Source organism: Semicossyphus pulcher, unplaced genomic scaffold, assembly GCF_022749685.1.
Source record: "Semicossyphus pulcher isolate SPU_LCO1_2020_fin unplaced genomic scaffold, fSemPul1.0.p SCAF_17, whole genome shotgun sequence".
NCBI lineage: Eukaryota > Metazoa > Chordata > Actinopteri > Labriformes > Labridae > Semicossyphus > Semicossyphus pulcher.
In genome coordinates this window covers 27,418,196-27,680,283 of record NW_027211681.1, presented here as the reverse complement: position 1 = coordinate 27,680,283, position 262,088 = coordinate 27,418,196, and the positions used below count along the sequence as shown (strand labels likewise).

The following is a 262,088-nucleotide window of genomic DNA, read 5'->3' as shown; positions in this document are numbered from 1 at the left end:
TGGCTGCCCAAACATTTTTTCTGATAAAATCGATTAAGGGACCTTAAAGCATGTGAGCAAAACTTTATTCACCCGTTCTTAAGTCATGAATGCAGGAAAGAAAACTAGTTTTATCTGTCTCTTGTGTTTGCTACTGAGCGGCTCCACTGAGTCGGTCGAGGTGAACGGCTTCGGTCATTTTAATGTTAGAGGGCCAAGACGTACTTGTTTCATTTTCTCTGCCCAGGTTTATTTTGACAGTCAGGTTATCGAACCAACAACCTCCCAGCCTTCTCTAATGTTGAGTCTTTGTCTTCACTGCTCCAAGTATGAATGTCATCATGGTCCTTATTGCGCGTCTGATCTTCTTTTGCATGTACTAAGGCCTGCTTTAACCCTGTCTTCGTGTAAAACCACACTTCAATGGACATTTTTACGCAAGCTTCTTCTTAGGTATTAAGTGTGTAGTTACTATATTATCAGTATAATATTCTTTTAGGTTCCTCGTCAAACAGATCGTCTGCCTCTTCACCCTGACTTGCATGTTTTAGATTTCAACAGACACTGAGAAGGAAGGTCAGATCAACTGAACAGAGCGGTTCAAAGGAATATTCAAATTACTTTGGATGATTTCATAAGTTAGAAGTTGGACTTTGACAGAGAGCAGGTGAGGGTAAGCCACAGGTCAAACGGAATAGAAATAAATATGTACATATAAAAGAAAACCTTTATTGTCCTGGCATGGTCATGTAGACTTAAACCCAAACTTCTCTGTGTTTCAGCATCAAGCCTGCATCGCCTTATACATATGTTTGTGGTTTTTATGTTACCTCATGTTTCCTCTATCAGCGTCACATGCTAGAGTGTTGGAGCTGATTAAAGCTGACATTGGGTGAGAGGCATGGAAACACCTGGACAGGTCAACAGTCAATCACAAAGCTGACTTAAAGAGACAGAGTACTGCTCACATTTCACATTCACACACATATATTAACCGTATTGGTCTGAATATAAGACTTGAAATACATCTGAAAAAGTGGGATCGATTTATATTCAGGGTTTAAACTTTTAAATGCCAATATACGCTCACAGCAGCAGACGGCGCCAGTAATCTGTAAAGAGAGTGAACCCCTCCTGACTGAGGCCAGCCGTCACTCACAGCTACAGAGCCAGGGGGATGAAAGAGAGACACGGTGATCGTCCGGAACAAATGGCTCAAAAGTCGACCGAGCTAACCAACAACTGAGGCGGAGTTATGATGCTGATTTAAGATGATGGTTATCAATGCAGCAGAGTCATTAAACAACTGTCAAGCAGCCAAGAAGGAGAGTGTGTGAGTGTGCTACTGAAACACAGAGCGAAGGTCATCCAGCTGTTTACAGACTGCTCTATACGTAGACCTCACTTCAATGGTTAGTGATTTACTGAAATATTAAAAGCCATTTTATGTCATTTAAATGAGACAAATGTAAAAGATGTTGGAAGCCTGATTTTATTTCAAAGGTAAAATAAAACAGTTTTCTTTCTAAAACAAGATTAGGTCTGGCAGAGTGAAGCTTCCTTGAGACAGGAGTGGATAGAGTACGGGGGAGGAGCTTAGGAGGAGTTCAGGGCTGGGTGTGGTCCTCCACTTCGCTCTGTCTGCGACCATGCTGCCGCTGCACCAAGAGTGGAATGTTTTAGTTACAGCTGGTGTAAACGCTGAAGACGCCCATCGATTGTTTAAGGTAATGGATGTATAAATAATAGAAAATCATCCATTCATCCATCCTCTATCTGTCCAGAACCTCATCCTTCTTCCTGTGGAACTAAAGGGCTAAATGGCTCTTGGATGCCTGTGTTCAGGTTTGATGGTCCAGCAGTAGTTACTCCAATTTGATTTACAAAAGCTCATTAAGTTCTAGTTTTTCAGACCAATACAGTACATACCGTACTACAGTGCAGCAGCTGATTGGACTGATTATTGCCCCTACCTGTTGGCCAATCCAATTATCAAATGTTCCTCTTTTTAAACTAAGTTGTGAATTATGCCTCGTTACAACACCAGAATTTAAGGATTCATGGTGCAAAAATACAATCAGTGTAGCCTACCGTTGGATTAGGGTTTTTTTTTATAGACACAATAAACATTTTACAATTCCACGCAGAGATGTGACATTGTATAGATGTGATACGCCATAAAAATGACATGAAAAACAGTAAACAACGTCCAAATCTTCCTGTGAACTTTAAACATGCTCACGTGCAGCAGCAGCAGAGGCCTAGCATTTATCAACACACATTTATCCCACATTTCTGCTGCTGTGAAGTTAAGAACATGATTCTCCAGAGCCTTTCAGGGGAAATGAAACTGCGTCTCGGTCCTGATCTTTTGCATACTCACTGCCACAGTGTGATACTTTATAACCCGCCATAAAGCAGGAGTGCTGGGAAGCGGGGCGAGGTGAAGTGCGGAAACTACTTAACACCTGTGATTCAGTTAATCAGTTCAGTGTTGGTTTACAGGTTTTGAGGAAACATAACCGAGCCGATATGGACACCAAGGTTTTGATTCGAACTGGTCTCCTTTTTGTTTTCTCCATTTGTGTTTGTGTCGTTACTGGAAGTCCTATAGGTGAGTGGATTTTCTAGATCGTAAAAAAGTGTGTTGAACAGATTAGATTTGAAACTGTAGATGGAAAACTGATGCTGACTCTTTTCTTTCTGCGCGAAAAGCTTTGGATTTAAATCACATTATTCTGCTCGTGGCGTGGTACAGAGACATTTTTTAGTCATTTTAGTATGGCCAAAAACCATTGAGGAAATACATTACGACAGTTCTTGGTACACATAATAAGAACACTTAGTGAAGATGTTTAAAGTTTTTCAAATATTAACCTTTTTGGCTCAAGATTTCAAAATGGAAAGTGTCCTTATTGACCTTGTTTCCAGGCCAATGTGTCTTCATCAAGTCCTACTTTTAATGTAGAACTCGTTGGGAATATGCTTTTGGGCTTGAGGAGGAAATGTTTTGCTGCATTACCGCAAGTGGCCACCGGGCAAAAATGGAAGCAAGGCTGAGTGTCCTCGCTGTTTTCAGGCCTTAATCGCACTTTGATGGTGCTGCTGTTGTTGCCCCTTGGCTGGCTTTGCTGGCCAATTAAAGGAAGGCGGCGTTGAAGAGACAGGAGCAAAACTGCTTGTTTCAGATGGAGGATGACCTGAGGAGATGAATAAGAATCTTTTTAAACTGTGGATCTTGCAAAGCTTCTCTGGTTGAATCTGAGAATAGAAAATAGAACTGTAAATTTGCATAAGAGGTCAACACATCCTGCATGGTTAGATATCAGTTGTGATATAACCGTGTTTATGTGAAATATGTGCTTTGTCCACACGTAGACTGAGCCACCGGCGCATTCTTATTTACAGGTCGCTCTTAGGTCTGCTTCCGTCGTACCTTCTGAACTACATCAGTCAGAAGAGCAGGCGCTTACAGTCGTCGGCCCCAGGACCTGTTCTTACTGTCGGTCCCAAAGGTCAGAACAGAACTGGGGAAAAAGGCTTTTAAGTTTGCTGCTCCCTTTCCATGAAACGAATTACAAAGAGAGCTGGGACTAAAGGAACGTGTCTCACTGGATGCTTTAAGGTGCTCTTGAATAACTTGGAGGCGGACACATCTGGCTGTAGACGTTCTGCTAGAGATATTTATGATTGTGGTTGTTCTAGACAAAGTTTGACTGGTTTCACTTATGTCATGTCTTTTATTGTATTATAGTCACGTATTCTGTGTTATGTTTGTTTGTATGGCTGCTCAGTGTTTGTTGATGTGCTGCTGCCTGTCTCGGCCAGGACACTCTTGAAAAAGAGATTTTTAATCTCGAGCTTTTTGCTGGTTAAATAAGAATAAATAAATAAAAAAGTAATTTGTGTGAACCTTCTATAATCTATATTAACTCCTGTTAATTTCTCTGTTCCTCAAGGTTCTTCAGTCATTAGTTGTGTTGCTGGTAGCAACAAACGTTTGGGTTCAGTGGATGAAGGATACACAGGTTAGTAAGATACAGTATTCATTTTAAATTGCAGAGTACAAAATTGATTCACATTTTCATTACCGCTCGTTTGTTTGCGAGTTAAAATGGTTCATTTTAAACATTTATTTTCATGATTTATTTTCACTACTAATAATAATACATTTTATATGCGCTTTAAAAAGTGCTCAGAGACACTTTACATGTTGAAACAAATAGCAAAGACAGTCAAAGCAATAAACAGAGAAGCCGCTGTCCCCCCAGGTCCGGAAACAAATCCATGCTTACATTGGTTCAGTGCTTCCATCAAACTGTGGATAACATTATAATCCAGTCCTTTTCAAAATGCTCCCATGATGCTTTGCTGCAGGAGATGTGGAGTTGGTGAGTGGGATCGCAGCAGGAAGCAATGTGAAGCTGGTCCCCTACTTATTCCCCAACCACCTGGAGTATCTGGAGCTGAGCTTCACGCTCGGGGAAACCAGTGCGACTGTTCGCACTAAGAAGCCGCTGGACGCAGACGCACTGGCAGATGTGAGTCAGGACAACACTGTCTCCTGAAATACACATTTATATCCTGCCAATTGCAACACAAATGTATATTGCTGCACACTTAGTGAATGTATACAGTGACTGAAGTATATTTTACACATCTGCGTCCTGTGAGTTTTCCTTAAAGTCCTGAATTCTCCTTAATTTCTTACAGAATGACAGAACCTTGTATTACTCTGTCGTCTGTGACGACCTCAATAAGGTGGGTCACATTTTTAGTATTTACTGAACACCAACACTACAAAACAAAGTATTTAAACTCTGTTTTTTGCCCTTGCAGCTCGACAACGCTCGGACGTTATTAATAAACGACCTGAATAACAAAAGCCCGGTATTTCCTGAAGAGCAGTACAGCGCTACTGTCTCTGAGGTAAGTCGGAATGAAGATGAACAGAAACTAATTAATTGACAAAATTACACTCTAACTAAGGAGGTCACACAGAGGCAACAGGTGTCAGGTTAATGTGTCTTTAAACTCCAACATATGCAAAAATATATACAGAAATATAAACTGATTCATCATGTCAGCGGTTTTTATAATCCTGCCCAGACTGAAATATTTAAAAACTGTTGTTCTGGAAAAATCATGGACATTTAATTTATTATTCAACACTAATATCCCTGAAAAGAAAAAACCTTGTAGGATGAATTAGTGGAGCTCAAACTAATCCGGACTGAAATCACAGTTTGGTTTCTAAGCTTTCTCTAAGCTCCCTGCTTGTGTGGACTCAATGACTTACAGGTGTTCTAACAGACATTGTGTTCAGTATAAATGTTTGATTTTAGGAATAACAGAACATGCATGTGCATATTTATTTATAACTGTGGGTTCATGTCATTCAGCATCCTTTGTTTTTTTCAGGCAACACAGGTGGACAGGGAGGTTCTTCGAGTGACAGCAGTGGATGCAGACAGCACACCAGAAAACAACAGACTCACATACTCCATTGTAAGTAAATGTACCCAAAAAGGGCTGAGATCACATGAATTAGTCCCAAACATTTGTAATTAACAGGTTGACTACCAATTACTATAGTTATGCCCCCCCCTAAGGTGGCCCTATGGGGCTAATAACTATCCACAGTTGACCCAACAATAACCAAGCAAACACAACAGGGAAACGTACAGCCGTAACACTGTGGATGCTACTTTAAGGTTAAAGACACTACAGTTTAACAGAGTACATTCTAATGTGCAAAACACATGAATGATTTTTGGTTTTGAAAAACTGATATTTAAACACACGGGGGGTTTCACTAAGACTGAACTGCGGCCACTGATAGCACCAAAAACTGCACATCATATGCCCCCAACCTGCTCTGTCTCAAGGTCCGATTCACAAAGCACATTGCTCTGATGATATTCAAGCGCAAACACGGCCATAAAGTTTCGCAGATCCGTGCAGTTTGCTCCTGTGTTGTGTCTGATCGTGGAGAGGAGCCGTCTGCACCCTGACGGAGTTCAACTCCATCCACAGATCGAAGATGAGCAGGGAGAGGAGGGGGCAGCTCTTTCACAGTTTATTGTAAAGCCCAGACTCGACAGGTGTTTAACTGTCTGTAACGCAGCTTCATTTTTTTAAACGAGCGCACAACAGCAGCTCGTCCAGATTATAATCCTCGTCCTGCGTAACAGCTCGAGACCGTCTGCCCGTGTCTGTGCCGGTGTGCCGGGGTTTTTTGACACTCCGATCACTAATTCAAAGCAGTGAAAGACGTGGTTTGATGATGTTGTGAGGTAGCATGAAAATAACAGGAAAACATTTGGATATTTGGATATTATAAAACCTGTGTGTTAAACAAGCACTTCCTTTATTTAAAGTGTATAGGTGTGGATTCATAAAATAAAGAGTCACTCATGTATTTCACTTTATGTTACTTCCTTTCACAAGGCTCCAGCCTCAAATGACTTTATGGTGACCAACGAAGGGGCTTTTATTTTGAAGAGACGATTGAACTACAATGTAGTCCAAAAGTACAACTTCTTGTTGACGGCCCGGGTAAGTGAAAATACTGACAGTAAACATCTACGCATAAAGAATCATTTAGAGCCAGGATTATGAAATAACAAAAGTGTCCTTTTATGTCCGTTTTCTTTACAGGACGTCGGGGAGTTAAGTGACACCACCTCCGTGTTGATCAGCATCGAGGACTTCGATAACTTGAATCCTTATTTCAGCCACAGCATTTACCAAGCTTTTATTCCAGAGAATCAGGTGAGTCTCTGAACTAAATCTGAACACTTCTCTTAACTGTTTTTGAGCATCAGTGTGCGAAAAAAGGAATTAACGCAAAAGGTCAGAAGTGGTGCGGACGAGGTGGATTTCTAACATCTCTCATATGATAATTATATTTTTTATCAATACCACAGTGTCTTCTTTCATTGTGACTTTGGTCTTTTAGGTAGAAATGTTGCTTTGAATACATTTAATCTACAGATTTATAGTTTTAACTGCTTGTGTATTTCAGGTTGGGCCTTTTCCGTTCATTGGGCCAGAGGCAGTAAAGGCTCAGGACGGAGACACCGGGATCAACGTGACTGTAATTTACACAATCAGCGCAGGTAAAACACAGCTTGTAATGCAGCTCAGAGGTTCTGGGCAAAACACTCGATACATTTAACACAGTTTTTATCTCCTCAGTGTCTCCAGACAAGTATCAAAGGCACTTTAGCATTGATGCAAGCACTGGAGTTATCTCTGTGGTGACTGCCATAGACAGAGAGGAGATGGACAGCAATGTGATCTCTGTCAGCATCAAGGTACGGACATTTCACCCCATGTTTATTCATGGAAGGTTATGTGCTGCAGCACACACAGAGGGAGCAGAAAGGAGAGAATGTGGCTGCTTTGTTTTTAGAGTTTAGATTTATAAACATTGCGAAACAGGCGACTCTCATTCACTAATTTTCTGTGATGTGTTTCTGCCCGCAGGCGGCCCAGGCTGACGACAGCCTAAAGACTGCAGATGCTGTGGTGTCTGTGACTGTTGAGGATGTGAATGATAACGCTCCAGAGTTTAACCAGCCGAGTTACTCTGTCACACTTGTGGAAAATTCTCCTGTTGATGCTGTTGTGTTCAGAGCCAGCGTCACTGACCTGGACCAGGTAGATTATACTCTAAACAACACACAGGGAACCTATCATGTTACAATTGTTAAGTCTCCTCCATGCTGCTCTTTCCCAGGGAGGGTTTGTGGGAACTTTGCGGATCCTTCCAGAATCCTCTCCTTTCTCTGTCGATTCTGATGGGACCGTCAGAGTGAAGAACTCCACAGCTCTGGACAGAGAGACAACTGAACGCTTCACATTTCAGGTTACTTCCAGTCTTAACCAATTAAATATTAAAAGGAATATAACTACTCTATAGTTGTGGGAAACAGACGTTGTATTTGGTCCTGTTTACATAGTTAACTTTGGTTGAAGCTGTTCTTTTATTATTCACAGCTTGAAGCCAAGGAGTCGAACACACCCAACAATGTTGCAGAGGCGCAGGTCAGTGTTACTCTTTTGGATGAGAACGACAACAGTCCTGCTTTCACCAGTGACGCATACGAAGGAAAGGTGTTTGCAAATCAAACAGAGGGAATGTTGCTGGTGCAGGTAAGTGATTTAAACAGTCATTTTTAATATTGTAGTTGTAGTAGAATTAATCTAGCTAATTTTCACACAATAAATATCACTACATTTTTTATTTTTATATATTTTATAATAGTGTTAAACATCGACCAGCTACTTTGTCCATCCCTTAACTTATAGCCACAGCACATCTGTATGAAAGCACCTTTGTTTTTATACATTTCAACATGGTTCTTATTACTAATTCATACATAATTTACACAACCTATGTTTGTCAAATGCCTGGATTAAAGGGGGCCCTCTTTATGTTGTGTATGGTTTTACATGAAAAGGGAGTAACGTTCCTTAATTCGCATTATGTTTGGCGTGAGTCTAGAGTGGGGTAGAGCTGGGCAATACATCAGTTTTAACTGTCATTCAAATGTATACTTGAGGATGATGTTTTAAGCGTAAATCCTTTTTTCACTTTAACTTGGGCCCTTACGATATGGAGCTTCCACTGCTTTTCTGAGCTCTCGTAAAATATGAACATGTTGGCATGTAGTAGTATTGATATAAGTGAGCCGTTTGTCTGCTCTGGACGGCGTCCAAACCTCTGTCCGTTATAAAGTTGGTCTAAAGTCTGTGGAAACTAGAAGCAGCAGCCGGACTATTTTGTGTTAGCGTCTCAAACAAAGGGCAACACACTTCTTCCCCAGCTGGACCATTTCTGTTCTAAGAACGTTCTGAGAATCTGTGCAATGTTCTGGTAATGTTTTTATTTGGTTCCCAGAATGTTCCGTTTAATAGTAGAACGTTTTACTATCCAACTAAAGAAACTTGCAGTGAGAATGTTCTTTCGTTAACAAATCACATTTCAGGAACGTTTTACAAATCACATTCTGATTGGCCGAACTAACATCCTGAAAAGATCCTCAGCATGTTGCAGTGAACATGTTCTACCTTTGTTTTTAAAAAAGGTGTTCTGACATCCCAGGCCTCAATAACATCCTGAACATATCTTCAGTTTAATTATTTATCGTTATTTGAAACGATAGACATCCTTAAAACGTTCTTTGAATATAAGATTAAAACGCTTTCGTTCTAATATAATTAGAACTTGTAGGTAAGGTTAGACTTTGTTCCCTGCCAGCTTGGTCCCTTCAACTCATTGCCATAACATTAGCATCAGAAAATCGATAAAACCCGTAAATTGGTAGTGGGCTAAAAAATTGGAAATGTTTTTCTTTGGCCAGATCGCCCAGCCCTACCTGAAACTGGATGCTGGTTAAGCTCATGTCATTTCATTTGAACCCTCCTTGTTAAGATTTGAAAGTTAGCAGCAGAAAATAAACTGTGGAGTTCCACAAGGTTCAGGTTCAGGTCCCCTTCTTTTTACTGTTAGGTGGAAAGACATTTGGCCTCAACAGCCATGCTGATGAGTTAGACAACTATCTGCTTTGCTTATTATTGCATTATGGTTAAAATCCGACCTCTGCCCCGTCCTTTTCCACCACACTCAAGTTTTGTTGAGAACTTTCACACAGTTTTAGAAGTTATGACTTTTGTTTCGGGGTTATTTTTATGTTGACATCTTGCTGCCTGTTTCATTTACATTTCTAGACGTGCAGTTATTTGTGTATTTGTACTCAAAGGTTAAAGCAGAGGATCCAGATGCCGGTGCAAATGGCCGAGTCACATACTCTATTGGCTTTGGAAACAATGATGGCTACTTCTCACTCGACGAAGACACTGGAGAGATCACGCTGGCTAAAGCCATTCCCCTGGTGGAAAACATGATTTTGCAGTTCCCTCTCTACATAACAGCCAGAGATGGTACCTCTGACGTCACTGAGTATCCAGCACTACATACAGCATGCCACATATCCAAGAATCACTTATCCTGATCGTGAAGATTTTAGCGTGTCTTAAAAAATCACGGCATTAAATCACTTTTTAAGCTACGAGAATGATAATTTGACATGTTGGTTCAGTAACTGCACCATATTTTCGTTGTGCTGAAACTTTTAATAACTTAATCTGAGTCACGTTAAGCACTTCACATTTGGAAGTATCACATTCTCGTGATCGTAAATTGGAATTACAGCCCTCGAGAACATCAAGATGCTGATGTCAGTCAAACAACTTTGATTGCTCCAGCTCTCTACCAAAACAATTTAATCGAATCTTTCAAAAAGTCTTTTCCGTTTTGTATCTCCCTGTAACCTGGAACACTGGAACATTCTTTTTAGTAACTCAGGCAGCACATTAAACTCGGGGTTAACATCTTGAGAACATTCACTGCTAATGATTCGTTGAGATTGGAATGTGTAACAAGTTCAGGTTATTGTAGAGAGTCACAGTTTTACACAGCTGCAATTCAAAGTTAGATAACTAACATTCCCTGTCTACAGCCTTGTGACTTTTTATATCTATGAACATGACCTCGCTCTGTCCTTTTTGTTAAAAGCAGCAGAGCTAAGAGAACTCAAAGGCCTCCGTGTGCGTCAAAGGATGTGGTTGTTGTTCACACAAAAACACACAATTCAGTTCACTTTATTTATATAGCAGTTTATAAAACATCAACATTTACCAAAGTGCTGCACAGTGAAGTAAAAAATAAATAACAGTAAAATGCACAGAAACATTAAAAGAAGAAGAAGAAACTGTAAGACACATACTCAGTAATAAGTACAGTAATAAGACAATAGAAATGACGCACAAACACAAGGGCCACAAAAACTCCCAAAGCCAAAGAATTAAAGAAACTTTTAAGACCTGATTTAAAAGTAGGTAAGGTGGGGGCCATCCTAACGATGGGGGGAGCTCGTTCCACGATTTGGGGGCCACTGCTGAAAATGCACGGTCACCCCTGGTTTTCAGCCTCGTCTTAGGAACAACAAGAAGCAGCTGATCAGCGGACCTCAGAGACCTCGAGGGGTTACAAACATGCAGCAGGTCAGAGATGTGCTGAGGTGCTGACCCATTGAAAGATTTAAAAACGAACAGTCAAACCTTAAAATGAATCCTAAAACGAACAGGGAGAACAGGGAGCCAGTGGAGGGAGGTCAGGATGGAGGTAACGTGTTCTCACGTACGGGTGCCTGTTAAAAGACGAGCAGCAGCAGTGTGGACTCACTGTAAGCGTGCAAGAGACACGGTTAACACCAACATGAAGAGCATCACAGTCGTCCAAACGAGTAGAGATAAAAGCATGAATCATTCGCTCAAAATCAGTAAAAGATAAAGCCGACTTAATCTTCCATAAAAGCCTCAAATGATAAAAACTAGATTTAACAACAGAGTTTATCTGTTTATCCAGTTTAAAATCACAGTCCATTGTAACGCCAAGGTTGGTAACTGTAGACAAACTGTTTTAGGAGCGAAACCAGGAAGCAAAGGGGAGGCTGTGAAGGCGGGACTACGATGAACTGTTTTAAAGCACTGAGAATTTGTCTAATTGTTGCTCCCTGCTGATACATAATTGTGATTAAGTAAGTAATACTAAACACATGCATCTATCTGTAACTGTAGAGATGATACTGTTCTATACCTCTCCTGTAGGGGGCGTCATATCCCGCTCCACCTCCGCCCAGGTGCACATTCGTGCTCCTGGGGACTCAAAACCTCAGTTTTTACAGAAAGTCTACCGTGGCACCATAGAAGAAGAGCAGGACCCAGGAGTTGTTATTCTCAGGGTGGGTTGTTCAGGAGGGGACGTTTTAACTCAAGACTGTCCACAAATTCTCTGCAGGCAGGTGAAATCGTTTCTACATCCTGCTCTTTATTTTTATGTATACAGGTTAACTTCCTCGCAATAGCTTCTGAGAGACCTGTGACTCTCAGAGTTGATACAGAGGGCGACAAATTTGCCGTCTCCCCCAACGGTGACCTGACCACCAAGGTGAAGCTGGACTATGACGAGGCTTCACACAACTACTCTGTGGGGATTTCCATCTCTGACGGAGTCAACAGCGACACTGCCGTCGTGGAGGTTGAAGTCACTGACGTCAACGATAACAGTCCCGTGTTTACCTCCAGTTCAGTCACACAGTCAGTTCCAGAGGATGCAGAGGTGGGATCCAATGTTACTGTTGTTCCAGCTACAGACAAAGACAGCGGCTTCAACAAGGAGATCAGATACTCCTTAAGAGGAGGAGAGGGGAGGTTCTCTGTTGATCCTCTGACTGGGATGGTGAGCGTGGCTGCTGCACTCGACAGGGAGACCCAGGCGGAGTACAACCTGCTGGTGGTGGCTGAAGATCAGGGTCGTCCCGCCCGGTCGGCCACAGCCTCCCTGCTGGTCCAAGTGTCCGACATCAACGACAACGCCCCTGTGTTCTCAGCGGCTGAGTATCAGGTTGAAGTCTTGGAGACGGAGTCAGTGGGTGGAAGCTTGCTCACCATAACAGCCGGAGACCCAGACGAAGGCGCTAATGGGAGAGTTGCTTACAGTATTTTCCAGCAGAGTCCTCCATCAGACCCTGCTGTTTTTGAGTTGGACTCTTCCAGCGGGACTCTGCGGCTGGCTCAGCCTCTGGACTACAGTGAGGTGAAGCTGTACAGTCTGATGGTTCAGGCCGCCGATGGGGGGACTCCCTCTCTGGTTGGGAACGGCTCTGTGGTGGTGAAGGTGAAGGACGTGAACAACAACCCACCTGAGTTCAGTGAGAGAAGCTACGACGTGGCTGTGTCTGAGAACCTGGCCAGCGGTGCGTCCATCCTGACCCTGGAGGTCACTGACCGGGATGAGGTGAGTTAGATCACCTGCTTACCTCTGGCAGCTTGTCAACACATGAAAGAACTAAAAGAATGTGAAAGGTCCAAACCTCCGGTCAGGTTGTCGAGCAAAGATACAGGGAAAGAAACTTTAAATGATCGATTTGTACGTCTGTCACACAAGACAGATGCTGTCAGATATCCTCTGATTGTTTCCTTATACTGATGAGAAGAGCTTTACTGTTGACCTTACAGGTTGGACTTTGTCATCACACTTTCCCAGTCGTCTCTGTGACCATCCTTTATGTTGTTTCCATGATGTACCTGCTGCTGCTTCAGTGCTGATCATTAACTCACAATGATTCAACGATTAGCCTTATCTTCTTCTTCAGGGTGGATTCTCCAATGGTTACTTCCTGTATAGCAACGATACCTTTGAGATTAACAAACAAGGTGTGGTCTCCCTGAGGAAGGACGTCAGCTTGGACAGAGAGACGAAGGACAGCTACGTACTAGAGGTGCAAACATTATTCTGCTCCACATGTTTCCTGTCTCCTGGTTTTACATATATCCTCCCTAACACCTTTAACAGCTTATATTTACACCTTTATATTGTTTAGACATTGACAACCTTTAAAGTACCCTTAATAATGTAATAATGTCTTCATTTGTTTGTGTGAAATGGTCTGTAAAAGATCTGTTGAGTAATATTTTCTTTATCAACTTGAAACCATAAAAAGATGATAAACGAGAGCTAAAGCTGTTTCCTTTGTGTTTTCTGTGCATGTTCTCAGGTGCGTGCCGTGGATCAGCCCACTGCTGGTCTCACATCCACAGCTCAGCTCAACATCACCGTCCTGGACTTCAACGACAACGCCCCACAGTTCCCAAATATCCCAGACCCCCTACGGATCCCCGAGGGCGACTACTCAGAGGAAACACCGGGAGAAGTTTTTACCTTCGTGCCCACAGACGCCGACCTCGGCCTCAACGGAGAGGTCACCGTGAGCCTCACCTCTCCTCACCCGCTCTTCAGATTCAGAGAGGTGAGGCTGAGAGAGAGGACTGTACACTTTCTGTGCTGTGAATGTTCAGGGTCTGAGGTCATGTGCTGTGTTTCAGGACGGGACGCTGCAGGCTGTGGGACCTCTGGATCGGGAGAGCAAGGAGACGTACGAGTTAGTGGTGAGGGCCTCTGATAAAGGAAGCCCGCAGAGAGAGGTGAGACACAGTTTGATTTAATCAGGTGTAGGGGATGATGTGTCCTCTTTGTTTGGACTGTTAACGGCAGGTTTCAGGTAAGTGATTAAATTATTATACAGAAAAGTCATTTAGGGATCTTTTCAAAATACTTTATTTACAAATGAAATTATGGTTTAATGACCAGAAAACCTTTTAGCCTAGGTCGTAGCGTTTCTTAGGGATATGAGTCATTTGAAAGAGAAATGAAATCACAGTAAGCAGAAATACGGATTGTAGGCATGAGACAACGCTCTCTCTAACATCGTTATGATAGATATACTACAATAATCCAAACTGATAGTCCAAATCTCTCCTGCTCCGCAGAACGTCACCTTTATCAGAGTGAGCCTCGAGGACGTCAATGACAATACACCTGAGTTCAGCACCGGCAGCTACGTCAGCAGCCTCCTGCTGAAAGACGCAGAGGAGGGGAAGCTGCTGCTGACGCTGTCCGCCACCGACAGAGACGTCGGGAACAACTCGCTCATCTCCTACAGGTCGGCAGACTGTGACGACCCGACACAGTTTTAGCTACATCTCATTGAATTTGTTCAGTATAACATCTACGCTTGTTTTCTCTCTTCCTGTTGTAGTTTCTCTGCAGGAAGTTCTCCATATTTGGCCTTAAACAGCGAGACAGGGGCCGTGACTTTGACCTCTGACCTCGCTGATGTCACAGAGGACACCACACTTGTGCTGACAGCCATGGCTGAAGACCACGGCCGGCCTCCTCTCAACTCCACAGGTCAGTCTGAGCATCAGTGTCTGCGCCATGCCTGCTCTCTGCTTTGAAGCGCTCAGCGACACGACGATGTTCGGACACAAATCGTTACACTGGTTCAGTTTGTCACAGAAAAGTAGTAGCTCCGAATTCACCATCAGGCAGCATCATTTATTTAATTTCTACATTAAATTATAAAATAATGATTTGACTTTGGTTGAAGACGTATTAAAATAATTAAAAATACAGCATTGGTCCGAATATAAGACGTGTTTTTCTCCTTGAAATACATCTGAAAAAGTGGGATCTTGTTATATTTGGGGTCTAGACTTTGAAAGGACAATATACGCTCACAGCAGCAGACGGCGCCACTCATCTGTAAAGAGAGTGAACCCCTCATGACACGGTGATCATCTGGAACAAATGGCTCAAAAGTCGACCGAGTTAACCAACAACTGAGGCGGAGTGATGATGCTAATTTTAATATAATAGTTATCAATGCAGCAGAGTCATTAAACAACTGTCAGGCAGCCAAGAAACACGGTGTCACAGAGGGTAATGTCTGAAGATGGTGAGCCCAAAAAGGCAGTCTTAAAAATGCTAACAGTCTTAGCTAACAGATGCTAACAGAGAAACTGTGGTCCTCAAAGCGGCCGACAGGTGTGTGAGGTCTGCCCGTTACCAGAGCTGTCATCCAGCTGCTTCAGGACTGATCTATAAATAGACCTCACATGGTTAATGATTGACAGTTTGAAAAGATGTTGAAAACATGATTTAATTTAAATAAAACTGTTTTCTGTATAAAAACAAGATTTGGTCTTTAATCAGGGTCGTCTTATAGTCGCTCCGTATATTACTATGTGACATTTACATTGCTTGTAAAAAACGTTACTAACTTTTATATATATATATATATATAAACTTTATTATTATTATATTACAGGAGTATAATCAGCCTGTTCTACCTGAAGTTTCACTGTATTATATTAGTATATAGTAGTTATATTAGTATTATATTATCTACAATATTATTCTATTATCATTTTTGATGCATTACCACATAAGCGTCACTGCAGTGGTGCAGCTGCACAAATTGGACCTGATTTAAACATCTTTATTTACTGTTTTTAAATAGTAATTAATGATCATTGTAGAGTCTGATCACGTGTTCTGTATGATAAATGTTCAACTGTAAAGCAAATAAAAGTGTTAGATAAATGAAGTTGAGTAAAAAATGTAGCGGAGTGGGAGTAAGAAATATTAAAGCAAAAGTACAATAATCTCAAAGTCATGCTTCAGTTCAGGACGGGAGTTAATATTCAGTTAGAGCCCAAAGTATTTAACACAGGGCCCAGGTTCGAAAACACCAGTGTCATCTGTGTGTGTGTGTGTGTGTGTGTGTGTGTGTGTGTGTGTGTGTGTGTGTGTGTGTGTGTGTGTGTGTGTGTGTGCGTGTGTGTGTGTGTCTGTCTCCCTTGCAGCCCGTGTCGTGGTGAATCTGAGGGTTGTCAGTCTGGTGGAGGGCGTGGCCTTCCGGAGCTCCTCCTACAACTTCAGCCTTCCTGAGAACGAGCCGGCGGGGGCGACGGTGGGGAACGTCTGGGCCTCCTCAGGAAGTGACCTTTACGACGTTTCCTACGCACTGATAACACACACTGACCTGTTCTCCATCAACACCAGTGGAGCCATCGTGACCAGAACTGTGCTGGACAGAGAGAAGCAGGAGTGGTACATCCTGGATGTGGAGGCAGTGGACACCAGGACCCCCCCGACAACAGCCATTGCATTGGTACGATCTGTTTCCTCAAACAAAATGAGAGTTTTTTTAAACCCTTTCATTTAGGTGATATTGATTATGGAAGGAAAACCCCAAATAATCCTCCTACATTATCATATTTTTATATTTAATATTATTTTAATATTATTTTTAATTAGAAGCAGAATTCAGACATTCAAGAAAACATATGACGTGATAATATACTAAAATAAACATGTCTGCAGAGTTTCTGGGAAACTTCGGCTACTCTGCGTCCGGATCAATTCTGACCTCGTAACAGCAAATTCAGACAACTGTTATTTCTTACAATCTATCTGCTACATACGGAGAAGTATCAGGGCCTGGCATAGGCTGTATAAAAACATGGCCGACATGACAGCGCCCTCAAAGTGAGTCCAAACCCTCTCTATCGCCCCCTGCTGACTGGCTGCAGTGTAGCTCATAAGCCCCGCCTCCTCCATGTTAACAGATGGGACATGAGTCAAACTATAAAATCAAAATACACGTCAAATACATTTTTCTCCAACATGGTTTCTGTCATTATAGTTAGTTCTTATCATGCTGATTTATGTCACAGTGTTCATTTTTCTGACACGTTTACTTTTAATTAGTTATTTGATGTTATAAAAACTTTTGTACAACAAGAGGAGGAGGAGACACGTCGGCCATCTTTATCTACGGTCACTGGGGTCGGGCATGAGGAAAAAAGGAGAATAAAGTTGAAACGGTTTTAGAGTTCGACTTCATTCCTTCCGTCATTTTGTTCTCCGAAGCTTGACCTAAAGACTCCTCGACATCTGCTGCATGTGCACGAGACAAGCGGCTCAAGTTTCACAATGCATTAAACTGATGTTCAAGCCTACACAAAGATCCCATTAGACACTCGTTCATTCACTCTTCTCTCTCTCTCTCTCAGGTCAGAGTTCAGGTGGAGGACGTGAACGAGCCTCCCAAGTTTCCCTCTGAGGTTTATGAAGCTTCAGTGTTCAGCATCGCTCCGTATAAAACCCCCGTCATCACAGTCAAGGTAACACACCTGGTTTATTACAAGAAACAGCGACTGCAATAAAAGTCAATGTGGGTCAGATAAGGATTCTGTCAGTGATACACAGTAGTTGTGTATTATGAACCAAACTACTGATCAGGCTGTTTACTGAGCGATGTGGTTAATGAGCGACTGAGCTGCAGTAAAACACGTCACAGCAGGGAGCAGGACGCGTTATCTGATGCTCACTGTGATTCGTTCACTTCTTTGTCATAAATTCTTCAGACTGAGTCACTAACAGGTCAAAGTCTGCAGACTGTATCTCCAACAACCTTAGTAGAGAATAAGAACTGAAAGGTTAAAGATGAATTCAGTGAGTTTAATGTATGTATACTTCACTTTTGGGTGGATATTGGGTAAATCCAGCTTCCTGTTTTTAGCTGTTTTGGTCTCATGTTCAACAATCGTTATTTTTTAATTCTTCAACATTTTCTTTTAAAACTACAAAAATTATTCCGTTTAGCAAACAAACAGCAAAACATTGAAGTTTTCAGCGTGTGTTTTAGGACGGAGAGAACAGGTCTAGTTTAGAAGAAGAGTTGCCATTACACAGTTTGTCCACCTGAGGGCGCGCACAAGTTAATTTTTCAACAGTAAAATGTCCCCAAATGTTCATATGTAGCTGCTGATTTGTGAGATCATCAACACAAAATTGATCAAAACACATGTTAAACATATTATCTTAAACATATGTCAGTGGTTCGAATCCCGGTTCACACGTAGTGGGCCTTTCTGTGTGGAGTCTGCGTGTTCCCTCCGGGTACTCCGGCTTCCTCCCACAGTCCACAGACATGCTCGTTAGGTTCACTGGTGACTCTAAAATTGCCCGTAGGTGTGAGTGTGAGCGTGAAAGTTTGTCTCTCTCTTTGTGTCAGCCCTGTGATTGACAGGCGACCTGTCCAGGTGTGCTGTTTGCTCGAGCATCATTACATGGTTTTATGCTGATTGGATTCACAGTGTGAAAGAGAATTACATTGTTGGCACAGTGTCCTTGTAGCAAAGCAGGAAGCAGTGTTTGTGTTTTTGATGTCCTGCTGCAGTCTCTGCTACTCCTAAAATGATCGAAGTAAAAAACCAACTGTCGTTTAACATAAAACACATGAATTGCACATTTTATTTCTTCATTATTCATTATTATTTCTGCAAAGTGTGTAAACGTCTGTAAATATGGAATCTAGATTGACACATTGTAATGCGAGCACAGAGAAGGGAAACCATTCTCACGTCTTTACACGTGTTTCTGTGGATTTATAGAAAAGACACAGAAATGTGAAGCTGTAATAAACGTGTCGTTCAGTTGAAACTGAGCAGAGACCGTCGTGAACAGACTCAGATGTTTCTCAGCAGCAGAGTTCAGTAAAACTAACAGGAAACAGCAGAACCGTTTGGACTCAGGTTTCCGATCTGTCTCCACCCCTCCAGGCTTCAGACCCCGACGTCGGTGAGGAGGGCCGGCTGGTCTACAGCCTGTCAGCAGACAGTCCGTACTTTGACGTGGATCCGTCCTCAGGTCTGGTGTACGTGGTGTCGGCAGTGAGTCTGGCTGGACAGTCTGCCGCCGTGCAGGTGAAGGCCACAGACCCCCGAGGACTTCATGCTACAGCCAAGGTGGAGGTGAGTGATGAGGAGTGAAGGGAGGATTTAAACATGTGCAGACACAATGAACATTTTTAGAAAGGTAAGAAAAAGTTTGATGTACAAAATCACGAGTCAGAAGAGAAGGATCTTTAACTGCTTAAAGAACAGCAGGTGACAGAAACCGTCTCTGACCTTTGACTCTGCTGACTCACCTCTCTGCAGGTACGAGACGGGAGTTTAATATAGTCAGTGTTTTTTAGACAATCTGTTCTTAGACGTCGTCTCTCGACTCCAGCTCCATCCTACCCACTCGAGTTGCTTGTGCAGCACACAGAAAAGGAAGTCTTGGCCGGAAGTCCTTTTTCCGCTGTCACACACAACTGCTGGCTGCACCTGAAGCCAGAGAAGTTGGCCATTGCTCTGAGGGCGCCGGGTGGGTGCTGCAGGTGTTTGGTTGTAATAGCTGGAATTTCCTGAAGGTTTATAGAGCTGAGATGTTTTCTGTGGTGTTAAAGATAGAAGTGACTTTTCAGGGTGTGAAGGAGTAGTGCATGGAAAATTAGTTTTTGTCCTCCTGCTTGTTCTTCTAAAATCCCTTAGAAAGCAGTGAAGAGTGAAAAAGATGAAGAAGACAAACACGTCTGTCAAACAGCTGCAGACAGATAAGTTCTGTTTGAGAAGTCGACATGGAAACCTGCAAAACTAAATGGTTGTAAGTCCGGGAGCGTTACGTCCGAGCACGGAGGAACATGCTGGAAAGACGGAGTCGGTGCAGACGGTGTGTGCTGTCCACCGAACACACAGAAGCTGCTGTGATCTCAGCATGAAGATGACAGAAACCTCCAGGGTAGCTGCACACGGCCTGAGCTCTCTGGTGCGCCCTCTAGAGGTATCCTCCAGTAACACGCGTAGTGCAGAGACGAGTATGTGAACACTTACGTTCATGACGCAGACGCTTGTGTGCGAGAACACAAGGTTAAAAAGAAAGAACATCTCCGGCCTTAGGAGCTTTCTTTAAATTGAAATCAAATAGAAACCCTTCCTGCATATCACAGCCGCACTCTTCTGCCCCCAGGTGGCGGTGCAGGGAAGTGCGAGCAGCGGTGACGTGGTCGTCATCTCCCTCAACCAGCCTGCGAACACCGTGGAGAGAAAAGTCCCCGAGCTGGAGAAGTACGACGAGATCAGCACGATTCACTGATTTTTCACATGTTCTGTGTTTCATGTAACTTGAATGTATTTTCTTCCTCTCAGGTCTTTGGGTTCAGTTCTGGGCTGGACGGTGAGCATCATCGAGGTGTCCAGCTCTAACGGAGCATCCTCAGAGTCCAGAGCGGTGAGAGCCCAGATGAGGACTTTGGTCAGCTTCATCAGTGTGGACGGGGAGGGGGTCGTCTCCTCTGAGGACGTCACACAGTAAGATTAAACATTTTGTTTTAGGACTTAAAATGCACGTTTTTACACACATGATGACACAGCAGACTGAAGTTCGATATGATAGCTCTAGCTCTATAGAATCATTTCAATGTTTTTGTGACACTTGAGATGTTTGGACTGTTGGTTGCTTAAAACAAACACTGAGAGGCACTTTTTGTCACATGGTAGCAAATAAAAGGGAGGTAAGAAAGCAATAATAAACAACAATAATTACCTCCCATGTCTCCCCTGTGATCCATCAGGAAGCTGCAGAGCCAATCAGCAGCTGTGAGGGCGGAGCTTGTCAAGGTGTTTGGGGACGAGCTTCATTTCGACGTGGAGATGGATCCTCAAAGCCAAGACTCCAACCAGTCTGCTGTCATCGCTCTGGGCGTCCTGCTGGCCCTGAGCATGCTGGGATTGATCGTTGCTGTGGTCTTGATCGTCAGGTGAGATCAGAGACCGTCGCAAACGATGTGTAAATGTTTGCTGTCGTTTTTAACCTGTGTGTCTGGGGTTGTTTTACCACTCAGAGGAGATGCAATGAATTGATTCTACTGTTCTATTAATGTTTCCGATGTTGCTCCCATCACTGAGCTCTACATGTTCACTTCCTGTGTTTGGGACATGCCGTGATTCCTGCTCGGGACGTTAAACCCGTCACTTTTCTCTCCCAGGTTCAGGATGACGGGGAAACATCAGAAGGCTTCTGACAAAGAGAGCTTTGACATCGACCGGCACGCTGAAGGTTACACGTAAGTCCTCAGAAACAAGTTCCACTGTCTCACATCTCCTCCGTCTGAAGCCTGATTTTAAAGTTGGTCCACTCATGTTTCAGGAACTGGCCTCAGATGATCCCTGAACCCTCCAAACAGGTACAGAAGAGAGGAAATCACTGAATGAAATGTTCGAAAAGCAGCAGCTGATCGGTGATTTGTGTTACAGGGAGACACGAGGAGAGCAGAGGACAAGCAGCAGAGGACGGACAGAGAGACAGCTGAGCGGGGCGGACGGACAGACGGCTTCAGTGTGAGACTCCAACAGGACGGACAGGCAGACGACCCGGACAGTGACGGAGACGAGAAACTCTCTTCTCTCTGATGTGCAGCTTCCAGTCGACGATACGGAGGCGGCCACCGAAATAATGTTTAATCACACACTCGATATATTTAAGAACAGACACATTGATTTGCTCGTTAGGACGGGACCTGATTAATTTAGCTGCTCTAAATGCGGACGTGTGACCTCTGAGCCTGTTTGCTTGAGAGAAGAAAATGTTTATTTATTGTCCTGATGCGACGCTCAAAAGGAGTCTTGTTTAAACATTTTTATTTTAACATTCGTTATCGTCTGATTAGTTAAATTTGCCTTTAATGATCGGACAACCGGCTGGTCTCTATGGCAACCCTACCATTAAGACCCTCCCCTAAAAGATCCTGGTTAAGGTTAAATAACACGTCAACATTGTGTGTTAATATCAACAGGTAACACCCCCCGTTCACCTGAGTAAAGGCCGTTTATTCGACCCACTTTTCCTGCATGGAAATTAAAGTAAGTTTTAAAATGTTTGTATTTATAAACTGAAGATACAAATGTGAGTCAGTGTTAAATGTTCCTCCGTACGACCAGACGCCACCGCAGCACACTTTGTGTTCAGTCTGAATTAAACGGTTTTTAACACATCAGTCATGTTCGTGTTCAGCTACACAATGAGTCCAATTATCACTTTATTCTGTACGTTTTTGAAACAGGCTGATCCATTTAAAAAAACCCTCCTGCTGTATTTCAGTGCTTTATTTTTATAGTTTTAGGTTAAAGAACAAAAACATATTGTTATTAAAGATCTGATCAGTCAGCCGGCCTGTCAGAAGTCAAACGTTCAAACGTCACGTCAGTTTAGTTTTGTACACAGATTTTCTCTTCACTTAAAGGCACTTTAACTGCAGAAATGTAAATACTATTAATAAAGCTCACTGCTTCCTCTAACTGCAAACATCTTTTAATGTGTCTGACAAACAAACAATCGTTGGCTTGTTTCTGTTTGAATAATAAAGTTTTTCTTCCATTTCTGGATTTGGGATTCTTAAATGAGATTATTTTACTGTGAGATTTCTACAGGACAGTTTTTGTGGCGCCTCTGATAAGATGCAAACTGGTACAGGACTTTAAAGTTCATAAAGTTTACATCGTTTTGCAGAAACAGGAAGCAGGAATTTGAATTAAACACAAGATGGTAAATGGACTGTGCTTATAGAGCGTCTAGTCTTCCAACCACTCAAAGCTGCTTTTACACCACGTGTCACATTCACCCATTCACACACTGATGGCAGAGGCCTGAGTGCCAATCTCCAATCGTATTTAAGCACATTGATATCCGATGGCTCTGCCACCGGGAGCAATTTGGGGTTCAGTTTCTTGCCCAAGGACACTTCGACGGGCGACTGTAGGGGTGAGGGATCGAACCCCCAACCGATGATAAGGATAAGCGCTCAGTGAAGAAACCCCTTCTACCCTTATCCCAATACTTGTGATCAATAACCTACCACATAACCCTTAGTGGTCACGGCAACCAAAGCAGCATATCCACCTTAATGCGCGCTCCAAGTATTAACAACGCTGATACGACCTCCCCAACCACATGGTCCCGAACGGCACCCACAACTCGTACTTTAAGTTGGATGGGAGCAGCACATCAACAGGGTTATGAAGCGGGGCGGGTAGTGCAGGCGGCCCGTGTAGACGCTGCAGGGTTGCCAGGTCCGCGGTTTTCCCGCTGATATGGGCTACTTTTTAAGTGTTGCCGCGGGTGGAAATTTTTTGTCCGCTGGTGGGGTAGACCTGTTTTGCATGCAAATTACATGAATAATAAACTATCTATAAATAGAAATCCTTAATTTTTAGTATTATGTTAGATTACAGAATTCATTTAAACCCAAATCCTACTAAACGGACTCCGGATCATTCAGCACTACACACAATAGACATGGGACATGCATGCCCACATAACAAACCCACACACTTTACCCGACACAGTTAGCGAACTTAAACTACACACAGTCCGTATCCGTTCGGTGCGCTGTGTGCTGTCAGCTAACCAGCTATTGTCAGCGGTGACACCTGCAGCGGAATCCGTGAACACGTCGGACAATTTAAGTTAGCAACCCCGGCTGGGGAGAAACATGTCGCCCGGTAAGAGGGAAAAATACGGGAAGAAATAAAGTAAGTAAGTGAAAACGGAATCCCCCCCCCGCTCTCTGTCTCTCTGCAGCTGTCTCAACAGTTAGCACCGGCATCCCAGAACCGCCCCCCCCTTTATGCTAGCTCTCACCGCCCATCACACCCACACACAGAGCTTCTATGTGCCGTCATATCTTTATGTAGAAAACGCAACTATTCCTGGTGCAAACGTTAAACATGAAAAATGAACAGCACAGAAGAAAATCTGTTAAACTGATTCCTCCATCTCCTTTCCCGCCTTTCACAGACTCTGTAAAAGTCGGTTTAATAATCTAAACAATTCTATTTTCATTGAAATACATTTTTGCTCACTTGCAATTTATTAGGTTGTAACTTTTAGTCGCTGTCCATGTTGAGAGACTTAAGATGATTTTTTGACTCGCTTGGGAAATGGGAGCATCCCTGAAGCAGGGTCAGAGCTCCCAACACTTCCTGCTCACCTCGTATCCCTGGTGTCTTCATCTCAGCATTAACAGATTTTCCTTTGCATCTATGTGGTCGCTTAAAGTCATCAATCTGCTCTTTGTTAAATTCTTGCAACTCATTAAAATCCAGATAAAACTGCACAAACACTGCTTGAGATTTTTATCCCGGGAACATTAACTTCACAGACTTCATAACGCCAAACGCTTCAGGCTTTCAGGAGGCCTCAATCAATATTGTGTAACAGACAATTAACCGAGTCTTTTTGGAGTCTAACTGTTAAATGCCAAAGTTGTGGAAAGTGACGCTTTGATCCTGTATTTTAAATCTCTTTACACTCACCAGGTTTTTGATCCACTCAGCTTCCCGTACGTCTCCGTGTTGTGACCGTCGCGCTGCAGCCTGCAAACATTTAAAACTTCTGTTGTTTTCAGCCCAAAAAAAACCCTCACATGTCCACATGGTTTCAGTTGATAATTCTTCATATTAAAACAGTTTTTATTAATTTATTCTCTATTAAAATAAAATCAGGAGAAAATCAGAACACAGCAGAAGAAGCAAAATAAACAATAGATTATGGAATGTACTTCACTAAAGGAAATAAAAGCTCCAGCTGGTCCAACATGGGGGCTTTATTTCAACCACAGTCAAATAAAGCACCGCTTTTATATATTCATATATATATAAAGATATTTATATATATATTTATATAGTTTTCATATACACCTTCAGGCAATGACTAGAGAGGATTCTTTACAGAATCAAGTTTCTTGTGGTTCTCTTAATTTACAGGTAAACTTAGTTTCTGGATAATTAAACCACAGAAGAAGTCAAGGCAACTTTTCTTTTGCCTCGTTCATAAAGTACAAAACTGGCACAGAGGACGACCATTTTTATACACAGTAAAAATGCAATAAAATTAAATTACATACAGAGGAGACAAAAGTTCTGTAAACCTTTCCCCGTTACAGCAAATAAAATCACTTTCAAAACAAATTCAAATCAGTATAAAACACACGAAAACAAACAAAACTTTTTTTTGCCCTTTGAAAAAAATGTGCTATAGCTTCGTACGACTTTTTCTGGTTTCTTCTTTAAATCGTCGAACGTGGGGGTCGGCTGTGCGCAGAGTCGGAGTTTATAGAGCGAGAACGACACGGCGGAGCCACTGAAGCTGGAAAAACCGACCGACTGAACATCAGCAGAAGGCAACGAACAGCAGCACACAAACAGCAGAAGAAGAAGAAAGCGGGACTCGGACTCCAAAGAGGAGAGAAACAAAAAGAAGGAAAAGAAACGTTTGTTAAAGATCTCATGGCGGCTGTGAGTTGATGATGTCACGAAGAGGGCGGGCCTTTAACGGACAGTTTAGTAACTATGGCGATGGTGGCTTCCACCGTCCTGTACAGCATGTCCAGCATGTCAGGTGGGGGGCCGGTGCTGGGGAACACCTGTGAGGAAGGGGCGTGGCTGCTGCAGCCCTCTGGCCCCTCCCCCACCAAGCCAAGGGCTGATGGGAAAGCAGCGTCCTCTGAGAGGGGCGGGGCTGTCTTAGAGCCCGCCTCCTTCTCCTCCTTCACTTCCTCTGATGGGGCAGACATCGCCTCCCCCCTCCTCCCCTCCCGCTGCTCCGCCTCCTCCTCGTCACCTGCCGCCACGTGTCTCTGCGGCTCAGGCTCCTCCCCCTGCGCGAACCCCTCCCCCGCCTCCTGCAGCAGGGAGGAGGAGGAGGAGAACGAGGAGGAGGAGGATGAAGAGGCCTCCATCTTCTCCTCTTTAGGAGAGGAGTCCAAGTTCCCAGAGGAGGTGGGGGCGGGGTCAGGAGTGGGCGGGTCCTGCTCGGTGCCAGGGTCGATGAGAGAGGAGGAGTCTCGGGTCTCTGTGTCGGAGGTGCTGGCGGGCGTCAGCGCCTCCTGGTGGTCGGGTTTCGGGTCACTGCAGGGTGGGAGAGCTGAGGAGGAGGATGAGGAGGTGGAGGCCACGCAGAGCGGCGCCGCTGCATCACCGGCTCTGTCGTCATCGCTGCTCACCCTCCGCCGCTTCACCGGAGTCGCTCCTTCATCCTCAGCTGACACACAAGACGCAGAACACGTTAAAAGATGCTGAAAGGTCGACTTTCCTCTAACTTCCAAAAACTGTAAACATCTGTCTGTATATGCATCTATACTTTCTGTGTGTGTGTGTGTGTGTGTGTGTGTGTGTGTGCGTGTGTGCGCGTGTGCGCGTGTGTGTGTGTGTGTGTGGTACCTTTGGCCTTGTGGTCCTTGGCCTCGAGCTCCAGAGCGCTGCGCTGCTGGACGCAAACACGACAGCGAGCCAGCAGCTCCTGCAGGGCGGGGCAGAGGGCGGAGTCAACGACCGCAGGAGGCTGAACGGAGAGGAGGAGCACCAGAGCCCTCAGGTCCTGAGAGACAGAGAGAGAGAGAGAGAGAGAGAGAGAGAGAGAGAGAGAGAGAGGGGGAGAGAGAGGTGGAGAAGAAAGAGAGAGGAATTGGGGAGAGAGAAGGATAGAGGGAGAGAGAAAGAGAAGAAAGAGGGAGGGGCATTGAGAGGAAGAGGTAGAGAAAGATGGAGGAAGCAGGAAAGAGAAGGGCGGCAGTGAGAGGGAGAGAGAGGGAGAGTAAGAGAGAGTGGGGGGAGGTGGCAAGAGAGAAGGGGAGAGGGAGGGAGAGACAGAGGGAGACAGAGAGAGACAGAGAGAGAGAAGGAGGGAGAGAGAGAGGTGGAGAAGGGGAAGAAGAAAGAGAGAGGAAGAGTGAATGGGAGAAGAAGGATGAGGGAGTGAGAGAGAAAAAGAGAAATAAAGAGAAGAAAGAGAGGGAGGACAAAAGAGAGGAAGGGGGGAGGAAGAGGGAGAGAGGAAAGAAGCATTGGGAGAAGGAGGGAAGGATGGGGAGAAATAGAGAGGCAGCAAGAGGGAGAGGAAGTGAAATGGAGAGAGAGAGAAAAAGAGAGAGTGGGGAAGGGAGAGAGAGAATGGGGAGAGGAAGAGAAACACACACCCTTAGTTTAGTACCCTTAGTAACAAGTGCTGTGTGTGTGTGTGTGTGTGTGTGTGTGTGCGTGCGTGCGTGCGTGCGTGCGTGCGCGTGTGTGTGTTCTCACAGCGTTCAGCAGGCCGCTGGTCTTGCTCAGCTCCGCTCGGTGAGCTGCCAGCTCGGGCTGCAGGCTGCTCTGTTCACTCAGCAGGTTCGTCACCAGAACACCAATCAGGTTGGAGCAGCTGGGACCGGACAGCACCTGCACCTACACACACACAGACATAGTCACCTATTACGTAAACAATAAGTGTTTCGGGCACCTGTTCACAGCAGTATATAAATAAAAGAAGGCGGCGTCTAAAGAACAGACGCTCCTGTGCAGGTGTGTTGTACCTTGTGCAGGAAGCAGGTGAGGAAGGAGTAGGCCACGTTGTTGTTGAGAAACGTCCTCTCGTCCATCAGGATGCACTTGATGTACTCGCTGAAGGCCGGATCCTCACACAGCAGCTTCACACACGTCTTAGCCAGAACAGACTGAAAGAGCAGCGACAACACAAACAAGCGCATCAACACGGAGCTTCCTGCAGCGTCGGTGTGTCTCCACGTGTCACCGAAGGAGTTTGACGTACCTGTGACTGACAGAGCTCCGTCCACAGTTTGGGGAAGAGAGCGAGGTGAAGAGGAAGTCCTTCATACGCGATCAACACACCTGACAGAGACAATATGTTTAACACAGGTTTTTGTGAGCGGCGGGATTTACAGACACACACAGATCTCACGTACTCAGTTTGACGAGCGTGTCGGTGAATTTCTCGCAGTTGATGGCGACGCGACACAGCAGGTGGATGAACTGGTGGTAGGACAGGAAGTAATCCAGCAGCATCCGGTCGTACACGTCGTCTTTCCCCTGAGAGAGAGAGAGAGAGAGAGAGGTTACTACTCGCCAGCCTGTGTGTGGGGCGTCAGATTATATTTCATGTCAGATCATGTGACAGAGCACAGTCTGTATATAAAGATGGCCGACATGACAGCTCTCTTAAAGTGAAGCCAAACCCTCTCTATTTTTCTCACAAGTTTTAATTAGTTATTTGATGCTATAAAAAGGGGGTGTGGCCTCATGATTGACAGCTCTGTGGACAAATGGGGCTCCTGCAGCGTTCTGTTCCCGAGTAGCAGAGTAGAGGAGGAACGGCGAGAGGAGACATAACTAACACTAACACTACAGTCATTGAACTTTCCATCAGCGTGAATATCTGCTTCAGACCGACACAAGAAGCTGTTCTGCTGCGGACTGAGCCCACCTGAGGGCTCCAACACGCCAAGGACACCTGAGGGCTCCAACACGCCAAGGACACCTGAGGGCTCCAACACGCCAAGGACACCTGAGGGCTCCGACACGCCAAGGACACCTGAGGGCTCCAACACGCCAAGGACACCTGAGGGCTCCAACACGCCAAGGACACAAGGTAAAGGTGTGTGTGGAGGAGAGGAAGGGGCGGGACGTCGATACTGCGATCTCTACTGCACACACTCTGGATACAGATGAGCGAGATGGCAGCGCCCGCTCCGGGGGGGTTTAGGCTTCACTTGTGTGTCAGGGAGGAGGTGGAGACGTGTCGGCCATCTTTATTAACAGTCATTGGCTGTGTTCGAAATCAGATCCTGCATACTGCATTCGCCGGTGGTCTGTAGCACGGAGCTGTTCAAATGTATTTTGCAGTAAACAGCTGGACAAACGCAAACCGCTGCTTCTGTAGCTACAGCGCCCCCTGCTGCTTTTTAAGAATGCTGCTGCTGTCCATCTTTTCAACTGCCGCTGTGACGTTCCAGCGCTTTGCATTGTGGGATACAGTAGACAAGCAGACCGGTCCGATGCGTACTGGAGATTTCTCAGAATCAGTACATTTTTGGCTTACTGCATTTAGAGCACATCAGGACGTACTGCTAGTAGAGTATGGCATGTCAAACACAGCGATTGTGACAGGTGACGTGACAGGTAAACATACCTTGCTGCTCTCCACCATGGAGGGCAGCAGACACATGTTGAGCTCCGGTCTCGGGGGCCGGATGTTGTTCTTTGCTCCCATCAGTTTGATGTTCTCTCTGCAGGGCAGGTACGGGCCGAACGACACTGTGGACACAAACACACGGTGAGTCAGACTGACCGAATACTCACAGATTTTGATGAAATATTAAAGAGGTTTCATGTAAACTGTGAGCCTTAAATCTTGCCAGCGTAAGTTGCACCTCTATAATAAAACAGAAAAGGAAACAGGATGACGAGGAGGACGGCGAGACTCACTGGGGATGTTGCTGTGGTGGTAGGTGCAGTGGTTGTGCTGCAGGAAGGGGACCAGAGTGTGCAGGAAGTCGTGTGGACTCAGCAGAACGAGTTCCTTCAGCACGTCTGCAGGAACCAGAACACAGAACATTACAGCACAGCTGGAGGAAGAAGTCACATCCTCTACTGGAGTTAAAGTTACTCAATCAGTCACTGTGATAAAAGTAATAAAACATAAAGTGCATCATGTCTGTAAGCTCATGTCTGACCCAGGCAGGCGTTGCGCAGCTCAGGCGGGCTGTAGGAGTTGAGGAGCGTGAGCAGCTTGTGGGCGAAGTCGATCCTCTCCTGCCACTGGATCAGAGCCTGCTTCACATCTGTTTGGTGAACACAGAGACACGTCTGCTCAGGACAAACCTCTACACACGACAGCAGTCTATCACTAATCCTCTCACGTTTAAACTGTGTAACAGTTGTGGCGCTCTGACCTTTGCGCTGCAGGTACGGCCGGGTGGCTTTGAGGACGGACAGGAAGATGGAGAGCAGCTCCACCAGGTCTCCGGTGACGTGACACGCCGTGGCCTCGTGGTACATCATGTGCAGAGTGTTGAAGGACTGCAGAGACAGACGGACACGGTTCACGCTTATGTTCACGGATCAGAAACCGCGCAGAGCTGTGAAGAGCTTCCTCTCACTTATTAGAAATATCAAGCCGATCAGAAAACATTTCACTCCAACATTTGCTCCTTTTTTTGTCTCAAATAAAGACCAGCTCTTGATCTCAAACACACCTCAGTCATGAGGATGAGTCCTCTGTTGAAGACCACCAGCAGTCGGTCCTCGTCGTTCTCCAGCAGAACCCTGAAGGCACTGAGAGGAGCAACAGAAGCAGGCGTTAGAATTCAGATTATAGAAACAACATGTGAACGTCTCAGCACACAATTCTTATTCTGGGGAGGAAGATTTATACGTCGATACCGATATATGAGGCTCATGTTTTTTTAAACCTAACTGCAGAGAACATCGAGTCTCCCTGTAGTGGAGTTGATATCATGCCTGCTCTTATTGTAGTGGCCTAAAGCTGCCACACTACAGACATCGTGCACCCTTCTTCACACTTGACGGAAGAGGCGTTGTACAAAAGGTCACATGTCTGATCACTCACGTTTCTGAGCGCACCTGAATGCAGCATCCCCCCGAAACATGGCAGTGAGGGAGACATGCCCGGACTTGTTTACTGCACCTGCTACGGAGACATCACTGATCGCAGACGGACTCTTTATGGTGTGTGTGGCCATGAATATGTGAGTTAGTTTAGCTCTGATGTTTATGTTTCTCTCTGTTAGCGTCGGCTTTGGATGCGAGTGTATTTTCAGCGTGTTTGATGTTAAGTCGGTAAAATGACGAGAGTGTGAGCTAACTGTGAGCTAGTTAAGAGCTGTGAAAGTTGTTTAACTTTTGTTCATCGGCTCGAGTTTCTGAGACTGTTTAGTCTTTATTTGTGTATTGTTGATAACTTTGTGCAGGCAGTGCGCTCACACTCGAGCAGAGTTAATGTCGCAGCATTACGGCAAGCTTTTTAGGGAATCATCGAGCATTTAGGAAGAATTAAAACGTTTTATCGGCGGAAAATATCGGCAGAAAAATGACGTACCGATGCCGATAATGTCGTGCATCTCTAATTAAAGCCACGTGTGTGTGTGTGTGTGTGTGTGTGTGTGCGTGCGCGCGCGCTGACCTGATGAGCGTGGTCCAGCAGGAGCGGCCGTCCAGGCAGCGCAGGTAGCAGCTGATGGTGGTTTTCTTGAACTGTTTGACGTCCTCCAGCTCTTCTTCTCTCATGTCGGCTCGCTGAGCCACAAACAGCTGCATCAGGTTGAACAGCTCCTCCACCGCCTGCAGGGGGCAGCACACGCACACAATCACCCTGCTGAATCACAACTTCATTGCTGTCATTAGGACCTCACTGACAATACGGATGGAGATTAGTGTGTGCCTTTTCATCTTTAAAGCTTCTTGGTGAACTTCCTGTCTACGTCTACCTGGCCAAACCCCCTCCGGTACTCTGACACCTGCAAAAAAGCTTTGCCTTGAATCTCTTCCTCCCTATCAGGCAGCAAGATGGCACATCTTCAGGGGTTTGTACCGACATTAATCTGAACTTGAAAGATAAGAACAGCGCACAGTATTTCAGCTGAATTCATATTGGACAGTTTAAAGCTTAAACCCTGTGAGCTTTGAAATAATCTCATGTGCATCACCAAGAATTAAATATCCAAACGACCGCTCAGGAAACCAAACGATACAAAATGCCAGAAACTGATGGCCACATGATTCCTGTGCTGTAACTGATCCGTCTCAGTCTGTCGTCTCACCCCGGGGTACTGGCTGGCGTGCGGCGTCAGGTTCTTGAAGGCCCACTGGATGTTCTGGTGCGAGGCGAGCTGGCGGGTGAAGGCGGGCGACTGCTCGCAGCACATGCGCAGGATGCCGTAGTAGGCGGGCAGCATGCCGCGGTTGAACAGCACCACCTCCTGGTCGTCGTGGTCGGCCAGGATGTAGTTGAAGGCGATGTTCTTGGTCACCACGGGGTTCTGCACCACCAGCCGCACGTTCTCCGGACAGTCCACGCACATGTTGTACCAGAAGGACAGCAGAGCCTGCTTGTTGTGGTTGGTGGCGATGGCCGGCTCCGACAGTTTGGGCTGAAGAGAGAGAAGAACACCGTGAGTGAAGCTCCAGAGAGACACTGAGGCGGAGCTGCAACCAACAGTCAGCAAAGCAAACACAAAGGAAATAAGAAGACGTAAAATCACAGGACGCTTTGCAGGTTGTAAAATAATAACTTGTGTACCTGGAAGAGGTTCCAGAGGTCCATGAAGTACCCGGAGAACATGAGCTTCTCCGTCTTGGAGATGAGGCAGTACGTCATGAAGCTGAAGTACTGCACCAGCTTGGTGGTGCCGTGAACGCTGGCGTCCACGTAGAGCTTGGCGCGTCCCAGCAGCCCCAGCAGCAGGTTGTACACCTGGTGGAGGACGACGGTGGTGTCGGGGGACAGCGGCAGCTCGCGGGTCGGCAGGTGGAGGGAGCGCGTGGAGCGGAACATCTGACGGAAGGAGTTGCTGGGGATGAGGGAGACGAGGAGGTACGCCGCCGCTGGAGGAGGAGAAACAGGATGTTAGGTTAGCTGATGTTCCATTTCAGAATACCTCAGAGTGCATTGTGGGTAATATACCACAGCCATTCACCACTGGAAACATCAAAGCTCTGGCTGACTCACATGACTGGCTCACGTTTGGTACAGACACTTGTGCAGAGTTAAACACACTGAGGCTCATCCCCACACACGACGCACCAGCCGTATTTACAGGTATTAACTCCTGGGAAGGTTAGCTTTACCTGCTCAAAGCTACGTCTGGTAAAAACGGTTGGAGCTCTTACATGTGCGGACTCGGGGGTAGTTGTGGGCCAGCAGGAAGCGCTCCACCCAGTTCTCCATGTTCTGCAGCACCCAGCTGTGAGCCAGTTTGTTCCTGGGCGTCTGAACAGCCAGCCAGTCCAGACACTGAGACGGGTTGTACTCGATCACCTGACAGGAGGAACAGAGAGGTTTATGAAGGCACGCGGTAAACGGCTAAGTGATCAAAAGAGATCTAAAACGTTAAAATGTCAGAACAGTAAGTTCGATGTGTGTCAGTGTTTTACCTCCCAGATCCTCTGCAGGATGTAGGAGGCGAAGGAGGGCATCCCCGGCGGTCCGCCTGCAAACTCCATCAACATCGTCAGCAGCTTGAAGAAAGGATTGGCAGCCTGATGGAGAGAGAGGAAAGTAAGACTGTAGATTAGAGCTGCTTCTGATCACACGACAGTCGGCCTTTAAAGAACTCTTACAGTCACAAGTTAAGAAACAGTTTGAGGTTTAGAGTGCTTGTGATGTCCCAGAGCAGCTAATTAAAAACAATTCACTCCTACAGAGACGTGCCACATCTGGGAAATCTAAATCTAAAAACATCAGCACAGAGATCTGCCGGTTTTGTTCGGCTGTGTTGTGTTTTGGTTGGTTGAATTCAGCAGGTTCGAGCAGGAAGTCTCCTCTCTGTGCGGCTCACCTCAGGAGTCAGCTTTGCGATGGAGGTGAAGAGCATCGACACGATCTGTGAGGAAGATAAATACAGTCAATACCAGAGAAAGTATTTGAACTGCTGCTGCACAAACTGCACAAAGACTCTTCGTCTTAATGTTTATGACAGAAACCGAAGCCTCAAACTCAAAATCCAACTGAAAAAAACCACAAACTAACTCCTGCACCTCCGTACAATATACGTACATGTTCGGCCAGGCGGTTGTTGTAGCGACACAGGCTGAAGATGAGGTTGCAGGTCTGCCTGATGTTGATGCCGTCTCTGATGTGCTGGAACAGGAAGGGGAAGCCTTTCCCTCCGGTCAGCGCCGCCATGTCGCTCTGCGACAGAGTCAGATGTCTGGAGAGCAGAAAGAGGAAGAACAAGATGAATCCTGAAGCTTTAAACTTCTGCATTAATGACAGAAACACTGTTAACACGGTGCCTCTGCCTCAAGTGAAGGAGCTCAAGTATCGCGGGGTTGGATCGTGAGACTGACAGACGGGTCGGTGCAGCGTCAGCGGTAATGCGGGCGTTGTACCAGAGTGTCGTGGTGAAGAGGGAGCTGAGCCTGAAGGCAAAGCTTTCGATTTGACAGTCAGTCTACGATCCAACCCTCACCTGTGGTCACGAGCTTTGGGTAGAGACCGAAAGAATAAGGGCGCAGATACAAGCGGCCGAAATGAGTTGTCTGGGCTCAGCCTCAGCGACAGGGTAAGGAGCTCAGACATCCCTGTGGAGGTTTTCCGGGCACGTCCAACTGGGAGGAGACCCCGGGACAGACCCAGAGCTCGCTGGAGGGATTAGATATCCTGTCTTATATATCCCCCAGGAGGAGCTGGAAACGTTGCTCGGGAGAGGGACACCTGGGTCACCTTGCTGAGCCTGCTGCCACGGCGACCCGACCCCCGGATAAGGGGATGGACGGATGGACACTGTTTACATCATATCTGAGTTCTGTATTCGTACCTCTCTGAGCGAGACTGCTCCACCAGCAGAGCGATGAGGGCGATCATCTTCTCCAGAGCTGCAGGACGATATTTCTCCTCCGCCAGAGACAAGATGTCCTCCTCCTCGTCCTCCTCCTCTCCCTCCTCCTCCGACAGCACCTCCACCTGAGGCTGAGGGACAACAATCAGTGTTTACTCTTCTATAATCACACGATGAACACGTCATCTACCAGTGAATGTCATTCATCTACGAGAGGGCGAAAGGCTCATTCATCAGATCCAACAGGAAATACATAACACTACAAAATAGTACTTAAAGATAAAAACGTACATTCTCGGGGCCTTTGGTTCCCATGTAGAAATGCACCATGATGGAAATGGCTTGTAGTGACAACAAGAACTGACTCTGCAGACACAAAGCAGACGATTGTTTCACATAAGAAGAATAAAGTTATACATACACATTTGGAATAATTTCATCCTGTTTTAAATTAAATTAAAGGTGCAGGAGTTCAGACCGACCTCCTCCTCTCCCATCTTGGCGAACTCGTAGAGGAAGGCGAAGTACTCGGTCAGGTGTTTGCTGTGGGGCTTGACTCCGTGCTCCATGATGGACAGGAGGGTCTTCACGAAGCGGGTGACGCAGGACCGACTGCCGATGTCCTCCACAGGACCGTCCATGTCGTCAGAGCTGAAACAAGAGAGGGATCCTGTTATCTGTGAACCAGCCTGCAGTTTCGAACCTTTGTCGACTGTGCCTGAGGTGTGTGTGTGTGTGTGTGTGTGTGTGTGTGTGTGTGTGTGTGTGTGTGTGTGTGTGTGTGCGCGTGCTTGTGTTTGTGTAAGGGATGTGGAGCCATAAATCTTTCTCAGAGTGCACAGTGACAGAGACACCGAGCGACACACAGCTCCTGTTAAGATCTCTGTAGCCTTCTGATATCACAGACACAACACTGAGTGTTTGTGCTGCACGTCTCTGATGGCAGTTCGACTGGAGCACATTCATCAGTCGGTTTTATGGATTACTTTTGCTTCTCTGGGTGAAAAAGTACCAACATTTCTGCATTAAGTTCCTTAGAAGGTGCTTTTAAACAGGGTGAATGTACAGTCATGCAGAACTTTAAATAAATCCATCAATAGTTTCGACAGCAGGAACCAGGGTCTAAGTTTAGCTTCGGGTCAGCTGATTACCCCCTGAAAAGTCCCTGCTCGAGGGGTGGTACTTTCCAAAGGTCCGGGAACCTTCAGAGCTGATCGTTTCTGATTGGTCGAGTACTCGCAGTGTTTAAAAGACTGCAGCTGCAAAGCTCACTGTTATCCTCGTGCTGAAATTGTTTACCACCGTGTTTGAGATGGAGTCAGAGAAGAAGGCCTACGTCAGATGGTCAGACGATGAGGTGCAGGTCGTGCTCAGCATTTATGCGGAAGAAGGCATTCAGCGGGAATTGGAAACGGCGTCCCGCAACGAAAAAGTGTACGCCAAGATATGCGTACGGTTATCAGACATCGTCCGCAACGCTAAACAAGTCAGAGAGAAGCCGAAGAAGCTGAAGCAGGACTACAACAAAACAAAAGGACCACAACCGCAGCAGCTCAGCCCGGAGGACATCCATCATGTCTGATCGGGGGAGTATTTCTTTAAATATTGAAAACATGTGAACGATCCGAAGGTCAAAAAGGATTTCTGTTACTTTAGAATGCACAACATTTTGGAGTCTAAATATAAGATTTTGATTTTCTTCAGGAATAGTAGAGAAATACTTTACACATCTGTTTCAACGGACAGGTGCGAAGGAGAGGAAACAAAAACAACAAATGCACGTTAATTCCCGCACACTGGCTTGCAATGAGTCGGTCATCAGACAAACAGTTCGCAACGCTGAAAGCCAATAATTGTCTTTTTTAGCGAGCAGGAGATTAAGTGCATCTTCAGGAACAGTAAAACATTCAACAGGTGTGACATACCCGTCCTCCATGCCGGGCTGCAGGTAGAGGTGAGCGTGAACGGGACGCAGCCTCTGGATGACATGAATACACAACCTCTGGAACATCTGAAGGCAGAGACAGAACTGAGTCAAGCGTGGGTTTGAATGTTTGTGACATGAGACGATACAGAGATAGACCTTTTAGTTACAGAGGAAGATGATTGTTCTAACCACAAACAGACGTTACATCGCTCTCTGCACACACACCAGACTCCATTCATAAAAACACTGATTTTACCTCACAGGACACAGGAGCTGCTGGTCTATTTCTGCCTTGATCGTTTAGTTCGAGTGTATATGTTGTGTTTTAACTGGTAACAGTACACAATAACAGAATAAAAAAAACACACACATACTAACTGATTGAGGTAGAAGAAGACAAAACACTCCTGTGTTCGGTGAGGTAAAATTGCCAGTTTTGTCAATGAAGTCTGGTGTCATTGAGAGAGTGATTAGTGTTGACTTTTGTGATTTAAATGGTTAGCTGCCATCAAACACACAATGCACACTTAATCTAAAGGCAGAACTCAAGGAAGCTTTGTATCAGAACTGCTGTGATCTGGAGCTAGAATTAGTGTTTTTGTCAGTGGAGTCTGGTTGCTCTGAGGTTTCCATTGAACAGCTGTTTCTCCGTTGCAGCCATTCAGGCCTGTTTGAAGGCTGCCAGCTGAAATAATCAAACTATATTTACCTGTTAGTCATTTAAACCCAGTAAAATATAAAACAAGGATAAAAGGAACATGACATGAAGCCGTATGGAAACACAGAATAACTCACTTGTCTGACGATCTGATTGGGGCACTTTATGAGGATCTGCATCGGCCACCAGTTGTCATCAGCCATCCGATCCAAAAACCACTGAAAGAGAGCAAAACAATTTAACAAAGCGCTTCTACTCTGCAGCCAGGTGTCCCCAGAACAACAAACACCTGCAGCCCTCAGGTTAAATATCTGTTAAAGCTGTGGGCACACCTCGCACGCCGCCTGGCTGTTGTTGAACTGTTTGGTCAGGAGTTCAATCCACTGCAGCATGGTGGGCTGGAGGAGACACAGACAGAAGCACCAGTTAGCTTGTCTCCTTCAGACTTCCGGGACTTATACATATTAATGTCCTGCAATAATCTGAGCGAGCGTCACCTTCTCCTTAGAGTGAATGAAAGTCTCGAGGACGAACGATGTGCTGAGCTGCAAAAACAAAACGAGAACGTGAATTAGCTCTTAAATTTCAGACTTGTTGATAGTTCTTTAATCACCATAACCATGTTTCACTATCAAATTACATTTAAAGCTCGTGGTGTAAATTAAAACTGACATTAAAAGGTAAAGAAGCTCGATGTTTCTCACCTTAGCGGTCATGAGAGAGACCGCTTTAGGGTCCGGTAGTGTGCTGGGGATGCTGCTGCAGAGCTGCCACATGAAACTGAAACAAGGTGATAAAAAATATAAACAATCATGGAAAGGTGAGTTTTTATTATAAAGACAGACAAAGACTGATTCTGTTGAAATGTCCAAGGAACAGATTTGATTCCTACCCAAAGTAAGTGTGTTCAAATATATTTTTATCCTGGAGAAACTGCATGTTGTCGTGCCAGATCCACTGAAAGAGACACAGACGTGAACATTTAACGTGAATAATAAATGGGTTTCATGTTTTAAACTGAAAGGAGAAAACCCTCAGTACCTCGAGCAGATCAGGAGACACGTCAAAGTTAAAATCCTTCCCGTTCTCCTCCTCCAGCTCCACCCTCTTATAGAAGAGCATGTAGGCACTGTGTGTCTGCAAGTACAATCAATACATTACTAACCGTCTGAACCACATGTGCTGATTGGATACATATTGTAGAAAGGAGCCTTAAAATCATCTTCACCTTCTCAAAAGAGAAATCCATGAACTTGTCTGTGACGGAGTCGTACGTTTTCGTCTGAAAGAAGAACTCACGTCAGTAAAGTCTAAAGTAACTGATGAATTCATGTTTTTTGTTCTGGCTGCAGCTCGTACCGTCATTTCTCCACCGAAGCACTCAGAGGCCAGCTGGGCCGAGTCGAAGGGCTTCACCTCGGCGTCATTGAACAGGTACCTGCAAAGAAGTGTTGATTTTAGATGTGCAGGTTTAAACAAACCAAATTTAAAAATCGTAAAAGCTCATGTATTTCTTAAAGGGGAAATCCAGACATCTTTAATATCTAATTTTCATATCTGTAAGTCCAGATGATTTCCAAAAAACGTTTTGAACGTCTCCAGTAGATGTGTTCATCCTGCAGCAGTGAAACAGGCTGCAACATAATCCTTGATGGGTCAAAGGTCGACCACTAATAGTTCTTGTTGTTGTGTTCTGTGAGGTAAAATCAGTGTTTTTCTGAATGGAGTCTGGTGTGTCTGCAGAGAGCGATGTAACGTCTGTGTGTGGTTAAAACAATCATCTTCCTCTGTAACAAAAAGGTCTATCTCTGTAGGGATCCTTTCTGTCATGTTGTCACACACTTAGAAGAACAATCTGAGCCTGTCAGTGGAAACAACAAGAACTTTGATCAGGCACATTTGCCCCCAAGGATGACCTTGCAGACATTACAGCCCGTTTCATAGCTGCCGACTGAAGCAATCTACTCGAGCAATTTAATACACACCACAATTGTAATAACAATCATTTCCACATTAAAATGATTCTGCTCTCACCACTTGTTGTTCTTGTAGGCGTGAGGGTTGACGATGTCTCTGATGAAGCTGTAGTAATGGCCGCCGTCTGCTGTGCCCGTGTGAACTGTGACGCCGATCAGGTCGTACTCGTAGCTCTCTGTGACTTTTGCCTCCCCCTCTTCCCGAAAACCTGCAGCACAGAAACTCATTCAAAACCGAGACTTTTCCAGCAACCGTTTGCTCTCTTGATTATTTTTGTCCTTCGGTGTATTTGGTGTTTTGTGACGTGTGGACGAACCCTCTTTGTGCTCTCCTTTGCCCATGAGGAAGTCCTCGGTGTAGGGCGTCATGTCGAGGCGCAGGGGGAAGGAGAAGTGCGTGTTGACCTTCTCCTTCATCATCGTCACCATGTTGAAGGTGTATCTCATGGTGTTGAAGCTCAGGATCCGAGGCAGCTTTTTGAAACAGGCTCTGTGGGCGGAGAGCGACAGTGTGATGGAGGTATTTTACATGATACTTTAACTACACAGCTCTGTGTGTTTGTATGTAGTCTGACCTCTTCTCTGCGCGGACCTTCTTGCCACACTGGGAGCAGGTGTACATGTTGTCGCCCTCCAGAGTGTCTTTGATGGTGACCTCATCCAGAGATTCCTGAATAAGATAGATCGATCGTTTATTGATCTTCAGGGAAATTCAGGAATGAAACAGGTTGGCTAAATATACCAGTGGAGGAAGAAGTACTGCAGTTAACACCGTACTTTACTTAACGTATGCACTTGTAATGAAGTTCAAGTAAAACAAGTAAAAGCATTCATAGAGCAGTAAAATGTGTCTGTACATTTTACTCCTGCAAAGTTTGAGGTCGAGCAACTTGAGCTACTTCATCTTAAAGAAAAACATCCCCATGATCAGCTTTGTGACGGTGCATTTCAAAGCTAATCCAAGAGGGAGGTAAACTGTTTCTGTAGTTTAAGGAGAGGAGAATTTTCTCAACCATTAAAGGGACACTTCAGTTCGTCACAAACATTCAAAAATCAAACATTTAAATTTGTTAAGTTGCAACAAAAGGCTACAAATACCTCCAAACTGTACTCCAGTAAGTGTACTGCGACTTCAGCGATATCACACTCGAGGTCGTGATGTTGCTTAATATCATCACGTGAGTCGGTCGTCGGCACGAGGGCAAGGTAAAGATATCCAGTACATCATCACGACCTCGAGTGTGATATCGCTTTTAGACAACAGTTAAACAAGCAGCACACAGAGGTCAACGGGAACAATCAGTGACAGATTCTTTTTTGCTCCACACCTTAACTGAAACTGGACTCTTGTTGCCGAGCAACCCAAACATCCTCCCGCACTCTGCGTCTACAGGTGACCACAGACCAGCTGTTTTTATCACGTACATTCATCTGTTTGTTTTTATTTATCATCAACCAGTGAGATGAGAGTCTGCTGAGTGATTCAGAGGCACCAGCTTGATCAATGCAGACATGAACGGTCTGCCGTGATGTTCATTTACAGTAATCAGAACACCTGGCTGAGTGAAAAGTCCCAGTGATGATGTTTTCTGCATCACCACTCATGGAGTGCCTCTTATCCAATCAGATTGCTTGGTCTGAACTAACTGTTTAAAAATCCATCCGTGTTTCGTGTACTCACGTAGATGTTCTTCATATCGGCCACTTGACACCTGACGGTGTAAAACTCCTCCGCAGTCTGACTGACGTGGTCACAGTCCTGCAGCAACGACAGAGCAGAGCGTCTTACTTTGCATCTTTATCAACGATAACAACATTTTAAAATAAAATGTATCATTAATTAAAAATAAATTACAATGATGTTGGAAACACTTTAAATAGAAACCTGCAATAGAAACGGTTCACCTGTGGCTACACTGGTATTATGTTGTATTATGTGTAAAGGCTTCAAAGGTCAAAGGTTATTTCAGACAATAAACCATCATTTGATTTAAATTTTTGAGGCATATTGATTTGCAAAAAGAGAGGTGTTATTATTGGTATTTCTGCTCATGGTGATGTCATTTGTTGTCGCATCTTAAATGCCTTACTCACCTAAAATCTGTACACCGTAAACGTTACATACGTTTGGTAAAATATGCTCAAGCTGCATGGTTTTTATTTAACATCAATTTAATCACATGATTTCTTTGTATGTAAATAAACAGAAGGTGTTAAATCTGAATAAATACCAAAGTTAAGCTTTGAGATTTTCTGAGCTTAAAGGATTTTATAGCTGAGATCAAAATAAGCAGATAATTACTGAATCTTAAATTCAGCTCCTCAAACTCACCAGAGAGACCACGTTGTTGGTGATGACGCCTCCAAACAGAGTCTTCACCGTGTTTTTCTGTGAGAAAAGACAAAAAAGAAACAAATGAGTTCACTTAACTCACATTTCTGTTCAAGTGAAAACAGACGTAGAACTCTGAAGCATATATTCATTTAAAGATCAGAGCCTTAATGACTGACTGCTGCTATAACCAGGATCTCTTGTTTTTACTTTTACAAACTGTTGAATTTAATTTTAAATCTTTGGTGGAGACACTGAGTGAAAGGTCTGAACAGCGTTGTGTTTACCAGCTCCTGGGACATCTCCTCGATCTTGGTGATGAGGTCTGTGAAGAACTCCGTCATGTCCTTCTGCTCCCCCGTGTTCAGGGGCTGTTTGTCCATGGTGTAGGTTTTGCAGAAGGGTCGGGGGTTGTACGCTTTCCTCTCACTCTCCTACAAACACAACAGCATCAGACAGACAACTCTGAACAAATGCCCGACAGAGAAACAAGATTCTGCACGTTACAGAAGGAAGCTAAATCAAATAGCAGAACTCACCATGAGGTACGTGAACATCTTCTGCAGCTCCAGCAGTGTGGTCTTGTGTTTGATATCCTCAGCATACTGTGAAAACACACTGGATTATAATCTCAACTCTTTGCTGAATGTAAACTCTGTTTCCTGTCTGTCTCTCAGGTTCTGACCTTGGCAGTGAAGACGGCCTGTCGGGCCTCGGGGATCATGTAGAGCTGCTGGATGGTGGAGGCCAGGTAACAGGTGGCTCCCAGGTTAGTCAGACCCACGAAGCGGCACTCGGCCCGGACGTCGTCGTGAGGCCAGTAGTCCCACTTGTACGGGGCGTGAGAGGCTGGAGGGAGAACGTCAGAGAGGGACCACTTAGTGTTAATGATGGGGGGCTTTTCTGATGTACCTGGTGACACTACACCTGTAAGTATTGATCTATGATATTACCACTGCAGCTCTGTGGATGTGGAGTTACAGACGTGCAATTAAAAATATATAAGAAAAGTAATGTGGAATAAAAAGGAAAATCAAACTTAATAAAATAATAAATAATAATAAAAAATGTGGAACTATAAATAAATAATAGATTTATAGGTTTGGAAATATACAAAAAATATAATTTACAAAATCATTTATTTTAATTTCACATTAAAGGACATTTTTACATTTTTGCACATAAATGACATTTTTTAAATTAGTTTTGTTATTAAATTTTATATAAAATTAACATATTTATAATTCTTTGTCCACTATTAAACTATTTTTATAACAGTTATTTTTAAATAAATAAAAATGCTTATAAATGCACTTTTAAATTTAACTATTTGACTTTATATTGCCACATTTTTTATTCAATCATTTCTCTTTACATCTCAACATGTTTTTCTTTCTTTTATTAATAGATATATTTGTTTGTATAGAACTCACATGACTCCACATGTGGGACTTTTTAGCTATCTTCAGCTCATTGTGGTTTTAAAGCACATTTACTGTCGAGACTGTCCCAGTGTGTCCTGCATTAATCCCAGCAGAGGGACCATGAACTGCAGACATTCACTGGTTTCACTGTAGCAAAGCTCAAATTGAGTCAGATCATCGTCCCGGAGGACTTCTGACACAGAGTGTAGCTTGCAGAGTTTAGTGTTGTGTTACGATGGTCGTGTAAATAGTGAAGGTTAGCCAACATGTTCTCTGTGAGTCCTGACAGTTCTTGTCTTTCAGCTCGTTTTGCAGTAACGCCCCCTAGTGGTCAAAGATCACTTTTATCTTCAGATTTAGATTTGAATGAACAGTCAGTGAACATTATGAAGCCTTTTTTCTATACTTTGAATTCCATAAGGTTTTGGTTTTTGGATGAACTGCCACAAGTTCAGCCACAACATTATGACCACCTGCCTAATATTGTATAGGCCCCTTTTTCCACCAAAACAGCCCTGACCCGTAGAGGCATGGACTCCTCTAGCCCTGTGAAGGTGTGCCGAGCACATCCCACAGACGCTCCATTAGACCTGGGGAATCTGGAGGCCAAGTCAACACCTTGAACTCAAACCATTCCTGAACCATGTCTGCAGTGTGGCAGGGCGCATCATCCTGCTGAGAGAGGCCCCTGCCATTAGGGAATACTGTTTCCATGAAGGGGTGTTCTTGGTCTGCACCAATGTTCAGGTAGGTGGTACATGTCAAAGTAACGTCCACATGAACGGCAGGGCCTGAGGTTTCCCAGCAGAACGTTGCCCAAAGCATCACACTGCCTCCGGCTCGCCTTCTTCCCAGAGTGCATCAATGTGAGCCTGTTTTCCTTCCTCGGACCACTTTTGGTCGGTACTGACCTCTGCAGAGCGGGAACACCTCACAAGAGCTGCAGGTTTGGAGATGCTCGGACCCAGTCGGAGCCATCACAAGTTGGCTCATCCTTACGCTTGACCATTTTTCCTGCTTCCAACACGTCAACTTTAAGGACAGAATGTTCACCTGCTGCCTAACAATCCCACCCGCTGACAGGTGCCATTGTAACGACATAATCAATGTGTTTCCCCTCACCTGTCAGTGGTCATAATGTTATGGCTGATGAGCTTTAGTCTCAACTTGTTGTCGTCTGATGAACCAAACCAAGTGATTTTTTTCTAAAGCAGTTAAATCCTCACCCTGCATGTGCTGTGACATGACCCAGTTGTGGAGCAGCCGGTAGTTCTCCACCGATCCCTTCACCGTCTCCACCAGCAGGTCGTAGGCGGCGGCCCGGGCGGCGTGGGACTTGCATTTGGGCTGAGCGCGGTCGGCCAGGCTGGGGAGGAGGAAGAGGAGGTTGTGGACGTCCCGCAGGAACTCCTGACCCTCGCGGGAGAACTTGAAGGGAGGTTTGTGTTTGAGGACGCTGGTGGCGAGACGCAGGAGGCCGGTCAGCCCGTCGTCCTCGATCATCCCGTCCTGCTGGTCCAGGATCTCACGGCTGCAGGAGAGAGGTTTAGAAAAGTTGGCAATAGTCCTTCACCCATCTGTTTTCCCTGCACCTCGTGATCTCATAATTCAAAAGTATTCAGTATCAGGCTGTGTGTGACATTGTGACCGTCTGACCTCCTGATGCAGTCGGCGAGGTGCCGGGCGAGAGCGTCCAGGTCCAGCAGGGTGGTCTGCATCGAGCCGGCCAGCGACAGAGAGGGAGAGACCTTCTGTGAGTTCAAACAGACCAATACTAGCAACAGCTCAATAAAACATCACAGCAACGCTGCAAACTGTTCAATAAGGAGTACAGATCAATGTGGTGATCAGTTCTGTGGTGCGAGGTTCCCACCTGGCTGGCGTCTTTAACGTGGATGTTGTCGATGAGTTTACAGAGCAGCCAGAAGTACTCCTTACAGCCCGTCCTCAACAGAGGCTCCTCTTCATAGTCCTCCACCTGGAAATACACCAGTTACTGTTAAACTTGCACATCTCCATTCAGTAGCATCCTTATAGATTTAAGCTAATTATTAGCATCAGTCAGAGATTAATAAAGATGTTTTATCTGCAGCTGCTGAAGATCTTTGCAAGGAAATTCTATAAGTTCTTGTTTCCACTGACAGGCTCAGATTGTTGTTCTCAGTGTCTGTAACTAAAAGGTCCGTCTCTGCAGGGATCCTTTCTGTAATGTTGTCAGAGAGATGCAGAAACGGCCGTTTCATCGCTCTCTTCAAAGCCACCAGACTCCACTGACAGAAACAGTAATTCTACCTTGCAGGATATACAGGAGCTGCCGGTCTACCGCTGCCTCGACTGGTTAGTTTGTTTGTGTTATCGTGCGACTCTGGTGTTAGCTAGGACCCAACACAATATTTGTGTAACACACAACAGCACAAACCAACTAACTGATGGAGGCAGCGGAAGACAAACAACTCCTGTGTTCTGTGAGGTAAAATGGCTGTTTTTGTCAATGGAGTCTGGTGGCTTTCAAGAGAGCAAAGTAACGTCCGTTCCTGGGGTCCATCTCTGCAGGGATCCTTTCTGTAATGTTGTCACACACTGAGAATAACAATCTGGAGTTTTCTCTAGTAGCACTAAGGAGCAGCGTTTTTATAAGTGGGTCCCAATCCAGCATAAAAATGAGCTTTACACGCGGGGAAACGTTTTTAACAGCAATATAATAGCAGCAGTATTCCACTGATCGACAGGTGGAGGTAATGCACCAACAAACGCAGCAGTTTACCAACAAGGACAGGGAAGTGGATTCAAACACAACATCTGTGTGTCCCAGGCTCTCCTGCATGACTCCCAGCAGAGGGACAATGTCGCTCAGGAACAAACTGGTTTACTGTAGCAAAGCTCAAATTGAGTCAGATCATCGTCCCTGAGGACTTCTGACACAGAGTGTAGCTTGCACATGAGTTTCCTGTATATGAGTATTTTCTATGGGGCTCAGTTTGAGTGTGTGTGTGTGTGTGTGTGTGTGTGAGAGAGAGAGAGAGAGAGAGAGAGAGACCCACCCTCAGTGGTTTGAGAGCCTGAGCGTCAGGCAGGAACTTGAGGAGCGTGGAGGCGGCGAGCAGCAGGAAGGATCTGTTGATGGACTCCCCTCCCTCCAAACCCGACAGAGAGAGCTTGTAGAGACCGTTACACGCCTCGTGTCTCACCGCCGGCTGAAATCAACAAATACACAACATGTCAGACAACTAATTAATCGTGTTTACTAGCCTCCTATGACAGATAGTTTTTGTTCTGAACTGTGTGTCCTAAACCGCAGCTGTTGCTCGTTTTAGTTTTAGAGATTTGTCTCGCTCTTCCTGTGACTGAAACTCTGGCTCCTGACTGTGCTCTTCTTCTGTGGTGCACGCAGCAGTTAAGATCACAGATTGTGCTTTACTTCGTTAGGAGGATGAACCACACAGCTGCAAACCTGAGGCCTCTCAACATGACGCTTGCATGCAACTCAGGTGCCTCCTAGTCCTAATATCAATGCCATATTTCTGATCTGTGTGAGGAAGTTGTGGCTAAGGACGTAGAGCAGAAGCTCCAAAGAATGGGAGCTCAAACTCAAGCTCAGCCGGCTGTACTGAACCCTAACTGCTCCTGAAGGCTGCTATCGATTTGATACAGAAACTTCACGTCGGTGTTGTGCTCGCCTGCAGTGCCTGATCTTTCCCCCCCCATCAACTTAATGCATCTTATTGACACTTAAAGTCATTAGTACTTTACTGTGAACAGGATGAAGGCTGATTCTGTTTTAACCTGCGTCACAAATCTGTAAACAACTTTAACGATCAAATCTTTCTTTTACAACATCTTTAACACCATATCTTTATTTTATGTTTTGTCTGCTCTTTGTGAAGCTCTCTTTCAAGATTCATTGTTGATTTTGTCAGTCACAGGGCTGCAAAGTGGTGCAGTGGTTAGAAGGTTCCCGGTTTGAATCCCGGTTCAGACGTAGCGGGCCTTTCTGTGTGGAGTCTGCATGTTCTCCCCGTGCATGCTCCGGCTTCCTCCCACAGTCCAAACACATGCTCGTTAGGTTCACTGGTGACTCTAAAATTGTCTGTAGGTGTGAGCGTGAGCCTGAAAGGTTGTCGGTCTCTGTGTGTCAGCCCTGTGATTGACAGGTGAAGTGTACAGGTGTAAGCCGGCCTCTCGCCCAATGACAGCCTGGCATCGCCAGCTGTTAACAGAGGAAAATGTGGATAGATGTAAATGTAGACTGATATATTTAATCGGGGCTTTTTATTGAGCATCAATCGTGTAATTTTCGCTTTTAGTCCAGAAAAAGACCTAAAGTGTAAATAAACCTGGGTCACAGTTACGGCCTGGAGCTTTTGGTTACTTTCACCACACTGCGGTTCTGCCTCAGCGCCGTGACGAAGCGCCGCTGTTACGCTGCCTTTGCCATTTCACAATGGACCTAACATCACCAATGTAGAGCCGCCCCAGTGTGTGTTTTCACAGCGCTCCGGCGTTGTGGAAGCAAAAGCTGCGCGAGGTGAGAACAAACAGCGCATGCTTCAAACACACACACACGGCGCTGTCCCGCCCTGCCTGCTCTGATGTTTACACTGACACCGTCTCGCCTCTGTGTCTTCCTCTGATGCCGGCTCAGAGGAGGAACGACTTCGCCCCACCATTCAGCCTCCGTGCGTTTTACATAGATGACGGGGCGTAATCATCCCGCGCTGAACTAGCAGTGTTAAAAGGCTGTTGTTAACGTGTGTGGGACCTGTGGACCGGCTCACCTCAGGCACCAGCAGGGTGAGTTTCTTCAGCCAGTCGTGGAGGTGGTCGCTGTCGGCCAGACTGGACTTCACTGTGGAGGAGCAGTGAGCCCAGCTCACCAGCAGCCACATGGAGTAGTGAGTGACTACAGACAGAAGAAACATCGGCGTCATGTCACTGCCAAACATTAGAGCTTACACTGTCCTCAGTTTCTGCATCAGGTCTACGTTTAGTGATTTGTTCGGTGTGGAATGGAAAGCTTCTCACCTTCATGACGAGACCTGTGGTCAGACTGAGCCTTCAGAACTCTGTCAAAGGAAAGAGTGTGTAAATTATACCTGATATATTTAGTATTTAAATACCATGAGTTTATATTTCTTTGTATTCTGTCACCTGTGTGCGAGGTTGTCGTAGGTGTAGGCCACGTTGATCAGTCGTTGGATGAGGTTGGTGCCCTGTACGAGGCTGAGGAACACCTGCAAACCGACACACAGATCAGCAGATAATCGAACCACAGAGAGTTTAAGTTTAACCGCTGCTGCCTCCACAACAGTTACCTCAGTGAGCCGAGGGATGTGCAGGCCTTTCCCGTGCTCCACGGTGGACTTGCGGGATTTTCCTGGCCACGCCCTTTTCCTCTGGCTGTCAGCGAGGCCGGACCAGGAGAAGACGTCGTGGTAGGCGAGGTCCAGGTCTGCAGGGTCCACCGCAAACTGGCAGATCAACTTCAGCAGGCAGGCCAGGCAGTCCAGCAGCCACTGAGAGAGACAGAGAACTTAACGTTGCATGCTTCTGGATTCAGACAGAAAAATCAAGTCGTTCCTTTCCAAAATGTCAGGCTCATTTTAAGGGTCTGAATCTCTCTTACCACAGTCCAGGACTCCTGGTCTTTGGGCTCCAGGATGCCCGAGTTGAAGATCTCCAGGAGCAGCTGCAGACCTCCAGACGACACGAACTAGAGGAGAGAAAGGAAGAGACTGGCTCGAAACCATCACTGAAACTCTGTGTGTGTGTGTTGTGGTGCATCTTTAAGATGAGATATTTATGTCACAGAGGTGGTGATGTGCAGGGCTGTACCTTGCAGCTCCAGGTGTTCTTGCTGTTTTCTATCTGGTCCTCACTGGAGTCGTCAGAGTCTGGATACAGATCACTGTAGCTGCCCTGGAAACACACACACACACACACACACACAGAGTTCTCAGAAACAGCTTTTTGTTTATTTCTCTTACTTTAGTGCTGAGTCTGCCTTCACAAACTAAGGACAAAACCAGACTCTCTGTGTCTTTAAAATAACATGAATGTGTGTTTTCCTCACGGTGGACTCCCGATGGATGCGTCGGTTGGGTTTGCCCAGAGCCTCGATGATCTCCAGAGCGTACAGCAGCTTGTGCGGACTTTTAATCCTCAGCAGCTCCTTCCAGCACAGACCCTCCCCACTCTGCACGCACACACATACACACAAACAAGTTAGTGTCTGGATGGCCTCCTTGGGCTTCCCTCTTGTTACTGTGCTCTAATGACTCATGAAAGTTGTTTGGTTGGCGTGCGGACTGACCGTGTCGTCTGAGATGTTCTGGAAGGCCAGCAGCATCTTGGGACATGTAGGCAGCAGCATCAGAAGCTCCCAAACCCGCCGAGACAGATTCTCTGCATGGAGGTGAAGCTCCTCACACCGCGCACTCTGCAACACAAACAAACATGTGATTCTACAGTTCACATAAAGCTCATGTCATCTTTTTAACTGTACTGCTACAGAAACGTGTCAGGGCTAAGTAAAAACGTTTTATTTATATTAGTTAGATTAATTAAGACTTTTCTGCTTTCTCAGAATAAAGTTGGAAACTGGAATTCGGGCAATTTATTTTTAGTTTTCTAAGAAATTTTCTTCGGTAAATAAAAAAGTCACAAATCTGAGATTAAAGTCAGAACTCTCTAACCAGATGATCAGAAGGAAAAACCAGAAAAATCAAAGTAAAAGAAATAAAAGGATTAAAATCAGATGCTGCTATTCTGACTTCAGTCCAAGATTTCTGATTTTCTGAGTCAAAACTCAAAGAAATATTTCCCACATTGTCTTAACTCGATACATGAATACTGAATACAGATCAGGTCTCACACACACCTCCGGGTTGTCGTGGACCTTCTCAGTGTTCGGGCTGGGCGGTTTGAAGCAGGCCAGCATCTCCAGCAGGTCGAACAGCGTGGTGAGGTGCGGCTCCTGGAGGAGCAGCAGCATGGGGATGTGCTCCTTCTGAGGAGGGGGCAGACAGGAGGCCGGCAGCTGGATGCCCTCCCCCTTCCTCTCCCTCCGCGGAGCTCCCAGAGACACAAACACCATCTGGGATCAAACAGAGTTCAACTTAAACTTTATCAGTTTTAAAGGGTCTCGTATCTTTTCACCTGGGCCCTATTTTTCCATCAAAATGATAACCAGTTAGAAAAAGCTTGGTTTATAAGGTTATAATAGCTGCAATATAAGCCTTTGGGGAGAAGATGTCTGCTCAAAGGTCGTCCACTAAAAGTTCTTGTTGTTTCCACTGACAGGCTCAGATTGTTCTTCTAAGTGTGTGACAACATGACAGAAAGGATCCCTACAGAGATAGACCTTTGTGTTACAGAGGAAGATGATTGTTTTAACCACACACAGACGTTACATCGCTCTCTGCACACACACCAGACTCCATTCATAAAAACACTGATTTTACCGCACTGAACACAGGAGCTGCTGCTCTGCTGCTGCCCAGTTCAATCAGTTAGTTTGTGTTGTTGTGTGACTTCGGTGTTTTGAAAAGGTTACTCTGGATACAACACAATATTTGTGTGACACGCAATCACAAGACATCTAGAAGCAGTGGACAAGCAGCTCCTGTGCTCTGTAAGGTCAATTACTGTTTTTGTCAGTGGAGTCTGGTGGCTTTGAAGAGAGCAATGAGACAATTCTTTCTACTTTGAAAAAAAAAGGTTTATCTGTGTGAGCTCTGGAAAGACTTGACAAAAGAAACCCGTGCAGTCACCTGCATATCTTTGAAGCCCAGCTCATGTAGTGTCTTCTCGTCGTAGTCTGTAGTCAGCTCGTGCCCAGAGGAGATCATCCTGACTGGTCCCATCAAACCACCTGCAGAGGACAAGAGAAGGTCTCATACATAAGCTCAGAAAGACAAACCACTATGAAGCTAACTGTTAAAGTGATCTAGAGATGTTCGTAAGTAAGGAGTAACAAGTGGAGGATTTGTGGGACCTGGGAAGTCGCCCTGCTGCCGGCCGCTCTGACCGAACTCCTGCAGCTGAGCCTGCTGGTTCATCTGCTCCTTCTGCAGGTTCTCGTACCAGTGGGTCACCTCAGCTCGCAGGTCAGCTACCTGGTCACTGGGGTACATCTCGATAGTCATCTGTAGGAACAAAGGGTTTTTATGAAGGCTTAATCTATTGATGCAACATGTTGATATGTGCAACTTCAACAAAGACAGAAAAGCATGCTGCTGAAGTTAGATATACTGTTCCTCGGAGGGGTCTGGTTGTTTGTTGGGTTAAAGGTAAATATGTCACCTTGTCAGGAAGTCCGGCGGGCTGACAGACGATCCTGAGCGGCAGAGACTGTTTGTCGCTCAGAGCCTTCAGGTGGCTGCTGATGCCCGTCCCCTCGATCTGCCACTGCCGCAGGTGGTACGCAAACCTGTCAGAGACAGGAGCGGAAACAACGCGTGGTTGAGATGCGTCTGTATATGCAGTTATAACCTCTGCAAAGCATTTATAGTTGGTGCGTACCTGCGTCGAAAGGCCTCCAGGTGAGTTTTGAGCATGAGCAGCCCCCTCTCGATGCTGGTCAGGCTGGAGTGAGCGTCCTTCTCCAGGTTGGCTGAAGCCATGAGCAGACTCTCCATACACTTCCTGATGAACTCCTGCTCCTTCTCCAGGCCCGTCTTACCAGCTGGAGATGTCGACACGGGCACAAACAGGACATTAAAAACACAATGCAATGCAAAAGTACAAACACCCACAGCCAGCTAACTCGCACTGTGACATGCACAGAGTAACACTTTGTTTTAAAGGTCCATATGTTTGCATTAAAGTGTGTGTGTGTGTTTTGCAAACTGTGTTCTCAGTGTAATCTCACCGTTGATGTAGTAGGAGTTGATGTACTGGATGGCGGCGCGGCTGATATCTGCAGACTGAGCTCTCAGAGCGATCCCCCACAGCTGGTCCATCCCGCACAGCTACACACACACACACACACACACACACACACACACACACACACACACACACACACACACACACACACACACACACACACACACACACACACACACACACACACACACACACACACACACACACACACACACACACACTGTGAGCTAACAGTGTAATCTGAGTTAACGGAGATCAAAGTGAGGAACTTTGATCCGTCTTATTTCTAAAATAATAACAATAATAATAATAATCCATTCATCCATTATCTTCCGCAAGTTAGCCCTCTCGTCCCTCTCCCTAGCAACACAAATAGATATATAATCCCTCCAGCAGGCTCTGGGTCTAACCAGGGGTCTCCTCCCAGTGCACGGTGAACCTCCACAGGGAGGCGCCCAGGAGGCATCCTAACCAGATGCCTGATCCACCTCAACTGGCTCCTTTCGATGTGAAGGAGCGGCTCAATTGCGAGCTCCCTCCGGATGTCTGAGCTCCTTACCCTCTCTCTAAGGCTGAGCCCAGACACCCTGCAGAGGAAACTCATTTTGGCCACTTGTATCGGCGACCTGATCCTTTCGGTCACTGCCCAAAGCTCATGACCACAGGTGAGGGTTGGAACGAAGATCGACTGGTAAACTGAAAGCTTTGCCTTCAGGCTCAGCTCCCTCTTCACCACGACGGTCCGATACAACGCCCGCATTACTGCTAACGCTGCACCGATCTCGCGATCCATTTTACCCTCGCTCGTGAACAAGACCCCGAGATACTTGAACTCCTTCGCTTATAAGAATAATGATAATAAAGTTTCGGTTTACAGCACTTATCAAAACCCACCTTACAACGTGATTTACAAAACATAAAAGAGGAAGAACTTACAACAAATGAATAAGTGCGTCTGTTTACCTCACAGCTGGAGGCGTTGTCCAGAGCGCTGGTGGCGAGGCGAGCCAGGTTACACAGGTGCTGGAAGAGGTTCAGGCCCGTCATGCTGATAGTCTCCGGCTTCAGCTGGGGCATCTGGAGACACACACACACACACACACACACACACACACACACACACACACACAGTTACACACACACAAATAACCCAACATCAGCACACAGCTTCATATGTTTAAACCACCTGCAACTGAATCTGGTTCACCAAGACTCCCCCTACCTTCTCCAGGAACAGGTGTTTGTAGGTCTCCATGCCCATGGCGTGCTGGTCCTTGCTGCGGACCTGATTGAGGAACCAGTGCAGCGCGTCGTCGTAGCACTCGGCGTCCTCCACAAGGCAGTGCCACAGGATGTCCACCTGCTCCAGACTCAGTCCTGAAAAACACACACACACACACTTAGAAAGTTACACACAGACAGGTCTCTAAAACTCCATTAAAGATATAAATCTGACTAAATGCTCGACTGCAGAACCTGAGATGTTACAAGTTAAAGTGTCTATAAGAAAGAACAGCTGAAGAGAGACTGGAACGTAGGGAGCAGAGAGAGAGGAGGAGAAGGACAAGGACAAGGAGGAGAAGAAGAAGGAGGAGGAGGAGGAACACAAGGAGAGGAAGAAGAAAAAGAAGGAGGAGGTGGACAAGGTGAAGTTGAAGGAGAAGGAGAAGAAGGAGGAAGAGGACAAAGAGAAGACAAAGAAAAGGGAAGACTAGGAGAAGAAGGAGAAAGAGAAGTAGGAGGAGGAGGAAGACAAGGACAATGAGAAGTAGGAGGAGGAGAAGGAGGACAAAAAGAAGGAGGAGGAAGACAAAAAGCAGGAGGAGGTGAAGAAGGAGAAGAACAAAAAGGAGAAGGAGAAGGAGGGCAAGGAGAAGATAAAGGAGAAGGAGGAGAAGGAGAAGAAGAAGAAGAAGAAGAAAGAGAAGGAGGAGGAGGAGGAAGACAAGGACAATGAGAAGTAGGAGGAGGAGAAGGAGGACAATAAGAAGGAGGGGGAAGAAGACAAAAAGAAGGAGGAGGTGAAGAAGGAGAAGAAGAACAAAAAGGAGAAGAAGGCCAAGTACTAAGTAGAAAGGGGACGATGTGTTCGTACGGATGGAGCGTGGAACAGTTTTGTTATGAGCCACGTGAACAGCGTAAGGAGGAGTTCCGCCTCTTTGTCAGAATACGAGCAAACACAGGAACACATTTCTTTCTCTCTGAAGGAAGTCAAAGAGCCAGAAAGAAGAAAGGAACAGACAGAGAGGATGAAGATGAGACAGTTCTGTTTGTTATCCAGGAGAGGATGAAGATGAGACAGTTCTGTTTGTTATCCAGGAGAGGATGAAGATGAGACAGTTCTGTTCGTCATCCATCACACTTTGGTCTTCTTGCTCTCACTGCTTTCAGAACTGAGGCTTTAAAATCTGTTGAACCACATGACTCATATTTAGATCAAACTTAAATGATGACCTGGGTAATCACACGAGCTAAATGTGGTCAAATACTACCAGAAAAATGGGTCCTATTTCTCCTCCTCAGCGTCACGTCCCGCTCTCTCACAGACAGCGGGAGCTTTGTTCTCAGAGGGGCAGCTCAGGTTGCATAATGAGGTCTATTTTAGCATCGTCCCCCCCCCCAGACTCAGAGAGGAACCAAACGCTCATTCAGAGTTCATTTCAAACCGCTGTTCAAAACGCTTCACCGGGGCTGGAAGAACAGCTGCAGACACGGTTCTGCACATTCAACCCATTCATTTAAGCTCTCTTCAAGTTTAAGTCGCTTCTAACAATGTGTCAGAACCAACTGAACGACTTCCACATGGGAAGTCTTTGCATCAAGATCAGCATGAATCAGTAGTTGTTGAAATATCAGTCGGATCTTATCGGTAAACATGCATCAAAACGTTGGTTCATAGGATGGTTGAAGTGTTTATCACATGAATGAATGAGACTGATGTCTTGTGAGCTACTGGATGCCTACATTTCCCATGGGATCAATAAAGTATTTCTCTCTCTCTATGAAATGCTACTGGCAGCTATTTAATTAATGTGGCAGAAAACTTTTCTGTGCGTAAACCTGATCAACACCTGTATAACTAGAAATAAAAAAATGAATAGGTGAGAAAATCTTCTTTCTAAAAAGATGTGGATGAACTTATAATTGAATAAAAACAGTGAAATCTTAAATAAATATTTAGAATTTAGAATTAGAAATTCAAGCAGTTATGTTAGCATGATGCTAGCTGGAAACTCCTCCAAATTAAGCCTCACGGTTACAAATTATGCACTGACAGCTTTGGTCTGGACTTTACTTTAAAAGCCCGGTTTGTTCGGACAGGTGAGAACACACCAACGCCGACCGTGGACGTCCGGTTAGATTGTTTAAGCAAACATGTAGGAGCAATCTGTAAGTAGACGGGGCATCAGTCTTTTGACCTCATGTTAGACCTCACATTAAAAGTTCTGTCGTGTTGAAATGAATAATAAATCAATCTTTGAAACTGGCTGCGACAGACCTAGAACAGTAAGCAAACCAAGACAGTGTGCATTGTGGGTTGTTAACAGGTGCTGACACTTGCAGAGACAGCCACGCAGTGAGTAGAGGACAGACGTGAGGGAGCGACGAGGAAATAGAAACTTGGGCTGACCAAACAATTTCACAGAACACGGAGGTGTTCAAACTGTTCAGTGAAAAACTGAAGGAGATCTGATCGATCTGTGGAACAATGTCGGCTAACAGTAAAAGAAGAAAAAGGAAACATTAAAGTCCACGATCGTGTTGTGACTGAGGGGAAACGTTTGGTCCGCTGGTAAAAGCTGCCGAGTGAACACAAACCAAACTCGAGGCAAAATGCAACATCCTGTTTTCTTTATTTCACACAAACGTGGGCGTCGCTCTCTGAGCGGATTAAAGAAGCTGAGTCTTACTGAAGTGATCAGGAGATCCCAGTGTGGAGAAGACGCAGGTGAGGAACTGCAGACGGACCTGGACCTCAGCGCTGTGGCTGTACCTGCAACGACACATCAAAGGAAGACGTGTCAGTGTTAGCAGCAACATCTGAAAACCAAGATTCTACTAAATCCATTAAGTTTTAATACCAATGTAAGTCTGTGTTACTCCTCCCTGTGTGTGGATGATGATGTGTTTGACTGATTTTACTGATCGTTTCCTTTTCAGCTCAGGGACACACCAAGCTCCGAGCATCCTTATTACCTGACAGCTCCACTTCTATCAGATCACAGTTTCACAGCAGACTGTCTCCTGTCTCTTCTTCTGTGAGTCCTGTTCCTGTAGTTTCTAACTTTATCGTTCTGGATGAAGGATTTCAGTCAGCTGGTGGGCTACATTTGGTGGCGTCCCAAAGCGGCACAGAAGAGAGATCGATTTGTTTGTTTTGGAGAAGAGAAGTCGATGAACGATGACCACTAAAGGGTCATTTAGAGACTTGGATTGTAAAGTTATAAAAGGCAGTTTCGATCGTTACAGGGCTGCAAGATTAATCGAATATTAATCCTGATCACGTTTTTTTCTTCTCATGATTAAATAGACGTGACTGACGGTGACACTGACGTTTAAAACATTCTGCTGCGTATCAAATCAAGCGTTCCCTAAACTAACAGCCGCTCCCCCAGGGGGCGATGGAGAGGTTTGGGCTTCACTTCTGGGGGAGCTGGCATGTCATGTGATGAGCGCCTCATTGGAGACAGAAGAACGAGCTACTCCCCGCCCTCCAGCGTCAAGGCAGACATCCAGAACAGAGTCTCAAAGACTCCCAGAGACACACTGAAATTACCCATGATGCACCACATTCAGGTTTGTGTTCATGAGCTGAAAGTAGCAGCAACTATTTAAATGTGAAAGTACAATACAAAAGATGAATAAACAATCAGACACTTGTTGATAAACTGTCCCTGTGTGTTACTGAGGTCAACAGCTGACCGACTTACAGTGCAAACTTGTGCCGGTGTTCGCGGACTTCCTGGATGTAGTGCTGAAGGTTGTCGAAGAACAGCTTCATCATGTGCAGCTCCTTCTCGGCCCACCTGACACAACCGACACGCACGTTTTAAAACTTATTTCACATCTTAAAGACCAGAAGAAGTTTGTCACGTGTGCAGGGAAAAACAAGGAATACACAGACTGAAGCAAACGAGCTGTTCAATAGATTTTCTGAACTTTGATACTCAAGCGAGGAAATGCTGCTTACATGGTGATCCAGTGGGTGTCGTAGCTGGAGCCAAACTGCTGAAAAGTGCCAAAAAGCTTAGGTAGTAGACGCAAGGAAACCACGACGGACCTGAGGGGAGAGAAAAAAGATGAGGGTCGGAAACAAAAGAGAATAAAAGAAAGAAAGAAACACATCGAAAGAGTTCTGGAAAGGTTCTGTTGCTGTGTGAGCACTACAGTCAGGGTCAGAAAGATGATATCTAAAAAACAGACAGGAGAATGATCCTCTTCCAACATGAAATACTTTCCAGGTCACCGTTTCATTCAGCTTTCACAGACGTCTGTTCTGTGAGTGTTTGTTTGCAGAAATGACTGAATCCAGAGGAAACCAATCACTCTGCTCGGGGTCACTCTCACCTGTGATGTGCCAAGTTATCGAGGCAGCCCTCGATGAAGCGCATTCGGATCTGTCTGTCAGTGAACCAGCAGACGAGCGAACACAGCAGCTTCTCTGCTTCATTGATCAGACCCTCAGACAGGTGGATCTACACACACACAGACAAACAAAAGTTCACACACCCAACTTTTATTCTCCATAGCTAAAGAAAATCTGCATCTACGTCTATAAAAGAGAGGAGAGGTTTGAAGTCATACCGCGTCCTCGTCCTGCACCAGGTCCCACAGCAGAGTGTTGCCCTTCTTACAAACGTTGTCCAGGTTGATGTCGGTCACAGCGTGGCTGCTGGAGTACTGGTGTTTATGGACGGCCGGACCTGCAGAGTTACAGAGTGCTGACAAATTTAGCTCTCCTTGTTCTTTGGCAGGTTAACCCTTAATCTGAATACTTCAAACTTATCTGGCTCACCTTGCACCAGGTGCTCATGGTAGATGGAGGCCAGGTTGGGGAGGTGCTGCTGCAGGTGGGAGCTGAGCTCAGCGTGGGAGTTGATCTGGACGAGCTCCTCCTCGCAGCCCGACTCCTCCCCGTCAAAGTCGGCCATGTTCTTCTCTGACTTGGCGCTGACCTGCGAGCTGCTGCAGCTCACGTCGTCAGCGCTCAGCATGTCCTCCACCATGGGGCTGAGGGAGGACGGAGGGTTTGACAGTTAGAGAGTTAATTAAAGAACAACCAGCAACCACGTTGTTTAGATGAATTTAGATACAAAGGAACATTTTTTACACAAGATGTTAAAAACAAATGATGGATGTGCTGTGAATACTGATGGTCCCCAGAGGAGGAGAAAGCTGGTGTGTTTACCCTTCATGATGGTGGTGGTGATGATGGTGGTGGTGGTGGTGCTGGGGGCCGATGAAGCGCCGGCAGTTAAAGAGCTCGCTGCCCATTGCCTCTCCGAGGAAGTCCCCGGGCCGTGGCATACACGTGGGCTCCTGAGGCCCCTGGACCATCTGTGAGGGTCCCATGTCCGTCGGCTGCTGCTGAGGCTCCGCCCCCTCAGGCCGAGCGGACGACGACACAGAACAAGCGTCCAACATCCTCATCCGGCTTTCCAGCGACGTGGATCCAGCTGTTACCATTACAGCGGCAGTGTCTGGGTTGAAAGGGAGAACCTTGGGCTTGGCTCCGCCCCCTGAACCACTGGGCCCCGCCCCCTGGCTCGTCCCCTCGCCGAGCGCCTCCCCCGCCTTCCTCTTCCTGGACTCCGTCTGCTCCCTGTGCTCCTTCTGCTGCCCGCCCTCTGTGGCCGACCGGTTCCCCTCGTCTTCATCCTCTTCGTCATCATCGTCATCCTCCTCATCGTCTTCCTCTTCGTCGTCCTCCTCCTCCTCCTTTAAGGCCTCGCTGTCCGCCATGTCGTCAGAGTGCATCTCGCTGCCCGGGCTGCCGGCTGATTGGCTGGCTCTGCTGGAGGCGGCCTCGTTGCTGGAGGCCTCGCTGCGGCCGCTGCTGCTGCCCGGCCCGCTGCTGCCCTCCTCCACGCTGTTCGCCGTCTCATCAGAGCTGCCCTGCATCGACTCCTGAGGAGGCAACAGAGTCACAAGAAACAATATGGTTTCCTTTGTTCACTGCTGTCAGTAAGAGGAGAGAGCAATGCTCCACATCCTGACCCATTAAAAATGTGTGAGGCTGTGTTCAGACCAAAAGGGAAGAGTGACAAAACCTGCTGATATTCGCCAAACAAACCTTGATCAAAGAATCTGCGCATTCACGTGTGTGTGTGTGTGTGTGTGTGTGTGTGTGTGCATGTGTGTGTGTTTATACCTCTGTGTCCGACAGCCTCTGCTGGCTCCTCTTGCTGCCTGTCATCATCTGGTCATCCATCTCCATGTCGCTGCCTCCGCTGTGTTGAGTGTCGCTGTTGTCGCTGCTGTCCGGGCTGGCGGCCGGTGAGCCTGAGACGAGAAGACGGACTGAGAAGCAGGAACCAGACTGACAACTTCCTGTTACAGTGAAATCAAACCTGTCATATGACTTCACACTGACTGAACCTAATCTGCTACTTCCCCTGGTGTCTTTTTTTATACATTTTGGGATCTAAACCTGAGCCAGCAGATGCAAAACGGGCTGTAACGGCTGCAACATAATCCCTGATGGGTCAAAGGTCGTCCACTAAAAGTTCTTGTTGTTTCCACTGACAGGCTCAGATTGTTCTCCTAAGTGTCTGACAACATTACAGAAAGGATCCCTACAGAGATAGACCTTTTTGTTACTGAGGAAGATGATTGTTTTAACCAAAAACAGACGTTCTCTGCAAACACACCAGACTCCATTGATAAAAACAGGGATTTTACATAACAGGACACAGGAGTCGCTGGTAACTGCTGCCTCTGTCCGCTTTGTTTGTTTGTGTTATTGTGTGACTTTGGTGTTTTTAAATGCACAACACAATATTTTTGTGACACAACAAACTAACTAACGAGGCAATGACAGACCAGTAGTGGTAAAAGGGTCATTTTTAAATTGCAGAACAAAGGCAGAAGGAAAATTGCTGTTTTTCCAATGGAGTCTGGTGTCTTAGAAGAGAGCGATGAAACGTCTGTTTGTGGTGAAAAAATACTTTTCTCTGTAACAAAAAGGTCTAGGTGAAAAAAAAGGATATTTTGAGGATAACTTATTCTTACTATTAACATTGGATAACTTCCATTACTAGTTGATTTGCAGATTCAGATACTTGGACAAAAAATCAACAACTAAATTACTATATATTATTTTAAGTATAGGTTCAAATAAAATAAGGACGGTTTAAAGATACCTCACAGTATATAATAAGGACTTTTACTTGTAACCGAGTATTTCTACACGTTATTATTGCTAGGTCTGAGTACTTGTCCCACCACTGCCAGAGCTCAAAGAGAAAAACTAACTGATGCTGGCTAGTTGTTGCCGAGACCTTTTTTTGCATTTCGATTCATCAGACATATTTTCCTGGAGCTACACGAGTCCAGACTGACCTTTCTTGTTGCCCATGGGGATGTTGGTGTTGAGCAGCGAGGCGAAGGAGCTCTGTTTGGAGAGCTGGGCCTTGGCTGCCAGTGCGTTGTTCCACAGAGCCTTGATGAGCATGGAGGCCAGGTACAACGTCTGGGGAGGGAGGAGACGCATTATTACACGTTAAGTGAAGTGACTGTTTTTTAGGTCTGTGTGTGTGTGTGTGTGTGTGTGTGTGTGTGTGTGTGTGTGTGTACCTGCTCGGTGTGGGCGCTGGGGTGCAGGCCTGACACCAGGTTGAGGACGTGGCGGAGAGGCACTGGGTCCAGGTTTTTGATGAGTGAGGGGAAAAGGTCGTGGATGTAACGGCTGCAGTGTTTCAGCTGAAAGAGGAAATGAAAAATGCAGATTTAATCATTCCATTAAAAAAACAAAGAACAGAGTCTTGAAACTGAAACAGTAAAATATGGGTAAGAATCACATGTAATTCCATTACTTTGAATATTTTAGGATTGTATTTCTTTTGTTATAACAAGCGAATGCATACAATGCTTTTCCTCAGAGCTAAACTATCAACAAGGATTAGACAATATTTTAATTAAAATTTAAAAAGGGTTTTCAAGATGGGCAGTAAGAGGTAAATATTAAGTAGGCATTTGGAGAAGTAACCTGAATACGTGTGGAAACAAAACAGTGTGTTCTAAATACGTTTCATTCATACTGTACATTAATATGTTTACATTCAAAAACTGTACGCTGGAAAAGGCTGAAATAAGATTCATATCAGATATGTATAAATATTTTATTATATCTTCATAATTATTAGTGTTAAACACTATCGGTCCAAATAGACAAAGCCAGCCGACATTTCTGTGTCTTATCACCTCGATGTAGCAACAGAGACAAACAGCTTAATGGAGCAGAACAAAGCTGTGCACAGTCAGGTGTAAATCAGCGCCGTCTTACCTGAGCTGCAGCCCAAATACAGTCCACATGCTGCGTGCTGAGTCGGCCCTCTGCAGCCAAGAAGTTCAGGATCACTTGGCACTGTTTAATGATCTGGAAAACACACACACACGATTTGAATCGACTGTGCAGGGAGAAAATCAAATGACCTACAATCTCAAACAGTTATGTGATGGATTTAGAAATGACACGTTTGTACACATTGGCCTTCAGTGGATGAGAGGTCTCACCTCAATGTGCAAATTTGGTCCGAATATGTGCTCCACCACGTTGTTGTGGATCAGCCAGTCAGCTAGTTCTTTTGCTATGGACCTGCAAGGACGCGAAGCAGAACCAGAAGGACGTTTAATGAGATGACACACAGGTGAGCCAGAGATCAACATAGAGAGGAGAAAATTCAGTGTATGATTTACTGACTGTGTGGAGACACATCAGTGCTCATTTTGGCATTTTAGATTTAGTCTATGTCTTCAGACGAAAATGTTTACCTGTATACGGCTGATTTAATTGGTTTAATCTGTTGTAAAGCTCCATCCTTTCACTAGATGTTCTACAGGGGTACTAAAGCTGAGGTTATATGTAAATGGTAACTTCTGGAACGTAACGTTGCATGTAAAGCCACAGATCGAGCCGTGCAGTTACAGCAGCTCATACTGCACATTCCTCTCTCGCCTTATTGCAGCAGCAGTGTTGTTTTTACCGTTAATACGTTTATATGGTCATCATCGCTTCTCATTAAACAGTCTGACTGAAGCAGACGGGCAGTGATCGCCCCTTTTTCTGTGAGCCTGAAGCAGAAAGCCTGAGCTAACAGAGACAGTTCAGAAGCACGTTCGAGATACTGGTTCTCTCTAACTGGGCCTGAAGATTTAAAATATCCTGGACTTTAAACGTCCACCACAACACATTTTATTCTGTCTCGTTAACGAGACAAAACATACGTACACGCATCACAGTTTTTATTATCAATGATCTATTTCTGGCTCGTCAACGTCTTCTCTTTGTCTTGGAAAAAAGGTTGTTGACGAACATTTATCGTCATAATTTTCTTTAACAAAATTAAAGAGTACGCTCCTGCTTTCCTGCTCAACAAAAGCGTTACCAGAGCGTGTGTTTGTCTCCGTCTTTGGTTATTTTTCACACTCGAATCACTTGTTACATGTTTATTCAAAGTTGGAAAGTAAAAGATTGTTGCAGACTCTTTTGTGTATATCAGATTATATAATTAAATCATCCATTATATAACTAATTATTCAGAGTGAAAACATTTCATAGAATCTAAACAGATACGTTGGCATCTTCAACCATCGTATCCCTTTAACTTACGTTTCTGTGTCGGACACCAGAGACTCGTTGTTGCAGACGTCGTTGAAGGTGTGGAGTTGGTTCTGGGGAAACACGCACATTTAAAGAGGGAGGGAATCGAGGAGAAATGTTGTGTAAACTGAACTCTGCTGTTAATGTGAGCCACAGGAACAGTGGCAGCTCCGTAACATCCAAAGTTAAAGGAGAAATCGCCCTGAGCCCTAAATTGATATTAATTGATAGAATCGATTTATCACCAGCTCTTGGAGTTGATGTTTTTTCGCTTGCTCATGTGGGAGAAGCAATAAACATTTCCACAACTAGGAACTCTTTCTCGTCAGTTCAGATGGTAACCAAGAGAAGGAAAGAAACAGAACTGCAGACAAAACTAAAAACAACAATGCAGAACCAAAAAGTCCTGAGAGCCTAACCGAGTCAGGGGTTTGTGAGTGAGTTCAGTCGTGTGTGGACTCACTGTGATTTGGCTGAGTCCTGCCAGCCTCATGGTGAGCGTGGGGGACATGAAGTATTTGAAGGCGAGGTCCAGGCTCTCCTTGTCGAAGCACAGCGCGCTGTCCAGCGGCTCCTTCACCGTGCTCCACATCAGGTCGGCCATGTTGCGTGCCGCGCTCTGCCGCAGCTCCTGGTCCGACAGCTTACACAGATACCTGCAGGACACGGATCGAGATTTAATTAACTGACCTCTCAAAGGAATAAATAATACAGCACATGCTGAATTCATCTAAAACAATTTGAAAGATTTGTATACAACGTTAAAACAACCTGACGTCACCAAACTTACTAATGTTTATTCAACCTTTTTCCACTCCAGACATTTCATGAATTATGGCTATGACAGACTTTTAGCACGCTGCCAAGGGCCAGCTGAAGAGATGGACGCTCAGACAGACTGAGCCTCTTCCTGCTGTGCAAGAGAAGTGAGTTTGAGCCATACTAAGAGACATCCCCCATTCATCCCTTAGGTAGGGGTGTGTGTGTGTGTGTGTGTGTGTGTGTGTGTGTGTGTGTGTGTGTGTGTGTGTGAGGCATGGGAGGCGTGTACTTGAAGGCGCCGGTCGCCACAAATTTTGCTGTATTTTTGAGATTATTTTTAATCCCATAAATTCCCCCGCTCTGTGTCCGTGTACGCTGATGGATCAGATCAACACGTCATCTCTGGTCTTCTGGAACACTTTGAGATTTTCAGCTCTTTTCGTACGAGCTGAGAGACTTCGGTTGCTGCTGAAGGGTTTTTGTTTTAAGTGATCAAATTATTATAATTATTTTGTCCTAAAATGATACAATTTAAAAAGATAATTTAAGCATCAACAACAACAAAGTAGGACTGTCAACAAATATTCTAAATGTGACAGAGATGTGGACTTGAGACTTGGTGACTTGGACTCGAGTGGACTCGAGTCACTGTTTTGATGACACGCGACTTGACTTGACAAAAAATAAATGACTTGAGACTCGACTTGGACTTGAGGCCTGATGACTCGGATGACTTGCGTGTGTTCAGAAGTTCGAATGTTAGCTGTTAAATATAAAATGATAAGATTCAAAGTTTCTGTCTAACTATCAAGTCTGTACGTAGCACAAACTGGGAGTCATGATTGGACGACTCAAAAAGCTCCTCGGTATGTGATTGTCCTGATTTGATGACTGGCTGTCAGTCAAACTCCTCGCTATGGCAACACGCAACATCAAAGCCCCCAAAGAGAATCCTCATCAGTTGAACTCATTACTACTCAATACCATAGACTGTATAAAAAGATGGACGACATGACAGCTCCCTTAAAGTGAAGCCAAACCCTCTCTGTCGCCCCCTGCTGACTGGCTGCAGTGTTGGTCATAAAGCCCGCCTCCTCCATGTTAACAGATGGGACATGAGTCAAACTATAAAATCAAAATACACGACCGATTCATTTTTCTTAAACATGGTTTCTGTCATTATAGTTAGTTCTTATCATGCTGATTTATATCAGGTGTTCATTTTTCTGCTAGTTCATGTAACCTAGCCCTAATACTAACACTATAGTATCGACGCAGAAGTAGTGGGTTATGTCAGTGTGTCGTTGCTATGGAGACGGCTGCGTTGCATTCCGTTGCTTTAATGTGAACGGCCCAGTGTTAGAACGTTTACAGATGTTGGTCAGATTCTTTCGGCCGTTGCATCCAGTCTCGTTGCGAATCATTGATCTGAACTGGCCTGAAGAGCGAGTCGCTGACGGACTCCACTCTGATGCTCTATATGTCTTCATTCCTTTTGTAACCAGCAGATCCTCCAGAAGGCTGCAAGTATTTCAGCTTCTTCTGACTTTTTCTTATAAGTGAGTTTTCTCTGTTGCCATCAGGACGTCATGAAGTTTCACCTGCTTGTAAAAGCGACCACTATTCTAAATAGTTCAGCCTGCAGAAAAGTTACAGGGCAGAAACAGCGCAGGAAACAAACACACGAAAACTAGGGTGGACATAGGAGTCAGTTTCCTAAAGCTTCCCTGTGTATCGACTTTTAAAGCATTTCGTAAAGCATGATGTTTTGTGTTTCATGTCTTCTCGTACAGCACTCCTCTGCTCTGAACCCACGCTGATACACCTCACCTCTCATCTTGATAGTCAAAACAAGGGTGCTGATGTATTTTTGGCATGCATCACACAGTTTGCCGCTGGTGTGTGCTGCCCTTTATAGTCCTGTCGAGCTGAGAAAGATGGATGACAAAGAGTCTTCTTCTCTACAATGCACAGAGTGGATAACACTGAGGCTGATCAGGAGAGGATAAGAGAGGAGTTAGCTGTTCACATTTTGAAAGACTGACCTGTGCAGACGGATATGTTTGCATAAAGGATGTCTTAATAAACTGAGGGATCGTCCCTTTAATCACTGTCAGTATTACATAAATCATTGTGTGTCTCAGCAGCCGAGCATCATCCCGTCTGCGTCACATGACCGAGCCCCGCCAGCGCTCTGCCTCTTCTCGTCGGGTCATGTGAGGAGAGGTTCCGCTGGAGGCCTGGCAACCGTTGCCATGGCGACAGGAGCTCTTCCTAGCAACGCATGTGTGGTACTTGGTGGTATTTGGAGGAGAGGGAGCGTGAATGAGCGAGGTGCACAGACTGGGTGAGAGACAGAGAGAGCTCGGAGACCGAATCGATCACGTCCGATTTCGGCAGCTCAGATGGAAGCTAACACTTTGACACTGAAGCTAACACCTTGACACTGAAGCTAACACCTTGACACTGAGGCTAACATGGTTTTTAAAGCATTTAAAAAGGTGCAATAGGTAACATCTTAATCATAGGTATAACAGAATAACATTAATATCTAACAGTCATACTGAGATGTTTGATTTGTCCTGAATTTTACCACTAAGTCGGCATCATTTCCCTGCAGAAGCTACGTTTCTCTCAGCCTGATGTGTGTGGGGATGTTGTCGGATGCTGAGCTCACAGAGAAGAAAGGTGTTCAACAAAATGGCAGCTACTCAGTCTTTTACAAACCAGCGAGTGAGACACCTGAGGCGGTGTGCAGAAGCTGGGGAAATGTTCTCCTTACTTCGGCTTCTTGTCCTAACAGCTGAACAGAAGATGCATGACTGCTGAGGCTGATTTTATCTTTTTTTATCCACAAATATGTGGAGGAAATATTGTTTCTGCACCTCTGTTTACACACAGGTATATAGGAGATATATTTCCTATTGTCCACTGATGATTGTTTTTTAATTTTACGAGGATGTTGAGGAGAAATCACCCTACTTAATTTTTCAGGACTTTTTGTTTAAAGAGTTTAATTTGGATTGGAATGAAGCAGATTTGAAAATTTGGCAATCCAGGATCAGATAACCCATCTTCCTGTTGGCCCAGGGACTATGGCCTAGTCAGGACCTGATTTTGTGTATCAAAGTTTTTACAATCCTACTCAGAAGTTTCAGCACAAACTGGAGGTTTCATAAGAAACCAAACCAGATTACCTGCTCTAATCCGTTTCAGAGCCTTTTTTCTTTTGAACAACCTCGTCTCAAGATTTGATCCAACCTGATCGCCGTAATCTGATCAGATTACTTTGAACAACTGGGCCCTGTGCTTCATCCAGTAACGGCAACAACAGGCTGTAATGGACACAACAAAATCCTTGGAAACAAATGCACCCAACCAAAGTAGAGTCTTCAAAGCCACCAGCCTCCATGGACAAAAACAGTAAATTAACAAGTTGCTGGTCAACTGCAGCCTCGGTCAGTTAGTTTGTGTTACTGTGTGACTTTGGTGTTTTAAAGTGTTAGCCTGGATCCAACACAATATTTGTGTAACACAATAATTTAAAAAAACGAATCAGTCCAGGACGATGTGGACCAGAAACTCCTGGGAGGTTAAATGGCTGTTTTTGTGAATGGACTCTGGTGGCTTTAAAGAGAGAGGTAACGACTGTTCCTGGTTTCAAAACAATCATCTTCCTCTGTAACAAAAAGGTCTACCTCTGTAGGGATCCTTTCTGTAATGCTGTCACACACTTAGAATAACAATCTGGCCGTAAACTCACCGTATTACATAGGTGCGGAACGGTATGATGTGCTGCATGACTGCAGGAATGTGCAACCATATTCGGATCTGTGGACAGAACCAAAAACATTTACTCAGCATTAAACTCACCACAAAGGTCGTCTTTAAAACTACATGTATCTTTATCATTAAAAACAAGATTACATTATATGCACACTATCTGAATCAATAAGAATATGTTGCATATTAGAAAAACTGGTTATTATATGCATAAAGTCTACTCAGGCAGTTTAAACAAAAACTGCACATTAGCCAGGTGTACCTCCAAATCCACCACAAATCTAAATCTTTCAGTTAGATATCCCAAACTGTTGCTCTTTAAATGTCAAGCAGCATTTGTGTTGGTGGACTCACGTTGGAGACGATGGTGATGAAGGCGTGGGCGATGGGGAAGGGGAGGCTCTCTGGAGTGCCCGATTCGAAGCACTCCTTCATCAGGGAGAGGCCGTGCTTCCCGCAGAACAGGCAGACGTAACGCAGCAGGTGCAGAGGAACCTCCACGTCCTGCGCGATGAGAGGACACAACATCGGGGACATTAAGTCACACAGTCATGATGAATATCAGAATCTCTTCTGTATTTTTCTTCCCCCTTTGTGTATTTACATTTCAGAAGTGGAAGCGCTGGCTGAGTCGTGCTGACTTATTTACAGTCAACAAAACATTTTCACAGTAGGAGACGAAAACATTTGGATGCACATGAAATCAAAGTAACAATTTAAAAGCAGAAAAACATACCAACCAGCATCAGCCCTTAATGAACATTTCCCCTCATAGATCAGACACCTGGTGACACCTTTATCGTGGTCAGGCGATGTGAGCTATTAAACATTTACTAGATCAGAAACCATTCCTAACACACTCCGATACAGAGGGTGGGAGTAAACACCTTTAAAAATGTAAATCTAAAATACACAAGAATGTTTTTAACCGTCTGCTTATTTTTCACAATCATCTGTACATTTTGATTTTACATTAAAAAGCCTCTTCCTGCCTCTGGACCTTCAAAATAAGAGTAGGCATTTTTCATGTCAAGCTGCATATTTGCAACCTTTTGAATTTCCTAACTCTTACTTATATTTCCCAGTTAATTTCCAACTCATTAAACACGATTAGTTTATGTTGTCAATCAGTGTGGGGGGTAACGTGTAACAAAGTAATCTGTTAGAGTAGTCAGATTACTTTTTTGTCGCAACGCGTTATTTATGCAAGTCAAGAAATCTGGAGGATCTACCACTGGATCGTGTATTTCCCTGTCGGAGTTTTTCCCAGGAGTTGCCGACACTTTATCCTGACGACTAACTGATTGACTGACTGCCACCGTGAGGAGGCCTACACTGTATCTATTGCATTTTGTATTGTTTTTGTTGAACGGCGAAGAGAGACGCTATTATGCGAGTTGGTTATTTCCTTGTTTGGTTTGGACTGAGGATTGAGTTGTGTCTTTGGTTTTCGTTTTACTGGATTGGACTGAACTGTGGGAAACCCGTAATGTGTAATGTGCATGTGTAGCTAGCTAACTCAGCTAGCGAGCTGTCAGAGAGGACAGCGTTTATTTTGTGGAAATATTCACATTATTCTGAATGTTTGGGTGAAAGGGACGAGAACAACATGACGGTGAAATGTAAGCTGTGTCTGGAGGAGAAGTGCTCGTCAGCTGTGAAGAGCTCGACTTCAAACGTGAAGAAGCATCTGCAGCTAAACACAGCTCCACAACACTGGTGGGACTGAGAGCCTGTGTTGGATTGTTGTCATGGAAACAGCTGTGCCTAACACTGTATGCCTCTGCCCAGTTCACTGTCAGACTGTTAGCATCATAAAGAGCTGTAAAGGTTATACTGCGTCTGTCAGTCCTGTGATCAGGCTGCATAGTGACAGATTATGGGCCGTACTTTCTGGATGATTTCCTCCTCTATGACCGTAAAATGAAGATCTTTCAGAGGTAGAAGAATAAATCCTGTTGTTTTGGGAAAAAAGTCCGAATTTTTCACAATTTTCTGACATTTTATTGACAAAACTACAAATAAATGAATCAAGAAAATAATCAACAGGGCAACTGACTGGATGAAGATAATCAATAGCTCTAACCCTAAAACATTTTGAACTTTAGATAGTTTAGATGTATTTTAATCAGTATTAATCATTGCATCAGTTATATTTTGTTGTATTTGTGCAGTTTAAGACGACAAACTTTTTCCTTCCAGCTCCATTTTTTTCCCATTACATGCATACAGCATGTTCCTAAATCCATCCCCGATGCCCCCCCGCCCCTCAGCACAATGAAACTTTATTACAGTGAAAAAAAAAAAAGGAAGGTAAAAGCCATCGAGCTAGCAGAGTATCAGGGGACACATCACAGCTCTCAGGGGGACAGTGACTCCATCTGCAGGAAACCAAAGCACATCCAATAAACTCGCCCTGCAGAGCTCCTTTTCTCCAAAATAAAAGCCCTAATCTACAAACTACAGTACACACAGTTTGGAGGTACTGCATTCCTTTCAAACACTGCGATTCAATTGATTGTGATCTGGTAAAGTTTTCAGCTCAGGACACAAAGAGCACGGACCACTGAAACCCTGTTACCGTGGACTTTATGTGGCTCTGCACGCTGTTATAACGTGGGCGTAAGTTTGCCAAAACATGCAGAGAGGGCAGGAAATGTGGACAATAGTTAGCTAAACACAGAAGTGTACTCGATCCGAATAAGTCAACACTGACTGACATGAACCAAAACTATGAAATCAGGTCTTTTTGTTTGAAACTTTCGGGCTCTGTAAGAAACACACAAACAGTCTACTTGACATGAGCAGGGTCATGACTGTGTTTTTACATCAGCTTCCTCTGATGGAACTTTGGAGTCTAGAAGAGCAGAGCAGAAGCACCAAAAGGAGACGTCATTGTTTTTACAGTAGCTGATGGAAAAGAACAGAAAAATGAGACTCTGTCTTTGTCTTATTGGGAATCTACACTGATATCAAAAACAAAAGTATTCCAGAGGACAAAATAAATTCAAGCCGAGCCGCACAACACGGAGCGGATCGTCGCAACATGAAACCTCACATCAAACATCGGTTATATTTGGATACTCGGCCGCCTGGGTGTCGAGTTTCTGAGGTACAGAACTTAGTCGACCTCTCACGTGAGGAGACCAAAGGAAACAAGCTCATTCATGAAAGAGCAAGAGTCTGGTCTTTGGAAACTGAACTCTAAAGAACTCAGACATGCTGAACAGCAGCTCGAACATCAGCATCCATACATCTAATTTCCAAAGCCTTTCTGCTCTCTGACCTCAAAGATCCAACCAGAGAAGATGTTACCAATAAACCTGAGTCTCTTCAGCTTCCCAATAAAACAGATTTGGGCCAGAATTCCTGCCAGAGATACAACCAGCACGAGAACCAGACAACAGGAACTAATCACAACAGTTCTCAGTGCAGCCTACGGTGAATTACGCAACAGGAGCTCTGTTCACATGAATGAGGAAACCGTCTGACTGGTCTGAGCGAACCTTAATGCAACATAAGGAGAAGGTAGGTCGCTTACGTTCATGTCGCAGAAGGAGCCGAGGATGTTGCTTTCGTGAGCAGATATGTCCTGGAAAAGAGAAAGAGAGAAGTGTCAGGGTTTAAAAGGATTCATGTGAGAGGAAAACGTGATTACACAGCTTGTTTACATTCTGTTATTACACAGACATGAGGGATAAACATTTTAATCCCTTACAGACGTAGAACAATATCAAGGGAAATTTACTCATTTGCTTCCTTGCGAGGAATCCATATCACTCTTTTGTTTTTGCTACAAGTCCAGAGCTGGAGTTTAGAGGTGTTTAGCCTAGCTTAGCATAAAAACTGAAAGCAGGGGGAAAGTGCTAGCCTCAATGACTCCGAACTCAAGATTTTTTTGTTTTAAAAAGAAGATTTACACAAGTACAAATGTAAGAATATGCAGTTATAGCTTCATGAGGTGCATGCTGGAAAGACGCCAGGGTGCAGTGTCTTCCAGCTGTAGCCTAGCTTAGCAGATACCCCTCTCCCACCGAAATTAGCTCGTTGACGCAGGTTTTTCAGACCCGGGAAGACCCGCTTATAGATGCCGATTGTCTCTGTTCCCATTGCCAGTGAAGTATCCTCCTGTCGGTCTCTTTTCTGCTGCGTCACCGTCTGACGTCACAAACGCGCCGGAGACAGGGTTAGTAACCAGTGAAGATGTTACAGTGGTTAGGTCTTTATTGTATCTATCACTCATTCAGTCTGTTTATCAAATTTGAAACGATGTTCGAGCGCTGCTCGGACGGAGACGGGCGGAGTTTGTAGCTGAGATGACGAGGAGTCGCAGAAGTTACCGACAGAGCATAGCATCGCGTTCCCATCGATGCCGTTCGGAGCCGAGGCAATAATTACCCGGGTCTACTGCAGAGTCATGTGACCCGGGTCTGAATGCAGATTGTAACCTTTCCCACTGCATCGGGGTGTAAGCAGGTTTTTTGACCAGAGGGAAAGCGGCTATAGAGTCTGAAAGACGCGGAAACTACAGCTGGGTCCCAAATCAGGGGCTGCATCCTTCGAAGGACGTATTTGAAGGCCGATTGCGTCACAGAGGCGTGTTGAAGGCTGTCCCGTTTCAAAGGCTCCTTCGCCGATAAATGCGTCCTACTTTTCCCGGGCCACGAAGGATCCTTCGGGTGCATCCTTCGAGGAATACACTTTAAATGTAAACATGTTTGGTTTCAACTCAATCGAATAGCTGCGATACAAATGTTTAATAAAAAAATAAAAGGAAGGCGCCTTGAAACTAAATGATTATTTAAAATAACAGGTTAAGTTACGTGACGTTAGTCATGATAGCTAGACCAGACCGTCTCATTTCAGTTCAGCTTTAGCATCTACACAGGATACGAATGACTCATCTCTGTACACCACGTCCTTCAAAGGATGCAGCCCCTGAATTGATACTCAGGCTACTCCTCTCAAAGGTTATGCTTTTAAATACTTCTTAAGTTTACTTATTAACATGAGAGATATAGTTATTTTATTACAATAAAAATCTAATTGATGGCTTTATGGGGAATTACATGCATGAACAATTACATGGTGAATTATTAAAGGGTGAATTGACTTCCCGGACTTTCCAGGTTTATTTTCACAATGAAAATGTTTGCAGAGAACACATCTTTGTTTGCTTTTCAGGGATTAAGGGATTCTCATAAATACGCATTCATGTTAAAAACATTATTTTTACTGTCATGTATCAATTTAAGTATCAGCCTTAAAAATCTAGCCCCTTGAAAGACCTAATCTGTGGGTGAGGTGGTGTGTGAGGGGTGGGGTGTGTGCTTACCTCTATAGTGGGGTGTGTGTTGTGTTTGTAGGCTGTGTAGAGGGGGAACTGGATCTGGAAGATCTTGGCGGCACACAGGAGCAGTTTCTCCCTCTCCTCTGTGCTCCAGGAGCTGAATGGATCCTGGCTTTCACTGCTGCTGTTTGCTCCTGCACCACCATCACCACCCCCAGACCCACTGCTGCTCTCCCCAGGCCCGAGTCCTTCCATCTGGGCTTCAGAGGGCTGGTTGGGCCCCTGACCCTGGGTCTTATTCTGGTTCAAATCAGGGGCTTCTCCATCCTCCTCGGCAGAGTCTCTCTCCACATTCACAGGTTCGTCCTCCCCGGGTGAGGACGGCTGGGGGAGGGGTCCAGGTGCGGCCTCGCCCCCTCTCCATTCAGACCTCTCTGTCCCAGTAACGCCCCCTTTATGGGTGTGGTCCTGGACCCTGCAGAGGCGGTCTCTCAGGCTGCTGATCTGAGCGATGACCAGGTTAATGAGGGCGTAGACCAGCTGGTTAAAGACCTCCAGGTGCTTGTACTCCTTGAAGCAGCAGAGACATTGTCTGCAGACACACAAAGAAGAAACAGGAAGTGTTAAAGAATAAGGTCTGCTGTGTTGTGGATGCATGAACAGCTGCAGGTGTGACAGAGCGCAGAGCAGAGAGGACACACACAGCCGCCTCTAAAGAACCAGAATAATCATCAGCTTCATTTACTCACTTTGCAGCCTTGTGCTGAAAGTCTGACTGTAGGTTTCTTTTTAAAGCTTCCGTCTTCAAAAACAATCCAGCGCAAGTTTAAAGGACATTTTATCGGTTAAAACTACGGATGTAACGATACACTCGATTTACTCATATTAATAAAGAAGTATAAATAATCCTTTTTAATTTTGAGGTTGTATAGTTTATTTGTTGTAATGTAAAAAAAGTATAAACTGTAGCCTATATGATAAATGCAGTGAGCCATAATGCCGATATATTAACAAGAAAAAAATATTTTCTATTCGTCTATTTCGGACTTTTAAGTCTGTCAAACAAAATAAATCCCCCTCCCTACTTCTACCACTCTCGGTCCACCAGCTCAGACACCCGCACAAAAGTAGAGAGAGTTCAGGTGGAGCGACACGTTTCTTTATAACTACAAACAGACCTGTGGGCTGCAGTCGTGTTATTTAAACGCCATTTCATCTATGTTTCATCAGCGTGAGGAGCCTGGTGAACTTTTGGAAACGAAGGCTTGAGTCTCCTACTTCCTGTCGACACACACAGCCTCGTGCCGTGTGCCGCAGGTGCAGCTGCTAAGTTAACAGTCCGCAGCACGTCCGCTCCGTGGACAGTCCGTTTATGTGGCCACAGCGTTAACCAACACCAGGCGAGGTGTCGCTGATAACGGGAATACATTCTCTAAAAAGCCGCCTCGTGCAACTGAAAAGCCCTGAAAGCGTAACCTAGCTGACACTGCCTGACAGCAGCAGCAGCAGCAGCAGCGCATGCTAGAAGTTTACAGGTGACAAAACAGGATGCAGCCCCTGGATTGGGACACAGCTGCAGACTCTGATGCACTGATGAAGGGCTGCACAAAAGTGATATCAGATTGACTTTTCCTGCTGATAAGTCGCAGAAAACCAGAAGCACAACGGTTAAGCTACTTATTCACTGTATTCAGCTACAAACGTGATGACGTCGAACAAGAGAAGCCAAAAGCGATTCATCTCTTCATCATATCGATTCTTTGTATTGCGAGGTATCGTTACATCCCTCGTTAAAACATAAAACAACAGCTGATACTTAATGAAACCCTATTGCTTGGGACGTACACCTGATAGGGTGCAATCTGCAGACACCTTACGTAGCCTTCAGCCAGAAGCAGATGTCATCAGGTTGTACCCAACCATCTCTAAGTGTTTCAACCCTTAACCACAACACTCTGCTCCTTGCTGCCAGCCTCCTCCCTCCCACCTACTCCATATCCAGCAGGAGGCTCGTTGTGCCTCCTCCCCCATCCTGCTTGTTTCTTGCTCCTTTAGTCCAGGCACAGAGCTGACAACAATCACCTTGGCTGGGAAACCTCTGCAACCGATCTCCACAGGCAACAACCATGCCTGCCTTCCCTTGTCCGTGCACTCCTGAACCGGGGAATGTATCTATGTGGCTACAAATGACAAAAATACTTTCTACAAAAATGTCTCAACTGCTTAAACCAAGAGGCGTCTGTCCTGTGGCACACATGTGCACACGTGTGCCACAGGACAGGACGGTTACCAGCACTTCCTCCTACTTTCTCCCCACATGGAAGCATTACACACTTCCATATAAATCACAGGAGGCTAAAGCAGGCTCTCTTCTTGCTCAAACAAAATGAGTCAGCAGTTTTTCAATGTTTAGGTCAGCTTCTTCCAACTCTCCTTCACACACACATCCAAAAACATTCCAGCTGGAGGAATAAAAACAGACTTAAAACAAACCAAACAAGAGTCACCGTTACTCACACCCTTCACGTCGCCTGACAGCCCCGACTGTCGAGGTATCTTACATCTAAACAAATCTAGTTTCTGCAGATTTATTTATCCAAGTGAAGGCTGGCAGAGCATGAAAGCTCAATGATTTAACGTGTTGATTAAAGGTAGCCGGACTCGTTCATAATGACTCAGACCAGATTATCCTGGCTCATCGGGAGTTTCCACAATTTCCTCTCTGCTTTAAATCAATTCCAGGATGGTTTTCCAACGCGTGTGAAATTAGATTTGCTATTTTCCCTTTTTTTAAATAGTTTTAAAGGACAGACTTTCCTTCTGCCTCGTCAGCGGGGTCAGCTATAAACCCTGACACCATCAGGATATAGTGATGAAGTCCAAAGGTCAACAGGCAGCTCTGACACCATTAAAAAGTCATTTCAACATTTTTACACCCGGGCTCTATCTTTCCATGTTTCAGGGTCTACATAAAGCCTGGCCCACAAATGTAAGAGAGCCCACGCACGACGATGGAGAGCAACGATCTGAACAGCACACCACACACTAACACATTCATCACCAACAACCAGAGTCCGACACTCACAGCTGGAAATCTCACTAAATCTCCGGCGGTCGAACGAGACTTTAGAGTAAACAAACATGGCGGGTGACGGGCAGGAAGAATTGGCGAAGACAAACTGTGGATGAAGTCGTGGCGACGGCGTGAACACGGGCTGTACATGTCACTTTATGCTGCACGTTTGCTTTTGTCACCATGGCTGCGGTTGTTGTGCTTCCTGCTTCAGTCAGCTCGCTTCCTGATTGGCTATCGTTTGGCTCCACGTGACGATCCACAGAGAGCGTGCTCGGCTGTCCTTGAGGTTCTCCCCCACACACAACAGGATATCAGAAATACTGAACATGATTTGAAATCGGTGCGGCCACGACGTTCTTCCGAGGAGATCAGGGGAAGTAAAATCACTCTTAACATCGCTCACACCACAAGAACATCTGAGAGATGATCTTTAGAACCATCAGAGAATCAGGACTTTGCTTACTTTAGTCAGAAGCAGAGAATCAGGCCCCCGAGTATCTTGTAGTTTGTACCCCGCTTAACTTAACTTAACGGTACGAGAAGTTTTGGAATCGCTCCGGTAGATCGCTTCAGCCACAAAACAAGCTCTAACCTAAAACCTTGGGGACAACGGCCCGATCAAAGTGCGTCCACTGGGGGCGCTAGTTTAGCTCAGTTGGTAGAGCACGCGCCTCATATACAGAGGCTACAGTCCTCGGCCGGCGGTTCCCAGGTTCAACTACTGTCTGCCAATCATTTGGTGCATGTCGTCCCGCTCCTGTCCATCTTCAGCTGTCCCATCAATTAAAGGCAAAAAGCCCAAAAAATGATCTTAAAAAAAACGACATTATGACAACATCACAGAAAGGATCCCTACAGAGATAGACCTTTTTATTTAAAGAAAGACTCCATCGGGAAAATCAGAATTTCCACCCCAGAGAACGCAGGAGTTGCTGGTCTACTTCTGGTAGTGTTGAAGGGGTTCTGTGTGTTACACACACATTTTGTTAAATCTGAACAAAGAATTAAAAACTCCAGCATACCACCAACTCCCGTGGGAAGATATCAGATCCTTGCGTTAATGTTGTTGACACTTTGGTTAACAACCAGCAAAAAATACTTAATGTACAAAATGTTTAACTGTGTGCGATTGCCCTTGAAAGTTAAGTTGTGGGGCTCCGGTTTAACTCAGCGGTTTAAACGTGTGTACAGAGACTACAGTCCTCGATGCAGCGGCCCCGGGTTCGACTCCCACCCTCTGCCCTTTGCTGCGTGTCATCTCCACTCTACTCACTATCCACTGTCCTCTCTCTAACACAGGCATAAAAGAAGTTAAATGTGGTGCAGGGGCTTATTACGGTTTAACTTTTAACACACAGGAAACAACATCTGAACTTTTATCAGTTGGTTCATGGCAGCAGCACTGACCTCTGTGTCCAGGAGCTGATGTATCCGAGCACTCGCAGGGCATGTTCCTTCTTCAGCTGGAAGCCTCCTTCACTGCTGTCTGCATCCGATACTGAGGAGAGAGCAGAGAGAGCACCTGTTAGAGAACATATCACATATGAAGAAGCAGACTAAACACCACCAGTTAACTGGCACTTGATTATATAGTTAGTCGTCAAACTGTTAGATGTTATTCGATGTTCAGGCAGCTTCAGGCCAAAGTTACTCAGTCACCTGTTATAGCACCGGTCTTCAAAGATCCACATCAGACACACACAGTGAAGAAGAATGCTGACCTGAATTTGCATCACAGACCAAACCAACCATCGTGGCTCAGTTAGCTGCAAGTTTTTCTCATTAAACTGAACCCAAACCTTCTCCGCTCTGTGTGTGAACAGACGTCCCCCTGAAGCCTCTGGGCGGATTTTGTGTTCTGGGATATTAGCACGGCTCGGGGTGGATGTCTCTCTGATGTTTTGATGATGTTGTCAGGGAACAGTAACGCAGGTGCCAACATTAAACCCAGTTTGTGGCAGCAGCAGCTCACTGTGGATATAAATACAATGAGGGGGAGGACGTCTCCTGCACTGTGCCATCACACTCCTCGGCTCAGCAGAGACTGTAACGTTCAGACAGACTGGAGGCGTTTAAATATGAATGTTCCAGCTGTGACTCCATAATAATCAAGTTCAACCAAAATGTGTTTTTGCGAGACGACAGCTGTCCTCAGTACGGAAGATCGGATGCACTCGGTGTGACTAAATATGTTAAAAAGATGCTTTTAGACCGCCTGCAATCAGTTTACCAGCAGAGGAAGGAAGAGTAAGACTCAGTCAGCCACAGGGCTGCACAACTGATCCATTATTAATCTGGTCACGATTTTGTCTTCTCACGATTAAATAAACATGACTGACGGTCATATTGACATTTAAAACGCTCCGCCCGTAGAAAACTCTGCTGCATATCAAATCAAGCGCTCCCTAAACTAACAGCCCCGCCCCCAGGGGGCGATGGAGAGGTTCTGGCGTCATTTTTTGGACAGTTTAGAGAGGAAGAGTAAACAACAGAGACGGTCGGAGAAACTAAAGTCAAACGTCTGAACAGAAGACGAAGAGCTGGTCCTCTGAAACGGCTCGTCAGCGCTTGTTTGGAGGTGTTTCAGGTTTAAGTGATGTGAAGAAGAAACAATAACCAGCAGAGAGGTCATGACCCCTGCGTCTGCGCCGCAAAGCAACACGACTACAGAGTTACAAAGTGCAGCATGATGAGTGTGTGAAGGCCGAGAGGAAGAACGAGCTGCTCCCCGTCCTCCAGCGTCACGTCAGACATCCAGAACAGAGACGCTGCACAGAGACACCCGATCACCCAGCTCCCACAGACACACTGACATTACCCATGATGCACCACATGCAGGTAAAGAACCTAAGTCTCAGTATGATGCAGAATTTGTACATGAGCTGGAATGTAGAACAAAATGGAGCTGAAAGCGTCGCTCTGATTATTTAAATGTACAATTAAAAAATGTATTAATAATCGCAATTTTGGCATAATCGTGCAGCCCTAGTGAGCTATGCTAACATGCTAATGCTACCAACAGAACAGCTTCACCTTCACACCTCCATCAAAGGCACCGCTAAAGTTCTTACGTCAGGTATTATGTTTCCCATATTTAGCATCTAAGTTCAGCATGTGAGCATGCTGTGTGGTACAAATCAGTGAAAAACACAAAGTGCAAGTTACACAAATATCATGCTAAATAAAAGTTTAAGAGATCACCAGAGTTACTAGAACTGATCTTGAGGGGATCATAAGTGTCTGCACCAAATTTCATGGCCATCCATGTCACAGTTTATGAGCTAATAACCACCCGCCCTCGCATGACAACACAAACCGTCCTCGACAATGAGCAGCGTACATGATCAGCACGTCGTTTACATATTAAGAGCCCCGTCACACAAACACTGTTGGCATCTCAAGGTTGGCGTGTTATCTGCTCCACACTTCATCTGCACACAAAGTCAGCAGTCCTTCCACGGGGACGGTTTCCTCTCAGTCCTCGTAGGAACATCTGAAAACACATTTTGCTTTGACTTCTATCCACACCAAGACCAACACTGGTTCACGACTGTCAACATTTTACAGGTTGGGTTTTTAAGAGGCCAGCCTTGTTGTTTCTTTAAACTTTCTGTGACATGCTTAGTGTGCTCTGCATGAGCCACGTCGTCCCATAAGACTCACATCACACACACAAGCCGGGTGTGCAGCCTTTTACATTGGGCCAGGCAACGCCGCTGTAAAGCCGCCCCAGTGTGTGTTTCTACAGCGTTCCAGAAGTAGAACATAACTGTTTCAAGTAAATGCTAAATGGACTGTACGTACAGCTCTTTGCTAGTTTGTGACCACTCAAAGCTGCTTTGACACTACATGTCACATTCACCCGTTCACACACACATTCATTCACACACTGATGGCAGAGGCTGCTACCTAGTGTGCCCAACTGTCAATCAGTTATCATTCATACCTGTTGGCTATGCCACTGGGAGCAATTTGGGGTTCAGTGTCTTGCCCAAGGACACTTCGACATGTAGCCTGAGGGAGCTGGGGATCGAACCTCCGGCCTTCCGACTGAAAGATGACCGACTCTACCACTGAGCCACAACCGTCTCACACACGGCGCTGTTCCACCCTGCCGGCTCCGCCGTTTACGCAGACGCCAATACGCAGACGCTGTTACTACCTCCGATGCCGGCTCAGAGGCGGAACGACTTCGCCCCTTCGCCTCTGTGCGTTCTACATAGAAGACGAAACATAACAGAGGCGTAATAAACCCGCCTTGAACTGGCAGTGTAAAAGGGGCAAATGAATTACACCTGAAAATACCTAAACTTAAAGCAACACGACCTGAACCAGACCGATGTTGAACAATTTTCTTGCCCATTTGCAGATTTTGGTCAATACCTGCAGCCACACTGTGTGTAAACTGATATTGCAGGTGTACAACTGCATCTTTTGATTATTTTTAAATCAACCAATTCATCACTAAAGAGCCTAAAAATTACCCATCTGCAATGTCCCTGAGCTCAAGGCTGAAAGCAGTCCAAATTATATCCAGTTTACACACACAACAAAAAGCATCCAGTGCTCAGCGTGCAGGAAACCCCAGCTTATCCCTGCTGCGTCAGGAAACACCACTTTAACACAGCCCCCTGTTGTAAAAGGGGATTCTGTCTCTTACAAGCCGAACACACGAACACATGCTGCTGCAGCAAATCTGAGGTCACAGGTCGCACACAGACACAACACATGGACCTGCCAGTCTTGTAGACGGAGCTGTCACAGCTGAAAGCCCCCTGCTGTGGAAACTCCAACCTCACGCTCCACAACGACAGTCAGTATCAGTCAAGGTGTAACACAGACCCCAACAGGCTGAGTCTGCACCATACAGAAACGTTTCACCTTCCTCTGCCTCTCTGTGTCTCGTTTAAGTGAACAAATACTGTGACGAGGGATGCACGAGATCGATTCTTCTGAGCCCATAACAATAACCGATAATTACATGCTTGTGACGGCCGATACCGATAAGATTACCGATATTTTTTTTTTTCAATGTGTAAGCTTGTTAAGAAGTAAATGAAAGCAATTATTGTTTTTGAATTGGGTAAAATTGTTTTCATCAGAATAATAATAAAATATTCCCATTATTGGCCGACAATTAATCGAACCGATACCGTGCATCCCTAACTGTGATCCATCAAAGCACAAGTTATTTGTTTGATGTTATTATGATACATACGATGACCTGATACCTCTGTGCCGTGATCTGTCGGCGTGGTGTGCCCTTGATTTTGGACAGCCTAACAGATGTTCACAGGAGTGAAAGGGCAAAACTATCTTCAACCACACCACTACGAATCCTTTGTTTGAAATTGTATTGATTTTCTTTATTCTTTGGTAACTAGTACAAAAACACAACATCCAATAGGAGTAGGGGTGGGAACCTTCGGGTGTCTCACGATTCGATTCTGATTCTTGGGGTCATGATTCGATTCAGAACCGATCATCAATTCAAAACGATTCTCGATTCAGATTCGATTTTTGAATTAGCACATGCTTCAGGATCTACTCCAGTCCTCTGTGAGCTAATGAAGGCGGTGCAGCAAATAATGGCATGAAAGCGTAAGATTATATAATTTTCAGTTTTTGTAAAAAGTTATCAGCTGATTACAATAATAACACACAAAGGCAAATCTAAGCCCAAAGGTAACATTTACTGGTGTTCTACGGAAGTCGCAAAGTGTGCAAGGTAAAAACCGATTTTTGGCAGTTATGAATCGATTTAGAATCTTTGAAGATTGGAATCACGATTGTTTTTGCCACCCCTAAATAGGAGCGCTCTCTGCAGCACCAAACAGGAAGAAGCAAACCAGGTCAACATGGAGGGGGCTCAGGGGACGGCTGCTTTAGAGCGTTGTTGGTTAGCGTCACTCAGAGTTTGAAGTAATAGGAATGAAGGAAACGACTTGCTAAGAGTCTGATAGCATGTTATGCTAACTCGGCTAATGCCAAGGCCTCATGGCAGATGAAACAAAGGCAGCTGTGGACAAACGCTGCTTCTGTTTCTGCTCCATTGTTTGTTTTCCTTCTTGTCAATTTCCCCCAGGAGCATGATGGGAAATAATCGCAACAAGAATCTAGTTGTAGTCTTGTAAATATTCACCCAGAAAGATACAGAGTCATATTTTTCAAACCCATAAAAACTTTAAAGTATTGTTTTGTTTGCACAGCTCTAATTGTGACTCATGTGTCTATCAAACTTGACAATATAAAGCATTTCAGCTGAACGCTAAAAGTGCTACAAGTTTTCACTGTATTAAAATGTATTTATATAAGAATGCAGCATAAAATCAAAGCTAGTTTTTTACTCTCTACTGGCACGCTATGTGATGGACTGTGATCAACTGCAAAACCTGTCCTGGAGTTTCCAAGAAACTACACCAGGCAGTCCTCTGGTCAGTGTCATGTTACTCCTTCCACACTGGGCCTCGGCATGGACACGTTTACAAATGCACAAGTCTGAATCTCAACCGAATGTCACACAAACAACTTAGCAACAAGATCATCGTCATGGCATCCAAATATCAAAGCAGACGGTGAAATATTTCTTCAAGAAACTACAACTGACGACTTCAACAATCACAGAAGTTTAATGAACTTGAGCAGAAAAGTCAACTGAGACGTAAACATGCAAAGAAACTCCTACAGTGACATATTTGTTATTGACTAACGGCTTATTCAAATTACACATTAAGGCCAAAAGAACAGTGACTTTTTATTTAGTATTCTTTGTCTTGTTTGAGGGGAAATCTTTGGGCAACAACAAACAATGAGATTCTAATAATTGTGTGATTCCAACTTTGTGTCAACAGTTTGTTTTCTTCCCTTTCCTGTTTCATCAAGTCAAAGCCCCCCCACACAAAGACATTACACATAAACAAGCACTGTCCTGCACGAAGCCCTGACCTCAACCTCATCCAACATCAGGGCCCGACCTCACTACTAACCTATTCAGAGCAACACGGCTGCCCGGCCCTGGTGAGCAGCCGTCTCCTTTAAGAATGGAAAATTAATGATATTGACCTTTAAACGTCATTTGATAGACTCCCCCAACAGGAGAGACACGAAAAGAGACAGAGCCGCACGGAAAGCGTGCAGGCGTGTGCCACACAGATGCAAGACCTCACTTTAATTTGGACGTAATGCATTGAAATTCTGTTCTATTAATGATTTAGTATCTGAATTGTGAAGACTGAGAATGAGATATGGGATCTTTCTGACTGCAGACTCATATGAAAAGGTTTAACACAGCAGAACCATGTCATGCGTACAGGATTGAAGCAATTCCCTGAAGCCACATTCTAAAAATCTTGGGGAAAGTCTTCCCAGAAGACAGAAGGCTCTTACAGCAGCAGCATAATGCCCATTGTTTTTCCCATGGGTGACAAATTAACAGAGAAGAATCAACATATATTGTCTCAGTAAGGTGTTAAAAAATCTTGTTATCCTGGAGAGACCAGGGCTATCAGGATAGATAGGTTTCATCAGAGGATAAAGGTCATAATACACAACAACTTTGTGTTGATTTGCAGTGACCCTTCCTCTCTAAGGCTGCACTCAGACAGCAGGAGTTTGCCGTTCTCAACAAACGGTGCATGAATCTGGTTGTGGACCTTGGTAGGTACGATGTTCGGCACAGAATATCTGGTATCGTAAGAGATTTACAAATCCATCTTAAACCTCCTGAACCGCTTGCAGACTCATCAGAGCAATCCCGATAATATCAAACATGTTTAATAAAGAGGAATTAAAATATGGATTACTACCAGAGCAGGAACACAACTGCCAATGAGAGAGAAGTCTACAAGGATGGAGATGCTGACGGTGTTGCAAGGTAAAAGTTCTTGCTTTCTGGCTAACGTTAGCTAGCGTACAACTGTCGACAAGAAACGGGTACAATCTCACCTTCAGATCTTGCTGAAGAAAAGAGTTCACGACGTCTTCTTGAACATTTTTTCATCCAAACCTGTTCAGCTTTCTGCCTTTGTTTTTTCTTACTGCAGAGCATCACTAAAGCTGGTTGTAGTCAGTCTCTGTTTTTTATATCTGCTTCTCTGTGAGATCATGTGATTTCATACGAGATCACATGAGGTGGTACACTGCTCCCTCTGGTACACTCAATAATCTTAATAATATTCTGAGTGGTTGATGTGCCAATATGTTCAGATCTTGCAGTTTGAGCGTGTTTGACATTAGAAGGAATATCTGTGAGCTTTCTCCTAATGTGTGTGATGCAACATGACTTTTAAATGAGTAAGGATATTAAAAAATCCTGTAGTCTGTGGACCCAAACCATCGAAATAACATGCCACAACAATCCTCTCACTGAAGGGATGATGCATTCAGGTTTTTCCTTTAGTTTATAAACCATCTGTGCGTCTAATGTTCAGGTGTCCACTCACTGTTAGCCATAGAGTGTACATTCCATTCCAATAACAGGTGGCCACAACTCACTCTCACAAGTGGATGTTAGTGTTCACACACTCCTCAAGTGTTCATCTTCTAATTCACAACACATCAACCTTTTAAAAAAGGTAAACAGCGTAATGTTTTTCTGAATTGCTACAGTCAGGTGCGGGATTGTCTGTTAAGTGGATTGGTAGAGCCTGAAGGAGGAGCTTTCACTTCTCACACACACAACCTCATGACATGCAATAGGCTGCAAACACATGGCGAACAGAAAAATAAACCGTCATTAGCTGCATAGTGACGGCTTTAAATACAGGGTAATAACACAACCAGGTTTTGTCGATTGTCTTACAAACAGCCCTAAAGTGCAGCAAGGCCTGGTTAGCACGCCTGGACTAACGGCTAACTTTTTGCTATAAAAGCAACCTTGTATTTACGTTTGCTGGCTTAAGTTGAAGCTAGCCTTGGAGGTGAAATGGACTTCCTTGCAAGATTACAGTTCTTTAAACCACCAAAACAAACAAGCATGAAGACTTTTGTGCATTATACATCAGCCGAAATATGTACTCAAGCTACCGAGGACTAACGATGTGCTATGAGCCAAAATATGCGCCTCGTTGCAGCCATTAATTTTCTAGGCTAGCTTAGTGTCCGCTAGCCTCGACTAGCTTAACATTTACCAGACTCATCAAAACACAAATGAGAAATTTACATTATCATATTCATGTCAGCACTATTAACTGTGAGGGGAATATTGTCAGTTAGCAGGCCATTTTGAAAAAGGAATGTGACCATCCGCAAAACAATGGGTGGTAGCGGAGTGGACAGCTAGCAGACTGACCTGACAAACACATCAAACAAAGTCAGGCTGCTCGCTAGCTAAACTAGCTAACTTAGCTAACTTCCAAGCCCGTGCAAGCTGCCTTTAAGCAACAGCGGCATCCTTTGAAATTGCTTCTGTGCACCGTGGTCAACAGTGCTAAAGTATTTTAAGTCATGGCTGAAATGTCACATACAACATTTATCGAGGTAGTGTGATTTCGAGTCGATTTATGAGCTAGCTAATGTGAGTTCTGTGAGGAGTGTTTGACAGACAGGCCCAAAACTGACTGCCAATTTGGAAGAGAAAATGGCATTTGCATTCATATCAAAGCGACACAGTCTGACACGAAGACACAACTGTCACCGAATGCAAAGTGTGCAGAAATAAAGTCAGTTCTTCCACTGTCTTATATCTGCAAAGCGTCAAACGAAATGCAAGCTTATCAAAAAAAACACAAAGTTATATTTAGCTAGCCTCAAAGCTAACATGCTCCCATCCAGCTTCAGTGGACAGCGATGCTAACATCAAGCAGCTAGTTCATCATCGTGTGATGTAAATAGAATGACTTGTTTACTTACTTTCATTTAAAACCTCCACCAGCTCGGCGCAGTTTTCGCACATTGTTCATGAAGAGGAAAACTGAGTGCACCTACTCAAACCATGGCACTGGAAACTGTTGTTGGCTGGCAGCTGGTTGTTTTTGGGGTAAAAAAGGCCCAGTGGAGGGAGTGATTGGTGAAGGTTATTCCACTAAATGAAACCAGGGGAGACAAAAAGGTGTAGAACGTGATTTGCATCCAAGCGAAGTAGATGTACACCAAAAGTTAAGAGGCACTGAAAGGTAGAAATCGAGTCAGTCTCCAATCTGAGCGTTACTTGAGAGAGCAGACACAGCAGCCATGTTGAAAAAGGAGGGGGGGCGATAGAGAGTGAAGATAGTTCGGGACTTTTCGTGCTGTCTTCTTCGCCAGTTCGTTTTTCTTCGGAAGTCTCGCGATATTTCCCCAGTGTAGTTTTGTTTACCTTTTCTTCGGATCTCAAGGGCAAATGCGGTGAAAGCAATCTACATCACTTCTACACACAACTTTGATGTGGTTAATTAAAATATACAATTAAAATATTTATTTAAAGGTTAATATATTTGACAATCAATATTCAACTCAATTAGATTACCATATTTATTTATGAGTCAGGCTTTTTATTTGGAGTAATTTTATTGCAAGTTCTTATTATTGTTTTATACAAAGTTTTATCTCTGGTATTTATTTTTTACTTAAACTTTTGACTGTTTTTATTGATTACTAACCTTTTATTGGGGTGATTACATTTTATTATTTATTCATATCTTTTTAACTTTTGTATTGCTTGTTCTGCTCTTTTAAACTTGTATTTGTTGCTGTCAATTTCTGTTCCTTTGTGAAGCACTTTGGGTTGCATGCTTGTATGTATGAAAGGAACTATATAATAAAGTTGAGTTAAATTTGACAGAAATGTTACAATAATATGTGTCTGGTGTTAAAAAGTTACATTCACAGTTTTCTCTGTTTGCTTAAAACTAAAACATGGATATGCAATTTATCAAATATAAATATAATAGAAGAATATGAATCTCAGAAAATGTAATAAGTCAATTTGAATGTACTCTTAAAGCATTTGGGCTAGGAGTTTATAAAGTCAGGAAAGTTATAATATATAGTTTTTAATGTGTTTCAGTCACCCCTGATGTTATTTATTACACCTACTGATCATTTAGATCCCTCATTATCCAAATATTTATAATTAATTTCAGCATCAGAAATCACAGCAAAAGGTGACATTTAAAACAATTTCCATCAAACACATATGTCATAACTCTCTCTGAAACCACAACACATTTCTAAAGAATAAAGATGAGAGAAGAGATTCAGTCTAGATTAACACCTCTAATACAGCTCTGTTTAACCATGTTCTGTGCTTGGACAGTCTCGCTCTCATATTTATTTTGCCAATTTTTTTCTGCTGTTTAGTTGTTTTCTTGTTTAATCCAGTAGGGAAGTTTTTATTTCTTGGTCTTGCTTATTTCTTGCTTCCAGTTCTGCAATTTAGGTTCAATAAATGTTGTTTATGAATATCCTTAAAGTGTGTCTGCAGACTTTGCATATTGTTTGTTCAGTTCCTTTTTGGCAAACTTGTTCTTTTACTCCCTGTGCTCCCCTTTACACTCAAAACACTTCCAGCAAGTATTGTAATGCAATGCAATTACACAGTTACATCTTGGTTTCACTACTTTTGAGTGCAGAGCTGGGACAAAGAAAGCTAAAATTTCTGCTGTGAAAAAAAAACATTTATCTAACTGGTAAAAGGAGCCTGCCATTTTTTCAAAAGGGTAACTCGATGTTTAAACAGACGATATATTTTCCAAAATATTTTAGACTAAATTTCATTTGCAGTAACCCCTCAGGTACTGGAAAGCTGGAAAGCAAGCTGTGACATTCCTCATTTTCCCCAGACTTTCCACGAGCTTCAGGGCTTTCGATAAGAAGCAAAAGTCACACAGATGTTTGTTTTTTTTGTAAAAATAGCCAACTTTATATTCTCAGAGTACTAAGACAGCTTTACAAACAGGATGATATGCACACAGCCTTCCTTCTCATCCAAACGCAGAGCGGTCCAACTGAGGTTCTGACTCGATCAGAGAGCCAAAGGAAAAGAAAAAAAGAAAATAAACACACTGACGAACCAAAAATCAAGACGACAAAGGAAGCAGGGAAGTACACGTCTACCCCTCAAGCGTCACATTCGTCCTGCAGCGTGCACATGGCACTTCAGAAACCAGAGCAATCCATTAACTAACCATCGCAAGTGTTTCAACATTATATATTACATATTAACAAAGAGGTGAGGAGGTGAGTCGAGGTGGTGAGGAGGGATTTAAAATAAGCTTGTATTCTTTTATGTTCATGCAGGTGTAAAAGATGGCAAAAATTAAAGTTTTATTAAGCAAAACTTTAACAAAAGATGGCATGTTACACAAAAAACCTTCGTATAAAATAAGTTGTAGCAAAAAAAGAGAAGAAATCCACGCCGGGTTTGGGGGGGGGTTCGGGGGGGGGGGGGGTCGGGGGACGTTTCTCATTTACATATTGACATTGATTTGGTCGACGTACAACCGAGTGCTGGGGTCTGTCCTCTGGCCCCTCAGTCTCTTTTCAAACACACACACTCACACACAAACACACTGAAAAGAAAACCATCTATCAACAGGAAGCGTCCTTGCTCTCTCGTGACCTTTCCCCCCTCTCAGAGCTGTTTTGCACACGCTGTTTGCTGCTGCTGCTGCTGCTTCAGTCGCACATCTCCTCCGGCAGCTCGTGAGGGTTGAGGATGCCGGGCACTGACATCTGGAGTTTGTGTTTCTCCTCCTGGGCCTGGCGCAGAGACGTCTCTCTCTCCTCCAGGAACAGGTCCGTCGTGTCCTCGCCAGCAAACTCCTGCAGGGACCACACAAGCAGAGGCTCAGCGGCGCTCACACCAGGCCTTTAGGCTTCTGATTCAACCTGGCCAAACTTTCCCACAGAACGAGACCTGAGCGGCTCAAACTTTCCAAGAAGTCTCTCCAAGGAAAAGTTAAATAATCTGACGGAGGCTGCAGCTTCATGTGGAGTCTTTGTTGACAAATACGAACAAGTCGTGATCCCCCTGAACCAAAGAGTTGCATCTGGTCCATTTAAGAATTATTGTTTACATTCTGACGGGGGCTCAGCTGATGGCGATGATACAAAAACATTCCTGAACACATCTTATTTGTTTCGCTGTGATGTTTCATTTATCAATAAGCTTTCTTACAATTGTTTTAAACAACAGTCATGCATAAAAAGTACAAACAGATAATAAGTTGTACTCTCTTTCAAATATAGCCAGAAACATAAGATTTCCTAAACAGCTGAGCTGCACATGAAATGCAACAGCAGATAAAGATCATCCAAAGTCCTATAACAGATTAATTATTTGGCCTGCTCTGCCTTTATTCATAGAGAGAACAGTGCATATTGTTGGAAACAGGGAACAGAGAATAGAGGAATGACACCTGGCAGAGGGCTGCAGGTGGGAGTCGAGCCCTGGGCCGCTGCTTTGAGGACTGTAGCCTCTGTACAAGGGCCGCAGATTTAACCAATTAACCGAACTGATTTATCTGTCACCCTGTGGTGATGTGAAACTATATTTTTGAATTATTATATCTTCCCTTGTGTGTTTGCAGGCGCATATTCTCTTGACACTCACCTTGATCTGCACAAGGAAGTCCCTCAGGTGCTCCTTGAAGGCGGGGATGTCCTGGTTCAGGCTGAACAGACCCGTTACAAACACCTTGACCTGGGCACTGAGGAGAGAGACGGTGGGTTAGCAGCAAGTCTGTGAACAGCAACGCATGTATTCACTTCTTCCCTCTCATCGGATGAATAAAAAACTTTCTGCCTACAATCAAAACTGGCAGAATTTTAATGTTTAAAACAATCTGGACCAGGTAATATATGTAGTTACATCAAGCCGATCCTTCTAACTCCACACAAACTCAAACCTTTTAAATGCCACAACAACAGGTAATGTTTATTTAGTGGAACACAACCCAGGACTGTCTCTGCCTTCTGTCAACTTCAGAGCTTTCATTCCTCATGAATCAAAGTATAAATGTAGGAAAGGTCTAAAATTCAAGAATGAAAACTTCTGGTCCAAAGAGGCGGACTCAAGTCCGGCCGTTCGTTCTACAAACTCTAACACTGGGGATGTGTTTATGAGCACAGCTGCAGCCTTCACTCAAAATGTGTTTTATGGCGCTCTGCTCCACTGCAGCTGCTGTGTCTGTGTTAAGCACATCAGTTATGTTCTTTTTCTTCTTATCTCATCTCTTTGTATAAAACGTCTTTAAAACCAACATTAACCAAACACACAGCTCCAGTAGCCCCACTGTGGTTCACCTGCAGCACTGAGGCCTACTTACTCTTGCAGGTGGGGGAAGGCCGTCTTCAGCAGGTTGGCGATGTACTCCTGGACGTGAGCTTGGTTGTTTGCAGAACTGGCCGCGCTCAGAGCGACACTGACCTTCCCCTCCTCCACCAGGTTGAACATGTAGGCCAAGATGGTGGCGTGCATGGTCAGACCTGCAGACAGGGAACAGACAGAGAGGCTGATCAGTGTTTGTCACATGAACTACAGATGTAATCCTTATTTGTGTGTCGAGTTTGCTTCATTTATATTAAGAATTGTTCTCAATCAGCCAGAAGCCAGCAGGTGAGAGTGTTTACCTGCAGTGTGAGAGGTGTCCGTGACCACAGAGAAGATGTGCTGCAGGATGTCACAGAAGTACGTCTGGTAGAAGCTCTGAGCTGCTGCTTCCTCTCCGGACACGTTCTGCAGGAGAGTGTAGAGGATCTGAAGACCTGCAGGAGACGAGGAGACGATTATCTTGTGCAGTGCTCTCTGACACACCAGCCTCACACGTGTATCAGTGGTCCAAGATCTGATGCTGTAATTTCCACGAAGCTTACAGAATTATAAATGAGTAAGTGATAAAGTTGTAGAGGCAACCTTTACAGCCATCTATTATGCACATAAACTCCTTTATGCTTGTAAGTGCATGCTCATATTTCTGCCTCTGTGAAGCACTTAATGATACACCTGTTTGTTTTTAAACTGTTACATCAATAAGGAAAATTGAGACATAAAGCCGCAGACTTCATGATCTAGCTTTTTGAAGCCTTACCACGCAGTTGTTGGATTCAATTAATTTTCCAAGTGCTTTATGTTTGTATGAAGTCTCTATCTCATGGGATGAGTTGGTGCCAGTTCATACCCGTGTCGGCCACATTCCTCATGGTGTGCTTGAAGGCCCAGATGATGGAGTCCAGGATCAGTTTGAACTGGGCCGGGGCGATGGACAGGAAGGCTGGGAAGCACTGGGAGGTGGCGGCTTGTAGGAGGTAGAAGAAATGGGTTCTGTGTTCGGGGAATTCTTCAAAGTCCTGAAGGAGAGGAGGCAACATCAAGCGTGAGAGTCTATAACTTGTCATTTAATCACACACTGCACCAGGGAAAATGACAGGAGCAGACCTTATTGATCATGTTCAAAGTGCACTCAAAGACAGCGTCAAAGATTTTGGGGATTTCTCCCGTGATGTGGACGCCCAGCTTGTTGACAATGGTTGCCATGGTGCTGAGGACCTCGGGCTCTCTGGCAGCAGGGACATTCCTCTGGTAGTCGATGAGCACCGCCTCCAGCAGGGGGGGCACGAAGTTCTCTCCCACCTGGACCACAGAAAAACAAGCACAGTGTATTTAAGTGACGGCAGACTCATGAGCGTAATTTCCATGATAGTTGTTTTGCTCCGTGTGATGAGAACACTGCTGCTTTTATCATTTCAGCTAAGTACATCTTTCTGTGTCTTCACTGACTTGTGACAGAAATAAAGCTTGGTGGGAAACAGTTCTCACAATAAATATCATTATAAACACATGTTTCATGATTAAACATTTGTTGCATTACACAACAATCTGTGGGAAATAAAAACAGGGCTGACTCACCATCTGAGGGTCGTTGGAGCGACTGACCCAGCCCGAGATCAGCTTCAGCGTCTCCCTCTTCACTGTCCTCATACTCCTGATGAGAGGCTGTTTGGTCACCATCTCACCTGCATGAATGATGACGGACAGTTATTAAAACATCGAGTAGTTATTAGAATTCATTAGGAGTCGTGTTTTGTCACATATTCCCTCTTTAGCTCTGTCTTTGTTCTCCACCAGCTCCTTACAGGATGATCCTGCTCTTTAGCTGCTAAATGCTCCTCTGTGTTACAAGCTAATACATGTGCTTTGGTTACTGCACGAGCATCCTGACTGAGAAGCAACCACAGACAATCCGATAGAGCCCTGGTGTTAAATATTCTCACTAAAGCTTTGACACTTGGCAGGTTTCTCGCTGGTTAAATGATGCTGTCACGGCAGAGAAAGGAATCTTATCCTCCTTTTATTCCTGTGAATCGTAAACACACGCTTTGTTTTCCTCTCCAAGAAGAGCCTCCTAAATCATGTTTTTATGAAAGGTTTCCAGCATCTTGCTTTTCATAACAGCCAACACACACACACGCACACACGCACACACACGCACACACGCACACACACGCACACACACGCACACACTCGGGGGAAGCAAACAGGGACTAACCGTTTGTCTGAACAGCCGAGGAGATGTTTTCACTCAGGCACTTGTACACGTTGAGCATGTCCAGGTAGATTCGCCCCAGCTGGACAACGAAGGGATGACCGACAGCTTTACAGGCTCTGACGTTTGTCTTCAGGATGCTGCCCAGCTGACGCACCGTCTCCGCATCCTTCAGGATGTCCACGTTCTGCAGCAGAAAGACCACAAGTTAGCATCAGTAGTTAGTTATACAATAGTAGGAGACAATAGGAAGACTAAAATGGACGAGTTCGCCTGCCGCTCTCACCTTGGTGGCCTGCTGGATGATGCTGTCCCACACCTGGTTAGGCAGCAGCATGTACTTCTCTATCAGAAGCTCCTGGACTGCCTGGTCTGTCTGAGCTCCGATCATGTAGCCGACAGCTTCATAAAACGTGTGGACCTGAAGGGAGGAGGGGCGGAGTTTGACCCAGACTTTCACACAGCACTTGATCATTTCAGAGAAAAGCTTTCATGCAAAAGGGAACCGATGTCATCCAGGAGGTGCAGCGATAGGACTGACCTGCTGTGGCTGCAGGTCGCAGATGATGGTGTTGATGTTGTTGAGGATCTCGTCGATGAAGGGCATCACCTCTCCCACCTGAACCTGGACAAAATGACGCCGGCACTTCTGGGCGATCTTGATGAAGGTGTCACACGCCATGTCCTGCACGCCATCATGGGTCTCTGTGTGACAAAAGAAAACACGACTTCATAAAGAGCTTCGATCAGCGGCATGCATGTGTTAATCATAAATCCTTTAACGTTGGCACCTTCAGGAAATATCAAATTCTAAATCTTTTTTCTTTTGGCTGTAAACATCAGATTCATAGTTTGTTTCCATATTAATAATGAATCCATTTAAATACATGAAATGTGTGCTTTGGTCTTTGTAGTGTCTCACCGTGCATGAACTCAAAGAGCTTGTTGACGACGGTCTTGAGGAACTTCCAGTGGGCTCGGAGGAAGCGAGGATACTGGCCCACGATGTACATGATGTTTGACGCGATGATGGCCTTGTTGTCCTTCCCTCTTTTCTGCTCACACAAGCCGAGCAGGTCCTGAGCGCATAAAACCAACACACGAAATCAACTCATGTAGATCAGAGCTCAACGAGCATCATTTCTGCTGGTCGACAGATCAGATCCAGCTTCATGATGATTTGAAATAGTACTGCGTTTGTGTCCCACCTTGATGACGGTGACCAGGAACCTCTTCTCGTCCTCCTCGTGCATCGCCCCGCTGATGGAGCCGATGGCCCAGCAGAGCATGTTCAGGTTCCTCCACGACCACTCGGTGCCGTTCACCTGGTTGTGCAGCTTCTCCGTCATGATGCGTTCAGTGTCGGCATAGTCCAGATGGGTGAGATACACTGCAGACGCATGGAGAGAAAGGGCTGGACTGTAGGAGGTAGTTTTACATGCAGCTACTTGTCATGTCGTGTTACTTTTACTGTGTCATGAATATGAATTCCTCCCTCTGACTCAGTGGTAGCAGCTTACTTCTCATACAGTGTAGAAACCTTACATGACTTACTCATCAGGGGTCAAAGTGTAGGGGTCAAAGTTAACACTTTAATACATTTAAGGACATTTTTAAGTTAATATGAACTAAACGAACTGGAATCATTGTCAATGATGGCAGACAGTTAACAAGTTAACTTCACCTGGAGAGCTTAAAAGGACCACTTCACATTACAAAGAAATAACTGGTGGTAATTTGTGTGGAGAAGTACATCAACGTTTTAACTCACCCAGAGTCTCCCTCATGTTCTTGTAAAGGTTGATGGCGTCTGTGTCCTTCATGAACTCCCTGACCACCTCGCCTTGGTCGTTCTCCACCACCAGCACCTCCTCGGGTTTGGCCATGCGGCTCACCATCAGCAAACGCACCTTAAAGAAGAGGAGAGCAAGTGGAGGAGGAGGAGGGGATGGATGGGTGGATGGATGTGAGTATCCAACAGCCTCTGATTGAACCGACTTACTTACTACTTAATATTTTCTTTCTTATGTGACAATTAATATAAAATCTATAATCAATATAATGTGATGCATTTTTCAACACTCTTAACTCTTCCTCCTACAGGTCTTACATGGCTTTATAGGAGGTGTACTGTTTTCTTCGCGTCTGAATATCTGCAGTGTGTTTTGTGTGGCAGTCCTACCTGGGAGAGCACGGGCAGGTAGAGGTGTCTGCGCGGCGGGACGTCGGACAGCAGCGGTGTGCTGGAGGTGGAGAAGGGACTCTCCCTGTAGAGCTCTGCAGCCAGGTGGTTCCAGTACTCCAGACAGATCTTAAAGATCTCCGTCTCCTCCACCTCGGACACCAGCAGCATGTAGTGCAGAGCCTGCAGAGGGCACAGGAAGAGTTATATGGACCCAGTACATTTTGTGTTACCACAAAATATGTCCTTTGGATAATTTGATAAGAGTACAACAACAGGAAGAACTTTCACTGCCGTGCCAAACATCTGCTTTACATATAAATCAATACCATGACGTCATTCTGTACAAACGGTGTAAAACATGAGCGATATATTTGTTGCATGTATAGAATAATAAATATATAATCTGGTTTTATTTAATGCAGTGTTTGTTGTGCACTAATCTCATTTGTTGAGAAATGCTTGTAAAGCACTAGATGTCATTGATTCATCTGAGAGGGGCTTTATAAATAAAGTTTTACTAACTGATTTTATATTTTCAAGTTGGCAACAATTTCCATCTTGGGTCATTAGATCTCTCCGTCTGAACATCAGATGAACAGTTTGTATTCAGACTCTTGCTCCTTTTCTGTCTCTGCTGTAAACATCTCCCGCTGACACGATTATCTCTGATTAAAGTGCTTACACAAGTGGACAAATAGCCCCTGTAATCGGTCCCAACTGTGGGTCACTGTAAAGGTGTAATCAGGAGACCACATGCAAAGAAAAACAGGACAGAGGGAGGAAAGCAGACACTGACTAAAGGGGGAGGTTTCTTTACAACAACCCTGAAGCGGAGGCGGAAATGACTAAAAACACAAGCTGCGAGCTGAACGTTTGTTTACTCAAGCAGACCAGCATCACTTCATGTCAGGTTCTTTCTGTAATGAGGGAGCAGAAAGGGATCCTTGTTGTCTTTACCTCCATGAGCGTCTCTCGCAGGTTGGGTCTCTTCTCGATGAGCTGGCCGTGTTCTTTGAGGAAGGTGCAGAGGAACAGGCTCAGGTTCTGGATGAAGTTCTGCTCGTCGTCTTTCCCGTTGGCGTAGGCCAGCCTGATGTTAGTGTTCAAAGGCAGCATCTGACCAGGCGACAGAACATCCCTTTACAATCTCACCTTTATTTATCCCCGCTCAAACTTCATGTGGTCTCTTTAATCGCTCAGCCGTAATCACATCCATAGCGTGGTTTGTTTGAGGACTTTGCATTTACTGTAAAGAGGTTTAGTCTTAAAGCAGTGAGCCACGAGACCACCCAAGATTACATCTGAAACTAACAAAGAAACCACGCAAACATGTGCTGAGGTGAGGCTTTGCATTATTTGCAAAGAAGCACTGTAGGATAAAAAACAGGAAAACTTTCTCCCACTACTTAAGAAAACAGGATATCCTTATTTAAAATTATTGTTCCTGAAATACTGGACAGTTCTGCCTTTTCCATCACTAAAAGTCTCAGGTGTGTAAAGGCAGAAGTCTTTGGTACAACCACTTACAGCTCAGAGACACCTGCAACCCATAATGAGGGGCTGCATGTCGACGCTTTAAATCAAACAAGTTAAAACATCACTAACACATCCCTATAATAATATCGCCAACTGCAGACAGGGGGCGCTGTTTATATCCACCAGGTTACGGCTGTGTGTGCACATGTGGAGGATGAAACACACTGGGACATTTGCAGCAAATATACACAATGGTTAGTTTCCTTTAATACGAGTGATCTATTATTACACTCAGGGGCTGGGAGATGCTGCTGCTTGAGACGGTGCGAAAGGTTGTTTCAAAGTCAGGAGCCCAAACAGTTCACACATTCAAACAGCCATCTTCTATCTTTTGTTCTGTAGCTACTTCTTTATCTTATGACTACATTTATCTCCTTTTTCTTTCTACTCTTTTCTCACTTTGTTTTAACAAATGCCTCTTAAATAAAGTCTGCTCGCTTGCTTTTTGCTGGTACGCAGTCTGTCCAAATGTTCTGCATGTTTCCTACAGAGAACCATCAGTAAATAGTATAGCACAAGAGTGTATTTCTTATTGCTGCCATCTCATGTCTTAAGCCTCAGGCAGTATGTTAAGGAGGGGGTATTATGCTGTGTCGCATTTTAAGACATATATGTATGTAAGTCTAAACGTTTCAGATCTGTAGGTAAAAGTATGTTGGAGGCTGCTCAGCCTGTCCCTGAAGCTGGAAAATGTCCAATCAGAACTGTGAACGTCACAAAACCATTATTTGTGTGTATTTTTAATAACAGAACAAACAGAAAGGTGTGTGTGTGTGTGTGTGTGTGTGTGTGTGTGTGTGTGTGTGTGTGTCAACAAGCTGACAGCATGTCTGTGTGTATATTAACCTGTGTGTATGTGTTTGTGTGTGTAAACAGAGTATGCATATGCAAGTGCGCCTGTGTGTAATTACACTGAGTGCAATTAACATGAGCACCACTCAAAGTGATTTTGTGTGTGTGTGTGTGTGTGTGTGTGTGTGTGTGTGTGTGTGTGTGTGTGTACCTGTTTGAGCTGGCACATGGTGAGGGTAAACAGGTTGACAAACTGCTCCTCGTACTGGTTGACGCTCACTCCGGCGATCTCCGTCAAACATTTCAGCGTCACGTTGCGAAACATGGGCACGTTCAAGAACTGAAACACAAAGAAAACCAGTTTAACTGTCACATCTTTATCGTCAGCAGTTCAGAACTTCCACCTATTTTCCACCGAGTTTCACATGCTTGTAAAGGTCCATTCTGAACAGCTCTTCTTCTGTATAAATTATTTGCATTCAAGCTAATTCTTGCGACGCCAAATTAATCATATCAATCTTCTCATGATAAATTCAGTCTTGTGTGTATTTTTCTCTTTTATGAGTTTCATCAAAGACAAACTTCCCCATTTGATTGCCAATAAAGCTGATCTGGCCAATTGTGAATTGTCTCACCTGAAGCGTACAGTTACTTCATTGAGATCAGCTAGTTTACCTTGTAGACCAGAGTGCTGATGAGCTTTGTCTCAAAGATGTAGCCTAAAGGAATCCAGTTCAGGAAGCGGAGGAGAGTCTCCAGCGTGGCATGGACCAGTGGGGCATTCTGGGAGTTTTCCTGCACGGAAGAAGAAGACGTGTAGATGAGGATAGGTTGTGGTATTAATTCAACATCAGAGATTTGACACTAAAGACTGTGGTAAATGTTGTCTTACCATCACAAACTGGCACAGCTGGAATATTTGGGAGAACTCGTTGCACATGCTGAAAGACAGGGAGGAGACCATCAGTGACAGAGGAGCCCAGAGATATGGAAACATCAATATGATCCAAAAGTGTGATTAAGATCAGGTTATTGTGTTTGCATAATTCTCTTTTTTTTCAGCCCTGAATTGAAGTTAATCTGACCAACTCTCCTCTGGATCGGTTGTTGTTTGAAACAGAGAATCAGGACGTTTGAAACCGGATTAATTGGACAAATGATCTAAGATCTGTGGCAGTCAGACGGCTGCTGGCTTGTGAGAGATCTTGGTCGGCTGTTTTGCAGCTTGAACTGTTCCACAATTGGATTTCACACATGAGTATTACCAATGGATCCATCATACTGCAAACCATCATGTTTTTATGTCATAGGAGTATGGAGTATAGTTTTGGCTAAAACAGTAGCGCTGGTAGAAACAGATTTGCTTCAAACAAGTTGTCCAAATCTTCCATGCTATCAACAGGCATATTCTTTCCCCTTGCTGAGCTCTATTAAGGTAAAACTTCAAAAAGCCCCTCATATTTTAAGAAAGCTATGTTTTGCTTTGGCATATTGCCCGCAAAGATTAAGTTGCTGCCCTTACAGCCATTTTGCACCTTCCGGCTGAAAGAATCTACAGGATGAATTCCAGAAAAATTCGTACCGTAGTTATTTAGACTCCAAAGACGGAAAAAGTTCAGCCTAGGTTTAAAAATGTCTTAATAAAATCTTTTTCCAGTTTTCAGTAAATGATTTACAGCATTACAGCGAAAACGGAGACACCTCCAGCACTCTCACAAGCTTTGGAAAGGTGTGATCTATAAAAGGCACACAGCCATCAACTGCTTTCCATTTGCGTATTTTTCTACAGAAGGGGATGACAAACCAAATCCAACAAATCAACCTAAATTTAACATCTCTTCACAGCATAAAGGTGAAATAAGGAGTCATCCTTTATCATTTACCTGTCTTTGAGATGCTTGGCCTTCACCTGGGTCATCTGGCCACTGGAGAAGTCAAAAACCTCCTCGCTGAGCAGTTTGAGGATGATCATGTTGTTCTGGCAGAGGCTCTCGCTGGTCCGACTCGCTCCCACGATGTCACTGATGAAGGTGGGCCAGTGTTTGGGCCACTCCTGCTTCAGGATCTAAACCAGTCCAGAGAAGAAGATCTGTGTGTCAGCGGCCTCATCACATCACGTTTGTCATTGTTGTTGTACAATGTTTAAATGTTTATTTACCTGTACGAGGATCATGTTGAGTTTGGAGATGTACACTCCCTCTTTCTGCACGTGAGCATAAGAACAGCGACATCAGAATCAAGCAGCACAAAGGTTCATTTCTAAAGGGCCGTTTCTAACATTAATGCAGCCTCACCTCCATGTTTGCAGGATCAGAGGAAGTCTTGATGATCAATCCGACAACATATTTCTTGATGCCTGAAAATAAACCAAAGTGTTCGAAATGAAAAAAAAAGCACAGAGCCGTGTCTGTCATCCTAAACATGAAGCATCTTCACATGCTGTATTTTAACTGTCATTAACTGACCGTCACACTGATTCCTGGGGAGAATCTTCCAGCGCGTTTTGATGACTGTCTCCAGAATCTGCAGAGCATAATACTGAGAGAAGAGAGAGACACATTAGAGCTACATTTAAGACATATTCACTGAACATTCAAGGTGATGTCATACATCAGCATGTGAGCCATGTGCAGCCCAAAACGTATGACGCAAGACAGTGGACATGGACCACACACACTGAAACTAATGTGTGCATGTTTGTGCATGCGGACACCCAAAACCAGAAAGTCACATGTCACCCATGTCCACTTCTGAACTACTCTGGCCTCACCGTTCATCCATACTCAAAAATGTAAAATATAATGAATGGAAACAGTTCTAAAACGGTGCCAACAAATCATTTGCTTTTCGACTGACAGCTTATAACACGACTGGCAGTGGCTGCGGTGGCACTATAAGCAAAGCTGCAACAATTAGTAGATAAACTGCCGGTCAATGAAAATCATTTGACAATTATTTTGGTGATGCCAGTCACTGTTTTTAAAAAGTCAAATGTTAGATGGTTCCAGCTTCTTAAATGTGAGGAATTGTGGTTTTTCTGGGATATTTACAATCGTTAATAAAGAGTTGGAAAAAAGGAGCATTTCAAAGATATTCATTTCTCATCTGGGAAACTGTTATGAGCATTTTTAGGGTTGATTATTCATGAAAATAAGAAGCATATTAACAAATTATGAAAATAATAGATAATTGCAGCCATAGTGGATAATTAGCATTGAAATCTACCATACTTGAAATAATAAAAGACAACCACACATTAATGAGAACTCAAACATCTACAGAACATATCACATTTCCTCGGCACTGACCAGCGATGCTGATGATGTCATCACGACAACAAATAGATCACACCAAAGATGCATCAAAAGGGGGAAAACTAGTAATTCTGTAGATCAGGACGATTTAAACACAGTTTAAGCTTCCATTAGCTGAAGAAAATGCTGTAAATACAGGAAATCTAAAGCAGAGCTCAAACCTCACAGCTCTCAAAGCCTCTGTGGATAAACTCAAACATCAGCTCCGTTATCACAGCGTCACTGAGAGACTGTCATAAAGCAGCGGGTGATAGTTCATAACTTTTTTTACAAGACCAGTGTGTGTCAGGTTGGTACGCACTTTAGTTTTCATGTTCTGAGAGAACTCCAGGATGGTGTCCACCCTCGTCCAGGCGTCTGGATGGTCCTTCAGGTTCGTGAGTACTTCCTGGGCCACTCGTTGCTACAAGGGAGGGACACAGGGTCACCCTTTATATGCCATGAATCTTAAGTTTTAAGGTATATAGTTCAGGAATATTTCCTCTGGGTTCATACATCATATTTGACCTATATCCCCTCATAGCTGCATGGTTATGCTAAGCAACAAATTCTTCTTCCACGTATATATTTAACCCTTGAGGGGCAGGTGTAAGCCCACAATGGAAAGGAGCCGTCCTCACCTGGGATCCAATGTCATGGTACATGGAGTTGACAACATTGTCTAGCAGGTTGATGTCCAGTTTTTGACTGAAGTCCAGCAGCTGTCTGGCTGGGTGATCTGCCAACATCGTCATTTCTGCTGGCATAGAGCTTCTGAGGGGAGGGGGCGAGAAATTATTTATACTTCAGCCACAGCAGCATGTGTGTATACAAATTTTACACCCATTTACAGATTCAGATCATAGTAATCGCATTAAAAACTTCAGTTACACTTTATGTAAAACAAATGTTCAACAAGGTGGAGAAATCAGGCTGGACGTTGAATGGGTCATTTAATAATTGGAAAAGTAAACAAAAACAAAAAGGTGAATAGAGTTATTATTTAGGTTTCACTTTTCCTTTCACGTTTGGCAGCGGTGTGTCACAGGCAAGTATTCCAGTCCAGTCAAAATGTGTCATAGCAGCCCTCGTGGTCCAATTATGACACCCATTGAAATAAATCATGAACTTGTAAAACATGAAACAACACCCCCTGCTGGTTAACTGGGTGCTGCATTCACCACAACCCAACCGATAGCACTGTATTGCCACTATTGAAAGCAAAATTTCGATGCGTTAGCAATAATGGAGAACATATCGCGGAGACAATAGTCCCCAAGCTAACGTTACAATATGTTTTTTCGCATTTAGCTTGAGTAACCGTTGGTCAATCCCCTGACAAAAACATTACTTTTCAAACTGACGGATGCTAACGTTAGCCCACGCTGGGTGAGTTAGGTTGCTGTTGATCGGGCTTAACTTACCTGGTGTGTTTTGTCCGCCCGTCGAAAACAAGTATGGGTTAGCTTGCAGTTGAAAACCGGAATCTGTATCTTCTTGATGCGCTGGAGAGACTGTTCAATGCTATCTCATGGCACACATTTACACTGCTCCTGACCAATGATAGCCAAATGCTAATGTTAGCTTTCCTGGATGACACCAACGGCGCTACCTTAAAAGTACTGTTACGTTGTATACTTATCGGTCCTTGGCCCTGTATTAAAAGCCTTCCACAGCCTATTGTTTCTTGTCTTCAACCAGTCAAAATTAATCTTTCTGTAACTATCAGTGATTACAGCCGACTCCCACTAGACTAATAGCAACTTAGCATGCTAATGGAAAAGTCAATGATAATTCAAGTCTGCTGGCTAATATAAGCTAAGCTAACAACACAGCTTCACGGAGTCACACTTATAGCGATATTCCGGGTCATAATCACGAAGTGAAAGTCTCGTTTTTATTTCTGATTCTATTCGCATTCACTGTTGGAGAGCAGAGATGTTTTAATGCGTGCAAGTGTGCTCTTCCTCTAAGCTCATGCTTCCAACCACGGACCGGTTGAAACCGGTTGAGACCGGGATATTCATTCTCGGTGTTTCGGCCCGTCGCGCGCCGCGTAAAATTTGGACTATGTACCCGCCCACTGAGAGTGGGATTGGCTCTGCTGGTGCAGACGTCATGCCGTGACATAGGCTGGGTGGGGCTGTCAATCTGACTGAACTCCCTCCCCCTGTTTTGGCTCCAGTTTGACCTCTGAAAAGGGATAACATGTAAAAAAGCCCTTAAACTGAAATAAATAACTTTGTTAATAAATAAACTAAAATTTGTTGTGGTTTTTGAATAATCAGCTTTATTGCAGATGATCCAGCGCGACATAAACAAGTCCATAATTACTATTTTTACATTGCAGTATATATCAGTCAGTTTCATTTCTTTTATCCAGTGTGTCATCTAGTTAATGACTCCCAATCGCATAACAGAAAGCCACAAACTTTACAGAAACATTATAAATGCTGCATCATTATTATCTCTGTAAAACCTGAGACTATTTCTCTTTTAACTGTTAGAGACCTCTTTGTCACAATAGAAAAAGCACAGATGTTAATAAAACTAATGATGGCCAAATTCCATTAAGCTGTGTCTTCATAGTAATACTAAGCTGGTTTTAGTATGTAATGCTTTCACACTAAAAAGTGAATGAAAAACAGTATAATTGAACTAGACAGCATTTAATTGACGGCCGATATTGAATCATTGAGTACAAAATATGTAATTAAATAGATTTTTCAGTAAACTATACGCGAAAACAATATATTGTCACTATATAACAGTTAGTATGACATTAAAGTCGAGGTGAAATGAAAAATGTCATTTTAATCCTTTTAGATCACATCACCGGTAACATTGTGCATCTATTTGACAGTATAGGCCAAAAAAAATACAGAAATGGTGTCAGTATTCTTATATCAAAGTGCGATCACTTTTTTTTCCGGTAAAACTAAATTTCACGCGTGCTTACGTAAGTTAGCACCAAACAATTTCAACCAATCTATCTGCAACATTTAGCCGCAGAGCACCAAGAACGCTCGGTCAGTTAGCTAGCTGCTGCGCTGTGGAGAACGTCTGTCTACGCCCACTTCTCAACGATCCAATCAAATCCCTCTAATGATATGTCCCGCCTGCACGTCCTGTGTCACTCGGAAATACGTCACGATACGGAAGCTAGATACTCTCGAAACGCCGTTTCAGCTCGACTTTAATACTGCATACAATTAAGTCTGGATTAGGTACCATCATGACAGAGCAATGCTAAATGTTATTAGTGAACAAGGCTTATGTACACAACAGTATAATAGAATACTAGAACAGAGCAGTGTTGCAAGACATTCATATCGTGATGTCTGATGACATCACTCCTCCGCTTCCTGCTGTTTAGTGTCGACATCGTGCTCGCTGTCGTCTGAGTAATTCTCATGATCGTCTGAGTAGTGGTAACTGTCATCTGAATATTGTTGATCTTCTCCCTCATCGTCCTGATCTGAGTGGTGGTTTGTTGAAGGCTCATCACTCCCTCCTTCTCTTGCCTTTGGATCTTCTTCCACATCATCATCATCCAGGAAGACCTTTCTGTAGAGGACAGGTGCATGCCCAATGTCTGCATCGTCCTCTTGGTCACTAACAGAAGAATGGAAGAACAAAATGATTCCAAAAAATCAACAAATATAAACTTAATATTTATATCCTTTCTACATTGAAATTTCCAGCTTACACTAAATCTTGAGCTTGTTTTAATATTGATCAAAACGTTCTTGCAATCGCTTTAAGATCATCTTAAAGGTGAGTTAAGGTATGTTTAACCAGGGCCGCTGTTTTTTTACATATTTTGGGGTCTAAATGACTGTTGAAAATAAAAGTTTCTGCTTTAATGGTTAGAATGTAATCCTACGCAGTTCGGCGTAGCGTGCAGTGTGCACGTAAATGACGCACATACGTACCTCTGTCTCCTGCTGGCAGACGGGGAGGAGCTGCTTATAGATCCTGATTTCGCCGCCTTGCTGCTGATGAACTCTTCAGTCAGATCACATCCATGCAGGGCGTCTGTGTAGCGCTTCTCTGCTGCCTGTTTGGCATTCCTCTGTTATCAAAGCAAGTTTACAAAGTTAGTGTGAACAAAGATATGGCAATAAAGCGGTTGTATACAGAAATAACACACTCATATCTATATATTTATTTTTTAATAGTTGAACTTCTGATTATCAAATAAGTGCTTTTTTTAATGATTTTATTTAACATGTGCAAATCTAATCTTGACAGTCTCAGACAAAGCCTCGCGCACCCCCAGCGATATTTGGCGGCGCCCTAAGGGGGGCCCAGACCTCAGGTTGGGAACCACTGGTCAAAGAGGTAACAGCATGCTTTGTCATGCGGGTGATCACATGGACTAGTATTGTTGTTTACCTGTGCAACCTGCTCCAACAGCAGCGGCCTCCCCTTCACTCTCTGCTTCATCTCTTTAATCTCCTGCTGGTACTCCCTCCTTCTCTGGATCTCTTGTTTCCTGCAGAGGACACAGATTTAAATCGTTCCTAAATCCCATTCAATTAAATTCAACTCATGTTGTCCTGGTGCTGCTTTAACGTTACCTGAATTCTTTGAGTTTGGTCTGCTGTGTCTGTGTGAGTGTCTGATGAGGGTCGTTGGCTTGGGCACGTTTCACCACCACCCTCTGGAGCTTCTTCTCCCTCTGCTTCTGCTTCTCCTTCCACCGCTCCTCCTCCTCCTCGGCCTTCTTCCTCTGCTCCAGCACCTTTCTACTCAGGGGAGACAGTGTGGTCACGGAGGCAGGAAGGTATGGATGAGGTGGGGGCTTCAGGAGGGCAGGGTATGGGTTAAACAGTCAGCTATCGGGTGCAGAAACTGTGCAGAGTGGGTGTGGGGTTTTAAGCACAGTGCAAAGGATGTTGGGAAAAGGAGTTCCTTTGGGGATTTCAAAAACAGAGGGCTTGTTGAGGTCTCGAGGTCTAAACAGGAAACTAGAGTTCTGAGGTTCTCTCTATCTCCACTAAAACGGTGGAAGCCTTTGGAGTCCTAAAACGGTACCTCACTGCCTCATGTCGCTTCTTGGTGGCGTCTGTGACTTTGGTGGGCAGCATCTCCAGGCTGCCGGAGAGCGACGAACAGAGGCTGGAGTTTGGTGTCCGAGCCCCAGGGCTGATGTGCGGCCATCGCAGCATCCGAGGGCTGCTCTGCTCCTTCTCGATGTCGGCCAGGATGCGATCACGGTGCGAAGAGATCTGTGACGTCCTCAGTTCAAAGGGTTCGCATGCAGTCGTGGGCTTCACCTCCTTTTGTTTCTCCAGATGTTTCTTAAAGCGTCGGTAACTGGCATCAAAGTCAGGTACCTCTTTGTTAATTTGGGGTGTATGGGAGAAGTTGTCCCCTCCAGCTGCCCCACTGCTGTCTTTGGTCTTTTTGCGTTCGCTGAGTCGTCGTGAGAGCATGCTGGGAGGCATGGAGCTACTGTGCAGCATCTCTTGAGCTCTCATCTGTATCTTGATGGACCGATACAGCTGCTCCTCCTTCATCTGCTCCCCTGATGCTGCTGCGTACACCGACTTGGGCACAGGCTTGGCTTTAAAGGGTTTGGTTTTCTCCTGGTCGGATTGTTGTGACTGAAGCATCTGTTTCTGCTCCTTCTTCAGTCGCTCCCTCTCCAGGAAGCTGAAGGGCTTCTGGACGGTTCGATGAGGCTGATCTTCTCGCTCTCTCAATGATCGACGTCGCTCCTCGTTCCGCTCGTGCAGCTCTTCATAAAGCGGGAGGTGAACGTGAGCTGGTACGGGGCTGGCACGGAACTTCCTCTGGCACTCTGTCAGTTCCTCCAGCTGCCTTCGCAGCTCTGCGTTCTCCAGTTCGATCTCTGAACGCGTCTTTATGCCATGCTTCCGCCTCTCAGCCTCTCGCAGCATCATCTGGAAAGGTTTTGGGATGGTCACTCTGTGTTTCCACAGCTCCTCCTCTCCGTCTTTATGCCCCTGCCTCTTCTTTCCTTTGCCCTTTCGTGGTCTCGCCTGGTTGGTCGGCAGGCTGTGCAGCGAAGAGGTCGATAGATGGCGATTGTGAGGAGACAGTTTGAAGTCCTGCCACATGTTCTTAATGTGTTCTTTAGGAGAGAAAAGCAGGCCTTTCTCCACATAGTTACCGGCAGCTTCTTCTTCATCTGAAGAGTCGGACTGTCCGGAGCCCCTCCTGAGTTCAAAGGCAGAGTGCGACTTCCTCAAACGGCGAGAAGCTGCTGGGCTGCTGTTTGACCACAGGAGCCTAACAAAAACAGAAAGGAATCACTGGATGAATCACTGGATGTCAACATGAATAAGAACCTAATCACAGAAAACAGATACACAAACTCAACTGTATTGAATTTACTATTTTTTTATCTAAGTATTTATTGAACTTACCTTCACATTTTGCCCTTTAATTGAGTTTTTGTAAATAAATTTGTCGATACATTTGAGTATTTCAGTCTTTTTCTGTACTTGTTAAATACCCTGGTAGAGTTTTAATCTTTTTATAATTCTTTATTTGTTGTTGTCTGACTGTAAACTGATTTTTCTGCATGCAGAGTGAAGCACTTATAGCTGCCTTTACGTCTTTGTATAATGGTATACAAACAAAGTTTGAGTGACTGATTGAAATGAAAAAATCAAGGATTCACATTTATTATTGTTGCCTGTGTCTATTTTGTGCAGCTGCAAAATATTACAGAATAAACCAACACAATTAAATTATTGTTCCTTAGATAATTGAACCAGAATGTCCCCCCACCTGTGCCCCGTCTCCAGAGATGCCATGTCCACAGGCTCCATGGACTTGAGCAGCAGCTTCCGCCGGTACATGCTCTCCAGCTCGGCCATGGTGCGGAGGTGAGCCTTCTTCAGCTCCTCCAGCTTGCTGTAGTACTCCTCGTTGGAGAAGAAGATCTCACTCAGATCGAGGCGCTCTCCTGCTGCTCTGTAGTCTGTCATCATGAGAGCAGCGTCCCTCCCCAGACGGTCCTCGTCACAGTAATCAGAGCCTGAGTCCTCGTACTCCAGCTGAAAGGCCAAAAGTAATGTAAAGCTCATTTTCCAATCAGGGATCACTTTCTGTCTAAATCTTTAGCAAAAGTTTCCTCAGTGGGAAAGATTCAAGCGTACATGATTAAACATGTACATTATATGATTTGTGATTTATTTATGATTCATGATGTGGCCTGAAACACATTTATTTGTTTCACACACTGTTTTTAACTGTGGGGCCTCCTGGAGCAGAGCCACGCTGCTCAGCGGCACTTAGTCTCCTCCAGGACTAAGCTTATTATCCTGCTGCTGCAGTGACGTGGGCCATATGGTGAAGCACAAAAGGAAGGCTTACCATCAAACAGCTCAACTGACACACACCCTGCGTCACGTCAGGTGTCTGACTCTATTGCTCGTCGTATTAACAAGAGGTGTTTGTCAGGAACCTCACCAAAATAGGACAACTGCTACATGCATGATGCTGCAGGAAGGACAGCAGTGTTGTTGTCCAAAAAGGATAATTAAGTGTTTGGGATTATGAACCGAATGTGGAGTGCGGTAAGCTAGTCAAGACGGAAGTCTAAAAATAGTCCAGTCAACAAATTATACAGGTCAAATCCTTTCCACAACGCAGACTGACCTGGAACTGTCAGCGTCATGTCAACTGGACAAGATCAGACACTGTCACTGTTGCTCTTAAAAACTAAACAAAGTTGTACTGTTTAATTAAAACATAGAAAATCTACCAAACCAGAAATGTAATGTTCCACCTGAATGATTAAAAATAATTGACAGCATTGTGTAAGAAAGAAAAAGATAGTAAAACCATTATAATTGTAATAGTTAATGTTTTCTTCTGTGGTGCTTTGGAGAATTATTCTTGTTTTGCATAACAATTAAACGTACTGTTGTTGATTTCATTGGACATTTCTGTTAGTTTAAGTAGTAGCTCACTTACTTTGGTGTACAGCATCTCCTGTAAGTAAATATCTCAAATATTTATAATTAATATGAAAGTCTGCAATGAATGTTTTCTCAAAATGTGTGCATGTAACTTTGCAGGCTTCAACACGTTGGGCTAATTTGCATCAGTGACCAGGTCTTTCTTATGAACGAGACGCCCCTGCCTCTGTGAGATTACCTGTATAAATAAAGGTTAAATACAAAAATAATGTTTTTTAAACTAAAAGCTAAAGTAGTAGTTGTCGTACTAGAGCTTCTACTGAATAATACGATTTGGTTTAACGGTTTTTACCTCCTTCTCGTAGTCCCGGTTGTCCATGTGACCTGCAGCCGTGTAAGGCAGCACTCTCTCCCTCTCGTACGAAGCGAGCGGCGCTTTGGTGTGCGGGTCCACCGGCGTTTTTAAACACGAAGTTACCAGAACGTTCGTCCGGTGGGCATTCGCCATGACTTCGTCTTATTTGTTCCAGTTTTTAAATAAATTTACGGTTAGAGATCCGCTATTTTGAGTTAAGTTAGTGACGAGAATACAGAGTCGCTGTCCGCGTGCTGAAAACTCTGTGTCGGTGTCAAGGCAGTCGTTGCGCTCCTTGGCAACGAGGCAGAGCGTGGTTGGGAAGGAAGTGACGCGGCGTTACAGGAAATGCAAAACAGGGGCTCCATACAATTAAAAGTATCACAACTTCACAAATCTACCAACGATTACGGTGAATTTCTTGCGCTTAGATTTAACTTTGACAGTGATTAATTTATTAATCTACAAAATGTATTACAAAACCGAGCAACACATTTTCCAAACGTTGGTGAGATACTTTAATCGCAAATTTAAGACTAAATTGGACAGTTAATTCATATTATTCTCATAATTGGAAAGCAGAAATTGATTTAATATAGCGCACATTCTACTTACTTGCTGCAAGTATAATTTGTGGATTCTAAGTCTGTAGAATCTGCTCAGATAGGAAATTTTACAACTCAATTTAAATTAAGGACCATTTCTCATAAAATGTTAAATTTTAAATGTTAAATTAAATTCAGATCGATATTTATGTCTTCTGTTGTATTTCTATGTTGTGTAATGTGTTTGGTGTCAAAAGAACCTTGTTGATTAAATCGTGTTTTTCAAAAGTACTACACATTTATTAATTATGCTTTTATTTTCTTGTGAACTATTGTTAGTTTGCCAAGGACCTGTCATCTCATCATGCCACCGCCCTTTTCCAATATGGACATTTAATGTTGAAGGATTTTTCATATTTGAAGGTAAAAAAAAAAAAAAAAAAATACACAACCCTTCCACACTTTTTACAAAAGGTTGGATTCTAACATATGTGACTTTCATAATTTCAGCCATTATAAAAGGGGTTAAAAAATGTTCAGAAACAGCATCAAGACCATCAAAGAATCACACAGGCAACAGCTGGAGTGTCAACAAAAAAAAAACAAGCCCATTTTTATTAAATTACGCAACGTAACAACTACAGCGGAAATCTGAACAGACCGACGTCGACAGAGTCCTCTGATCCCTCACAGGACGAGCAGGCTTAGTACAGAACTCACTGGACAGACTCGAGTCTCTTATCGGGTGTTCACCTGAAACAAGATGAAACAGATATTCACACTTAACATGGAATAATATTAACTGAGATTTAGCAGTATATCTTCATGTTATAGTGGACTCTTACCACATCGTCGATCTTGAGGATGCTGCGGACCGTCTCTGTGGCCAGGGTCAGTGCACTGATGGAGACCAGTAAGGGCTGCACCACCAGCTCCTCCAGGATGTTAGAGATTCCTCCCTGTCACACACACAGTTGAAAGGTCAGTCAATAAATGTTCGCTCCAGGTTGTAACAGAGAAAGAAGTAGAGAGAATGAACTGCCTATTTAAATGTGTGTTACTGCGCCATCAATACATTTAATTAACCTTTAGTGAGATAAGTAAGGTATTAGAAATGCTTTGTCACCAGTCAAAACAATGTTTTTAAATCTGTTTGCTTTTTCTTCAAAAGATATCAAACAAACGATAAAAAAGAAAACTCATTTAAATGTAACAACCAGGGAACATGTGACTTCATGTTTGAGAACAAACACTTTAAAATCTTCTGTTCAATCCTCACCGTGTAACAATAATCAACATTAATATGTAATGAAGAGCTAGAAGGAAAGCAGACCTTGCGGACGTTGATGCCGGCCATCTTGTCTCCCTGAGCGTGCCTGTTGCGCAGCTCAGTCACAGTGGAGATGGGGTTCAGACCAGCGTTCTCAGCCAGCGTGGAGGGGATGACCTCGAGGGCGTCGCTGTACGCCCGCACACAGTAGGCCTCCATGCCTCCAAGCGTGCGTGAGTACTCTGCCAGACGCACGGCCAGCTCGATCTCTGGAGCGCCGCCACCAGCTATCAGAGCCCTGAGGAGGAGAGAGGTGAAGAGAGAGGGAACCAGAAGTTAATTTTAACCCAAAATATAACGCAGTCATACGATCAGACCGATTGTAATGAAGCCAAATTAACTCTTCAGATTATCTAAACCAATTTTATTTGGAGCCAACCCTTACGGTAAGCACACCTTAAAATTAAAGCTGTGTGTATGCTCAGCTACGGTAAGTACAGTGGGTCAAAGCTTAAGCAGGAAGTCGAGTTTAATGTTCTCTTCTAAATAAGTTTAAAAGAACCCGTCTAGACTTTTAAAAGCCGTCACTGAGTTACCTCTTGGTGGGCAAAATGTTCCGATTGCAGACGGAAAACTTGAAATAAGAAGTTGACAGAAACATTCCCGGAATATTTGTGGATGTTTTACGTGTGTGATAGCTCCCCAGTCGAGTTGCAGAGACAACCAGAGAATAAATGGGAAGCTTCCACTTTACTGTTCCTCAGTTCGTTACGCTCCTGCAGGATTAACAGCTGCAGGAGCGCCTTTGTCAGAGGTTAACGAATGTGTTTTCCCCCACAGTTTAAGTGATTATTTTTAGTGAAATAAACCGACCTCTTCTTGACCAGGCAGCGGATCACACACAGAGCGTCATGGATTGAGCGCTCGGCCTCCTCGATCACCAGCTTGTTGGAGCCTCGAACCACGATGCTCACCGTCTTCCCGGGGCTGGTGCAGCCGGTGATCTGCAACCACACCACAGAGTCAGTTTCTCACGCTGAAGATGTTGGTCTTGTTTTTTTTTTTTTACACTCATTAGTCTTCAGTTCTGCATGAAGTATGATGTGTACATGAGCCAACACCAGCCAGAAGATTAGCTGTGATTCTTACCTTGATCAGCTTGCCAGAGCCGTCCAAGTTGACCTCCTCTGCGAGCTCCGCTGTGCCGAGCATCTCTGGAGTGAAGTGGTCGATGTGAGCGATGGGCTTGGTGCCGATAGTCTGAAGGGGAGGGAAGACTTTGTTTTAAATTACTGCGAGTTTATTAGCTTAGAAATCAGGATGTATATGTGGGTGAGTAACTTGCAGCAGCTCTCCAGTTAAATAAGGAAATGAGATCGGCTGTTTATGAGCCGTTTCACTGTCGAGCAGTTATGAACATATGAGGCTCACCTTGCAGACGAACTCGATGTCCTCTCTCTCGATCTCCTTCACCACCATGATCTTCATTTTATTGAGGAAGTGAAGGGCGAGGTCGCTCAGGGCGTCTCTGTAAAAAGGAGACTTAATTGTTAGTATGAAACATGATTACTGTCTGCACCTTCAGTTCCACGGCTGTGTAACCTGTATCTGTTTTGATTTCAGCTGCGTTTGTGTACCTGAGGATGGACTTCTGGATGAGCAGCACGTTGCAGCCGGCCTTCTTGATCTGTTTCACCATGTTGAGGATGTAAGCGCGCTCCTCCCTCAGCACGCGGTCCATCTGAGCGTAGTCGGACACGACGATCTGGTTGTCCATCTGCACGCAAAAAACACACCGGAGGTCAGAAAGGAAAAATCTAAATAATTTGTCAGTTTCAACAAGAGGAATGGAAATGTATCCCCGATTCAAGCTTATAACACCTAATGTGTCTTGGGTCTATAGACCTACAGTGGATCTCAGTTCTTGGCACTTGATGTGATTTGGAAAACATTTTTGTATCTTCTCTGTAAAGATTGTCAGGAAGTATTTCTCACAATATAAAGTCCAACATAAAACAGCATTAAGATCAGACAGAACAGATATCAGGTGACTCACGTCAGTTTTAGGAGGGGACAGGCAGAACTGGATCAGGCCGATCTTGGCCTTCTCCACGCGGCTCACGCTGCTGTTAGCCACCCTCTGGGTCAGTACCAGACCCTCCACCAGCTCACAGTCATCGATGGTCCCTCTAGAAACACAAAGGATGCAGGAGTGAGTCTAAAAAACATTTACATTTCAAATACCTACTTTAACCCTCTGTATTTTAAACATTACATATATTTATTTAACAGAGCTTGCACTCACCCGAGCTTCTTGATGATCTTGATGTCCTGCAGGTCGACTCCGGTGGCGGTGGCCGGGTCGATGACTCGCATGACAGCGTCCACGCTCATGGGCGCCAGCAGGCTGGAGTACTGTGACACCACCTTGGAGCACAGCGACGTGGTGGCGCTGTTGAGGAGCGTCTCGCGGTCGCTCAGCTGCACAGGCCTGCTCATGCCTGTCAGGACCTCCACGCCTTTCTCCACGGCCTTCTGGAACGACTCGGAGATGATGGTGGGGTGGATGCCTGATGGATGGGACAACGTGTAAATATCAGTGCTGCATTTATTAAGAGCGTATTAGACAACATGCAAAAAGATAATCAACAAAAACGCAATATTCTCTTTATCTTTAAAGTCAATTAACTCTAGTTTCTGCTGCCAATGTGAGGATTTGAGGTCCAAAATAAAAGACTTTTCACAGGATACTTACATCTAGCAGACTTAGTAAAAGCAGCAGTTTTTCCTCTCACCACAAAGTTAGCACGGCAAAAAAAGGCCCTGGTCTGACTTTAAATAATCTGCTCATGGCAGTATATATTTGTGTTCCTCTCATTATCAACATGCCAACATTACGACCTCCCGTTTTTCCACTTTTAGTGTGAACAGATGGATGATCGCAAAAGTATAATTCCTTCTCCTACTTATTCCTCATTTGCCAATGAAACCTTCTGCATGCCCCACCAATAAACCACATTTTCATAACTGCTGAGATTACAGCATTTATTTATTGTATGTTGGCGTCTGTTTTCTGTGCAGCTCTTACCTTTCTGCAGCAGTTTGTAGCAGGCGTCCAGCAGGGCTCCAGCGATCACAACCACAGAGGTGGTGCCGTCGCCAGCCTCAATGTCCTGGGCTTTGGAGAGTTCCACCAGCTGAAACACAAGCACACATTTCAATCCAGTTCTAAAAAACTATTAGAATGAGTTCATGTAAAAGTGATGTGTACTTTCTTTTCAAAGGAGCATTCATGTTCTGGATGCAGAAGAATCAACACCATTGGAAAGCGTCTGGTGGAAAACGTACCATTTTGGCTGCAGGGTGGAGCACCTGCATCTGCTTCAGGATGGTGGCGCCGTCGTTGGTAATGGTCACATCACCTTTCTCATCCTGGATCTAAAACACACAATTTAAATACAGAACCTGCTTTAGAAACATGTTCATGATGTAGTAGCTATGTGAGGTTCGTGAGCTGAAGGCAAAATGGGATTACTGACCATCTTGTCCATTCCTTTGGGTCCCAGACTCGTTCTGACGGCATCTGCAACAGCTGTCAAACAAGAAGATGATGAATCAGTGCGGTGACAATAAGAAACTCAACATGCATGTTTTAATAAGCATGAAGAAATTAAAACTACAATTTCTGTTAGTGTTTTTGGGGCTGCTTCAAATATAAAAAATTACATCTTATAATATTAAGTTCATGTTCTTCTGATACATGTGAACATACATGACACATGTGTATGTTCAAGATCAAAAGATTTTCTGAACAAAGTGCATAAATAATTCACAAGCAAGACTAAAGACAGAACAAAAGGACATCGATCTTTAAAATAATGACTACCTGCTTTAGTTTTGTATTTTAAATACATATTTTATCACTCAGCATCGTAGCTTCTGGCCATATATAGTATGCAGCACTTTTCGCCACTGAGCTAGCTAACGCTGAGATTGTGTTGAGTCACGAGCATCTTGCAGGGACGGAGCACACCCCAAACTCTTGTTGTCTAACATCTACTACCTAACTTATTGTTGGATGCTGCTTGTTACTCTAAGATACATTGGACACAAATTTAGGTTGGATTTTCAATAGAGGAAGTAGTATATGGCGCAGTCAAATATACTTTATATAAAAGTGACTTATCATGAATACATAAACATTTAATTACTTCTGTAGCAGTCGTGTACTTTTCATAATGGAGTGCGGTTGTTAAATTGGCACTTTGTTGGATTAGATTTCGGAACAGGTTGACGCTTAATCCATAATGACAATGAATAACGGTACCCTGCCCAGCCCAGCTCAGAGCTACTAAACTGAGATGAAATGTGAAATTTTAAGGCAGACATTTCAAATAACTTTTAACACTTTTAGCCTACCTTTGGCAGCAGAGATGTTACTGAACCGAATCTGGGCCGGCTTGTCGCGGTCCACATACGCCCCTCCTTTGTTTCTGCTCATGTTTGCAGCTCTCGGTACCATCTTCCCTTCGGGCATCGCGACTTTATAATCGATGGAAAATGTGAAGGGAAATCTTCAGAATGGGACTAGTACGTCCCGGGGCTGTAACACCGCGATTCGGTTTCGGATGGACTCAGATTAAGGTATCTCCACCCGGTCCCAGTTAGAACCTTCCAGAGACACCGGCTGCTGGAGGGAGAAGAAGGACCCGGCTGTCAAACTACCCGGCGCTTGGAGATGACGTATATAGACAAAAGCCGTCAAATGCCGATGTGGTAAAAATCTATTTCGCTTTTTTTATTTGAAATCATGTCATTTTCTTCTCATACTATATACTAGCATGCTTAATAATCAAAGGCTGGTTGAATATAGTCTATGGCTTTGTTGCTATGGCCAAAGTTTTCTGTTTAATGCTAAGACAAGCTGATCTTGTTTGATTACCTTTGTCTGTTTACACTGAAACATCTGAGAAGATGATTTTTGGTTGAACATGTTAACAAGTAACTGAATCCTGTCTGTTTTTTTTCGCTTTATATCTTCCTGAATAAACCGCCTCCGTGTCCGGTAGGTTTATAACAAGTGTTTAGCAGCAGCTCACGGTGTTCTTTGTATTCATATCCTTTCATATGACTCATATAGTTAAGTGTTAGCTAAGCTAGCTTAGCATACAGCAGTGTGGAAACCAGAGAGGCATGCTTTAGCAGTTGTTTTGCGCTTCAGGGGCAGATCTAGGCTACTATTTATCTGCATCATTAATGTCTAGCAGAGCGCTTACCAAGGCCAAATGTGTCCTGTTCACTTATTTTTGTGGACCAATACTTTCCCAAAAAAATAACTTATGGTCATAAATGTTTAATGCAGAGATGTATTTACACTGCACCAACAAAAGTTAAACGGCTTAACAGTCAACGCACTTGGCACATAAATATCTAACAGACAGAGAAGTAAAATATATACGTACAACAAATACAAAAAAAGAAAAATATATCAAAAGATCAAAACATCATTTGTGAAAAGCAGCTGATTTTTAACAAGATGATACAGATGCTGGATTTTTGAAGCCAATGTTTATGTCCTAGAGTTTAAAAACTATAATGGCATTTTTGTATGTTTTGCAAAGTCACATTTCTTATTAGCAGACACTTTTGTATTTAATGTTGTCTGAAAAAGCTGTTGTTGGCCAAAATATCAGCCTGGCAGTTAATCTTTGTTTTAAATTAAACTGAAATCAGTCCTTCACAGAGTTTAATTATGTATAAACTCAAGCAGGGACAGATACGTCATTTACTGGTAAATGCTATAGAGATAAAGGTACTTGCCCATCGCATCAAGAACATCAATTTCGAAGAACAGGGAATACTATCTTAAAAGTTAAAATATCTGTATTTGTTTTTTAACACAACAAAATATTGAACAAAGTTCTGAATCTTGACATTTGGAAAGGAAACATTATTTTTTCTTAAACTTGTCACTTAAATGACAGAAATAGGTTTAATAACATGCGCTCATGTCTCTGCACCTCCTGCAGTTTGAGTCATGCTGCCGCTGAAGGAGAAGGACAAGCCCATCGTCCAGAAGCTGCTGTCGGCCGGCTGCTGCGCTCGCTGCGTCCTCAGGTTCTGCTGTGTGAGCGTTCAGGCTGCGTACCGACGGCCCCAACATGTGTGTATTCACTCTTACAAACCCGTTTGAAATGGCTGCTGGATCTGTAAATAACTGACATGAAAAAGGACCATCATGCATTGTTTCTCTGTCCATGTTCCACAGGAAACACTGAAGGAACTTCAAGCTTTCATCAGGGATACAGAAAATGACAAACCACAAGATTCAGAAACAGCAGTAGAATCTACAGAAGAAAACAACAAATCCCATGATGCAGCAGTGTCAGAGCCAGCTGAAGACCCACCGAGTAAAAGAGCTAAACTGGAGCCCAGTGCGGCTGATGCTCCTTCAGAGGAAGCTGCTGCTGCTGCTGCTGCTGCTGCTGCAGTGAAGCTAAAGGATGGAGAGTCGAGTGTGTGCGTGGTGTGTTTAGGGATCCTACAGGAGCTCTGTGACACGACGCAGGCTGTAAAGGTGTGTGTGAGCTGTGAACAGTCACTGCAGTGTCAGAGTGTAACATGCTTGTGATGAACTTGATGTTTTTTGTGTTGATGTCCGCAGATAGCCGAGGCAGTGAAGGCAGGAAAGTACGAGTTCGACACCCTGGTGCTGTCTGTCTCTCTGCCGGCTCAGCTGTGTGTCCGAGAGGTCAGTCTGGGTTTATATGATGTCATTTTATAGCTACTTCTGATAGGTTTCTTTTTTTTATTTTTGTCTTTCCAAATAATTTATTAAGAATTTTCTCTGTAAATGTAAAAATTGTGTAAAATAACAATCACAAGTTCCTAGCGCCGAATGTGACGTCTTCAGATGTTCTGTTCGACTAAATGTGCCTTTGATAGCAAGTTTCTGAAAAGTTGTCAGAAGAGAATGTTAATAAATCTGTTTCTGCTTCTGTTGTTTTCATATCAACCTGCAGGTTCTCAGAATTCTGAAATGAACACAAACTCGGTCCAATATTTCTTTAGCCCTCGAATTTAATCCAATCATAATAACAATGTTACAATTTCATTTAGCAGACGCTTTCGTCCACAGCGACGTACATCTGAGAGTTAGTAAAACGCGAGCAAGGATCTAAACAGCAGCGAATAATTAAAACATAAAATAATCTAGATTTGATTATATGATATTTATGGGGTTTTAAGTTCCTTAAATTTTTACCTCATTTTTCCTTACGTAAGTCAAACAATTTCTTTTTTCTTATCTCTGTAAGAGTGCTCCGGACTAGCGGTGGGAATCGCAGGGTAACTCAAGATACGCTACAATACATGATACTCGGCCCACGATCATATCACAATACAGCGATTCTGCGATAATTGATACATTGCAAGACAAACATATAAGGATACAGCACGATATCTGATGAACTGAAGAATACACAATGCCCCTAAAAAGGTAACGTGCAGCATTAATGAATTTATTAAGTGCAGTTTGGTGTCAGTTTCACAGAGTTTGACACAAACTGAGATGAAACACGTTTACATTTAAATTAGCAGAACTGAAGAACAAATCAGGACTTTGGATTTCAAAGCGGCAGGACCATCTCTTTACTTTTTTCACTGCTGTCCAACATCATCCTGCTGTCTTCTTCTTCCTTCATCCTGCTGTCAACTTCTTCTTCGGCCAATTAACTTCCTGAGTTACGCTCATTCATGTCATTAGCACCACAGCGAGGAGTCGTGACGCGGTGAGTCAAAATCGCAGGGAAATCTGTTTAGAGCGCCAAATATTTATAAATTAAAATATCAATATTTAGCGCCAGCCTATTGATAATTGTATTGCACGAGTCAGGACGACGATAAATTGCCATGCTGATATTTTGTCCCACCCCTACTCCCGAGCACTCGTGGAATTATCTCTCACCCAAAAGCCGACGTCGAAACCCAGCGATGGGTGCAAAAAAAAAAAGAGGAAGTGTCTTCATGTATTGTTTACTGCTTGCTGGCTGTTGTATTTGTGAGCTACAGATTGCAAATATTAAATGACAGAGCTGGTAACATTCTTGTGTTTTCTGATGATGAAGAAACCTCCCGAGAAAAAAACAAGACTAACAACATGTAACTCCATCTCCAAACACTTCTGACTTCCTGTCAAGCTCATTGTTTTTCTACTAAAACATCCTACAAATATAAGAATTCATGTTTTCACAAAGCCCAAACAGGAGGGAATAGTGCTTTTTGTGGGAGCTATTTTTAGCGGCGAATGAATCCTCATTTGGTTTCCATCACATTAGCAGACAGGTATTCAGAGGTCTGTGCCTTTTTGTTCTGCAGCACTCCTGTTGGCTTCACGTGAAGAAAGAATCGAGGTAAGGGAATTTGTCTTGACTTCTACGTTTTAAACCTCCCTGTTTGTTCAGTCAGCTGTCAGGACTGTTTCTGCTCCCTCAGAGAGAAGAGCGTCGCTGCCGACAAGGACGACGTCATCCAGGTGAAGGAGGCGTTCAAGTGGATCATGCAGGGCCTGGTGTCCAAGGAGCTGGGGGGCGTGGCAGTTGTTACGAGGGTAGGTGACCCCACGAAGAATCGTGAAGTGTACTTCAGAGCGTTTTATACAATCATTTAAGAACCTGACATTATGTTGAGGGCTAGTTGAGGATCCACAGCTTTTTAAAGCCTTTAATATGTCTTTCCTCCCTCCAACATAAACGAGTTATTTATTATCTATTATTATTAAGATCTGAAGTTTACACATGAGCTGATTTTCTGTTTGTGTTTTTTCAGAGCCTGTTCGAGGTTGCCGTGGAGATCACTCACCCAGAGACAGACGCCGACTGCCACTTCCTGTGAGTCCTAATCTCTGTAGAGATCCTGAAAGCTTTAAAGTTTGTGAAACACAGGTGGAACTTTAGATGAATGTAAAAGCAGAGTTAAGGGTGAGTTAGTGTAGGACTGTATTTAGTAATAATCATGCCTCTGAGTCTGATGTGCAGGAGAACCAGGCAGGACGTTTTTAAGGTTAAACAGGAAATAGATGAGGATAATTTCCTGAAATGACCTCTGACCTCTGAAGCTGTTTTAATGACACTTTTCTGTCCCTCCCAAAGTGCATCAACATGTCCGGACTGCTTCAAACCCACCAAAAACAAACAGGTGAGGAAACTCACGAGTTCAGGTGTTTTGTGTTCTGTTCTGTGTGACGCTCTCCTGCTGTCTGTTTGTTCAATATGAAGCTAGAGCGGGGCTCAGTTAGCTTAGCATGATTACCTTCGTGCCTTCTTTAGAATAGTTGGAAAAGAACTGATATGTTGTTTTTGGCACATAGAGCATCCTCACTCTCTCATGCATTGATTCGAAGAAAAGCTCACGATGAACATTGTCTATGAAGGTTTTCTTCCTAAAACTTAAGAGAACCGACCTGGAGCCGAGTGCTGCAGCCGGCCGTAAAATAATAGGTCTTTTCTCTTACGTCCGACTTCTTGTTTCGAATTTACACCGAGTGCACCGAGCCTAACTGACACCGGTCGTAGCTGCGCCCGGTCTGATGCGCGTCCATGTGAACACTCGGAAAGCGGTGACGTCTCTAATTCTCTTCAGACGATGTGGATAACACAGACCAAAACAAAAGAAAAATAAATGTTACAGATACTGAAGTAAGGAAACTCAGAGTTTCATCAAAATGTTCTCACAACCACGCACAAACAGAAGCTAGCAACAAGGAAATGGATCACCGCGGCAATCAATAACGAATTGCTGCATCTCGTTGTCCGATGTACATTTATCATGTCCCCCACTGAGGTTTGAAAGGCCCCACTGGCATAAAATCTGAGCTCAATCAGCGCCTGCAGGGCGGGGACAGCGCTGCGTTTGTGTCCCACACATGCCCGAGCTGAGGGCAGAGCGCTTCAGTTCGTTCTAACAGAAAGGAAACATTTTGATCTCTCTCTCTCGATCCAGTGCCCTCTCCTGAACCTGTAAACTAGACACGCAGCCTTTGTGCCTTTTCTTTAAAGCTTTGTGACTGTTACTTTGACGTTTGTATTACTTTGGATTGAAGTCAGACTTTCTAAACTCACGCCTGCTCCATCGTGGGCGTAAGAGATTCACCCGGGTGCAACACAAACAGGGCTTCAGTCTAACTGGTGCACAGGGCGTCGTAACTTTCAGCTGTAGGTCAGACGTAACGTTACACCCAGGCGTACGCCCAGCTGGTGCACTCCTGTTTCCTGGCAGCGTTTGTGTCTTCTGCTCCAACACAGAGGCTGTGACTTTACAGAAATAACAACTATAGGGACTTTTTATATATGCACAAAATAAATGGGTTGTGAAAGGCTGCAGGTACAGTAAGTCCTTTATAAACAGGACCTATAAAGACTATGTGCGTGCTGCTCTCTGTCTGCAGTCGGTGTTCACCAGGATGGCGGTGGTCAAAGCTCTGGAAAAAGTATCTGACGCCAAGTTTCTAAAGTAAGCTCCCCTTTTTGTTCCTCAGTTCTTGCTGTTTCCTAAACGGTGCACCCTAAAAAGATTATTGTTGCTTTGTTTCAGACATTACCCGTGTCCACCGGCACAGCCGACCAGCTGCTGCAGCTCTCAGGACGTCCAGTGTCTGCACGTGTCCGTCTTTGTGGCAGGTACTTGTAGAACATAAAAAGAGTCTTTTTTTCACGTTTCGTCGGCTCAGTTTTCCCTCCTCACGTTCTTCCTGTTGTTCAGGGAGGTACAACAAGTTCTGCCGCAGTCTGCCTCAGACGCCGTGGCTGATCGACGGAGAGAGGAGGATGGAGTCCTCGGTGGAGGAGCTGATCGCAGCTTCCATCCTGTCATCCTTCAGAGCTGACGGTGAGTCCTGACTTTGATTGCGAGAACTGGTCAGTAAAATGATCCTGAATGTGTCTTTATAATCCCCCTTTTCTGTTACAGGCTTTAATTTCTCCTCGTCTGGCAGGGAGGATGTGGATGTCCGGACTCTTGGGAATGGTGAGACTCCTTTTTTTTCAAGAGCTGCACCTGCAGAAGATTTTGTCACCTAGAGGAGGAAGGATGAAGTCTGTCTGTTTGGTCTCATTTGCAGGGCGTCCGTTCGCGATGGAGCTGCTGAATCCTCACAGATCCAGACTGAGCAAAGTGGAGATGAAGCAGCTGCAGGAGGTCGGCTTCATCAACTCACTCATTCCAGCTCCCCACAAATGTAGCCTTAATCACTTCGCTCTGATGGTTTCCATCCATCTTTTTTGTAGATTTTTTCACTTGGCTCTGTTGGAAAAATAAGTTTATCAATAACTTAAAGAGCAACAAAAGTCACTGAACTAAACACTAATATAAAAAGAGACTAAACAAAGTTTGGCAAGTGAGTCGGCTTCTCCAAAGAGTCCTGGGGAACGTTCCTTTAGTGACAATCTTAGAACCCATCAGCTGTAGTCTGATGATGACGTATCAAACTTCCAGCCAAGACCTTTCCTATGCGCTGCATTGTTTCCAGTCCAGTTAGCAGCTTGGGAAGCGACCGTGTGTTCAGATCAAAGTGAAGTGAAATGTCTGCTAAATAAACGGGCTGCTGATTAATCTCTATAATCAGACATCTGCAGCAAGTTCAGCTAACAATCTGCTCTAGATCTCAAATATAACTTGAGATGAATTTGCTTGACGCTGCCATGAAAGCCGATCAGCATTTAGATTTCCCGACTTCCTCGAATGCATCAGAAATGATGGCTCCGCCCGTCCGTAAAATAGTGTTCTTCTCCTCTTGATGACAGACGTGACGAAGCTTCATGTTGACTTGTTACCAGTCTGCATCATGATGTTGGTATTTCAGCAAAGGAATTCTGTAAACGATGCAGCACGTGGAAAAGGAAGCCGTATATCGATAACCACCGGCTACATGCCCCGGCACGTTCACAGGTGTGCCCAGAGGCTATATCGTCACTCGACTATAGCCGATGGGACCTGAGTGTGTGGACATGTAAACGCTGAACGGCTTTCGCGACGCAGCGTCAAGAGTTTGTCTCAAATTGAAACGACAGGTTGTTGCCGAACTTGCAGCAGATGTCTGTTTAAAGAGATTAATAAGAAGCTAAATCGCCGTCAGATGAAGCTGATGGGAGACGGGATGTCATTATGTGGTTTCTGTCCGCCTGCTTTTGCTCTCCACATGGACTCTTTGTCCTGCATACACAAAAGCGTTCTGATTGGTCAACACTTCTCGGACTACAAGCGTACCACAAACAGAAACCAGAACACTTCCTGCACTAAAGCCCGGTCATCTATTTGTGCGTCTTTTGCAAAGGACGGTCCACCCGAGTAAGCTCAACCTTCTGTTTATCTCGGTGAAGCTCCTTGTGTTACTGGATAGATAGAAACATTTATGAATGAGCATTTTCTTTACCAAATGTTCTGTGTGTTTATGTCCCTCTTGTTCTTTTACGACGACTCACTGATCTTGATTTTCTGTTTTTAGACCATCAACACGTCTTCAGACAAAATCAGAGTGAGAGACCTGCAGATTGTAACCAAGTGAGAAAACATGCAGCCGCAACACTGAAATGCTTCATGAAATCTCTTAACACCTGATAGATGTGATACAGTTGATCAAACATAGAGGTGTGTGTGTGTGTGTGTGTGTGTGTGTGTGTGTGTGTGTGTGTGTGTTAAACTTCAGAGAGGCCATGAGTCGCATGAAGGAGGGAGAGGAGGAGAAAACCAAGTCGTACACGGCGCTCATCTGGACCCAGAAACCCATCGAGAAAGACGACATCACGTTCATCGATGACATCAAGGTCACTACAGCTAGAGCGGCAACGATTAATCGATTAGTGGTCTACTTTTCTAATCAATTCAGCAGTTTTTAATAAAACTCTCCAGCTTCTTAAATGTGTTTCTTTTGTCCTCCATGAAGTAAACTGAAAATGTGACTTCATTTTGGGCTTTTGGAAACTCCGATCGACATTTTTCATCATTTTCTGACATTTTATAAACCAAACAACTTCTCTATTAGTGTAGAAAATAAAAGTAGTCTTTAATTGCAGCCCTCACTACAAATGAACTCATACACATAAGTGCTTTGCTCACTTTTGAGGACATTAGACTTTTTTAAGGTGAGGAGACTTTACCAAACCTTAACCTGAACGTCCTTACATTTAAAACGGCTTTTTTCCAATTAAGAACACGTTCTTTTGTTCCTGATTGAACCCAAATCAACTGTTGCTCTGTTACTCTGAAATGTGTCTCTAAATTAGCCTCTTTTTATTAAGGAAGACTTAACGGAGTCAATTTATATGAGCTGAATATAAATTTCTGTTGTAATCAGCCGCGCTTTGAAACCTATCTGTAATTATTCTAATTTGACTTTTACTTTGAAACTGAATTTCAAAATAAAACTCAGTACCTCCGGTGGATAAAGCCGTGAAGCTGCAGGAATAAACTCCTGTAAGTGTCTGATGTCGTTGTTTAAAGTGTCGTTCTTCCCCTCAGGACCTGACTCTGGACCAGAAGACTCCTCTGAGGGTTTTGCACCGGCGAGCGCTGGCCGTTCGTCAGAGGGTCATCCACAGTATGAACACGCGCTTCCTGGACTCTCATCACTTCTACCTGGGGCTGAAGACGCAGGCCGGGACGTATCCTCACGTCTAATCTGTGGTTTCTCACCATAGACTGTGTAACCCTGAGAAAAATCATTTTATCAGAGAAGCATACAGTCTGTAGAGACGTTAGCAGCCCCATGATGCTGCAAGGCAAATTACATTAGAACATATCTTTACCGCTACTGAGGAAAAAAGGATAGTTTGCTAATTAGAAGCTAATTAGTATTTGCATTTTTATCCTGCGTACGACTTTTTAGAGGCATCATTAGTGTCTTTGCATCTTCAGATTCATAATACAAAATATAATCAATGAATAAATTATGAGGTATTATTAAAGGTTAAAAAAACCCAAAAGATTAAGCACGTACGTTAATTAAAATTAGCTTAATATATAACCGTTGGAGCATTAAAGTGATGACAAAACTTGCATAAATAATAATATATAATATGTATTATTCTAAAATGGGCCGTTCTGCATTAGTAGTACTATTGGTACATTAAGTATATTTTGATGATGATGACGATGGATTTTGTTAGCTGTGCTTAAAAAGCTAAGAGCATGTTTAATGTGTTCAATTTAGATTAACTTGCTAATTTGACCATAAACTTTAAGCCAGCAGATTTATGCTAACGTGTTATGTTTGGGTTGTGGTTGATGAGTTTGCATATATTAGCATGCTAACCCTTATACTACTATGCTTGTGACATTACATGCTAAATCAACTGGCAGCATATAAGCATTAGCACCTTTACATTTTTACCAAAATAGTGAATTTAAGGATAAATAAACTTTTTTATTCAATTTAAATCTTTTCGTTTAGCATGTAATGAGCATTCTAGCTTAGAAGGAGTCAGCATAGTGGTAGAATGACCATACATAGTCACTTATATATGTACATTCACCAATAAAAGCTAACTTTTATTAGCAGTCTACACATTTTTAAACTGCTGTAAAATAAATGCAAAAGTTTTGAATAAGAAAGAAGCTGCTGCTTTTATCACCTGATCCACTGATGATATTTGTAAAGGTCCTGAACTTCAGCCAACAGTTACATCAAAGAGTTCGTCCACGGAGACTTCGGCCGCACCAAACCCAACCTGTGTCAGCTGCTGAAGACGGATACAGACATCCTGGAGCTGGACGTGGAGGTGGGAACGGCCTTTATTAGATTTTAATCAGAAATTTAAACGCTGTTGTATTTAAATGACACATACTGGACTTTTGGTTGCTATGCTTTGAGCTAAATGCTAATTTCTACTGAAGTTTAGCATCTAATGTTCAGAATATTAGCATGCAACTTGTTGATGCTTATTGATAACAAGCTAACAGAAATGCTAATATGTTGTGAAATTTAAGAAGGTAAACGTCTCAATCTTTAATCGGACAGCAGCAGTTTGTTTTCAGACGTTTTCATCTGATTAAATCTTTACTCCTGCTCGAACAGATTACCAGATCTTTGCTCTTTTAACAACATAAAAGTTTTAATGTGTTGTATCATGTTTGTTTGTTTCCTGTCTCAGTCTGTAGACGTGGACTGGCCTCCGTCCATACCAGAGTGAACGCTGCCACCAGCCTGTACCTGAAAGTCCACAGGTGTGATCTCACCTGGACTGAAGTGGTTCTGTCAGCAGCCGGGGACCAGGTTCAGAGTGTCTGAGACTGAATATAAAAAGTAACGGATGTAGAAGCTGAAAGAGGAAACCATGAACCTGCTGGCTGCTTTGTGAAGCCTGGTCTGATCATTTTTGTTCTGGATTTTCCTTTTTCACAGAAAACGTGTCAGAACAGTTTCTACGGATCTTTTTCTGCCGTGATTAAAGGGAAGTCATTTCTGTAAGAAGACTGTAACTGTAGCCATGCTAGCAGACAAATGAAGCAGTAATGCTCATCAAACACCAGATTGTTTGGGTTTTTCTAAGATCTTGTGGATGAAGAAAACAGAAACATTTAATTTCTTAGATTTGTTCGACCAATGGCACATAAATGTCCAGTTTATCTCCAGACTTGTTAGTAAACAAAAGTGTTTCTCCTGTTTTCAGTTGCCATTTCAGAACATCTCAGTTGGACTTCTTCAGCTTTAGCTCTGCTTCTATGTTTCATGTTACTTAACTTACAATCTCAGCACCGTACTCCGTGATTCAGAAGCGTATCCTCCCTTAAGTTAACTTTACATCTTGTCATATAATTTGCTGATAAGATTTGTTTGTTTGTTTTTGCATTTTTACAGTAAAGTAGAAATGTGGAGAATTAAGTCAACATGTCCTGAATAAAGTTTCTATATTTTGAGAATAAAGTTAAATCATAAAGTAAAAAAAAAAAAAATCCTCCTGTGATTTATTTTTTCTTATGCCTGCCACAAAAACTGAAAGTTAAACATCATCTCTTATATATATTTATATATATATTTATTTATATTATTATTTATTTTATAAAGTACCGTAAAGACGCACTTTTAACGCGTTTTTAGTATATTTTTTTTCATCATCTGCAAAGTGTGCAGCGTCCTATAAACTGGTGCGACCAATATACCAGTATAAAATGCAGAGAGAGGTACTTGTGTCACGGTATTTTACCCAGACGGTGGCGCTATAATGTATCTAACACTTCGTCACGGACATGCGCAGTTATGATCGACAGTGCAGCCACCATCCTCACATCAACGTTACGTAGGCTGAGCTCAACTACCGCACCGGGAGCTAGCGGGATTACAAACTCGACACCGTGAAAACAGATGGTAGGCTGTAACTTGTGTGTTTTGAATGTGTTTCAAATTAAAATAAATAGAAATAATTTCTATACTCGTTTTTATTAATAAATAGCTGTAGAAATCCTTTTCCCCTCTGGGATACCCCCAGGGCCGCGCACAGACTTTTGGGGGCAGGGGCTCAAGCTAAAAAAAAGCCTCACCAACATGCGCTAATTTCCACCCTCATGTTGTCACACCACCGCCATCAACAATCACACATTATGTTGATAATAAGGGAACTGTTTATATTCTACTGAACCAAATCACTCCATGAAGAATCCACCGATTTGACATGTTTTCATTTAGGTAATGCAGTCAGTCAGTGTTCAGTTGTTTAGACTAATTTAGTGTCATTAGATCAGTGGTTTCTTTGAGAAAGACGGTTAGGAAGGATGCAATGTAATGGCATTCAAACAGATCATACCTTTCCAGTACAGGAGAAAGGTGAAGTTAAAAAAAAGTAAAGGTGTATTTGCGTCTAGCTGTGTTTCTGCTGCTTCTTATTTCACAATCAAAACGTATTTATTGACTGAGACACACTGCAACTGTGACATGCCCAAACAATAACACACTTTTAAACATCATGTTTTATAATACTGGCCATAAAGAGTATTTGTAAGTTGCCCTGCATGAAGGAGAAAACGTTAGAATGAAAATTAGACGAGCTTGATTGTTGGCGAGTACAGACTTCAGAGGCTAATAATGACAAAGTTACAGCTAAGTGCTACTGTCCTCCTTAACCTGTTTTTGTTAATGGAGAACATAAAAAGTGTTGTTTTGGTTGATTTCATGATTAAAACAGGGCCTACCCGAGTGATATCATTCACTGTAACAGAGCTGGAGTGGAGCTGGAGTGATGTGTGCTTTTCATGACGAGTCAAGACACGCTGCAAAGTTAACTGAGACAAAATCATTTGGGAGGGGGCGGGGAATGTGGAGTACTTCCTACATTAGATATGCATATTCTTCGTGGATACTACTTTAGATGTCTGTCTTTATATTTAATAGATTTTTAAAAAATACATACATTTTCTTAGTTAAGGGCAATTCTCGATTGTGGGGGCACAAGGGCAGGGGCTCAAGCCCCCCCCCCCCGCCCTATCTGTGCACGTGCCCGGATACCCCAAAACAGACTGCGTCTTATATTTCAGTGCGTTATATTCTGGATTTTACGGTACATGCAGGTTCAATATTGGTAAAAAAAAAAAACCATTTCTGTTGCACATGAATTTGAGGTTTCATGATCCCTTTGTGACTTATTTGTTTTCCTTAAATCTTCTCAAAGACGAACAGGTTTGACTACTTTTTCCTTAAATTAATGAGAACAATAACAATAACTTGCCCAAAGGGAAATTCATTTAGAGTTTCAGATAAATCAAGAGGTAAACTAATTAATAGGACCGACACAGAACCCCTAAAACAAACCGCCTGAAAGAAAGAGTCACGACAGCAGAAACCCTGAAATGTATTTCTTTTAATTTAATTCAAAATAAATACTACCACGGCAATGCAAGTCCACTACTGGGTTCTTGCCCTAATGTTTTGGTAAGAAAACAAACAAGCAAACGATCCAAAAAAAAAAAAAAGAATAAAAAGAGACTTCAGTTAATGCATCCATCATCTTCATCATCTTCATCATCCTTCAGCGACTTTCCAGAGGTGCCTTTTTTTAACGACATACAAGGTAACACTGCCTAGAATGACAAACATAAATAAAACAAATACTATGGTACAAAAAATGGGGGGAGGGGGGAGCAAGGGATGATGGGATTGGAGCCACCTGATGAAACCAGCACTGCAACAAAAAAAAAGTCAGCCATGGTCCCACTTTTTGTATTTTTTTCTTTTCGGAGAGCGTGAAGGGAAACAAACGACAGTGCAGACTCCACAGTTACAGTCATGTCTTCTCACAGGAGATCGGGAGTCGATCATTTTCAGGGACCATGGCGGAAACATCCTCCTTGGACGATAAGTCGACGCATCGACCCGCAGAGAACAAAGATGTATGGAAGGGTCCGGTCTTTGACATTGTCTTTTTTTTTTTCTTCCTTTTTTTTTCTTTCTTAAATGCAGTTTTTGAGTCGTTTGCTGTTGTATTTTTTCGGTCACTATTCTCATCAGCAAGCTTGAAGTACGGTCACAGAAAAAAATGTTTATGTCTCGTCTGTGAAGATGCCACTAAAGACCAAAAGAAAAGGCATTGCATATTTACACCAAGAAGAAGTTTGGGGGCGACTTTTTTCTCCTCACAGTCTTCTCACATGAGTGTCTCACGGCTCAGTTTTCTCGTGATCTGTGACATGATTAGTGATCTATTGAAACCCTCAGTTCAGATTTTAAAAGTGTGTTTGTGTGTGTAGAAATTATTTTCATTTCACAATACTGACAGGATATACGGGGACTGAACCCCTGCGTGTGGAGCTGGAAGCCTCGTTTCTGTTAGTGTCCGTGTTTGATAAAATTCTTCACTCTTGATTTATCGTCTAAAAACAGTCTTTGTGTGTGTGTGTGTTTGTGTGTGAACATGGATAAAAGCTTGTGTGTGTGTGTGTGTGCGCTCAGGGTTCCTACACAACTCAAACTAGACTTAAACTCGATATGTTTCACAGTCACATTCCTCTGACCTGTTTCAGCACTTTGACACATGAACAACAAGCGACAGAACCATCAGAAACCAACAACTTTTCAAACATTTCACAAATGCTCAAACATTTCGCTATTTCAATCAGCGTTTCAGACCTGTAAATCACAGAAACCTTCGTCCTGTGCGTGCAGGAACCCTGAAGAGTGTGAACCCATTTCTGCAGATCAAGTCGGCAATTTGCTCCAGAAATGAATCAAATTTGACGCGTTTTCCCAGGCGACATGACGAGTCACAGTGTGAAGCGTTGTTCACCTCTCACACCACCAGAGGGCTCACTAAGTTTGGATGCAGTTGTACCATTGACTGTATATAAAGATGGCCGACTTGTCTCATACAAAAGTGAAGCTAAACCCCGGCGCGGGCGCTGCCATCCTGCTCATCTGTATCCAGAGTGTGTGCAGCAGAGATCGGCTGGTGGAGCCGCAGTATCGACGTCCCGACTATATTTTTGTTTCTAGAATACCAGGAACCAAGTGCTGATGGAGACCTCTGTTCTTGTCATTGCCATATTTAGTGTTCACTTCCTGTTTTCTTGTCTTTCACATCTGATGTGCACGTACACAACCATCAGTCTGATCCACACTCCCTCTCATTCAGTTATAAATACAAAAGCTTTTTTAGCAGCTGCAACTTCACTGGACCCACAAGACTGTTTCATTTGGTTTAGTTTAGTATTGGAATGAATCGCTGAGTGTTGGAATATGTGTTAATGTCTTCACTTTAGAGATGTTGGTGGATCTTTAGAGGCTAGCTGCCCCCCTGCTAATAACCTCCACAGTAAACACACAGTTAATGCATTTCCCAACATGTCGCACTATTACTTTAACATTGATAGTTTTCAAGTCCTCTATCCACTTACCAGGGGCTAAAAGCAAACTCCCTTAAAACGCATTTTACTGTCTATAAATATAAAAGTATCGTTGCGTATTTTTAACGGACGAGAAGAGTCTGAAGTTGGAGGAATAACAGCTACAAATATTTCCAGGAGAACAGGCATAACACCTGCTTTTGTAACTTTATGTTCTTTATGTTCATTACATTTATGTTGATTTCAATTAAGAAGAAGACCTCTGCTGTTAAACTGTCTCTCTGATGGGTTTGAACGTCTCCTACTTCCTATCAGCTGATGTGAATTAAAGCACCGCAGCTCTGTGTGTGAGAGAGAACGCAACGCCTCCCAAATGCCCTCAGTGTGGACCTGCAGGCTCCAGCTTTACCTGACACATCGACTAATGCTGTTAAACCAAACACACCTGGATCTGTTAATCTGATCAGTTTGGAGCAAAGTGCCGACTTCAGATGGATCTGTGCGCAGAGCTGTTTCCTGTGTAGTGTGTGTGTGTGTGTGTGTGTGTGTGTGTGTGTGTGTGCTATGACAGCATAAAAGTTGACCCCCATGTCCCACATACATACAGTACATACATACATTAAGCCACATGTCCCTGTGTAAACACCCATTCCACTAGTCCTACAGCTACGATGAGGAAACAGAAGAGCGGAGGTGAAGAAGAGGAGGAGGAGGAGGTGAAGAGGAGGAGGTGAAGCGGTGAGAGAGCAGAGAAAGGCCTCGTTCCCCTGCCGGCTGTGGAAAGCTGGAGCGGTAAGCTGAGTTTGAACGCGGTTGTGCTCTGTGGCGCCTGAGTGAACTGTGCAGTTTCTGGCAGTTTAGTGTTTCCTGTTTCAAAATAAAAGACCAACTAAAGGAAGTAAAGCGCGAGAGAAAAAACACATGGGTTGAAAAAAGAGCAAAGTAGCAACACTGCAACGATGAAAGGAATGATACAGACTCGTCCGTCCTCGTTTGATGTCTGTTTGTTTTTTTTCTTTTTTCCTTGTAGACCTGTAGACAGTGATTTTCATCGCCATGGGGTTGGGGGAATGTGCGCTGCCATGGCAAATGGATGAGAAACAATTATTTTTTTTTGTTTTTTGTTTTGAGTGAACCACGAGCCATGCACTTATTCTCAACTAAGAATGACCCCTCACATCCCCGAAAACCCGCCCGCCCGCTCCCAAACGAAAACAAAAACACCCTGTCGGTATGATACGAAACATCTGCACACGTAAGGCAACATTTTTGGTTTTTTGTTCCCTAAAACGGCTCTTCCAAACCAAGTGCAAAAAAGTCAAAAGAAGAAGAAAAAGGGCAGACACAACAAACAAACAAACAAAAAAAAAAGATGCAACCCGGGTCGACAACTTAATACTGACGGAGAGAAAAAATAAATAACAAAAACATTGCCTTCTGCAGGAAATAGCGCTGAAAATGTAGGAGACTTATTTTTTAGTGTGGGGAGACCGGCTGGAGTCTATCCCACTGTGCAAAAACCTCTTTTAAAGTCCCTAAAAAGACTTCTCCCCGTCTGTGAGGAGGCAGAGAAGGAGAAAAAGAGGGGAGACTGGTATTTTTTTTTTCCTAAAATGGCTACGTGTTTTCCTCAAAATGGCCACGAATGGGGACGATACTGGCTGGCCGGGCCGGAGCGCTCACTCCCGCCCGCTGGCTGAGTAGGAGAACTGTGGGAAATGAGGCCTTCGCTCGTTGTCCGCTGCGTCCATCCCGTCCTCGTCATCTGCAGAGACCAAATGAAACATGTTACAGTCAATCCAAAAGTTATACCAGATATTTATGGCCCCAAATGATTATGTTTTCCACTGTTGCCTGGTCTGAAAAATTCTGGAAACCCTCGGTTCATTTTCGAATCCAAATGGGCGCTTTCAAAGGACACAGACCAAACTGTGTCTGACGCTACAACTAATCAGATGTAACACGAGATGTAGCAAGGCTAGGTTTGCACAAAAGGCTTATTGGTGTCTGCAGTCAGGGCAGGTGGAGAGACGTCCTTACATTTTTCCGGCGGAGTGATGGTGATGGTCTGTGCTGTGAACTCCTCGTCGAAGTAGCGTGTGTCTGTCTCTGAGCTGACCTGCGGCTGGAAAGGTGGGACCAGCTGCAACAGAAGGTGACAAAGGTGAGTTTTCTGCCTCTGACAGGACGGTGAACGTTGTGACAGATGAGGCAACATGTTCGCTTCAAGTCTTTTAGGCGATGATGGTTGACTGTTACTAAGTACATTTACTAAAGGACTGAACAGAAGCTCAAATCTGACATTTATGATATAATACAAATCTTGTATTTGAGTATTTTCTTCTATACAGATTATTTTGAACAGCTTTAGTTGCACACAAATAAAAGTCATATCTAGTGAAAGAAGTGCGAGCAGCTGTGTTTGCCTCGACAGCTTCTGTAGCGTTGAATGTAAATAAGAAGAGTAGCAGCTTCTTGGTTTGAAATTGAAACCAGCGTAGACGTGCCTGCACTCTTTCTGAGGTCCAGCAGGGGGCGACTCCACTGGGTGCTTCTCCCCTGATGTATTCCCTCAGTAAACATGTTCCTGATGAGTTTATGGTCTCAGTCTCTAGTTTCAAGTCTTCTTCAACACAGCGTGATGTTCATTTAGTCACTGATGCTCCAGTGAGAATCACACAGACCAGGAAGAGGGGCGGGGTTAGGGCGGGGCTACCTGTGATTGACAAGTCGCTACCTCTGCAACCTGAATAATGTCTTGTGCAGGGTTCGGTTTTACTAAAAGACTCTCTGAGGAGTCGGCTGTTCGTTATCTCAGTAAGTAAATTCAGTTAAAGCACAGAATGCTCGCTAATATAAGTTCATAGGGCTGCATGATATTGGAAAAAAAGTGACTTTACGATTTCTTTTTGTTCTACGATATTTTAAAAAATAAAAGAAATTATACCAGATAAATGCAGCAAGTTTTTTTATGTCCATAAACAAAAATACTTTTTATTATTTGGGACTTTTATGTTTATTTTCCTCTCACAAAACATGTGGGCTGCAGTTGTCTTAATTACGCGATGTGTCATCTACTGTTTCTAACGGTGTTCAAGCTCAGCTCGGTGACGGTAACGTTTACAAACAAAAGTTCTCAGTGTCCCACTTCCTGTCAGTACACACGACCTCACGCCGTGCGTGTGCTGCAGGTGTAGCTTTTCTTTCCTTCGCCACAAACTCGAGAGACGAGATGTCGGACATGGATTAAAAATTGTGGAAGACCGAACTCGCAGCTTAATCCATCGAAGATAGATCCGTCCGTGAATAAGCTAACTAACTTGGCTAGGTTAGCATGTTAGCAAACAAAGAAGCTTATTAATTAAGCGAGTTAATCCAGATCCAGCGTTTGGATTAAGCTCACGATATGCGAGCAACATCCTGACGAGCTTTAAACAAAATGAAAAAGTGGGATCATGTAGTTTGGGATCATTGTTGTTCCTGGATATGATGCTAAACATGGATTGTCATGACGTGGGGTGCCTCACGCTTGCATTGGGCTTTAGCCTTGATGTTTATGTCCTCTTCATTCTCAACACTCCGCTGACACATTATATTCTGGATGCAGCTTTCAAAAGTGTGTTGTCGTCCTTTCTCTCGACTTCTCTGAGATTTGGGAGTTATTTCTCTCGGGAACACGTCTCACTGTTATAATGGAAAACGCCATAATATTTACATGCCGGTGCGAAAGCTTGACAGGCGTGGCAACAGTAACCTAGGGGGGCGGGACTTAGTAAAGGGTCAATTTGTATCACTAGTGCAAAGCTAGCTGTAGCATTAGCTGATCGCTTAGCCTTTTCTAACCTCTTGTACGTGTCCACCTCAACCCTGTTGTCCAAATATGGTCACTTCTGGCTCCAGACGGCGACACCAAACGGGTCTTTAAAAAGTATTCCTCAAACCAGTGACGTCACAGTGGCTGCATCGACTTCTTAAATACAGTCACTTACTGACACCTACTTCTTTCCTTCATTTGCAACCCACAGACACAAAAATCTGATCTGATCACTTGGAAATAAAAGTTTGTTTCTTTAATGGGAACAAACCTGAGAATGAGCTTGTTATAAACATTGAACATCTTCATGTGGAGCAGTGGTCGAAGACTTTGACACGCTGCGAGAAGTCTCTCAGGAGTTTAACAGTTAAACAAAAAGCAAGAGAAGAAAGCGTTGTCTGTTCAGAGGACGTGTTGGTGGTCGGACTGCTTTATGTTGCTAAAATAAAACAGATGAGGTAATTTATTTCTTTTCTGTTCTATTTTTGTCCACATCCCCGCCAGACGTCTTTAGAAAAATTAGGTAACCCTTCTTCTACCAGAATATCTCAGGTACGCTGTTTGAATACTTTTCCACTGAAGACTGGATGACGTCTCGCTGCTAAATCCTGCTCTCACCTTCTTGTCGTAGACGTCCTGCCAGTCGACTGTGCCAAAGAAACTGTGTCGCATGATCTCCTTAGCGTCATCCGGTCCGCCGCCCAGCCTGTCAGAAAAGAAGCAGAAGAAGAAGACGTCGAAGTCAGACATCAAATGCTGCTCTTACAAAGTCTCCATCAATGGAACCAGAATATCCACCTGCTACTGATCCCGAAATAACTCGGCCGGGGTGAGCGGGTTCGCTCTGTGAAGCTGCAGTAGCCTCTTTACACCGGTTTCTTCATTAGAGACAGAAACGCCTCGGGATAATCAGAGAGGGAAATTAGCTGCAGCCAGCAGCCAGTTTTGTCTAACTGCACTTTAGCTGAATATAAATCAGAAGGTTTGTTTTCTTTAAAATATCTGTTCAGAACACTACAGCACAACACTTCCTGTCCTGAAAGGTCGAAATGGATGGTTTGACTTCTTTATTTCAGCTGAACTATAATGACCAGATCCGTTGATGTTTAAATACGAGTCAATGTGTCTGAGAAGCTCAGACTTTTTAATCTGAGCTGGATGGATTATATTCCATCAGGCACGATAACAACACGAGATCCTCCGGGAGCCAGAGTAAGTAGCTGAGGTGAAGGGTGGCGGGAATAAATAGTGGAGACTGCATGAACTTACAGACAGACAGACAGACCGACCGGCTTACATAAATATTACATCTTTGAGACGTTGGATGAAGTGACGCCAAAGAAGCAGGAACATTTCTGTCCGTCTTTGTTTGAGTCGGAAGTAACAAATACACTTTGTAACCTTTTAATCTTTACGGCAAATCTGTACCTCTTTCAGGAATTAGGAACAATCCAGAGTTTCATTTAATAAATGTCTGTTAAGTCTCTGTCTATCGCCGAATGAGGTAACACATGGTGACTGAGCCTGTGGCCCACTGATGAAAGCCTTTGCATGTGCAGGATATAGTATTATTATGGGCTGGGTGTCTGTGGCGGCGCCCAGTCAGTGACGCGTTTTCCATCAGCCAGCAGTGGTTGGTCTGCCAGAGAGGGTAGGCGGAGCTAAGCGGCTGCTTTTCTGCTCTCTGCAAGTGTTGCGAGTAAGCAAGGCGAAAAATGTTTGCTGTCTTCTATATAATTGCTATTCATTATACAGTATAATTTGATGTTATCTGCAAACTTAAAACCAATAAATATATATTGTTAAACAGACGTGTGGGTTCCTGGTCAGACCCCCGAATCTCTCTTAAGGACCTCTAACATCCCACCAGCCCGTTAGATGTGCTTTGATTATAGGTAGAAAAAAAGATATCTTTTAGGGCTGTCGACAAATATTCTAAATTCAAATATATAAAATGAATATCTGTATCTATGTGAAAAAAGCCAGCACTACCGCGGCTGCCTCTCGTATGTCCTCACGCACACTCTCTTGGTCACGGAGCATCTTTAAGTGCACACAACGTCACTTTATACGTTAATAATTAACTTTAGATTCTCACCCACAGTGTAACAGACAGGTAAAAGACATAAATAAATATACCTAAATGAAGTTATGGGTTACAGGGTGACGTGTTGATTTACCTGTCAGCTACATAAAATGTTGTATCTGATGAGAAATGAGCAAAAAGTCCCGACAAATAAAAGAAAAGCGAAACTTCTTCCATTTAAAGAGGCGTCCTTTCCCTGCCAAGCGCCACGCTAACCTGCTCATTGTGGAAGCATGATGTTAGTGTGTATTTCCATGTCGTTTCTGTGTGTGTGTGTGTGTGTGTGTACCGTTTGTTGGGGTCTTTGATGAGCAGTCCCGACAGCAGCGACTTGGCGTCGGCCGACAGGGTTCGTGGGAACTTGATCTCCTCCATGAGGATGAGCTCGAACAGCTTCTCGTGGTCCTGGTTGTAGAACGGCAGGCGGCCGCACATCATCTCGTACGTCACCACGCCCAGACCCCACCAGTCCACCGCCCGCCCGTAGTCGTTGTCCTCCAGCACCTTAAAACATACAAGAACCATTTACTCCATATGTGAGCAGCATTCAATTTCCCCTCAGAAGCTTAAAGATAAATCATTGCAGCACTGTCTGAATTAGGGATGCACAATATTGGATTTTCTCCAATATCCTATATGCCGATATTTTCCAACCCTTTATCCGACTCCGATTTATCAGGCTCATGTTTTTTTCCACCTAACTGCAGAGAACATCGAGCCTCCCTGTAGTGGAGTTGATATCATGCCTGCTCCTATTGTTGTGGCCAAAAGCTGCCACACCGCAGACATCTTCTTCACGCTTGACAGAAGAGGCGTTGTACAAAAGGTCACTTGTCTGATCACTCACGTTTCTGAGCGCACCTGAATGCAGCATCCCTCCTAAACACGGCAGTGAGGGAGACATGCCCGGACTTGTTTACGGCACCTACTACGGAGACATCAGTGATCGCAGACGGACTCTTTATGGTGTGTGTGGCCATGAATATGTGAGTTAGTTTAGCTCTGATGTTTATGTTCCTCTCTGTTAGCGTCGTTGGCCGCGAGTGTATTTTCGGCGTGTTTGATGTTAAGTCGGTAAAATGACGAGAGTGTGAGCTAACTGTGAGCTAGGTAAGAGCTGTGAAAGTTGTTTAACTTCTGTTCATCAGCTCGAGTTTCTGAGACTGTTTAGTCTTTATTTGTATATTGTTGATAACTTTGTGCAGGCAGTGCGCTCACACTCGCGCAGAGTTAATGACGCGGCATTACGGCAAGCTTTTTAGGGAACCATCGAGCGTTTAGGAAGAATTAAAGCGATGTTTTATCAGCGGAAAATATCAGCAGAAAAATGACATATCCACCGCTAGCAGGGAACGTTCCCATAACATCGGCTAACATTACCTACAAGTTCTAATTACGTTTGAGAGAAAACGTTTTAATCTAATATTCAAAGAACGTTTCAAGGATGTTTATCATTTCAAATAAAGTTCTTGTAACGTTAAAACTTAAACTAAGACAAAACGTTTTAACTGAAACATTCTGAAGATATTTTCAGGATGTTATTGAGGCCTGGGATGTCAGAACGCCTTTTATAAAACACTTGCTCCATGTTACATAAAAACAAAGGTAGAACGTGTTCACTGCAACATGCTGAGGATCTTCTCTGGATGTTAGTTCTGCCTGAACTATCAGAACATCATTTATAAAACGTTCCTGAAATGTGATTTGAACATTCTCACTGCAACGTTCTGAAGATGTTTTCAGAGAACGTTCTCCTGCTATTAAAAGGAACATTCTGGGAACCAAATAAGAACGTCCCGCTCAAAACATTACCAGAACATCGCACGTAACATCCTCAGAACGTTCTTAGAACAAAACATTTCCAGCTGGGTGTGCCGATGCCGAGATCTCATTTTCAAGCCATTATCTGCAGAGACCGATAACGCAGAACCCTGATCTGAACCCAGTATTTTGTCTCTCCTACAGTATGTCCGAATGTTTGTTGAAACTGCAGCAGCTTCATTGTGTGATACTTTGTATTAAAACCCAGACACGCCATCTTTATTGATGTTAGATCAGACGTGTGCAACTTTTCTTTCTCCATTTCTGACCCTGACATATCCGACGTCCTCTTTCATTTCCTGTTGTTTGAAAAATAACTTTCAAAATCTCCTCTTGAATCCACAGCAGGAGAAGTGAAATCAGTTCCTGACATTTAACGCGGTTATAAAAGGAAACGTTTCGCTGTCGTTAGAGGAACCACGTCTTTACGGCACTTCCACTTCGATGGTTCCCGTTTGGTGACAAACAGAAAACAGAGAGAAACCAAAACAAAGTTTCTTTCCTCATTTCATCACACAAGACACAAACAGATGACCGCACAGGATACGTTTGGGTTTAGAGAGTAAGCTTAGTTTACTTTGTCTGTTATTTAAGTCTTAAGACTCCGCGACAGGAATGCTCTGCCAGTGCTTACACTAATGTTAGCTTATTGTTTATCCCTAAATAAGTTAAGCTATCCTGGTTATTATTTTAGATCAATTAAAAGGATTAAGCAAACAATGATCCTTTTCATAGGGTTAAAGGGTTAAAACTAATGTGTGTTGTGACCTCTGACCTCAGGAGCCAGGTACTCTGGTGTTCCACAGAAGGTCTTCATGGTGGCAGTGTCTGTGATGCCTTCTTTGCAGAGGCCGAAGTCTGTGATCTTAATGTGTCCGTCTTTGTCCAACATGAGGTTCTCCAGCTGCGGAGGAAAAGTACACAATCAGATTTTTAATGTTTCTGCACAAAGAATAAAAACTATAATCTCAGCGTAGGTGTCGCATGTTAAAGTTCTGTCAGACTTCGACCTGCGTCAGGTGCAGCTCACCTTCAGATCTCGGTAGACGATCTTGGCAGAATGTAGGTAGTCTAGAGCAGAGACGATCTCAGCGCCGTAGAAGCGGGTGCGGTCCTCCGAAAAAACTCTTTCTCTTGACAAATGGAAAAACAGCTGCAGAGAAAAGAAGAAGTTCAGACTTCTTGTGTAATAATCACGGCTGGATTTGTTCTGCAGTGGATCCTACGAGAGGCTGAGACGTCGCAGAAACACTCCGTTGTTCTCAAGAAGGCAGAAGAACAATATGAGAAAGGTTTAAAGCCGATAGAGAAAGCTGGGCTCTGAATCAAAGACCATTTCACTTTGACGTAGGGGTGCGACAGTTAGTCGACAAAAATCGATGACAAAATTAGTTGCCAACGAATTTAATTGTTGATAATTAGCTGGTTACGTCATACGTCATGTTTTTCATGCTGTGCGCGGACATAACATCGTTTTCAGGAGCTGACTTTGCTGAGGGGTGAGCCATCTCACATCCTTACTATCTCTGACAGTTGCATACGCAAAACAGCGACCGGGAAGCGACAGGTAAACAAAACAAAATGGCGTCGTATAACTTCTAAAGTCTGGGAGCATTTCACCCTCAATGCTGCAAAGAAAAGGATCGCCTGCAGGATCTGTGAAGCGCAGCTTGTTTATCACGGGAGCACGTCGGTAATGTGCGAGCATCTGAAGAGAAGGAGCGATGGAGTTCTTCATGTATTTTCAGCTCTTTGTCTGTCGTTGGTTTTAAACGGACAAAAACACGATGTTTTATTTCTCTTCTGTGTCAGTCGGAGACAAATCAGCAGCAAAGTTTATTAGAGACGTATTTCTGAATGAAGAGCTCATATTTATTGTCTTTATTGTTAGTTAGCACATGTTTAAAAGAACCTCCAGCTACATTTAAAGCTGAGAGCTCAATAAGAGACATTAAGTCATTGTGCAGTTCATCATCTGATGAAGAGCAACACAATAACAGACACGTCAGCACTTAACTGGCGAGAGTTGGCCATTTTCACGGAGCTGATTGATACCGTGTCAGAGAGGTATTGCTGAATGTGTGGTGCTGAAAGGTTTTCCTTTGAGGAGGACGAATGCATCAAGTTTAGGTTCCAGTCGCTCCCGTAGTTTAGGCGGTATGCACTGATGAAAGTGTTGGAGCTGTTCACAGTGTTTAGTTTAATTTCATGATTTTACCTTCAGTGAATTATTTGTTGTTTCCTTTAAGGAAGATATAGAATTAAGTTTGATACCATTTGTGTTATTAATATATTTGAGAATTTATTTGGGCTTTTATTTTGATAGAATCTGTAGTTTTGCACAGGGTGACATTTATACAGTAGATGGGCAGGTAAGATAGGATGGGCGACAACGGGAAGGTGAATGTTTTTTACCAGGACACGCCAGAGGAAGCATGGACTGTAAGAAAAAGCAGTTGAAGAAATATAAAAGAAACCATATTTTTTTCTTGGACCTCGACAATTTGTTTGATCCTGCGTACGATTTTGATTTAGCGTACGCAGTTTGATTTTGAGTGTTGGCCAAGTTGCCACTATAGAAAGCGAGGATGCAGGTTCCACGTCGACCTCAAACAAACCACTGTTCTTTGTAACGTTTGTTTGAAGCCTGCGTTAACGAGAAGTCACAGGCGACTAACATACAGCATCTCAAACAGCTGCAGCTGGCTCGGCATAAAATCAGTAACAATCAAAAATCAGATTCAGAGTTAAAAAATGAGACCTGATATTCTTTCATATCGCTCACTTACAGCTGATAAATGAATCCCCAAAAAGCACAACATGAAGTCAACATAACATTTCGACCACAGTGAGAGGAGCTTTCTGCTGAAGCTCTTTGAATAAGTGCTGCGTTCTTAATCAACATTCTTCAATAATTCCTGAAATAGCTTCAAAGCTGAAATGAGACAGAAAATCAGCCGGCATCAAAACCATCTTTTAAAAAGCGATTCATTGATCTCTCACCTCTCCTCCGTTGACGTACTCCATTACAAAGCACAGCCGGTCCTTAGTCTGGAACGAGTACTTCAGAGACTGCAACACAATGTGAATATATTATTATAACTCAGCAGCGCTCAGCTCGTCCTTTAAAATACACTTTATTTAAGAACAGAAGGTCTGAATTCAGTGCATCCTCCCAGCTTTACAAGACACTTTAAATCACAGAGAAAAACAGCACAGGTGTGTCGATGTTTCATGCAGCCTACATGCAGATACTCACAGTGAGGAATGGATGCCGAGTGTTTTTTAATACCCTACTTTCTGTGAGCGTGTGAGCAACTTCATCCTGTGATACAAAGGAGAGAAGACGAGGCAGAGGCATTAATCAGGAGACAAAATGAGCTCGCTGGAGGAGATATTTGGTCGTAGTCAAAAGGTGGAGGATGGTTGAGGGAGGTGTGTGAACATCAGGTGAATGCTAATATAAAATCTGTAGCTGATTTTTACAAATTTAAACTCTGTGGACTAACAGCTACATGCAGGATATTTGACTTTGAAGGTAATTTATTTGGCGCTACAGAAAGGATCCCTACAGAGATAGACCTTTTTCTGAGGAAGGAAGAGGAAGATGATTTTTTTGAACCACAAACAGACGTTACATCGCTCTCTGCAAACACACCAAACCCCATTGTCAAAAACAGCAATTCTATCAGGACTTGTTTGTCTAACACTGCGTTGATCAGTTGTTGTTTTTTTTGTTAATGTGTGACTTCTGCGTGTTAAACGGTTAGGTCAGATCCAACATAACATTTGTTTAACACACAATGACGCACAAAAAAAGGCAGCGGTAGAGCAGCAACTCCTTGGTTCTGAGAGGTAGAATCCCTGTTTTTGTCAATGGAGTCTGGTGTGTTTGCAGAGAGCGATGTAACGTCTGTGTGTGGTTAAAACAATCATCTTCCTCTGTAACAAAAAGGTCTATCTCTGTAGGGATCCTTTCTGTCATGTTGTCACACACTTAGAATAACAATCTGAGCCTGTCAGTGGAAACAACAAGAACTTTTAGTGGCCAAGAATCACGTTGCAGTCCATGTTTTGGTTGCTGGCTGAAGCAATCTACAGGAGCAATTAAAAAACATTTTGTACCTGTTAGTGATTAAGACCCGGTAATATGTAAGAATAAAGCCTGGGTCAAAATAACTCTCATTAAACCGACCTTGGCTATGATGACTTCCTTCTTCAAGATCTTCATGGCGTAGTACGTCCCACTCGCCTTCTCCCTCACCAGAATGACTTTCCCAAACGTGCCTTTGCCCAGAAGCTTCAGATAGTCAAAGTCATTCATTGTCTGGACAAAGAAGCAGATCAATTAATTTAGTCTTTCAAAGTAAGACGGCCTTTTCTTTACACAAACAGGAGCGATATGTTGGCTCTGCCTGGTGTAACCTTCACCTTTCGTTTGTAGTGGCTGATGGAGGTGTCCATCTCCTCCTCGTTGACGTTCTCGATCTGGGAGGTGGGGCTGCACAGGATGCCCTCCTCCTCCTGCTTGGCCAGAGACTCAGCTACCATCTGGATGGCCTCGGCCCACTCGTCCCTGCAGGAGATGAAAACAGGTTAAAATATCTGCAGGCAGCCGGCAGCACTCGTTGTTGGTCATTTTATATTAAGACTGAACAGAAAACTTAAGAGAATTTAAAGGACTCAAAACTCTTTAGTTGAAATGACAGACTCTCACATACTGAGCTACTTCACTGTGTCCTCCAGATACAGTGTGTTTCCATAAGTTTGTCTTGTTGATTCTGGTTGAAATCTCAATAGTTATTCTTAAAACAGGTGACATTTTTTGGGGGAGGGACTCATAAGGCAGCACATGACATAAAAAATACGCTGCAGAAGTACGAAGCAAAGTCTCATACACGACTGAGTCCCTAACCATTCCCCACAACTGGCGATCATTGTCAGCGTCGGCCCTCACAGCCAGAAGCTCCTGAATCTCTTCCTCTCTCTCCGGTCTGCAGACATCTTTGCTGTTGTCTTGTAAACGATCCTTCTTCTTCAACCTCCGATGTTTTTAATCATCCTGTTACGCTCTTCTGGTTTCACACCGGTCACATGATATAAATGTCATCACCTTGCCCGCTCACTCGCTGTGAATGTTCCCGACTATTACCTGCTGCGTTCAGACATCGGCTCACCCCGACTTCTTGCGGGGCTGCAGGAAAACGTCTGCATGAAGTTGGGATGAAAAATTTGTGTTCCCCCATGCGGCCCACCCAGACCGTGTGGGGAAACTTTCAATAGTGAAGTGCATGTGTGAAAGGGGCTATAGGAGCTAAAGTACCAAAGCAATAACCAACAATCAGACTTGGCTGTTACTCATTGAGAGAGAGTTAGAAAGCCAGTAAAGAGAGGGCACAACGCTGATAGAACAAAGCTTAAACAAGTCCAGTCATCAGATCCAACACAAGATCTCCACCCTCCTAACAACCAACAGACCTCTTCTGACACAGTGACGGCTGCTCGTGTGCCTGTAAGAGGCCGGAGGATGTTGTGAGCGGAGTCTTGCTCATAACAAACCATTAAGCATCAGGTAACAAGTCATAACGTATACATTACATTGTGTTCTGCAACGAAACCCTTCAAATCCTGGCGTCCAGCCTCCGCCCCACACCCCTGCTTCCTGTCTTTCTTCTCCCTGTGTCGACCGACTGCTGTTTGTAAAAAGAGGCTTTAACACAGAAACCCTCCAGTCTGGTTCAGGACGGAGAGCTGCGTTTGTTTGTCCCTTTTGTCCAAATGCCAGACCTTTCATATCTGTTTTTTCTTCATAGTGATTCTTTTGAAATATCTTTTTATTACGTTTTTTTCAGAACAAAAGAAGCAAAAGTAAGCGTACACTCGGGCAGGGCTATTAATTGATTTGTATTTTTGTAGGAGCCATTTATACTACTTGTTGGCGAGTCGCATATTTGTTTAAACATATCCTGCAGTATTATTTTGGTGGCAGTCATTAGATCACAGGGTTTCATATGTTGGGTCACAGGTGACAGGAAATGCCGGCCACAGGTAGAGGGAGTCCACACAGTACTCAACAGACCAGGAAAAGGGCAACATGCATCGTAAAAACTTGGTACGTTTATCTTCTGGTAACTATGGCAACTAGAAAAAAGACGGAAATTGGAGAAGTAAGCTAATCAAATAAAACGTTGCACCGTGCAACATTCAGTGTCGCAATGACGCTCTCGTTTTGTCTTGTGTTATGAATCCACTACACCTCCCTCCTTCAAAGTGGTGGTTTCCCCTTCTAATAAATGAAGCTGCATTCAGTTGGACTCAGTCAGACAGCAGACGACACCTTCCGGAAAACACGGGAAAACAAACAGTCCAAAGAACGGCTTCAGAATTATCTCTCAACGTCCAGATAGTTTTCTCCTTGAGCGCGAGACTTATGCAACATTGGATTGTAGATTTTGTTGCAATAGTTCAACTAACAGTGTGCTGTTAATGTTGCCTGTTGCGTTGTCACCTGTAGACACAGAGTAATGGAGAATGTTTGAGTTGCTTGGCATCAACAGTCCAGTTTCAGTTAAAGCGATAATCTCGAAGATTTCAGTTTCGTTCTCTTTAGCGCCACTAATGGTGATAAACGGTGATAGCGGGAGCACACGTCCCAGATATCCAGACAGTGCTGCATGTGTGACGTCCACGGTCGGCTCCGGTTGTAACTCTTGATTTTCCTGGCTGACGGTCGCTTTCCTTTTCAGACTGTTTGCTTCATCTGAGCGTCGAGTTTGTTTCTTCTTCTTTGGATTTTCACTTCTTGTTGAAGTTCTATTTTTAAGATTTGTTGTCCTTCTCTAGCTGTTTTTATCTTCCTGTAAAGTGTTTTTGACTCTTGTAACACTGAGAGCAAGTTAAAACCAGAGTTAGATTACGTGTTAACAAACTTACTGTGATTGGAAATTCAAAAACATCATATAAGTGAGAAGAACTGCGGAGGATAAGAAGGCTGAAGGCTCACCTCTCATCAGGAGTGTCCACGTGAAAAGTCCTCTCGATGACGGTGGTCCACTGCAGGCAGCGGATGATGAAGGTGTTCGGCTTGGGCCGCTCCGTCTTCATCAGCTGACATTCTGGGCGTCACACAGAGGAAGTCGTGCGGCGTTACACGGATATTTTATTTGTAGTGTTTATGAAAGATGTGATGGAGGCGTGTGTTCGTGTCTCACTTGCTACAGAGAAGTTGTTGAGCGGGTAGGCCAGGTCAGAGTCCTGCGGTTTGTCCTTGTAGCCGATGAAAGAGCCGTCTGTCTTCAGCAGAAAGTAGCGCGGTCGCCAGTTCTTGATGTACTCACCTGCAGGGGGGAGAAAAAAGAGACACCAACAGGTCACATCCTGATACACTCACCTGTGTTCAGAGAGAGCCGGACTTTTAGCATAAGAATCAGTTAAATCAACGTCCAATGCACAAAGGCCCTGTCCTGCGGCGGCCCCAGGTTTGACTTTGGAACAATCTGGCCCAAGAATTTCCTTCAGGATAAATAAAGTTCTATTTTATATCTTAGAGAAAATTCATGTGAAAAAACACATTAGCCAGACCAAGAGCTTCACAACACATGCCATACCTCTTTTGTCCACAGGGGGCGACAAAATCAACATTAAACGACAGTGTCTTGTAGCTGTTTGAATGCTGGTACAACATCCATCCATCCGTTATCAATAAACTGCTTATGCTGTTCAGGGTCGGGAGGGGGGGCACCTGTCATTTGCCCCTGGACTGATCACCTGTCAATCACAGGGCTGACACACAGAGACAGACAACCTTTCACGCTCACATTCACACCTACGGGCAATTTAGAGTCACCAGTGAACCTAACGAGCATGTCTGTGGACTGTGGGAGGAAGCCGGAGTACCCGGAGGGAACCCACGCATGCACGGGGAGAACATGCAAACTCCACACAGAAAGGCCCACTACGTCTGAACTGGGATTCAAACCAGCAGCCTTTTACATGCAAGGCTAACCACTGCACCACTGTGCAGACCAGTGACGGAGATCAGTTTTTCTTTCTTCTTCCCTTGTATTATGATACATTTTGCACTTTCACATGGGTGGTTTAAGAGGCTGACACATCAGGATACGGTCATGATCTGAAGTAGTTGCAGCGGGATGATTTAAGATTTAAATGCTGAACTTTGGTGATTAAAATGTCTCACACTGGAGTTTTATTCACAGCTATGATATTACTGTTATTAGTCTACCTGTCTGCACTTGTTTTAGTAATAATCAGGCATTTCTCAATATTCTATTATCTACATATTATTGTATCGTCCTCGTAAAAAATGAGATTAGTTTTATAAAACATTTATATAAATATCTTACCTTTAAAACCACATTGAGCTCAGTTTTCCCCCTGACTCTTCGGAGCTGTAAATCAGTGCTTTCTTGGGAGTTTGATGCTTTTTAAAACACTTTCCAGCTAATTCTTCAGAAGGTCAGACATGACGACACTAAACAGGTTAAAACACTGATAGCTTCTCAGAGGTCTGGTAGAAAGCAATGTTAGGAATGTAAATCCAGCGCTCACTGTTAGCTAAGTTAGACCTGCTGTGGTTGACGAGTCATCACTTTGAACTGGTTCATTTGGTTGTTGTTTGTTTTGCTTTATAGAGTGGAATAAAGTGAACACTTAATGTGATACAAGAAAGTTTAAAGAAATCCTGTTTTATTCTTTGTTATACCACTAATTTTAGATTTTACACCAAACATCAGCTAACAAGTTAAACATCTGCACATCTTCCAGCTGAAAAAGAAATCTTTGGATGAGAAGTACATTACGAACACAGAGCTGCGTATTCGTATTCAGCGGCAATGAAGCGGTTGGTTTCCTGCTGCGCTGACTCATCAATTTGTGACAGAAATTACAAGAAATGTTGGAATACATGAATATGTCCTGGTGAGATGTTGACATGTCATACAGTCACGTTAGCAGCAGAGCTAACAAAAAAAACAAGACGCTGTAACCAATGTGTGTCTGTAGCAGTGTATCAGTGTCTGAGCTGAACTGTCTCAGCATCCGTCCAACAAATCAAACTCTGACGAAACTATCCTCACACATCCGATGACTCACAGCGCTTCAGAGCAACAGTGAGATGAGGATGACAAAGACAGAAAACTAACACAGTCAGTTCCACTTTAAAGCTGGTGAGCAGCAGAGGAAGACAAAGTCAACAGCATAGGATGACTCTCAGGCACATCTAAACATTCGAGCTGCAAGTTTACTCAGATTTAAGACTTCTTCATACACCAATGCATCTATAAAAAAGAATTCACTCGTGTATAAAAGACCAAAAGCAGGACTGCAATGCTGATCAATCCTTGTTCAGGAATCAGTGATGAAATAAAACAGAACAAAAACACAACTTTTCTATACACATGTAACAATCTGTGCAGCGAGAGACAACTACATCTAAAACAGCCATCCAATCAGAGCTGCAAACGATTTGCTCAGTGCATCACAGGAAGAGATTGATGAGACACTGACTACTTAACACGTGGGAACGCAGCGTCAGACGTCAGTGTTACACACATGGTGACCTCATGCTACATGACACATTGTGCCACCAGAGGGGTTTGAACCACAGACTGTATAAAAACATGGCTGACGTGACAGCTCCCTAAAAGGGAAGCCAAACCCTCTCTATCGCCCCTGCTGACTGGCTGCAGTATAGCTCATAAGCCCCGCCTCCTCCATGTTAACAGATGGGACATGAGTCAAACTATAAAATCAAACTACACGTCAAATACGTTTTTCTCCAACATGGTTTCTGTCATTATAGTTAGTTCTTATCATGCTGATTTATGTCCAAGTGTTCATTTTTCTGACAAGTTTACTTTTAATTAGTTATTTGATGCTATAAAAAGTGGGTGTGGCCTCATGATTGACAGCTTTGTGGACAAATGGGGCTCCTGCAGCGTTCTGTTCCCGAGTAGCAGAGTAGAGGAGGAACGGCGAGAGGAGACGTAACTAACACTAACACTACAGTCATTGAACTTTCCATCAGTGTGAATATCTGCTTCAGACCGACACAAGAAGCTGTTCTGCTGCAGACTGAGCCCACCTGAGGGCTCCAACACGCCAAGGCCACCTGAGGGCTCCAACACGCCAAGGACACCTGAGGGCTCCAACACGCCAAGGACACAAGGTAAAGGTGTGTGTCGGGTAGAGGAAGGGGCGGGACGTCGATACAGCGGCTCCACCAGCCGAGCTCTGCTGCACACGCTCTGGATACAGATGAGCAAGATGGCAGCGCCCGCTCCGGGGGGGTTTAGGCTTCACTTGTGTATCAGAGAGTAGAGTTGCATCGTCCATGTTTATATACGGTCACTGGCTGAAACAGATTAATCCCTACAGTACAGTGTACTCCTCCTATACACGCTGCTCCCTAAGAAAAGGCTTCACATGACGGGTATGTTTTCTCTTCTAAACCTAACGCAGTAGTTCTGAATCCTAAACGTAACCAAAAAGTGACTTCATGAAACGAAACGAAACAGTTAGATTTGGTCCTGTTTTGGGCTTAGGCCCACTGCACCGATATCAGAAAACACCTCCATCTGAGGAGATTTCTGTTGGTGGACATCATTTCTAAATTGCAATATTCTTTAGCAATATTCAGTTGTGCTTATTTTCCAGTTTTATAGAATAAGGGTCAAGTTTGAGGCAACAGGGAGGCAAAAGTCTTTTGAAAATTTGCAGGAAGTTTAGACTTGTAAAGTTACGAGGACAGAAAATCTAAGAGCATTTTTCTGAATCGATCATGAGAAAATAGAAAAGTTATCTTTGTGTGAAGTTATATTTCCGCGTGTGGTCTTTTGTGGGTTTAAATCTTTAGGTTAGAGCAAACAGTGTGTTAGGTGGCCATTCTGCGAGCCTATCCATAAAAAGGACCAGACGACCACATGACAGAACGCCCATCAGGAACACACCACTCGCTGACATACCATGTTTTCAGGAAGTCCCTACCACCTGTAAAATAAGCCTCTCTTGCTCTTCTATCAATCCAATGACCTTTCACTTTGACTGATTCTCTACTGGTGTGCAGTTAAATTGATTCCTCACTGTGTAATGTTGCGTCCTACATCCTGCCCAACAGGAAATAGTCTGTAAATCACATTAAAGGAGTAAAGATGCAATTTAAAGAGGTCTCTAATGACCCCCCTGGTCTTTGCTTCACTTAAGGACAAACTTCACTTTTTTCTTTTTACTTCATGTAGTTCAAAAACTTTGCTAAAAACTTGAATAGCATAAAACCAGACTAACACAGAATGTCCAACAACATAAACTCTGTAGTCAAAAACAATCATGTTGCTCTGCTTTCAAACTTAGTGACATTTTTGTGTTTCCCAAAACGTTCGGTTTCAACACCCCAGCTTCCAAACCGTCCTGAACTGCATGTGAACCCTGAGTTTTGATCCTCACCAGCCCTGAGAGCTAATGGGGCTGTTCGGACTGAATTAAAAGAGCACACGGAGGTGCAATAAACAATTGAGGGACTTGTGGGGGCCGGAGAGGAAGGAACCAGAGTGTTAGGTCATCCTCTGTATGCTCATAGTGCCACAGAGAAACTTCCCCCTGCCTGCCAGCCAAAACCCTGAGCTCAGACCAGACAAACACACCTCCAACACACACAAACACACACACACATAAACTTAAATCACTCTGGGAAATAACACACCAGCCAAGTGCAGCTCAGACTGGGCTGCAGCCCTGCAAAGCCTGCCTCCTCTGCTCGCCGTCTGGCAGGTAAACAACCATTGTTTGGAGGTGCTGTTCTTCAAACTGGCAGGCGGCTCAGGCTGTGTCTACACCGAGCTGCAGAAAAACACTCTTTTCTGACTCCTCTGCTCCGTGTTTTCAACAACCAACAAAATGTGTTTTACCTCAGCGAGCTCCACAGTGAATTCTTCTGGAAACACTTGATCTTGTGTTTTCAGTCAATTCAAATCTATTTGAAAATAATGTCAACAGCTGAGTCAAACAGCATCAGCAGAGCTAAGAGGACATCTCTCTGTCACCTTTAAATATCTGTGTAAAAACATCAGACTGCAGAGCCAGAGACCCGGCATATGAGACGTATGCGTACACGAGTTTAACAGCCACCATTTTAGCGCGATACTGACAGATGAGAAAACCATACGCAGTTATCATCTCGATACACGAGACCCTGCTTATCAACATCATGAAAACACATAAGGAAAGGAAGAGTTGGCCAGGGTTCTGCCCGGTACCAAGCCTGCTTATTGGAGCAAAGAGCAAAAACAGGAGCCACAGAATTAACCTACAGCATGAATGACTCCCTGATATGGCATGTTTACATCAATATTTATGACACTAATTCACAATAAAGCAAAATAAAGGAGCCACTGTAGTGAGAAGGGGAGCACTATTCTATACTGTTCTTACTGTCAACAAATTCATTGTCAACAATGTGTTACTACCTCTCAGCCAGAAGCACATATGTTCCCACAGAGGATGTTATTAACACCTCACAAATAGAAGTATCACATTTAAAAAAAGCTCAGCCAATTCTTAAACCTGCTCCACTGTAGTTTTATCAAACAGACAGGAGGAAACTGTGCGTTTGTTGGGGACTATTTTCAGTGGCGGATGAATCCACATTTGATGTACTAGAGAGTACTCGGGGCAGCAGGACAGAGTACGCCAATGAGTCAAAATAAATTACAGTGTGTGTGTTTATGGTGATTAAGGGACATGTAACCCAGTGCAACAGTGTGGCTCAGTCACGTGTCGGGCTGCACGATTACGGCCAAAATGATCATCACAATTATTTTTTTGATCAATATTGAGATCACGATTATTTTTGGAACACATTTTTTATTGTTCTTTCACATTTTTGTCTCTTTGGGAGTCGGGTGGATAGGGTGTCTCTGTACAGCGGGCGCGGACGGGGAGCAGCTCGTTCTTCCTCTCGGCCTTCACACACTCATCATGCTGCACTTTGTTCTTTCAGCTGCTTCAACAAGTTAGTCGTGTTGCTTTGCGGCGCAGACGCAGGGGTCACGACCTCTCTGCTGATTATTGTTTCTTCTTAACGTCACTTAAACCTGAAACGCCTCCAAACAGGCGCTGACGAGCCGCTTCAGGGGACCAGCTCTCTCTTTTTAGACATTTGACTTTAGTTTCACCGTCTCTGTTGTTTACTCTTCCACTCTAAACTGCCGCCGCGAGGTAGGCGCTCATCACATGACATGCAAGCTCCCCCACAGGTGAAGCCCAAACCTCTCCATCGCCCCCTAGGGGAGGGGCTGTTAGTTTAGGGAGAGTTACGGGCGGAGCATTTAAAAGGCCAATATCACCAACAATCACGTTTCTTATTTAATCGTGGGAAGACAAAATGATGATCAGGATTAATATTCGATTAATTGTGCAGCCCAACTCACGTGTTCATGAAGTTAATTCGTTTTCAGGGTTCACACTCTTTTTAAGAAATTATTTTTTCTTGACAATACAGGACAGCACTTGCTCACAGACAAAAAAATGTACCGTACATATTTATAGCAGTAAATGCCGTAAAGCAAGACCACTCGAGCGCCAGCTGCCTTTGGAAGACGCATATCACTGAGGGGATCAGGATATGCCACTGGCCCCCTAGTGGCATGCCATCCGCAACTGCACATGCCGCTAAACTACCGGCACACACAGTGGCACATGCTGCTGCATGCCATCGGCCACGTTTCGATGTCGGCGCTGCTGCTCAAAGGGTCAAAACTCAAGCTCAGGAACACAATGGGTTTAAAAATACAGCCACCACTAGGAGGAGACATTGCGTGCCAGGAGAGGGCACACCGCACAGCTTATCCGACCAACAGTCAAGTTTCAAACAAAAATACGAACCTAGGTTTACGTAGGCGATGTGAGTGAGGGGCTCAAATACAGTTAAAGTTTTCCAGGACATCATAGATTATTTCCAGGATATTTGGTCGTTTCAATTTCCAGGTGTTTCCACGACTGGAAAACTGGTCTCTAAATTTCCAGGTTTTTCAGGACATGTGGGAACCCTGATCTTACATTTCTATGTGTTTCCTTTTATAGCAGGAGGGATTTTTTTAAGATGGACAGCACTTTTGTGAGAATGTGAAAACTTTCAAACTGAAACAGCTCCCATGTGCAGTATGAGCCATCTCTGTTTCTTTATGCTTTCCAGTAATTTAGAAAATGGTTAGCATCTATTTTTTTGCCAATCACAAACATATAAAATAGCACAACCCACATCCAGTTTCGTATTAAGATATAGCTGGATGCAGTCTTCACCATCATAGATAAAAACATGAGCCTCACCTCTTTTCTGCACCCAGCCTTCCTTCACGACGTTCTGGTCGCTCATGGTGGCTTCTCCTCGTCACCAGTCCTCCCGGTTCTCCCAGTGTGCTGACGCTGAAGGGACAGAGGGGTCAGTAGCGGGACAGCTTGTTCGGCTGGAGCTCAGTCAGCCAGCCTTCTGTCTGACCGCTTGACCTCTGACCTCCAACCTACCTTCACCCACTCTCACCTGACCTCAGAACTTGTTCCCACTTGGCCGTATTAATCTGTCGTGTCTCTCTATCCTGCTCTCTCTCTCTCTTTCCCACAATCACTTTCTCTTTCCTCCTCTCGCCCGCCGAACCGACCTCACTTTCTCTGGCTGTCCTCTGTCTCTCCCCTCCTGGTCTTCCTCCCCTCTTTCTCTCCCTCCTTCCTTCCTTCTCGCGCTCTGTTTCAGTTTTCCTTCGCTCCCTCGTTCTCTTGAACTTCTTCTTCTTCTTGTTCTGTGTTCAGGCGCTCCCGCGGTGAGTCAGCCTGGAAGGAAACGGAGGCAGAGAAAGGAGAGAAGAAGAAAAAAACCCACAGAGCAGGTCAGTGGATAGTTTCCTTCACACAGCAAACACAGCATTGTTCAGAGCCTTGTTTAAAGCCTTAACACACTTCCTGCCTCCTTACATCCCTCTCTCCTTGCCCTCCTTTCTTACCTCTTACCTCCTCCTTATTTCTCCCTCTCTTTTCCTTCTTTTATTCCCTTCCCTCCTTATTTCTCAGTCCTTTCCTTCTTTTATTCCCTTCCCTCCTTATTTCTCACTCTTTTCCTTCTTTTATTCCCTTCCCTCCTTATTTCTCACTCCTTTCCTTCTTTTATTCCCTTCCCTCCTTATGTCTCACTCTTTTCCTTCTTTTATTCCCTTCCCTTGCCTTCCTTCTCTCCATCAGCCCTTTCTCTCCTCCTTCCTTCTCTACTTTCCTCCCCCCACTTGTCATCTCTCCTTCAATATTTCCTTGCCTCCTCCCATCTTCTCCCCCTTTCCCTTTCCCTCCCTTCCCTATTTTATGCTTCCTCCTTCTCTCCCTCCCTATTCCTTCCTTCTCTCCTAGTCTTTCCCTCACTACTTCTCCTTTACCTCCACTTTTCTTCCTTTCTTTCCTCCCTTCTTCACTTGTCCTAACTTTACTTCCCTGACTTCCTCCTCTTCTCCCTCCTTTGTTGCTTTCTGTCTCCTTCTCTCTATCCATCCTTCTTCTTCCTCTCATTAGTCTTTCCCTTCTTACTTCCTTATTAGTCTTCTTTCCCTATCTATTTCCTTGCCTCCTTTTATTTTCTCCTCCTCTCCTTCCTTTATTTTCTGCTTTCTTCTCCCCCTCCCTATTCCCTCCTTCAGTCTTTCTATAACTTCCTCTCCTTTATCTCCTCTTCTCCCTTTTTTCCTTCTTTACCTCCCTCCTTCACTGCTCCCATCTCTCCTTCCCTTACTTGCATCCTTGTATCCTCTCTTTCTCTCCTTCCTTTGTTGCCTCTGGTCTCATTCTCCTTCTTTCTCTCTCAGTGTCGATCTTTCCCTAACTACCCCTCCCTTACCCTTACCTCCTCTCCTTCCCTACTTTCTCTCATCCAGCTTTCCTTCCTTCACATGCCACCTCTCCTTCCCCATTTCCTTGCTTCTTCAAATCTTCTCCTCCTTCTCTCCTTCCTTTATTTCCTTCTTTCTCATTCTATTCCTCCTTATTCCTTCCGTCTTTCCCTGAACATTATCCTTTACCTTTCTTTACCTCTGTCCATCAATTCTTTCCAAACCTTTTCACCTCCTCTTTTCCTTCCTTCCTTCCTTCCTTCGTTTCCTCCCTTCCTTACCAACTCCTTTGCTTCCTCCCTTTTGCCTCCTCCTTTTCCTTCCATCCCTCACCAGTCCTTCAAATCTTTTACCTTAACTTCTTATACCTCCTCCTCTCCTCTCCTTCCATCCACCCTCACCTCCTGCTCTCCCTCCTATCTTCCTTTCTTCCTTCCTTTACTTACTTCTTCTCTCCTTCTGTCCTACAACCATTCTCTAACAACTTCTACATTCAATGTTGTACCTCACATTGCAGCCAAACATTCAAATCAATTAAATGTTCAATGATTACGCATTACAATGAACCATGTCAAATATTGTCTTCCAGTAAATCACATGTCCCAGATTTTCATACATGATGTTCCTCATCATGAGATAACCTTTACCTCCCCCTAATAGTTCTTGTTTTTGCCACTGACAGGCTCAGATAGTTATTCTAAGTGTCTGACAACATACAGAAAGGATCCCTACAGAGATAGACCTATTTGTTGAGATAAGATCGTTTTTTTTTTACCAGACACAGCCGTTAAACTGTAATTTATCTTTGCTAAACACAAGATGTGTTGGTCTACTGCTGCCTTAATTAGCTAATGTGTCAAATCATATCTCAATTACAATATGTCAAAGTAACTGCAAAATAAGAAGAATTAGTAACAATTAAACATGATTGTTTTGGTGTCAAACTGACTTACACCTCATAGCTTCTCACTTTATCCTCATGTCCAACCTTTCCTGTAAAACTGAATACATTATGTGTAATAAATAAACACATTCCTTCTAATGACAATGAATAATCATCTCAAATTTTAGAGCCAAGCATGTATTAAATGCTGAATGTGTTCTAGTGTGCAGACTAGACATGTTCCTTCAACGCACAGCGCACACATACACCATCAATGGGAAGATCCAAGGCTGGAAACAAATGCGAGCCCTCCAATGACAACAAAAACAATGGCTGACAGGAGCAGCCGCTGTATATTTCAGAAGCCGGTTCACAGCTGCGTGCCTCGGTACCACAAACACCCCCCAAACCCTGCCTCTAATTCAACAAGCAGCATGTTTGGGTCCTGCACCGCACACAAACAAACAAATACTGAAACAACAGCTTTTGTTTCAAGGGCGTGTGGTGTCATTATGTGTTACATAACAACATCCGCTCGCGTGCTCCATTATATTCTAACGGCCGAGACGCGAACAAATATCTGACAGTAACCTCTTTACCGACCAGACGCCATAAAATAGCCGGCTCCCGGTGTGAGATGGCAGGGTCAGGGAGACGGTTGTGTAAACCAGGTTGGCCTGTGATGGCTCGGCTGGAGGATGAGAACTAGCCAGGGATGCTAGCGGGAGGGGGATGATGCTACTGCTAATGTTAGCCGGCTAGCTAGCAGGATGCCTGGCTGGCTAGCATAGCAAGCTGTCTCACTGACAGTCACTGGCAGGCGATGGAGCCGTTTGACGTGATGCTATTTTCATCTGTGTGATGAATCAACTTTGCCGTTTATGGGTTGTTTTCATTTATTTATCTCAGACGGAGAAGCGAGGCTGTGTTTTTGAATAGGGATGTGCCGTTCGTGAACGAGTCGGCTCTTAGAAACGAGTCCTTTAAGTGAACTGGGGGATTTGACCCCTTGTCTGAGCTCCAATTTTTTGTTTTGTTTTTGTGAAAGGATTCATGACACAATACAATGGTGATCATTTGACGTAAAATGCACGACATCACACAAATAACATTATTGAACAGAGCATTCATTATTCTTTCTTCTTTAATCATACCAATTAAATGAAATATATTTGTTTGAGTTGTGTATTCCTTTTTTAGCCTTATTTTTTTGGTAGTAGTGTGTTACTTAAACAATATTACACAGACGGGAGTGCTAGTGTACTGAATATCAGCACGCCTATGATTTGATAACAAGCACCGGGCTGTAGGTCGAGTGTTGAAGGGTGTAACACCCAAAATATTCTTAAATTTGACCACATTTTAAAATCCAGAGGGGGGACAAGATGAAGATCCGTTTAGGGGCCGAATGAGCCGGATCTTGTTGCCAAGCTGTGCCAAATAATACTGATCGCTGAAGGGAGCCCAAATTCCCATCACTATTTTTGAAGGGATGGGAGACCGGGGAGGCGGAGGGGGAGGAGGTGAAGAGGGGGGAGAACCGGGGAGGTTGGGGGGTGTCGTTCATCACGGAGATGGGCCGAGGCCAGACGGACGGTACCGTTATCATTACAAGCCCTCCCCTCCCTCCTGCAGCAGCATCCCGGCGCCGCATCCCTCCATCCCAGACTGGCGAATGACGAAGCAGCAGCAGCAGCCCGCTAACAGCAGCTAGCTAGCATGCTAACCTCCGCTCCCACCCGCTCCGGGCTCGCGACAAATCCGCTCCCAGTGCCCCCAAAACCACGACCCCAACCCTCGCCTGTTTCCTCCCTCCTCCTCCTCTCCCCTTTCCTACCTACAACACGTTAACACATATTAGAATAATTATTTCACCTGGTAGTCGAAGAATGATAGGGATGCCCCCTCCTCCTCCTCCCCCTCCTCCTCTATGGGCACTGGAGCATCCGACGGAGTAACGTCCCTCAGCGGTGAAAACAGGAGGAGGACAGCGATGGATCCATAGCCGCGGATGCCGTGTCCAGCCGAAAAGAGGAGGGTTTTTGTGTTCCAGACAGACAGACACACGGGCGGACGGACGAACAGACAGACCCGCTCGGCTCCTGCTCCCTCCGCAGCTCCGCCAGGAAACCTCGCTCGGCTCCGAGTCGGCACGTCACGTTCAGCCAGATCTGACTGGGAGGACTCCTGCTGCATTCAGGGGCGGTGGGAAATATGGCGGTTCATACACTCAATGACCCATGAAACGTGACTGAACCTGGGAATTTGTGTCTCTTTCTCTTTGTCTGTCAATTAAAAGGTTAAAGTTCTTTATCTTGTCCAGGGTTTTGGAAGCACTTCTTTATTTGTGAGGTATTTTTCTTTGTGTTTTTCGGTTGGGGTTGTTTTCTATTAAATGACCAATTGTTTGCCCCATAATATGTCAGAAAACAGTGGGAAAATGACAAATCACGCCCTGAGCCAATTTTGAGAATGAAGTCGAAATGTCTAGAACTAAGCCGAGTTTGAGCAAATATAGTCAATAGAAATTTGAAAAGTAAACTTGAAATTTCAAGAACTTAGTTGAACCTTTGGTGCCAGGTAGAAGAAAAACAAAACCAGAGGAGGATTATTTCTTATTTATTACGTCAAACTTTGAGAATAGACTCAAAATGTTTACAATAAATGTCAAAAAATCCTCTTCCTCTGGTTGTTTTCCTTAACACCTGACACTAAAAATGACAGTTCAACTTTTTACTCAACATTTCTTTATTCCTGAAATGCAAAATTAAAAAAACAAAACATCTTCCTCCCCACGTTTTTATTTGTTATGTTTTGGCCTGAATACTCTTCCATATTTGAGCATTGTATTCTGATTGAGGGACAAATCATTGAGTGTCTTGTATTGAGTCTGTGTAGCTCTATACCAAGAAGCAGGACTTTACGGGGAGTCCTTGAATGCAGCATCTCTCTCCTCATGGCATCCAGGGCTTTTGTTGGTCCCCAGCTTTTGTTGTCTCTCTCTCTCTCTCTCTCTCTCTCTCTCTCTCTCTCTCTCTCTGCTGGATTTATGTGTCCACATTCACTCCAGTTATAATTCACTTCCATATGATCCACAGCAGACATCAGGCCCTCTTATTTATCCCCCCGCAAGAACACTCAAACCCACCATGCAAACATTTTAAATATTTTTTTCAGGCTTTTTTGCAGTTATTGATTTAATCAGGCTTACCTAAATGTATATCACCCCTTCCTCCCCCCTCCCTCCCTTCCTCCCTCCCCAGGCTTCCTGTGAATGGGGGCTTTGTTTGAGGATCCTGGTCCCAGTCTGGCTGCAGGCCGACACAGACGGGGCTGATGCTGCTGCTTTGCATTAATCAATTACAGTCTGTGACAAAACAATTCACGCTATCAGATGAGACAGTTTGTGGATATTGTTCAGAGGTGTCTGCTAACTGTCAGCACGTGACCACAAAAACAAAATACAAAACATTTACTTTACTCCAACAGAAATACAGAATTTAATGTGAAATTAAAACATTTAATTATTAACCAATCTGCTTTCTTTTAAATATCTTTTTCTAGATCATTTGACTCTACTTTTTATTTTACTCTTACCTTTCATTTCATGGATCATTTCAGGAAATAACAATAGATTTTTTCCTCTCATGTAGAGGTTTAACAATAGTTGGTGTGAATATTTCTCCGAACAACCGAATTATATAAATATAGAATCACCAAATTAAAATGAATTAGACTCAAACGCAGTTTATGTGTTGATGCAACAAATGAACTAAATAAACATTTAAGTCGATATGACAGCCTGATTAAATCGTGCTTTAACTTCGCCAACATGATTCAGATGATCTAATGCCATGCTATACTCACTGCAGTACAGTAGGTGGCGGTATGCACCTTTAAAGAAGTCACGTTCAAACTGGGCCCCCCCTCCTGGGCTCTTCGTCACCAGAAGCTCACTCTCACTCTCTCGTGCGAGAACACGCCCACCCCGCCGAGCTAACACCGACAGCATCACGGTGACCTTTGCGCTAGCATGCTAACCGCCGGTTAGCCTGTCCTACCCGGTTTGAGGCACCTACCTGTCCAACAGAAAGACGGCTGACTCTGCATCGCTCTCTCGCCATGTTCGCCGGCCTGAATGAGGCCTAGCTGCTAATTTGAACCACTCCCACTCTCACCTGTACGCTGTGATTGGCTCAGGGAAGCACAACAGCGTCCCTCCTGAAAACGTCCCGTGCAAAGCAAAACAACAGAATAGATGCAGAGGGAAGGGTCTCACAAGGGTCTGCACACACACTCACCAACACACATGTATAGAGGCCCAGAAGTGATGATTATATTATATTTGTAAAAGTCTATATTTTATTTGTCTAGGAAAATCCTACTTATTATACCTTTAAGATAAATAGGACTTGTTACTTGGAAGTTTGCTTTCTTAGCACATTTTGTCAGTTCCTGCCCTTTGGCCTTCACAATAAGAGCGTGCATATTAATCTGTTAAATCCACTACAGAAGAACCTTTACGCTCTGTGAAGTCAGATTGAAAAAATGTTTCTAATTGCATTGGAAATGTGACAAAATGAGTTGGAAAATATCAGCTTATGGAATATCATCCTTAAGTACAATTTAAATATCAATTTTGAAGAACAGAAACTTGATCGCGTATAGAACGTATGATCTTTGCACGTCATCGTTTTCATTTCAGAAACTATGAAGCACAAAATAATGAGTCCAATGAGTCTTAGATCAACAAAGCAGTTAGCGTGTGAGTGTGTGCGTGTGCGTGTGTGCGTGTGCGTGTGTGTGTGTGTGTGTTAGAGAGATCATGGTTACCAGTGTCAGTTTGCTCTGCTGTCAGAGGGCAGTGTAGGGTTTCTCTGTCCTGGATCTCCTGCAGAGAAACTGTCTGTTAAAGGAGAAGAGAAAACACATCGAAATAAAACAAAACCAGAAGAGGACGGGTCAGCGGTTATTGATCCGCTCTACCTCCCATAAATAAGACTGACTCCAGGTCAACCGTTGGGGGGGCGTCTCTTTCAGCAGCAGGTGAGTTTGCTTCTGACTAAACAAACATGGTGGGACGTTAGTAACATATTCTTTAACACTGAACAACTAGAGGTACGGAAGCCCTAAGCAGGTAAATAAGTAGAAATCTTGAGAAAACAACCTGAATGACTCGTTATGACGGGAAAACGGAGTAAACAAACTGTATGCATGTCCGCTCAGGGCCTCCGAGCAAACTGTCATTTTGTGTCCATCTTGGCGCCCGCGGTGGACAAAGCAGGGCCTCTCCTCTCTCTGCTGAAGTCGTGAACGTTTTCTGATGAAAAATCTCCTGCTTTGTTTTACAGGTCAAAAGTCACTGTGAGTGGTTAGGTGGAAAATGTAGATACAGTCTGTCTCTGCAGCGTGCTGTGAGCCTGAACATATGTGAAAAATTACTGTTCATAAACAGTTTATATTCTCGCTGATGGTCTCGTTGGTTTTTATAGCTCATATTGAGGCATCAGCATTCATTTCAGTTTGTTTCATAACCAGCTACAAAGAGAAAAGATCTTTATCATCACAGATTCTGGGTTACAAAAACAAAAACATTCAACTTATTCAAATAATTAAAAGTAAAAGTAACAAATCTTCACATTTGAGAAGCTCGAACGATGAAATGTTTTCATATTTAAATGACTGGTTATCAAAATGTTTCCGGCAAACTTTGTGTCAAAGGTCAAAAGGTCGAGCGGTTTACTGATGATGCAATCATTTATTTCATAAAGAAATTTCAGGTCTCAGTTTGTAATGATCACAAACACAACAGATGTTTTTAAAGTGTTTTATTTGTGCTTGTGTACAGTATATATCCTACTTGCTCAGCTCTCTGTGGTCCAGGTCTCCACGTGGACTCAGTGATGGCAGGTTCAGGTGTGGCTCTGAGGCTGCACGAGTTCAGAGAGTCTCAGGACTCCAGAGAGCCCGATGGACCGAAGAGGATATTGCCAAAGTAAGTGAGCAGCATCAGAGATCTAAACCTGCAGGACTTTATTAAAGCAGTTCAAAGTCAAATGTATGTAAAGGTAGAATGAAAAGAAAACACTGTTCAGTTAAACTACCTTCAAATAAACTACTTCTGTTGCAGACCGTCACGTGTGGGGAGAGATGTTAACGGATTATATCCAGGACAGCTGGGCAGAGTCCACACTGTCCACTCAAAGGATTGTGGGTAAGTTTATGAGTTGTTTCTGTATGTGAATCTCTGCTCCTGAACTTGAACAACAAGTCCTTCACTGCCTGCCGTCATTAAGCGAGAGGCGGGGTTACACCTGGACAGGTCGCCAGTCAATCACAGGGCTGACATACAGAGACAGACAACCTTTCACGCTCACACTCACACCTATGGGGAATTCTGAGTCACCAGTGAACCTAACGAGCATGTCTTTGGACTGTGGGAGGACGCCATGCATGCACGGGGAGAACATGCAAACTGCACATGAGGACAGCTAAATTCAAAACTGGATTCAAACCATGTGTATGACCGACTTGATGACGAGGGCACTGAGCAAAAGTGTGTCTTTGCTCAGCCTCAGAGGAGGTGGAGCTCAGACATCAGGAGGGAACTGGATGGATTCTGAGATTGATGGCTAGAGCAGGGACACAGAGTCTTCTAAATCACTGTTATTCATCCTCTGGCAAACAGGGAATAGCGAGAACAAATCTAATGATAAGCAGGCCAGTAGTTGTTTGAGCTCTGCATCTTATTCTGGACCAGCTTATTCTCAATAAACCGTCCGTCCTCGTGTTGCAGCTCCGATCTCCACAGAGGAAGGTCCCAGTCCGTCTACGAGCCTCTTCGGCCTTCGAACCCTCCGTGTGAAAACTACCAGCAGAGTTTTGACCTCCTCACCCTGAGAGCCCTGACCCTCCGCCGTCACAGACCTGCAGGCCTGGAACAGCGCCCCCTTCAGACGGCTTACCAGGAGCAGTTTGGTCTTCAGTCTCCTCTCTTCCCTCAGTAGGCAAACACGAAGTGCTTTAACGCTCCTGTGAAAAATATAGAAATCATTCAAATGTTCTGTGAGGCAAGAAGATCTTCTTTAAACTTACAGCGATGCAATGAAAGTACAAACCCTGCTGCATATCATGTAGAAATACTCTGTTAAATTAAAAGCAAATATTACTCAAGTAAATCACCAAAGTATCAGCAATGAAATAAACTTTAAGGACCAAAAACTAATGCACTCTTTCTGCAATATAAATATCATTATGTTGACTCAGCGGATGGATTCATGTGTTCATTGCTTTCATGTTGCAGCTGGTTAATGTGTTTTTTCTGAAAGAGTCTGCGGCCTGTCAGAGAAATGTCTGAGAAAAGTCTCAAATCAAAGTGCTCCTGTATTCTATATATTTAATATAACACATAATTATAATATAATGGGATGTGAAAATGCCTCATATTTTCTTTAACCTCATGTTTTGTTCTGGTGATTTAAAGTTGTGTGTGAATGTCAGTTAAAAAAAAAAACAATCATGAATCCAAATTCCCCAAAAGTTATTTAAAATGCTAAAAAATGTAAATAAAACTGAATTTAAAAAAACAAAATTTTTCTTGACAAATATTCAATTTTAAACCCTAAAAATGTTATGTAATTATGTAAATGACCATTAATCCGAATTAAATGTCTGCACATTTTTATAAAAGCAACTTTTTTGAAATCAGGGTTGTTATTAAACTCAGTTATTTATATGTTTAATGACATAACAATAATAATAATAATAATAATAACAACGAGTTTATTGATATAGCACCTTTAAAAACAGACGTTTACAAAGTGCTTTGACGGACAAAGCAAAGACAGAAAGGCAGGAACTCAGGCAGAAGACAGAATAATCATTCAACACTTCAACAAAACAATACAGACCCAAAAGGTCAACAAGAATAAATGCAAATAAAAGTGATAAAACAGGCAGATCTCGATGGGCCGCAAAAGCAATAAAGAAATACAAATAAAGAGATCAACAAAGGAATAAACACAATTAAAGACGAAACTATTCTTTTAAAGTAGTAGTTGACAGTTTATTGGACTTACACGCAGCAGGTGTTATATGCAGTTACATGATGTGGCCACAAGAGGGGGCTATTGTTCTTATACAATGTTTAGTTTTAACAGTTTATCTTTTTGTTACTTTACCACTTAATAAAAACAGAATATTTTTATGTTTAAATACACTTTAATTTATACACACTTCATCTGCACTCATATTCTATTTGTATTTCTGCATCTCTCTCGATTCATGATGATGTTTCCATTTTCTGTTGTGGGATAACAGTGCCCTCTTGTGGCTGAATGATGCAACTGCAGCACCAAAGCAAGTAAAAACAGCGCTGTCATGTGTTTTGATGCCTGAAATACTCTTATTACATCCTGATTAAAGGGACGTCTATAAACATTTATAATTATATATTTATATATATCTTAGTATAGTTCTTTATTCACTTAGAATATTTGATTTACATGTGAAGTATGAGGCCTTTCACTTTGTGGTGGACGTTTCACTGTAGACCAAAGCCCAGTCATTTATTGCTCACTTTTCAGCACCATGTACCACAATGACACCTCAGGTTCCCTCTAATGTCCGTATCAGAAGCAGGAACTGTTTCATGTAATTCAGGTTTGTGACATCACCAAGTTTTATAAAACAAACAAGATGATTACTAACAACTGTTACAGTAAAGACGTCAATAATAAAGCACACACACACACACACACACACACACACACACACACACACACTGAGGGGGGAAAGGAATAAAGGGAATACATGACATCATCAGTGTGAATAAACTAATGATAATACACATGTTAAAGATGAGTCAGGCCTGATGAGAAAACATCACTGATGGTGACAACACTCCGTCATCATCAACGACATCATCACGAGGTCATCATCAGTAGCTCTCCAGTGACTTTTAAAATCAAACAATGACTCCTCTGATCTCAGCACCATGTGTCTGATCAATATTTAAACAGTGTCGTAATCATCAGCTTGATTAAAGATGTTGATGTTATAATGTTATTGACTTGTTTTCTGTTTGCAGATGAAACATCTGACGGTTGATTCGAGCTTTAATCAGACGTACAAACTCCAGTAAACATCTACAGTGTTTAGTGCAGTGAATAATACAACACCAAGCTCAGACCCATGATCCATTTTGATCTTTATTGTCTGCTAAAAAGATGTTCTACTGTTAGATTTATTAATCTGAGTACTGATTGAAGATTTGACGTTTGAAGGGAAGTTTCATCAGCCCTTAAAAAGCTGAATAAAAACATGAAAATATTCTAAATACTTGTGTCGTATTTTATTGATTTCAGTGCCTCGAAGTTGTTTAAAACTTCAAACAATAAATCCGGACATGAACCAAATGTAAAGTTCTTTTCATATGTTATATGTCACACAGAGATGTAATGTATTTTGTACATTTTGAGTTTGGTGCAGTTGAGCCAGATTTCTTTAGTTTCTAGATCCGGGTGGATTTTTATGGCCAAAATAAGTTACGATTTTGAGCTTGTGGAATTGTTGATGTTTTCTTTAAAGCCAGTTGCCAGTTTACATCAATACATTTCTTTTCACAGTTAAAACATAAGTGTTCGTACAGGCATTGGGGTCATCATGTTTCACAAACAGAATCAGAATTAGAATCCAAATAAGGTCATTTGACAAACAAGAAGTCTCGTTCGTTTTGCTACATAATAATAAAAACTGAAATTAAAAAAATAACAGGCTGCTCACTGTGATGGTGGTGCAGCGTCGTTATCTCGAGATAGCGAGATAAATAAGTCGAGATCTCGAAAACAACCAGAAATGACTCGTTATCACGGGAAAACAAATAAATAAAATGTACGGATGCATGACCGCTCAGGGCTTCCGTAGTAAAGAATATGTACAGTATAAACATTGTTTACAGTGTAATGAAAGAGCCGTAGACTTTGTGCAAGAAGCTGCCCGGGGAGATTTTACAGTAAGAGGAAGAAGATTGAATAAAATGTGTTCACAAGTCATATAAACACTGAGGAGATCCTGAAAGACGTGTGTTAGCTGGGCGTGTGCTGCGTGTGCTGCATGTGTGGATACAGCAAACACAAAGAGGGAGTTAAGTTTTTTGTTTTGAAGCTCTACTAAGATGCTCAACACAGCACTGCAGAGTTTGATTTATTGATATCTATATTTTGAACATGTTAATGGATAAAAGCAGATTAATAACTACAAAAAGAGTAAAGGTAAAAGTATGAAAAGTAATCAAAGAGAACAATTTCTACTGAAAGATAAAGTGAAGAGTTCATGTTCGAGAAGGAGCAGGAGGAAGTACACACTTATGTATTCCTTTACTTCTCAACAACTAGTCAGCACGCACATTATAAGGACGTTTACATCTGTTTTAAAATTCATATATCCATCCAAAAACATGAACCTGCGATCACAATCTTTCCTCTTTTCTTTGTTTTTTTAAACAGAATAAAGTTTTGTTTGAGTTTCAGGTTCAAACTGATCAAAATAATCTGCAGGAAATGATTATTAGTGACTTTTAACCTTTCTGTATCCTCAAGTTAAAACTAATTAGAGAGTGGGCTGTCAATCAAGCAGAGTTTGGACCCGCCTCCTGACAATCCAGTGTGAAACCACCTGTGTGTGTTTCCCAGCAGGGTCTGTGTGTGTGTGTGTGTGTGTGTGTGTGTGTGAAGGGTGTCATGTTTCCAGCTGACACGTGAATGTTTCTGATGTTTGAACCTTTTTATCATTTTATAGGTCAAGACCACAGACATTACAGTATAAAAAGATGGCCGACATGACAGCTCCCTAAAAGTGAAGCCAAACCCTCTCTATCGCCCCCTGCTGCCTGGCTGCATTATAGCTCATAAAGCCCGCCTCCTCCATGTTAACAGATGGGACATGAGTCAAACTATAAAATCAAAATACACGTCAAATACATTTTTCTCCAACATGATTTCTGTCATTATAGTTAGTTATAGTTATAAAAAGGGGGCGTGGCCTCATGATTGACAGCTCTGTGGACAAATGGGGCTCCTGCAGCGTTCTGTTCCTGAGTAGCAGAGTAGAGGAGGAACGGCGAGAGGAGACGTAACTAACACTAACACTACAGTCAGTGAACTTTCCATCAGCGTGAATATCTGCTTCAGACCGACACAAGAAGCTGTTCTGCTGCAGACTGAGCCCACCTGAGGGCTCCGACACGCCAAGGACACCTGAGGGCTCCGACACGCCAAGGACACCTGAGGGCTCCAACACGCCAAGGACACCTGAGGGCTCCGACACGCCAAGGACACCTGAGGGCTCCAACACGCCAAGGACACCTGAGGGCTCCAACTCGCCAAGGACACCTGAGGGCTCCAACTCGCCAAGGACACCTGAGGGCTCCAACTCGCCAAGGACACTCTGGATACGTGTCGTCTATCTTTATAAACAGACATCGGTTTTAGCACAGTCAGAAAAGTCTGAACATGAATTTGGCCTCTGAACGGCCTGAGAGCAGAATGAGGAAGCTAACGGGCCTGACAGCCGCACTGATGAATGATCCTGGAAATATGCTCAGAACTTAGTGACGGGAAACAAAAGGAAATATGTCAACTAGTCCCGCCCACCCTGTGTTTGTTTTTAAAGCTGTTAATGAGATGCTTGAGCAGGTGAAATATTTCTCTGTATAGAGGGAGGTGCAGCCTGTCAGACACAGTTAATAAAGAGCCTAAAGGAAAACAATCAGCTGACTATATTCAACCCACAACGAACCTACGAGACTGGACCTTACAACATCCCAAATCTGGATACTACTGCATGAAACTTATAAATAATATCCTAAAACATAACCTACTCAATTATTAATGTGCTGTAGCCAGAGTGTTTATTTCATCACTGACTTTAACAAGATAAAGTCTATTGATCCCCCAGTTGGGAGAAATGTGCTTCTTAAAGCAGAGCAAGAGTCAGAGTAAAGAAAAGAGTCATCAACCAAAAATAAAATATACACAAACCAAAACAATAAGATAATAAATAATAATAATAAAGGGTAGTTCAAGGTTTAATAAGTAGGATTTTTTCTGGCATTTTGTCGACAACATGCATTCTGCCTAGATGAGCCTGTACAGACGGACCAACCACTTCCCACTGTTTGCTCTCTTATAATTATTATAATTATGTTCGATTGCTGCTACAAAGAAGAACATCACACTTAGAAATGTCTCCGAACCGGTTCAGCTGAACAGGTCGGCTAGGCTGCTGCTGTATGGCGGAGGTGAGGTCATACAGGGTGTTTGTTCTGGTTTCATGCTGGTTGCAAATTAAGCCTTTCAATGACGTTCATGTTGGTCTTTAACTGGTCATTATTTTTTAATGTCTGATGCTATTCTTCGGTATTTCTTTGCATGTGTAAAGCACTTCTTGGAATGTGTGTATAAATAAATCAAGTTTTTTTTGTGTCTTTTCACATGTTTTGAGTCTTTAATGTTTTGCTAACGACTAACAGTCTACATCTACGACAAATTAGGCTACAAACATGAGCGTCCTTCGCTTCTCGGACAAATCAACTCACCTTTATTGATATGTTTCCTTTCAAGCAAACATGCAGCCCGAGTGCTTCACATGAACACACAGATGAAAACAGGAACAGAGAGTGAAAACAATAGATCAAAGTTTTAACAGTAAAAACAATAAAATGTTAGAAATCAACAAATAAAAATCAGATGAACAAGACAAAATAAACACCAGCAGTAAAACTTTTGTAAAAGCAATGATAGAAACTTCAACCATCTATTAATATCTGTCAAACCATCTGCTCAGATCAGGTCAGTGAAAATGCCATCATCGCATTTCTTGTGTGACACATCAGATCTCCCTGCACACGTATGAAATATGTGACAGATCCATAAACCTGTCGAGCATTGGGTCTTTATGTTTACAGGTCAATTAAGTTTAAAAATCATCCGTGGTTAAAGAGACAGAACACCAAACACCTGCAGGTTATAGTTACTGAATAAACACATTAAGGGAAAACGTTTTTTACAAATTCACAAGAGGAAATAACGAAGAAATGTGAAGCTAATAAACTTATAAACATAAACTGAACTGTGTGCAGAATAAATGTGTCGTCTTCTGACTCTTAGTGAGACTCCTGCGCGAGAGGTTGAGAACAGCTGCTTTAAATACCAGACATGTGGACTTGGGACTTGGTCACTTGAGTCACTGTTTTGATGTCTTGCGACTTGACTTGACAAAAAATATGATGACTCGGATGACTTGCGTGTGTTCATACGTTTGATTGTTAGCTGTTAAATATAAAATTATCAAATTCAATGTTGTCAAGTTTCTGTCTAACTATCAAGTATGTACGCAGCACAAACTGGGAGTCATGATTGGACGACTCAAAAAGCTCCCCGGTGTGTGATTGTCATGAACTCCTCGCTGTGGCAACACGCAACATCAAAGCCCCCAAAGAGAAGCCTCATCAGTCGTACTCGTTACTCCTCAACACGGTCTCAGAGCAGACCATCATCATGGCTGCGTCTGTGCCAAGATAACACAGATACAATTCACTGTCAGACTTTGTGAACAGGTTATATAAATTGGCCAATAACATCATTATTAGACGGGCTGCTAACACCTTGTGTTTTCTCTTTATAAAGACCGGATACTACAGGTGAGAGTGCTGGATCTGGGGTGGAAAAAAAGTGACTTGACTCGGGACTGGACTTGCCTTAACTAAGACATAACCTGTGACTTGACTTGACTTGACTTGAAATGACTCAAGACTTGCTTGAGACTTGGACCAAATGACTTGAGACTTACTTGGGACTTGAGCAAAGATGACTTGGTCACAGCACAATACATAAAAAACTCTTTGACACCTGAAGCATCTGAAAGCAGAAACATCAGATGCTTCCTGCACGACAAAGTGCCCAAAAAAAAGCTGCTTTTACAAGAAAAGTTATGATGATAAAACCAGAGAAAGTTCCCACAGTGACTCTTTATATTCAAACAATAAACTCCTGTGGATTCATGTGAACATATTAATCTAACAGAGACTCCATTTCTGTCTCTGGTCGCCTACAGATGAATAAATCTTTTCAAGTTCTCACGACGGCCATTGTCATTCAGGGTCAAAAGCTCAGTGCTGTAATAATGTATATAATATAGCTGCTATATTCCAGGTTGTATAAATGTAGATGTAAATAATAACAATATAATAATAAAGCAAACAGACAAAAGCATCAGACTCAAATATTTAAAGCAGCTTCACACAGCTGAGTGAATTATAACATCCTTCTTTGTGTACCCGTCACCTCTTCAGGAACAACAAGGCCTTTGTTTGCCTCTGGAAAACACACCAACACTTTCCTTTCTGTGAGGTTATATGAACAGGTTTAATCTTTTCGTTGTGAATATTTTAGATCGAACTTCCTGGCAGCGTGCATGAAGAGTTCAGAGTCATTGTGCATGTGTTTGGGGAGTGACAGCAGGAATAATCCTGACGAACAGGTTAGCCTCAGTGTGACTGACATGCGGAAAGATTTGACACAGTTTACACAACAGCAGGAAAAGCATTAGCAAGGAGCTGAAGCTGGATACTTTTTTATTTTAAACAGATTCTATAAAAGAAATGTACGTCAGCCTGTTTTAAGCCCTGGGCTCGGCAATTTAGACATCGCCATTTAGCCGCCTGCCCTAAATCCTCTGCTGCTTTAAAGATATAATCTTGAATAATTACGTTTTGTGCTCTTGAGCACCACCTACTGGCAATTATCAGTAATTTAAGGAGCACACTTCCCAATTTAACAAGACGTCTATAGTTGGCTCCCTTTGTCACGGTTGTAACTCTTGATTTTCCTGGCTGACGGTCGCTTTCCTTTTCAGACTGTTTGCTTCATCTGAGCGTCGAGTTTGTTTCTTCTTCTTTGGATTTTCACTTCTTGTTGAAGTTGTATCTGTAGTCATCCATCTTTTCTTTGTTTGTTCAGCCATAGTAGATTACTGTTTACTCGCAACACTTGCAGAGAGCGTAGAAGCAGCCGCTTAGCTCCGCCTACCCTCTCTGGCAGACCAACCACTGCTGGCTGATGGAAAACGCGTCACTAACTGGGCGCTGCTTGTGACACGCAGTCTGTAATAATACTATATACTGCAAACGCAAAGGCTTTCATCAGTGAGGCACTGGCTCAATCACCATTGTGTTAGCTCATTTTGCGATAGATAGAGACTTAACCTCTTCATCCCTCGGCCTCTGGTTCAGTCCCATGATCAAAAATTACATGCCCAAAGTTAACAGACAGTTGGAGCCCTCAGGTGTCCTTGGCGTGTTGGAGCCCTCAGGTGTCCTTGGCGTGTTGGAGCCCTCAGGTGTCCTTGGCGTGTTGGAGCCCTCAGGTGGGCTCAGTCTGCAGCAGAACAGCTTCTTGTGTCGGTCTGAAGCAGATATTCACGCTGATGGAAAGTTCAATGACTGTAGTGTTCGTGTTAGTTACGTCTCCTCTCGCCGTTCCTCCTCTACTCTGCTACTCGGGAACAGAACGCTGCAGGAGCCCCATTTGTCCACAGAGGTGTCAATCGTGAGGCCACGCCCCCTTTTTATAACATCAAGAACTAACTATAATGACAGAAACCACGTTTGAGAAAAATGTATTTGACGTGTATTTTGATTTTATAGTTTGACTCATGTCCCATCTGTTAACATGGAGGAGGCGGGCTTTATGAGTTATACTGCAGCCAGTCAGCAGGGGGCTATAGAGAGGGTTTGGACTCACTTTTAGGAGCTGTCATGTCGGCCATCTTTTTAAACAGTCTAAGTATAAAAAGTTGCTTTCAAGACAAAATTCTGGGTCCTCTGTGTGCGTTGTTTTCCCGGGCCTTTCCTCTCATCCACAGCTCCTAGCTCTTGGGCAGCTCGTAGTACTTCCTGGGCCTAAACTCACCTTTGTATACTCAGTACCTCTCCCTGACCTTTTGTGACATTTACTGTAATTCAAAATGAAAGTGTTTTCAGGCGTCAGCTGATGACGTCATCTTGGGTTTTTCGAAATGTAATCCGTGTTCCTCACAAAGATCGCAGCAACGTTTTAATCATGATTACTTGTGACTTTGACAATTTCCCTGTTCCTTCAGGGAAACGATGGCAGGAAAACAACCAGTCAGACAGGTTGGTTGGCAGGTTGGTTATGATTCACTGTATAAACTCTCAGACATTTCTGACAGCAGTGACAGAGAGGCAAACACGTTAGGAGAGAGAGTCTGTACTGCAAGTGGAAAAGCGAGGTAAGAGGCATCTTTTCTTTATCATGGTCTTACAATATTATTGTCAAAGTTATTTAATTAAAGAGTTATGACAAATTGTTTATAATATGTTGGCTGTGTTTCCAGATTTTCTCTCTGAAAAACGAGCGATAATAAAATAACTCGACATAAAATGACACTGACAAAAGAAATGACATTATATTTATGTTTTGTGCCACTTCCTCTTTATGCAGGTTTGTGTGTTTTGTTGGATGAAACCAAACAACAGATGGTTAACATATTTACTTATTGATTGAAAATGTGCACGATTAAAATCTGGTTTTGTGAAGTCAAATCCATTTTGTTTAATATGACACTGACTTTGTAAGATTAGATCATCTTTATTAATCGCCCACAGGGGAGATGTACTCTTTACAGCTGCATAAAAAAGAGGACAATTAAATTAGTAAGTGATTATCAGGAGATATCACATCATCCCTGTAGGTACATTAGCACCTCTACCTCCCTGTAATGTTTGTTTACATTAAGTTATATGTTAGTTTTTGATTTACTTGAGTTCTGGTTTACTTTTCAGATATGTTAGTTTTAGGGATGCACGATATTATCGGCACGTTATCGGCATCTGCAGATATGATACATTTTTCCACCGATAAAACAACACTTTAATTCTGCCTAAATGCTCAGTGATTCCCTAAAAAGCTTGAGGTAATGCTACGACATTAACTCACATGTGTGCTCACTGCCTGCACAAAGTTATCAACAATATAAAGACTAAACAGTCACAGACACTCGAGCCGATGAACAAAAGTTAAACACCTTTCACAGCTCTTAACTAGCTCACAGTTAGCTCGCATTCACGTCATTTTACCGACTTAACATCAAACACGCCGAAAATACACTCGCGGCCAAAGCCAACGCTAACAGAGAGAAACATAAACATCAGTGCAAAACTAACTTACATATTCATGGAAGCACACATGATAAAAAGAGTCCGTCTGCGAGCACTGATGTCTCCGTAGCAGGTGCAGTAAACAAGTCCGGGCATGTCTCCCTCACTGCCGTGTTTCAGGGGGATGCTGCATTCAGGTGCGCTCAGAAATGTGAGTGATCAGACACGTGACCTTTTGTACAACGCTTCTTTTGTCAAGCGTGAAGAAGGGTGCAAGATGTCTGCTGTATGGCAGTTTTTGGCCACTACAATAAGAGCAGGCATGATATCAACTCCACTACAGGGAGACTCGATGTTCTCTGCAGTTAGGTGGGAAAATGTGCGTAATGTATCTGTATGGAAATGTTACCAGACTCTATGTTGGCCGTAATTATAGCCTGGATAATTATTGCACTAGCCATAGTGTGTTATCTAAAGCACAGGAGAGGATTCTTTAAGATGATTTATGTAAATATCTTGGAACCACAGACAACCAGTTAGGCTGTAAGGCAGGTAAAACTCTTCTGTTCTAATTGGCTTTATTGATGCCTCTAAGGCCTTTGATCGAGTCAATCACCAGAAGTTGTTTCAGCGGGGCATGGCGCTGAAAGGACTGTGCGTGACTGCCTCACAAGAATCCTGGCAGATATGCCAACCAAAGTATGCAGGTCAAATGGGGCAATATTCTCTGCTCCCTTTGGCGTTGGTAATGGAGTTTGACAGGTTGGGCTACTTTCATCAGCTCTCTTTAATGCAATGTATATACAAACATTGTATTCTTATTTCTATTTGTATTTACCTTCCTGCTACTTTGTCTTTTGTGTTTGCTGGTGCAACACCCGAGTTTCCCCTCTGGGGATCAATAAAGAGTTATCTTATCTTATAGATAAATGAATTATCCGAGCAACTCGAGGCAAAACTGGCTGTATGATTTTATGTATGCAGATGATCTGGCTATAGCAGAGTTTCACCACTAGAGGGCCCTGTTTACTCTTCCCTGAGCGTAGCAGTCTCAGCCCAAACCAGACCACTGCTTGTCTGCCCATTATGTTTTAATTTACAAAAACAATTTGCATAGGTTCACGTCTCTGTGTTTTTTATTTTTCCTCCACAGAAGGTGTAGTCATGAAGCTGGGGCTGCTGGTGGTGTTGGCTGTGGTGGCTCTGGTTCCCAGCCTGTCTGAAGGCCGGACTGTCTCTAAATGCGAGCTGAGACAAAAACTGTCGAAGGAACTCAACCTGCCCAAATCGATCAGGGAAAAAACCCTGGCAATAGGTGAGGTTGAAAAGGGTCCTTAAATGAGATGTTCAAATTCAAAAGAGTTCATCACGAATAAAATCTTTTATTCTGTCACTTTAATGCAATGAAATAACCACAAAGAAATTCAAATATACCGGTCTATAAAAGCATTTTCTGTAAGCAGGGGTGCAGGGACATGTCTGTAAAAGAATTAAAAGGTGCCAAAAGCTGCAGTTCCTCTCTTGTCCACTCGAGGCTGTCTCCAGCAGTGAGTCAGTCCCCATAGAGCCCCATGTTAAAACTTTACAGCAGAAATAAACATGTTTACAGCCTGGTACAAAAAACAGTTTGGGTCTCTATAGCTCGTTTCTGTCTTCATGACAACTGTACGGGTAGAATCACCTGTTTACATTATATTAAGGCTTAAATTTTAGGGGCGGGTCAACTGAGTGACAGGTGGGTACTGTAGGCTTAGACATCAACACATCAACACAGTCACTTACTTACTTTCACTTGCCATCCCCCTTTAATGTTCTTCTCTTCTTTTTCTGCTTCCTCCCGTGTGCTTGCGTGCTGGAACTACTGCAGTGATCTGTGAATTAAACAGGAAGTACGGTCTAAACACTAGCCTGGTCCAGGAGTTGGCAACCACAACAGTGGAACAAGAAATGATCAGTGAAGAAATGATCAGCGAAGAAGAGACCGCAGAAACACCTACCCCAGAAACAATGATCCCAGAAACAATGATCCCAGAAACAATGATCCCAGAAACACCTACCCCAGAAACAATGATCCCAGAAACAATGATCCCAGAAACACCTACCCCAGAAACACCTACCCCAGAAACAATGATCCCAGAAACAATGATCCCAGAAACAACCACCCCGGAAACAATGATCCCAGAAACAACCACCCCGGAAACAATGATCCCAGAAACAACCACCCCAGAAACAACCACCCCGGAAACAACCACCCCGGAAACAATGATCCCAGAAACAACCACCCCAGAAACAACCACCCCGGAAACAACCACCCCAGAAACAACGACCCCGGAAACAACCACTCCGGAAACAACCACTCCGGAAACAACCACCCCAGAAACAACCACCCCGGAAACAATGACCCCAGAAACAACCACCCCGGAAACAATGACCCCAGAAACAACCACCCCGGAAACACCTACCACTGAAGCAGTCCAAACAACTCCAAACGCAGCTGTCAACAAGAGAAAAAAGCGGGGGGTTAACGAATACGATCAGATATCTAGTGAGGAGAATGAGGAGTCAACATGTACAGAATACAAGCTTATGGAAGAATTGAACAACCTAGAGAACTATTGTGATGAGGAAGAAATAGAGTTGCTTAACAACATGGTGGAAGAGGATGGGTCTTTTTCCCTCGGCTCCTACGGGCTCTTCCAGCTGTCTGATGGCTACTTCTGCAAATCTGATCACCGCCAGTCCAAAGACATTTGCGGAAAACCCTGCAGTGGTGAGTCTCTGACCAGATTCGTACAAAGAGAAGAGTTATTGCTTATGATTGATTGTGTATTTTGCATATTAAAAACTGTTTCTTTTTCCCTTGAAGCCTTCACTGATGACGACATAACGGACGACATTAAATGCTTTGTGAAGACTACTTGCTGGAAGTAAGTTTCTACACAGCAAACACCTCCTCCATCTCTGGTAGAATTAAGCAGCAGTAATTAGCATCACAGTTAGCTTAGCTGCTAATTACTAGTGGGATATTGTCACGGGTAGGTAAAACAAAAAGATAGAGGACACAGATGCAGACTTCAAATATATTGGATGGCTTACTCTTCAAGAGTCCTGGTATCAAAAAAATCCAAAAAATGGGACAAAACACAAGGAGCCCTGAGGAGAATCCACACGAGTCCAGGTATCAATCTGTAGGCTAACTAAGTCCACAGGAGAAAACAGTAGTGACTTGACGAAGTTGACAAAAGGCGAACCGGCAAAGAAACAGACAAAAGCTGTCTCCCAATTCAGGGGCTGCGTCCTTCGAAGGACGTATTTGAATTGCGTCACAGCGTCGCATCGAAGGCTGTCTCATTTTGAAGGCTTCTGCAGATGCAGCCGACAAATGCGTCCTTTTCCTGGGCCATGAAGGGACGCACATGATGGATCCTTTGCAATATGTCCCAAGATTCATTGCATGCAAATTCAAACAAGATGGTGGATTCTTAAGCGCCCGAGGAACACACTTGAAATGAAAACGTTTTTGGTTTCAAATCAATCAAATAGCTATGATACAAATGTTAAATTATCTTTAAATAATAGGTTAAAGTGATCATCTCAAAGATTTTCATGTAAATAAATGTCTGTTAAGTCATTGTCTATCTCTGAATGAGGTAACACAATGGTGACTGAGCCTATGGCCCTCTGATGAAAGCCTTTGCATTTGCAGTATATAGTATTATTACAGACTGGGGGTCTGTGTCGACTTGTATGGAAAAAATCTCAAGCGTTGCCCAGTTAGTGACGCGTTTCCCATCAGCCAGCAGTGGTTGGTCTGCCAGAGAGGGTAGGCGGAGCTAAGCGGCTGCTTTTCCGCTCTCTGCAAGTGTTGCGGGTAAACAGTAATCTACTATGGCTGAACAAACAAAGAAAAGATGGATGACTACAGATACAACTTCAACAAGAAGTGAAAATCCAAAGAAGAAGAAACAAACTCGACGCTCAGATGAAGCAAACAGTCTGAAAAGGAAAGCGACCGTCAGCCAGGAAAATCAAGAGTTACAACCGGAGCCGACCGTGGACGTCTGGTTATTTGGGGCAGATGCAGCCACAATTACCTTTCATCACCATAATGTGCCGCCACATAAAACGAAACTGAGAACTTGGAGATTATCGCTTTAAGTCACGTGACCTTAGTTACGTTAGCTAGTTAGCCCACTAGGTACGTGTTGGTGCCGCAAGGGTAAGGGCGGGAAATCCTCCGTACCAGAACATCACATTTCAGTTCGGCCTTAGCGTCTACCCAGGCTACAATTGACTCATCCTCCGCAGACCGTGTCCTTCGAAAGATGCCACCCCTGATTAGAGGCACAGCTGAAGACTATATACAGTAGGGGTGAACAGGTGAGACTAATCAAAAACAGGTGAAAACAATTAGGGCAGGGCACACAATCACAAAGGCGGGAAAAGAAACAAAGGAAGGAAGTTTAGCAGACAAAAGACTGTCCCAATCCAGGGGCTGCAGCCTTCGAGGCCACATCTTCACCTTTTACTAACCCTGTCTCCGGCAAGTTTGAGACGTCAGACGGTGACGCAGCAGAAAAGAGACCGACAGGAGTATACTTCACTGGCAATGGGAAAAGAGACAATTGGCATCTATAAGCGGGTCTTGCCGGGTCTGAAAAACCTGCGTCAACACGCTAATTTTGGTGGGAAAAGGGATATAAGTGACAGCAGTGACGAAGTAAAACAGGCAATAAAATTATATTTTTAGATCAACATTTTTATCCTGTTGTGTTTTTTAAAACTATTGAAGCAGCTGTTTTGGTCTGGCGTCCCTTACTGAAGAGGTTTCTGACCCCAACATGACTTACCTGCTTTAATTATTGAAGCAGTTAAGAATAATTTAATTATTTAATTGCGATCATTCTAACTAACTGTTTTCTTTCTTTATCATTAAACAGGAATTTAGTTTTCAACAGCTCTGGCATGTGCTGCAACACCAAGAACTACTTCAAGGAATGTAAATGAGCAGAACCTATTTTTACCTGCAGGACGCCACAGCCACAGGGACTTTTTCTTTTTCATCAGGACGATTATTTCCAATGTCACACCCGGGCTTCGGTAGAATGTCCCAAATATATGAAGCATTTTGTTTCTCTCTGTAATTTATCACTTTGTTCACTAAAGTCACTAAATCAAGTTTAATTTACAACGCAACAAAAGAATTCAAATGGTTTTGTTGAGAAACTGATCATTTAATGAAAAAAGCATGAAGTCAGTAATTCCTGTATCTTGATTTTTGCACTCTTTTAATAAATGTGTTTTTCTGTTTGATATGTTTGAGAAGATGTTTATTGTTTTAACAGAGGATAATTAAAGTGGAAAGATGGTTTATGACCAGACCATAAAATGCTAACATGCTAAAGAATGCTAATATGCTAACAGTGACAGTCTAAACATGCTGATAAGCAGAGGTGGAAAGTAACTAATTACATTTACTCATGTTACTGTAATTAAATAGTTTTTTGTGTACTTCTTTATGTAGTTTTTAAAATCCTTCATTTTACTTTTACTTAACCCGCCTGTCGTGTTCGTTTCTCCCCCCTTACTTGTTCCCGGTCAAATAGACCGGTCTGTTCGAACTGCTCTTACATTAAATCTGCAGTGGGTAAGACGGAGAAGAGAGCAGACTTTGATCCGAAATATGAAAGATCACAACCTTCAGGTCCCTCCCCCTCTCTCTCTGCGCGCCGCTCAGTCCTACCTCCAAAGCCCTCCCCGCAGAGGAGGCTATCATGCGTGCGCATGCTTGTAACCACGGCAACTGAAGGAGCCAAATTTACACTATGTAAAAACGTGAAACAACAACAACCGCGGCCGTTGTATTACACCACCAACACGATCGAAGCAGATACACATCAAACCAGTGGAAATCAGTGTTTTTGCTGTGTACGGTAATCTACAGCTAATTCTATTTAGCAAAACCAGCAGCGCTTAGTTCGCTAACAGAGACTGTGGAAAAAACAGAGCCGACTAAGCAGTAACACACTGTTGAGAACTATAGCCATGAGAGCACAGGCACACAGAACTATCAGGAGAAAGTCTGACACGGTCACTCTGCCTGGAAACTTCACAGAGATATTTTCAGCCACACTGCCATGAAACAACGCTGAACAGCAGCAGCATTTAGAACAAGCTAACGTTAGCCCGACTGCAACACCAACGTAACACAGCATCACAGTAACCGCAGACATCTTAGCAATGTGAAACAAATAGAGCAGAAATGAAGCTGGGGTAATTACCTGTCGAGCAGAACTGTCTAACTCAGCGTGGCTTTTTAATCCTCTCAGCTCCTGTAGCTCTCTCCACCTTGGAAATGCCGCTCCAATATTTACTCTCGTTTTGTTTCTGTCTCGGTCCAACTCTTTCTTTTTAGCTTGCTTTTCCTCATTTCCCTTCTTCCGTTTAACAATCTTTGTAGTGTAAGCCTAGTTGGCAGTGGAGGGACGGGCAGTTTATCGTTCCCGGTGGTTGTTTTTAAGCCTTTGTGGACACAAACCGGCTGAAGCTGCGCACATTGAAGAAATTGAGCTCGACCGTGTGGGCATGCGCTGAGGAGTGGTGCTGCGCAGCCTAACCCTAACCCTTACCCGCAAACAACTAACAACAAACATGAACAAACCTGCATTAGCAGGTCGGCATATTTTACAAACTCAGAGCAAACTATCCTTATATGGTTATATGGTTACTTTTCTGCTTAAAACCCCAAAAAGGGACATTTATATGAACAAGATTCTATGAATAACAATTTTCATGATTTTTTAACAAACTGATGGGAAACCAGGTTGGCCTGGAACATTAGACGGGTGATGATTATTGAAAAAGGACAGTTTAAACGGTTGTTAAAACCCTCCATGGAGGACCTTATCAATGAAACTTAAACTCTGCTCTCTGCCTGTGTGTCTGCTGCTTTTCCTCCTCTTTGTTGGGCCTCACATAAAAGCTGTCCTGGGGATACTCGTGTCCTCACGCTGTATTCACTGCCGGTGCTGACACCTGATCATCTGATATTATAAATGTCTTATGATGACGGTAGAAGAGAGACTCTTTCACCTTCTTCTTCCTGGTCTTTTCAGCAGGACGAAGGCGTAACCTGTAAAAGAGAAAAGGTGTTTTCAGGTAGACGGATCATTTTCGTCCCTCGACCTCTTTGGAGCTGAAAGTGAAGCGTGAGATTTGGCACCACATTGCGTTCTTCCAGAGCCTTTAAACACCAAGGGAGCGGCCTTTATCCGAGGAGAACAAAGGGAGCAGGTTCCATCTGATTCGCCCCTGGAGGCTCTGCAGACACTATATCTAACAGGTCACGAAGGTTTTCAGGGAGTTTGAGTCAAGATGAGGGTATTGGTGGTGTTTCTGCTGGCAGTGCTGGGCTGCAGCCTGGCTGAAGGAGGACTTGTGTCCAAATGTGAACTGAGGGATCGACTCGTGACGGCGGTTGTAAAGCTGAGTGAGAAGATCGGAAAGAAGGGAGAGCTGCCTGTGGAGAACTTAGTGGCCAAGAGTAAGTTCTGGATGTCACCAGGAAACAATTAAACCTTCGAGAATTAATTTAATATTTTATTATTGCAAGTAAGAAATGGATGAAAACAAGTCTATGATTGCAGATTTGTTTTGTTTGATTCATGATATATTTGTGATTTGTTTGTGTTAAGACTTAAACTTGTTTTAAAGCTCCATTTAGATCTGATTTGATCCAAACCAATGTGCGAGTATTTGGGGCCAAATGAAGCATACATGCCTGCACATTTAGCCTTATTTTAATTTGGCATGTTTTTAAGTCCTTTTGGTCTAAATTGAAAATATTGTAATGTGATACAGAAAATGTGGAACATGAACGCTAAATACAATTTAAAAAAAGGTCTTTAAAATGTGAAAACATCAAGCTACACAAGAAGTTAACTGTAAATACACTTTGTACAACACACTGTAAATACACTTAAATTCAAATAGAAACAGTTGGTGCAGTGTTTAGCGTCACAGTTAGAAGGTTCTTGGTTCGAATCCCTGTTCAGACGTAGTGGGCCTTTCCGTGTGGAGTTTGCATGTTCTCCATAGGCCGTGTTATTCTAAGTGTCTGACAACATCACAGAAAGGATCCCTACGGAGACGACCTTTTTGTTAACCAGTAAGATTATTTTTTTTAACCAGAAACAAACATTACATCGCTCTCGTCAAAGCCACCAGACTCCACTGACAAAAACAATGATTTTACCTGGCAGAGTGCAGGAGTTGCTGGTCTGCCTCAATCAGTTAGTTTCTTATGTTATTGCGAGTCACACAAAACCACTGTAGTAAACTAACTAAACATTTGTTTTTGGAAGCTACTGGTCTCTGTGTTGGCACGATGGTGGTCGTGAAGTAAGGCTCATATTGTGGGGTCATCCTCTGGGGATGATGCTTTTGCTCAGAAAAACGTTTTGACATCTGCAGGTTGAAGATTCGAGCAGATGGAGGTTCTTCAGGAAAGATTAAGACGTCATAAGCGATAATCAATAAGCAAATTGAATAACGTTTTGAGACGTTAGGAGATAATTTCTTTGATTCTCTCTTTTCACCCCGTCCCTCAGTTGTCTGTCACGTGGAGAAGGCGTCGGGTTTTAACACAAGTGTGGTGACTCAGCTGACCCCCAGGGGCGAAGGCCATCCCATCCGGGGGAGGAGGGAGGCCCCTGAAGGCCTGTTCGGCCTGGGCGAGTATCAGGACCCTTCGGTCACAATGATACCCCACACCCGAGCGAGACGGGACGTCAGGCAACCGCCTGCTGTAGAAAAGGAGGCGGAGGTGTGGACGCTTTATGGTCTCTTCCAGCTCAGCAATCACCTGGTCTGCAGCGACGACGACTCAAATTCATCCCCAAACATTTGTGGGATGGACTGTGACCGTGAGTTTGTGTTTGTTTCATTTCTACGTCATCAAAATCACAACTAGCACAACTGCTAATACGCCTACTTTACAGATGTTACCTGCTAGCAACCTCAAAGCAGCTGTAGTTCACTCTCCTTTTTACCTCTCATTTCTTGTCGAACATGTTTTCTTTACAGAATTGCTCGATGAGAACACCAGCGATGACATCACCTGCGTAGTGACTCTCATCCAAAACCTTCTGTAAGTTCATGTTGAAATTTCCTCACAGCATCTAACGCCACAAACAACTTTTTTATTTTCATACTGTTAATATATTGTATGTTGGTATAAGTTGCTTCTAGTGTACAACTACCCAAAGGGGAACTGCTCCTGCCCAGCTAGCAGGGAACGTTCCCATAACATTGGCTAACATTACCTACAAGTTCTAACTATGTTTGAAAGAAAACGTTTAAATCTAATATTCAAACGTTTTAAGGATGTTTATCATTTCAAATAAAGTTCTTGTAACGTTAAAACTTAAACTAAAGCCCAGTTCAGATCAATGATTCGCAATGCAACAAAACAGTTTCAGAATGTTGCAGAGAGAATTGCAGTGGTGTGAACTGGTTAGTTGCGTTGAGTTGCAGAAGACTTGACTCCAATCAGGAAACAGCATAAGTTGGCGTAGGCACCCTGTCTCTGGCGCTGCAGGAGCCAAAGACGGCTCCAGAATATCTCTTTGTAAACTCTCTGTCTTCAACGTTTATTAATCAGTGTTACAGCTAACGTTGTGAGCATGTCGCTGTCACTATCATCCACTTCTTTTTATAACCATAACAGAAATCCAGCTAGATAATTCATGTAACCTGGACCTAATACTAGCGTTATAGTATTAACGCAGAAGTAGTGGGGTATGTCAGTGCGTCGTTGCTATGGAGACGGCCAGCTGTGTCTGTGTGTGTTCCGTTGCTTTGATGTGAACGGCCCAGTTTCAGAACGTTTACGATCAGATGTCAGGATTCTTTTGGCAGTTGCATCCAGTCTCGTTGCGAATCATTGATCTGAACTGGCCTGAAGACAAAACGTTTTAAGTGCAACATTCTGAAGATATTTTCAGGATGTTATTGAGGCCTGGGATGTCAAACGCCTTTTATAAAACACTTGCTCCATGTTACATAAAAACAAACTTAGAACATGTTCACTGCAACATGCTGAGGATCTTTTCAGGATGTTAGTACGGCCTGAACTATCAGAACGTGATTTATAAAACGTTCCTGAAACGTGATTTGAACATTCTCACTGCAACGTTCTGAAGATGTTTTCAGAGAACGTTCTCCTGCTATTAAAACGAACTCTCTGGGAACCAAATAAAAACGTCCTGCTCAAAACATTACCAGAACATTGCACGTAACATCTTCAGAACGTTCTTAGAACAAAACATTTCTAGCTGGGTGATTTTTGAAATCTTAAATGTTTCTCAATATTTACATCAAAACAGAATCAGCTTTTAAAAGGAATTTGTTTTGGTGTTTTGGTGCAAAACTACGGAAGCCCAAAGCTGCACCACTGTGACGTCACATGATCATAACTCGTATCCCCAGAGCTGCAGAAGCACCAAACAAACACAGAAACAGGCTGAACTGACCTCATCAGGGTGGGCGATGGCAGCATGGCATGTCCTGCTCTGTAACATCACAGTGAGCAGCCTGTTGGTCTGTTTTCTACATCGACAGAAAATGATCCCGTTATCACGAGAAAACCAGCTTTGATATCTCGAGATAAAGAAGTCGAGACCTCCAGAAACAACTGAAATGACTCACAGGAAAACGGAGTAATAAAATGTGTGGATGCATGTCCGCTTAGAGCTTCCGTAGTTTTGCACCAAAACACCAAAACAATTTCCTCCTGTGTGTAAACCTGACAGCATAAAGTAGTAGAAAAAGTAAAAATAGCAGAAAGAGTTAAAAGGAAGTAAAGTACCTAAATTAATACTTAAGTACAACACTCGTACCTACATGTAGTAAAGCGTAAATCTTCCTCATCACTGATTACATTTCTATTCTGAATGTTTTCACAGTGAAAAAGCTTTCTCCATGAAACCGGACTTAAAGAGAATGTAAGTTATTGCACATGCTTCTGGTAATCTGCCTTTTAAAATGCAATAATTCAGACACACAGTCAGTTTGTTACACAGAAAAACAACATTTAAATACCTGCAGTGACGGTGATGTCTTCCGTCCTCTTGCAGGATCAGGCTCATCTTCCAGGAGGAGTGCAGAGATACACATGCCTCGGAGTTCTTCTCCGACTGCTCCTAAACCTGAAACCATTCGATCATCTCTGATCTCACATGAGGGGCCGGTGGTTTAGAATAAAGTGAAGCATATCAAACCTGTTGTTGTGTTTTTGCTGGTAGTTTTTATTAGCAAGAGGACGACTCATTCAAAGAGAAGACTACGACGGTAAAGTGTCTTAGATTTAAAGTTCCTGAGGTACGGGACATTTATATTTAATTTGTATCTTCCCCTGTTATTGAAACAAGCTGTACTTCACTTCACTGGTGGCTCTAAATTGCCCTTAAGTGTGAGTATGAGCGTAAAAGCTTGGCTGTTTTTATAGCTTTAAAAGTTACAATCAGCCTTCAGACCCGGGTCACATGACTCTGCAGTAGACCCGGGTAATTATCGCCTCGGCTCCGATCGGCATTGATGGGAACACAAAACCCTTGTCAACAAGCTAATCTCCGCCCCCTTTCTGGCGTGATGCTATGCTCCGTCGGTAGCTTCTGCGACTCCTCGTCATCCCTTCTACAAACTCCGCCCGTCTCCGTCCGAGCAGCGCTCAAACATTTGTTGCCGCCGAGTTTAATAAACAGACTGAATGAGTGATAGATACAATAAAGACCTAACCACCGTAACATCTTCACTGGTTACTAACCCTGTCTCCGGCACGTTTGTGACGTCAGATGGTGACGCTGCAGAAAAGAGACTGAAAGCTGTATACTTCACTGGCAATGGGAACAGAGACAATCAGCATCTATAAGCGGGTCTTCCTGGGTCTAAAATAACTTTGTCAACACCCTAAATTTTAGTGGGAAAGGGGTATATGTGTCAGCCCTGTGACTGACTGGTGACCAGTCCAGATGTAACCTCGCCTCTCGCCCAATGACAGCAGGGATAGGCTCCGGATCTGGAACTAAAAAGTGGGCCAAGTTAACCAACAACAGAGGCGGAGTTATGATGCGAATTTGAAGCATCATGTCAAGCAGCAAAGAAATACGGTGTCACAGAGGGTAATGTCCGAAGACAGGGAGCCCAAAAAGGCTGTCTTAAAAATGCTAACAGTCTTAGCTAACAGATGCTAACAGAGAAAATCGTACTTCCAAGAGACAGTGATCATCAGCTGTACTTTTTTAAACCAAACAAGGCGTGTGCTTCATACCAATCCTAAATGTTGTTTACTGTCTTAAATTATATTTCTTATTTATCACCAGATTAGCTTCGTTTTGCAGGACATTTTTCACCCAGCAGACTGTTATGTTCCCTGTGGAATAAAACTACAACATCAACATATGAACTATGATCTTTTGATCAGCAGTGAAAATGATGAACGTGATTCATTTAAAACCGCTTTTATTGATGTTTGTACACTGAAGGGCAGAACTCCAAAACAAGTTAACACACACATGACACGTCCAGCAGACGCAGATACACATTATCATCCCATTGAAGGTGTGTTTGTGTCTACCTGCCCTCACTTTGTCGCTCCTTTTAGCTCCGCTTTGGTCTCCTCCACCTGAAATATTCTGGCCTTTAGCTGCTAGATGTCTGCCTGCTGTTTGGTGCTGTGTAGGTAGATACAGTGGGTTTGTTAGAGCCTGTATGATGAAAAGTGCTGCCTGCTTTAATGAAATGAAGGTTAGGGTGAGACTGAACCAGACAGAAAATGTACCATAAAACCAAAACAATGAACTAAAAGGGGCTGAATCTGTGTAGAGCTGCAGAGATGATTGTTCAGTGAAACTTACAGACAACAAATTTATAAAACCACCAAATATTGGAGATATAATGTCTTTGAACACTGCACATGGAGGTTATTTCACACATATCGGCCACTGGACTTGAGCTCGGGACACAGCTTGGCCTCCAGGTCTTCGATCTTTATCGACTCCACGTCCTTGGAGCTGGAGAGGCTGGCGGCCCGGGTGATCTTGGTGAGCGTCTCCTCGTAGGGTGGAGGCAGGTAGACCATGACGAAGACTCCGTCCGACCCATCGGAGCTGGTGCTGGTGTGGCGCTCTGCGTTCCTGGTCAGGGAGCAGAGGAACTCGGCGCTGCTCTCGGCGTCCTGGAGGTCAAGAGCGATGATGTCGGCGAGGCTCAGTTTGCTGCGGGAACAGCGGCGGTAGATCAAACCCACCAGGAGAGCCAGCAGGAGGACGGAGACGACCGGGAGGACAACGTAGACCACCAGCTCCGTCTTTCTGTCGTCTCCCAGGTCCAGCTCGTTCCAGCTGCGTCCCTGAAGATCAACAGGGAAGAGCTGATTAGAAGAGAGAGAGACTTTATATGTTTTGTTTTGGTCAAGGAGATTTGTATATTTGTTTGGTAATTTGCATTACTAAACTCAGAGGAGGATATTTCAGTAAACGTAGCACCACTGCTGTTTAAAGGATACGGAAGCCCGACGTGGACATGCATCCATATATTTTATTTTCCCTTGATAACAAGTTAATTCCGGTTGTTTTCTTGAGATCGTTCTGTTTTTCTTTGATCTAGAGAACAGACCAACAGGCTGCTCACTGTGATGTTACAGAGCAGGACATGCCATGCTGCCATCGCCCACACTGATGAGGTCAGTTCAGCCTGTTTCTATGATTAAATAAAGTAAATGAAACGTATGGATGCATGGCCACTTAGGGCTTCCGTAAAAAGAGGGTGGAGCTAATTTTAGTTTAGCATATTACCATCAACACATATCATAATTTATATTCTGTGTTGCTGTCAAATAAATATAGTGCAGTAAACGTAAATTATTTCCCTCTGAACTGCAACCGACTAAAAGTACATAATAGAGTCAAAGATTCTCTTGAAAGTATCTTGTGTGTTTTGTTTCATGTTATGCTAACTCTTAAGATTTATTAAGACATAAAGTTGTGTTTCATCACACATGAAAACATATAGACATGCCAGGATGTGTTCAAGGACCACTGTTTTTTTCCCCTCCTTGAGTCCTCCCTCAAAGTCTTCCTGGCTGAGGGAGTTTGAAGTATTGGGTTGAAAAATCTGAGTCTGTGGACTGCTTTGAACCTTTCCCAACACTTGTACCCATCACACATGAGGCTGTGAGGGCATACGATCATAATGGAGTCGTCATTTCTCTCCGCAGAGACGGATCAATGTGCGGGCCTTCAGCCTCTGAAGGCATCAGTCAATCCAGTTTCAAACTTTCTAATAACCTACAACAGACTTATAGAAGATGTTTGGTTTTCAGTAACATCCGCCGTAAATCTCCACAAACCAGGAGTCTTTGTTTGATGCTGCAGCCCTCCAGCTGGGAGAGGACAACATGCTAATATCAGCTCACAGTGACCCTAATTCCCCCCCGCCTCAGTTTTTCTACCAATTAGTTAATGCTGCCTGGATGACCCAGCCGCCTGCAGACTGTGGGCCCCTGCAGGACCGGACCGTTTAGATTCTCAATCTGTCTGAGTGTCGTTCAGCGGCAGTGTCAGACTCTGAAGAGAAAGAGAGAGAAACCACAAGTTGCTGCATCCTTTGGTTTTCCATCAAGCAGCTGTTTGTTTGGATTTATATCAAAGTTTAGCATCATTACAAAGCAGGAAATCCTTTTCTGAAATGTTAAGTTAAGTTGCCTTAAAGCAGGCGTCTCCGACAGGCAGCTGGCGAGCTCGTTTCAGGTCTCTTCACGTCCCTGTGTTTCTTCTGCTCCCTTGATTACCTGCGGTCACCCTCATGTGTTTCACCTGTGTCTGATCGTCAGTGTTGGGTGTAATCACATTACTTTTGTCTGTTGCCTGTAACGCATTACTGTCTTAAATTCAGTATTCACATGACCGTTACTAATCAAACAATGAGTTTGTTGCTCGTTACTTGCACTACATCAGTTCTTCCTGCACACGTCTCCCACAGTGCATGCTGCACGCGCCATCGCTCGACCTCACGTCACGACTTGGCTACAGTCCAAACAGGGATGAGACAAAATGGCAGAGCGACCTACAACTTGAGAGGGATGGAGATATCCACATTACCTTGAATTTGTTGCGTGAAAGAACAATCATTTAACTGTGTCCAGGCCAGGAGCACCTACCCACCGCTGTGAGCACAACATGGAACATGACCTAGCATCTGTAAAAGCAACTTGCGAACACAAAGCTGGTATCGAAAGACCCCCGGAGCCAGAGTGATGCTCGAGCTGAGTGTACGCCGACCCCAACCGAGCAGCCACAGCTTGCTTTTCGACAACGGGTAACATACGCAGAGATTAAAAGGCTCGTAGCATCGAAAAGTCGAGGAAATGTTTCAGAAACATACTCGGCAAAACACAGACAGCTCCTTATTAGGATGGAGATTTGTGCTGATACGTGGGCAATTATGTGACAATGCATCTCTTTAAGTTTCCATTTGTCACATGCAATCATTGGGGCACAGTCACAGTGATGACTCTGGGATGCAAAAGACTTGTTTTGGGTAATGAGTTAAACACTGGATACGAGGTATGATCATCTGATGTTGCTGTGGTGCAGCTTTGTTACAGCAAGATAAATAAGTCGAGATCTCGAGGACACAACGGGAAATGTCTCGTTATCGCGGGAAAAAGGAATAAATAAAACGTATGGATGCATGTCCGCTTAGGGCTTCCGTACCTGAGTATGCATTACACTTGACTTTACAAAATCCGCCCCAGATGTGACTTATTGAACTTAGAAAGAAAACACGTGCAATCAACACAGAGCTGAAACATTAGAAAGGAAGAGAATTAAAACGGTTTCCTCTTTGGGTTTGAACTTGATGACCTCCACAGCATCGTCATTTCATGTTTTTATCAGGACACAATAGTCTCCAAAGATGTCAGGCTCTTCAGGCTGAACTTTGATCTTTGATCTTTTATTCATTATGACTGTGCAGATGTTAAAAATGTCACTTAAACATCTTAATTTAACCCTGAAACAGGCAGAAAGTTTTACCTTACATTTACATAATGCAGGTACTTTTTATGTTTCGATTATCTCTGCCGAACTTGAACTACACACCTGTTTGTCCTGCGTTGAAGGTGATCCTGTCACCCAGTCGTATGACCCCCTGCCTGCAGGTCCAAACTGTATCCAGCTGCTCTCCAGAAGCACCCGCATCGTCTTCAGGTGGAGGTGATCGATGTTCGGATGGAGGAATATTCGTCTGTAGAGGAAATCAAAAGAGATCAACTAAAGCATCCAGTTGTTGTTGTTGTTGTCCAGTGGAGTAAACAAAGCAGAAAGCAGGGAGGGGATGGATGCTGTACCAGGAGGGGGGTGAGGGGTGGATATTGGGACTCATGGGTGAGGTGGGAGGAGCCTGTAGCTAAGCATCAGCTCACATGGCGGCACATGCAGCAGCAGAGCAACAGGATTCAGGCCAGTGATGGGATTTAGAGCCCTGCAGCTGCCCTATATCATTGTGTGTGTATGTGTGTGTTTGTGTGTGTGTGTGCGTGTGTGCATGTGTGGGTCCAGTTTGTGTGCCAGTAAAGCTCGGTGACAGAAAAAGGCGGGGCTCCTCTTCAGATCAAATCTCTGGCACGTGGAACAAACTTGAGGAAAAAAAACACACCGATTGTGAAATTACGCAGCTGGTACATCTGTGTGTGTGTGTGTGTGTGTGTGTGTGTGTGTGTTTGTTTATTCTTCAACAGTACAAAGAAAGGAGAAAATCCTCCACAGAATTAAAAACTTTTTACTTAACTTTTATTTTTGAGGGACACAATTTTGTTGGATTTACTATTTCCAGTAACAGCACTTTATTCATCAAATTTAACAGTTTTTACTGTTCAACGTTTTAACTTCTTTCTTTCTTGCTCGCCACAAATTATGATGATCTTGCTAACCAAGCTAGCACTAGCACCTGTCTGTCTGACTGTATATAAAGATGGCCGATGCATCTCCACCTCCTCTCGTTGTACAAAAGTGAAGCCTAAACCCCCTGTAGAGGGCGCTGCCATCTTGCTCATCTGTATCCAGAGCGTGTGCAGCAGAGATCGGCTGGTGGAGCCGCAGTATCGACGTCCCGCCCCTTCCTCTACCCGACACACACCTTTACCTTGTGTCCTTGGCGTGTTGGAGCCCTCAGGTGTCCTTGGCGTGTTGGAGCCCTCAGGTGGGCTCAGTCTGCAGCAGAACAGCTTCTTGTGTCGGTCTGAAGCAGATATTCACGCTGATGGAAAGTTCAATGACTGTAGTGTTAGTGTTAGTTACGTCTCCTCTCGCCGTTCCTCCTCTACTCTGCTACTCGGGAACAGAACGCTGCAGGAGCCCCATTTGTCCACAGAGCTGTCAATCATGAGGCCACACCCCCTTTTTATAACATCAAGAACTAACTATAATGACAGAAACCATGTTTGAGAAAAATGTATTTGATGTTTATTTTGATTTTATAGTTTGACTCATGTCCCATCTGTTAACATGGAGGAGGCGGGGCTTATGAGCTATACTGCAGCCAGTCAGCAGGGGGCGACAGAGAGGGTTTGGCTTCACTTTAGGGGAGCTGTCATATCAGCCATCTTCTTATATACTCTGTAGTGTTAGCTCTTAACTTCATGCATATCTTCAGGATCACTCTTCTGTCCAAATATGGTCACAAATGGATGTGTGACATCATAGTGGCTATGTTGACTTCTTATCTACAGTCATTGGTACAAAATGCAACAAATCCTCACATTTGAGAAGCTGAAACACGAACAGCTTTTATTTTCAATCAACTTTTAAGTTCTGCTTGTAGTTTCAAACTTAAACAAACTTAATGTTTTTTAGCTCTTTGTGTCTTTTGTGTGACAAAATCTTAATTTGAAAAGTAACAACCGAATTCATCTGTGTGGTTAATGTAGTGGAGTCAGAGAAGAAAATAACATGAAACTAAAAACCCAAGGGAAGTAAAAGTACTTGTACTCAATAACAGTATTATATCTGAGCGCTGGTACTTGAGGTAAAGTGCTTGAAAATGTGAGTGCAGTACCTTTAGGTTAAAAGTTCAGGTTTGTTTTTAGTAACTAAGAACATGTTAGGTGAAAGAAAAGGCTGACATGTGCTGATCTGTGTGTGTGTGTGTGTGTGTGTGTGTGAGCGTGAGTGATAATGAATCCTGCAGCAGCTCTGTGAGACAGACGGACAAACACACGAGTCGGCCTGTCGCTGGCGTGCAGCCTCCTTACATTAATCCTCACTGAAATATTGCATGAGAGAGAAAATACCTGAAAATGTTTTTGATTAAAAATCTATAGGATGGATTAGTGACGAGTTTAATCTGCACGTTTCAGTGTATGGAAGGTCAGGTGATTACTGTGTGTGATGACTGGACCGGCTTTTGATCACTGGAATTGATTTTTTAGATCAGGAAGAGGCTCGTCTTTAGTTAGCGTTACTGTGTGTTACACAAATGTTGTTATGCAGCCAAATAAACTATTTAAAACTCCAACGTACCACAATAACTAAAACAAAGTCATCAACCAGAATCTCCCTTGCTGTGAGGTAAAATTACTGTTTTCCTGAATGGAGTCTGGTGGCTTTGAAGAGAGCAATGTAACGTCTGTTTCTACTACATCTTCCTCTTTAACAAAAGGTCTATCTCATCTTTTCTGTAATGTGGTCGGACACTAAAAATGGACCTAAACCAGAAACTGTTTGCGGTCTCATCGCTCTCTTCAAAGCCACCAGACGCCATTGACAATAACATGAATTCTACATTGCAGGACAAAGGAATTGCTTTTCTTCTGCTGCCTCGATTGATGAGTTTGTTTGTGTTATTGTGGATTGTGTTCAATCCAAGCTCACAGTTTAAAACACCAAAGTCACACGATAACTTAAGCAAACTAAGCTGTCGAGGCAGAAGCAGACCAGCAACGACTAGTACTGTGAGGTAAAATTACTGTTTTCCTGAATGGAGTCTGGTGGCTTTGAGGAGAGCAATCTAACGGCTGTTTGTGGTTAAAAAAAAGAATAGCACCTTGAGAATAAGTCATACCTCTGTGTTAGTCAATGTCACATTTATGTTAATCAAACAAAAGCATTCAGTGGACATGATTTTCTGCTGCTGAAGTCCAGATGTTGCTCGTGACAACGCTGATACGGACGCTGATCAAAGATGTCTGCATCCAGCTGTGAGCTTCAACATCTGTCTGGAATCGACCCAGCGGGATGCCGGGCGCTCGGGGGCAGCGGGGTGGGATTTGTCCCTGCAGGATTACCGTCCCCGGCGTGCAGACGGCAGCTGTAATTACTCCTCACGTGGCGAGCAGAGTGGGCAGAGATACGAGGGTCGGGTCCGAGCGTACAGAGGTGCAGAGGAGGATCATGGGTAAAGTGAGGCCTGTCATGACACCACTTGAATAATCCCACCGCCCCGGCTGACACCACATCAGTTTAATTCTGTATGTCTACCAACTGTAACAACCTCAGCCGTGACGCAAGAGGCCTTTAGAGGCTTCACTTAAAAGTAAAGGAGAAATACTGCTTGTAAAAAGTGCTGCATAAAAACATCAATAAACATGTTTTAACAGCAAATTGTCGCTAAAACACCAAAAGAAAAAGCACATTTTTCCTTGTTACATTAAATTTATGAAATTTATTTCGTTAGTGGAATACTCTTTGACAAGTCCTGCTTTTAAAACCTTACAACAAAATATATCTGAAATACTAAACACTTATTCTGCAGTAAAACGTCTTGTATCTATTGTTGATTATTATTGACTACTGTTTTTGTGTGGTCATCATTCCTCTCCTCTCCTCTCTGTATCTGATTCAGTAAAAGACTGCAGCTGTAATCCGCTAAGAGGCTTTGCTTTTCACTCTGCTGGAGTTGGATGCTGTTCGCACGGTGCGATAAACATGCTTTGTCACAGCAGCTTAGGCTAAAAATGAAAACAACAGGACAAGAGACCCAAAATATGAAGCGACATTGTTCTTTAGATTAAGCTGGAATGACACTAATATAAACCTTGTAGAACATATTTTAATCAAGGAGCGTATTAAACTGTTTTTATGCTTCATTGCTTCGCCTTATAGTTCTTTTTTTTTACTTTGCATGTGCTAAAAAAGGAAGCATGATTATCACACTGAATAGCCATTTAGCTTCACTTATTTCATATTTAAATTGGTGAAGTTTTTGCATCTGTGAAAACGGAAGTAGATCTTATTCTTGCAGTATTTCTGAGGTGATAAAAATGTGACTTAACAACTTTTTTAGATTTCTTGCGTCACCCTTGTTATGTTCTAACAGCTCTGTACTTGAACTTGTCACTTGTGCTGCGTTCCAGACAACTAGGAACTCAAGAACTTCCCAGTAGAAATTTCGGACTTCCGAAATGTGACTTCTTATTTGTGAACTTGGAGCAGATTTATCCGCCCCAACTTCACCATCAGAAGCGGAAACTTCTTCTTGGAAATTCGAGTTCCCATTTGTCTGGAACTCAGCATTTCTCCTACATATACTTCTTATTTTATCTTATTTACTTTATCTATTCTTATTTTTATATTGCATGTACTTATTTTCTATTTTGTCTTTGTGCTGCTGCAACACCCAAATGTCCCCTCTGGGGATCAATAAAGGATTATCTTATCTGGTCTTATCTTAATATATTTTTGTGATAAGCTGAGGCTCTATAAAAAATATTTTTTGTTTATATCAGAGAAGAAGTGGACACAGCGTGACTTACCAGCTAATGCTAGCGCTAGCTTAATTAGCAAGGTGCATCAATAATTCAAGTTTACAGTGATATCAATTGATACTAATTTTGGCTAGCGACCACATTAAATGTACTTAATAAACAGTTGAAATAACAGTTTTCTAAAACCAAAAGTTCAACTTAATAATATCTTCGAATATTCGATCACAAGGTAGCAAAGCCCTGAATCTTATGCTTGCACTAGCTTGATTAGCTGTTTATTGTGATTTCAGTTGGAATGCTAATTTTGGCTAGCAAAAATGTTTTTAATGTACTTACCCAAAAAATAAACAGCTAATTTCCCAGAGTTTGTTTTAGTTCAACCAAAAGCCAAAAAGAAAAAGCCACATTTTTTCAGGTTGCTATGGTAGCGACTGTGGTAGCAGTTGTGGTAGCAGTTGCCACCATCTTGGGTTTCTGAAGCTAAAAATCAACATCTTTGGGAAGGCGCGTAGAGCTGGAGAGGAGCTGGAGGTAAGGTTACCTGAAATTATCATGCTAGCGGTAGCTTGATTAGCAAGGTGCATCCATAGCTCCTGTTTACTGTGAGAATGCTAATTTTGGCGAGTGAAAAAAATGATATGCACTTGGCTAAAAAATAAACAGCTTTTCTCAATCACAAGGTAGCAACGCCCTGAAGCTAACTTGTATTTTGTTTGTCAAATGCTAATTTTGGCTAGCAAAAAACTAACAGTGGAAAAAAAAAGAACAGTGACCTCTTCAGAGTGTCTTTTAGTGCAACGCTGAACAAGACATTTTCAAGATTGCTGTGGTAGAAACTTGACAATAACAAGGTAGCCAAACACTAAAACCTCCCAGTTGTGAGTTTTGCATTGCATTGCATACTGTGATATTACTAATTTTGGTGACCGAAAGAACAAGATGTACTTACCAAAATAAGGGTTTCATTTAGAACAACCAAGCGCCAAATACCCAACAATACATTATTAAGGTAGCTGACGTTCACAAGGTAGCTAAGCCCTGAAGCTACCTTGCATTGTGGTTGTTGCAATCTTGGGTTTTTGGAGCCAGAAATCGACACATTTGGGCAGGCGCGAGGAGCTGGAGAGGAGCTAGGGGTAAGGAAACCATAATGGAAGTTTACTATAATATCAAAATGGCATGCTAATTTTGGCGAGCAAAAAACTAACATTATGTAATTTTAAGAAGAAAATGAAAGACTCCTGGATATTTTAGGGCAATCAAAACCTGAAGAAAAATCTTCCAGGTTGCGGTAGTAGCAGGTAGCGCAATAAAAATTGGAGAGGTTGGACACAAGCAGTTTCTGGGAAACATCCAGTGAATAGCGAGCTGTTAAAACCTCTAAAACGGTAAGAATAACATCTTAAAGGTATTTTTAAAAATGGAATGGGTGGAAAAATCTGAAAGACAAGTTTCACAAGATTCATACCGCTTTTCATACGAATTTCAGACACATTTAGACGATAAAAAAGAGAAACACGTTGCAAACGGGAAACAGGGCTTATAATTTACAAAACTGAACAGAAGATAGAAAAAAATGTAAGATTAATTTAGCAGATAACAAAGGAAGGGTTTTTGTGCTACAGCTCTCAAAATAAAGGAAATATCAGGGTGCGATCTGAAGATGGCGACAAACACCAGCTGGTTTACCTGTAAACGGCATTTACAAAACCGGAAATCGAAGGATATTGTAATGCTTGCTTCAAAATAAAAGCTTCTGTTAAATGTGAGCTGTGAAATACTTTACTTTTTTTTTGTTTTTTTACTTTTTAGAGCAGTAAAACTAAAAACACCATAAAATATACTTTTCTTTATTTTATCACAACAATGGGGTCATACAATTTTATCTTTCTGCAATTGTATTGTCCTAAGGTTTGGTAGCCTGCTCAGTTAAACATTACTTTTTCTTTCAAATTTATATTGTATTTTTATTTCAATTAAATATTCCTTTGTTCTAATTTTCACCCATGTTTCATTTATGATTTTTTTGTGAGTTGTATTATGTAACTCATGATTTCTTCAATTAAACCTTTATTTTGAAAACAACGTCCGCGTCGTCATGACGTCATGTAGGTGATTTTCCTGATTGCTCAGGTGAGGCCTTACAGTTCTGCTTCCTCTGAACACCCACACACGCCGGAGGATGTGTTTAAATTGTGACTCAGTCCTCTCACTCGGTTTTCTGGGGAAAGTTGGATAAAAATCAGGAACTTCGCTGCCGAGAAACTCCACAGTGTTGTTACGTCACGTGTGAGTTTCTGATGTGTTTCCAATGACGGCTCGTTTGGGGTTAGTTCATTTTATTTTGGCTGCTCGCTGTTGAGGGAGACGGGATTTTTTGACGGTCGTTTGGCTGACAGTTTGAAGGCCTGAGCCATGCTGCTGGCCGGTGCGTTCACGGTCCTCATCCTTGTGGTCAGCGGAGTTTCTACTGGGATTGGTGAGTAGTTCGACTCGGTAAAAGAACATATAGTCTTTTGTGCTGCATTGTGACTTTAAAATAAAATATAGAGAATACGTTTTATATGAGATCTTAACACATGTCTAAAAATACGTAAAATAAAAAAAAACAAGAAGAAAAGTTATATATATATATAATATACGGATATTTTACTGTTCATACTTATGAATGGCTCTTTTTCTGATATTCTAGAACATCACGAAGAAAGGGAATATAATTTTATACTCCAAAAGCATCTACAAACGCACAGAAATGTACAACAGACTATGTAAAAGGGCTCTGTACGTTAAAGAAAACACTTAAATATAGGCTACCAGTTGATTTACCTTTGTCAAGGCTGTCAGATCTTTTAAATATATTTTGTGAAAGAAAAAAGGAATCTGTAACTTAAGTGCAGTAGCGTCATTTAGGAGTTTCTTTTGGTGGCAGTTATTAAGTATAAATTTAATTTAAAAACAAATTTTATTTTTCCTAGAAAGTAGACCTGAAAACTCTAAAGACTCACTTTTTATGTAGATTATATTTATTCTAATGATTGAATGAAAATTGGAGGATAACTCTCTAATGAAAGTATAATGTGGTTGATACATAATGAATAATGTTAGACTTTTCTTCATGTTGGCTGCAGCCACAGCTTCCGGGTCATTTGCATGAATAATCTGCGTCTAGCTTTCTAAAGATGTTGTTCAAAGCACAGATCATCTTGTGCATTTTATATCGTAAAATGTTTGAAACTACGTGCGCTGCGATGAAGAGAGGCCCACTCTTCATTGCTCCTAAGTCAAAACATCCTGCCCCAATTACAGAACACCACGATTTTATTTCTGTTGTTCTAGAAGGCTGCTTATAAGAGTCTGACCAAAGCTCTGGACCACATTAGGAGAGGGGAGAGCCTGAGAAATACTTCAGGATCCACTTGAAACAAACAACTGAATGCATGTGGGCGAGGCCTGTAGTAGAAAGCAGGGCCTGGGGTTAGCGAGGTAACTCACAGTTCCTAAGTCTTCAAGTACCTGCTGTTTGGCATGTTAAACACAGTGCCAGTGTTTTTACAAGTCGTCCCTCCTGAATGATTTTGCGGCTAACTGCTAGCTGGAGCTTCAAACAAGCGCCGCTTTACAGATCCTGCAGGTGATCCTTTTCTTTGCAGCGTTGAGGCTGAAATGCTTGTTTACCTGTCACTTCCTGGTCGCTTTTGTGCATGTGCAGCTCTCAGCAGAGATGGTAAGGACGTGGGATGGCTCACCCCTCAGCTCCGGAAAATGACACAATTCATTGGCAACTAATTTTGTCCTCGTTTTATGTTGACAGTGTCGACTGATTGTTGCACCCCTTGTGTACTTGAAAACATATTTCTAATTCATTGCAATAAATGCAGTCTTTAGCGGCATGTTCATTGTTATGTTCAGCCCCTATAAATCACCGCCCACTGACCATTAATTCTGTTGATCCCGGAAACCAGTGAGCAGATCCTCAGAGGGAAGGAGGGCAAAAACAGTTCAGAGACCAACAAAACGCCTTTAACTTTAACTGTGATGGATTATTTTTAAATAGGAGAGATAATCCCGTGATCGATTTCCTCCTCAAACAGAGACCGACAGCAGCGCTAAAACCTTGTGCTTGTTGCTGCAAAGCCTGTTTGATAGCTAAAATAAATCAGGCTCAAACTGTCATGAATACTGTGAGACTACATCTGAGATCCATATTAATATTAGGGACTACACAGATATAATTATAGTCAGATCTGTTGTGCACTGATGATAGTGTTTAAGTCTTAACGTACCCGTTAGCCAGGTCTGTTATTTTTGGCCTGCTGTACCACTGCAGCCGTGTTTCTTTCAGGTTTATGCGTTTAACTTCTTCATATTTGTGTTATTTTAACGTTTGGTTAAGTTTGAGAAATATGTTGCTCAGCTGACAGCACACTGGTCGATGTTTGAGATGGGTCTTAAGCTGCTAACTTCACCTCTTTCAGGTCACAGTGATTCATAAGTTGGCAGACTGCTTTAATCATGGAAAGTTTTGGAGTTGACACATATTTCTACGTAATTTCATCAGAGTGTTTCTGGCTGTCCCTCCTCTTTCTGGGAAGATGTGTGTGTAATGTAGTTCCTGTGTAGACATGAGCACACACACATACATACATATATATATATATATATATATAAATTCCACCCCGGAGGTGGACATCGTGTCGTTGTCATTTCCTGTCTTTGTTTTTTTGCCGTTGAGTTCACGTTGAGTCATGCCTCCTGAAAATGATTTCATGGTCTGCAGTTTCTTCCCGCTCGGATCATAAGGTTTTGTTATCCCTGTTTCATATCCGATCGAACTAAAGAATGATATATTAATAGGATCAGGATAATGACGTGACTAATACCTGCTCACGTGCGGTATTCCAGGGAAAACCGGTTGTTCTCTTTTGTCTCTGGAGATTTTTTTTACTCTCATTCTACAGTGGAGGCTTCTTCCACTAGGACAGCACCAGAGAGGGCTCTACATCTCCACTGGAAGGCCAGGCTTGAGCGCTCTGTATCAGGTCATCCTGAAGGGCCCTTACATCATGTTTTATCTACTTGAAAGGCCTTACTGAGGGCGCTAAACCCAGAGCGCCCCGCATAACCCTTTGTCCTTTGGAAGGCCAGGCTTGTGTGGTCTGCATCCCTAGAGGGCCCTAGATTGTGCTCTCTCCTCCTGTAAGGCTCCATTCAGGGCGCTGAATCACATTTACCCACCTGAAAGGCACCAACGAGGGCCCTACATTACACGCCCTCCCTTATAAACCCCCTGCATCGTGTTTTCTCCTCTGGAGGGCCATTCTAGAGCACCCTGCACCACATGTGTCCACTGGCACCCATAAGGGCCGTACACAATGTTTTTCCTTCTGTAATTTCACCCTTAAAGGCCCTTCCTCACCTTTTCTCCACTAGACGGGACCCCTAGACTACCTTAAATTGTGTGTGTCCTCTTGTAAGGCATTATTTAGGGAGCTACATCTCAATTTCTCCCCTGGGATCACACCGTCGATGGCCCCAAATTGTGCTTTCTCTTCTGAAAGGCACTACTGATGTCGCTGAATCACTTTTTTTCCACTTGAAAGGCAAAATTCAGGGCAATACTTGATGTTTGTTCTGCTGTAAGGGCACCAAAGGGCCTCACATTACATTTCTCCTCTGGAAGGCCAGTGCTCTGCTCCGCTGGGATGACACCTTTAAGTAGTCTTTTCTCCACTTGAAAGGCACTACTGAGGACGCTGAATCACAATTCCTCTAACTGAAAGGCACCAAAGAGGGCCTTACATGACATGTAAAAACACTCCACAGGGCCCCGCATCATATTTTCTCCACTGCAACGGCACATTTATGGCCCTTAAATCATGTTCCCTCCACTCTTCAGGAACCCTAAAGGGCCCTAAATAGTGTTTTCTCCACTTCAAAGGCACTATGAGGCTGAACCCAGAGCACCCTGCATCACCCTTTCTCCATTTCAAGGCCTGTCTTAAGGGCCTTGCCTCACATGTTCTCCACTGGGATGGCACCATAGAGAGCCCTTAATTGTTTTTCTCCTCTTATAAGGCTCTAGTGAGGGTGCTGAATCACAGTTTCTCCAGCTGCAAGGCATGGACGGGCTGATTAGAGGGGCTTGCATCGTGTTTTCTCCAGTGGAGGGGCACTTCTCCTGAGGTTGGGAACAAGTGCCTTAATGTACCTTTTTACAAGGTAAATAGAATCAGCAAGTTCTCAGGCCTTGCTGCTCAACTATTATTGGTTAATCATCACTTTGAAGAGCTTTGATTCCTGCTGATATCTGCCTCCTCACAAGATTAGAAACAGGTGAAGCAGTAGGTGAAGATAATGGGAGCTGACTGGTGGAATGCTGCAGAGCAACTACAGTGATACTTTATGTACCTGTTGTTGCGTCCTTGTTGCTGCCTCACCTGTCACCACCGTCCTGTTATCATGAGGTACAAAGGGTGAAGCATTAAAGACGTGTTCAGTGGAAAGTATGCTGTGCACCACTCCCTGGCGTACAGGTGTCACGTTTGTTCCTCATCTGGCTCTGTCCGTGTGTGAAGGTGTTATTTGTGTGTGGCCTTGGTCCTTGAGAAATTTAGCAGTAACTGGAAGCAGCCTGCTAACTTCCTGATCTTTTGTACTTTGTGTGTAGTAATGCAAAACAGGAGCATGCGACACACCTGCTGGTACAGGCTCTCGAAACAGTAACATTGTAACGTGTAACGATTACAGTTTGAAGCCATTTCTTGACCAACTCTTTTCAGACGCGCTCAGACAGACGACAGACCGAACAAACTCTTCTGCGGTTTGGAAATGATGTCATTTGTTTACAGTCTGCAGCTGATTTCACTGATTGTACTTAGTTGCCTACATATCGTGGCAATGTGCTCATGAGATTTCGTGTGGATTTCTTCGCACCTCTGTTGTGCACTAGACCTTTCAGTATCATGTGTTACACAAAATGTGTTGGATCTGAACTAACCGTTAAAGTCGAGCTGAAACGGCATTTCGAGAGTATCTAGCTTCCGTATCGTGACGTATTACCGAGTGAAACAGGACGTGCAGGCGGGACATATCATTAGAGGGATTTGATTTGATCGTTGAGAAGTGGGCGTAGACAGACGTTCTCCACAGCGCAGTAGCTAGCTAACTGACCTCTGCGGCTAAATGTTGCAGATTGATTGGTTGAAATTGTTTGGTGCTAACTTACGTAAGCACGCGTGAAATTTAGTTTTACTGGAAGAAAAAATGAGTTTGATATAAGAATACGAAGAAATGGATTCTCTGTATTTTTTTTGGCCTATATTGTCAAACAGATGCACAGTGTTACCGGGGACGTGATCTAAAAGGATTAAAATGACATTTTTCATTTCACCTCGACTTTAAATAAAATTGCTGTTTTTGTCAATGGAGCCTGCGATGGATGGAGCGATCTTCCTTAAAACAAAATGTCCATTTCCCATTCCAGTGTGTGTTAATTAACATGTCTATTTATGCGTCTTATTTCTTTTTATTTTTGCAGTTCTGCCTCCAACAAACTTGACTGTGAGCTGCCATAACCTGGACGTCACAGCAAGGTGGGAGTACAGCAGACAGCAGCCACAAACCAGGTTCAGGGTGCACATCAGAGGAGCTGCTGGGTGAGAATCAACTACTCTGAACTTTAAATAGGGACATACAACTTTAGTAACACAAGTCAAGAAATGTTTTCTAGTGGTTTATTTAATTTTGAAAATCCCTTACACGGTGAAACAGAGCACACTTTCTGTCTAAACACTGGGGATAAACGGTTCAGTAACACACAAGTGATGTTGGTTCTACTTTATTTGTATTGTAACGGCTTCATTATTGCATTTATTGATCATTTAAAAGTTATAATCTCGAGGATCTCAGTTTCGTTCTCTTTGGCGGATCCTGTGGTGATAAACGGTAATTGCGGGAGCACACGTCCCAGATATCCAGACAGTGCTGCATGTGTGACGTCCACGGTCGGCTCCGGTTGTAACTCTTGATTTTCCTGGCTGACGGTCGCTTTCCTTTTCAGACTGTTTGCTTCATCTGAGCGTCGAGTTTGTTTCTTCTTCTTTGGATTTTCACTTCTTGTTGAAGTTGTATCTGTAGTCATCCATCTTTTCTTTGTTTGTTCAGCCATAGTAGATTACTGTTTACTCGCAACACTTGCAGAGAGCAGAAAAGCAGCCGCTTAGCTCCGCCTACCCTCTCTGGCAGACCAACCACTGCTGGCTGATGGGAAACGTGTCACTAACTGGGCGCCGCTTGAGATTTTTTCCAGTCTGTAATTCTGCAGATGCAAAGGCTTTCATCAGCGGGCCACAGGCTCAAACATTATTGTGTTACCTCATTCAGCGATAGATAGATACTTAACAGACATTTATTTAAATGAAAATCTGAGACCTTCACTATCATCACTTTATGGATGCAATATACTTCGGCAATAAAACACTTGAGGTTGTGATGTTGTACTGAATATCGTCACGTCTGTGATTCGGTCGTAGGTACGAGGCTGCAGGCCGAGTGCCGCAGATAATCAAAGCTACAACAGCTAAACAAGCAACAAACAGTAGTAAACAGTAATAATCAACAACAGATAGTTTTTTGCTCCACAAAGGGTTCGATCAGACAGAACGCGTTTTAGCAGCTGGTGGCTTTTTGGTCTTTGTTTTCAATGAGAGGCTTTCTGCGCGCTGCTTTTGCGTTTCGTGTTTTTCCGCTCTGAGCGCCTCGAGTTGATAAAACTCAACTCAAAGCAAAAAACCGCCCGACGACATGGGCGTTTTTTCTGATTGTCCAATCGGATGAAAGGAGAGGCGGGCCTTCTGTCAGTTTACAATATAACGGTGAGGTTAATGACAGCTGATGATTCGGTGGTTGCCTTAACAACAGTAGAAAAAAAAGGCGTTGCGAGCTGCTCTTTTTTTTTTCTCCTGCATTCTGTGTCTACGGATATTTAATGCTTTTATTTTGAAAATATTGTGTGTTTCAGTATTGTAGCAGCTTTTGCGTCCAGCTGTCTGACTGGCTTTCTGTTTTTTGGTTTCATTTTCAAGAGAGTATCAGAACGAAACCACTTACCACCACTTCAATCTGAGCCACTTCGTCTGGAAATCTGAAGAGCGCTACAGGGAAGTCCATGTTGTCACCGTCACAGCCGTACTGGGAGGAGAGCAGTCCAAACCAGTTCAGTCTAACACCTTTACCTTTAGCGATTCAAGGCCGGCTGAGTTAAAATGTAAGTGGTGTGATTTCCCTGTAAATCCGATGTGATGAATGGAGTGTGGTTCAAGAGGATGTTTGAGCTATAAATCGAAATTACTCGTCCTTCTTTGTCTCGTAGAAATAAAACGAAACAATTTCTCTTCTCAGGTAAATTACCTTTCCCTCCTGTCGATCTGAAAGTGGACGATTCAGAGGCCTCAGTGACTTTCAGAAACCCTCTCCACTTCTACAGACAGCTGCAGCAGGCGGAAAAGCTGGACAGTGTCTCCTTTGAATTCGATGTCACCACTGCAGACGGTGTAAGTACAATCACGTTTTAAATATTTGGTATTTGAAGAGGACACAAACTTCTCTTTCTGTATTCTTACTGGATGTTTGCACAGAAAACAGGAAAATAAACACAAAAGATGCTGTGAAATGTATTCAAGGAATGATCCTCCTAATGAGTTTATGGTCTCAGTCTCTAGTTTCAAGTCTTCTTCAACACAGCATGATGTTCATTTAGTCACTGATGCTCCCATTGAGAGTCACACAGACCAGGAAGAGGGGAGGGTTTAGGGCGGGGCTACCTGTGATTGACAAGCCTGACAAGTGCTACTCATGTTGGACCTCTCTTTAAATAACAGAACAAAGAGTCGGTCTAGACCTGCTCTTTTTGTAAAGTGTCTCGAGATAACTCTGGTTATGATTTGGCGCTATGCAAATAAAATTTCATTTGATTGATTGATTGAAAAGCTGCTTGGAAGGCAGCCTATCAAGTAGCAGCTATGCACGTCCACCCTTTTGTGGCGACTTTATGATTCAAAAGTTTCTACCGCGGCAAGCTGAAAACGATGTACTAAAAACCATCGAATGTTCATGTGTCTGTCTTCATTATGTGAAGTCTGTTTGTCGCTAACCGAAATTAGCATCAAATGAATGCACTTTGCTCATCAAGCTAGCGCTAGTGCTGGTTAACCCCTCCTTCCCCTCAAGCTCCACCCTCTTGTCCAAATATGGTCACTTCTGGCTCCAAAGATGGCGACGGCCAAAACGGCAAACTTGAGGCTTTTAATACGTAGTCCACAAACCAATGGGTTAGGGGGCTATGTCCACTTCTTATATACAGTCTGTGGTCGACCCATGTAGGCTAAAAGACTCCGAATATCTGTCTCCTATCCTGCAAACATTTTAAATTACAGTGCCATAAAGAATTGTCATGAAATCCACTTTGAGATGTTCTCTATGTTCTGTGACCTTCAGAAAAGTGTAACACACACTTGCCCGGTGGATCAGGAAAACTGCCAACGTGAGGTCTTATTCCCTGAGGATGGGGAGAAGTGCGTCACGCTGAGGGGATGGCTGTACAACATAAATGTCGGTCGCAATGTGGCGTTCAATGAGACGGGCCCAATCTGTCCCGATACATCAGCCGGTAAGTCCGTTTGTGTAAATGTGCATTGTGTTGAATCCAATACTTTAAACCTGATTGAGGCAGTGGTAGAGCAGCAACTCCTGTGTTCTGCAAGGTAATATTACTGTTTTTGTCAATGGAGTCTGGTGGCATTGAAGAGAGCGATGTAACATCTGTTTCGTTATGAACAAAAAGGATCATCTAAACCTGTTAAAGGTCTATCTCAGTAGGGATCCTTTCAGTCATCTTATAAGACATTAATTGACCTTAAGCTGTTTTCTGTAAAAACACCAGACTCCATTGACAAAAACAGTCATTTTATGTGGCAGGACACAGAAATTGCTTTTGTTCTACTGCCTCGTTTAATCAGTTTGTTATTGTTGTGTAGAAGATAACACCTTAAAACACCAAAGTCACACAATAACACAAAAAACGAGCCGGTGAAGGCCGCAGTAGACTAGAAACTCCTGTGTTCTGTGAGGTAAAACTGCTGATGGAGTCTGGTGTGTGTGCAGAGAGCGATGTAACTTCTGATTGTGGTTTTAAGAAATCCTCTTCCTCTGTAACAAAAAGGTCTGTCTCTGTAGGGATCCTTTCTGTCATGTTTTCACACACTTAGAAGAACAATCTGAGCCTGTCAGTGGACACGCTTTGATCGGGCAGTTGTCGTCAAGGATGACGTTGCAGCCATCACAGCCTGTTTCATGGTTAAGAAGAGTTTCTCTTGAAAGTGTTCAAACAAATAAACTATTTTTTTTTATTGCAGATGTCCTTGTGATTGTGTTTGTTGTACTGCTGTCCAGCGTTGCCCTCATAATCACTGTGATAACAATTTGCATCTGTCTGACAAAGTCCTGGACGATCAAGAAGAATGAACCCATTCCACCCATGTCTCTGGTAAGGTGTCAAATAAAAAGGTGTAAGGTGTCAGTGTTTTTTTTGGTTTTTAAACCCTTGTCCTATCCTTGTCTCTTCCCACAGAGGCCTGTGCTAGTCCACAGGGAAAAGTATTGTACCGTACCAGAGGAGGACTTCAGTGTAGTCAGGCTGGTCGAAAACCCGCCCCCCCGGAGCCCTTCAGTCAGCTCGGATGATGACGACCTGCAGGGAGGCGGCGACGGCTCCAACGTCAAGCATCCTGATGGTTGTTATGCGGACGGGGGGCTTTTAGAGAACAGCCACCAGGAGCTGGAAGCTGGATACAGCAGGGAAGATGATGACTCTGCTAATGACTCGGTGAAAACAGAGTGTGTTACGATTGATTTGGAGGAAGAAGAAGACCAACAAGAGGAGGAGGAGAGGTCACCCTATGACTGCCCACACAATCTGCAGTTTGACGAGGATGATGGAAACATGGGCACGAGTTAAAAGATGAAACACCCATTGGACGGCTTTCTTTAGGGATTCAAAGTTTGTGTAAGGGTGGTTTTAACTTCGGTAATCCAACACTCCTGTCGCATGTACGTCAGGATGGACTAAACCAGGACACTCAGGAAAATGGTGCCTTGCTCAAGAGACTCCAAGAAACTCAAGTCCTCCTCTCCATCCAGAGAGAGATGGTTCAGGATTTTATGCGACCGCTGCTTTCACACCTTGAAAAAACTTGTCAGTTTGCCTTGAAGCCAATTTAAGGAGAATAAGGGGAAAAGTCTGATTCTTCAAAGAACTGCAGAGTGCCTCCCTTTTATCTCTTTTTAAAAGCTTTTTAAGCTGCTGTTTGACTCAGGGAAACAAATTGTTGATCTTATCCATAGACTGTATAAAAGATGGACGACATGACAGCTCTCTATCGCCCCAGTAGTGCAGATTATTGTCCACAAAATGCGTGTTTGTTGACTATTTTGATCGTCTCAGCAGAAGCTCGTGGTTGTGTGTGCAGCTTTAAGGAAAGTGGCTTGTTTTTATACTATCCAGCATTTATGGTTTTGTTATTTTTATCCTCCGTCCGACTACAATAACTTCTAAAAGCTACTTTAATAATGTTCCTTAAATAATAATCCAGAGAACGCACCTGTTTTTATAGAGAAGCTTTGTTTAGCAGAAAGCAGTTTCAATACAAACAAAGAGAGCCTTGCAGTTAAATCCTTTTAAAGTAATTGTTTAAAGGGATAATAAGTTGGATATTTTCACACAACACATTCAAACTGGGCCCCCCCTCCTGGACTCTTCGTCACCAGAAGCTCACTCTCACTCTCTCGTGCGAGAACACGCCCACCCTGCCGAGCTAACACCGACAGCATCACAGTGACCTTTGCGCTAGCATGCTGACAGCCGGTTAGCCTGTCCTACCAGGCTTGAGGCACCTACCTGCCCAACAGAAATACGGCCGACTCTGCATCGCTCTCTCGCCATGTTCGCCGGTCTGAATGAGGCCCAGCTGCTAATTTGAACCACTCCCACTCTCACCTGTACGCTGTGATTGGCTCAGGGAACCACGACAGCGCCCCTCCTGAAAACGTCCCGTGCAAAGCAAAACAACAGAATAGATGCAGAGGGAAGGGTCTCACAAGGGTCTGCACACACACTCACCAACACACATGTATAGAGGCCCAGAAGGGATGATTATATTTGTAGAAGTCTATATCCTACTTATTATACCTTTAAGCATTTTAAAGAACTCCAGTGCATCATTGCTGCAAAAATCTCAGACTAATCGCTCTCACTCTCGAGTAAGATACGACCACATGATGTACATGCCTAAGAGCCATTGGAAGTAAGACTCTTCCTGGTTGTTCTGACGAGGGTTTTTCTGGACTTTCCTTCCTGGCAGCAGACTTGAAGCTGTAATAAATACCTTTCAATCTTACTGGCAGTGCCACACCTCATCAACGCCACAGAGCTGTAGTGATCAGTGTATTGCTCTGCAACCTGTAAAACAGGCTCTGTAGGCGGTGTGTTGTTCAGGTGTTCACATGAAGGCTTGTTTACATTACATCCGGGTCTCCCATTTTTTTACTGATGGATTTGTTTAACCACATGTTCAATATGTTTTTACCAACAAGAATACATTTTAATAAATTTAATTTAATTACTCGTTTGCCAAATACATTTTTGTCTCTGATACTTCCTCAATTTACATATTTCCTGTTAAAGATCCAAATGTATAAAAAAGTGATGTGTGAAGTGTTTGAATGCCTCCAGTAGATTCAGGCTGTAATGTCTGCAGTGTCATCCTTTGGGATCAAAGGTCATCCACTAAAAGTTCATGTTTCCACTGACAGGCTCAGATTGTTATTCTAAGTGTGTGACAACATGACAGAAAGGATCCTACAGAGATAGACCTTTTTGATGAAGTGATAATCTGGAAGATTTTCATGTAAATAACGTTGTCGGACTCTTAGAATAACAATCTGAGCCGGACCGTGGAAACAAGAACTTTTAGTGGATGACCTTTGATCAGATGCAGGGATATATATATATGTATATATGTAAGGCTCAGAATTCCGTTTAAAACCAAATTTTGGCAGTGAAATAAGTTCCCTTTTCTACTCTTTACATCCTGTGTGTTTGTGTGGAGTCTGCATGTTCTCCCTGTGCATGCGTGGGCTCCCTCCCACAGTCCATAGACATGCTCGTTAGGCTCATTGGTGACTCTATATCGCCCGTAGGTGTGAATGTGAGCGACAGGTTGTCTCTCTCTCTGTGTCAGCCCTGTGATTGACTGGTGACCTGTCCAGGTGTGACCCCGCCTCTCGCCCAACGACAGCTGGGAGAGGCTCCAGCCTGAACATGAAACATGTTGCTGGTGTCAGCTGATGCTTAAATAAATATCAGTCAGATGGTGACCAGTTCACCTGCAGAGTTTCAGTATAGTGTGAAGAGATCAACATGAAACATCACACACATAGCATTTGTGTTTTTATTAAAGAGGCATGAACTATGTTGATATTTCCCAAATATGTTGAAGTTTTATGTGAATCTTGGCAACGAAACGGAAACACAGAAATCTAAGTGTTGGAACGATGAACCTCCATGTTCTGAAGGCTGTTTCTTTCATGACCAGAAAATAGTCCGTTACACCGCCCAGTGTAACCGAGTCATCCTCTTCACACGCGTTTCTGGAGCATTTAAACAGAACTGAAGTTGTTGTCTATAAATTAGCTTTAAAGATGCTTGTAGGTGCATGGTTGTAGCTTAAGTCTGAGCCAGACAAGACGTTTCTCTTTGTTGTTGTTGTGCTAAGCTAACTTAGCTGACGGCACAGACAGACGTGAGAGTAGTATCCATCTTCTCATCATCAAAGTGTTTAACAGAATAATGGACGAGTCTAAAACTGCCAGAACTCTAGATGTTACATCAGGATGTGATCAGAGGACGAGTAAACAAGATGATCATTTCAAATCTGACTTTGGTACAAAACTGTTTGTAATGAAAACATTTTATTTCACTACCCTGCCTTCATTACATTTTAAACTGTTGTAACAGCATGACCTGGGCTGGACTCCTTAAACATGATGATGAACCCCAGAAGAGCCTCTCAGCACCCCGTCAGTCCTGTTGTTCGGGGTATTTCTCCTCTGACGTGAAGAGCGCCGTGTCCACTGATGGAGCGCTCACAGGGTAAAAAGTCTGTGCAGGCGGAGCGCCGGCTGTCCGCTCGCTAAAGCTTCAGGCCCTGAACGTTTGTTCTCAGGTTCAACATCTGCTTCTCCTGTCGGACTTTTTCTTCTTTGAACGCCATCTTGTTGGCTTTCTTCTCTACTCTCCGCTCCTATTCAAACACAGAAGAAGAATTTAACGCACTGTATTGAACAAATTATCAGTCAATTATCAAGTCCAAGTTAGGACTTTACAGGAGCTTTTTAACACATTCAGGAGGACGGTCAGAAAAAAGACTCCAGGTGGGGAGTGAGTCTCGCCTCAAGTGAAGGAGTTTAAGTATCTCGGGGTCTTGTTCACGAGTGAGGATAAACCGGATCGTGAGGTTGACAGACAGCTCGGTGCAGCGTCAGCAGTAATGCGGGCGTTGTACCAGACCGGGAGCTGAGCCTGAAGGCAAAGCTTTTCGATTAACCAGTCGATCTACGTTCCAACCCTCACCTGTGGTGATGAGCTTCGGTAGTGATCAAAAGAATGAGGTCGCGGATACAAGCAGCCTAAATGAGTTTCCTCCACAGGGTGTCTGGGCTCAGCCTTAGAGGGAGGGTAAGGAGCTCAGACATCTGGAGGGAGCTCGGAGTAGAGCCGCTCCCTCATATTGAAAGGAGCCGCTTGAGGTGGATCAGGTATCTGATCAGGTATCTGATCAGGTATCTGATTAGGATGCCTCCCTGTGGAGTTCTAAGCTGAATCCAAAAGGCAGCTGGACTCGGTTGAAGTTCTTGAAGACTTTCACCTCTCATCCGAAAGGCTTCTTCAGTTCTAACCGACTGGTGGACGGAGCGAGAAATCTAAGCCTCAGTAGGTCATTAGTATGCTCAAAGATGTGTCATCAAGGGTGAGTCGTTAACCACCGTTGCTTTTGGATTAAGTTTAGAATTACCATGACCTGGCATGTCCAGCTGGGACGAGGCCCATGGGCAGACCCAGAGCTCGCTGGAGGGATTATATATCCCGCCTGGCCTGGGAACGCCTCGGTATCTCCCAGGAGGAGGTGGAGAACGTTACTGGGGAGAGGGACGTCTGAGCTGGCTTAGCCTCCCGCCACCGCGACCCGACCCCGGATAAGCGGAAAATAATGGATGGTAAAATTAAGAGGAAAAATAAGTAAAGGAAGAAGCTGAGCGTTGCATTCTTTTGGGCCTAATTTCGGCATCATTTGGTGCTCTGGTAAGCATCTGAGGCAGCAGGACAGTGTGTGTGTTTATGGTAAAAAAGAAAACAGAGGAATAAGACGCGTCAGGCTTTGGGAGCACATAATACTTACATTAATTGTTGTTTTAGGGTCTTTTCTTTTGATTTTATGCAAATAAAAAAGTGGAATATCCCTAGAAGGCTTAAAATAAGCATCCTTAAACTTGTTTTTGTAATCGTTCCGTTTCCGTGCTCTCGTCTTCACTCGCTTCACGTGTTTGAATCCGGCGAGGCGCAGTAACAAAAAGCTGATTATTATCAGAGAGGATTTAGGAAGACTACATGTGGCGACAGTGGGGAGATTGTTTGTTGGTGTTATCAGGTCGACGTGTTTCATCAAACCACACCCGCAGAAGTTTTTAGTCTTTTAAAAACAGTCCGGGAGCTTTTTCTTTCACTTGAGAAAGTGAAACCACAACTGATGGACGATAAGCCAAACCTGAATTCTGCAGAACAGAAGGATCATCTCTTCATGTCTCACCTTGCGCTCTTCCTTGATGGCCTGTTTCCTCGCCTTCCTCTCCTCCTTGTTCTCCTCCTTGTCTCGGGGCTGGGTGGAGACTCGAGGCAGGTCCGAGTCGTTGATCCTCGTCATGCGCTCCGCCTGCTTGGTGGTCAGGCCTTTGGCGGGAAGGACGTCCAGAGGGATCCCCGTCCTCTGGGACACACGGATCGGCTTCGGCTAAAGGAAACACACACACAGGGTCAATCCAAGTCTCATTTTTTGTGCTACGACCCCCTTCAGTACATTTTTGCACCTTTTCCCATCATCTTTATTTAATTGTATGTATAGATTTACATGTTTAAGGTGTTTTCCTACCTTTTGTGGCTCCTCAATGACCTTGGGTCTGTTGTATATGTTGGAATATGTGCCTGGAGGGGACAAAAAACAGTCAAAATAAGACATAGAGCACAAGGGTCGTCATAATGTTCAATACTTTTCAATAAAATATTTTTAAATGATACAGTCTCACAAGTATTGTTTTTTTTATGGTATCGTGTCAAAGTTTGAAATTCCGGTCTCATGACAACCCTACAGAGCTCCACATCTCGGGCTGGGTGTAAAAAAACCAGATGTTTCCGATTCGAATTGATTCTCATTTGAATGACCCAATATCGATTCAGAAATCCTGAGATCGATCTTTAAAATGATGTGTAAAAACGTGTCTGATCGCTCACGTTTCTGAGCACCCCTGAACGCAGCATGAGTCAGCGCATCTCCCAGAAACACGGCAGTGAGGGAGACATGCCCGGACGCGTTTACTACTCTTACTATGGAGACATCAGTGATCGACGACTCTTTTCACCGCGTGTGCGTCCATGAACATGTAAGTTGCACTGATGTTTATGTTTCTCTCTGTTAGCGTCTCTTAGCGTTACAGTATGCCTTTCCCCGTATCTCTTAGTCTCGTGTGGTTTTGTTCTTCGCGCTGTGAGATCTCGTGGCCAAATGTCGCGCAAGTTGAACCTCAGTTCGTTTAATCGAAACAATGAGCCGGATGTTCAGACTGAAAATACAAACTGGAAAAAAGTTCAGAAGCTGTCTGATTGTTGACTGCGGTGTGTTTGTCATGCTAAATAAAAAGCACATGATGCAGCTTCTTTGGGGTCAATTCTTGTTGTAAACATTAAAAATGTTGATAATGCACCAGGTTAGAGGTGCAACGATGTAACTGAAATACCCCGAAACAAATCGATATCGAATCCGATCAGGACCTTGTGAATCAGAATCTAATCAAATCGAGAAATCCTTATCGATACCCCGCCCCAACCACATCTAAACGAGTTTCTTTCTAATCATCACGGCACAAAACCACACGGAGATACTTTAAAAACACAATCACGTACAATTCTTTAAAAGGCCAAATCTAATAAGAACTCCCAACAAACTTCATCACTTTAACTTGAAGAATAAATGTTGACTGAAGTGAGGCTGCAGGACACAAACTCTGTATCTACTCTATCTAAAGTCTGGAATTTATACATCACATTTAAATACTTTCAGTTTGTATGTTTTTATTCGCCGCATAAGTCGAACTTTGACCCGGTGAGCTTTACTGCCCTGATAAGACTTCAACCTTTGGCTCTAATTAAAGCCTTAACAGGTAAATAAACTGCAGTCAGTCTGAAACGGAGACTTGATTTAATGGTCAGTTTGAAAGAGCAAAGTTAAAATACAACCTGAGGTTTCAAACCCGCCGGTCCTTGTTGTTACACACATCATTAACTGTTCTGGGGTCATGTTACATCACGACTTGCACTGACTTGTAATCTTAATAAAATAAGTATTTTTATTGTTATTTAGATTATTTTTGGGGTCTTTTATGCCTTCATTCATAGAGAGGACAGTGGATAGTGTTGAAACAGGGGAAGCGAGAATGAGGGATGACACGCAGCAAAGGGCCGAGGGTGGGAGTCGAGCCCCGGGGCCGCCATGTCACGGAAATGAGGATTTCTGTCTGTAGCAGGTACAGCAAGTTTACATACAACTTTATAATTCAGAGGAAATTAAACTCACTGATGATGGTTTCACAGTCCCACTTCTCTTCTGGAGCCGCCATAACAACAGTTTCCATCTCCTCTTCCTCTTCATCTTCCTCCTCCTCCTTCAGGACAGGAAGTTCTTTGGGGCCGAGGTCATCGGGCCTCATGTATCTAACCCACAAACAAGAGATTCAATCATGATTCCACGTCTTAATGAAACTGTCCACGTCAAACTAAAAAGATAAACTGTGCTCACTCCTTCTCTTTCTGTATGAAGTAGTCTTTGATAATTTCCTCCAGGCGAGCGCTGTCCGGCTCGATGAAGCCCTCCAGCTCAGCGTTGTCCAGGGCGCCGATCTCGTCGTCATCAAACTGTTCGTAAAACTGAAACAACAGAAACAGTTTTTAAGTTTTCTCAAGCGAGCTCTGATTTAACACCCTGCAGAGAAACACACGAGTGAGACTGTTGGTCAGACTGCTTGGTCGAAATTGTGAGCAAAATCTAAAAGAGGAAGAGCAACTCATTTCAACGCGTGCAATCAGACAATATAAAAGAAGTAAAAACTCACTTTTTCGAAGCGGTCGTCCAGCAGGGTGAGCTGCTCGTTCCTCCTCATCACAGACGATGTCATCGAGTACTCTGTGAATCGACTCTTCGTCTCCTCGTCCATGAACAGAAACTCTCGCCCGCGGCCGCCTTCCTCCTCGTCACCTGAAAACCCGCCCTCAGAGTCGAAGTCGCCTTCCTCGTCTGTGTCCTCCCACTCTTCATCGTCGTCGTCACCTCTGTCAAAGGTCACAGACAGAGAGAGTTAAATGTCATCTGCTAATTGCTAATGTTTTATATTTTAGAAACATGTAACACTTACTCCATGCCCACCGCTCCACTCGAACTGGTTGCTTTGAGGATAAAATCATCATCCAGGACGTTTTCGGGGTCGTCGAAGTCAAAGTCTTCGTCCAGAGCAGCAACGATGTCGGGGTCCATGTCCAGCCGCGGTCCTGGAAGAAAACACAGACAAGACGCTGACATCTGAACCTGGACTTTAAAGCTGCTTTAGGCAACTTCACAATAACTGCAGGGAGAGAAAACAGCTAAAACACCAGCATGAGACTTCGGACCTGATGATTTTAAGTCTTAGTTTAAAGCTAAATTTGTACACGAGTCTGAATGCAGCACGAAACGGAGCTGAAAGCGTCGCTCTGTTTATTTAAATGTGGAAGTACGATAAAAAGCCTGTAAATATATCATGTTAAAAGGTGCTTCATCTAAAAGACAATATATAAACTGCACAACTCCTTGTTGCAGAGGCCGATAAAGGTCATAAACTACTTTAGCTGATGAGCTTCTTACCTGAGATCGGAGCAGCTTTGTTCAGAAGGCCCACCTCCTCTTCAAACTCTGAGGCAAACACAGAGGAGGGCAGTTTGATGGAAGCAGCCTGTCCGTCAAACACAACAGAAGTCAGTTCACAGCAGACCGTTTTCAATGTTAACTCGTTTTGTGCATGATGTGAATGTCAGTGAGTGAATCATTTACGGGGACCAACGACTGACAAGCTGCATAAGGAAGAGAAGTCTTAACCTTCCATCAGTTGTGTTATAATGTAATCCTTTAATCCTTAGTAATTTACTTCTCCGTATTCCACCAAACTTCACCGACTCTTTTAACAAGCAGCAACAAACATCCTTTGAGGAAACATCAAGCAAATATTTTCAAGTTTATCAAAACCAGCTCCGGAGTTAACTCGCCTGAATGGCCTTGTTTGTGTCATCCCCCTGCCCCCCCTCCTCCTCCTTCTCCTCCGCCTCCTCCTCCTCATCTTCATCACGGACATGAATTTGAGCGGGTCCTGACGCCACCCACTCAGACAGGCCTGATGCCTCCTTCAGGTGCTGCAGGTAATTGTAGTCATCGTCAAAGAAAACACCAAACTCCCTCTGCTCCTCCCGTCTCTTCTCTGTATCCACCTGAGAAACAAAAACATGGCATCATTTATTACAATATTTCAAAATCTGAAAAAAAGGTGATGATGTGTGGATAAACAAATCTGAGCAGCTGCGTGAGACTAACATGGCAGGACAGTAAAAGCAACAGTAAAAATCTAAAGCTTCTCTGACTTGACAAAAAGTCCATCACTCTTTGATTAAAAGCGGTTTGCAACTTAGAGACACATGCGACCTGTGTGACCTGGGGTCGCACGTTACTTTTAGTGTCACAGGACATTTAGGAGTCCTGTTCCATTTTGAACAGAGTGAAATAACAACAGTGAATCTGTACCTTGGTGGCAGGCAGGAGGACGTGCTGTGGTGCTTTCTCATCTGCAGCCAATGGATCCCTCTGACTTCTGTGGACGAGGTGAAAGGTCACGGCCTTCTTCTTTTCAATGAACGATTTCTTCTTTCGATGAGGCTGGAGGAGACAAAAACAGCGGTCAACCCATTGCTCTTCTTATTAGGAAATGCCTGGTATTAGATCACTGTATAGGCTTCTGTGTATCTAAAACGATCTAATACAACACTTTGTCTTTGCATCTTCAGATTTCGTGAACAGGATGAGCAAGACAAATACCAGGATATGTTAAATAACTTTAGGAAGGCCAGGCTCTTGTAAATCACAAGCGTCAAAGACAATTAACCTTAATTAACCATCAAATTTTAAGTACAGAGAAGTAAACTGCTGAGCTAGCTAGGTACAAAAACAAGAGAGAAAAAGGAGGACAGTGTACAATTTAAAAAGGCTACAACTTCCTAAATGTAATCATATAGCTATAAGTCAAACTGTCATTGAGTTAAAGACGGAATCTTGTACAAATACAGGGTTTTACTCATGGATACACAGCACTGACGTTAGCCTCTGTTAGCAACAAGCTAAGCTTACTTTAGAAATGTTAGCTTACCATTTTGAAACGGAATCTCTGTCGGTTTTCTTCGACTGGTCCGGTTTAAAGATCCTCAAACCTCAAAGTGTAGGTAGTTGTTGAAACAAATAACCGTTAAAATCCAGAAACTAGTCGTTGTTGTTGTGTTTCACGCCGAGTTCTCCTTCACCATGCTGCAGCTGCCATTTCTGGAAAGAACCATTTGGGACAACAACGGGGGGTTAAAAACGAAATTAATACATTTTAATATGGAGACAAAATATCAATACTTTTAATTATTAAGACCACATTCTTATATGTTAATGATCTAAATACATGTTGTGGTAGTCATAATGTAAGTTATGGCATTTTAGACTGTGGTTGTATTCCCTCGACGTTAAGATTTGATGGTATAGTCCAAAAGACTCTTTCTTTCTTATTAGAATGGCGGTAAGCTAACGAGTTTATAGGTGCATTACTGCCACCTGCTGGAATGGAAAATAGAGCATCAGAATTGACCAAGTGAAAAATAAATTCCAAAGAAAGTTAATTTAACGCTTAGGAATTTTCCGGCGCAATTTCAAGAAGATTAATATTTAATTTAATGTTGTTGTTTTTGTTTTTGTACATTTGTTTATTTACTCGATCAAACCATTTATACCATAAAATTAAAGGAGCTAAAAAATTACACCTAATAGGACTTTTTCAGAATCCGAATCAGATCAGTTTTCTTTTTCTATTTGTGTGTGGGGGGTTTTTATGATATAAGTTTGTTATGAATCAATGCAGTAATCAAATTAAATTGCACACTGTAAAGGTATGTTAGCAGTATTGATTGTTTACAGGGTCTCTAAGCAGAAAGAGCACAGGTAATCAGTGATGTCTGACTTTTCTGTGGGACCATAGGTAATGTTAATAGTAACACCTCTTGGTAGTGAATAAGTTGTCTACAATAAGAACAGGATTTTCCGCCCACTCACACTCTGGTGTTTTTCCATATCTCACTTCAGACACCTGTGATTGTGAAATGTCTCAGATCCAGTTCTTCCAGTTCAATCAACATTTTTTCTTGTTCAAAGAAATACCAACACCTCGTGTATTAACCTATAACCTACAATCAACAGCCTACACAGCTTTTACTCTGATGCACTTGTACAAAGAACATTTTAATACAGACTTATTGTCGGACCTGAGGGGGACAAAACACAAGCAAATATTCTCTTTGAGGTCTTTTATTTGCAGAAAATGATGGCTGGTTTTTCAGACCTCGAGTAATGCAAAGAAAACAAGTCCATGTTCATGTTCAACAACAGAATACAAATGTTTTAACTCAGGAAGAGTTCACAGATCAATATCTGGTGGAATAACCTGGTTTTTAATCACAGCCTCTCTGCATGCTCTCCACCAGTCTGTCACAGCGCTGCTGCGTGACGTTTGGCCGCTCTTGCAGCAGCTCGTCTTTGTTTGATGGCTTGTGAACAATCCATCATCCTCTTGATCACATTCAGGAGGTTTTAATGGGGCTCGCATGTTCACATGGGCGGCCACGACATGTGGAGAGAGATGCTGATTTAAGCAACAGTTGGAGTGGTCTCTTAATGTTTTTTTTGGAGCTGTAAGTTATTTTGGGAGGTGCACTTTGGTGCAGTGGTTAGTGCAGCTAGAAGGTTCCTGGTTCAAATCCCGGTTCAGACGTAGTGGGCCTTTCTGAGTGTAGTTTGCATGTTCTCCCCCGTGCATGCGTGGGTTCCCTCAGGGTACTCCGGCTTTCTCCCACAGTCCAAAGACATGCTCGTTAGGTTCATTGGTGACTCTTAATTGGCCGTAGGTGTTAATGTGAGCGTGAAAGGTTGTCTGTCTCTGTGTGTCAGACCTGTGATTGACAGGTGACCCCGCCTCCAGCCCAATGACAGCTGGGATAGACTCCAGCCTCGTGACCCTGAACAGGATAAGCGGTATAGACGATGGATGGTTTCTAACTACATTTTGCTGCTTAAACTTGAGTCACATTTGACTTCTGCTTGTTACTGAGTATTTCTGAAATGGCACTTTAACTTCAGAAAAAGACCCGAGTACTTCCCCCAACACTGCCAGACAAAAATACACAAATACAAAAAGAATTTAACAAACTTTTTGAAATCTTTGAAACAAACACAGAGGTTGACTGCACATCCTGAAAGGTTTAATGTAATCGCTGTGGAAATGTCTCATCTTGTTTGTTTAGTCCAGAATTTTCTTTGAATATAAAACTTTAACTCATCTGTCCTACACGGTAATCATCACAACAAAGCCAGAAGTTTTATTCAAAATTTATTTTCATTCATGCAGAAAGCAGAGAAAATTAAAAAATCTTAAGACTTAAAATAAGCTTAAGTCCGCAAATTTAAAAAAGTGATCCCATCGTTCCAACACGCGAGCACAGAAAATCTCTCACGTTAATTTGTTTTAACAAATGATAGATGTTGAGAATCTGAAGCACGAAAACAAAAATCCATAAATGCACCATTACTGCCTGCTCTCGTTTTGTTCTTCTGGTGGCGTGTGTTTGCTTCTCCTCAGACGTTCATCGACAACATCAGGAACTGTGAGGAAATACAGGAAACACTTCCAGTTACTCAAAATAAACTTTAAGCACCAGAACATCACGAGCTACATGAAAGCTAAATACAGCTCCTGAATACAAAGACACTCCTGAATAAATCCCACCCGTCTGGTATGTCAGGTGCAGTAAAACAAACACCTGAGGTGTTGGCAGAGATTAAAGGATGTGGTGTTACATGGATGTGGTTTTACCTGCATCATGTTCATGTTCACACGGCCCCTCTTGGGATTATCCATCGCCTGGAAAACTCCTGGTTTAAAGAAAGTTTAAGTCAGCACAAAATTACTTTACTCTCTATTTCATGTATACACATTAATGTAGTTATTGTTCTCCTAACGTTGTCTTGTTTTACGTACTGAACATGTTCTCCAGACGGACGATGCAGGTGAGGTAATCGTCAAAGTCGATGTCGTAGTTGTCGTCAGCAAACCTCAGGCCGACCAGCTGCAGGAGCTTGTTGTTCAGCTGCATGCCTTCATGGGAACAAACAGCACTGTTAGCCTTTAGATCATAGAATCATTCCTGACTCATGATATTGTTATTGTTTCTGTAGTGCTGCTGATACCTCTCTACCTTTATCACATTTAAATTAAATGAATGTAGAAATTATATCTCCACATCTGAATGAAATATGCCCTGTGCAGGAATGCCCTAAACATAAAAATGTCAGCCATGAAACATTAAATGACAACTATAATCATTTATAATTTGAATGATAATATACAGTGTGTTAATATCTGTGCACAAAGTTTAAGCAGCCGTCAGTCGTTTCTCACCTGCAGCTTTGAGAGCGATACGAAGCTCGTAGGACGACATCCTCCCGGAGCGGTCGGTGTCAAAGGACAGGAAGAGCATCTGCAACGACACAGGTTCACATTTAACAACCGGAACAACTAACTAACCAACTAACTAACCAAAACTATCAGCACAGATTCATGATTTACAGCAGTAGATATAGTATACACACTCATGTAGTGCGCTGAGGTTCATAACTCGACAGGTTAAAATTAATAAAACAAAACCTAAACAACAAATAAATTCAGATTGTCTCAGTCAGCAGCGTTTAAAGTAAAACATAGAAAATATATACTCAGCATTTATACGTCAATAATCTAAATACATTGATATAATAAATCTTAAGTGGGCCTTCTTGCATAATAAGTATGCAACGTTAGCTGCTGTTAGCTAACAAGCTAAGCTTTAGAAATGTTAGTTTACCATTTTGAAACAAAATCTGTGTCGGATTATTTTGACTCCAGTTTAAAGATTTTTAAATCTCAAACTGCAAGAAGCTGTTAAAACAAATTGTTTTGTAGTTGTTGTTGTTGTTGTTGTTGTTGTTGTTGTTTAAAGATTGTTTGTCCCCTTTGTCTCGCATCCGGTCATGTGGTTTGGGTTCTTTTGTTGCCTGTTGAGTTTCCTGATTGGCTTTGCTTGGTTGTCATATCACTTACTTGTTTTTAAAGGTGCTATGTAAATAAAGATATTATTATTGTTATTGTTATTTCATCCACCGCTGATTTAAAGTTTTACCGCATGAATCAACACGTACAATCCACTTCTTCATCTTTTCCCAGAAGACCTTAAACTCCTGGAACTCCAGCATCCCTGTGTTGTCCACCTGGTTCTGTGTCAAGGAAAAAACTCCGCTGCCCAATCTCCAAACGAAATCTAAGATCTTATTTTACAGGATTAACCAAGGCAGCAGAAATTATACTGCATATATACTGTACGTGCTAGCAACAAAGTCAAGACTAGAATGGAGTGATGTGGAAGGATACGTCCATCAGGTTGATGATACTGTGGCAGGTGCTCAGACTCAGGCCATCAAATTTGATCTCTTTTCCTGGAGACAAAATGGATCAAAGTGGAAAATTATTCATCAAAATATCTCTTAATAATGCACGAAAACATATGTGTGCAGTTTTTTATGTTGCATCAGTAAAATAAGAAAACAGGAGGATGTTTAAAAACTTAAATTGCACATCAGTATTTTGGCTGCACATAAAGTTTAATACATTAGCACGTAGAAACATAAACTCAGAACTACAAGCTTCTGTGCTGATATTAGTTAACAAACACGTATAATGTTTGTTCAATTGTTTTAATCATCTGATAACTCTTCAGATTATTCAGGGGACTATTTGAAGGGTTGCAACCGACATGTTGGGAAGCTCTGCTTTACAGTAGAAAACAGGCAGAGGGCGCTGTTCTTCCAGAGTAAACAGATTTAAGCGTACAGAACCTGTGAACAGTTTAAGGGCACCTTCTTTGGTGTTTGCATGTAAAGGAATACTAAAATAAATCAGAATGATACCACTATCATATCTGTTGAGTTAATGTTGGGCTCAAGTCAGCCAGTTAGCTTAGTAGGCTATATAGCATAAATACTGGAATCAGGATTAACAGCTTGCCTGGCTCTGCGTAAAGATGTTCACATCTAACCTCGTTAAATCTTGTTTACTTATTTAATTAGGGGGTTAATGGGGGTTATGAGCTTTAATAATTCTTGGCTCTGAGTGCTGACCTCCTGGAGTCCCTGCTGTTAATCTAACAAGGGCTCAGAGCCACGAAAGGTAGGCAGATTGTGTTACCTTCAAACAGAGGCGGGCCAGCTGTTACAGATTGTGCTAAGCTAACTGGCTGCTGGTGAATAAGCAAATGTTCCAAAATGTGGAACTTTTTCTATAAAGATTAAATATAACAGATCAACATGTTTACAGTTCAGTCTCATTAGCAGTGTTCTGTAGTATATCTCAGGTCAGGAATAACTTGATTTAATTGATTTTACATTATACAGCAAAGAAAGTTCTGTGGATTAACCGACTTGTGACGCCTGCGGAATAAAGTTGTTTGTGTTTTCTCAACTCTACAACGGACGTCGAGTGAATTTGTAAGACTACGGCAGTTGGACACGTGTAAGCTGAGGCTACCAGCTAGGTTGCATTTTCTGCGGTAACATAGACTTTTATGTAATCAGCGTACCTATGATTACAGATGACATAATGATAACTTGATGGGTAACAATATAAACAAACCGAAGAGGACCACAAATGGAGCCCTGTGGGGCTCCATACAGTCCAACGGATTTAGCAGTTAGCATCACAAAGGGATGGCATATTAAGATCAAACTACAAAGAGAAAAATGTAAACTTCAGTGAATGATTTAATTATATTATAATCTTTGCATCCACTTACTTCTGCTGAGAACGCCGTTCAACATCTGCTGGAGCTCTCTGACGGAGATCGCTTGGTCCTGTAGTCGAGACAGAAATAAAGAGGAACTTAAATAAACCTACTAACTCAAAAAACAATCATTAATACAACAACAGCTGAACGTAACTTAAGATTTCAGATTTAAATCTGAGCTTTTTACAAAAGTATCACCAACTCTGGTTTGAATGTCTGGTTGAACTCATTTAATTAGACAAACAGCTGCACCATGAGCCAAATTCTTCTGTCAGCATGCTAACATGCACACAAAGACAGTGTAAACAGTGCTGGTGTTTAGCTAGTTGAATGTTCATCAAGCCCACAATGCTAGCTTAGCGAGCTACCAATCTAATATTTACTCACTGGCATTTAACAACCAGTGTAGCAAAGTCTGATGTAAGTATCCAGTTGTTTGATTAGTGGGCAAGTTAAAAACATCCGGCAGACGTCATTAGGAGACGATGAACGTCTGCACTATCCACCCAATACTTCAGATACTTCAGTCTTAACTAGTCGGTAGATAAACCACTGTAACCATTAACAGAAATTAAAGCATGCTTCTAAACAGATACACGGTTTTAAAATGTTGAATTCAAGCTAAATTTAAATGGTGCTTATCATTAGCTTTTATAGTTTTTCCAGCAGCTGTTCGCGCATAAATATTCATCTAAATATAGCTTGTTTCCTGTTTAAGCTGTTGTAAACGTTGTGGAGCTGAAGTGGCATGAACAAATGAGAAGATTGAAACTGAAAATAAAACCCACCCTCTGTATTTAAAAAAAAATTAATTGAATGCAAATAACCACGTTATATTTAAAACAAAAAACAAAGAGAAAGAGTTCACTGGACACACCAAGTTTCTGCTGGAAAAGTTTCTAGAATTTTTGCAAGATGCTGTTTTGAAAAGAAAAATCCCAGGTCTTAAAAGTTGACTAAACTTAGCAAGAAAGTCGCTCTTTCAGCCGGGAACATCCTTGTTGCTAGTGTGGCTAGAACGGGTTTCCACGCTCACTTTCATTAAGAAGGTAAAACTCCAGTGACCCCTCAGGCCCAGGTAAAACATTAGACCTGTAATTTTCACTTGTGTTACATGCTCTCAAACGCTGTCGTTCTGCAGACAGATCTGATAAAGATGAAGCTGCTGTTTCTTACGTCTCCAGCCAGCTGGTCAAACAGCCTCCTCAGGCCTTTCTCCTCGTCTGTCTCGTCCTCTGGAGCGCTCGGCATGGGCGGCTGGTGGAAGCAAAGCAGCATCAGTACAAGCAGACGGGAGGGATTGATTTACTGAATAGATGGCTGACTATCTATGTCTGGGAGAGCTACTTACATCTGGCAGGTCAGCATCAACGTTGCTCCCCATCTCCCTGTTGAACAGAAGAAAGAAGAAATAAAATAAAATGGAGAGAACTAGGTTTCAACTTTCTCCCTAAAACTCAGGTGTAGGGTCTGAGTGTCTTACATTTTTTGCTCTGTAGGGGTGTTTTTTTTTTCTGCTATAAACATAACTTGACACTTACAAAGCTCCGGCTTTCTTCTCAGAGAAGATCCTGATGAGGAAGTCGGCCTCGTGGTGGGGCTGGAAGGTGGTGGGGACGAGCAGGTATTTCCCAGGAGGCAGTGTGAAGCGCTCTGAGATCTCCCGCATGTTGATGTAGGTCCTGCTGCGAGCCTTTGATGCGTGGTAGCGGAAGAAATCTTTCCCCAGGTGGGACTCGTCATCAGGAGCCTAAATAGACAAGACGTTATTTTATTTATCATTCTGACTGTACAAAATACGCTAGGTAACTGTGAGTGGACATATCAAAGTGATAATCTGGTGAAAGCCTTTGCATTTGCAGTATATAGTATTATTACAGCCAGCAGTGGTTGGTCTGCCAGAGAGGGTAGGCGGAGCTAAGCGGCTGCTTCTCCGCTCTCTGCACGTGTTGCGAGTAAACAGTAATCGACTATGGCTGAACAAACAAAGAAAAGATGGATGACTACAGATACAACTTCAACAAGAAGTGAAAATCCAAAGAAGAAGAAACAAACTCGACGCTCAGATGAAGCAAACAGTCTGAAAAGGAAAGCGACCGTCAGCCAGGAAAATCAAGAGATACAACCGGAGCCGACCGTGGACGTCACACATGCAGCACTGTCTGGATATCTGGGACGTGTGCTGCCGCAATCACAGTTTATCGCCACAGGTGCCGCCAAAGAGAACGAAAATGAGATCTTGGAGATTACAACTTTAAAGTAACAACTTTGAACTTTGTTCCTTTCTGACCTCATACACTGCAAAGCCGATGGTCTCCAGGTCCATGCCTTCCTTCCTCAGCCTCCTCCTGTTCTTCTGCATCAGAGCGATGACCACGCTGCAGACGTCGTCGTCGTCGTCATCGGCGTCCTCCAGCTGCAGCATGAACTGCGGGTTGGTCCAAAACGTGTCTGCAGATTAAAGATGTAGAGCATCAGAGGGCAGTAAAGCACTCACTAAAATACATCCTTAAAAGTAAGAAATCAAAAAGAAAGATAAAGAAATTCTCTGTTTTTTATTGTGTGAAATCTGTAAATATATCCTGAAACCGTTATTAAGAATCATTCTCAGATCTGACGGTCTTACCGATGAAGTTCCTGCAGCCTCCAGCCGTGGAGCCACGGATCCAGTTGCCCTCAAACATGTTGACCTCCCAGTGGCGTTTTGTGCTGTCGGTCAGGGCGTCAGGGGTCATGTTGCAGATCTCCACCTTGTCGTAGTTCTGCTTAAAGTCATCAAACTCCATCCTAGAATCACACACACACACAACCCCTCATCACCATCATCTTCAAGTACGAGGTGGGCTCGTATTTCTAGGTTCACACTTTCATTTATTAATTCACCCCTTTAGCATTTATTTCTCTTTTTGTTTTTATGTACGTATGTGTAGGTATCGTCAGTTTCAGTGTAGAGTCGTCTTATTTGGACTCACCAGAATTCACCGTCATCTGTTGAATTCTGCAGGATGCGAGTTTTTTCTGCCTGGTCAATGTAACCCCACTCTCTGGACCTGAAACAAAGAGGAGACAAAACAATGTGTTACAACCTCAGAGAATCAAGTATAGGATTTAAACCATGGATTGTATAAAAACATGGCCGACGTGACAGCTCTCTTAAAGTGGAGCCAAACCCTCTCTATCGCGCCCTGCTGACTGGCTGCAGTATAGCTCATAAAGCCCGCCTCCTCCATGTTAACAGATGGGACATGAGTCAAACTATAAAATCAAAATTCACGTCAAATACATTTTTCTCAAACATGGTTTCTGTCATTATAGTTAGTTCTTATCATGCTGATTTATGTGCAAGTGTTCATTTTTCTCACATGTTTACTTTTAATTAGTTATTTGATGCTGTAAAAAGGGGGCGTGGCCTCATGATTGACAGCTCTGTGGACAAATGGGGCTCCTGCAGCGTTCTGTTCCCGAGTAGCAGAGTAGAGGAGGAACGGCAAGAGGAGACGTAACTAACACTAACACTACAGTCATTGAACTTTCCATCAGCGTGAATATCTGCTTCAGACCGACACAAGAAGCTGTTCTTTGTCGGTATTTTTTTTGCAAGTTAAACGTGTGTTTTGGTTAGTGGAAGGGGCGGGACATCGGCTCCACTCGTCAATCTCTACTGCACGGCTCTGGCTCCAAAAGACGTCACCAGCGCAACATGGCAGCGCCCGCCTCGGGAATATTTTAAAGGCTTCATTCTGTTTCTAAGCAAATGTACTTGTAATGTTTCTTTGGCTGTGTACTAAATAAAAATATATAAATAAATAAGATTTGCTAACGTTGGTGGGGTTTTTGTTTGTTCATTTGATTACTAATCTCAATAAAAACTTCTTTTGTTTTCTAGATCAAAGCTCCTGGGAGGAACTTTTGGTCTGTGTTGATTTTGGCGCCCCCTGTGGACAAAGCCGCACCTCTGATCTCTTTGCTGATTTTGTCCTGTAATTGCTTGAGTGGTGTTTTTTAACAATAAATCTCGTCCTGCTTCTTTAAAGGTCATATGAATCACTCACTTTAAATCTTTGCCCTGTAAAATGTAAACAAAGGCAGCGTGCAGCTAATCGCTTCGTCTGACACCTCCCCCCCGCCAGCAGTTTCAGACATTAAAATAACTCTATAGAAATAATCAGTCTTGTCTCTGATGGTCTGGTTTGCTTTTGTAGGTCATAAAGAGTCATCAGAACTAATTTCAGACTGTTTCATAACCAGCAAAAACTCCTCACAGTAGCTTTCAATGAAATTATTGATTGAAGGGATAATTTACGACCAAAACAACTACAGAGACGTAAAACAGCAACAAAAATCAGCAAAATGACTACAGAGAAACATAACATGTCCAAAAGGAGGTGCAAAACATCAACAGAATTTCACTACACGACTGCAGGGATGCAGCAACAACCATTTTATGTTTTATTTCTCTATTTCAGTCTGGTGCCGTTAGCTTATTGTCTCGTAAGCAATACAATGATGCATGTAAGTGAAGATAAAGTGTCCTTTATACTTACTTGTCACTCCAGGGCCCGTTCCACTCGACCTGACCCCAGGGGTTTCTGACCCGGATCAGCTGGACCTTCCTACCTCTGTGATTAACCTGAAATCAGACACAAAGTGAATGTTTATTGTAACACTAGGATTTTGTCCATGCCTTTGCTGTTGTCCTGCCTCCAGGATGTGAGTCTTACCTCCTCCAGGCCTGTGATGGAGTACGCATGTCCCTTCACCAGGCCGGTGGATGTCTTGGCCTCGGACTCTGCAGAGCTGCTGATCTGGAGGAAACAACGACACCCACAGAAGTTTAAAGAAGAGCGCAATCTTCCTCGCCTGGATTTAACAATGATTAAATCAGAGCATTTTCTTTGAGGTTTAGGTCTTTACATCAATAGAGCAGCCCATCATGGATCCTCTGTCCAGGGCCTTCTTCATGATCGCAAACAGATCTTCTGGAGCTTTCTTGGTTTCGTACACTTCGCCCACACCGCCGGTGAAATCCTCCATGGCCTCCATTGTGCTGCCGCCCTTCAGGGACTCGTAGCTGCCGTGCAGTCTGAAATAAGTTCAAAGTTTAAAGAAGACTGTCTAGCCCTGGTTATTGATGTTCCACAGGGGATAAATCCTGGTCATAAGGTGACTGCCTGACCTTTTCTCTAGCACCACCATCAACTCACAACATCAGCTTTTACACATGAACTAGAGTGACTCCACAGCCATGCTAGCAGCTCTTTGAGGGTGTATCTTTGCTCCTAGGGTTCCCCAGCTCGATATTCACATAATATGAGACATTAAAACGGTGTTCAAAGGGGTTTTATCTTCACAGGAATGTTTTTCCTTCAGTTCAAACATTCATCGTATATTTCCCAGGGTCGATATGTTTACATTTAGCCACCTACAGCGAGCTGATGTTACACACCTCGAAAGCTAGGCCCTTACATTAGCGGGACAAACTGTTTTCTTGAATTTAGACTTTGAGGTCTCCAATGTGGCTTGAGCTATTTTTTTTTTGTGCAATTGTAATTTAAAGACAGTCCTTACCTGGGAACATAAGACCTTGGTAACATTTGTGTGCTTTGAGTTAAAGGCCAGCATGCAAACTTGTGCACAAGGATAATGCTAACAAAACTGATGCTTAGCACGTATAGGCTAGTGTAAACCATATTCGCCTTTTTACTTTAGTGTAAGCATGTAAATCCAGCCAATTAACATGAAACATAATACATGGCGGAGGCTGATAGTTTAGCAATTTTAGGTCATAAACTAAAGTATCAAACAAACTACATTTTCTGCTGGTGATGATGCTAAATTAAAGTCTAAGTGATCATCTATCACAAAAAAAGTAATTGAGACTTTTCACTCAAAACCAGAAATGTAAACCTAACGGTGTCCTAAAGTGGTGGACAGATAAACCAACCAACAAACAGTTTGCACACTCCTTGCAACGTTTTCTTTTCCGTACGGACCGCCTCTTGGAGAACCATGGCACACTGACATGACATTTCGGAGAACATTTGTGCTCCCCAGAGGATGAACCCAAATTATTTTAATGGTCCTTTCATTGAGCTTCACATAATTACACAATAGTTAATACAGTAGATTCTGATTCTGATAACTCAGTAGGTTTCAAATGAAGAAAGGAAGTTACTTGGCGTAGGCTTTCTCCAGCAGGGCGCTCCAGAACTCGTCATTGGAGGCGGAGTGAAGCAGGATGAGTTTATTTCTCACCGACGGCAGCCGGTCGTCCACCACGATGTCCAGCCATTTGTTGTGCTGCCAGAACTAAGAGAGGTACACAATATTGTCATTTAAATTTCTTGTGTTAGCATACATTTAGCGTATGTTAGCTTACAGTTAGTGTATAGTTATTTTACAGTTAGCGCACAATTATTGTATAGTAAGATTACTGGGCGTGTTAAATTACTATACAGTTAGTCTAAAGTAAGTGTATTGTTAGAATTAAGTTAGTGTACAGTTAGCATACAGTTAGCTTACAGTAAGTGTACAGTTATTGTACACTGAGGATATGGTACAGTAGTGTTAAGATAGCACACAGTTAGCTTACAGTAAGTGTGAAGTTAGCATAAAGTTAGTGTACAGTTATCTTACAGCTAATGTGCAGTTATTGTACAGTAAGAATACAGTACAGTAGTGTTAAGTTAGCATACAGTGAAGTTAGCATAAAGTTAATGTACAGTTAGCTTACAGTTAGCTTTCAGTAAGTTAGCATAAAGTTAGTGTACAGTAAGAATACAGTACAGTGGTGTTACATTAGCATACAGTTAGTCTACAGTAAGAATATAGTTGGCTTAAAGTTAATAAACAGTTAGCGTACAATAAGCTACAGTAGTGAATAGTTAGCATACAGCACTGTAAGTGAAGCACTGAACATTTTTTAATGATTAATTTATAAACTCAAAATGAGTTTAGCAAAACGTTCATTAATTCTGATCGGAGTATTAATGCTACACTGTAAAAATACATTTATAAATATGCAGTATATGAAAAGTTGATATTCATAATGCAGTAAAATCGTCACTGTCTGAGTTATACTGTCATAAGTTATGTTTTTGGAATATTGCATTAATGTTTATGTCGTATTTTTACTGCTGTAGCGTTTTAAGGCGGTGCTTATTTTAAGTATCATTTGTAGCATCATCGTCTTCTGAAAAACATTTATTTTGAAAAAGTCTCCTTTGCTGGAAAAACAGTCCTATTATCACTTTTATGATGGATGAAATGAAGAAGAGTTAATTACTTTATTATCATTAAATGTATCTATGACAACAATGCATTGATAACATCCTACAGTAACAGTAGTGTGTGGTTTGTTTTGGTTTTTCTAGGTACAGCTCCACTTCCTCCTTCCTGACACAGACTTAAAAGCCTGAAAGGGACCCCCAGATGTACATGAGACTTAGCTAAGGGGACACGTGTCAGCCAGTAAACCATCTCTGCTCAGGTGCATCATCAGAATGCAGCCAATCAGCTGGCAGTTTACCTGGAAGTGAAAAATGCCCGCATATCTGCGATCGAAGTCCTGGTCATGGGGGACGACTCGGGCCAGGGTCTCTTTTTTGAGTGTCAGGGATGCAATAGCTGCCAGGAGCCAGCAGTCCCCTGTGGTGACAAACAGGTGCATCATGGGTCAATGAGTAAAATGTTTGCATATTTAAGTTAAAAAAAGGTTCATGCAGATAACTTGAGTACAGACCGAGCTGTCCTTGGCAGATGTCTGTCCTGTCTGCGCTGCCGACGATGAACTTTGGGTTTTCGCAGATCTCCTGGAAAACAGGAAAAAAAACAGGTTGGGTTATTTAATTAAAACAAGAAAAATGACAGTTGAGAGGTGACACAGGTGCCTTTTAAAGGTGTGTTCACATTCCAGGCATGTTAATCAGCCTGAAATCCCAGTCACTGGAACACACACAACAAAAAGACTCCACACGCCAAATGCAGGCAGCTGAAGCATTTACTCTGAAGGAACGCCCAAGAGAGATATGTCATTGTAACAAACACGAGTGGTGAGTTTCTCCACAGTTTAGGTCAGTGATGAAGTCGAGTTAACAGGTAGAGATGCTGGAGGGGAAAAAAACACATCATATTTTAAGGTTAAAGAGTCTTTACAGAAACATTTCAGGAAAAAAAAACAGAAAACTTCTACGAATCTGAAGCTAATCACCTAAACCAATGAGATCAACCCTCTGATCAGCTGCAGACTGTCCCAGAACACTTCAGCAGCAGATAACACCGAGGCGTGTGGGGATAAAGTCTGCCGACGGAGCTCAGAGCGAAGACACTGCCCCTGCACTTCACTCTATTTACACTGCAGAACTGGTTTAGCAGCTACGGCTGGATAAACACTTAATTGCTTATTTTGTATTAAAAGCAATAAAACCAAAAAAATGTAAGTCAGTAACAGTAATTACTGATTCCCATTAAGTCAACTGCCATAGAGAGCTTTGGTGCAGAAGTGTCTTGTTTTTTGTTGATTCAAAACCAGACTTTCGTGCCTGTTTAAGGACTTAATGTGGATATTTTTCTTATTGAATCGACTACAATATAAAAGAAAGTGTTGACCTATCATAAAAGAGTCTGTAGGATTGACAGAGTAACAGCGCACCAAGAAAACCACAACATTTCATTCAGTGAACAGATTTCAAGCCCACTTAGGATGCTGTTCGAGACAGCACAGCTCTCCCACTTGTCTAGATGCTGCATTGATCAGAGCATCTTCCAACTTTAAATATTAAATATATTATACTGTTCCATGACATACCTTGGGCCTCTTCCATTCTATGTTAACAGGAACACTCTGGCTGTAGAAGAGAGAGGAGTCGACAGCAGGGAAGTCTGGATCCTCAAACAGGACTCCGTTCTGCAGACACTCATGCCTCAGCTGCTCAAACGATTTCCCATCCGACTGCGTGTCCTCGGCCTTTTGCGAGCCGGAGCCCCTGCCGGACAGAGTGGACTGGAGAGGCATCTTCTTCACCGAGGAGCCAGAAGACGTAAGGTGGTGTGTGATGGAACGAGTCGCCTGCTGTGTGTCTGGGGCAGGGACAAGCCTGTCAGGCCGGGTAGGGCTGGTACACACCCTCCAGACAGAAACTGGTTTGTCCTCCTGCGGCTGGTGAACCTCGCCCCTGCTGACTCTCTCAGTTATCTCTCTGTTCGGGTTTGGCCTGCAAGAAACTGAAAGAATTCATTCCTGATGATTTGACAACACATAAACTAACACCAAGATCAGGTGTTATCTTCATATCAGCCCCAGAACAACTAACAGGAACCTTTTGGTTCAAGGATCCCAAAAGTCTTTTCAAGTGATTGTACTTCTACTTGAATATTCCCATTTTATCCAACATTATACTTCTACTTCCCTACATCTCAGAAATACAATACGATATGATGCGATACGATACCTAAGGGATAATGTACAGTGGACAGGTTGTTATAGTGTTATGGAACCACAATGGGGAGATGCAGCCTGTTTGTTAAATCTCAGAGATACAAATACATTACGATACGATACGATACATAACGATATGTAACGATACGATATGATACGATACATTATGATACGATACGTAACGATATGTAACGATACGATATGATACGATACATTATGATACGATACGTAACGATATGTAACGATACGATATGATACGATACATTATGATACGATACGTAACGATATGTAACGATACGATATGATACGATACATTATGATACGATACGTTAAAATATGATACGTTACGATGCAATCTGTTACGATACGATACAATACTTTATGATACTTTATGATACTTTATGATACGATACGATATGATACGATACGATACAACCTAAGGGATAATGTACAGTGAACCGGTTGTTATAGCATTATGGAACCACAATGGGGAGATGCAGCTGTCTGTAATATCTCAGAGATACGATATGATATGCTACGATACATTACGATACGTCCTGGACCCGAGGCAAATACTGACCCATTGAATCAACTGCATTTGTCAGAGATAAACTGATAAACTTCAGGATTAAGGGTCTGTTCGGATTGAGAGGATTTTTTTAATTCTGCCATTAATAAAACTCACCAAACAAACATTTAAAATCACAACTCACTAGTGTTGCAGCAAGGTATGAAAAGTTACTTTAGCATGTGTTAGCAAAAAATATGTTATTACACTATATTAGTACATAACATTTTGTGAAATTATTACAAAACAATCAGGTTTCAGAGTATGTAACTGATTATTATTATTAGAATTGTGATACTGTATAATGTGATGCTTTTTGAGACGGTTATAAAGTGTGGAAATCTTCTGTTGCAACACACAAAAGATTCCAATAAGAGATGCACAACGATCACAAAAAAGAGGGAAAATAACCCAACATGAAAGAAAATGACCGGATGAGGAACAGGATGAAATGAATAAAGACAAAAGACCTCAAGAAAAGGAAAATTACACAAAACTACAACAAACTGAGGCGAAACAACTCGACCTTTTAGCCTGCGTGTCTTACTGTAATAAAGGACGGGTTCGGGGCCTTTTACATGTCTCTGATTCGGTTACAGATGAAAGACTTTCCCGTCCTCCCCTCTCTGTCACAGAGGCGGGGTGTGCCAACACGGTCCCTGCTGCACCTTGCCACCCAACCATATCAGTATGAAACTCTTCTCCTTCTTCCTGTCGGCTACAACATCCACATTCCTGCTGCACAGTCTCAGGATTCCTCACATAGCTCAAGAGGAGTGTGTATTAGCACAGCTATGTGTTGTACCGTATGATTTACATTTGTACGGGTTTGCCTGGTTCTTTATGCGCTCGTTTAAAGTGCCTACCAACACAAAAGCCCATGATGCAATCTGTTTTGGATGCCCTGTGACCTTGATTGGACCTAAATTAGAACGGAAATATTTGGTAGTGTGCAGCTTTGTCGACCTGCGTCTTTTCTACCTCCACCTGGGGAATGAAACTGCTGTAAATGCTGAAAAACTATCTACCTCATGCCATCTGTAACATAATTATATATATATAAATTCACATTATTTCAGCATCCTTTGCACTCTTTATCATTGCACTATTGTCTCTCGTAGCTTGTACGGTACATATTAGTTTAATGTCTAAGCTAGGCTTGTAGTTTACAGTTTAATGTTTAAATCTTGTACATAGAGAGCGAAGTTAAACCTTGTATGTGTACATACCTGGCCAATTACGCTGATTCTGATTGTGGTGGATAATTTAACAGCACAAATGTGTACAAATACGTTGTTACAAGGAAAAGTGCCTCATTAAAATGTTTACTTACATAAAGGAACAAACGTATTCGCCTGAAATAAAAAGATTCTGCAGGATTGCTCATTTCAGAATATTTGTTACCTTAGCGCCCTCTGCAGGTGGAGCTGTGGCACCACAGCCAAGAAGTCAACCTGCTCCTGGTTAGGAGTGGATGAAGGGACAGAAGGGGGGAGTTTAGGGCTACGAAGCTGAGGATAGCTAGCTTGATGCTTGCATCTTTTTTCAGTGTTTGTTTTATTACACACGATCGCTATCAGAAGCACCTGCTATTTTGCTCAACATCCTGCTGTAACATCCTCTTAGTATTTATACAAAGGTTAAAACAAATTTTCTGTCATCATGATCATGATAGAGATGTTCAGTTCAAGAACAATCCTTTGGACGGTCCTTTGGTAAGAAAAGAGCTGACAGAAACAGAGCAGAGAGATATTCATTCAGCGTTATCTCACAAGGGCTGGACCTCAGACCGCTTGCTGACTCGAGGACGTTAAAACTCATCATCCACTCAGTCTGAACGGGCCCTCGAGCTGGTTTCCTGCAGACTTCAGACACTCAAAGTTAGGTACAGACTTTATCACAAAAACAAGCCAAAGTCTCTTTTCCTAAACTATGAAAATTAAAATGACGTGTATGCCCAGCTGAGCCACTAGCATCACGTGTGCCCAGCCAGATGCATCAGGTGTAACAACATCAGGATGTTTTATATGCGGTGAAGCAGAATCACAAGATGAAGCTGCGTGTAAACAAAGGAGACTCAACCAGCACGATACAGACACAAAAGGAGCTGACTGAAGCATTAGTTCAAATAAATCCTGTTACTCACTCCTTGTTTTTGGCTCCAGGAGGGAACAAAGTTTACTGAAGAACAAAGTCAACTACCAGAAATGCATGAATGAAATAATCAACAAACACTTTGAATGTGTAAAAGAATCCAATATATTTCTACATCAGACTTTCTTTAGCCCTTAGTAAGCACAACATGAACAGCAACTGTGTCTTGGTAGCAAAAATATTACAAAATACAGTTTATTTACACTTTTTAAGCATTGCACAGTTGATGCCACTCGCAGGATATTGTGAGAAATACAGACAAAGAAACTTCTTCCTGTTCTGGTCACTCGTGAGGTTTCATATTCCACCTTTAAATCCTCTAATACTCTCTGAACTCCATGGGAATCAATGCAGCCGGTGTGTCCTCATGTCTGAAAGCTTCTTAAACGTGTGAACATTTGGAGCTGCATGTTATCATCGCAAACTCTGTGCATGTAATGGATCAACCAAGTAATAAAAATAAGGTACTGTCTATTGGCAGTCAACACAGAACTCTAAAGGAACAGTCCCACAAATGGTCGGATTGAGACGTTTAATATGAAGATTTAACTATTTTTGTTTCAGTTCTACACCAGACCTGTTGTTTCTCGTCACATCACTATCGCTTTCCACTTTCCTAATCAGACGAGGGATTGTAGTCAGCTTCTGGGCCAAAGTTTGCAGGCCGCTGGCTCGTGGAGCTCTCAGAAAACGTGATGTGAAACTGGTTTATTCAGTGTTTAATCACCTGGTCCGTTTGTTTTGGAGAGGTGCAGACATCTGGGGATTATTCAGGTTAAAACGTCATGACGGATGAACACTGAAGGTCGAGTCTGAGACTCTAGCTGTATCGGGTTCTTCCTGACTGATCATCTGAGTCTGGGCTCTTAAAGGGGCAGCGCAAACCTGAATGATGTTAAACAAGCTGATGTTATAGTTTACTTCAGAGGGAACTCCTAATGTCACCAGTTTATCCCTTAATACTTCATGTTCACTATTCTGCACTAAAAACCAGCAGGAAACAAAACTTCTCTTTCAGTTCGTTCTTAGTTCAGAATAAAAACAACGACTTGGGTAAAACAGATTTCTGTGAATTATTATTATTTTATCCAACGGGGACAATATTATTCAACAGACACATTTTATATGCTGCTTTTAAAGACTTTAACAATTGTGCATGACAGCAGAGTAAACAGTTTTCAACCACGAGGCACTCGACCCAGAAATTACACTTTATCAGATACGTGAGGAACTGAATTCTTTAATACTGACATCTAGTGAAGAATTATTAGAAAATACCACCAACAGAAACTTTTCATTCTTAAGTGAACATCTGAGCCAGGTTCTGAAGAATGAGTCTTATGAATGACAAAAAGAGATTTCACTTTGTTTCTTTTCTAAACCAAGGACGACAAAAAGGAAAACACTGAACATCTCAGTGTTCGGCTCATGGAAGACGACTCAAACAAACATCAACAAGCTTTTCTCTCAAACAGAAACACAAAGACAGACAGCTTCGGCTACTGTTCCGTTTTCTCCTGTGCAGTTCCCGTCACCAGCAGCAGGTTGCAGGCCATGAACTGGACGTTCAGCACGTTGCTGGTGTTTCCAGTGTACAGTCCCACTAGCTCGCTGGACGAGCCGTCGGCTGGCGTCCCGCCGTGTGAGTTCCTGATGTCCCAAACCCGCACCGAGTTGTCCATAGAGGACGACGCCACCAGGCTGCTGTCCGGGCTGAAAGACAGGCTGGTGACGCTGTCCGTGTGTCCCCGCAGGTCTTTGAACAACGTCCCTGAGGATAAGTCCCACAGCTTCACCCTCTGGTCCTCACCGGCAGACGCCAAGTACTTCCCATTAGGTGAGAAGGCGAGGGACAGCACTGGGCCACGGTGGCCGGTGAAGAGGCGAACAGACGCCCCCTGCTGGGTGCTCCACAGACGCACAGTCTTGTCTGTAGAGCCAGTGGCCAGGTAGTTGGAGTTTGGGTGGAATTTGACGCAGTCGACATCGGCAAGATGCCCGGCATAGAGCCGCAGCGGGTAGGTGCGGGAGAACGTCCATAGGCGGGCCGTGCGATCATGGGAGCCGCTGGCAAAGTAGAGGCTGCAGGGGCTGACGTCCACGTCCCACACGGGGTAGGCGTGGCCCTGGTAGAGCGCCGTGTTGGTGAAGCTGCCCAGGTCCCAGTAGCGGATGGTTGTGTCCTCAGAGCAGGAGAGCAGGCCGGAGCTGTCTGTCAGGAAGGCGGTACGAAACACAGGGCCGCTGTGACCTCGCAACGTCTTGATCTCGCTGCCCGAGCCGTCCTCTTCATCCGCCTGAGGAGAAACAAGGGAAGAAGTGAGCGATCAGATATCAGCCGTCTGTCGGAACAAAACGGCATCTCAAATAGCTTTTTGATCCTGTATATCACTGCGACTTAAAATCTTTTGGTTTTCAATAGTAATTCAGTCAAAGTGATTTGAAGACATCAGTCTGGGCTTTAGAAAGTTTGATGAATACCTTTTTACATTTTTTAGATTCTTCATAGAACAAAGAATTATGAGAGAAAAAAAGACAAAGAATTATCATTAGTCGCAGCCGTAACAGGCTATGCATATGAAAACATGCACAAAACAACAAAACAATAATAAGCTATGCAGTAAAATAGCTGTTACTGTTTTACTGAACCAAAGTCACATCCTTGATGAACATTCAATACAGTAAGCCAGCTGAAACAACCATAAGACGACATTTTATTCTTGAGTCTACTCACTTCCTCCTCCAGCACGTCACAGGCCAGGTGGATGAGCGACACGTCAGCCTGATGCGGTTTGGCCTTCAGCTTTCTGGCTCGGAGGCTCCACAGCTTCACGGTAGAGCTGTCGAAGCCGGCGCTCAGCAGCCGGCTGTCAGCCGAGACCTCGGCAGTGTTCAACATCTGTTCTGTGTGGTGGAAGGCGTAAAAACACACGGTGGTGAGCGTGGGGGGGCCCTCACGGACTTTCTTGATACAGTCCTGCAGAGCCTCCAGGGCTGCCTCACTCTGTGGGATCCCTGCAGGGACCTCCACCCCCTCCCCACCCTCCGCTCCATCCACTCCCGCCCAGGAGGAGGTAGAGTTTGGGACGGCGGTCGCCCCACCTGCAGCTCCGTACAGCTGGTAGTCTGTACGCCTTGATGCAGTGACCTCAAGCTGCAGGTGTGTGCTCAAGGCCCTGCAGAGGGCGCTGTTGTCCTCGCTCTGCAGGTAGCGCAGCAGGTAGCTGTAGGCCGGCTCCGTCAGGTGAACCACGTACTTGTGCTCTAGGAAAGCGCTCAGCTTGGGGTTGGCAGCAACGTCCTGAGCAGTGAGAACATGGCGGAGCTGCTCTATGGTAGTACGCTGCTCGCTGTCCTGAAGAAATGCGCCATGGAAACGACTGTAAAAACCATCTACTGCCCCCTTCAGGCCGCACTGCACCATGTCCAGGTGGAGGTAGACGAAGAGCGGGTAGAGGATGCTGCTCACCTCCTTTGCCCACGATATGTCTGTTTCTGATTTGAGAGAAATTAAAAGCATTAAAAGGATTTTGTACGTTTAAACAAGGTCACACAGCATCCAAAAAGGACTTATAAATATGATGTGGTGGGTACTTTTTAGAAAACAACTTTAAGAAGGCATTTGAACTGGTAATTGTAAGTAGTATCACAAAACATCAAATCACTGTCAATACAGCTACAGAATTCAGTGACTGTTCAGCAGGAATGTGAATGCAATACCTGACAGAAAGGAGCGCAGCCTCAAGAACTGAGCCTCATACTGCTGCGGGTCAGACTGGCAGGGGGCAGCAGAGACGATGTTGGCACATCCTGACTCTGTCTGCACTGCTCAAAGAACAAGTAGGAAAGGAGGGTAGATTGTAGATGGGAAAGTATAACTAATTAGGTTGTAGATATATTATTGATTCTGCAGAACCAACCCTTTCAGAGTGTTAAAATTTGATATATATATATATTTCAAACTGAGCATATGTTCTTTGTGTTTAATTAACAGTAGCTGATAGATTAGTGTAAGAGAGGGAAAAATATCTTCTCCTCCCCCCTTTTAAAAACAAGCAAAATGGTTTACTGCAACACTGATGTCTTCCCCTTTACAGTGTGCTCACCTGTGAGGCTGGCAGCCATCTCCTCAGCTGACTGGAAGAGCTTGGCTCCTTTTAAGGAACCATCAGTGTCCACATACTGCCTCCGCTTCAGGTACTGAGCCACTGCATGCTGGATCTGCTCAGTGCGAACCCGCTTCATGACCTGAGAACATTTCAATAAGATGTCATACGCCTGAGGCTTTTCAGGAAGAGAAGACACCTGCACATAACTTTCTGTCCCAGTCTATCAAACATAATGACAATCAATAACATAAACTGTGAGAAATATAAGAATTTCAAACTGTCTGCTATAGTGATGAAAATCTAATTAATCGTCTCAATAACAGTATTTACCCTCCTGAGCACACCATCTTCCAAGTAGCTAATTAGCTAGCAAATAAGCGAGCTAATGTGACTACTAAAGGCATTAAACATACGCCCTTGCTAACAGTCTGAATATATGCGTTAGGTTTAAATTGATGTAGAAACCTGAAACAACAGGAGCAACGCATGAATCCAGCCTAAAACCCGGCAGGTTTCCCCTCCAGAGGTGGGCTAACCGGCTAACTTAGCGCTGGTGGCAGTGGGCCTGGCGGCTCCAAACTTTTAGCGGGATCGATCCTTTTCCGTAGAAAATTAGTACTCACTGCATATCGTTCTTCTCCGTCTTCAGTTACTGTGTGCAAGCTGATGGGGTTTTAATGCAACTCAGTTTTCCAGCTGGAATTACGCTGCTGCCAGTCTGTGCAGCTCCATCGTGGTTTTCCGCCCACCGGCCAGCCTCCATCAAATCATGCTACGTTAACCTAGCTAGCTTGCCGCTTTCATCTCTGGTGGGTAACAACTGTCGAAAATCTACTCGTCTTCCTGGGTGAATATGTATCGACAATCTACTACTTATGTCTAAATCATTGCGTATGACTTTTAATTATTTTATTTTCATCTCTTGATAACGATGTTTATATCACACAATGTATGTATCCTGTGTGACTTTTTGTTTGATTTAAAAGTTGTGAAATTGTTATACATAATAAATATGTGTTTTTTAATTTTGTTTTTGGGGATGGGCGGGACTTTTCGTTAACCCAGTGATGACGTATATGACAAGCGACGGCACCGCGCGCTGTTTGGAGAAGGTTTTCTGTTGAGAGTAATTGGCGGTGTTGGTAGATTTTCACGGTTTATTTGGACATATTTGCTAACGGTTGAGGTGTACGGGGTATCACAGCAGGTATGTTTAGCCCCCGCACCGCCCCGAGCTCCGGCCGCAGGCAGCCGGGCAGGACCACCGGGAGGAAGAGCGTCTCCGGTGCGGCCAACAGCCTGCTGTTCTCCCCGCGCAGGACGCCTCTGTCGGCGAGGTAAGTGGTAATGCAACACATAACAGTAACTTTTTAGTCGATGTTTATGTAATACTCTTAGCTGTCAGTATATTAGGCCCAGCTAGCTAAAACTAATGCAGTATAACAAAACAGTCCCGCAATTTAAATCCTTGTAACTACAACATTCTTAATTTTTTGGCGTTTTAAAAAGACGTTTAATTTAATTTAACTTTCAGGATAAAGCTGGTAGTCCTGTTGAATTGTAATGTTTACTGCGATGTGTTTCTGTTTCTGCTGTTCTTGTTCATTTCATTTTTATCAATGAGGGAAGACTTCAGATATATTTTCTTTGCAGAGCATTACATTCAACAGCATCAGAAAGGAGTTGGAGATCAATATGCAGCTAATGGAGGATTTATAAGCTGTTTCTTACTATAAATCTTTGGTCATCAGGTCAACGCCCACCAGAGCGCAGAGTCATGCAGCTGCAGAATCAATCAACTATGATGTGCAAACATTCGGCTCCTCGCTGCCTGTCAAAGTGATGGAGGCACTGACGATGGCTGATGGTAAAGAAAATGACAACATTGTTTTCCAGTTTGGTTTTCTTTTGATATCTTTTTCTGTTTGATCAGGGTTTGTTAAAAATCCTGCATCCTGCTGTAACAGTATTGTCACTGATCACTTCTGTGTGTGTTGGTGCCTCTAGCTGATGACCAGATCTCAGTGAAGGTGGATGAGAGCGGCTGGGCGTGGATGGTTTGTGGAGAGAGACTGATCATCTGGAAAATTTGCCAGACTGCTGTGGCCAAGGTACAGTTCAAGATCCGTACAATAAAGCTGCATGTAGTGGAACAACAACATTACAGACTAGAGCAGATCATGATTATCTTTTATATGGTTCAATGTAGACCTTTATCACGATATATGTAAGGGATAATGCCCAATGAGGTGTCTGATATCTGGAATTTATTGACAACTAGGAGGCCAGAACTGTCTGATATGCAGTGGGAGACAGTTGCTTATAAAGGCTAACTACCTGTCACCTTTTTGCTATTTGACAAGCTGTTTGATTTATCAAATTTCATCATACAATGAAAGAGTATTCAAGTTTCAAAACAGTTGTTACAGAGGCGAGTATAGCTGACATACTTATGTGTACGTCATTTGAGACAGGACCAACTTTTATGAGTTTTTTATCTTTGGAAAAAAATAGAGAAAAAAGTGAGCCTGTCACAGACTCATAATTTAAATCTTAAAAACTACCAACTCTGCTGTGTGCTCTCCTAAAGCTCTCAGTGTGTAAGGAGCTGCAGCTGCCCAACAGTGAGTACAATAACTCAGCCGACCTCGTGGCCGTGACGTCTGCCGCTCCTCTGGAGACAGCAGCTGTTCACTCCATCTCCGTCCTGGCGGTGGCTGCAGAAGGAACGGCTCGCTTGTGGCCGAGCCTGTCCCAGGAGGGAAACTACACAGAGACAGATGTGGACCTGGGAGACCTGTGCAACTTTGTTGTCGCTGTTAGAGTAAGTACATGTGATTTAACCTGGCAGCTGACTGGTTACCAAACTCTCTCTGACACTGCAGCTACAAATGAAACCATGTGTGTTTTTCTTGTTTAAGTTGTAATGTATCACAGGGATCTTAAACAAACCAGAGTAAAAACAAAATATGAAGCTTTGTCAGCCATTTTTGAACCTTCAGCTCTAAAGAAACAGAAGATTCCTGCTTTGTTGTTTTCTTTGTGTTTATGTTGGACTTTTCTGTCCTCTCTCAGGGTGGAAGCTTCGTCTTGTCTTCGGTGAAGAGTCGACTGTTGAGAGCGAGTTTAGACTCTTCTGGAAAGCTGCAGTACCGGGCCCTGCAGCAGGGTCAGGGGATGCTCTCGGGCATCGGACGCCGTGTCTCCAGCCTGTTCGGCATCCTCTCCCCACCAGCCAACGACACAGTGAGTGACAATTTCCACCCTGTTAAGACTCAACATATGGAATTTATCATAGCGTAGGATTAATTTTATGTTACTTTGGGTAGTTTTTATAAACTTCATCATGTTTTTGTGCAAAAATCTTAATTTTCTGCATAAAGGGAACATGTGAACAGTGTTAGATGGAGCCTCAGCTGTTGTTTAGTCAGTACCGTCCACTTTGCTGCTGGTTTAAATCTATCCTGAATTTGTTTTCACTGCAGCTCCACAGTGTGCTGTGGGTGGGCGGAGCCAGCTGTCTGTACTCGCTGACCAGCTCCAGTCTGAGTAAATGGGAGCTGGACGACAGCTACGAGCACCAGATCCTCAGCTGGGACGCACAGAGGGCGCTGACAGAGAGCATTGCAGACGCCATCTGGGTCAGTACAAAGATACACGGGATCATTTATACTCTTCAGAGCTTCAGAGCTCAAATCAAATGCAACAAATCAAATAATGCAGGTAGATTGGTACTGGTAAAAATATCTAGGATGAAGCATAAAATAGGTATGTAGAGAAGTATTAAATTATGGTATGGTATGTATGTATGTATGTATAAATGTCTGTTAAGTCTCTATCTATCTCTGAATGAGGTAACACAATGGTGATTGAGCCAATGCCTCACTGATGAAAGCCTTTGCATTTGCAGTATATAGTATTATTACAGACTGCGTGTCACAAGCGGCGCCCAGTTAGTGACGCGTTTTCCATCAGCCAGCAGTGGTTGGTCTGCCAGAGAGGGTAGGCGGAGCTAAGCGGCTGCTTTTCCGCTCTCTGCAAGTGTTGCGAGTAAACAGTAATCTACTATGGCTGAACAAACACAGAAAAGATGGATGACTACAGATACAACTTCAACAAGAAGTGAAAATCCTAAGAAGAAGAAACAAACTCGACGCTCAGATGAAGCAAACAGTCTGAAAAGAAAAGCGACCGTCAGCCAGGAAAATCAAGAGTTACCACCATGACAAAGGGAGCCAACCGCAGAAGTCTGGTTAAATTACCGTTATCACCAGTAGGTGGCGCCAAAGAGAACAAAACTGAGATCTTGGATGACTGAGATAATGTCTTAAACAGAGACTAAAGAACATGATGCTGAAAGTTGCCCTTGTGAGTTTATATAGTTCATCAAATGGAATACTGTTATAAACAAAAGTACAAACCTCAATGACATTAAAACAGGAGAAATGTACAAAAACTGTCACATTTGAGGAGCTGAAAACATTAAATGTTTAAATGTAGTAATAAAAATATTACTAACAATAATAAAATAATACACTTTATTTGTATTGTGCTTTAAAAGGTACTCAACGGATGTTCACATGACTTAAAAAAACAATATCAAATACGGTAAAAGTGAATAAACAGTTTAAAGCAATCAAAGTGCAGAAATAACAGTTAAATATAAACGTATATAAAAGAAAACAGTTATAGCAAAAACATAATGAGGGACTGCAGATTTAAATAGGTGGGTTTTAAGTGCGCTGTTGCCTCACAGCTAGAAGGTTCCTGGTTCGATTCCCAGTTCAGACGTAGTGGGCCTTTCTGTGTGGAGTCTGCATGTTCTCCCCGTGCATGCGTGGGTTCGCCTTTGACCCTCGGCCCTTTGCTGCATGTCATCCCCACTCTCTCTTCCCATATTTCTGACTCTATCCACCGTCCTATCTAATAAAGGCAAAAATAACCTTTAGTTTCTGAACATTTCTCTCCCACCAGGGCTCAGAGAGCAACTACGAGGAGATGAAGGAGGGAGCCAACGTGACGTACCTGGATATGAAGCTCAGCCAGTGAGTGTGTTCATGTGTGTGTAACTGCATGACTTCTTGTGTTTTTTTAACCCAAGTATAAAAAGTATTTTAAGGTATATTAAGCTCAGGTGTAATTTAGTGAAATGAAACTTTAAACTTTGAATAATTTCAAATCCACCTACCTGTTGGAAGCGGCCGCTTTGAGGACCACAGCACGATTTCCTCTTTTAGCATCTGTTAGCTAAGACTGTTAGCATTTTTAAGACAATCTTTTTGGGCTCTCCGTCTTCAGACGTTACCCTCTGTGACACCGTGTTTCTTGGCTGCTTGACAGTTGTTTAATGACTCTGCTGCATTGATAACCAACTTCTTAAAATTAGCATCATAGCTCCACCTCAGTTCTTAGTTAACCTTTGATCCATTTGTTCCGGACGATCACCGTGTGTCTCTTTCATCCCCCTGGCTCTGTAGCTGTGAGTGACGGTTGGCCTCAGTCATGAGGGGTACACTCGCTTTACAGATGAGTGGCGCCGTCTACTCTGTCAACGTATCTTGGCATTTAAAAGTCGAGACCCCAAATGTGAGACGATCCCACTTTTTTAGATGTATTTCAAGGGTCTTATATTCGGACCAATATGATCTACATATGATGTAAATCCTCTAAAATCAATGTCGGTAAACAGGAGTTCGAAGGTTTTCGCTTTTGAGCAATTAAATCCTATTTTCAAAATATTTAGAATCACATAAAATCTGTAGCTAAAAGAAGTATCGTATCCAGAATGAAGTTTTCTGTGTGAGAAAGTCTTTCTGGAGACTTAACGGGTGTATTTCTAAAAGAAAGAATTAACTTTTTTTACACATTTTTTTCTTAACTTCTTCTAAGCATAAGTACCAAAGTATGGAGTATATCTCTGGCAGGACTGAGCCTGTTTGATGGCTGTGTGTTTTCAGAGCCGGTCTGGTGGTTCTGGCTGCAGCCTGGCACCCGTCAGACACTCCCTGCCTGGCTTACTTCTGCCTGGTCACCCTGCAGGACAACGGAGCCGCCATCTCGGACCAGTTCACTGTGGAGGTCACCAAGTACAACGTTCCTTTCCAGGTCAATCCTGCTCCTCATACTGCAGTGTTTGTTTTTCTCTTACTTATTATTTACTAACTGTTATTTGCTTCTACAGACAGTGTTCTATGTAGTCAGAGAAGCAGGGGTCAGTGAGATGATGTTTCAGGTTTAATGTCTTGTTTGCTCAGAGTGAGGAGGCACTACAGGCTACTCGGCTGGTGCTGCCACGCTCCCCCGGCTCCACCGCCTTCCTGTATAACGAGGAGCTGGTGTTCGCCTGCTGGACGGGAACCAGCAGAGGAGGACTTCCTGATGAGAAAATCAGCTTTAACTCATCAGGTGAGAAAATAAAACCCTGGCTCTTTAAAGGAAAACGTTGTCTCTCTTTATCATAGCCATAATTAGAATGTGTGGCTTTCTTTGTAACTCTTGCAGAGGGAACGTAGCCTAAATGTCTCTGTGTGCTGGGGTTAATGTATCGCTCTGTGTCTGCTTGTGCAGGTGATGGTGTTCGGGGAGGAGGCTGCTGCGCCAACCTGCCGGTGTTTTTCTCCCAGAACAGCGGCCTGTTGGCGGTGGTTGCCCGAGAGACCGCCTCCATCCTGCCGGAGACTATGGAGGACTCGCTGTGCTCCTCGCTGGCTGCAGCTCCAGAGGTAAAAGTCAAAACCAGCAGCACAGAACCACGACTGACAATGACTTTACCCCGGGGATTAATGAAGTATTTCTTCTTCTCCTTCCTCTCTTCTTCTTTTTCTCTTCTTCTTCTCTTCTCCCACGAATTTCCCCTCTGGGGATCGATAAAGGATTGTATTACTTCTCCTTCTCCTCCTTCTCCTCCTTCTTCTTCCTCTTCTTCTTCTTCTTCTCCTCCTCCTCCTCCTTCTTTTCCTCCTCCTTCTTCTCCTCCTCCTACTCCTCCTCCTTCTTCTTCTCCTTTTTCTTCTTCTCCTCCTCCTTCTTCTTCTTCTCCTTTTTCTTCTTCTCCTCCTCCTTCTTCTTCTTCTCCTTTTTCTTCTTCTCCTCCTCCTCCTTCTCCTTCTTCTTCTTCTTCTTCTTCTTCTCCTCCTCCTCCTTCTTCTTCCTCTTCTTCTTCTTCTTCTCCTCCTCCTCCTCCTTCTTCTTCCTCTTCTTCTTCTTCTTCTTCTTCTCCTCCTCCTCCTCCTTCTTCCTCTTCTTCTTCTTCTTCTCCTCCTCCTCCTCCTTCTTCTTCTCCTTTTTCTTCTTCTCCTCCTCCTCCTCTTTCTTCTCCTCCTTCTTCTCCTTCTCCTACTCCTCCTCCTTCTTCTTTTTCTTCTTCTCCTCCTCCTCCTTCTCCTTCTTCTTCTTCTTCTCCTCCTCCTCCTCCTCCTTCTTCTTCTTCTTCTTCTTCTTCATCTTCTCCTCCTTCTTCTTCTTCTTCTTCTTCTTCTCCTTCTTCTTCTTCTTCTTCTTCATCTTCTCCTCTTCCTCCCCCTCCTCCTTTTTGTTTTTTTTGTTCTCCTTCTCATTCTCCTTCTTCCCCCTCCTCCTCCTCCTTCTTCTTCTTCTCCTCTTCTTCCTCCTCCTCCTCCTCCTCCTCCTTCTTCTTCTTCATCTCCTCCTCCTTCTTCTTCTTCAACTCCTCCTCCTTATTCTTCTTCTTCTCCTCCTCTTCCTCCTCCTCCTCTGGCAGACCATCACTTCCTGTGATTCACCTTATTCGTCATTTAGACTCTAAAATATGGTAAAAAAAAACGACCCTGTGAACATCTGCAGCAGTTATTTCTGACTGTCATCTGATAGACGCTCACGTTGCATTAGTAGGCACACATTGTTAATCCAGTTAGCTGCAGAAGGAGAGTCATGAGGAAAAACAGAAAATGGTCCTTTACCATGACGTTATGTGACGGCTGTGGCTGAATGTGAAACATTTCTAATTTTGTGTTTAAGGTTTCGGTCATGGAGACTCCGAGCAGAGCAGAGCCTGTAGCTCAGGAGGACAAAACCAAACTCCTGAAGTCGGCTTTCCTGCAGTTCTGCCGGTACGACAAACGAGAAGATTAAGAGAGTTTAAGGATACTTTACTCACTGTGATACTGTACGTAAGAAAACATATCTCTTTCTCTTGTCAGTAATGACCTGGTGGGGGCTCAGACGGTCACAGACGAGCTCTTCCCCGCCGACAGCGACGGGGAGGAAGGAGCCGAGCTGGACGGCCTGGTGACTCGAATCAACCTGGACCTGGTGGACGATTATCCCGCCTCAGACCCGCGCTGGGCTGAGTCCGTCCCCGATGGTGAGGGTCTATCCACCTGCCCTTTAAATCAAAATATTAATTATGAGAATATATTTCTTATTTTAAAAACAGTGCCAGATTCTAATCTTGAAGTTTGAATTTCTTTACTTTTTCCCCCTGAGCAACAACTAGGAGGCTACTTGACTACATCCTGTTTTTATTGCAACAGGGTTAATTAAGTAAATACAAAATATTTAACTCTTTTGATGTCATACTTTCAAAGATATCAAGAAAGAACGGAGACGATGCACAAAAGTAGCAGTCATATCAAATGAAGTAAAGGTTGTGGACGTGTTTGTAACTGTTTTTTACTTTTGCATTTGTGTTCTTGCAGAGAGCGCCGGCTTTCCTCTCACCTCGCTCATCATCCTCCACCAGCTGGAGGACAAGATGAAGGCCCACGGCTGCTTCATGGACTTCCTGCTCCAGGTATCAGGCACAAAGAGACACATGCAAATCCACCTGCAGTACGTGAAATCTGTGGAATGATGGAGCACAGAGCTTGGGTAGTGTCCCGCCTGTGTTGACAAAATATTTTAGGGTTGTGCTGATCTCTTTTTTTATTTGATGGTATCAAACAGGCTCAATAACATATCTATCTAATCATTCATCTATACAGCCGCTCAGTCCAGGAGGGTTGGTTGAAAACGTGCCTGATAGACGTCCTTAGGTGGCGCTGTTGCACCAAAAACTCATCATCTCTGTCCTGTAGCTTTGTTGGTCTTGTTATTGGACATTTAAAAAAAGGAAGAAGATGAGCATATTCTCTTTTCGACTCCACACATCAGGGCGCTGGTTTACCTCTGTTGGTAGAGCAGGCGACCTGTGCACGGAGGCTACAGTCATCGACGCACTGATCGCAGGGTTGACTATCGGTCTGCCGATCATTTAGTGCATGTAACCCCCCGCTCTCTGCTGCTCACGTTTCCTGTCTCTCTTCAGCTGTCTGGCAGAAAGGCCAGAGAAAAACAAAACAAAGTCTGAGCGGGGTCGCCTTCTCCAGGTCTTAACCATACATCCAGCATCCTGTGTCGAGCCCTGCCCACTCGTTTTCTTTGTCAAAACATTTCGCCTTACCACAATGGAACTTTACCAAGTACAACACAGCTGTGTCTCAATCCAGGGGCTGCATCCTTCGAAGGACGCGGTCTACAGAGGATGAGTCACTCGTAGCAAAGGATGGATCCTTTGTGACCCGGGAAAAGGAGGTCACATTTGTGGGCCGCATCTGAAGGAGCCTTTGAAATGGGACAGCCTTCAACGCGCTGCTGTGACTCAATCAGCATTCAGATACGTCCTTCGAAGGACGCAGCCCCAGGACTGGGACGCAGCTTTCATGTGTTATTCCAGTTGCAGCAAATGTAGCCTGCAGCAGAGATATGCAGAGGGCTCACTTCTTGTAGTCTTCTGGTCCTCAGCCCCACCAAATGTTGACTCTAGTGACATCACTTAAGTCATTTAATCAGACTTCTTTTATACAACGTTTTTACCCCCCAACACCTGAAAACACACTTAGATTTGTAAAGTCCATAGAATTCCCTTTAAGTAAATGTTGTGTATCCTTTAAATACTCTGCTTCACTTTGAGAATAGAAAGGACCTCTTCAGATCTACGACCTACGCTGAGTTTTTAGCAGAAACAGAAAAGTAGACTCCTCCATGAAATGATCCGTCCTCCCCCCGTCAGGTGGGTCTGCTGGACCGGCTCAGCCAGGTGACCGTGCGCTCGTCCCCCATGGCTACGCGCCTGCTGCTGTGCGAACACGCCGAGAAGCTTCAGGCGGCCATGGTGCTGAAGAACCACCACACCAAGCACGCCGAGCTGGTCAACCGGGCCATCAACATCGCCCTGCAGAGGAACAACGCCGCCGTGCCGCCCAGCCTCACCGCCGCCGACGTCTTCTTCAGAGAGGTGTGTGTCCGACTCTCTGCTGCTGCGATGATCCACGAGACGGAAGTTTCATTAAATATTGTTTTGGGATGTCTCGCAGGTGTCTCAGATCTCCTCCGTGTTCGATTGTCTGCTGGAGGAGGAGGAGCGGAGTCTGAAGGAGAACCCGGTGGACTCGGTGCAGTGGGCTGAAGTGGTTCTCACCGTCAACAACATCATCAAGGCAAGAAGCATTCAGAATTTAATAAAGGGGTGAAAGCACGGTGTTTTAGTGTAGTAAAATAAGTGTATGAACTTGTGCTCTGTGTGTGCAGGACATCCTTCAAGCTGCTGGTCAGTACAGAGAGACAAAGTCGTCCATGTACAGAGCTTCTGAAAGCGCTGCTGCAGAGCCTGAGTACATCCCCTGGACAGGTAAACAAACGAGTCTTCGCCCTCCTACCAGCGTATAGACGTGAAAACTGACAACCTCCTAATTTTTCTTTACCTTCAGAAGAGTTTGTTTATGATCGATTGACTCTTTCTGATCTTTCCTCCTCCAGCGTCCGGCGGTGTCGGCGGCGTTCGCACCGTCATCTCCCGCCAGCATGAGATCATCCTGCGCTCCGTGTACCCGCATGCCGACTCTGAGCTGCGCAGCGCCCTCTGCGAGCAGCTGGTGGCGCTGTTAGATATCTACTTGGGCGGCTATGTGGCCCAGCTGACCTCCCTGCAGCAGCAGAGGCCTCCAGGGGCCCAACAGGAGCGCTACAACAGCCTGGAGATGGAGTACAGCCAGCGACGCTCCGAGCTGCTCGCCCCGCTGTGTAAGTGGACGATTAGACAGTCTGAGGGACGAATAATAGAATCGATCTCAAAGTTAAGACATCATTAAGTAGCAGGTGACTCATATTTAAAATGTTTACAGATTGATTTCAGACAGGGATCTTTTCTTCTCTGTCACACCCTTTGTTTCCTGCCACACTGACATTAAAAGGGCAAAAAAATGTCTAAAATCGAATCTAGAAATCTATGAAAAAGTCTAATAATGACGCATCTTCAGGTGGTTGCCATGTGTCCTAAACAGGACATTTTACACTTAAAAACACAGCTCCAAAGGTACCGTAAATACAACTTCACATTTTGTGTGTGGACTCTGGAGCGTTGGTGCAATGGGACACAGCTGTGACGCAAACACGCTGCATGTGGTGCTCGTTCCTGTTCAATAGCACAAGTTAAATTCTATATGTCAGTTGGTTTGTGTCCCTGTGAGGTCTTTGTGTGTTGCCGTTGTCCCTGTGAGGTCTTTGTGTGTTGCCGTTGTCCCTGTGAGGTCTTCGTGTGTTGCCGTTGTCCCTGTGAGGTCTTCGTGTGTTGCCGTTGTCCCTGTGAGGTCTTTGTGTGTTGCCGTTGTCACTGTGAGGTCTTGTGTGTTGCAGTGGAGCTGGGTCAGTACCAGTGGGTGGCAGCGCTGGCTGAGAAGTACTGCGACTTCGACATCCTGGTTCAGATGTGTGAGCAGACCGACAACCAGAGCCGCCTGCAGCACTACATGAGCAAGTTTGCAGACCAGGTACGCAGAGAACCGGGAACACTACAGGACGCTACATTTTTTGACAATTTCCCTACTTGTTATACTCCAAACAACTAATCAATAATCAAGAAAATAATCCTCTTTGTCCCACGTGTCACTTCCTGTCAGAACTTTGCCGACTTCCTGTTCCGCTGGTACATGGAGAAGGGGAAGAGGGGGAAGCTGCTGTCCCAGCCGGCCGCTCAGCACCAGCAGCTGGCCAGCTTCCTGCAGTCCCACCAGCACCTGAGCTGGCTGCACCACATCCACGTCCACGACTACGCCAGTGTACGACACGCAAAACCACTGCCACAACCATCCCTTCCTTCATCCATTGACTTCCCTTTTTATCCTGTTTCTTTTAGCCTGTCCTTCCTTTCTCTCGTGCGTCTCTTCTTCCTGCCTTTCTTTTCTTTCTTTTTATTCTCCTCCCTTTTACCCAATTTTTAAGTCCTTCCTTTTTTTCCTACGTCCTACACCTTTCCTCCCTTTTACCTTTGTTTTTACTTCCTTAAAACTTTGAAATGCTGAAATATTTTAGTTCAACCTTTTGAATTTCACATAAATTAAGCACCAAATATAAGAAGAACAACTCTTTTTTTTCTAGCCTTTAAATTTAAAATATGAAGGATAAACTGACAGAATAATTACGTTCTTGTTTATGCTGTTTTAATCACGCTGGGCTGCATGCTTGTATTAAAGGTGCTGTTTAAATGAAGTTTAGTTTTTAAATGTTTCCAGCACACACGTCTAAATGTAAAGACTACAGCTGTTAAATATACGTCTGCTGTGGTATGTTGTGTCTCTGCAGGCTCACAGGACGCTGTACAGTCAGGCCAACGCGGAGACGCGTTACTTCGTGAAGAAGAAGACGCTGCTGGCTCTCAGTAAGCTGACGGTGCTGGCCTCCCACCTGCCGGAGGACCAGCTCAACAAGCAAGTCGACGGTAAGAACACAAGCCGCTCACCAATCGAGGATTGTTTGGGACTTTTTTGTCATTCGTTTTAATATAAAAACTTCAGACTACTGTCAATTTCAAAAAGGCAAAAAAAAAAAAAAAAAAATGGGAAAAAACAACTTAAAGGGTCCTAGATACAAACGTTCAAAATTCTCCTGTATGAGGCAGAAGTCTGTGCATGTTTAATAACCGTTTCTGAGGTACCTGTCTGATCCAGGTGGAAACAGGTGGGGAAAAAACACTCTTCTCTTCTCTTCCAGATGAAAGTCCAGCAGGAAGTCTCATGACAGACGTGCAAAGATGAAACCTTTAGTTTGACGCTGTTGTCTTTGTCCCATCAGACATCGTGGAGCAGGAGCGCTTCCTGCTGCATCAGGAGACTCTGCCCCGTCAGCTGCTGGAGGAGAAGCAGCAGAACCCCGACACCATGCCTCTGCTCAGCGCTCACAACCTCATACAGGTGACAACACTGACACACACACACACACACACATACACACACACATATATGTCCTCTGCTTACAAAGCAGTATGTGGATCAACTGAAGAATGTTTTTTTCATTTCTCTACTCTGAGGACACGAGAGCGTCTCTCAAGAAATATATGCATTTCTTTAGAGATACCATGAGGGGAGAGTATGATATATATATATGGCCATCACCCGTCATGATTGGCTGTTCCCATCTTGTTTTTTTTGGAGCCAGAAGTGAGAGGAAAGGTGAAGCTCTGTAGGAACAATTCCACTACAGGGGAGACTCGATGATCTCTGCAGTTAGGTGGGGAAAAAAAACCTGCCTAATATATCAGTCGGCAAAAAGGGTTGGAAAATACCAGCATATCAAATATTGGCAAAAAATCCAATATCGTGCGTCCCTAGTCCTGGCTTTAACCATGCTAGTACAGAACCGATAAAGCAGGTGTTGTGTCACTTTAAAGCCCGGCTTATCTGTAATTTGGTCAGATTCCCACCTGAAAGGGGCGCAATATTTTTATCTTAGTATTTTATGTTTTTTAAAGAGCAAACAGTCCACCAGATTCAGATTACTCTGAATGAACAGATGTGTTATTTTTATACACTCACACACAAACACTAACAGATAACTCAGTGTTTCCCCTCCTCCTCTCCACAGTTGTACATCTGCGACGACAACAGACGAGCCAACGAGTACGACTTCAAAAAGGCTCTGGATCTGCTCGAGTACATCGACGAGGTCACTTCCTGTTTATTGATAGCTGGTGTGTTTGAGGTTTGTCCGGTTTTGGCTGTTTAAAAGTCAACCAGTGTGGCTCTTGTGTGTTTGCAGGAGGACGACGTGGACCTGGACTCGCTGAAATGTGAGATCTTCGGCAAAGCGCTCAGGAGAGACGAGTAAGATCCGTCCGCCGTGCTTCTTTTTATCGCGCTTAAATTACAAACATGATATAAAATGAAAGTTAGAGGATGTGTTGACTGTCTGTCACAGCTGTTATTGATTAGCATACGTTTTTATTTCACTCTGATGCTGCGTCCCTCTCAGCTGGTCCTCTGCCGACGGGACAGACGACCCTCTGGAGGCCGCCAAAGACAGCATCTTCATCAAGATCCTCCTCAAGCTCATTCAAGAAGGTGAGTCACTGACGGTTCATGAGGTACAGCCGGGAGGATCCAATTCCATCCACAGATCTAATCAGACGCGTAATTTAAATGACAATGATATCACCCTGATTATGAGAAGGTAGGAACAAAAGCCAGTCCCTGCAACTTTTCCACAAATTTGACCAATCAACCTACTTCCCCCCCCGTGCGACGAGGAGTACATCACCACATATTGATCTTCTTAGGTATGCAGTGTTGTGTGAACATGGGAGAGTATCGCTTACTGTCTCTTTAATATCTCCAGAATGCTGCATGCTACAGACAGACAGCTGATCCGTCCTAATCTTCCATCATTATTTATCCATGTTGAAAACTGTTATTGCAGAAGTTTTAGACGTGATGCTGCTTAATTGCCTCGTCATGACAAAGTAATGTGTGTTTCAGGAGTTCCTCTGCAGACGTACCTGCCCGACGTCAAGGAGCTGCTGGATCTGGACGAGCTGAGCGCTCTGAAGTCGAAGCCTTACTTTGAGTTTGTGCTTCGAGCTAATTACGAACATTACCTCCAGGCCCAGATGTGACGACCGGACCGCTCCCATCCAAGTAACAACTCCTGCACTTCAGCTCTCCTCTCCCTTCTGATGATTTACACGCTGTGTTTGAATTGTTGTGCTGCTCTTTTCTAAATAAATGTGTTCATATTTGTGTACATAAACTCGTGTATTTTTACAGAAACACACAGCAGGTTCAGAATCGTTGTAAAGCGCAGAGAGAGAAAAGTTTGTTGTGATTTCTGACATTTTTTACATTTCTGACGAGGATTTTATTTTTTGCATAAAAACAATCAAATACTAGAATTAAACAGTTTTTCATATATAGGATGAAAATATCTCACTGACCAGATAGATCCTACATCCAGTGTCTGTTTCTGCTGTTTACTGTGACACCGGTCATAAAGTTTGGTTGTAAATCAGAAAACTGTGAGCTGTGTTAAAATCGTGCCTCTGATTATGGATCACGTCCGAGTAACGTCAGATACTTTCCTAAGTCTGTTTGGGGTTTAACTGTCAACATTTGTAACTATCAGTACGTATAATAATTTGTAATCAGCCTAATTAAGGTTCAAAACGTGTAGATAAATCTTATACAGTAGATTTAATGCAAAAGAGAACCCTTTAACGGCATATCGAGAACAGATCCCTGAAAGGTTCTATGTTCATCTTTTCATACACACACTCACTTTGATCATGTATGAGTAACTTAATTAAAAAGTTAAATCTGTTAAACTAGCGTTGAGGATAACAGGAGCATCTTTGTGACTTAGTGTTGGGACAAAACTTTGCATGAAAACAAAAGACAAGTCGAAGCAGCTCGGGGAAAAGGCCATTCAGTTTTCTGAAATGTGTCTTGCGCCTCATGACGTCCAGAGTTACAATAGTTAACGAACATAAGTAACAAACATAACATAACAAAGGCAAATACTACAACACATATTACATCAGACATTACAAAGTGGCTGTAGCGCGTCATGTTCAACACCCCGGCTCAGTCCATACAGCCCAAACGCTGATTTAATAACGTGACAGACTGAGAGACAAAAGAGTTCCTCAGTCTCTTCAGTCGAGCCTGTGGGACTCCGAATCTGCTGTTTGATGGCAGAAGCTGATATTCTTCAAATAAAATATGAGAGGGGTCGGCTGTAGTATTACCTGACAGAGACAGCAGTCTTTTAGTACATGCTGCTAGAAAATCTGACTCAAGCGTTTGACCCACAGTCTTTGAGCAGAAACGTAACAGTCGAGCAGGTCGGGCTTGAAGTTGAGCAGAAAGACGATTAAAGCACTGATTCCAGACCTCCAAATAAATACTGTGTATAGGTAAAGATACAGAACTATAATTGTTATTTAAAATTATTTATATGAAATATATGCCCAAAAAATACATCACAATTTACTATTATAAAAGAAGCAATCTGGGATCCCATCGGCTACAGTCTGAGACGATATCGCCTCCGGGGACACCGGTGAACGTCCCGGGTGGTAAGAGATAAACGACGTGCTGCGTTGTCACAGAAAGAGAAACCGTTTTCTTGTGACTGACTTGTTGTTAACGGGTCTTACCTTTGCCCAAATTTTAACATCATGATGCAGATTTGTAAAAAAGCTTTGTCCTGTCCGTCCTCAAGAGGAGACGAAAACTTTTAAAATGCCTGTTTGTTGAACGGAGGTCGGATCGATCAGATGCATTCGAGGAATCTGTAAATAGAGCTTATAAAAGAAGTAAAAGAGCGTTCTATAAAGAAATTTAAAGTGAAACTTGAGCCGCTGCAATGAAAGTGATGAACACGTTCATGCATCAACGATTAAAGCCCAATGATATATAACTTTTTAAAGGGTCATTCTGCATTATGATTACTTTTACTCTAAATATATGATGCAACTACTTTTGTACTTTTACATGAGTGCAATCTCAGAATCCATCGGCATCATCTAACAGTGATATATCCTCGGTGAACATGTGCGGCGTTCCGGTTTAGCTAGCAGTTAGCGATAAACGACTTCCTCCTCCGTGCATTGTTTACAGTCCAGTCAGCAGCTCGAGCAGCGACCGTGTGTTCAGATCAAAGGTAAATTCTCCCTCCAGATGTGTCTGCTAAATAAACACTGTCATCTCTCGGTTCGTCCCATCCCCCGGAGGAGCGCCCGTTCATCTGTCTGTGCTGAGTCTCAGTCTCACTGTAAACAGGAAGTTACGCAGAGGCTGCACTTTGGCTTACTGCAGCGGGATGAAGCCCAAACAGAAACAGATTTTCTTGTGATCGACTTTAATTAACGGCTCTTCAGTTTGCTGAAAGAACAACATCATGATGCAGATTAGGAACAACATGAAGCTTTGTCAGGTCTGTCCTCATCTTTAGCCAGAACACATCGTCTGTGTCCACAATCGGAGATAAACTGTGTATTTGAACAACGCTTTTATTTTTTTGAATGTTTTGACCCAAACTAAAGGAGTTAAAAAAGGTCCTGCTTAGTGCTGTATGACGTAACTAAAGTGTTTTTATGAACTACCTGCTTTGGGACGCCTCAGTTTAGATTTTCATGCTTGCGGTTTAAAGCAGAACAGAGCTGTTGTTCCGTAGAGCCGCTGTCCCTAATCTAACCTACTTACACTATTTTTAGGTGAGCCGGCCCCGGGAAGGATCCCTGTCAGGGGGGCAGTCAGTCAGCCAAAAAGCACAGATCTATTTATAACCAACATCTGTCCTTCGTCACCAAACAGGAGGAAGTCCTGACTGATGCGGGCCAGCTCCTGGAGGCTGCAGGCTCAGGTTTCTGTGGGGCTGATGGCTCTGATATCACACGGTAACAAACAAAAACAGAATATTAAAGCCGTTCAGTTTCAGTCTCACCTTGAACCAATCATTTATTAATTTGGCTTTTCTGACTCTGATCAAACACTGACCATTTAAAGAAAAACAGATTTCATCTTCTAAGTGATCTGAATCAGTTAAAAATATTAGATATGCAAAACTTGTTTCTGTAAGTATTGACCCCACAAAGTCAGCTGTGTTCTTTAGCCGTACCTTGTGGCAGAAATAATGTGTTACAAGTAAAATCCTGGATTCAATATTACACTTAAGTTAATCTCTATTTACAGATTCTAGATTTTTATGTCGGCGCATCACCGGATTTTACTACAGGAAGTGTTCTGCTTTCTGTTTGTGGTACGCTTGTAGTCCAAGTAGTTTTGATCTTTAACGTCAGGCGTATGCAGGAAAAACAGTCCGCGTGCAGAGCAAAAGCAGAACCACTGTAATGACATCCCGGCTCCCATCAGCCTCATCTGATTTAGCTTCTTGTTAATCTCTATAAACAGACATCTGCATGCTAACAGCTAACAATCTGTTCTAGAGCTAAAATTCAACTCAAGTGACAAATTCGCTTGACGCTGTCACGAAAGCTGATCAGTATTTAGATTTCCTGACTTCCTCGAATGCACCATAAATGATGGCTCCGTCCTCCGTCTCATGTTAAAGCAGTCTTCTTCTCCTCGTGAGGACAGACCTGACAAAGCTTCATGTTGTTCCTAATCTGCATCATGATGTTGTTCTTTCAGCAAACTGAAGAGCCGTTAATTAAAGTCGATCACAAGAAAATCTGTTTCTGTTTGGGCTTCATCCCGCTGCAGTAAGCCAGAGTGCAGCCTCTGTGTAACTTCCTGTTTACAGTGAGACTGAGACTCAGCACAGACAGATGAACGGGCGCTCCTCCGGGGGATGGGACGAACCGAGAGATGACAGCGTTTATTTAGCAGACACATCTGGAGGGAGAATTTACCTTTGATCTGAACACACGGTCGCTCCTTGAGCTGCTGACTGGAACCCCCAACGTGTTCGCTGTTGCCTCCAGAGGCTCTATCGTTGTCAGATGATAGCCGATGCCGGGTTCTGAGATCGCATCCAGTCCGATGTAAAAGCGATTTATACACTGGCTGACAAATACTTGAATTATATTTCACTTTTAATACTTTTGTTCTCTGATGTGAAACTTTAAAAACAGGACTTCAACTTGTACTCAGGTCTGTTTTTATTGAGACATCACAACTTTTACTTGGTAAATACTTTGAATATTTCTGCACATTCTTCACGACTGATCTCAATAGTTCACATCAAAGGTTTGTTTTACAGCTTCCAACAGTGTTTTATCCACAGAAGGAGTTTTAAAACAGAATATAACTGGGCAGAAGATCAGGATGTCATCACGTCTGTGACAGGAAAGCTGTTTGTCACCAAATGTTTCAGTCGCATCAACTTCCCCTTCAGATTGATGACTCCAGCCTCCTGCCATAGTTTCAGTGTCATGTTCCATTTAAAACTCACTCAGCCTCTCTGATCCGCAGCTCTGTGAATCCCGACACCTCGTGGAGCTCAGTTAACAGTTGGATAAACACAGGCGGGCGTGTCGGCTCAGTGTTTGTCTCTCACAGGAATTCTGTCTCAGTCCTGCGGCTGCAGCTGTCCGCCGTGTTGGAGGTCCCGACCCGCTCGTTTTAGAAACAGAGCTGCAAACCTGAAGAAAGTCTCAGTGTTTACGGCAAAAATCCTCCGACATTTTACCAGCTTAAGATAATATTCATTGATGTTTTTAAAATCACCAAAGTTTAAAGTTTATTTCCTGAGTGGACGGCTCAGACGATGCCAGTTTCAGTATTTTAAGCTGTTAAAAGTCGATATTTTGAAACGAACAAGAACTGTTGCAGCCTGATACACCTGATATTTGTCATTTTATTACGAGCAATAACTAGCCTGCTAGCTGAGTTATAGTGAGTGTTGTTTTGATGGATAAAGCTCCATGTTGTTGTTGAGTTTTGAGGTATCAGTATTTATTTTTCTTCAGTTATGAAGTTCCAAATGAATTATTGCTCATTTTATTTTGCATTATTACACATCGCCCCCCAAACATCAAGATCGATTGAGACACTCAAACAGCGATTCATTGGAGCGAAGTTAATGTTCATAACTCTCAGTATATTGTTTGTATTTTATCAGTCAGTTTGACACTTCAACTACTTTCACTTCTGATAATACTTTAAATGCAGATTAACTCGTCCCCCTGATGTTATCACTTAGACTTCTGCCAACGCTTCCATTTTTAAAGCTATTTTTGATGCTTTTATTTCGTAGTAATTCTGTTTAAACTGTCACTTCAAAGACATTCAGTGTTTGACTTGAGGTGCTGCTTCTTTTCCTTCTGTTCGGTGACTACTCAAACTTCTTTAGTGCATAATTTTAATGAATATCACAACTGCTTTAACGTCACACTTCAACTGCTTCACTGCTAACCCTTCTAACTAGGCTACTACTTATTCAGTTTAAACCACTGTTTCTATTTTGATTGATTCATGTTTAGATAATACTGTGATGTAAACTGCTTAAACTTTAAGTATGCACAAACTTCTACCACTTTTTACACTTCAACTCCTTTTACTGCTACACTTCAGATAACACTTCTGACTTCTGCTCTTTGCTGTCTCGTTCTTTGCAGGGCTTGTTCACATGTCTCCTTTCTGTACTTTACTCCGATACTGAATTTAATCCAGACTTAAACTCCTTCCAGTGTTTACACTTCTTCTAACTTCATTCAGCTTTAACTCAACATGTGAGAAGTGTCCACTGTCTTACTGTGATTCAATTTCAGGTAGCCTACAACTTCATTGTGTGATGACTGTAACTTTAGCTGCCAATATATAGACTAGTTATTTTAGGTGAAATTATGGCTAATGAGAGAGGAAGTGTAAGTGACCCATTTGGTTAAAATAACGCCAATTTATTTTAATGTTGCACATGAAGTAATTTTGATGCTAATTGTATGTTGTAGATTTTGGTTTTTATTTGACATTAAGGATAAGAAGGGCTACGAAGTGTGTGACTTCAACCCTTCTTTCAGTCAAATAGACTGAGCTTAAAACAATCATCATCAAGAAACAAAATAAACACAATAGTATTTGTATTCAAAGCTTTATACGTTAGATTTTAACCTCCGACCTCTGTGAGACTAATATTATTTTTAAAATAAACTTTAAACTTTTGAATGGGCGCGTGTACTATCTGTAGACTGAATGTGTGTGTGGTAGTAGCAGTAGTACTCCACACCCGGTGTTAACGGTTGATGAGTCGGTCTGGTCTCGCTCCATACACGGGCTCGAGCGCTCCGCGACGGCCTCGCGGGGGCTTCCTCTCCATATATGGCCCGCCCGGCGCGCGAGCCTCTGTGTGGATTCTTGCGGCCGCCCTCCCGCGCGACCATGTATGGACGAACGGCCGGTTGAATTCCTGTCGAATACTCCGACATTCCTAACGGCTGTCTGGGAAGAGGAAAAAAAAACCTCTCCGGGTGGTATGGAGGGGAAAGGGGTATATAAGGACCCCGGTGGTCGTTGCCTGTCACCCCCTCTCAGCTGGAACCAGCAGCGGTTAAAGTTCCCTCACTGACAGCCGGAGACAAGCAGAGGTAAGCGGCTTTGATTGTGGAGCGGGATGGGCTGGGTGGATGGAGAGAGTTGGAATTAGCAGTTGAGTTAATGGAATGTGTTGTATTAGTTTTAAACAGGTTGAGAGTAATCCGGATAGAGAGGAGAATTGATGGAGGCTGGCAGTGAACCGTAGCCGACTTCTGTTCACCTTCAGTGGTTAGAAAAAGCAGCTTTTGTTTTGACAGGCAACAGGAAACTTCCTGTGAGGCAGCCAGACCTGTTGCATTCAGGCGCTATAGGACATTTTGGAATCTGGAGAGAATGACACCAAAACCTGAGTCATCGGAATAATAAATAACACTAAAATCTAAAATTTGAAATATAATGTAAGCAAAGTCATAGACTAGGGAAAGAAGTGTGTGTTTTATAATAAATTGGCCTTTAACAAGCCTGCCACGTTGTTTTGAACACAAGAACAAAATCTCCAAAATGTTTCCGTTTTAAAAGGATCATAACAAAAGTGTTGAATAATATAAATGTAAGGTAGCTTCAACAAAAAAGTACGCAATACAATAAAGATATTTTAACAAAACAAAAATTAAGAAACAAACATGTTTTCTGACTCAGAGCAGTTGAGGAAGTGATAGCAGCTAATGTTGATATGTACAAGTTTATAAGGAGCTCTTGAAAGCATCATTACACTTATTGATGGTTAATAGTGTTTCTGTTTGTCAGTCTGGCCTTGTAAACTGTATCCAGCTGATTTACTGCCCTGTGATTTAATGATATACAGAAGGTGTCTGCAGTATTTCAGAATGAGTCATCGGATTACTTATATCATTAAAAAGAGTTTTTGACTACCTAAAAATTGACTCCTTAGTGTTCCTTAGACTGAACAACGGCAGAAAGGAGTGACTTTTCTAGTTAAATCAAGTGAATTAAGAAGTAAATAAAAGGTTGTTTTTAAAATTTGGTATAGTTTTTGTTTCTGGGCAGAAATTGCCAACTTAACAGCATAGATAGAAGATACTTTGAAGGCTTAAGCAATGATAGCATGCAGTGTTAGGATGCAGATATAGAAATAACACTAAACACCATGTAGATATGGCTATGGTGATGACTTTTGTAAAAGTGTGCTTGGTCTGCATGTGCACCCAAACATCCCGTCTAAAACTTGGGTCTTCTGAAGAAACCTTACAGTGGCAGTATTTTTGAGTCAGACCAATGACCAGATTAATCTCAGTGTGTCTGCCTTTCAGAAACTCACCCCTCTGCCTCTCCTGCAGAATAACCAGCAGACATGTGTGACGACGACGAGACCACCGCCCTCGTGTGTGACAACGGCTCTGGCCTGGTGAAGGCTGGATTCGCTGGAGATGACGCCCCCAGGGCCGTGTTCCCCTCCATTGTCGGCCGCCCTCGTCACCAGGTACACAGGATCTCCTGTCCCACTACTGATTAATCTGTTGACACACACCATCTGACCTTTGACCTCCTGAGTTTTTGACTCCTACTTCTTGTTTAAACCTGGATTAAATAGCATTTTGGACTCTTGAAGCACAAGCAATCAGTAAAATGTGAGGCTCATTGATGGTCATATCAGGAGGATTCTCATTTATCCATCAGTTTTTAGTCGTATTTAAACGCATCACCTGCGGAAAGCAAGATAGCTAGAAACTATTTAGTAGTTAACCTGTGTATATGCAGTGTTTTTCAGTTTGGATGTTGAATTCTTACCTCCTCCTCCTCCTCCTCCTCCTCCTCCTCCTCCTCCTCCTCAGGGTGTAATGGTCGGTATGGGTCAGAAGGACTCCTATGTGGGTGACGAGGCCCAGAGCAAGAGGGGCATCCTGACCCTGAAGTACCCCATCGAGCACGGCATCATCACCAACTGGGACGACATGGAGAAGATCTGGCACCACACCTTCTACAACGAGCTGCGCGTGGCCCCCGAGGAGCACCCCACCCTGCTGACAGAGGCCCCGCTCAACCCCAAAGCCAACAGGGAGAAGATGACTCAGATCATGTTTGAGACCTTCAACGTCCCCGCCATGTACGTGGCCATCCAGGCCGTGCTGTCCCTGTACGCCTCTGGTCGTACCACCGGTGAGTCTATGATGCTCTCAGGAGTTAAAGAAAAGGATAATGAAAAGAAGTAAAATCTAGCTGACTGTCAGTAAAATAAAACAACACACGATGTGGATGAAAGCACGGAATTCTTTCCCTGCACTAATAAATAAAGTATTAAGGAACAAGTTGTAAATAAGGGTTCTGCTTATGGCTGTAACTCTCCTGTTTCTGCTCTCAGGTATTGTCCTGGACTCTGGTGATGGTGTGACCCACAACGTGCCCATCTATGAGGGCTACGCTCTGCCTCACGCCATCATGCGTCTGGACCTGGCTGGTCGTGATCTGACCGACTACCTCATGAAGATCCTGACCGAGCGTGGCTACTCCTTCGTCACTACCGGTAAAAAGACAGTCAGACTTTACTTTAAAACCTAGAGCACAGAAACATGTGAAATCTTGATTTAAGCACACAGTCTGACGTTTCCTCTCTGTTTGCAGCCGAGCGTGAGATCGTGCGCGACATCAAGGAGAAGCTCTGCTACGTGGCTCTGGACTTTGAGAACGAGATGGCCACCGCCGCCTCCTCCTCCTCGCTGGAGAAGAGCTACGAGCTTCCCGACGGTCAGGTCATCACAATCGGCAACGAGCGTTTCCGCTGCCCTGAGACCCTGTTCCAGCCCTCCTTCATCGGTGTGTAGCATCAACTGCTTTCTGTTTATTATTGTGGAAAAGGTAGAATGATAAAAGGTCAAATGTCAGTATGTTTAACTTGAATCTCTCTGCTGTAAAACTGGGCAGGTATGGAGTCCGCTGGTATCCATGAAACCGCCTACAACAGCATCATGAAGTGTGACATCGACATCCGTAAGGACCTGTACGCCAACAACGTGCTGTCCGGCGGCACCACCATGTACCCGGGTATCGCTGACCGCATGCAGAAGGAGATCACAGCTCTGGCTCCCAGCACCATGAAGATCAAGGTACGACAATCAATCAGCTAACCCATGAATAGATGTGTGGCTTTCATGTCGGCCATCTTTTTATACCCTCTTTGGGTCCAACACGAATGTTTTGACGTGAGGTCTGGCTTGTAGTCGGCTTTTAAGTTCAAGTTATTTATTCACAGCATGTCCACATAATTTTCTCCATATGGTGTAGAATAAGGATGCCACATTTTAGTTCACTTAACCCAAAATAAAATCAACATATATTTAAACTAGAGTCACAAGAGAGGATTGTTTTCATTATTGTTAACACTTGTTTAGTCTGAAAATATGGAAAAAGGCTCATCGTAGGCAAAAGAGACATTGCATGGTTCATCTGATCAACAGTCAAAAAGAAAAACATATTCAGTTTACAATTTTTGGTTAATCAGTTTTCAAAATAATTGCCTGTTTATAATCCTGGCGATGGATTAATCAGTTACTCGACTAATCGTTTCAGCTCTGATTTTAAACAAGAGTGATTTTAAGCCTCAAGATTTACCAAATTTTAATTCTTTGACTTAAAGAACATATTTCACCTGTTGAATAAAAACTCACCAAAAATCTAATTCCGGAGCTTTTATTCTGTTATTTAGTTTATGTTTTTTCGCCAGCATGGACGAGAAGTTGTTAAAAATCCAGTGACAGGATTAAAAATGGAAGAAAAGCTCCTAAAGTGAAGCTGTTTGGTCATGTACACGAGCTCTGCTTTGTTTCTTTCTTTATGACCTTTAAGATATAAGTTTTAAAAGCTAGAAACTCACCGAGGCTGTGGAATCATCATCCTACCTGTCCATCATCATCATATCTGTGCTATCAGGCGGTTATAAACTCTAACCTGATTTCCTTCTCTCCTGCAGATCATCGCCCCTCCTGAGCGTAAATACTCCGTCTGGATCGGCGGCTCCATCCTGGCCTCTCTCTCCACCTTCCAGCAGATGTGGATCAGCAAGCAGGAGTACGACGAGGCCGGTCCCAGCATCGTCCACCGCAAGTGCTTCTAAACACGACGCCCCCGAGACCGCCTCAGGCTCAGGAGCAATAAGACAGCGCCGTCCCAGGACTCTGATACTTAGACCATCACCTTACCTGTACATATATTATTTATTCCTTCTGTTATGAATGTGACGTTTTGAGTGTGAATGATGTCCGGTGTGTATGAGAGAGCGAAGTGAGTGTTGGCTTCGAGGTACGACACACTCCAAGTCGGACCAACTGATAAAAAAGGATTTTAAAAGAAATGCAGAAAAGACCAAAAAAGAGAAATAAAATCCTTTTTATTTTCACTTTTGACTGCTGTCTGTTATTTATGATTCTGCACAAAGGAGTAAAAAACATCCTAATAAACATCAAAGCCAAATTTGGCTAAAAAATAGATGAAAACATTAATAAAATGTATAAAACAAAATGTAAAACAGACATTTTGGTTGCTTCTAAAAGGATTTCCTCCCTAAACACAGATGAAGTCACTATAGACTCTTTCCTCTTGCACTGGAGAATGAGGAAATCTTGGAAGCACTTAATACTTGTGAGGCACTGAACAGGATAAAGATAAACAGCATCTCAAATATCTGTAAGCCATGGAGCATTAAAAAGCCGCTCCACGGCTCCGAATCCAAACACACGAGTGAAACCAGATCCTTAATAAACTTTATGAAGCTCTTAAATCCCCAAAACAAACAAAGAGATCAAGTTCAAGTGCTGAATTAAATCCAACAGCATCTGTGTGCCAAACTAAACAATATCATGATTTAACAAGAGTGCTGTTAATATCCTCT

The 262,088-nt window shown here is 43.4% G+C and overlaps 14 protein-coding genes across 16 annotated transcripts; 5 read left to right on the top strand and 9 right to left on the bottom strand.

The window, feature by feature from the left end:
- Positions 1-24,737: 24,737 nt before the first annotated feature.
- usp34 (ubiquitin specific peptidase 34) lies at positions 24,738-85,736 on the bottom strand. 2 transcript variants are annotated; one of them, XM_069665325.1, is made up of 78 exons: positions 85,414-85,736; positions 76,972-77,062; positions 72,534-73,080; positions 70,740-70,790; positions 67,553-67,702; positions 67,179-67,246; positions 63,117-63,309; positions 62,663-62,724; positions 61,567-61,648; positions 61,337-61,429; positions 60,628-60,753; positions 60,394-60,523; positions 59,204-59,334; positions 58,241-58,959; positions 57,848-58,062; positions 57,637-57,755; positions 57,400-57,527; positions 57,023-57,112; positions 56,763-56,858; positions 55,743-55,825; positions 53,054-53,208; positions 52,795-52,908; positions 51,815-51,914; positions 51,466-51,628; positions 51,247-51,373; positions 50,939-51,089; positions 50,715-50,815; positions 49,823-50,038; positions 49,256-49,381; positions 49,016-49,138; positions 48,778-48,861; positions 48,569-48,655; positions 48,258-48,458; positions 48,094-48,176; positions 47,968-48,008; positions 47,721-47,845; positions 45,987-46,139; positions 44,819-44,923; positions 44,602-44,696; positions 44,172-44,476; positions 42,207-42,370; positions 42,061-42,126; positions 41,809-41,955; positions 41,522-41,578; positions 40,871-40,948; positions 39,765-39,859; positions 39,507-39,679; positions 39,248-39,398; positions 38,573-38,651; positions 38,442-38,495; positions 38,255-38,350; positions 38,106-38,170; positions 37,918-37,993; positions 37,711-37,758; positions 37,546-37,611; positions 37,351-37,431; positions 36,554-36,639; positions 35,111-35,279; positions 34,920-34,994; positions 34,608-34,759; positions 33,845-33,998; positions 33,627-33,671; positions 33,223-33,327; positions 32,959-33,106; positions 32,369-32,673; positions 31,890-32,219; positions 31,253-31,410; positions 30,306-30,384; positions 30,003-30,129; positions 29,784-29,891; positions 29,536-29,640; positions 29,240-29,364; positions 28,017-28,140; positions 27,863-27,942; positions 27,627-27,767; positions 27,358-27,498; positions 26,500-26,656; positions 24,738-26,320 (listed from the first exon to the last, which is right to left on the bottom strand). In XM_069665325.1, the coding sequence occupies exons 1-78, from the start codon at positions 85,454-85,456 to the stop codon at positions 25,590-25,592; spliced, it is 11,013 nt and encodes a 3,670-aa protein (XP_069521426.1). In that variant the 5' UTR covers positions 85,457-85,736; the 3' UTR covers positions 24,738-25,589. The 2 variants fall into 2 exon arrangements, with proteins under 2 accessions (XP_069521426.1, XP_069521427.1); XM_069665326.1 differs by lacking the exon at positions 27,358-27,498.
- A 1,656-nt stretch (positions 85,737-87,392) lies between these two features.
- xpo1a (exportin 1 (CRM1 homolog, yeast) a) lies at positions 87,393-101,795 on the bottom strand. The gene is made up of 25 exons (XM_069665382.1): positions 101,258-101,795; positions 100,475-100,607; positions 100,156-100,257; positions 99,006-99,078; positions 98,835-98,896; positions 98,699-98,743; positions 98,424-98,605; positions 97,433-97,481; positions 97,216-97,335; positions 96,752-96,880; positions 95,170-95,328; positions 94,210-94,392; positions 93,799-93,937; positions 93,236-93,417; positions 92,950-93,106; positions 92,569-92,732; positions 92,314-92,448; positions 92,031-92,214; positions 91,391-91,497; positions 90,920-91,114; positions 90,663-90,831; positions 90,115-90,249; positions 89,811-89,970; positions 89,096-89,192; positions 87,393-88,305 (listed from the first exon to the last, which is right to left on the bottom strand). Exons 2-25 carry the CDS (start codon positions 100,598-100,600, stop codon positions 88,159-88,161), a joined length of 3,201 nt encoding a protein of 1,066 aa, XP_069521483.1. The 5' UTR covers positions 100,601-100,607; positions 101,258-101,795; the 3' UTR covers positions 87,393-88,158.
- A 1,388-nt stretch (positions 101,796-103,183) lies between these two features.
- fam161a (FAM161 centrosomal protein A) lies at positions 103,184-108,242 on the bottom strand. The gene is made up of 7 exons (XM_069666393.1): positions 108,087-108,242; positions 106,599-106,867; positions 104,874-106,094; positions 104,417-104,584; positions 104,232-104,331; positions 103,769-103,908; positions 103,184-103,448 (listed from the first exon to the last, which is right to left on the bottom strand). The coding sequence occupies exons 1-7, from the start codon at positions 108,240-108,242 to the stop codon at positions 103,184-103,186; spliced, it is 2,319 nt and encodes a 772-aa protein (XP_069522494.1).
- Positions 108,243-109,215: 973 nt separating this feature from the next.
- On the bottom strand, positions 109,216-114,600 carry cct4 (chaperonin containing TCP1, subunit 4 (delta)). Its single transcript, XM_069666768.1, has 13 exons — positions 114,324-114,600; positions 113,444-113,496; positions 113,253-113,342; positions 112,993-113,101; positions 112,210-112,474; positions 111,961-112,093; positions 111,542-111,681; positions 111,336-111,432; positions 111,054-111,164; positions 110,778-110,908; positions 109,968-110,202; positions 109,480-109,593; positions 109,216-109,387 (listed from the first exon to the last, which is right to left on the bottom strand). The coding sequence occupies exons 1-13, from the start codon at positions 114,439-114,441 to the stop codon at positions 109,373-109,375; spliced, it is 1,611 nt and encodes a 536-aa protein (XP_069522869.1). The 5' UTR covers positions 114,442-114,600; the 3' UTR covers positions 109,216-109,372.
- A 353-nt stretch (positions 114,601-114,953) lies between these two features.
- Positions 114,954-125,807, top strand: pus10 (pseudouridine synthase 10). The gene is made up of 18 exons (XM_069666693.1): positions 114,954-114,969; positions 115,934-116,067; positions 116,173-116,481; positions 116,569-116,655; positions 118,281-118,315; positions 118,398-118,512; positions 118,731-118,792; positions 119,054-119,099; positions 120,349-120,413; positions 120,495-120,580; positions 120,663-120,788; positions 120,870-120,926; positions 121,021-121,097; positions 122,404-122,459; positions 122,605-122,722; positions 123,417-123,559; positions 124,576-124,675; positions 125,048-125,807. The coding sequence occupies exons 2-18, from the start codon at positions 115,942-115,944 to the stop codon at positions 125,084-125,086; spliced, it is 1,647 nt and encodes a 548-aa protein (XP_069522794.1). The 5' UTR covers positions 114,954-114,969; positions 115,934-115,941; the 3' UTR covers positions 125,087-125,807.
- Positions 125,808-127,727: 1,920 nt separating this feature from the next.
- akt3b (v-akt murine thymoma viral oncogene homolog 3b) lies at positions 127,728-156,372 on the bottom strand. Of its 2 annotated transcripts, none has more exons than XM_069666694.1 (14): positions 156,083-156,372; positions 151,787-152,284; positions 144,658-144,783; positions 144,450-144,561; positions 141,878-142,022; positions 141,642-141,773; positions 140,706-140,771; positions 140,450-140,518; positions 138,477-138,599; positions 138,222-138,350; positions 135,915-136,129; positions 134,158-134,245; positions 131,766-131,868; positions 127,728-131,490 (listed from the first exon to the last, which is right to left on the bottom strand). In XM_069666694.1, the coding sequence occupies exons 2-14, from the start codon at positions 151,830-151,832 to the stop codon at positions 131,405-131,407; spliced, it is 1,440 nt and encodes a 479-aa protein (XP_069522795.1). In that variant the 5' UTR covers positions 151,833-152,284; positions 156,083-156,372; the 3' UTR covers positions 127,728-131,404. The 2 variants fall into 2 exon arrangements, with proteins under 2 accessions (XP_069522795.1, XP_069522796.1); XM_069666695.1 differs by lacking the exon at positions 156,083-156,372 and adding an exon at positions 154,811-155,431.
- A 14,085-nt stretch (positions 156,373-170,457) lies between these two features.
- On the top strand, positions 170,458-176,698 carry LOC138595265 (mucin-22). The gene is made up of 5 exons (XM_069666628.1): positions 170,458-170,515; positions 172,537-172,698; positions 173,251-174,153; positions 174,250-174,310; positions 176,324-176,698. The coding sequence occupies exons 2-5, from the start codon at positions 172,548-172,550 to the stop codon at positions 176,388-176,390; spliced, it is 1,182 nt and encodes a 393-aa protein (XP_069522729.1). The 5' UTR covers positions 170,458-170,515; positions 172,537-172,547; the 3' UTR covers positions 176,391-176,698.
- Positions 176,699-184,368: 7,670 nt separating this feature from the next.
- On the bottom strand, positions 184,369-190,854 carry LOC138595075 (small integral membrane protein 28). Its single transcript, XM_069666391.1, has 3 exons — positions 190,766-190,854; positions 187,544-187,688; positions 184,369-184,791 (listed from the first exon to the last, which is right to left on the bottom strand). The coding sequence occupies exons 1-3, from the start codon at positions 190,852-190,854 to the stop codon at positions 184,369-184,371; spliced, it is 657 nt and encodes a 218-aa protein (XP_069522492.1).
- A 3,461-nt stretch (positions 190,855-194,315) lies between these two features.
- ifngr1 (interferon gamma receptor 1) lies at positions 194,316-205,845 on the top strand. The gene is made up of 7 exons (XM_069665873.1): positions 194,316-194,623; positions 199,682-199,799; positions 201,228-201,409; positions 201,544-201,695; positions 202,639-202,810; positions 203,556-203,686; positions 203,771-205,845. Exons 1-7 carry the CDS (start codon positions 194,560-194,562, stop codon positions 204,155-204,157), a joined length of 1,206 nt encoding a protein of 401 aa, XP_069521974.1. The 5' UTR covers positions 194,316-194,559; the 3' UTR covers positions 204,158-205,845.
- A 796-nt stretch (positions 205,846-206,641) lies between these two features.
- ltv1 (LTV1 ribosome biogenesis factor) lies at positions 206,642-214,106 on the bottom strand. The gene is made up of 11 exons (XM_069665165.1): positions 213,967-214,106; positions 213,348-213,479; positions 212,819-213,037; positions 212,421-212,508; positions 211,936-212,068; positions 211,636-211,852; positions 211,323-211,450; positions 211,101-211,237; positions 209,403-209,455; positions 209,064-209,264; positions 206,642-207,500 (listed from the first exon to the last, which is right to left on the bottom strand). The coding sequence occupies exons 1-11, from the start codon at positions 213,967-213,969 to the stop codon at positions 207,390-207,392; spliced, it is 1,422 nt and encodes a 473-aa protein (XP_069521266.1). The 5' UTR covers positions 213,970-214,106; the 3' UTR covers positions 206,642-207,389.
- A 1,208-nt stretch (positions 214,107-215,314) lies between these two features.
- Positions 215,315-228,791, bottom strand: capn9 (calpain 9). Its single transcript, XM_069665257.1, has 20 exons — positions 228,525-228,791; positions 227,460-227,529; positions 227,247-227,365; positions 225,894-226,027; positions 224,633-224,801; positions 224,440-224,523; positions 224,263-224,348; positions 222,691-222,768; positions 222,345-222,505; positions 222,009-222,169; positions 221,260-221,468; positions 221,070-221,106; positions 220,895-220,975; positions 219,728-219,785; positions 218,311-218,375; positions 218,082-218,150; positions 217,306-217,384; positions 216,886-217,002; positions 216,721-216,779; positions 215,315-216,509 (listed from the first exon to the last, which is right to left on the bottom strand). The coding sequence occupies exons 1-20, from the start codon at positions 228,729-228,731 to the stop codon at positions 216,483-216,485; spliced, it is 2,070 nt and encodes a 689-aa protein (XP_069521358.1). The 5' UTR covers positions 228,732-228,791; the 3' UTR covers positions 215,315-216,482.
- Positions 228,792-231,963: 3,172 nt separating this feature from the next.
- On the bottom strand, positions 231,964-236,733 carry taf5l (TAF5-like RNA polymerase II, p300/CBP-associated factor (PCAF)-associated factor). The gene is made up of 5 exons (XM_069666089.1): positions 236,609-236,733; positions 235,983-236,124; positions 235,597-235,701; positions 234,611-235,371; positions 231,964-234,173 (listed from the first exon to the last, which is right to left on the bottom strand). Exons 2-5 carry the CDS (start codon positions 236,119-236,121, stop codon positions 233,376-233,378), a joined length of 1,803 nt encoding a protein of 600 aa, XP_069522190.1. The 5' UTR covers positions 236,122-236,124; positions 236,609-236,733; the 3' UTR covers positions 231,964-233,375.
- A 359-nt stretch (positions 236,734-237,092) lies between these two features.
- Positions 237,093-251,000, top strand: nup133 (nucleoporin 133). The gene is made up of 25 exons (XM_069665935.1): positions 237,093-237,322; positions 237,737-237,852; positions 237,993-238,096; positions 238,576-238,809; positions 239,061-239,231; positions 239,471-239,626; positions 240,960-241,030; positions 241,943-242,090; positions 242,240-242,390; positions 242,553-242,707; positions 243,963-244,054; positions 244,145-244,308; positions 244,643-244,737; positions 245,995-246,219; positions 246,299-246,421; positions 246,513-246,612; positions 246,741-247,004; positions 247,617-247,750; positions 247,880-248,038; positions 248,562-248,697; positions 249,051-249,169; positions 249,840-249,920; positions 250,014-250,078; positions 250,227-250,315; positions 250,730-251,000. The coding sequence occupies exons 1-25, from the start codon at positions 237,195-237,197 to the stop codon at positions 250,864-250,866; spliced, it is 3,417 nt and encodes a 1,138-aa protein (XP_069522036.1). The 5' UTR covers positions 237,093-237,194; the 3' UTR covers positions 250,867-251,000.
- A 6,229-nt stretch (positions 251,001-257,229) lies between these two features.
- Positions 257,230-261,596, top strand: acta1a (actin alpha 1, skeletal muscle a). The gene is made up of 7 exons (XM_069665392.1): positions 257,230-257,295; positions 258,544-258,686; positions 259,039-259,363; positions 259,566-259,727; positions 259,826-260,017; positions 260,126-260,307; positions 261,171-261,596. Exons 2-7 carry the CDS (start codon positions 258,558-258,560, stop codon positions 261,312-261,314), a joined length of 1,134 nt encoding a protein of 377 aa, XP_069521493.1. The 5' UTR covers positions 257,230-257,295; positions 258,544-258,557; the 3' UTR covers positions 261,315-261,596.
- The last annotated feature ends 492 nt before the right edge of the window (positions 261,597-262,088 follow it).

Bases quoted from the DNA above. Each gene is read 5' to 3' on its own strand.
- usp34 (XM_069665325.1), bottom strand. From the start codon at position 85,456: ATGTGCGAAAACTGCGCCGAGCTGGTGGAGGTTTTAAATGAAA. The intron at 59,335-60,393 runs GTCAGTCTGGAC...TTCTCGTCTCAG, and splicing joins CCCCATGGGCAACAAGAAAG to GCTCACCGGCCGCCAGCCCG. The intron at 50,039-50,714 runs GTGACTGCACGG...GTTTGATCCCAG, and splicing joins TGGGCTTCAAAGATATGCAG to ATGGTGTTTGTGTCTCTGGG.
- xpo1a (XM_069665382.1), bottom strand. From the start codon at position 100,600: ATGCCAGCAGAAATGACGATGTTGGCAGATCACCCAGCCAGACAGCTG. The intron at 100,258-100,474 runs GTGAGGACGGCT...CCTCCCTTGTAG, and splicing joins ACCATGACATTGGATCCCAG to CAACGAGTGGCCCAGGAAGT. The intron at 98,606-98,698 runs GTAAATAAACAT...GGACTGGTTTAG, and splicing joins TCAACATGATCCTCGTACAG to ATCCTGAAGCAGGAGTGGCC.
- fam161a (XM_069666393.1), bottom strand. From the start codon at position 108,242: ATGGCGAATGCCCACCGGACGAACGTTCTGGTAACTTCGTGTTTAAAA. The intron at 104,585-104,873 runs GTACCGTTTTAG...TCCCCTGAGTAG, and splicing joins AAGCGACATGAGGCAGTGAG to AAAGGTGCTGGAGCAGAGGA. The intron at 103,449-103,768 runs GTACGTATGTGC...TTCTTCTGTTAG, and splicing joins TCTGCCAGCAGGAGACAGAG to TGACCAAGAGGACGATGCAG.
- cct4 (XM_069666768.1), bottom strand. From the start codon at position 114,441: ATGCCCGAAGGGAAGATGGTACCGAGAGCTGCAAACATGAGCAGAAAC. The intron at 112,094-112,209 runs GTGAGTGCAAGC...TTGTGTTTCTAG, and splicing joins AAGATCATCAAGAAGCTCGG to AGGGACCATCGATGACTGTG. The intron at 110,909-111,053 runs GTAAGAATCACA...GTGTGGTTGCAG, and splicing joins GCTCTGGCAAGCTGATCAAG to ATCACCGGCTGCACCAGCCC.
- pus10 (XM_069666693.1), top strand. From the start codon at position 115,942: ATGCTGCCGCTGAAGGAGAAGGACAAGCCCATCGTCCAGAAGCTGCTG. The intron at 118,316-118,397 runs GTAAGGGAATTT...CTGCTCCCTCAG, and splicing joins CACGTGAAGAAAGAATCGAG to AGAGAAGAGCGTCGCTGCCG. The intron at 120,581-120,662 runs GTACTTGTAGAA...CCTGTTGTTCAG, and splicing joins CGTGTCCGTCTTTGTGGCAG to GGAGGTACAACAAGTTCTGC.
- akt3b (XM_069666694.1), bottom strand. From the start codon at position 151,832: ATGAGCGACCAGAACGTCGTGAAGGAAGGCTGGGTGCAGAAAAGAG. The intron at 144,562-144,657 runs GTGAGACACGAA...TGTGACGCCCAG, and splicing joins CAACAACTTCTCTGTAGCAA to AATGTCAGCTGATGAAGACG. The intron at 140,519-140,705 runs GTGAGTATCTGC...ATTGTGTTGCAG, and splicing joins CTCGGCATCCATTCCTCACT to TCTCTGAAGTACTCGTTCCA.
- LOC138595265 (XM_069666628.1), top strand. From the start codon at position 172,548: ATGAAGCTGGGGCTGCTGGTGGTGTTGGCTGTGGTGGCTCTGGTTCCC. The intron at 172,699-173,250 runs GTGAGGTTGAAA...GAACTACTGCAG, and splicing joins GGAAAAAACCCTGGCAATAG to TGATCTGTGAATTAAACAGG. The intron at 174,154-174,249 runs GTGAGTCTCTGA...TTTCCCTTGAAG, and splicing joins TTGCGGAAAACCCTGCAGTG to CCTTCACTGATGACGACATA.
- LOC138595075 (XM_069666391.1), bottom strand. From the start codon at position 190,854: ATGACAGGCCTCACTTTACCCATGATCCTCCTCTGCACCTCTGTACGC. The intron at 187,689-190,765 runs GTGAGGAGTAAT...TTTCCTCTACAG, and splicing joins CTGCCCACTCTGCTCGCCAC to ACGAATATTCCTCCATCCGA. The intron at 184,792-187,543 runs GTGTGTAGTTCA...GTTGATCTTCAG, and splicing joins CTTCAACGCAGGACAAACAG to GGACGCAGCTGGAACGAGCT.
- ifngr1 (XM_069665873.1), top strand. From the start codon at position 194,560: ATGCTGCTGGCCGGTGCGTTCACGGTCCTCATCCTTGTGGTCAGCGGA. The intron at 201,410-201,543 runs GTAAGTGGTGTG...TTCTCTTCTCAG, and splicing joins AAGGCCGGCTGAGTTAAAAT to GTAAATTACCTTTCCCTCCT. The intron at 203,687-203,770 runs GTAAGGTGTCAA...CTCTTCCCACAG, and splicing joins CCATTCCACCCATGTCTCTG to AGGCCTGTGCTAGTCCACAG.
- ltv1 (XM_069665165.1), bottom strand. The intron at 211,853-211,935 runs GTAAGTGTTACA...GACCTTTGACAG, and splicing joins AGTGGAGCGGTGGGCATGGA to AGGTGACGACGACGATGAAG. The intron at 209,265-209,402 runs GTAGGAAAACAC...TGTTTCCTTTAG, and splicing joins TCATTGAGGAGCCACAAAAG to CCGAAGCCGATCCGTGTGTC.
- capn9 (XM_069665257.1), bottom strand. From the start codon at position 228,731: ATGCCTCTCCAGTCCACTCTGTCCGGCAGGGGCTCCGGCTCGCAAAAG. The intron at 224,524-224,632 runs GTAAAGACCTAA...TGTTTCCTCCAG, and splicing joins TGATGGGCTGCTCTATTGAT to ATCAGCAGCTCTGCAGAGTC. The intron at 221,469-222,008 runs GTCAGAAAGGAA...TTGTCTATTTAG, and splicing joins TCGGCTTTGCAGTGTATGAG to GCTCCTGATGACGAGTCCCA.
- taf5l (XM_069666089.1), bottom strand. From the start codon at position 236,121: ATGAAGCGGGTTCGCACTGAGCAGATCCAGCATGCAGTGGCTCAGTAC. The intron at 235,702-235,982 runs GTGAGCACACTG...TTCTTTGAGCAG, and splicing joins GATGGCTGCCAGCCTCACAG to TGCAGACAGAGTCAGGATGT. The intron at 235,372-235,596 runs GTATTGCATTCA...CTCTCAAATCAG, and splicing joins GCTGCGCTCCTTTCTGTCAG to AAACAGACATATCGTGGGCA.
- nup133 (XM_069665935.1), top strand. From the start codon at position 237,195: ATGTTTAGCCCCCGCACCGCCCCGAGCTCCGGCCGCAGGCAGCCGGGC. The intron at 237,323-237,736 runs GTAAGTGGTAAT...TTTGGTCATCAG, and splicing joins AGGACGCCTCTGTCGGCGAG to GTCAACGCCCACCAGAGCGC. The intron at 249,170-249,839 runs GTGACAACACTG...TCCTCTCCACAG, and splicing joins GCGCTCACAACCTCATACAG to TTGTACATCTGCGACGACAA.
- acta1a (XM_069665392.1), top strand. From the start codon at position 258,558: ATGTGTGACGACGACGAGACCACCGCCCTCGTGTGTGACAACGGCTCT. The intron at 260,018-260,125 runs GTGTGTAGCATC...AAAACTGGGCAG, and splicing joins GTTCCAGCCCTCCTTCATCG to GTATGGAGTCCGCTGGTATC. The intron at 260,308-261,170 runs GTACGACAATCA...TCTCTCCTGCAG, and splicing joins CCAGCACCATGAAGATCAAG to ATCATCGCCCCTCCTGAGCG.